The following is a 212,526-nucleotide window of genomic DNA, read 5'->3' as shown; positions in this document are numbered from 1 at the left end:
GAACTTCACAGCCTCTTTTATTAGCTTGTCTGTCAAGGTCTAGCCCCCCACACCCCCCACCGGTTTACTTCAAACAACTGTTGAACCTGAACTCCTCCTGGGCTTTCGCAAGTCGGGGTTTCTGCTCACATTGATCTCCCCTTGCCCCCCGTCACAGTGCCAGCCCCTTAACCAAATCACGCCCAGCCTTCAAAGCCACTTAACTTCCAGTGACCCTGGATTCCTCTAGCACAGCAGTTCTCAAAGTGTGCTGTTGGCCCTCTCATGGGTTCCCTGTTACCCTTTTGGCAGTCTGTGAGGTCAAAAATATTTTCATAATGATCCTAAGACATTATTTGCCTTTTCCACGCACTCATTTACAGATTCCTCTAGCACAGCAGTTCTCAAAGTGTGCTGTTGGCCCTCTCATGGGTTCCCTGTTACCCTTTTGGCAGTCTGTGAGGTCAAAAATATTTTCATAATGATCCTAAGACATTATTTGCCTTTTCCACGCACTCATTTACAAGTGAACAGTGGAATGTTTCAGAGGCTACATAACCTGTCGTGATGTCAGTGCTCTGATGGCTAGTGGAATGTATGCTTGTCTATTTTTGTTTTCTAGCATGTTCTTCAGTAGTAGGTTTAGGGTATAAATCTGTTCAGTTTTCAGAGGCTGCCTCAGTTCATTCTCAGTACTTCTACTGTGCTCTTGCTAGCTAGCTTTGTTATGCTTGCCATAATTTATGTAACCTCATTATCATGGAATAAATCATTTTGATATCCTGAAGTTTTCCTACGTGGAAACACAAGCAAGAGGTAGGTATACTTTGTTGGCTTATTTTGCAATATAATTTAAAGATATCCTTCCAGATGGTTTATAAGTTTTAGACTTTATATAAAAATCAAGATTTTAGAATTTAATAGTATTTTATTCTAAAACTTAAAAATTTACTTATATTTTTATTATATTCAATGATGGATCATTTGCTTTAAAAAAGGACATTAGGAAGCTTGCTTTCCTAGCCCACAGCTGCACCGTCTAAACCGAAAGATGCTGAAAAAGAGGAAACTGAAATCTACAAAAAAAAAGTATAAACACGAAACAAAACATTTCCCAAGATTTATCTTTTCCTCAGCTTTAGGATGTTAAAATCTTACCTTTCTGGGGCCTCTTCAAGTTGTGGCACCATTTTGAGAATAATAATGTAGGGTTTAAAGAAAAGGGAACCGAGTATTTTAAATGTAGATGTGATGAGTTCATTAAAAGCCAAAAATTGATCATTACAGCCTTTCAAACGAGGAATGCAAAAGCCATTGAAGTACAGCTCAGGGAAGTGACTGCGCCCAACTGCCTGGAGACAGACACAGGCGCCCGTATCGCTGATGCTGCTGAATGTCTGCTGGATGGAGAGTCAGCAAAAGGAATCACAGCAGTGCCACTTTCTAATGATACAGTAGCTTGTCATACTGAAGATTCAGCTGCAAACATGAAGGCTGAGTTAGTATCTTCTCTGCAGTATTGTACTCTTGTCTTACACACGGACAAGTCAATACAAGTGGCTAGACTCGCCATTTTGCTTGTGTTCATCTGATAATCAGCACCAGCTAATCCGGGAACTTCTTCTTCTTTTTAAAAAGATTTTATCTATTCATTAGAGAGAGAGAGCACAAGCAGAGGGGGCAGCAGGCAGAGGGAGAGGGAGAAGCAGACTCCCCGCTGAGCAGGGAGCTCAGTGAGAGGCTCCATCCCAAGACCCTAAGATTATGAACTGAGCGAAGGCAGATGCTTAACCGACTGAGCCACCCAGGCGCTCTCCTCCGCATCCCTGCACCGATCTTCTTTTATGTGAATGCTTGGAAACAAACTCAAATGGTGCTGAAACATTCACAATATTGCACAATTTTATTCACTCTCATGGCTGATCCCAGAGCAACTGTGTGGATGTTTGCACTGATGGTGCAAAAGCAACATGGGGTCAAAGCGCCTTAGCATGGGTCAAAGAAGGGACGCCAAAATGTCCTGGAAGTCATTGTATTTTTCACTGCCATGCGCTTGCAGTCAAATAATGGCCAGATTCACTTATCTTTGATGAAATCGTAAAAATTATCACCTTTTCTTTATTAAGTCTTTCCTCTTGAGTCCACATCTTTTTAATATTCTGCGTGACAAAATGGGAAGTAGGCACAAAGCACAGCTGCTGCAAATCAAAGTCCAATGGTTGTCTTGGGGAAAAGCACTTCTGTAACCAAGCTGCAAGCTCACTAGTGCCTTTTCCATGAAACGCTGTGTTTATATTTGGCAGACACATTATTGAAAATGAGGCTGTCACTTCAAGGAAAATAACTGCAGGATTTGTTGCCAATGATAATATTTAAGCTTTCAAAAGGAAATTAGAATTTGGGGTAATTTATATCAACCTCCATGAGCTTGTCCACTTGCCAATTGAGATAGAATTTACATATCATGAAATTCACCCTTTTAGAGCATATAATTCGGTGGTTTTTATAGATCCACAAAATTATGCAATGAGTATCTAGTTCCAAAACATTTTCATCACCCCAAAAGGATACCCCATTGGCAGTGCCCACTAGCAGTCACTCCCCATCCCCCTCTCCTCCCAGCCTCTGGCAACCAATATGCTTTCTGTATTTATGGATTTGTCTAGTCTGGATATTTTATATAAGTGGAAACACACAAGGATTGTGTGATTTTTATTTTTTTATTTTTTTTTTGACTGTGTTCCAATAAAACTTTATTTTTTTTATTTTTTTATTGTTATGTTAATCACCATATATTACATCATTAGTTTTTGGTGCAGTGTTCCATGATTCATTGTTTGTTCATAACACCCAGTGCTCCATGCAGAACGTGCCCTCCTCAATACCCATCACCAGGCTAACCCATCCCCCCACCCCCCTCCCCTCTAGAACCCTCAGTTTGTTTTTCAGAGTCCATCATCTCTCATGGTTCGTCTCCCCCTCTGACATACTCCCCTTTTCTTCCTCTCCTGTTATCTTCTTCTTTTTCTTTTTTCTTAAAATATGTTGCGTTATTTGTTTCAGAAGTACAGAACTGTGATTCAACAGTCTTGCACAATTCACAGCGCTCACCGTAGCACATACCCTCCCCAATGTCTATCACCCAGCCACCCCATCCCTCCCACCCCCAACCACTCCAGTAACACTCAGTTTCTTTCCTGAGATTAAGAATTCCTCATATCAGTGAGGTCATGTGATACATGTCTTTCTCTGATTGACTTATTTCACTCAGCATAACACCCTCCAGTTCCATCCACGTCGTTGCAAATGGCAAGATCTCATTCCTTTTGATGGCTACATAATATTCCATTGTGTATATATACCACATCTTCTTTATCCATTCATCTGTCGATGGGCATCTTGGCTCTTTCCACAGTTTGGCTATGGTGGACATTGCTGCTATAAACATTGGGGTACACGTACCCCTTCGGGTCCCTACATTTGTATCTTTGTGGTAAATACCCAGTAGTGCAATTGCTGGATCGAACGGTAGCTCTAATTTCAACTGTTTGAGGAACCTCCATACTGTTTTCCAGAGGGGTTGCACCAGCTTGCATTCCCACCAACAGTGTAGGAGGGTTCCCCTTTCAAGGATTGTGTGATTTTTAAACACACTGTATGAAATATAAAAACATCTGGATGATCTATAAGACTCGGTGGACCAATATTTTCCAAATGACTAAAGCATTATGTTACAAAATCATTAATTGGGCAAAAGATTCATCCAAAGTGCAAGACAGATCAATGGCTTCTAATGTGAAGACTGTACAAAAAGTTCACTGATACCATGTCAGATTCCACATTGCAACTAACCTTTAAGAAATACAAGTGTGTTGGGCGCCTGGGTGGCTCAGTTTGGTTAAGCGACTGCCTTCGGCTCAGGTCACGATCCTGGAGTCCCGGGATCAAGTCCCACATCGGGCTCCCTGCTCAGCGGGGGGTCTGCTACTCCCTCTGACCCTCTCCCCTCTCATGCTCTCTCTCTATCTCATTCTCTCAAATAAATAAATAAATAAAAACTTTAAAACAAAACAAAACAAAAACAAATAAAAATCTTAAAAAAAAAGAAATACAAGTGTATTGAGTTTTGGCACAGTATCAAATAAAAAATCTACAATTATCTGAAAAGATTATTAAAATACTCCTCCCCTTTCCAACTACATATTGGTATAAGGCTGAACTTTTCATGTATATCAATCAAAACCACATATCACAACAGATTGAATACAGAAGATGAGAATCCAGCTGTCTTCTATGAAGCCAGATATTAAAGAAATCTACAAAAATGTAAAACAATGCCACTATTCTTTTTTTAAATATTTATTTATTTTTGAGCGAGTGAGAGTGCGCAAGCTGGGGGAAGCGGCAGAGGGAGAAGCAGACTCCCTGCTGAGCAGGGAGCCAGATGGATGTGGGGCTCAATCCCAGAACCCTGGGATCATGATCAGAGTTGAAGGCAGATGCTTAACCGACTGAGCCCTAGATGGGTCTTAAAAAAAAAAAAAAATAGCTGCATAAATACCATACTTTATTTTATAGTTCCCTATTGATGGACATTTAAATTGTTTCCAGTCTTTTATACAACAAACAACAAATCTAAAAATCTTTGTTCATTTGTCTCTGTTCATATGCAGGGGAAAATTTTAGAAATGCAGTTGTTGGATGAAAAAGCGTGTACATTTCAAACTTAACAGCTGGACTTAGCACTTCTAACAGCCACCCTACGTGATTCTCTCCAGGTGGTTCAATGACCACATCTGGAAAGAAACTGTTGCAGGGGAAAGAACCACACAGCTAAACATCAGTTATGTCTTAGGACTTTCCCCCCTTAAGGCCAAGAAAATAGAGATTTTACACAAAAGCACACTGGCCATCTTTAAAGAGGACAAAATTTATTTCATCATCTATAAATAAAAATGACTTAGATATGCGAGGGGAACACTATAAAGCACATGGTATAAATATACAATTAACCCTTTGCAAGACTGCCAAAGAACTGTAAAGAATAACATCGTTTAAACAGAAAGGATTCATATATTTGCTGTAATTCCTCATAGCATTCTCTTTTATTCTATTGTCCACATAAATATTGCAAGCAGGTTTTACTGTTTTTTTGTTTGTTTGTTTGTTTGTTTTTGTAAAATAGGAACTTCTGATTGGGTAGAAATCACCATTCCGTCAACACAGAGAGTCAACGAACACCTGTATAAACCGCAGATCTACCTTGGGTATAAGGGGAAAAAGTTCCCATTGATGATGCACAGCCAACAGCGTGAGCATCAAAACGCATTGGCTCTATAGCACCGTTCAAAAAATACTTAATTTGATGTTGTCTGAAAATGAGTCATGGAAGTCATGTAGTCAGTTTCAAAACACACATGTTTCCTTGGTCTAAGTCTCTGACTTTACAGTAAACAGAGAGAGAGAGAGAGAGAGAGAGAGAGAGAGAGAGAGAGAGCACTGCCGCAGGATTTAAGAGTACCTTTATCAAAATAGACATCTGGATTATTAAACAGCCGCCAAAGCTGTAATGATAACAAACAGGTCGTTGTGTTGAACCAAAAGGAGGCTGACATGAAATTTATTATCTATAACAATCTATAGGCGATTCTCGAGTCATTAGAGGTAATATTAGAGTGTGTATACTAACCAGGCTTTTGTTTTTCCTTTCCATTAGCTGCCTTTTATTATTATTGTGATTTTGGTGGCCCCTTTGATTATCTAACCCCTCCCACTAGGCATTAGAGCAGGAAATAATGGAGATGGAAGAAAATGGAGGCTTGTCCTTGTAACCCCTTGTTAACAGCTCCGAAGCATTTGGTGGAGGAGAAGACTGAAACTGTTGGCTAAAACAACGCTTGGGGTAACACTCTGTGATTCCGATCATTAGGACTATTCCTGCCTCTAATTACCAAGGATAATTAAGAATGGTCTGTGCTCACTTTAGATAAATTTGACCCAAGACGTTGGCAATGATATGAAAGGATTTGTGTGCGTGTGATGAACAAATTGTGAGTGGAAATTGAAATAGTTCTAAAATATGTGTAAACAAGTGAGGCAACCAGAAATTTCCAAACGACTCTGGGGAGGAACATTCTGCAGGCTGAAAACTGTTTGGCTTAGAAAAATAGAGATCTCAGATAAAGGAGGAGCATCATTTGATGTCATGGATTACAGTTATCTTGTGGATGAAATCAATCAGGAGACCAATTTTTAAAACTGTGTCAAGCTCAGGCAAACGAGTGGTCTATATAACAAGAGGCCCTGGAGAAGGGCTACCAGTTACCACGTACTCCAACATCAGGTGCCCAGACGTCTAGACTGAGGGCATTCCGTTCCTTATGCTTGCAACTTGATAGTCTCACATTTTGGATCAGTAACACACTTCACAGATGATTTAACTGCCAACTTTGCACACCAACCAGCAGTTCCTTCTCTGTTTTATTTATTGGGCAGGAGAAACTCAGAAAAAAATTTTATAAACCCCAGATCATGCTCATAAATGAAGAGGCTAATGATATGAATAAAAGGGCTTAAATCATAGCCCTTGATTCAATGTTTTGTGACAAATACGACTTTTTGCTAAGGAAATCAATATTATTTATCTAGGTTTTGAATTAAGATTCAGTTTATAACTAAATAATACTAAATTAGGATTGATGACAGATGCTTTTCTTAGAGGGAGATTGAAAAACTGTACCGCCTAGCTGCAGAATTCTTCCATAAAAATATAAACTGTGTTTCTTTCATTGTACTAAACGTATTACCTTTGAAATCAGAGTCTGCATTTACTTTTTCCACTAGTAGATCAACAGCCCCCTGTAACAAGTTCCGAAGGCTAATGAGATTTTTGTGCTTGAAACCCATTTATCTATAAGCTTTCCAGAAGCATTTAGATAAATTATTTTCACCATACAAAGAGTAGATGAGTTTAAAAGATTTTATTCCTCGTCTTTGTTTCAAAAGCTGTATCTAAAACCTTAGTCCCAGTGGATGACGAGAGAGAGTGGTTTTCATAAGGGCATTTCTACCAATTATTTAACAGGCCGTCTCTGAAGGACATTGTCATCTCTGAAATGTATGGAGTCTTTCATTCCTTCCGGCATTGCTTCTCCCCAAACGGAAAGACAGTGCTGCTTTCAAATGCAGTCATGACCACGGCATTTACAAATGACAGTACAGGTTACCATACAAAGCGCTTCCCCACAATGTCACAGGCTCCTCACAGCAACCATGTGAGGTAGGCATGGGTACCCCACAGAAATCTTACAGGAAACAGAACATGACGCTAAACGTGTGCACCGTCCATGTATTTTTTTCTGGATTGTTCTATCATTTGAATACACGGCTGAATGAGTAAAAAGAGTATCCCTACCATGTAAAGTAAGCCACATATATAGAAGGAAAAATCGTATTTTTCTGTGATGTCATAGATCCAGCCTGCAAAACAAAAAGGAATACATTCAGTGTAACCTAGCTGATAAAAGTCAAGAACACAATTACTGTGAGTGTAAATATTTCTATGAGAATTTATTTACATGTCATGTCATGACCCAAATATTTCAGTTCGCCATTTTTAAGCCCAGGCTATATAAGCCAGAGTTTCTCAGTGCCTGAGAATGGCAGGCATTTATCTTCCAAGCTGCGAGGGTACCTCACAAAGTGCTTAAGGCATGGATAGAGTAGCTGGCCGACCCTTGGGAGGATGTGGCTCCCAGCCCTCAGAGTCTCTCAGGCTGACACAAAGCCAACAGTGAAAAGGGAACCTAATGATTTTCTTTTTTCACAAATATAACCACAAATCTTTTCTAAAAACCTTCATAACTCTTCTGAAGAAGTTTCTAGGGTATATCAAAAGAGGCTGAGCAGAAGCCATTTGAACTTTCATTCACTGTGGAATATTTGAGAGTAAACATCTGTTCTAGAAAGAATAAAATTTCCCATGTTTTATAAAATTCACATTTACAGCTATAAAACTTTAATATTTCTATATACAAAGAACTTTAAATTGCCAAGGATATAGCCTTCAATACTGACTAAATTATTAGTTTTTAATACTATAATCTAAAACTTTCATATAGTAATCTTACTAGGCACTCTGGAAGATACTACTATATTTCATGATTCTAAGATATCATGAATTGCATGATGCCTCATTATCCTATGTAGCAATAAGAAAGAAATATCCTTGTCAATTAAAATATGACTCATTGTTTTCCTGGGGCTTTGTAAAATGCATTCCAATTTCAGAGATGTTAAAATGTGAAAGAAAAGCCTCAGAGACTATGAAATGGATTAGACTTCAGTGATTAAATCTAAGCATCAGTCACACGTCAAGGTCCCCACGTAGCCAAACCATGTGAACTGGGAGGATTAAGCCGTCCACAGGCATTTCATTTATGGTGAAAACACAAATTTTGAACATTCCCTTTTTTTTCATATCAACAAGTACATTCATTAGCAAAGACATAAGGAAAATAGGAATGATTTAAGGACCAACCATAGTTTTTGTGACCACTTTTCAAAAAACATCTTTTTAAAAAATATCTAACTGGTAAACGAATAATGTACAAGCACGACTCAACCTTCTCCCACCAACAAATAGCTACACAAAAGTCAGCACTTTTGTCAAGCAGTACCTCTGACTTCCTGGCAATTGTCTGTCTTCTGCATTTGTGTCTCGTGCATAATTAACGCACCTGGGTGAGTCAAAGGTCATCATAAAGAAAAACAAACACTTGACAGCAGGAAACATTTATATATTGTAACCACTCAAAAGCTGGAGACTCCAGATAGCCTTTAAAATTTCACCAACATTTTTGAGTTTGTTTATTGTTTGATACACACAAAAGAAGAAAGCACAGGACTCCTGAGATGTAGCTTTAGTAAAATGCTCTATCAGTTTTTCCCAATCTCCAATTTGAGACAAGAGGAACAAGGGAGATGAATCGTCTAATCCAAAAAACAAAGACTCGGCTTCAGAAATGAAACAGAAAGGCGCTGTGACACTGACATATGAACAAGAACGCACCCAACTTGGCTCAGAGTCACCACGTAACCACTGCACGCCTACCTCTTTCCCCTGCAGCCCCAAGCTTAACCATGAGCACACGCCACAAGTTTTTGGAGTTTCAAACACATTTTCTCTTGGCTCCTTGTCTGCACATATACAGGTCCTCCTTCTGCGGGGGACAGTAATAAACACCATCCCCCTTAGTACACCCTTGCAACCCCTTCCCTCCACCCCATCCCCCCTCTTGCCTCTGCAGACTTTGGAACCTGCTAAGTATATTATACATTGTTACGGTCGTTAGCTGAGTTCATTATATTTTAAAATAGTTTCTTTCCTCTAAAAGTATGTTTGTAAAAGGGTGTCTGTCCTCTCACTCCAGTCTTTAAAAGTAACTCAGGAACTCATGTGTCCATTTTTTAAAAAGTGCCCCCAACTTGACCAATTTCATAGGAAAGAATTGGGGGGAGTAATCTTAAATTTTATGTTAAATTAACCCCATAGGTTTCTCTAGTCTATCTTTCAGATTTATTTTTAAAAGACTCTGGATCCTGCCCCTTTTTCTTTTGGCGCCCGTTTTTAACATTTCTGCCAGTTTGAATTGAATCCATTCCTGCATCAGAGGCAAAGCGGGTCAGGAGAGACAGGACTTCACTCTGTGCTTTGATCCTCAGCGCACATGGATATAACTCTTCAGACAAATGATGTTTCTGACGAGCTACCCACCTCATGCATCTTTCACCACCTCTCCCTACAGATCTGATCTCGGTTCCTTGGTTCAGAGCCTGGCATCCTTGGCAACCCTGATCCAACCATCAATTCAAATCAACAGCTTCCAAATAAAATCTGATTCCCTATTAAATTGCATTCACTTTTCCTTTGAGTCTGTCAAATGAGGAATGATGTCTGTTTTTCTTATTTATTAAATAGGTATTCCCAGCTTTTGATGAAAAACCCTGCAAATTGTTGCTAGGGTGTTATATTTTAGGCAAAGAGAGGAGGTAGGTGTGGATTCTTAGTCAAATCTGGTGGCCACGTTTTGCTATATTTTACACTGGAAACGTCTAGAAAAGTTTGCACCATCATTACATCTTTATAGGAGAAGAACTGAATGCCCAACAATATTACAAATGAACTAGATCAAGAAGTTCATGTTGCTAAATGACACAGCTGCAATATCTGTTCGCTATCTGATTGTATATTCTTCTCCTAAATGGAACTGTGTGATTGTCTAACACGCTAGTAAATGGCACCAGATTTCTTAATGCCAGTAGAAGCCACTTGGAAAAATGGAAAATACATTCATTTCTGAACCCATTTAAAAAGAAAAAGGTAATGTGAACAATAATTTTCCCCGTAGCAAACCCTGCAAGTAATAATTCCTAGACCACCTCGAATTTCTAGCAAGAATGTAATGTGGTAATTCGGTCACTCGTACTGCCCGTCACTTCCGAACTATGAGGCGTAAAAGGCCGGGCCTGTATCTCATTGCAATGTTGGCTCTTTGGCCTGGAAAGTCAATGAATTAAATGCAACGCAGTTAGCCAATAGTGCCGTTCAGCGTTCTTCTGGTGCATGACTTCAGTGCAAGGAGAAGAAACAAACAAACAGAAGGAGAGTCCCCTGAGGTTGCTGGCCTAGAGACGCACAGCACAACATTGATTTTCTAGTCCCCGTGACACCCATTCATAGACGGTTCCTAACTGTTAATACAACGGCATCTACCATCCACGGTGGATGACATTCAGCTCTAGACCCGCTTCGAGGGAGGAAGCTTGAAGCAGGCAGGGGTAACCCCTGATGACTGAGGGCCAGGGATAACTCCCTGCTTCTCGTTCTAATTCCCTTCTCTTCCACTCCAAAACGTGCACTGGAATGCTATCCTGTGAGAAGGATGTGACATGTGAATGAGATAGAGAAGCCATGCTGGCCAACTTTGGTGCCTAACGAACATTGATCGTGAATTGCTTAAGCCGCACCTCACAGCTGTGTTATGATGCTGCTACCGAAATCTGGTAGATCAGTGTAAAAATAACCCCAGGCGGACCATTAGAAGGAGAAAGTACGCCTGGATCACAGAAAGAACCAACAAGGACAGATTCCATTCCCACAGACGATACCTTCAACAAGAACCTTCAACAAGAGAGTGGATGAGCCACTGATAATGTCCGCATCCTCGTAATGGATGTTTCAGTTTAACATCTCTGGAAGGTACCATTGGTTGCCTGACCCAACCCCCAATCTCCATTCTTTTCTCTTTTCCTTCATCTAGTACAGGGGCTAGGAAGCAAAATACAGTTCCCCCTGAAGCTTGAACTAGCTGTGTGACACTGTTCTGGCCAATCAGATGAAAATGGAAGTCGGCTGAAACTGAGCCTTTCTTCCCATTTTCCTTCTTGGTATAAATGAGGATGTAGGGCTGGAGCAGCAGCAGCCATTGTGTGGCCATGAGGCAACTAGCCTGAGGGAAAGGCCAGGAGGATCTTGGAGACACTGTCCCAATACCATCTGGTATCTCTGAATTACAGATTTTGGACTATGTGACACTATTAAATCTCTGCTTAAGCTACCATTGGTGGGGTGTTCTCCTACAGCCAAATGGATCCCTGAGAGAGAATTCTACACGAGACTACTGAGTTCCAACTTTACAGCTGCCAATATAGTTTGCTGCACTGCGATAGTTATTCACTGTCACCTAGAAATGCTGTGCCTGCCTCTCTGTGCACAGGCAGAGAATAGGAGCAGCTTGGCCCAGGAGGGGCCCCATAGGTGACCACTGGGTTTCCTAAAGTGAGTCTTAGTTCTTAATCCTTTAGTCAGCCAACTGCCAGTGTTGTCAGCTGTATAGGCAAAAAACCATGATGTCTTGAACTTCAAATTCTGTGGGGGACTTCAAAGTAAATGTGTTGAAACAAGCCTTCTGTCAGTGGGGTCTTAGGATGGGAGATGACGCTATGATCCCTAGAGAGACCAGGAAGAAAGGGGCGGGGAGGGCTTTGTCCTGCACCCATGGGGTTGCCTAGAGGAGGTATTCCTGCAGAGGATATGAGAGTAAAGGGCCAGGAGGAGCCAGACGAGCAGGGAGTGCGGGCATCTGAACAGATGAGGCTCTGCCGGGTCAGCTTACAACACTGCACAAAACCTGCGTCAGCTGTGACAACAGCCACTGGTCCTGGCCCGGTAGCCCGAATGGCCACCTCGGGACAGCACCTTTGTGTTGATGTTTGGCCCCAGCCCCGGCCACACTATGTGGACTCCTGCCTCCAGTCTTTGGACAGAGGGGGGACCTTGTCACCTTCGCCCAGCACCTGGCCTCTTGGAGATTAAGTCTACCTGCCGATCCTGATGTGTTCTTCCACAAACACCAGGTTCAGAAAGGTTCTGGCTCCCACAGGACGCCTCGGTGCCTGGGATTTCTGGTATGTCCATTGCAAGAAGCAAGTTCTCCACTGAACCGAGGTGAACACTTGTGAGAGAGCTTGCCTGGGATGTTGTCACCTGGTGGGCTCTGGGCCTCTGGTGTGCCGAACGCCCCAACCCTCCCCAGCTGCTCACATCCTAATCCCCAGAACCTGTGAATGTTATGTTACGTGGCAAAGGAGACTCTGCAGGTGTGATTGAGTTAAGGACCTTGCGATGGGGGGTTATCATGGATTGTCCCGCAGACTGAATGTAACCCAGGTATCTTTATCAGTGAAAGAAGAAGGTGGGAGTGTCAGAATCAGAGAGGTCTGTGACCACTGCTGTGTCACTGGCTTTGGAGATGCCAGAAGGGGCTAGGAACCACAGAGGCAGGCAGTCTCTAGAAGCTGTAAAAGGCAAATTAATAAGCAAACAAACAAACAAATAAATAAATAAAATAAAAAATAATAAATAATAAATAAACATAATAAATAAATAAATAAATAAATAAATAAGGGATTCCTTCATAGAGCCTCCAGAAAGAACGCAGTTCTGCTGACACCTCGCTTTTAGCCTTTTGTGATCCAATTTAGCCTCCTGACCTCTAGAACTATAAGATTATAAATCTGTATTGTTTTAAGCCACTGCATTTGTGGCAATTACTATAGCAGGGACAAGACATTGCTATGGGGCTAGATCCAGCTCATAGATGTGTTGTGTGGGACCTACACACAGTGTTTTAAAGGTCTGGAAATGTCACGGTTATCAGGGTGAGCAATTCATTATGTACATAATTGTTGAACCACTGTGTTGTACACCTGAAACTAATGTAATGTATGTCAACTATAGTCAATTAAAATTAAATTAAATTAAAAAAAATCTGGAAATGTCCCCGAAGAGCCCAGAGTTCCTGGGTTTTTCGTGGGGGGAAAAAAAAACCCTAATAATAGAAGATCTGGTAAAAATTTTCCATGTTTCTTGGTGACAGAAATCAGTTGGAGGTGGGTAGAAGCTGCCTCCTCCCGATGGGGTAGGGGTTCTGCACTATTCCATTACCCACTTTGCTAACTTCGCCAACTTACCTTGCAGATAGAGATGCAAGGTTCACCTACATTCTGCTTGAAAGAATGACCATTACGTTGCTAACATTTACAAATGAGAGGTTGGGGGGAGCAGAATGGGAAGAAAAGGAGCATGTACACGAATGGGAACTTGTTTCTTATTTATCTTGGACTTCAAAATATAAATGAGAACACTACCTCACTCTCCACATGTACTCTAAGCTCTTAAAACCTTGTATGGTTTACCTGCAAAAGGTGGTCCCAGCAGCGCGGAGATGCCATTGGCACAGATGATGATCCCGTAGGCGTTGGCCAGGTGCTCAATCCCCACCAAGTCTTCGGTCACTACGGGCATGAGGGAGAAATAACCGCTAGAAAAGCCTATCAGTGCGCAGATGACCGCCAGGCCAGCATAGGTGTGCATCAGTGGGAGAATAAAAATACTGAGGACAAGGGTGAAGTTGGCCATCAGGAAGACATTCCAAACGCTGATGCAAGGTAAGTCGGCCACAATGCCCAGGATCACTTTTGCAAAGATATGCACTATTGCTATAATCGAAGTCAGAGGGAAAACATCGTTTTGCTCCGATAAATTATACAAATTGACGATTTCCGGGAGGTGGATGAAAGGGATGACAAAGCTGCTGTATGCAAACAGAGCCCAGAAAATAAAGGCGACAAACATTCGATTGGTAAAGAGCGAGGCTGTGCCAAAGTAGCCCGAGTACCAGTCCCGGAAGCCCCTCCTGACTCTCACGGTCAGCTGGCTGGCGGTCTTCAGAACCCGGAGGGCGCACAGGTTCTGTGTGTGCTCGGCCTTCTCCGGGCCCGCCTGGGCGGGGAGGTCACCCACCGGCTCCTCCTCGTTCCCGGGCCCCGCACCCTTCTCTTCTGCTCCGCCCGGCGGCCCACTTGACTTCGAGCCAGGGGAGGGACCCAGCACGACCTGCGGATCTTTCTCTCCCGCGTCGTTCCGGTCCTTCCCAGGAGAGAGGGGCCTCATGAGCGCCCCGCAGACACACAGGTTTAAGGACACGGCGCCTTGGATGAACATCGCATTCCGCCATCCGTACTCCGCGCACAGGTACTTGAGCAACACGGTCATGAGGAAGGTGCCGAACCCCGTCCCGGTGGTGCTGAGGCCCTGGGCAAGGGCGCGTCTCTTCTGGAAGTACCTCCCCACCATGACCACGGCCGGCAGGTAGGCCATGCCGCTTCCAAAGCCTGCGCGGGTTGGATGGGAAGAAAAAGCCCACGGCACAACATAAATGGCCATATCCAGAATTTGCAGCACGTAAAGGTCATCGGCATTTCATTATATTCGTTTCTGTGGTTTTTTAAATTTTTATTGTTGTTGTTTTTAACACAAAGAAATAACGTTTGTGAAAAAGCATCTCGGTGGGTAAGCACCGTCAGGGTTATCCACGGAAGCTTCCAGCCCATCATTTCCCTCCAGCACGGGCTACCGCCAATAATAAAATAAGCCAGTATCCTTACATCATAATATCAGAATGAATGAATGGATGAGAAGGTAGATGAATGGAAGAATGAATGGATGTTGGGGCCCTGCTGTCAGTGCTAATTGCATCGAGTGCCCAGGAAAGTTATTTTTCTACCAGCGGATGGAGAGCAATTCCAGGCAATTTGCAGAAGCCTCAGGAACAAGTCCATTTGTTCACAAATTAATAGGAAGAATAAAAGAAAGGTACCCATAAATATACCCAGCGACTGGATGTCAAAACCACCTAATACTAATTTGTAGCTCTGATTTTCACTTGTATTTTTCTTAGAAAATTGGAACAGTTTGTGATTTCCATCGACAAAATTAAAATGCTGGTGGGGTAGACGGTGTGCGTTGCGGGCAGGGGGCATAACTGAACTCTCTGTACTTGTTCTCAATTTTGCTGTGAACCTAAAACTGCTCTAAAAAACAGGAAACCTATTTTTTAAAAAAGACATGAAATAAAATAAAATAAAAAGCTGCCCAAGAGGTTGTGGGTTGCATTCTCAACTTCTAGGTACAGACAGAGGGAAACCATAAGACCCACTTTAATGATCATGGGGCCCCATATGGTTCTAATACTTAAGACTTCCTGACATTAGGACGGCAGCATGATAGTACAAAAGAGACTTTGACCAATGGTGTTTCCCAGAGCCGAGGCCTCCTTATTTCAGCATCATTGAATAGTTTCAGAAATACTTGATTTTGAAAGGAGACCGGAGTAATCATACATACAATTATAATACTAATTACCATTAATCGAGTACCACTGATGGGCCAGTTGCTTTATAGGCTTTATGTGATTGGGTTTTTCACAGTAACCCGGAAGTTAGCTGTGGCTCTACCTTTTTTTTTTTTAAGTTTTATTTATTTAAATAATCTCTACACCCGACATGGGGCTTGAACTGACAACTCGGGAGATCAAGAGTCGCACGCTCTTCGGACTGAGACAGCCAGGCATCCCTCTGCCTTTTCTCTGAACCTCGTGAAGAGTTAAGTAACTTTCCCAAGACCCTGTTGCAGGACTGGAGAATCCGGGGTGGAACTCAGACCCAACTGCACAGCCTGGGCCTTTTCCACTGCCCACTGCCTCTCACCCTAAACCGCTCATCCCCCTGGCTGCTGGCAGGTAGGATTTTGAAGAAGGATTTTGCTTCAGCCCGGGCTTCTAAAAGAAGCCTCCAGAAGCAACCCGCCTCCTTTATTTACCTGAGAGCAGTGATATTTACAGCAACTGTCAGAAGTCAATGATCCTCAACCAGTCTTCAGGTGGATGCCCTTGTTTTAAGAACAATTAAGCTGGCTTCTAAGTGATTCCCAGCAGAAGTGGGGGCAGGTCCCCAAGCCCCTTTGCAAGCCTCACTGAGGGTAATAATTATTTGCATTAGGGAGAAATGAGCATGAAGAAAACAGCTACCCTTAATTTTGAACTAAACTCTGGCTTAATCTTTATGACGTTTAAGTCCACAAAAAAACAGAATTTCTCATTTCCTAATATTCAAAGAGGCAGAGAAAAATATTTAATAGCCCATAAACACACTCCCTCCTCCCTCTAACTGTAAAGCAGATCTCCTGTACATCATTTCAAGTGCAAATATTTTAGTATAAATCTCTAATAGAAGAATTCTTTAAACAGCATAATGATGATTATATCTTAACTGATAAAATAAACAATTCCTTGATATCATGAAATATCCAGAAGGTGTTCACATTTCTAATTGTCTCATAAATGACTATATTTTTTAAAAACTGTCTCTTTAATCAGGCTCCAAATAAGGCCCACACAGTGCTACTTGTGGATATGAATCTTAAGCTTCTTTAAATTTGTTTTTTTTCCTTGAAATTTCTCTTTTTTTCTTGAAATTTATTTGTTGAGGAAACTGGGTCATTCGTCCTGTGAAATTTGTCATTGTCTGGATTTTGCTGAGAGCACAAGTTTATTTTTTGATTTGTGACTCACAATAACCAACATCCTAAATTTAATGTAGTTATAGATTTCTAAACAACAGCAGAATAAAATGATTAGTAGGAACAGAACCGAGGTACCTAAGCCTAAGAGCAGCACTAATTCTAACTTAGTGTGAATAATAAACAATCCCATGTGTGAGGAAAAAAGAAAGCCATGCCCAATGGTACAAGTATCTATTTCCCTGTTACACTTAGCCATGCCCTTAACAGCATCCCCTCCTTCCTCACATGGCTTTGCTGTCTGTTATAGGCACAATTACTCCACGAGCTTGTAGGACAGGCCTTGGGGATATGTGGTTCGAGCCCAGTGGTCAGTCAAGGCCCTGCTAATGTCCAGCCCTGGGATAATTCTTCACCACATGCCGGTTCAGATGAGGGTTTACAACCCTCCCAACCAGGTGGAGGAAAGAGGCCCCAGATGGGTAGAGGAAATCCGGTGATCCTGGGTCAGTGTGGGTGGGGGAAAAGGTGTCTTCAGGAGACAGGCTTAAGAAAATGCAGCTCTGGTAAGGCTGAAGAAATTTGGTCCAGACTCCCCTGGCTAAGTAAGTTTGCTCAAACAGACATTATTTTTCTGCCTCGTAGGAGGATACTCCTACACAGTTTTAATTGTCTAGGTGTTTAAAAAAAAAAAAAGAGAGAGACAGATACAAATAAATCTGTCTCAAATGCTTTTTGGAAGGAAGAAGAATATCAATAAAGTTTTTTTCCAAATGTACATTGTACAGTGAAATGTATCTCTCAAGTGCTTGCTTTTTAGATTTTCCCATCTTTCTTTTCTGTTAAATAAGGGCTAGATTGCAATCAGCTTCCACATGCCTCCGTGATGACAGCCCAGGATTTTGCCTCTATAAGCTAACTGACTTAGCTGGATTTTCCAGTTACATATAGTTGGATATATGTTTGTGGGGGATGTGATACATTTATTTTCCAAGACTTTCTTTGGGTTTTTCCTGTATAAAAAGTGGGAGCAATAAAGTGTCTCAAGACACACTTCCCTTCAGCAGCACCCTGATCTTCCTCCTACTTTCTTGGGTCCAGAAATATTTGTTAAATAAGTGAATGAATATGGAAATAATAAAATGGGGCGCCTGGGTGGCCCAGTCAGTTAAGCATCTGCCTTCAGCTCAGGTTATGATCCCAGAGTTCTGGGATCTAGGCCCGCATCGGGCTCCCTGCTCAGCGGGGAGTCGGCTTCTCCCTCTCCCTCTGCCCCTCCCCCCTGCTTGTGCTCTCTTTCTCTCTCTCTGACAAATAAATAAATAAAATCTTTTTAAAAAAATATGGGAACAATATTAATGGCAGGTCAATAAGCAATTAACTGCAAGAAATAAAGCTCATGTAAACAAAGAATCTAATCACAGAGATCTCTAAATGACGAGAATTAATCTCAAGTCCCAGTTTGTAGGATCAAGTCAGTCTGTATAATCAACCACCACCACATCCAGTTCACAGGTGTGCCACATGTCTGCCTGGGGACCCCAGTGTGGCTCCCTAGGCTTAGTGGGAGTATTTCCTCACCTATAATATAAAAACCCCAGTGCTGGCTCTCTTCATTGGAGTTTTTGGGGGAAAGCTTCTAAAATACTCAGGGGAAACATCTTAAGTTATTCTTGAAGAACTGTTACCAAGTCCTTCAGATCAATGGTTTTCAAACTATGCTTCAAAGGACATAGAAGTGCTTTATGTGTAGATGTGGATCGATGTAAATTACAGAGAACCAACTTGCCAACTTTTTGGAGAGTAGGTGTTTGTGTTCACAGTCTCCTGCTATCATAAAGCATGCACTTAAGCTCATAATAAGAATGTTACATTAATATAACAATTATATATTAGCTAACACTAAGGACTCTATTTTGTGATAAGCATCCTGCTAAGTGCTTTATACAGATGATCTCCTAATCATTTCAACAACCCTCTAAACCAAGCATTCTTCATGACCCCATTTTGCAGATAGGGAAACTGAGGCATAAGTAGGTTAAGTAACTTGCCCAAAGTCACACAGATAATAAGTGAAAAAAAAAAAAGGCAAGATTTCCAAATTCTTTTACTTCTTATATCAACACTTCTGTCAATGTGTCATTTATTAGGATGGTAGCTCTGTACTCAAAAAGAAAGTCAGGCTGGATCTGGTTTACTGCAATACAATTGTACAAGTAAGAAACTACTTATCTGTGTGAATTCTGCTTCCTGTTGATAAAGGAAATTATAGCTGGGAATGTATTTTGCAGACTGGATATGTAAACCATGCTGCCTGGTAGCCAATTTTTACTTACTCGCTGGGGGAGTGACATTCTCTGCTCTAGATTTGCTTCTTAAGAGTCTCTCTCTCTCTCTCTCTCTATGTGTGTGTGTGTGTGTGTGTGTGTGTGTGTGTGTGTGTGGATTTTGCTGCTATTACATTCATTTGAATAGGGCTGAAGGAGAAAATTATTATTCTATGATTCATGCTCCATTCTGCAGTTATTAAATGAGAGAATGTTCTTAGTTTTCTTAATATTCAATCTATTCACCTATGTCTGTATTATTACTTTCCTTTTCCTGTTCTTCATAAGAGAGAAGACTAGCACTTGGAACCAATCATAAAAAATTTAATTAAATTCTAATGGGAAGGCCAAGTACACTTGTTTGTTTTTCCACACTTAAGGCATATATAATATCTTATATTAAAAAGTATTTCCTGGAGTATATGGTGGTGTGGGGTGGAGGAAAAGAAGGACAAACTATGGGGCGCCTGGGTGGCTCCATGGGTTAAGCGTCTGCCTTTAGCTCAGGTCATGATCCCAGGTTCCTGGGATCAGGGCCCGCAGCACTGGGCTCCATGTTCAGCAGGGAGTCTGCTTCTCCCTCTCCCTCTGCACCTCCCTCCCCCAGCCCCCTGTGGCTCGTGCTCTCTCGCACGCTCTCTCAAAAAGAAAATCTTTTAAAAAAAGGACAAAATATTTTAATGGGTTTCTTTTCTCCACAATTACTCATTGTCAAAATGCCCAACAAATACATTTAAAATTAAGATTAAAAAAATCAATATGCTTACCAGCTGTCACTCCAAAGGTAATAAAGAGATAATGCACGTTTGCGGCATAGGCGCTCAGTACCCAGCCGAGCGAGTTCACCAGCCCTCCGATTATTGCGGTTCGGCGACACCCACAGGTGTTAATAAACAAGCCGATGAAAGGTCCTGTCACGGGACATTGAAAAGGGAATTGACTGATGGTGTTTTATTTTCATGCTTTCTTCGCAAATCCTCACATGAAGACAAAGAATAAAACGTTACTAGGGCTATTAAATAAAATGAACCCAAACCCCCATTGCTTTATATGCAAAAAGCTTTTAGCATGCAAAAATGGGTTTCAGTAATTTCACTGGAGAGCACAAAGTTCTAGGTTTTCAAGAAAAGCAGACCTGAAATAAATAGACAAATGAGTTAGTTCGTTCTCTTGTCTACAACACAGGTAGGTCCTGTTTAAACTAGTGGTCTACGGGCTTACTCAGCCTGTGGATGCATTTTGTTTATCCAGAACATAGTTTAAAAGATGTTTTGGGGGGCCAGGGTGGCGCAGTTGGTTGGGTGTCTGCCTTCAGCTCAGGTCATGATCCCGGGGTCTTGGGATGGAGCCCTGTTCAGCAGGGAGCCTGCTTCCCCCTCTCCCTCTGCCTGCCACTCCCCACCATTCCTGCTCTCTCTCCCTCTTTCTGAAATAAATAAATAAAATCTTTAAAAGATGTTTTGAATCAGTTGCCAGCTTTTAAAAATTAAGAGCATTCACAAGAAATCCAATGGCAACACAGAATCCAGCAGCTTCCCACACAGCCACGATGGGCTGGAGCTGTGCTGCAGCTCATTTACATTACTTGTTATTTGAGTTTTTGACTCCAGACCTAAGGGGAGTAAAGAAGGGGGTTCTCAGGACTGCCATGCTTCCAAAGAACTGATAGCTTATTTTCATGAGGACACCTGCATGCAAACCGTGTTGAAAAGAACTTCTCATCACTTCTTATGTACTTCAGCCCCTGCCAACTCTCAGTCCCAAGCCGGCTCCACCAGGCTATGCATTTTATTGACACTGTGGAGATTCAGGAATACGCTCTGGTCTGCAGCGGGTGCCATGCTCACAGCAACATAGTATCATATGACATACATCTTGGCTACTTAACTTTCCTACGACGCTCTGGTTTTTGTCAAACCTCTTTGTTTTCTTCCTGATTATTTATTTATTTATTTATTCTTGCATGCATTCATTCATTCATTCTTTATTTTTTTAGTAGGCTCCATGTCCAGCATGGAGCCCAATGCGGGGACCACCCTGAGATTAAGACCTGAGCTGAGATCAAGAGCAGGATGCTGAACCAGCTGAGCCACCCAGGCGCCCCGTGGTAACTTCTGATGTCAGAGAAGCTTAATGCTTGCCTTGTGATTCCTGATTTCCTGTGCAAAAAGCAATCTGTATTTAGCAGTACAGTAGGAGGCTGTCGTCAATATTCAGTAAGATGGCACATTTTAAAAATCATCTTATTTTTGATCATTGTTACTTTTCATAGTTATGAAACCCTATATTCTGGTGAGACTATTTCAGGTTAAAAATCTGTTAAACTCTAAGGAGCTTCCCCTTTTAGTTCAAACTGAAATTAAAATTTCCTTTAAAGTTCTAACTATATTCATGTACATATTTGGATGTACAGTTTGCTAATGAACTTTCTTCCTTGTCTAATGAATTTGAGCAGGCCTAATCCTAAAAGTTATGAAGTTAATGATTTATTAATTTAACCCTGGTGCATTACAGAAAAGAACTCAGCAGATAAACCTCTTAGAATAGACAATATAGTAAATATATTTTACATAAATATACTGTTATATATTATAAAATAAGCACATGATATAAATAATACACAAACCAAACACATTGATATAAACATCTGAGGGAATTATTGGGGGCAACTGAAATTCTGAAACCGTAAGTTGAAGATGTGTCTTTGATTTCTTCACAAATATTTATTTATTTTTCTTTTATTTATTTATTTTAAAGATTTTATGTATTTATTTGTCAGAGAGAAAGAGAGAGAGAGAGAGAGCATAAGCGGGGGGAGTGGGAGAGGGAGAAGCAGACTCCCCGCCGAGCAGGGAGCCTGATGCGGGGCTCGATCCCAGGACCCTGAGATCATGACGTGAGCTGAAGGCAGACACTTAACTGACTGAGTCACCTAGGTGTCCCACAAATATTTTTTTAAAAAGATTGATTTATTTATTTGATATAGAGAGAGGGCATGTGTGTGAGTGCGGGGAGGGGCAGAGAGAGAGAGAGAGACTCTCAAGCAGACTCCCTGCTGAGCCTGGAGCCTGAGGCTGGGCTCAATCCCAGGACCCTGAGATCATGACCTGAGCCCAAATCAAGAGTCAGATACTTGGGCACCTGGGTGGCTCAGTTGGTTAAGCGACTGCCTTCGGCTCAGGTCATGATCCTGGAGTCCCGGGATCGAGTCCCACATCGGGCTCCCTGCTCAGCGGGGAGTCTGCTTCTCCCTCTGATCCTCCCCCCTCTCATGCTCTCTCTCTCAAATAAATAAATAAAATCTTAAAAAAAAAAAGAGTCAGATACTTAACCAACTGAGCCACCCGGGCACCCCGCAAAGATTTTTATTTTCCTAAACCCATAGTCACTTCACTAATCGAATCTCGGATGAGTGGATAAAAAAAGAGTAAAAGGCACGACTCATCGGTCCGCTGTTAATTGGCCCTTTAAGCTATGACAGGTCACCAGATCGCAGTTCAGGAGCATGATCATGTTTTCCATGTAACAAAAAGGGCCCAGAAGCAAGTGTTTCTGTGATACTGTGTATTTCGGAAACACCGCATTCAGGAAACATTTGGGGAGAAAGGAGGGAGGTGGATTTCCCACGAAGAAGCAGATATTCCTGTCTGGAGGGACGCTGTATATCAAAGAGAAAGGATGAATTGCTTTACTGATAGGAAGGTAAGTTGATAACAGTGTCTGGCTTTTCAGTTCATCGTCTCTCACGTGGTAGAGCTGCCGTCCTTTACGACTCGCAGGTGGGCAAAGCCAGCCCGGGAAATGCTGTGACCCCTCCATGGCCACAAAACACGGATAGGTCAAAATAAAGAAGTCGGACCCAAGCGTTCTGATTCCGCTCCATTTTCTCATCATTGCTGATGTTCAGCTGGCATCTCTGAGACCAAGTTCGCGTTTCGCCAAAATGAAACGAACTCCCCACATGGTCTAAGGACAAGGGGTGAAGGAGGTGAAGGAGGGACAGTTGTCTGGCGATATGATTCCCACTTTTGTGGAGGAATTCAGTGTTCTGGGATGAGACGCACACTTTCTCCTCTGCAGAAGGGATCTGACTCTGGCCCATTTCCCACATAATAAAGGAGTAATAATTTCTTGCCGGTTGCCGCATCTCATTGGTTCACAAAAGCTCAGGTGAGGAGAGAAACTATCTGAGGCGACCTTGGCACACAGTCAAGGATGAAAGAAGGTTCGTTGAACTCCTGGCCTCCTGGGCTAACCCTTCACTGCAATAAGGAGTTCAGAGCCTCTAAATCAATGACTCACTGCCTTGGCTGAGCACTGGAGTCACTTAGGAGCTTAAAAAAAAAAAAAATCCTGATGCTCGGATCTCATCCCAAGAGATTTTGATTTGATGGTCTAGGTGCAGCATGAGCAACAGGGTTTTTAAAAGCTCCCCAGGTGGATCTGATGTGTACCCAGGATTGTCAACCACTGTTCTAACTCTACTTAGCAAGACAGTGACCTTTTGCAGCCCGCAGATTCCCCTAACGTAGCTTCCACCAAGAATTTTTCCGAGGGCCGTCACCAAGGCTGCCGTAAATACGACTGAGGCGATTACGTTTTGTTAAAAATTGGGACCTTTGACAGGTAACTGGCAAAGTCCATGCTAGCAAAGAATGAAATTATTGAGTTTCCTACATGCAAGCCACTGCCCAAGAGAGGGATGGCTTTCCACTCTGTAACGTAATTCACGGATTTTTTTTTTTAATTTAAAAGAGAAAACCCAAATAGACTCACAATGATTGGAAAATGAGAACAATTTCTATTTATTCACTTCACACATATTTTCAGTTCTCATCTGAGGTAGTGGCAGGCAGTATGGTACAGTAGACACAATTTTGAGTCCAGTGGACCAGCTTTGAAGCCTCTCTCATGCTTATTGGCTGTTCAACCTCCAATAAGTTACTTAAACTCTGTGAGCATTGCATCCTCTTCCTCAGACAGACAGAGTTCTCCCTGGTGCTAGTGTTGTTGCAGGATCTAAATGAGACTGTGTACATAACATGGCATATGGTAAGTGGCAAATAAAGGAGAGCTGTTCTTGCAGCCTTCTGGCTTGGAAAACACCCAACAGACCTGCAGCCGCCCTGTATCAGGCAGCTTAAGATAATGAACAGCAATTTAGGGTCACGATAAGATAAAAGACCTTTTATTTATATAACTATGAGCCTTGCTGTGTTATGATTCCCAAGACACAAGATATTTAACTAGCAGGTGCCTTTCCTGTTGAAAGGTTAGTCTACAAGCTGAAATGACACTGTCTGGGATTCATGGACTCTGAAACAGAATTCTGAATGTATAGTTACCTCCCAACTAAATTAAAGAGGACACGGGCGCCTGGGTGGCTCAGTTGGTTAAGCGACTGCCTTCGGCTCAGTAAATGGAGTCTCGGGATCGAGTCCCACATCGGGCTCCCTGCTCAGCAGGGAGTCGGCTTCTCCCTCTGACCCTCTTCCCTCTCGTGCTCTCTGTCTCTCATTCTCTCTCTCTCAAATAATAAAATAAATAAAATCTTAAAAACAAATAAATTAAAGAGGACAATCACATTTCACCATTGCTATGAGTTAGGTGTTCTTATTTTGGGGGTCATATTCAAAAATCATTGCCAATAATTTCAGGACTGCTTCCCACTGCTTATTTTTGTAGAGCTTGTGAGACACAAAATAACATCTAAGACAACCTCACTGGATGATTTGGAAAGTAATGGGACATTTCCTAACCTGGCCTTTTGCTGAGTCTTTTTTGTGGTAGACACATACTTCCTAGATTGAATCTGTAAGTATTTCGTTCTACCCCTTAAAGATTTTTTTTTTTAAGATTTTATTTGTAAGTAATCCCTATACCCCATGTGGGGCTTAAACTCATAACCCCAAGATCAAGAGTTGCATGATCCACGGACTGAACCAGCCAGGCTCCCCTTAAAGATTTGTTTTTAAAAAAGTAAAAATCGGATGCCTGGGTGATTCAGTTGGTTAAGCGTCTGGCTTCCGGCTTGGGTGGTGTTCAACAGAGTCCTGGAGTCGGCTCCTCCCTCTCCCTCCGCCCCTCCCCTGACTTGTGCTCTGCTCTCTCTTGCTCACTCTCTCAAATAAATGAATCAATCTTTAAAAAAAAGGTAAAAACCCTGGATGTTAGGTATTCTAGAAGCACAGTTTTCCTTCACTGACTTATTGAGAAGGTTGAATCACATCCACCATGAAACTAGCACATTGCCTACGCTGAAGTAAACCTTCCTGTGTTTTAACTATGATATCCTAGTTTTAACAAGGCCAATGTAGGGTTGAAGGAGTCAGTTGTTAAATGTTGCAGGGAAGATGATTTACCAGCAGTTCCCTCACACACGCAGTGGTGTCCTTATGGAATTTTAAAACCGATTACTATTAATTCCCTTTGATAAACACACATACTCCACACACATCTTGAGAAATAATACTTTGTCCTTATTTTCGATCATTAGCGCCACCACCATTATTAATGTTGTTTGTATTATCCAAAATAACATTGACTGAATGCCAGCCAAGATCAACAAATCTTGGAATTGGATTCAAGGAGTTAACTGCCAATGTGGAAATCACTGAAAAGGGAGACTCCCATCAAACGTACAGATGCCTGTCATACTTAAATTCTCACAGAACTGGAAAAAGATTTGAGGCAATTTATGTTTCCAGTGTAATTTCCTGAATACTTGAAATTTAAAAAAAATTTGATGTAGGGGTGCCTGTTTGGCTCAGCCAGTTAGGCGTTGGACTCTTGGTTTTGGCTCAGGTCATGATTTCAGGGTTCTGAGATCCAGCCCTGAGTGGGGCTCTGTGCTGGGCGTGGAGCCTGCTTAAGATTCTCTCTGCCCCTCCCCCACCCCCTGCTTGTGCACGCGCTCTCTCTAAAATAATAAATAAAAATAAATGTAAAAAAAATTCGATGTAAAAGTATGGCTTTTACTTTCAAGACATAATGTGAGGGAAAACACCTGGTGTATAATAGATGCCTATTAAATATTAGTTGACAGTAAAAATTGTTTGGTTCCCAAAAGGAAAAACATAGGCCATATTATGTTTATGATAACTTTCTAGCTTGGCATTTCCAACTGCACGAGAACTACTTTCACAGATTGGTGTGTGGTTAGGTTTAACTAGAAAATACATTATTATTCCTTCCTGCTGCTATATCAGTAACTTTTCTAAAAGCAGTTTAATAGATTTTTCAACAGCATATGATCAGTATTTCAAATTAAATCACTGGAACTCTGAAATAAGATTGTTACTTGCCTTTTTGTGGTGTTTTCTCTAATATTTTTATCTTTTACAAATATTCACAAATATTAAATAAACAGATCTGTAATGATAATGATGTATAATGAATTAGAGCAGTCAAGAAAACAGAGTTTGGGGCAAAAGAGAGTTTTTTTAAATGATCAATTTTTAAGACACTCCAAATTTTTTATAATATTCAAATAGTAATACCACACAAAAGGACACATATTGTATGATTGCACTTATATGAGGTACTTTCATAGAGACTGAAGATAGAGTGGTAGTGGTCAGGGGCGAAGGGGAGGTGGGAACGGAGAGTTATTTCATGGGTGCAGAGTTTCAGTTTGGGATGATGAAAAGGTTCTGGATGGTGGAGATGAATGCACTCAGTGGCAATGAACTGTATACCTGAAAATGGTTAAAATGGTAAATTTGCTCTTACATATATTGTACCATGATAAAAAAAAATAGTACCATCATTAATATCTAGAATCTGTTTCAACAATATAAAACCTTACTTAGAGCAGGGGAATTGTCAACTTATAATAATTCAGTTTTACAACAGGTCACATGCAAACATACCCACAATCAAGGTGATGCCCATGCTGAGGGAGCTGACCCATGCAGTCAGGCCACGGCTCTGATGGAATTCCTCAAGCCATTCCACGTTGAGGACTCCCAGGGCCATCTGGGAGCCCATGATGAGGATGTGCACAAAGAAGGAGGAAAGAACCACCATCCAAGCCCATCCACTGTCAATGTTTGGGTGGGGCTTAAGTGTCTTCTTATCTTTGGGGTCATCTTCAAAATCATACCCAATATCTTCATGACTTGTATACATTTTCCAAGATTTTCTGAAATACACATGACAAATAATTTCCTTGAATGTCAAACCAAAAGTAGCTTTCTCTTCTTTGGACAGCTCTACCTCCCCATCATAACCAAACTGGCCTTCAGAATCATCTTGTCATCATGCAGATTTGGGAACACTCCTGACTCTTTTACTGCCAAGCGCTTTTGTGAAACCTGTTTCATCTCTACAGTCATCCTATATATGAGTATTATTATTCACATTTTAAAGAAATGGAAATAGACTCAAAGAAAGAAGTGCCTTTCCCAAGTTCTCATGGCCGGGAAGTATGGCTGCCCAGGAGCCTAAGGAATCAAACCCAGCTATTCCTGACTCCAAAGCCCATGCCTTGTGTCCGTTATTGAGATGGATACTGACAGGTGACAACAAAGATGTCACAGAAGGAAGACAGTTGGCTCTAAACAGTCTTTTGGGGTAGCTTTGCCTTGGTAGAGCTCTTTACAGAGCATCTGGTCCTCATTTTGTGGGTCCAAGCATTGAGCTGTTCAGTACAGCAGAGTGGATTTGCCTCAGAAGACCAACTCATATGAACCCAACTCCCAAGAGACTGGTAAACTAGACGGCCAATTTATTTATTTATTTATTTATTTATTTACAATGGGAGCTAGAGCTTTCTAATAATGGTGATACTCAGGTCTGATACACAAGACCACAAAAAAGAGGCTTGGGGGCTGGATGGAGCTGGAGGAGGGTGGTGATGCCAGGTCAGGCGAGGACTCTGGTTTCATTTCTATTTCTTAGGATGAGAATTAAGTACACGTATAAGAACTGAGGATAAGGAGTAAAAGAAGGACAGACAGAGACAGAGACAGTAATCCTGGAGGTGGTGGGACAGGAAGATTGGTCTTGATCAGGAGGAGCAAAGCAGAAGGTGCATGGAGATGATGATGCCAAGGAGTGGGATGAGAAGTTACACCCGATGGTCTAATTCTTGCATGAAGTAGGAAGTGAGGTCACTGGCTGAGAACGAAGAGGGTGGTGGTTATGAAGGGCCCTCAACATTCAGGAAAATGGAAGAGACTGTTGCCCACAACGAGTGGAAATGATTGCCAGGCAGTTCTGAAGGTGGAGCTGAGCCCTGCAAGACAGCACCACAGAGCCACGGGAGTGCAGCACCAAGGACAGAGCGCTGGGAGCCCGAGCATCATCAGCGGAAGAGAACGTTAAAGCAACAAACGACTACAAGTTGGTCTGCTTTTTATTATGATCACTATGTGCCAGCAAATCTAGACAACGTCACTGATAAAATACTCTTCTTCTGAAAAAATCTTTTGCTGCTCTAAGTTGCAGACAATGATGTTTTAATTTCTATCTGTAAGCTTCAAACCAGCGTGGTGCTATCACTTACCCTCTCGTAAACACTGTATTATCCGTGGGAGTTATTGCAGAGAACTCCCGGTTCTACACTTGACCCCGACACCCATGAGGCCCCAGCAACACACATGTGCTTTGAGAGTAAGTTCCCAGGAGTTGAGAATTATTGGAGGTCTCTGTGGCACAATCTGGTCCACAGCCCCCAGGGTGTCACAGGTCCCCACCTTCAGCAGGACGTTCGAGATGGAAGAACAGCACAGTTACTGTAGAGACGAAGAACCAGAACTTGACTTCTTCCCTTCTGTCACTCTGTATGCCTACCTGGAGATTTTATTTTGTTTAAAATGTAAAACAGCGAAACAGTGCAAGACCGTGAGGTGAAAACATTTCGTTTGGAAAGTGAAGTGTGCAGTTAATACAGGCAATGTTTTACGCAACTGGAATAATGTCTTCAAAATAGAAATCTGTTCTTTTTTCAATTAATTATTTTAAAACAGAAGAAAAAACAAGAAAATACTGATTATTATGAACCCACTACATGGTTGTTACTGAAAATCATGTTGTTGCAATGGAGGAAGGAGGTCTAAAAAATAATCCCAAATACATGAGGACCCCCTCCAATGGTGGGGTTTTTCTCAGAAGTGTTTTGGTGTGGACAGGTTGGGGGATGGGCAGAGAAGCGGATTGTGGTGGACTGCACAGTGCCCACAGCCTCTTTCTGTACCCCCCCCCCGGAGCTAAGAATTGTTTTTACCTTTTTTAAAGGCTATGTGGTCCATGAAACTTAAAATGCTTACTCTCTGACCCTTCATAGGAAAAGCTGGCTGATCCCTGGACTGTGCCATTGGTTCTGGTTACGAATTTGTTGGGAAGAAATGGGCACCTGGGACCCAAGGATGCCAGTGGAAGAGCGGTTTAATGGATCTGTCCTGGGGCTCATCCTGACTTTCCCCTTCTCTCATACCTTGTCCTCGTTATTATTTTTATCTTTTAAATGGTTTTATGTCCTAAAGAGCCATCCAGTTCTCAACCACTACACCTCCCGCCCATGTCGCTCCTCTCTGCCTCGGTCCTTTGCCACCTCCCTGTTCTGCAGTCATTTGGGAGGGATAAAATGCTATCCTGCCATGTGATTTATCCACACTGTCAAGATATCTTTAGGATCAAGCCCAAACTCCCCTTTGCCACTGCCAGGTTCTCCACAGATTATCTGCCCCCCTGGTCCCTGTGCTCCAGCCCTGCTAAAGCACTTACAGCTCCTTGACCTTGGCACAGTGTCTTAAGCTTTGGGGCATGACCTTCTCTTCTTCTCTCTTTTGGGAACACACTTCTCTCCTTCTACCCTCCTGCTCTTCCTTCAAGATTCAGCTAAATATAGTAGTGAAACCTTGACACGGTGAGAACCCTCCACACCTGTAAACATCTCTAATCTCCAACAGTAGAGTATGTGTTCAATCAGTCAATCATTGTACAAGGTTGTCTGAACACATGGAAAGAAGGTGTGAATTATGCACGGGAGTGCTACAAAATTAGGTGTGTGCAATCATCCCTTCATTGTTTTTGTTAAAAATAGGTATCCATTCACTCCAAGATGGAAGTGACACAAAAATTGTAAGGGAGATTATTCTTTGGATGATGGTCTTAAAGTAGTTTTCCTCTTTTTAATCTACCTTGTTCATAAAAAAAAATCGTAACAAATACGTATTAACTTTATAATAACAAAATAAAACTCCCTCTATCTTTTAAACATCATCTGGATCAGCTTTTTGCCTCTGGTAGATGAGTGGCTGACTTGTAAAAAAGAAGGAAGATGATTCAAGAGCCACTTCCCGGAGTAAGTCTAGCCTGCCACTACCCTGCTCTTCCCCAGCAAGAGGACAGCCTGCCTGGGGACAGGAAGTGATGGGGCAGCCCTTGATTTCCAGAGCTCGAAGCCCAGAAAAGAGCCGCACTGGCAGAAGGCCCAGAGGATAAACCTACAGGGAGATCAGAAAGGGTGTTCAGTGGCTGTCTTCCTTCTGTCTCTGCTTCTTGTATGCAGAATTCCAAGAAGCCAGAAAGTGAAGAATCAGGGGAGTGACTGGCCTATATGAGTAATAATAACATCATTTTATTTTATTTTTATTATTTTAAATTAAAAATTTTTTTATTAGTTTCAGAGATTGAATTTAGTGATTCATCAGTTGCATATAATACCCAGTGCAATTGGGTGATGGGCATTAAGGAAGGCACTTGATGTAATAACATCATGCATATTAAATCTGTGGGATAATGCTCAGCTCCGTTTAGTAAGACAACACAACACAACTTGGCGTTTTCCTAAAGCCCACTTACATCAAGGGAAAAGTGAAATAATAATATCAAAAAAGTTACAGTTTTTCAACTCACGATTGAAATAGTGAGCATTTTCCTAAGCAATGTTAAGAACTTGATATTCTCACTGAATTATTTATTTTATGGGTTAAGAGATGCAGGTGTCACTGAACTGCTCTCAACATTTGCATTTTATTTGTTCATAAATAAATGACATCAAATAGCATTTAATTGCCAAGCTTTATCCAAGAGGCGCAAGGGTGCGCGTAACGTACGGTAGCCAATGCAGAGACTGGTGGAGGGTGAGGGTGGCTAAAACGAAGTTCTGTCGCGTCCTCAGGAGGTCCCTGAAGACACACCTGTTAATAGAGCTATCTGCATTTCATACCTAAATCTCTCTATAAGCAATTCACGTTTTGACTAATCACAGTTAACTTACTGCCCAATCAGGTCAACTAAAACAAACAAAAGACAACAGAAAAATGAATTTCTACCCCTTCCACCCCCAAGTTTGCTTTTAGCATTTACATAACCATAAGATACAAAATAACCATTTGAGTATTAAAATCCTAGTCTACACAGCATGAGCAGAGAGAGAGAGAGAGAGAGAGAGAGCACGCAAGTGAACCAGTGACGGTTCTGGACCATCCTGTCCCCAGGCTGTCTTTCTCCACCACATGGCCTTCAAGCTTTCTCACCTTCTCCACATCCTGACACAAGTGTAGAATATTAACACGCATGGGGTACACTGAGGGTAGATGGAGGCACTGAGTGTGGGGCTTCCTCTAAGATCAATATGTAAGAGGGAACCCATTCGAGGCTGGCCTGCTGGAAGCTCAGCATATAACATTAGGGCCTTGCACAGAAGAAGGTGAAGGAAAACGACGGGAAGTTTATGGGACCAACAGTCAACCTTCCATTTGCCCCAAATGTGGGTTCATAAATGGTGGAAGAACCATCATAAATGGAGGGAAATGAAGTAATCCCTGAAAGCTATGAGGTGGAGGCCAGCCACATATTTATGTGCTACCAGTTTGAGGCGAAAATAATTTAGAGCCAGCTGGAGTGTATCAGAGATTAAAACTAAATTAATATTCCACAGCTCTGTTCCCAGAGTAAGTTTTATAAACAAGTCATTCACTTTTAATTTGGCTACTATGATTATGTCGGCATGCGGTGAGTTCTTTATAAATGACAAGCAAAGGGGAAAGCGCCCGGTTAAAACTAAAATTACAACCTTCCCGAAAGGTGGACAAAGTAGGATGGTCACTGGTTCTTCATAAGACGCAGGGGAGTGGTGCGTCCGCCTCCAACTGGGCCGTGGGTTCTTTCGCCCTCTAGACCTGGTGTGCAAGGCAATCTTGGGCCTTAGGGGGCGCACTTGAGCCCAACAGGCTGAAGAGGTTAGAGCCGCGATGGTTGGGGAGCTTAGGGAGGGCGGAGAGGCCAGCGCAGGGGAATCGGAAACTTCCCCTGGGTTCACGCTGTACCGGGGAGAACTAAACATACAAATGCCTTCTATGGGTCAGGGGCTGTGATGAGTGGCTTCTCCACACCTATCCTGTCCACTTGGCATTAATGTCCCATTTCACAGGCGAGGAAGCTGAGGCTATTGTCGAATGAGGACAGTGAAGCTTGGAGGTCAAACTAGCAGGGAGTGGAGCCAGGCCTGAGGGATTCCAAAGCCTACTTTATCCACCCTCCCCCCATCTCTCTCTCTCTCTCTCTCTCTCTCTCTCTCTCTCTCTCACAGACACACACACACACACACACACACGCCAGACAAGGTGAAAAAGGAATCTTTCTAATCCTCAATAATAATCCTCACTCATCCTTGCTAATTAGCCTGAATCAACTTTCCCGCGGAAAGAAAACGACTTAATTGGTAAGCAGAATTCAGTTTCTTTAAAACCTCGCCAATGGCCTTGGCGGCCTCTGGCCGGGTAATGGCCGCCCCGCGTCCCTCGCCCCCGTTAGTTTCCCTTTCCTCCCCCCCGGAGGTGCGGGGGAACCAGCACCTGCATGCCTTGGGCTTGCGCGCGCCCCACTGCCGGGCTCCGCGTTCTGCCCGCTTCCCCGGCACCCCGAGAGCCCCATCCCGCGCACCCGCGTCTCCGGCGGACTCGAAACCCGCCAGCTCCGCGGGGAAGCGGGCCGAGCGCAGTCCCGGCCGCCTGCGCGGGGAGGCTTCCGCACCCCCGAACGTCCCCTAACCGCAGCCCCTGGTCTCCCCCTCTCCGCTCCGCCACTGCGTGGTTCGAGTTTCAAACTGGACTCGCGGAGGCGGGAGCGCGGCCCGGCCGGGGTGCCGCCGGGGGAGCGGGGCGCGCGTCCCCGCGCTCCGCCCTGGCCCGAGGTTCCCCGCCCGCCCCGCGGTGGCCTCGCCCGCAGCTGGCGACCCCCGCGCCTCGGGGCGGCCCTGCCCGCCACCGCCCGGCAGCCTTCCCGGCCCTGCCTCCGGCCTGCGCCGCGCCTCGCCGAGGTCCCCGGAGAGCAGCGGCCACCCGCGGTCCAGGGTGCCTCCGGGGCCGCACGGCCTCGGGAGACTCACCGCTCGCGCGCTGCGCGGGGCTTCGGCCTCACTCGGCTCCGGGCCCCGATCCCCGAACTTGCTGTTTGCCTCGGAGCCCCCTGAGCGGCTGGGCGTAGAGAGCTGTTGCAATGTCGCCCAGCATCCTGGATGGAGATGCCGGTGGCTGCGGCTCGGCTCTCCTGCCGCCTCTGTGCGCTCGGTGCGCGGCGCCCGGGCTCCTCTCCGCCGCTCGCTGCCAGGCCAGGTGAGCGTTTCGTGGAGCTTCGAGCTCCAGGCCTCAGTCCGTGTGGCTTTAAAAAGGGTACGTTTGGAGGTGCCCGAACCTAACCTGGGCTTTCTTCCAATTGGTGCAATTTCAAATCTCCACGCTCCTTCATTCCTATACCGGCTAATTCTGGTTTGGCAGGAAAAAATTGCAGTCATCCCACGTGCACACTCTTGTGGCCGGTTGAAGTTTATAGCTTTGGCTGAGGCTCGCTAATGCTCTGCACATTTATAACCGCAGGAAAGGGTTTGAAACCTCGCCCCACATGCGCGTGAGAGAAGTAGCTTCCATTTCACTGAGCTAGCAGGGAAGAGAGGAACCAAACCCTCACCCAAGTCTGGGCCGCCAAATATGGCACCTGGTAGATGGAGGAGAAGGGCGGGGCCTGCAGTCTTCTTGGCCAAAGAGGACTGAGCATCCCTAATTCCTCTTCCCATTCTGGGTCCCACCTCTCATTGCTCTTTTTCCAGTCAGTATCTGCCCGTTGGCTCTTACACATTCAAGGGCACCGGGCACAAATTTCATTTCATGTGTGTGTACCCTGTTCCCAACAAAATTCTTTGCCCATGGAAAGTTCTCAATATTTGTTAAGGCGGGAAGCCTGCTTCTCCCTCTCCCACTCCCCCTGCTTGTGTTCCCTCTCTCGCTGTCTCTCTGTCAAAAAATAAATAAAATCTTAAAAAAAAAATTGTTAAGGGAATGGGCATAAATGAAGCCAGTGCTATTTCACCTCACCCGAAGGCATTTATAGTAGTTTTCTATGGCTGTTGTAGTAAGTTACCACACATTTAGTGGCTGAAAACACAAATTTAGTATCTTCCAGTTCTGGAGGTCAGAGGTCTGAAATGGGTCTTACTGTGCCGAAGTCCAGGTGTTGGTGGGTTGTGTTCCCTCTGGCAGCTCCAGGGAAGAGCCACCAGGTTGAGAGGGTGCCTACGCTCCTTGGCTTGTGGCCACTGCTCCTGTCTTCACAGCTAAGAGCATTGCATCATTCTATGCCTTTCTCTTTGGCTCACATCACCCTCTGTCTCCCTCCTCCACTTTTAAGGGCCCTTGGGATTACATTGGTTTACCCATTGGTAATGGGATTATTGGATAATCAAAACAATCTCCCTGTTTTGAGGTCAGATGATTAATAATCTTAAAGCCACTTGCAACCTTAGTTCTTTTGCCGTGTGACCTATTATATTCACAGGTTCCAGGGCTTAGGATGTGGACATCTCTGGGGGACCATTATGCTCTCTACCACAGATTGCCTTCTTCTTTCCTTGTTTCATTTTCTTTTTTGCAAGAAAGAATATTTACATGGATTTCACATGGCCATTTTTTATATTAGACCCTGATTGAAAAATAATTGAGAACATTGTGAGAAATTATGGCTAACTGAGGACATTTTGATGAGGCACTAGGCTTATGTGTTCCAGATGTTTTAATTTGCTGATCAGAAACATGAGCAAATCGATGGTTAGTAGTCCCTTCTCGGCTGTCCTCAGATATCACTCACTTCAAGCAGGCTTTGACAGCACGTCAAGATTGGGGCAGTGCCTCAAGCGCAGATAGCCTATCTTGTTTGAAAAGAGGTCTGTGAGATTTTTACATTTGTTTTTCCCCTCAGAAACCTTGTACATTTATTGAGGTATAAGTGATGTAGTATGAACCATAAATATTTAAATGTGCATGTTTAAATTTGATGAGTTTTAGCATAAGTCAGGGGAACTGTCACCTCAATCAAATAACTCCAGAATTTTCATGGTACCCTTGGTAATCCATGCCTCACCCCATCCCAAATCCCCATGAAACCTCTCATCTGCTTTCTGAGAAGCTTCTACTCTGGACCATGTGTAATTCACATCTGGAAGGCCCAAAGGGGGTTTTCTTTTCCTTCCCTTTCCAGCTTTATTGAAGTAAATTTGACAAATAAAACTGTATCTATTTAAAGTATACAATGCGATGACTTGATACACAAGTACATTGTGAAATGATTGCCACAATCAAGTTAATTCACAGACTCATCACCTCATACAGTTACCTTTTCCTTTGTGGTGAGAACACTTACGATCTACTCTTTTAGCAAACTTCAGGTATACAATCCAGTATTGTTAACCATAATTACCACACTGTACATTACAGCCTCGGAACATAATCAACTTATAACTGAAAGTTTGTGCCCTTTGACCAGCACCTCCTCACTTCTGCCATCCCCCAGTCCCTGGCAACCAAGCAACCATTCTATCCTGTGTTTCTGTACATTCAATCTTTTTTTTTTTTTTTAAAGAATCTACCTATGAGTGGGATCATACATTTGTCTTTCTCTGTCTGTCTTATTTCATTTAATATGACGTCTTCCGGGGGCACCTGGGTGGCTCCGTTGGTTAGGTAACTGCCTTCGGCTCAGGTCATGATCCCAGAGTCCCGGGATCGAGTTCCGCATCGGGCTCCCTGCTCAGCGGGGAGTCTGCTTCTCCCTCTCACCCTGCCCCCTCTTGTGCTCTCTCTCTCTCAAATAAATAAAATAAAATCTAAAAAAATAATGATGTCTTCCAGATCGGTCTCTGTTGTCACAAATAGCAGGATGTCCTTCTTTTGTTATAGCTGAATAATATTCCATCTTCTTTATCCATTCATCCATCAACAGACACCTAGGCTGTTTCCATAGCCTGACTACGTGAGTAACGTCACAGCGAACACGGACGTGAAGACACCTCTTCAAGATACTGATTTCATTTCCCATAGAAGGCTTTCTGGTAAATTAGTCTCCTTCACAAGTGTCACTGCTCTTACCTGCCTAGGGGTCTCTCGCTGACACAGGTACCTGGAGAGCAGGCCCAGAGCAAAGGGCCTAACTGTGATCCAAGGGTTGGTACATCCAGTTAGAGGACTAGAAATCCACTCTAAATTAGAATGTAAAAGACAAACACTAAACTCTTCTCATGGATCTTCAGTAGAGAAACCTAATGTTATCTCTTGATTTTTCAGGCAAATTACACATGGTTCCCATAGTAGTCTTACCTTTCATTGAATTATATCAGGTAATAACCTTGTCCCTTAAGAAAATGAAACATTTCTTTTTTTTTTTAAAGATTTTATTTATTTATTTGATAGAGAGAGAGAATGAGAGATAGAGAGCACGAGAGGGAAGAGGGTCAGAGGGAGAAGCAGACTCCCTGCGAGCAGGGAGCCCGATGCGGGACTCGATCCCGGGACTCCAGGATCATGACCTGAGCCGAAGGCAGTCACTTAACCAACTGAGCCACCCAGGCGCCCGAAAATGAAACATTTCAAGAGCTGCTTCTAGAAGCTGTTTCTCTTAGTGTTATTTATTCATTTATTATTATTTTTATCTCTTAGTTTTAGTCATGCATTCAACTGATTTCATAACTGGAGTTGGGGTGGAACTAAGAATTTGGACAATCTGTGCCTTAATTTTGGGGGTTTAACGGTGTGGATTAGGCATAGATTGGGATAAAATCAGCTTTTGAGGAAGCTGCTAGCACAGAATATTGAAAGGTTTTTTTTTAAGATTTATTTATTTATTTGAGAGAGAGAGAGAGAGAGAGAGAGAGACTGTGAATGGGGGGAGGGGCAGAGGGAGCTACTCTTCAAGCCGACTCCCTGCTGAGCATGGAGCCCAGCTTGGGGTCAGTCTCACCCACCCATGGGACCATGACCTGAGCCAAAACCAAGTGGCAGCTGCTTAACTGACTGAACCACCCAGGCATCTCAGATATTGAAGGTTTTTGAGGAATACCTTAATGTGTTGCCTCGACTACCTCATTTGAGCAGAACCTCTAGGAAGTGAGTCCGGACCCGAAGATGACTCAAAAACTCCATCGTTGTCCCACGGACGCTGTTCTGTCTGTCCCTCAGTGTAGACGGCAGGCCCCGCCAACACCCCTCCATGTTTACTGCAAAGACACTGTGACGGTCAATTCTGTGTCAACCTGACCAATAAGTGTCGGTGAGGATGTGGAGAAATGAGAACCCTCGTGTCCCATTGGCGGGCATGCAAAAGAGCACAGTTGCTGTGGAAAAGTTTGTGGCCCCTCAAAAGATGCAACAAGGAACTACCAAATAACCCTGCAATTCCACTCCTCCGGGTATACCCCTGAGTAAGGAGAACATGAGTCCACACACCAACTTGGCCATGAATGTTCACAGCAACATTATTCATAATAGTCAACAGTGGAAACAACGCAGATGGCGATCACCTGATGAATGGCCGCATGGAATGGGGTCGATCTGTCAGATGGAATGTGGTTCAGTGACAGGAAGAAATGAAGTCCTGGTACATGCTACAACACAGATGAGTCTTGAAAACATTATGTTAAGTAAAAGAGTTTGGTCACAAAACGTCACATATTGTATGATTGCACTTAGAGGGGACCTCCTGAGTAGGCACAGCTGTAGAGACAGAAAGTGGATTAGTGGTTGCCTAGGGCTGGGGATGTTGGGGAGGCAGGAGAGAGTATCTGCTAATGGGTACAGGGATCCTTGAGGGTCATGAAGACGTTCTAAAAGTGATTTCGGTGATGGTTGTGCAAGATTGTGTATAAACTGGAAACCACTGAATGGCAAAAACACAACAAAACCCAAAACCAATAAAAAAAAAAAATCCCCCCTCCCAAAATTGACTAGAGTGGACCACATATAAATCAGTGTTGGGGAAGGTCATGGAAAAGACGGGACCGTTAGTTGCCCTGAGAGCTGGACCTGGGCACTTGGAGGCTCTTCACCCCTGCCCCTGTCTTTCCCATTCCCAGAAGCTGTTCCAAGGACAGATCCTGGAGATGGTGATGCCGTGTTGAGAACACCTGCATGGTGTATGTGACTGACCCTAGTTAAGGCCTCTATCTAAACTTTTAAGATGCGGTGGATGGTGTGGGGATCCACTCACCATGCTGGTGCCCAAGACAAGCCTCCTCTCTAAGTTCCCTTGCTTATTAAAGCTGCCACCTCCCAACCTGGAGTGGCTTGCCTCTTTGTTTGGTCTCCCTCTGGCCTCCATGCTTTTAGGGGCCAGTTTCAGATTACAGAAAAGCTCTCAGGAGGTTGACTGACCCATAAGCTGTGCTGAGAATGGGTTATGATCTAAGCGTGATGGTGAATCCACTTCTATGTACCTGAAGTCCAAGATACAATTAATTACACAACTCTGTTCTTTCATTTAAATACCTTCCTGGGGCGCCTGGGTGGCTCAGTCATTAAGCATCTGCCTTCAGCTCAGGTCATGATCCCAGGGTCCCGGGATCGAGCCCCGCATCGGGCTCCCTGCTCCGCGAGAGGCCTGCTTCTCCCTTTCCCACTCCCCCTGCTTGTGTTCCCTCTCTCGCTGTGTCTCTCTCTGTCAAATAAATAAATAAAATCTTAAAAAAAAATAAATTCCTTCCTTAGTCTCATCTTAAGCAATAATATCCATAAAATCATGGTCACGATGTACTACTTACATACTTGTCTAACGCATACCAATAGAAAAGCCTAATTATTTTAGAGTTCATCAGCCTGTGTCCTGCTTTGTGGTTCCTGCACCAGCCCCTTTCTCTCACTGCCTGCACACAGCTGTCTGACACACGAGCTGTGACAGAGCCCCAGTGTTTGCCCACAGGTCTGGTTTGTGAGTGAGAGGCCATTTGCTTTTCCTAAGGGGTGTTAGAAGCAACGACATGAAGAGAAATCCCAAGCATTCAGGCTGGAATTTTCTTCCTGGTGTAGGACCTCCTCAGACTTCATCTCAAAGCACCAACAAAACTTTTCCTGCCCCAGGTGGTTGCAAGCTTACATTTTCTATGGATTCAAATTCAAGGACAGATCAAGGGTGAAATACAGCAAAGTCAGCAACATGTTTGCATCTTTACCTTAGTCTTCCAAGTGTCTTACATTTTCCTTTCTGATAGAAATAATCAATATCCTCATGGAGTAGCATGTGACTTCATAAGAATAGAAGTTCTAAAAATGCCAGTGCTGTCACTAACTTGGAAATTAAAAATTTCCTCATGCATGTGTCTTAAAAGAAGTAATGCTCATTTCGTGGCCATTGTATGATAATTTTGTTGGTTAATATTAAACATGATTTTTAAGGACTTTAAGGAAATCAGTGATGATAGTAAGCAAATCATTAAATATTTTTCTTGCAGCTATAGGTGTTTCTTCTTTTATTCAATACCCATTTTCCCAAGAAGTTGCTTGTAGATCAAATGTTATTTTAAATGCTCTCAGTGTATTCACTAATGGAAATGCCTAATCAATCCTTCTGAGGCCAGAAGAATACCCACATGCCAATATATTTATACACCAACTTCATTATACAACCAAACCTTCATATAGGTTTAGATTTAAATTTTATCACACCCTCTAAAGCACAGTACCCTTGTAACTTACACTATTTTTAAAATATTTTGAGTGTCCAGAAATGGATCGTCGACATGAAAACATTCATGCTCTATGTTCAAAAGTCAACTCCACATCATATTCTTTGAGAAGGTCACTAATGAAGAAGACGAAGTCTGGGGCGGGGCGGGAAAAAGACTAAGTCTGGGACTCCATGAACCGGTTTGAGAAAGATCCAGCGTTTTCTCTGCTCAGTCATGACCTCAGTCTTTATTTGCAGAAGCAAATGTTTCTGATGAATCCAGTTGAAGAGATGAGATGTGGATGCTGTGAACATAAGAGGCAAGGAGTTTGGATGGGGCCCCTTGAGCCAGTCTCTTCTTGTGGGACAAGTGTGCTCTCCAGGAAAATGAATGCAAGCTATTGTAGGACAATGTATGGTTTAAGGGAGAATCAGTAGACAGGCTCTTTTACTTTACGTAGGGGGTGGATGGTTCTCTTTTCTATGACTCTGTTTTCTATGATCACTTTTGGCAGAATTCTTATGCTTCTACCCTGTACCTTCTAGTTGGACAGACACCTAGGAAACCGATTAGCAAGAGGTGACAGTGGGCTGCAGCTCTTCAGCCCGTGGCGGCGGTGTTCTTGGGCCTCTTTGTTCTACCCTGCTCTTGGGCCTTCCTCCACTCTGTTTTCTGCCTGACTCTTGCTCATGTTGACTTGACCTTGTGTCTGCGGTTTCCAGTTTTCCTCTTTGTCTTGATGGCAAGTTGGACGCCCAGTGCTCTTTCTGGGACACCAGTGGCTCGTCCAGCCCCAGACGGTTTCTGTAACCTTCCTCACCAGGCAGGTTCCCCAGCCGGGCCTACGTAGGTTCCTCTGCAAGAGAAGATCAGTTGATTTCAATATATTGTGAAGGCCAAAGGCCAGCCTTAAGAAACTCCTAGGACGATGTAAACCAGTGATTATGAAAACCAAAGAGCTGTCCTCTTCCTGGATGCAAAGCAGCAGAGAATGTGTGGCAGAAGCCAAGCGCACACGGTGCTTAGGTATTTAGGTTGTGAGGTCAGTCAGGCCTGAGCTGGACTCCAGTCCTCTCCTCTGTGTTTATGTAGCCTGGGCATTAGCCCTGGAGTAGATGTGATGGAGCAGGACCACATCAAACGGTTATTGTGAGGGTTAAGTAGGATAATGCACGCAACGCACATGCCTGGCATGTAAGCAGGGGACTTCTTTCTCACGTAGTGAAAATGGTGTCATCTCAACCCATTCTAGTTCAGAGAAAAGATGGCCTGATAGCAGCCCTTTTGAGAGGCAGCACAAATTAGTGGTTAGGAATATAAACCATGGAGCCTCATCACCTGGATTCAAATCTCAATGTTCACTACTTTTTTTCTCCTCTTAATGAGGTTACTTACCTTCTTGACATCTCGGCGTTAACTTCCCTGTACTCTTCAAGAAGGTGTGTGTCAGGGCAACTGGGTGGCTCAGTCGGGTAAGAGTCTGACTTCAGCCCAGGTCATGATCTCCGGGTCCTGGGATCGAGCCTCGCATCGGGCTCCCTGCTCAGTGCAGAGTCTGCTTCTCCCTCTGCCCCTCCCCCCCCCGCTCATGTGTGCTCTCTCTCTTCGCTCACTCTCGAATAAATAAATAAAATCTTAAAAAAAAAGGCAAGGGTCATGAAAGACAGACAAAGATCCAGGAACATTCCAGATTAAAAGAGAAGAGAGAGACGTGACATGTAATGCAATGTGGGATCCCAGGTTGTTTTTACCAGTCGTAGTGCTAAATCTGATTCAGTTCCGGAGATTAGGTAACAGTGTTATAACTTTGTTAAATTTTTAATTTTGGAAATTGTGCTTTGGTTACGTGAGAGGATGTCCTTGTTTTTAGGAAATGCTCACTGAGGTATTTAGGAGTAAAGAAGAATTTTTAAAGTATGTAAAGTCCTTAGAACAATGCCTGGCACTTAGCAGGACATGAGTGATCCCTGTTATTTGCTAACTGAATTTTTTCCGGTGCCAAATTCCATTTCGTATCAAACAGTGCTATTGTGGCCTTCATTAACAATGTTGCAGGAAACTGGCTAATCTCACTGCTTTTTCTTTTCCTGTTTCTCTGCCTTTGGGTTTTGGATTTTAGGCAGTCCCAGAAAATTCAGAAAAGCTACAAGGAGTTTCCTTTGCAGACTTAACATCTCTCCATTCTTGTTGCCCTCTGTATGGAAATTGGCTTAGGAATGGACTCATGACCCAAACCAAGCTAATCACCCCAATCCCAGAACTTTGGCTTAACTATTGGAAAAGAGGCATTCTCTGTTGGCCTCACTAAGGTTGTGAAACCCAAGCTTCAAACTGCTGGGGGGAGCTTTTGCTACCACATCGGACATGGGGGTGGTGCACAATCGAAGATTAGAGAGAACAGAACCATTAGTTGGAAACACAAAGAAATGATGCCCTCATTTGAGCATCTGGGCCCAGCCATGCTTTCCAGAATCTGTGCTTTTTGTTACATGGACCAATGTGTGCGCTTGAGTCAGTTTGGGTTAAGATCCATCCCTTGCAAGGATGAGGATCCTGAATGACATGGGGCCTGGGTGCCTTGTATTTCTGTTGATTCCGTGGCTCCCATGTGATTGATTCTGGATGGCGGGACCCAGTGCCCTGTGTAACTAGCACTTGGAATGCTTGCATGGGTGACACTTCTTGCCACTGGGTGGGTCGGAGGTCCTACTCTGTTCCTACTGGCCTTGTGGAGAATCCTCTGGTTCACTGCTCTTGTCCTGATAAGGAAAATCTGTGTTCTAAGATGGCCAACCGAGCCGGTGGGAGAGTCCCAGTCCTTGCCCCGGGACTCTTCTGGGTTCTTGTCCCCACTCTGCTTCCCACTCACACCGATTGGGTTCTTCTCCCTGCCCTGCTTCGCGCATGTGCCAAAAGTGCCAAGTATGCAGAAGTGGAAGTGTATAAATTACCCCCTTTGTTTGTGCTTGGGGCTCAGACCTTTGGAGACTCCTCTGAGCCTGCTGGCGTTAAATAAACCTCTTATCCTCCAAGATCTCCGAGCGCTGCTTGGTTCTTCCATCGGGCCATCTAGTTCAGGTTCCCTAACATTTGGTTCCCTGACCAGGAAACACAACCGCGCTGGCCCATTGTTGCCCCCGGTTTGGGGGCAACGGCAGGGTGGTGACAGAACGAGGGATAGTAACAGAGAAGGCGCGCCCTGCCTCATTTTCAGCAATCTCCCACCCCGGTCGCCTCGGGCTGGCCCCGCTCCGCTGTTCCCACCGGACTTGAGGAGACTTGGCAGATGAGGACCTGGTCCCGATGTTGGATTCCGGTAAGGCCTGGGGCCCCAGGACCCAGACAGGCCCACCCCCACTGGGGTGGAAGGGGAGCCTGATCACCTCCCAGAGACCTCTTAGAGGTCTCACAGGTAGGGATTCCCAGGGAGGGAATGTAATAACTTCTGGATTGTGAATGTGTGAATGAATGCACTGTCCGACTTGGCTTACTCAAGCAGACTGATTCTGTGACTCCGCAGCGGGCACCCTTAAGTCCCCAGAAGCCTGTGGAGTCTGAGTGGGCCCATCTGCGGTTCCATGGTGAACGGCATACGGTCTATGGCGGCATCGGAATAGTTTCTGACTATAAGTCACAATGCTGAGACTGCTAAGGCTAAGCCTCACCTAAGCTTCTTCAGGACACGGCCGGACGGGCATCTGATTGGTCTCCTCATCTCAGGAGGCACAGCCCCCCCTTCCTCAGGACTCTGTGCCACCACACGCGGGGACATCATGCGGTCAGGACAGAGTAAACCTACAGTTCTAGAGACCATGATCAAAAATTTCAAGAAGGTCTGGCCAAATTGCCTAAGCCCGGTCGTGTGTGAAATGCTTCAGAACACTTGATGGAGACAAAGCGGAGCAACCAAAATTGAGATCATGAGACAGGCCTGGGGGTCTGGAATTTGCAGAGGTCAGAGGACCTGGGAGTCAAGTTGGCCTTCTCTAACAAGGCAAGAGCTCCAGCTGTTTAGGTTCTTTAGCTTCACAGAGCACCTTTCCCTGTCATCTCTGGGTGGTGGGAGGTTGGGGCGAGCATCCCCCAGGGATGGGACAGGTTTCAGGTAGGGAGAGGCAAGGGACACTGGCTCTTCTGGAGAGGCCTGGGGCAAGGAAGTCAGGGGGAGGAACCGTACTAGAATGAAAACGGAGAAGAGGTCAGATCAACAGCCAAGCCACTATACTGTTCAAAGGCAGATTCCAGTTGTCTGTCTGGGGTAGGGCTGACATTGGCGATTTAAACAAGACACTCCAGGCCATACAGATCCTGCTGGTCCACTGGCTGCACTCTGAACAGCAAAGCTTAGACATTGTTTCCAAACCTCCTTTGTAAGAGTCACCTGGGAGGACCTTGTTAAAAAGGCAACCATTTGGGGGCTGGGGTAGCCAGGTGATGGGTATTAGGGAGGGCACGTGCTGTGATGAGCTCTGGGTGTAATACTATCCCTCCTATGCAAACCCACTGAATCAAAATGGGTGGGATGGGGGTACTATCCCAGAAGCTGTGTGTTATCCCAGAAGCTGTGTGTTTAAAAATCAACCCCCGGGGGCACCTAAGTGGCTCAGAAAAAAAACAAAACCTGTCAGACTCGGGATACCGAGCCTCATGGAAGAAGGCACAAATCTGCCAACAACAGGTCCGATACCTTGGTTTCCTCCTCGCCCAAGGGAAGAGAGAACTAGGACTGGAGAGGAAAGGGGTCATCATCTCCCTGGGGGAGAATTCCTGGGGGCCCCCAGGAATTCTCGTAGGCCCCCTTTTTGTCTGGGGCGGGCTGTGGCAGGGAGATGATGACCCTTTTCCTTACCGGAATCCACACGCAGGATTCTGCCGCATCTGGATCCCTGGGCTCTCGGCAATAGCAAGACCCCTTTATGATCTCTTAGGAAGACCAGATCGAGAACCCCCTGCCTGGACTGAAAAGGAAAAAATAGCACTCGGGGTACTCACCCAGACTGTTGGATTCTGGCAACGGCCAGTGGCTTACCTGTCAAAGAAGCTGGGTCCCGTGGCAGCCAGATGGCCACCGTGCCTCAGGGCGCTGGCAGTCACAATCCTACTCATCAAGGAGGCAGACAAACCTACCCTGGGGCAAGAACTTAATGTCAAGGTCCCTCATGCAGCTGTGTTCCTCCTGAACACATAGGGACACCGTTTTCTTCCCCACTCTCGGCTAGCGCAATACCCAGGGTGCCTCTGCAAAAACCTGCAGGTCACCCTTGAAACAGTAAGGACATTAAACCAGCAACCTTTCTCCCCACAGAAGAGGGGGAATCAGACCATGACTGCTCCGAGGTGACTGATGAAATCTACACGAGCCATCCAGATCTGCGGGATCAAACCATAAAGAATCCAGAGCTCACGCTGTTCAGCAATGACAGCAGTTACCTACAAGAGGGTGCCTGGAAAGAGGGTTATGCAGTAACCACAACCACTGAAGTCCTAGAAGCTAAGGCATTACCAGCTGGATGGTCAGCTCAACGGGCTGAATTATATGCCTTAGTCCGACCCCTCACCCTCAGTGAGGGCAAGCGAGTCAACATCTATACTGACTCCCGGTACGCCTTTGCTACTGTACGTATACATGGAGCCATCTACAAGGAAAGGGGCCTCCTAGCCGCAGCAGGAAAATCTATCAAGAACAAGGAGGAGATACTGAGTCTCCTTGAAGCCATCTGGTTTCCAAAGGAAGTAGCAATCCTGCACTGTAAGGGACACCAGAAAGGAGTTGACCCCATAGTGCGGGGAAATTGTCTGGCAGATAAGGCAGCCAAGACCGCAGCCAGTGAGGACACAGACAGAGCCCCTTCCCTCACCATGTCCCTGACACTCCCAGAAGAAGTCCCTCCTCCCAGTTACACTAAGAAGGAAAAGGAATGGGCCATGCCTGAGGGAGCCACCCTGACTGAAAAGGGTTGGTGGATGATGCCAGATGGGTACATCTTTGTTCCAACAGCAACTGGAGGGCAACTAGTCAAGGAACACCACCGACTCACTCATCTGGGAAAAACTGCATTAGAGGCCCTTCTCAAGAAGCACGACTACATCAGTCAGCTGCCAGTACTATGCTGAGCAATGAGTGAACGATGTATATAACATGTGCTAAAAACAATGCTCGGTCTGCACCACAGTCCCTGCCGGGTGTCCAGAGGATGGGAGCAACCCCCTTCGAAGATCTAGAGGTAGACTTCACAGATGTGCAGCCGAGCAGGGGGTTCAAATATCTCCTAGTAATAGTATGCACATACTCTGGGTGGGTCAAAGCCCTCCGGAGCAGGACGGAGCAAAGCTGGGAAGTAGCTAAAGTCCTCTTGCAGGAGATTGTGCCCTGTTTCGGCCTGCCATTAAAAATCCATAGTGACAATAGACCTGCATTTGTGGCAGACATTGTACGGATCTTGAACAAATCTCTCAACTTCACCTGGAGACTCCACACTACTCACCAGCCCCAAAGTTCAGGGAAAAGGGTTTTCGAGAGACTATGGAGTCAGGATGAACCCCGGCAAGTTGAGAACCCTATGTGAATTGGAATGGCCCACCTTTGATGTCGGGTGGCCTTCAGAAGGGACATTGGATGTCCCAACGATGGTGAGTCGTAACAGGAGAACCAGTGACAAGTCTCACGTGTACATAACACCCCATCCTACTCTGAGAAACCACAGGCCACGGTAGACCTCATAGAATCCCTCTTCCAGACTCATTGGCAAACCTGGGAAGACTGCCAACAGTTACTCCTCACCCTGTTTAACACAGAGGAAAGGAGGAGAATAATGAAAGATGCATGGCAGTACCTGGAAGAACACGCACCAGCGGGAGTCATCAACCCTGCTGCCTGGGCTAATACAGCCGCACCCGAAGAGCGCCCAGCATGGGACTTCATCACAACTGAGGGACAGGCCCACATCTGGGGAATCCGGGTAGGAGCTGAGAAACCCATGAACACAGGATATACACTCCAGTTGACCCCGAGGCACAGGAAAGCCAACGGATGGTAAACACCTCCTTTGTGGCTCAGGCCACCCCAAACATCAGAAAAAAACTTCAGAAACTAGAGCGTTTTGCTGGGATGAAATCACCTAACTAATAGAGATTGCCAATAAGGTCTACGTGAACAGGGAGGTCGCAGCCGAACGGGAAGCCGACAAAAAGATGAAAAAGAAAGTCAGCCTCTTTGCCGCCGCCCTGAAAGAAAAGGACAACACAAAGATGGGGAGACCCCAACCACCGAAAGGGGGGAAGCCCAGAACCCCCTTGGCAAAGGATCAATGTGCCTATTGTAGAGAGAAAGGGCACTGGAAAAACGAATGCCCAGCCGCCACGAGGAAGCACCCCGAGAGGAGGACCTCAAAGGCCTTTTGGGAATGGACTCAGACGGAGGGGGACCGGGCTCTTTCCTCCTTGGCCCCCATGAGCCCACGGTCAGAATGAAGGTGGGGGGCCAACCAGTGAATTTTATGGTTGATGCTGGGGCCAAGCACTCTGTTGTCACCTCCCCAGGGGCCCCTTTCGGCAAAAGGACTGCGACCATCCTTGGGGTCGCCAGGACGTGGGTGATACAACAGCCCTTGTGCCAGGCTCGCCAGTGTGACCTCGGGGGCCACAGGGTCCGACGTGAATTCCTTTATCTGCCTGATTGCCCCATCCCTCTCCTGGGCCGAGACGTCCTCTCTAAGTTTAAGGGCCCAGATAACCTTTGAGCCCACTGGACACACTAGGCTCCGATCGAACCAAGGCAAGAGGAGACGGGGTCTCTGAACAGTAGAGTGAGTGACTTGCACCCTCAAGGGAACCTTAGCAAAGTTTTGTCAGGAGACTAACTTTCATGGCCAGATCTGCTACCCCTAGCTCTCCTGCGTGCTCGCTGCACGCCCGGGACATCAGGTTTCTAATTAACATATGGACAGCTTCCCCAGTGCTTGGGAAACTTTCCAGGAAACTTGCACCAGGTTGGAGATAAAGGGATAAAGGAGCAGCTTCAGGCCCTGGGGGCCACCCTATAAAAGTACACCTTTGAGAGGGCCCCAATCTCCTTAGGGTCTCAGGTACACTTCTTCCAGACAGGGGACTCAGTTTGGGTCAAAGATTGGAAGAAAGAAGAAAGCTCATCATTTGGACGAGGAGCTGTGCCAGTGGAGCGTCCAGCCAGACTTCACGAACCCGCTCCAGCTTCACCTTCGACGAGACCCAACTGACTGATGGACATCTGCTCACCGTGGTCCCTGGCTCTCATCGGCGTGATTTCTCTCATCTTGGGAGTCGGACTCTGCGCTGTTGCCCCTCCTGACTGGACTTTCCCCCAGAGGCTTCTACCTAAGGTCATAGATCCCACTTTTACTGGCCCTCTGCTGTCTACTCCTGAGCGCATTTCACCACGGTTTTCCTGGCCCCAATCAGTCCTGGTCTTCTGCTACCTGGTGTGCTGTTAAGTTTATGATTAAGTCTGTGTTCGCCCCAAGCCTTGCTGTCAACCTTCAGAGTCAAACAGAATGATGCCCTCTAAACTAGGTGTTTAAAGGGGCATTAAAGGGGGGAATGATAAGGAAAATCTGTGTCCTAGGATGGCTGACCAAGCCAGCAAGAGAGTCCCAGTCCTTGCCCCGGGGCTCTTCCGGGTTCTTCTCCCTGCCCCGCTTCACGCACGCGCCAAAAGTGCCAAGTATGTGGAAGTAGAAATATATAAATTGCCCCCTTTGTTTGTGTGGGGCTTAGACCTTTGGAGACCACTCTCCTCTGAGCCCGCCGGCCTTAAATAAACCTCCTATCCTCCAAGATCTCCGAGTGCCGCTTGGTTCTTCCATGGGGCCATCCAGTCCAGGTGCCGTAACAAGCCTACTTCCCCCTCTGGATGTCAACTTTCTCTAATTGCCGACAGCAAAATAGTTGCTGTGCGTAAACATCTTTTCCTTTGTTCAGTCCAGGACCATGGCTCATCTGCTCCCTTTTCCTTACAAAAACTCCATTTTGGGGATTAGAAGGGTGCATTCCTGGCTTGAAATTTATTTTGCTTCAGGGCATTTTGTTTATTTTATTTTATTTTATTTTTTGTTTTTAAAGATTTTTATGATATTTATTTGTCAGAGAGAGTGTGAGAGAGAGAGACTGAGCAAGCAGGGGGAGTGGGAGAGGGAGAAGCAGGCTTCCCGGCTGTGCAAGGAGCCCAATGCGGGACTCGATCCCAGGACCCTGGATCATGACCCGAGCCAAAGGCAGATGCTTAACCAACTGAGCCACCCACGCATCCCAGCCTCAGGGCATTTTAAATAACACCACAGATCAGTGGTAGATACTCCATGTTTTGTTTAAATTTAACAGAAAACCCAGAGGCCTGAGAGGATCCAAAAGGATGAGATTTGCAGGGAGCTCTTCATGAACTGGGAGGAAGGGGAAAAGAAAGAAAGTCTCAGCACGAAGGCCTGAGGTTCAGGATTTAAATGACATCTATGAACAGGGACGGGCCAGAGCAAAGTTGTCAAACACATTGTCTTTGGAGCCCAGCCTGTCCCCAGTTCAGTGGTGCATCTCTCCACTCCACACTGTTCCCTCCAGGTGCCTTCTTGCTCATCAAGCCTCTGACATCGACTGGTCCTCTGATCATTTCCAAGTGGGTTCCCCCCCCCACCACCCCCCCCCCCCCCGCCACCCCGCACCACCTTGACTGCTGGAAATGACATTCTTCATCCTCGGGCCAAATTGCCCACCTCCTGGGTCTCCAGTGTCTTAGTGACCATTATTCCTGGTCGCCAGGCTAGAACAGATAGGCATTTCAAAGGTAAGTTTCAGATCATGTCACCCCCGCTTCCACATGAAGTGCCCACACCCCTCTTCGCCCCCAACGCAGCCTCAGCTTCCACCACTCCGTTCTCTGCCCCTGCAGTCCTGGGCTCCATCTGGACAAACTCCTTTTCTTCCTCACACCAGTCTCTGAACGTGGCTTCATATTTTTTACTTCTGTGACTTTTGTCATACTATTCCCTTTTTCTGGGATACTTTTCTCCCCATCTTTTCCTGGCAGTCCTCTCCATAACTCAAGGGCACCTGGATCTTATTCTGCCACTCAGTAAGGATATTCTTTTTTTTTTTTTTAAGATTTTATTTATTTGAGGGAGAGAGGGAGGGAAGGAACACAAGCAGGGGGAGCAGGCAGAGGGAGAGGGAGACGGAGAAGCAGGCTCCGTGCTGAGCAGGGAGCCTGACGTGGGGCTCCATCCCAAGACCCTGAGATCAGGACCTGAGCCAAAGGTAGACCCTTAACTGACTGAACCACCCAGGCATCCCTCAGAAAGGATATTCTTGAGACCCCTTGAACTAACCCATCGCCTAGTCTATGGCCTCTCACTGCATTTATCACATTCTAGCTTGTGGGATGACCATTCATCTCCTGTTTCAAGTTCCCCACTAGAATTTTCTCTAAGGGACCAGGTCTGTCTTGCTTCTCTTTGCAGAGCAGTGCAGTGAAGTGGTTATGATCATGGGCTCTGGAGCCAGGTTGCCTGGGCTTGAGGTGTGGTTCTGTCATTCACTAACTGTGTGACCTTGGGCATTTTACTTAACATTTCTGGTTTCAATTTTCTGAGTAAATGGGAATAATAACAGCACCTGCCTCATTGGATTGTGAGGATTAAATAAAATAATATACGTAGAGAGACCAGAACAGCGTGTTGCACAGCATAGCTACTTCCAGGATTGGCTATCATCACCATCATTGTCTCACTCTGATTCATTCAACAAAATACTCACACTGTGCTATTACATGCAGACACTATTCTAGGCAGTGGGGTTACAGTGATGGGCCAGGTCAGGTCTCTTCTCTTGTGAGGTACATGTTGGGGAAGGTCGGAAAGGATGCAAACAGACAAGTGGACAAATAGATGGCCTAACTTCAGATAGTGATAAAGGCAGATAAGTGATAATTGAAAAGATGACATGATAGAGACTTGGAGGCTTTGGGATGTATTTTTGATCACTGTTAAATGATACAACTGTAGATGTCTTGCATATTCGCAGTGCTCAAAAATGTTTGGGAAAGATGAATAGATGAATAAACACTGAATTATAGTATTTCCCAGGGGCTGTGTTTATTCTCATCAATACTAGAATCTTGAGAAGCTCTTATGATTCAATGGATTGTAGGCATGACAGAAGGTGGGTGTGAAAAAGATTCTGAGACAAGGGCCTGTTCTCTCTCTCCCTCCTCCCATTTCACACACTGTAGCTCCCTTGATCTCAGTCTGATCTAGTCTAATTTATGATGAGGTGGTCCTCAAGTTTAGACCCTTGGCTCTGGCTGAGTCACAGCTCCAGCCAACTGGCTTAGATCTCACAGTTGGGGAGCTAGGGGTGGTAAGGTGCTGCTCTGTGAGTTGTGGAAGGGTCATGGCCAGAGAGAAGCCCTTCTTATTTATTTACTTAGTTCAACAGAGCATGGTAAGGATGTGTTCCTGGAAATCAGGGCGAACATTATGTAGAATGGATAGAACCAGCCTCCTTCCCCAATTGTGTAGCATACTTTCAACCATCGGCAACTGAATGCAGATGGGTTTCTCAGTTTCTGAGAGAGCAGAGAGCTGAGGGAAAAAGACACAGGGCAGGGCATTTTGATATCGGATGAATGTATCAAGAGCATGAAATGCTCTGGGAGCATTGGCGGCATGTCAGATAGGGAACATCAGATAGAGCACCCAGGGGTGAAGGAGGCCAAGGCCAGGAAAGAGCAGGTGTGCAAGGAAGGGGGAGATAAAGGAGCAGCTGAGGCAAGCTTAGTTTTTGTCACATCTGGCTTAAGGTTGCCCATGCTGTGAATGCAAGCCCTGAAGTCCCTGTGCTTAGAAGCTCTGTGTGAGCCTCGTACTGAGACTAAAAACAATTTTATATCTTTTACACTTCTGAAGTAGTTCTTCACACAGTGGGAAAACCATATTTATTTGTGAATCCTGATGCCACATTATCTGTTCCAAACTGTCTTCCAGTCCATTCTGGGTACAGCAAGGCTAATATGCAGCTGGTATTCCTAGTTTGGCCATATAGGATATTAAAATGCTGACACATTTGGATTGCTGACACTTTGGGGGAAGATGGTGGAGTAGGAGGGCCCTAAACTCACCCCATCCGTGGATAAAACTAGGTAACATCCACATCCATATAAATAACCCAGAAAACACCCCGAGGACTGGCAGAACAGACTCTCCACAGCTCAGTGTAGAGAGGAGTCTACATCAACGAGGGTAGAAAGTGTGGAGATGCAGTTGGGAGCAAAATGGATCCTCACATCAAGCACCACAGGCATAGGGAACCCGCATGGGGAAGACAAATCCCCACAACATTTGGCTCTGAAAACCAGAGGGGCATAATTTCACAAATTTTCACAATCAGTGGGGCTTAACACCTGGAACTTCAAAAATCAGCAGGCCCTGCTCTGGGGGAGCTGGAAGAAGAAAGGAAACTGAGTCCCTGTCCTTAAAGAGACAAGACAACAAATAGCTCCACAGAGATACAGCATAGAAGCAGCAGTTTGAAAAACACCTGGGCTATACAGGAGGGAGACTTGTTTACTAATCTCAGAGCATGTGCTGGACGGGCAGGGATCATTGGAAACAAAGGAGCTGGCTGGCAGCATTTCCCTCCCTTGCTGCACAGCCAAGATACATGGACACCAGCAGGAACCAGTGTAGTGGCAACACTTGCTACCTAACTTGCTAAGAGCACACCCCACCCCTTTGTTCTCCTGCAGACATGCCCCCTCCACCCAGGCCTCGGCTCTAGGTCCTCTCCCACAGCAGCCCCTCATAAACGTGCTAACACTGCAAGCCCTGCCTTCTGCATTTTCTGGGGACTTGTCCCCTTCAATAAGTCCTTGCCTGGAGCTGGTCCAGAGTGGTGCCACAAGCCTGGCGGTGTGCAAGCAGTCCTGACAGGGGACAGCACCATTCCAAAGTGACTCTTACCCTGGGCAGAGGCGAAGGTAACCATACACACACCAGTCTGACTGCAGCAATGGGCTGGGGGCAGATATTTGGTCTGACTATAGGCCCTGCCTACCAGCAAAAGTTTTTCAGGGTACAACACAAAGAAAGCATCCTGCAGTTCAGTGCTACTGCATCTTTGATAAACACCCGGTCTGACTCAACTCAAATCTAGGGTGGCCCCAGACTGGCCCACTAAGAACACAGGCATCAAACCTTGCCCACAACAGGCAAAGAGAGCCATTGCAAATGAATGGACTGAAGGCAAAAGCAATTCAGCCACAATAGTAGGGTGCACGAAACACAAAGGAGACACCCCTCAAGTGCCAAGTTCTGATGAACAGAACAGAGGGCACCATAGGAACTCTTCCTCATAAAGTCACTACTTTCAACAGCTGGTGATGCAGCTGACCTTCCTAATACATAGAACCAGACACAGAGAGTTAGACAAGATGAAGAGACAGAGGACTGTGTCCCAAACAAAAGACCAGGACAAAATCACAGCAAAAGAGTTAAATGAGAAGGAGATATGTAATATGCCTGATAGAGAATTTAAAGTAGTGATCATAAAGATGCTCACTGGACTTGAGAAAAGAGTGGAAGGCTTCACTAAGACCCTTAACAAAGAGACAGAAAACGTAGTAAAGGACCAATCAGAGATGAAGAGCTCAATAACTGAAATTAAAAATATGCTAGATGAAATAAATAGTAAACTACAGGAAGCAGAAGAATGGACCAGTGACCTGGAGGACAGAGTAGTGGAAAGCAATCCAGCTGAGCAGGTGAGAGAAGAAAAGTAATACAAAATGAAAATAGTTTTACGGAATTCAGTGACACCATCACACATAATAACATTCACATTATAGGGACTCAGAAGGAGAAGAGAGAGAAAAGGGGGTGGAAAATTTATTTGAAGAAATAATAGTTGAAAACTTCCTGAATCTGGGGAAGGAAACAGAAATCCAGATCCAGAAGGCACAGAGGGCCCCCAACAAAATCAACCCAAGGAGGTCCACACTAAGACACATAGTAATTAAAATGGCAAAAAGTAGAGACAAAAAGACAATTTTAAAAGCAGTGAGAGAAAAGAAGATGGCATATATAAGGGAAACTCCATAAGGCTATCAGCTGATTTTTCAGCAGAAACTTTACAGACAGAAGGGAGTGGCATGATTCAAAGTGCTAAAAGGAAAAAAATCTGCAGCCAAGAATACTCTATCCAGCAAGGCTATCATTCAGAATAGAAGGAGAGATAAAGAGCTTCCCAGACAAACAAAAGTTAAAGGAATTCATGACCACTAAACCAGCCCCACAAGAAATGTTAAAGGAGACTCTGAGTGGAAAGGAAAGACCCTAAACAGGAGTAAGAAAAATGAGAAGTACAAAAGCAGTAAAATTAAGTGTACCTACAAATACCAGTCAATGGATTCACAAAATAGAAGGATGTAAATTATGACACCATATACCTAAAACGGGGGGGTTGGGGGAGAGGACTAAAGAATGGGTTCAAACTTAAGTGACCATCAACTTAATATAGACTGCTATATGCATAAGATGTTATATACGAACCTAGTGGTAACCACAAATCAAAAACCAGTAGTAGATATGCAAAAAATAAAGAGAAAGGAATCTCAGCAAACTGAGAGAAGAGAGCAAGAGAAGAAAGGAACAGAAAAGGGGTGCCTGGGTGGCTCAGTCAATTAAGTGTCTGCCTTCAGCTCAGGCCATGATCCCAGGGTCCTGTGATAGAGTCCCCTCATTGTGTACCCTGCTCAGTGGGGAGTCTGCTTCTCCCTCTGCCTCTGCCCTTCCCTACCACCCCCCCCGCTCACTCTCTCTCTCTCTCTCAAACAAATAAAATCTTCAAAAACAGAGAGAAAGGAACAGAGAAGAACTACAAAATAACCATAAAACAAGTATCAAAAAATGGCAATAAGTACATACCTATTAATAATTACTTTGAATGTAAATGGACTAAACACTACAATCAAAAGACATAGGATGACAGAGTAGGGATTCAAAAACAAGACTCATCTATATGCTGCCTATAAGGGACTCATTTCTTACCTAAAGACACATTCAGATTGAAAGTGAAGGGATAGAAAGGCATTTATCATGCAAATTGATGTGAAAAGAAAGCCAGGGTAACAATACTTATATTGGACAAAATAGATTTGAAAACAGACTGTACAAGAAACAAAGAAGGACACTATATAATCAAAAAGGGAACAATCCAACAAGAAGATATAATGATATAAATATCTGCACCTAACATGGGAGCACCCAAATATATAAAGCAGCTAAACACAAACATAAAGGAAGCAATCAATAGTAATAGAATAATAGTAGGAGACTTCAACACTCCACTTACATAAATAGATCATCCAAACAGAGAGTCAACAAGAAAACAGTGGCTTTGAATGACACATTGGACTAGATGGATCTAACAGATATATTCAAAACATTCCATCCTAAAACAGCAGAATGCATATTCACACATTCTTCTCAAGTGCACATGAAACATTATCCAGAGTAGATCACATAATTAGGCCACAAAACCAGTCTCAACAATTCAAAAAGATCAAAGTCATACCATGCATCTTTCCCAACCACAATGCTATGAAACTAGAAATCAACCACAAGAAAAAAATCTGGAAAAAACACACAAATACATGGAAGTTAAATGACATGCTACTAAACAATGAATGGGTCAACCAAGAAATAGAAGAAGAAATTAAAAAAACAAAACAAAACACGGAGACAATAGAAAATGAAAACACAATGGTCCAAAATCTTTGGGATGCAGCAAAAGCTGTTCTAAGAAGGAAGTTTATAGCAATATAGGCCTACCTCAGGAAACAAGAAAAATTTCAAGTAAAAACCTAACCTTATACCCAAAGGAGCTAGAAAAAGAACAGAACCCAAAACCAGTAGAAGGAAAGAAATAATAAAGATTAGAGCAGAAATAAAATAGAAACTAAAAAAATCAATAGAACAGATCGGTCAACCCAGGAGCTGATTCTTTGAAAAGATCAATGAAATGGATAAACCTTTAGACTCATTTAAAAAGAGAGAGAGAGTGAGCGGACTCAAACAAAATCAGAAATAAAAGAGGAGAAGTAACAACCAACACCACAGAAATACAAAGGCTAAAATGAGAATATTATGAAAAATTCCATACCAACAAATTGGACAACCTAGAAGAAATAGATAAATTCCTAGAAATATATAACATCCCAAAACTGAATCAGGAGGAAATAGAAAATGTGAACAAACCAATTATCAGCAATGAAATTGAATCAGTATTCAAAAAACTTCCAACAAACAAAAGTCCAGGACCAGATGGCTTCACAGGTGAATTCTACCATACATTTGAAGAAGAGTTAATACCTATTCTTCTCAAACTACCCCAGGAAATAAAAGAGGAAGGAAAGTTTCTAAATTCATTCTATGATGCCAACATTACCTTGACACCCCAAACCAGATAAAGACACTTCAAAAAAAAAAAAGAGAACTATAGGCCAATATTTCTGATGAATAGAGATGTGAAAATCCTCAACAAAATATTAGCAAAATGGATGAAGGACCTAAATGTGAGACCTGAAAACATAAAATTTCTAAAAGAGAGCACAGGCAGAAATTTCTCTGACATTGGATGTAGCAACATTTTTCTAGCTCTGTCTCCCGAGGCGAGGGAAACAGAAGTAAAAATAAACTATTGGGACTACATTAAAATAAAAAGCTTCTGCACAGCAAAGGAAGCAACAAACAAATCTAAAAAACAACCTACTGAATGGGAGAAGATATTTGCCAATGACATATCCAATAAAGGGTTAGTATTCAGAACATATAAAGAACTTATACAAATCAACACACACACACACACACAAACAAATAATCCAGTGAAAAATGGGCAGAAGACACGAACAGATATTTCTCCAAAGAAGACATTCGGATGGCCAACAGACACATGAAGCGATGCTCAATGTCACTCATCACCAGGAAATGCAAATCAAAACTGCAATGAGATATCACTTCACACCTGTCAGAATGGCTAAAATAAAAAACACAAGAAACAACAAGCGTTGGCCAGGATGTGCATTGTTGGTGGGAATGCAAACTGGTGCAGCCACTGTGGAAAACAGTATGGGGGTTCCTCAAAAAGTTAAAAATAGAAAACTACCTTATGATCCAGTAATTGCACTACTGGGTACTTACCCAAAGAATATGAAAATACTAATCCAAAGGTATACGTGCCACCCATGTTTATGGCAGCATTATTTACAATAGCCAAATTATGAAAGCAACCCATCAACTGATGGCTGGATAAAGAAGATGTGGTATATAGATATACAATGGAATATAACTCAGCCATAAAAAAGAATGACATCTTGCCATTTGCAACAACATGGATGGATCTAGAGTGAATGCTAAGCAAAATAAGCCAGTCAGAGAAAAACAAACACCATATGATTTCACTCATATGTGGAATTTAAGAAACAAACAAAATAAGAAAGAGACAAACAAAAAAAACAGACCCTTAACTATAGAGAACAAACTGATGGCCACCAGAGGGGAGATAGTGGGGGGATGGATGAAATAGGTGAAGGGGATTAAGAAGACACGTATCATGATGAATACTGAGGAACGTGAAGAATTGCTGAATCACTGTATTGCACACCTGACAATGATATAACACTGTATGTTAAATGTATGTATGTAATTAAAATTTAAAAAAATTTAAAAATGTTGACATTTCTATCATGGTTGGTAAATAGGAAAATAACTGCTTTCTGGCTGATACCCTTGCTTTACAGATATGAAATGTTTTGACACCTACGAATGCTGCACAAGTTAGCTATTATTCTGTATTATGCATTTAGACATTTATAGGTATTGAGTTAAACCATTTGCTACAAATCCACAATTTTTGAGTGTCTGTTATGTGTAAATGATCAGATAAAGTTTGCATGCTGGGCTAGACAGGGTATAGGAGATACCCATGAGCCCCCACGCTGATACACTTCACTCCAAAAAAGCCCAGATGCTTGCATGCCTCAGTCTCCCATTTCCCTTTGTGAGGAGAAACAGGAAGAGGGAAGACCAAAGGAAATACCATAATAACCAAGCCCAGACAAGCTCTCCTCTGCACCCACTCCTTTCAGGACCAAGCAGAGCCCTAGTCCTGCAGAGCCACGTAGCAGCAGCTCAGGGAGCAGGTGCTGTGTGGTTCTCCTAGATCTTGAGGCCTGGGGGTGTCTGAGTGAGTGGAAGAATAAAGCCATCAAAGGAGTTAACCCGTGGTAGAGGGCACTAGGACTGATTTCTCAGGGTCTGAGTGAGGACCAAAGCTTTGGTGGGGGGTGGGGTAGGCTGCGTGGCAGAGCCTTGGTAATGGGTGGCAGTGTCTACAGGGTGGTGGCACCTGTAATGGCAGCAGAAAATGGGCCAGCATGACTCAAGAAGAGCTTCCTAATATCTAGGGCTTTGGGAACAAAATTCTGTCTTAAGTCTTGGATGCTTTCAGAATGACATAAAATAAAGGCAGTGGATGGAATTAATTTTTAAAAGGCAAAGGAAAAAATGCTAAAGTTCTCTTTTTTTCCTTTTACTAACCCCTTGAGGGCTTGTTTTATTCCTTCTCAATGCCTTTTAGAGAACAGGATCTCCTTGTTGAACAGAGGCCCATATTCCGGGGACTGATGGGTGTTGGCTTTTAACCTGTTCACCACTGGGATGATGAAGTGGCCTTTCCTTCACTCTTGCTGTGAACATGCATTGATGTCGTTCATTTCAACATGTGGGTGGTTGAAGCAAGTATCACCCCCCCTTGTTCCTGGTCTCTATCTGCTGGTGGGGGTGCGGGCAGTGGGAGATGACCATGTAGGAACTGTCTCTGATTTCCAGTCATCTACACTCTGAAGACCAACAGGACGACTTTTCCTCAACCCTTTCTCCTCCTCTGCACACTGACCTCTTCCTGACCATCCCTGGGGCCTACCCATGTCCATTCTCATGGGCCTTAATTGAAAACTTATTCCAGGCTCAAGTTCAAACTGTTAAGGGACCACTGTTGGGGGTGTTAGCATTTTAAAAGTTTTAACTTGTCAGAGCATCTGAGGCTTGAACAAGATGTTGGAGATTATCTGAGCCAGGGGTCAGCAAATTGGGCTAAATCTACCTTGACGCCCAGTTTTGGAAATTTAAGTTTTATTGGAATATAATGCCCATGCATTTATACATTTTTTTTTTGTGCTACAAAATGGCAACAATGGCAGAGTTGAGCAGTTGTGACAGAGACCACATGACTCACAAAGCCAAAGATATTTACTATTTACTCCTTTACAGATAAAGCTTGCTAACACCTGATCCAACCGAGCCCTGTTGACCTCCCTTACATTTGACCAATTCTTGAACATCTTCTGTGACAGCTCACTTCCTAATACTCACCAGCTCTTTAATTCTAGAAGCTTCCTTCTTATGTTAAGCTGCATTAGCTTTCTTGATTTTCTTTTTTCTACTACTTAACTGGAAAACTAAACAGTGAGATAACCCCAAAGAGCTAACTTCTAATGGTAGAATTACAAACACCTTTACAGATAGTTGGAAGTGAGGAAAAAAGGGGGCTTTAGAAGTAATTATCTTACAAACTGCATGACATAGGTATTTGCCTCTTTTCTGTCCAACTGCAAGATCCACCCTTGAAAATTTGGGGATTCAGTCTCGTAAGCTGAGTCAAATCAGTTTTTGGTGGTGAAATAAAAACATAGGATGCCCAGTTACATCTGAATTTCAGATAAACAATGCATACTTTTTTACTGTAATTTTGCCCCAAATGTTGCATGGGATATGCTTAACCCAAATAACTATTTGCTTTTTAACTGAAATTCAAATTTAACAGAGCATCCTGTGTTATTATTTACTAAATCTGGCAACCCCATCCCTGAGCCCCATATTTTCTCCCTTCCTGATACTGAATTGAGTGCCCATAACCTGTGTTCCCAGAGTGACTTGTGCATCCATCTTCAACCACCCCCTTACTGAATTGTAAACTCTTTGAGGACAGAGATTATGGCCAGCTCCCCACTGAATCCCCAGTGCATTAGACATGGTCAGACATGTGGTAGACTTCCGCATTTGCTGAATGATTCATGCCTAATTCCCGTTCCTCCCTCTCCCCATTCCCTGCCCCAGGTAGGAAGCCACCCTGAGATCCAACTGAAAACCCAAGTATCTCTAACCTGAACCCCCAAATCCTGGTGTTGGAGAGGGAATGCCTGAATTGGGTCCCAGCAGCACTCCTGGTGTCAAGCTGGTGTCCATGATGGATCTTCAGAGCCAGGGGAACCAGGGTGGGTAGCAGGGGTGAGATGAAGAGCCAGGATCAGGAAGAGAAGGAAGGAAGTAGGTACAGACGGAAGCAGCAGGATGTTGATCTGCATGAAATCTGCAGAAGTTGTATCCCCAGCCAAGGTGATTTCATTCCCTCTATGGTGCACTTCTGTGATTGGGTGGAGCTGTTTTAGGGGACTGGCACTTGGTGGGCATGCTAAATTTTGCCCGAGGTTGGAAAAGGCAGGAACATCCTTCTGAGGCTCTGTGTCCCCCCAGGCTTTGTGGAGCCACTGGAAGACCTTGTGTAGATCTGAATGTAGCAAATCTCTTTGGTATCCATATATATATATATATATGGATATATATGATATATATATATATTTTTTTTCTTTCTTAAAGTAGGCTCCAAACCTGGTGTGGAGCCCAATGCAGGGCTTGAACTCATGACCCTGAAATCAAGACCTGAGCTGAGATCAAGAGTCGGACTCTTAACGGACTAAGCCACCCAGGCACCCCTGGTATCCATATTCGAAATGAGTAAGTAAGTGAAAATAGATATTCATTTCTTTAGGGTTATTTTAATAAGAGCCAATGAAAGCAAACAATACTAGCTGACCGAAGATAAAATCTGATAATTGGCAAGTCTTTTGAGAGTTGATTTCATTACCATTAGAAAGTTGGTAGAATGTGTTTGACATTTGTACTTCACAGAATATGGCTGTGGCTGAGCATTGTTTTCATTGGCTTCAAAGAAGATTTTTGTGTATGTGCCTTAGACATCTTTGTTTAAGGTATAAAAATGGATGAGGGCCCTTACTCACATTTATACTACAGGTAAAGTTATCAAGAAATCCATGCTTTTCAAAGCCTGTCAGCTGTTGGTCTTAAAACAATCAGTAAGACCAAATGAATTTAAACATAACAGTACTGAAGACAGTTTAAAAGAAAAAAAACCACATAAATTGCTTTTGCTTAGTTTGTAAAAGATCTTTTTCAGAGATTTCTCTGGATTCCTTACTGCAGCCACCCAGGTTGGACAGAGGGGAAGCAGGACCCTTAATTTAAGAACAAGTTTCTGTTGAGAGGTTCAGACTGGGTCACTGATGTTCAAAGAACAGAGCATTTCTTTCTTTCTTTCTTTTGAAGATTTTATTTATTTATTTGTCAGAGAGAGAGAGTACAAGCAAGGGGAGGGTCAGGCAGAGGGAGAAGCAGCCTCCCTTGCTGAGCAGGGAGCCTGATGCGGAGGCTCAATCCCAGGACCCCGGGATCATGACCTGAACCGAAGGCAGGCGCTTAACCAACTGAGCCACCCAGGCGTCCCCCAAAGAGAGCTTTTCTGACATTTCTGTACATGGCTACACTCTGGCAAAGAGGCTAATTGATGCTCTGACCCCTGTATCTCTTTTCAATTCGGTTAAACGACTGGGTAGACCCACTATAAGAAAAGCCCCAGCCTGAGTCCCAGAGGTGTTGACATAATGAAAGGCTTTGGGCTCTCAAGGAGTTGACAACCCAGTTAGTGGAGATTAGTGGGAGTACTAGACAGGCTCCAGAGGGTTCTTTGATTTCTTGTACTCCTTCCACACCTCCCACTGCTCCCCATCAAATCTATTAGCAATTACCCTGAATCTGTCCACTGCTCTTTCTTCACTACCACCATCCTGGTCCAAGATACAGACTTCTTGCCTGGACATGGGCAGTGGCTGCCAATGGTCTTCTCACTTCTACTCTAGGTCCCTGGAGGAAGCTGAATAAGGTTTCCTAAAGACATCAGGTCCTGTTCTTTGGAATCTTTTTTTTAAATTTAATTTTATTATGTTATGTTAGTCACCGTACAATACATCATTAGTTTTGGATGTGGTGATCCACAATGCGTTGTTTTCGTAAAACACCCAATGCTCCATGCAGTACGTGCCCTCCTAATACCCATCACCGGGCTAACCCATCCCCCCCAACCCCCTCCCCTCTAGAACCCTCAGTGTGTTTCTCAGAGTCCATCGTCTCTCGTGGTTCGTCTCCCCCTCCGATTCCCCCCCCTTCATTTTCCCCTTCCTTCTCCTAATGTCCTCCGTGCTATTCCTTATGTGAAGCCATATGATAATTGACTTTCTCTGCTTGACTTATTTCATTTAGGATAATCTCCTCCAGTCCCATCCATGTTGGTGTAAAAGTTGGGTATTCATCCTTTCTGATGGCTGAGTCATATTCCATTGTATATATGGACCACATCTTCTTTATCTATTCGTCTGTTGAAGGGCATCTCGGCTCTTTCCACAGTTTGGCTATTGTGGACACTGCTGCTATGAACATTGGGGTGCATATGGCCCTTCTTCTCACTACATCTGTGTCTTTGGGGTAAATACCCAGGAGTGCAATTGCTGAGTCATAGGGTAGCTCTATTTTTAATTTTCTGAGGCACCTCCACACTGTTTTCCAAAGTGGCTGTACCAACTTGCATTCCCACCAACAGCGTGAGAGGGTTCCCCTTTCTCCACAACCTCTCCAACAGTTGTTGTTTCTTTCCCTGTCCATTTTTGCCATTCTAACTGGTGTAAGGTGGCATCTCAGTGTGGTTTTGATTTGAATTTCCCTGATGGCTAATGATGATGAACATTTTCTCATGTGTCTGTTAGCCATTTGCAGGTCTTCTTCAGAGAAGTGTCTTTTCATGTCTTCTGCCCATTTTTTGACTTGATTATTTGTTTTTTGGGTGTTGAGTTTGAGAAGCTCTTTATAGATCTTGGGTACCAGCCCTTTATCTGTAGTCCCATTTGCAAATATCTTCTCCCATTCTGTGGGTTGCCTCTTTGTTTTGTTGACTGTTTCCTTTGCTGTGCAGAAGCTTTTTATCTTGATGAAGTCCCAAAAGTTCATTTTTGCTTTTGTATCACTAGCCTTTGGAGATGTATCTTGAAAGAAGTTGCTTTGAAATCTGTAAGTGTTACCTTATTTGGAAAATATTTGCAAATATGATTAAGTCAAGAATGCTGAGAGGAGAGATTATCCTGGGCCCTAAATGCAGTCACAAGTGTCCTTGTAAGAGAGAGGTAGAGGGAGCACACGGAGAAGAGAAGAAGGCAATGTGAAGACAGAGGTGGAGGTCGTAAGTGATGCAGCCACAAGCCAAGGAATGCCTGAGACCACCAGAAGCTGCTACAAGGCAGCTGATTTTGGGCCCAGCGCTACTGATTTCCTTCTTCTGGCCTCCACAACCATGGGAAAATAAATTCTTATTTGTGATAAATAAATAAATAAATAAAAATACATTCAAGTTTGCATTGTATAATTTACTGTAGCAGCCCCAGGAAACAAACTTAGCCCCTCAAATCGGTTCTCTACACAGAAGTTAGACTGAAATTTTGAAGATGCAAATCAGATCATGCCAATCTCTTGTTTAAGACCTATTCATGAATTATCATCACAAGTAAAATGGGTCCAAAGTCCCAGAGAGATATTTGTTGGACAACTGGGAAATCTGAATATGGACTGGATGTTAGATGATATTGTGGAATTATTGTTAATTTTTTAAATGTAGTAATGTTAATTGTGGTTATGTAGCAGAGGTTCTCTAGTATCGGGGGATACATGTTGAAGTATTTAGGGGTGAAGTATCCTGCAAATTACTTTCAAGCTGTTCATGAAAAAACATGTATTTTTGGGGTAGCCTGGTTGGGTGGTCCTAGCTCAGAGTCTGTCAGTCAGATGTTGCCTGGGGCTACGGTTTGTTCCTCTCCTCATGGGCCTCTCCATGAGACTGTTCCAGTGTCCTTACAATATGGTGGCTAGCTTCCCCCAAAGCTGTTCCAAAGACAAAGGCAGAAACTGCACTGTCTTTATGACCTACCCTTAGAAGTCATGTACCAGCCACCACTTCTGCTTTATTCTATTGTTCATACAGGCCAGCCCCAGGTCACTGTGGGAGGGGCTTATTCATGGGTGTGAATACCAGGAGGTTAAGATCATTGGAATCCATATTGGATGTTGGCTACCAAATTGGGGGAAAAAAATCAAACTAAATTAAGTTTTAACCAAACTCTTTACTCTAGCTTATAAAGTCCTACGTGATCTGACTCCTCTGCCGTAACTTTTCAAATAATTCTTCTCCTTATCCATTCTGTTGTAAGGACACTGATCTTTCAGTTCCCTGAAATTGCCAAGTATATTCATGCCTCAGGGCCTTTGCACTACCTGTTCCTTTCATCAGCTGTGTTCTTTCTCCTCATTACCTACCTGAAGTTGGTCAAATCTTGGTTTAAATATCACCTCCTCAGAGAGATCCTGTGGTACAGACTAAATGTTTATGTCTCCCCCAAATCATATGTTGAACCTATTCTCCCAGTGTGCTGGTATTTGGAGGTGGGGGACTCTGGAAAATGATTAGGTTTTGAGAGCAAAGCCCTCATGAGTGGGATTAGTACCCTTATGAAAGAGACCCCAGAGAGCCTCCTTGTCCCTTCTGCTATGTAAAGACACAGCAAGAAGATGGCTTTCTATGAACCAGGAAGCTGGCTCTCACCAGACACTGAATCTGCTGGAGCCTTGATCTTGGACTTCCCAGCCTCCAGAACTGTGAGCAATATATTTCTCTTGTTTAGAAGCTCCCGCAGCCTGTGGTATTTTGTTATACTGGCCTGACTGGGCTAAGACATCCTCCCTCACCATTCGTTCCGAAGTAGCTACCAAGTCTCTTGCTTTGACTCCACCTCTTTTTAATTCTCTACTTGGCAGTTATTTGACATATTTTGTATGTATTTGTTGCTGTGCTTATCATTTATATTTCCCACTTATCGTATAAATTCTGTGAACGCTTTTCTGTGTTGATTATCCTTGGATCCCAGTGTCTAAAATACGGCCTGAATCATGTTGGCACCTAGTGAATATTTATTGAATGACAACTGAGGGGAGAAGTAAGTGTTCTAGCAGTAGTTTTACAGTGTTATGGGAGCCAGAGGAGAGGACGTTTTCCAGCCTCATAACCTTGACACGTTATCAGGTAATCGCTTCCTGGGCTGTCATATGGACTAGCCTGATGAACAGCCCTTTTGTGCTCTGTGACATGGTCTAACAAAGCAATCTTCTGACAGAGCCTAAAGGCATACCAGTCTTCCGGCCAACAATCATTCTTTCCTTTTTTTAAAAAAAATTTTGAAATGGTCTAAAACCCACCTCGGCTCCCCTGCTGTCAGGCACAACTGTATCCTTCACATCCTCACTGTGTGCTCATAGCCCCCAATTTCCCTTGTGCACTGCCCCTTCCCCGCTGCTCAAAGACAGGGTGCAGCTCACTGCCTCTGAGTGGTCAGGGGGGCAGAAATTTCTTATGCCTTTCAGCCCACAAATACACCTCTACTACAGGAATGTCAGCTGAATTCCTAAATCCTGGTATGTTTCTGGAAATTCTGGAGAGGAGCCCTTCTATAGCCTGCCTATGGATCCACATCTTATCCATCATCTCTTATCCACATTTTTTCCCCGGGGCATTTCCTCTTGCTCAAATACACCAACATGTGTAGATGCCTATTGTTTTTGGCTAGATCCCATAGGGAGCTGGGACAAGAGACCCTTGCTGCTTAAAGTGGATCTGTGGATGGCAACATTGCGTCACCCAGGAGCTTGTTGGAACTGGAGCTTCAAAGACCTCCTGCATCAGAACCTGCATTTGAACTCAATCCCCAGCCAATTCATACAAGCATAAAAGTATGAGAAGCGCTGGTGTAAAATTACCTTGGAGTTGTCTTCATCAGGTGCAAAGGAGCTGAGGTAGTTAGACTATCTGCCAGTCATTAGTTAGGGGCCGCTGCCGGGGGGGGGGGTGGTGGTGGTGGTGGTGGTGGTGAATTTCTTCCCAGGATGACCGGTTTACCAAATGCAGCAGGCAGGTGCATCTGGGCCTGAGGGTGGTCCTCCAGCAGAGAAAGGCAGATGATGGCTGCTGGGAGGGAAAGCATACAACCAGGGGGAATGGGAAAGAGACCCTAGTGGGTATGGGCAGCGTGCGGATCCTGCCCACCGCACCTCCCATGTGGGCAGATTGGATCCAATTTTATCACTCTCTATTTTATTCACTGTTGCCCACAGTAACCTCCTTTCAGAGGAAGTGAAAACACTTGAAACCAAACATCCTCCCAACTGGCAGCCAGGTTGCCGGTTGAAAACAAGTGTGACCAGGGTGGAGGGACGGGGAGTGACAGTCTTGGCCAAGCTGATTTCTTTCTCAAAAAAGTGAGTAGTCCACTGTTGAAAGTTTTTACAAAGCTGGTGATGTATGGATATTCATAGGTGTTTGTGTTTTGGAAAATGGAGGCTGTACACTTTTGAGGAAGTAAATGTACTTGGCTTTCCTTCCTCTTTATAGGACTCTCCCCACATTTAAAAAAACAAGTTCCTGAATATAAATATGTATTTATATATTCTATACATATATATATAAATTATAAATTATATTATATATAAATATATATTTTTTTGTAGAGAGAAGGTGGATTAGGATAATGTGGTTTATTTTTAATTGGATTTATTGGGGTATAATTTACATACAGTAAAAAGTCACCCTTTGAATCCTATAGTTGTTTGAGGGTTTGTTTTTTGTTTTTTGTTTTTGTTTGTTTGTTTGTTTTTTGTTTTTGAGAGAGAGAGAGAGAGCAAAGGGAGGGGCAAAAGGAGAGGGAGAGAGAGAATCTTAAGCAGGGTCCATGATCAGCATAGAGCCTAACATGGGGCTCAATCTCACAACCCTGGGATATGACCTGAGCTGAAATCAAGGGTCGGAGCCTTAACCGACCGAAGGCACCCCTGTCCTTGGAGTTTTAACAAATGCTTACCATTGTATCATTCAAGACAGAACAATTCCATCAAAACAAAAAAGTTCCCTTCTGCCCCCCTATAGCCATCTCTTCTTCTACCCCTAGCTCGGGGCAGCCACTGAGCTGGTTTCTGTCTCTATAGTTTTGGCTTTTCCAGATAGCATATAAAAATGAATTATGCATTTGATATCTTTTTGTGTTTGGTTTCTTTCCCTTGGCATAATGCTTTTGAGGTTTACCCATATTGTGTGTGTCAGTGTGTATTAGTGCAGCTTAACTATTTCTTTTCATTGCTGAACAGTATTCTTGGCGTAAATATACCAAGATTTGTTGATCTATTCACCAGTTAATGGGCATTTGGATCGTTTCCGCCTTTTGGCTATTGTGCATAACTCCGCTGTGAACATTTGACAGACAAATAGAGGGTTTTGTGTGAGCGTATGTTGTCATTTCTCTTGGGTAAATACCTAGGAGTGGAATGGCTGGGTCATGTGGTAACTATATAAACTTTTTAAGAAACTGCCAAACTGTTTTTCCAAAGTTGTGCAGCCACCAACGCTAACCAAATCCAGAACATTTTCATCTCCCCAAAAAGAAACTCCATACCCATTAGCAGTCATACCCCATTCTCTCCTCCCCTGAGGCCCTGGTAAACACTCACCTGCTTTGTGTCTCTACAGATTTGCCTATTCTGGACATTTCATGTAAATGGAATTATATAATATGTAGGATTGTTTGGTTTCTGGTTTTTTTCACGTAACATAATGTATTCATGCAGGTTGTAGCATGTGTCATTCCTTTTCATGGCTGAATAATGTTCCACTGTGTGGATAAACCCCACTTTATCTGTTTATCAGTTGATGGACACTTGGGTTATTTTCACTTTTTGCCTATTGAGCACAACGCTGCTCTGAACATTTTGTACACGTTTTTGTATGGACTTGTTTTCATTTTGGAGGGTATATACCTGGCATGAAATTGCTGGGACATATGGTGAGTCTATGTTTATGTTTTTAGGAACTACCAATTGTTTTCCAAAGCAGCTATATCATTTTACATCCCCACCAGCAATGTATGAGGGTTCCAGTTTCTCCACATCATCTCCAGCCCTAGTTATGGCCTGTTCTGTTGATGCTAACTCTTTTAGTGGATATGAAGTGGTATTTCATTGTGGCTTTAATTTATGTCTCCCTAATGACTAGTGATAATAAGCATCTTTTCATGTCTTCTTGGTAATTTGTATGTCTTTTTTGGAGAAATGTCTATTCAAACCCTGTGCTCTTTAAATATCTGTGTTATTTATCTTTTAATTAAGTTAAAAGAGTTCAAAAGCAGAAGTTTTAAATGTGGAAAAAAATATACACTTTTTATTTTGCGGTTTGAACTTTTTGTGCCCTATATAGTCAGTATCTGCTTAACCTAAGGTTGCAAAGATTTTTCTCCTGTTTTTTTTCCCTAAAAGTTGTATAGTTGTTGGTTTTACACTCAGGTCTATGATCCGTTCAAGTTGAGTTTTGTGTATGACTCAAGGTACAGTTCAGGGTTCATTTTTTAAAATATATAAATAATATGTATATAATTGCTGCAGCACTATTTGTTGAAAATACTATCCATTTTACTATTGCTTTATCTTGACATCTTTGGCAGTAATCCAATGATGATACACACACGAGTCTTTTTCCGGACACTATCTTGTTCCATTGACCTATCTATCATTGGTGTAGGTCTCTCCATGCACCAATATCACACTGTCTTAATTAGTGTAGTTCTTATAGTAAATCTTAAAATTTGGTAGTGTTCCTCTTTTGCAGAGTTGTTTTGTTTATTCTAGGTCCTCTGTTTTTCTGTACAATTTTGAGAATCAACTTGTTAATTCCTATTTTTTTTAAAAAAGACCTCCTAGGGTTTTGCACTGACCGTAGAGATCAACTTGGAGAGAATTGACAATGTAACAATATTGAGTTTTCTGATTTATGCATATAATCATGAAAAGATAATGTTTAGGAAGGTTCATTGCTTTGCTCAGTTCCTGTATGTTTATCTCTCATTGTTGACAGCTAGTCTAAGTCAAAAGTGACAATTTCCCTTCTCTTGCCAAGGTTGGTTCAGGAAGGGGCTTGTGACTCAGTTCTCCAATGAGGCCGGAGGGAAGTCGACCCTGAGAGCTCTGGGAAAGGTGTTTCTGTCCTAGGAAGACTCAGGAAGAGAGGCCCAAAGAAAGAAAACTTTCTTTGCATGTCGTAATGTAGACACCAGGAATTGCTGCGGTCATCTGTGAGGGGAATCAGAATGAGGGCAAACAGCCAACATGAAGATGACAAATCAAAAAGACAGAAAGACCCTGGGCCTTGACGACCACTCAAAGCGAGGAAAATAATCGACCTTGGAGCCTACACGACCTTGTTTGTTATGTGAGAAAAAGACTTTCCTGATGGCTCAAGTCTACATGAGTTGGGGTTTTCTACATTCCTGAAAAATCACAAGCTATAGATTCTTCACTTAAAGAATATTTTTAGTTTATTTTCCCACTGTTTATTTAAAATTTGTATGTTGTTTTTTAAATCTATGAATTCAATATTCAGTCTCATTGTAAAGATACAAACAACACAAACCTGATAAACTCAACACTGAATTGTTTACATAATATGGAAAACCCCAGAAACAATGTAAATGCCCCACAAAAAGGAATTGGGTAAGTAATTTAATGTCTGTCCATATAATGGGCTACTCTGAAGCAATTAATAATTTTGTAGAAGTATATTTATCTTAAAAAGGAAGGATGGTTATTATGTATTTTTAAGCAGGAAGTTATAAACAGTGTGTGCAATATGGCCCCGTTTTAATAAAAATGTCTCCATGAGTCATTTAAGATGCAAGTTACAAGTAATAGAAAATTCAATTTAAACGCACGTCAACAAGCAAATGTATTCGTTCATATAAGCAGAAACTCCAGAAGTAAGATAGGTTTTGGTGTTAGCTTAATTTAGCAGCCCTGAAAGTTCCTTAAAAACCTAATTTCTTTTTATATCTGTTTTCTGCCTTCTGCAACATCCGTCTCAGCTGAAAGCGTGTTTGGGTTGTGGTGGCAAGCTGGCCGCCAACAGCTTCCGGTTGTCCAAACACAGAGAAGCAAGGAGGGTCTCTACCCAGGCCTCCAGTGGGAGTCCTAGGCTTTGCTCTGATTGGACCATCTTGATCACATGCCTACCCGGTGGCCAGAGGAATGCTTTGTATTGATTGGCTTGGGTCTGCATTGGGTGCTGGTTCTTAAAACAAACAGCGTGGCAGGAGCCTAAGATTATTGTAATTTGGTTTAGCCAAACCAGGCTCCGTAATGGAGGTGGACATGGGGTAAATCCCAAGAAATTGGCAAGAATGTTCTACAATGGTGTGGGGTAGAATGGATGTTGAGAAGCTCATCCTCACCACAAAAGAAAGACCGGAAGGATGTACACCGACGTGCCAACAGTGCTTATCTTCAGGTGGAATTATGGGGAATTTTGATTTTTCTTATTTATGCCTATCTGTTACTTTACATTTTTGACAACAAACATATTACTTGAATAACTTTAAAAAGAAATGAAGGCTATAAATATGAGGAAACATTGGTGTATAACACTCGCAGTATAATTAGCAGCTTGAGAGACTTAAAGCAGACATGTTGGCAAACAGGAAATATGAATTTTCGGAGTGGCACCAACTGTGCCTCGCAGAAGCTTCTAGCTGCCTTTCTCTTGCCTCTGTTATGATATCGTGGTCATTTCTATAGATGTAACATGAGGTTTTGAAGGCTAGTCTGGTTTAAAACCACGGGTTCCAGTGGCTTGAATGTTTCCCTTATGCTGGGGTGGGGAAACTTTTTAGCTTTCTCTAGAAACCTTTTCTCTTGTCACCGTTAAACACCATGAAGTGGGCCCCAACTGCAGAAGGGACGTAAAAGGGGAGGCACTGTCCCTGGGTTCCTCTACTTCCTTCTTGGGCAGAAGGTGCTGAGTGTTCTTTCGGGTAGTGGCTACCACAAAAAAAATCCCCGCTTTCTCTGAGGTCTTGCAGCTCTCTGCACTGGGAATCAGAGGGTGACACTAGTTGCAGCCAGCACGGAAGGGGCCCTAGGTCTAAAGACTCAGGGGCCTGAGAGAATGTGAAGTGAGGCACTTTGCTTGATTCACTTCTGTTAGATGCGGGTATTGGGAATTCTTCATAGGATTCTTGGAGAAACTCCTGTTGCTCTTCCACATACTTTTTTCCTGGAAAAGAGAACCCATTTTTCCACTGGCAGAAAAGACCTCCACTGGTAATGTAAGGTAAGGAGTACGCATGTCAGGCTGGGCACCCTGTTTCCCACTTTTATTTCTGCTTGAAATTGATCCTCAGTTCTGCATTTTCAGAAACCTGATTTTATCCGATCATGCCCTTCTGGAATTATCCCACCGTGAGGGTAAACAATCAATTGGCATTTTGGTTTTATGATGAGAACTATGCTTAATCAAAAGGATGGAAATGTACCAGTTTAAGTGGTCAAGGCACTCTGATCTCAGTAGGAAAATACCTGGGGGAGAAGAAATGAGGCCCGAAGGTGGATATTGGATGGTCTTAAGGAGCCATTCTGTGTTTCTCCTGGTAATGTCATCTGCCCCCCGCCAGAATGTCAACTTCACTCAAGGAAGGACTTTGTTTGTCTTGTTCAGTGGTGCATCTACAGCATCTAGAACAGTCAGAGGTACTCAACACATACCTAATAAATGGATGAATAGGAGGCTGGCTAGCTGGATAGACGAATGTTTCTTATTTTTTAGAGTCACTGTCCCATGAGAAGTTGTCCCTGACTCTTCTAGGAAGATTAGAGTCCCTTCTCTGATTTCCATTGCATTTTGAATCAGAGCACTTAAATCATAAAATTGAAACTATTTGCTTATACATCTATCTTCCCTAAAATATTTTGAGCTCCACAAATGCAGGGATTTTGCCTTACTTTTCCATTTAACTACCCATAGAGTACTTCACAGTACTCTAGCACATAGCAGAATAAAACAATAATACTGTGGAAATCTCATGAGTATCTCTCAGCTTGTGAGATATGCTTATTAAGTAGATCAGGATATTACATTAATAGGGACCTCTTTGCTTCTTCAGTGGTGATGCATTATTAACTTCTTACTCTTTGCTTTTCATTGCTTCCAAGGGAACAAGAATCCTTCTATTTTCAGCAGTTATTTCAATACTTTTCTGCTGAACCTGTAAGTACACTGAATGGTGTCCATAGATTACACTTACAGGATCAACTTAGTCACCTCCCGATGTTGTACAAAGAGACATCTTAATCTCACAAGCAAACCATCTCCAAGTGTTAAAACAGAATGCATTATTTCTGGGAGGACCGCCGAGAGGTAGCACATCCCTTTTTGGTTATGTGGGTTATTGCTGCTCTGGTCACACAAACTGAAGTCTCCTGACTGGTCCCCACTCACTTTTCACTCATCCCTTTTATCACCAGTGGCCGTCCATCTGGAGACTGCCCTTCCTCCAGTAACAACACTTGCCTTCTGACCAGGTCACATTTCCTTGGGGCCCAGGTAGGGATTTGCATGGTACCACTCTGACAACTCTGAAAGAGCAGATGTCCTTATTGTGGCTTCAGTCCTGGGTCATCCAGAAATAATATTCAATGTTTTGAGACCAGACATTCAGGAAGTCAAGACATAGACTAAGTGGCAACCACATATTTAAGATCAGGGCAGGCTGAAAGTCTGAAACAAGGTAGATGCTCAGGTTAGGTAACATTGGCAATAAGCATGGCAATAACCATGATGTAAGCCTGATTCTTTGGTGGACTTTGTGGGAGACTGAGTCCATGCATGTGGATAGTTTAAGTGGCCAAGGGGTGGTGAAAAGGAAGGTAGGAAATTTATAATTTTATCGGAAGGTTCTCTGAGTATTGGACCAAGTCTCACAAGATCAGAGTGACACAGATATAAATTTGTGGGGTACATACCACTGGGATATATACATCAACCATTGTCCCCCTATCTCCCACCCTGGTTTTACATTCATGAAAAAGAATAACTTCCCCAGCGCTGTGAATTGTGTAAGACTGTTGAATCACAGACCTGTACCTCTGAAACAAATAATATGTTATATGTTAAAAAAAAAAAAAAAGAAGATAGCAGGAAGGGAAAAATGAGGGGGGGGGAATTGGAGGGGGAGATGAACCATGAGAGACTATGGACTCTGAGAAACAAACTGAGGGTTCTAGAGGGGAAGGGGGTAGGGGGATGGGTTAGCCTGGTGATGGGTATTAAAGAGGGCATATACTGAATGGAGCACTGGGTGTTATATGCGAACAATGAATCATGGAACACTACATCAAAAACTAATGATGTAATGTATGGCGATTAACATAACATAAAAAAAAAAAAAAAGAATAACTTCCCCAGATCCTCTTCTTGGGAAAAGGAGAAAAAAAAAATCGCTTTTGTCTAATCCTTTAATATTCCTTGCAGGGCTGGCTTAGTGATCACAAATTCTTTTAGTTTCTGTTTGTCTTGGAAGCTCTTTAATCTCTCCTTCCATTCTGAATGACTCCCTTGCTGAATAAAGTATCCTTGGCTGCATATTTTTGTCATTTAGCACCCTGAATATACGATGCCAGTCTTTTCAGGCCTGCCAGGTCTCTGTGGATAGGTCTGCTGCCAGTCTGATGTTTCTATCCTTCTAGGTTAAGGACCTCTTGTTCTGAGCTGCTTTTAGGATTTTCTCTTTGTCTCTGAGATTTGCAATCTTCACTATTATATGTCAAGGCGTTGACCTATTTTTATTGCTTTTGAGGGGGGTTCTCTGTGCCTCCTGGACTTGAGTGCCTGTTTCCTTCCCCAGATTAGGGAAGTTCTCCACTGTAATTTGCTCCAATATACCTTCTGCCCCACCCCCTTTCCTCTTTCTCTGGCACCCCAATTATTCTAATACTGTTTTGCTTTATAGTATCACTTATCTCTCGAATTCTCCCCTCATGATCCAATAGCTGTTTATCTCTCTTTTTCTGAGCTTCTTTATTCTCCATCATTTTGTCTTCTATCTCACTAATTCTCTCTTCTGCCTCATTTATCATAGTAGTTAGAGCCTCCATTTTTTATTGCATCTCATTAATAGCCTTTTTATTTTGACTTGATTAGATCTTCATTTTTTTATTTCTCCAGAAAGGGATTCTCTAGTGTCTTCTATGCTTTTTTCAGGCCCAGCTGGTATCTTTATAATCATTATTCTGAACTCGTAGTTCCAACCTCTTACTTATATCCATACTAATTAGGTCCCTGGCAATCAGTATTGCTTCTTGTTCTATATTTTGGGGTGAGTTTTTCCATCTTGTCATTCTGTCCAGAGAAGAATAAATGAATGAGAGAACAAAATACTAAAATAGCAACAACAACCCCAGAGAAATATACACTAAACAAATCTGAAGAGACCAGAAACAGAAAAGAAAAAAAAGAGAGAGAGAGAATATAATCAGACAGGTGAATAGAACAGAGCAATACACTAGATCCTGGATTTTTTTGGTCTAGTGGTTAGAAGAAACTAGCTCCCAAAATTGTAAAGAGAAACTTATATATGAACATATATAATTAAAAACAATGAAAGGATTGAATGTAATTGTAAAAATGAAAATTAAAAAAGACTTGCAAAAAGTGGTTGCTTTTCTATTTGTAGAATTACAGCAATTCTTTTCTTAGACCTCTGGTTGAGTTCACAGGTATTCAGAATGATTGATAGCTCCAGGGACCAGACAAAACTAGGGTCCCCTACTCCTCTGCCATCTTCCTCCCTCCTCCAGTGAAATAAGTTTCTTAAGGACAGAGACCATATCTCATTCTTCTCTGTAGGCTCAGCATTTAGCACAGTGCCTGACACAAGATGGGTACACAATACATGTTTATTGAATGAATGAATGAATGAATGAGTGAATGTATGAATGGAGAAAATGGGATATAGGCATGAATTTTAAAATTCTGATTATACATTTTTTTTGATCATTCAAAAGTGGTTGAATGATAACACAGCTGAGGTTTTCAACATTAATAATTTTTTGTCACCAATACTTACAATGTAATTTCTATTGAGAAATACAAAATAGAGTTACAAATAATGTTTGCCAAATAGCATTAATAACAATAATATGCTTTTTATTTGGGAATAAGTTTATTAAATAAACAGATAAATATAATGCTCATATTTTAAGATTATCACAAGGATAAATATTGAAATAACCATATGCTCTATAAATATGATTCAAAATTCTATGCCATTTCTAAAAGACAAATATAAATGCTAATGAAAATAACCAAGAACTTTAATAACTTGGTATAAGTGGACTTTGCTATGGAAAAATGCAAGTCTATCCATATGGTAATAGACTCTGCTGTGGTCAGGGAGCTTATATCCCTGCCAAAGCAACTTTGAAAATATAGAGGATTCTGAAAACTGAGAGAAATCAATTATATAATAGTTAAGTAAAAGTTCAAGTTAATAATCAACTATGTGCTAAGTAAAATTTACAGAGAAGGCAAAAGTTAAGGCATTCCACGGGTTTTACTTTCAATTATAACTCATACAGTATTCAGGTAAAGAGAATCGACTTTGCATGACATATGTAATCAAGTATAATATATATTACTCAAAGATACCTACTGCAGATAAGAGTATTTCACAAGCAATGTGTGTTATATGTGGATTTCAAAACTAAGGGGGTTCTATTGCATCAGTGAAACAAATCACAGCCTGTAAAAAAGGTTAGTAAGAATAGCGATAATTACATTATACCTTAATTGGGAGAAATAGAATTAAACCTGACAGAAAGTTTACAATAATCCCCAGTGCTGAGTCAGAGAGAGAAAGCTAAAGAGCTTCATGGAATCTGCTGATTTCAGGTCTGCCAAGAATGCACTGATAAAACATCTGGTTTATGGCTAAAGCCAGGTGTGGTCTGCTGAGACAGAAAGGGTGTGTGTTGTTGCTTAGGATTGGCCGACTATTTTAACTGTGCAAGAAAGAAAGCCATTGACTATGGTATAGACAATTTCCTCTCAGCAAAACACACAATTCACTATCTAGGCAGCTATTGTTGATTTATAAGCTTTAATAATGTTAAATGATACATAGGTAAATTAATTTTTGAAAAGCTTAATAATTTCAATAATGAAACATTAAAATAGCTCCAGGGATGCCTGGGTGGCTCTCTCTCATTCTCTCTCTCTCTGACAAATAAATAAATAAATAAACCTTAAAAAATAAAATAAAATAAAATAGCTTCAGCATATTTCAAAAATAAATGCAAAACCAGGAGACCAAAGACAAAATCCTCTCAGATTCTGGGAAATAGTATTGGAAATTAATCACATGCTTAGCAACATACAGATTGCTGTTTGCTTTTTGTGGTTTTTAGACATCATATTGACCTTTGGCATCTTGAGAGATAAGGAGGAAAGGAGAAAAATACTATCTGTTTATTGAATGCTAGGTTAGTGTCAGGGGCTCAGGACCGTGTAGGTTCCATGATGTCAGAGACTTGGTGTGTTTTGGTTACTGAGGTATCTCCAACTCTTGGATTCACACTGGTGGGCACACATGTGCAGGTTTTTCCTACTATCTGAAAGTACAGTGTTCCCATGAAAGCTTTTTTTTTTATTTAAGATTTTATTTGTTTATTTGTTGACAGAGAAAGAGCGCACAAGCAGGGGGGAGCGGAAGGCAGAGGGAGAAGCTGGCTCCCCACTGAGCAAGGTGCCTGATGTGGGACCCGATCCCAGGACCCTGGGATCATGACCTGAGCCAAAGAGAGACACTTAACTGATTGAGCCACCCACTTTTTTTAAAAAAGATTTTATTTACTTATTAGAAAGAGAGAGAGAGAGCAAGCAGGGGGAGGAGCAGAGGGAGAGGGAGAGAGAAAGAATCTCAAGCAGACCTTGCACTGAGCATGGAGCCCAATGAGGGGCTGGATCTCATGACCCTGAGATCATGACCTGGGCCAAAATCAAGTTGGCTGCTTAACTGACTGAGCCACCTAGGCACCCCACCCATGAAACCTTTTGTAAGCCAAAAGGGCAAAAGGGCATAAAGCAAAGAAGCAATTACCATTAATTTATATGGAGAAATTTGTGAACATTCCCAGACCCAAAAAAATCACTTCCCATCGACTCCTCTCATATCATAGGACATATCTTGCTAATGGATGCCCAAAATAAATCGAGGTGAAGCTCAGAGACATAGTTTAAAACTCTGGCAGCCTGAAGCTGAGTTGCTGAGCATGGTCCTGGGGAAGGACGTGGTGGTGGTGGGGCTCTCCATGCTTGGGGTGCGTGCTGCCTCTATAATGGCTCCAACAACTGTGGAATGCTATTGTGGATTTTTTGCCTTTTTTTCAGTTCGTGAAAACAGGAACCAATGTTGGTCTTTCGCAAAAGTGAAGTGGAGAAACATGAACTTTCGAAAATTGGATGATACCTCTAGCTGAAATTCACCAACTGAGTGAATACATGTCTATGTGTCGAGATGGCTACTTTTGTTCTTGGTCCATGCCAATGCAGAGAGCTCCATCTAAGCAGAATTGAATGACTCTTATTCTAGCCAGTGCACTGTAATTGCATATAAATTCCTTATTTAAACTTATATGAAGATTCGTGGAAAATGTTTGTTACGTATGATACTATTATAGTTAGCATTATTGTACGATCTTTTTCTGAAATCCTGGGATGGCTCCTTTGTCTATTTCTATCTGCAGATATATCTAGGACAGTGAAAAGAGCTTTGTCAATGTTCTTATGAACTACCTTCTTGTCAATACTTCCTCCTTGAATATTTATTTATATTCCAGGTTTGGGGATTTGTTTCACCTTACCCTTGTTCGTGGGCAGCCTGGTGTTTCAAAATCTCAAGTAAACATGCACAAATGCATTGTTTTTTAAGAAACACATTGTTTTTAACGTGTTTTTACACATTAAGTAGTTCAGAAAAGGCCAAGCTCCTATTAAAGCAAGGTGGCAGGTCTCTGGATTAATGAATCTTATGAGTACCTAGAAGAATATCTGTAGATCGAAATTTTGTCAGAACAAAATGGGGGAAGGAAGCTGGAGAATTTCCCTTTATAAATACAAAGGCAAGTTCAAACTCAAAAAGTTAACTGCCTGAAAAAGCACTCAGAAAAATGTGTGATTTTTTTTGTCTTCAGGATTCACAGGACACACCTACAGAGGCTTTGTGATTTCATCCAGTTCCCACATCACCTCTGTGAGCTGTTCTCAGATGGTCAACAATCACAGCTAATATTTACTAAGTGCCTGTTCTTGATGTCGAGTGACTGGTGCTCAGTAGACACCAGCTTCCTCCCTTTCTTCCCGCCTGCTTTGAGGAGAATAACAGAGGAGATCACCAAAGCTTCCCAGACGGGAGTGACTTTTAAAATACCAAAGAAGTAAGGCCACAATTAAGAGCAGAGGAGAGGACATGTTTAAAGTGAGGAGGGCATGTTTATCGTGGGAGAAGAGAAGGTCTCATCATTCGGGGAGGGTTTTAAGAGTTATTCTGGAAGTATCCACTTCTCATTGGCCTTCTGCCGGCAGCCACAGAACATTTGAAATCATTTCTGAGGTTTGTTTTCAGCTGATGGTCCTTTCCACTGGCGGTAAGTCAGATACTGGCCCTAAGCCTGGCCGGCGCCACCCGACTGACCGTGAGCACCCAAGAAGGAAAGGCCCTCCTCCCTCTCAGACATCTTTCCTCCTTCAGAAATTCCCAGGTGGAGGTTCTGGGGAGAGGCAGAATGGACCCACGGGAAGCCCTGCTCAGCTAGCTGGAAGTAAGGTGGTAGCTAGGAGCTGCTTTTCCCCGCTGGATCAGTCTGCTCGGGCTGTCGAAACAAAATACCACAGACTGGGTGGCTTAAACCACAGAAATGTAGTTCCTCACAGTTTTGGAGGCCGGGAGTCCAAGATTGAGGGACCAGCAGGGTTGGTTTTCTCTGAGGTCTCTCCTTGGCTGGCAGATGATCATCCGCTTGCTGTCTCTTTACATGTCTTTTCTCTGTGCACACACATCTTTAGGGTCTATGTGTGTCCACATCTCCTTTTCTTACAAGGATGCAAGGGCACCAGTCCGATGAAATTACAGCCCACCCTAATGGCCCCATTCTAACTTAATTACCTCTTTAAAGACTCTGTCTCCAAATACAGTCACGTTCTGAAGTTCTGGGGGTTAGGCCTTCGACATATGAATTTTGGGGAGGACACAATTCAGACCATAACGCCTGCTAAGTCTTTTTTTTTTTTTTCCCCCTTTTTAAAGAAGAATTCAATTCACCTGCACCAGTACGGTCCTGTTAGGAAAAAAAACTCAACAAACAATAACCAAATGTCATTTCAGAAATCAGAAGAATTGGGTTGGAAGCCAGACTTCACCATTAACCAGCGACACCCTGAGAGGAAGTGTGGGGAGTCCGTCACAACCTTTAGGTATCACCCTTCCCTGACGTGGGGCATGTGGCCCGGGGGGTTTAGAGATTGCACCCTGCAGGTGGACGGCCTTGTCCAAGCTCCAGTATCACTGTCACCAGCTAATTAACCCTGAAGGAGTTCCTTCCTGCCTCTATCTCTCAGTTTTCTTTTTGGAAAAATGCGAAAAATGATTGTGCCTTCTCCCTGGGCTTGGTGTGCTGATTAGGAAGTCAGCTCCCCGGGGCAGAGCCGTCTCATACTGAGCAATCAGCACGAATATCCACTGTTATATTTTGTTTGTGTCATTACCCTCTTCCTATCTCCCTTCCAGACCCTTCCCTCACGTTAGCACATATCCAACGGTCCCTTGGTTTCCTTCGGAAGTAGGGTGTCTGTTTGGGAATGGTTGCCCTCAGAGGTAAGAGAAGGGGGAGATCCTCCAGCTCAGTGAGCCAGGGTTCATGGTGAGGACAAGGTAGGCAGTGCCCCTCCGTGGGAGGAATCTGTCTCCCTCGACCCCGACCAGGATAGGGGCACAAGCTGGGGAGGAAGAATGTGCTACCACCTATTCATTACCTCCTTGGAGAAATGGCTCCAAGTACACGTGCTGTTGTGGGGCCCCTAGCACCATCTTTTCGTGCCGATATGAAGATGAACAAAGACCAACCAGATGAGCAAACCAAGGCCACATATTCAGAGGTTGCTAGAGCAAGGGAGTCAGCCCCAGTCACTCGCTTTATAGCAGAGCCTCAGAGGCAGGTAGAGGAGCGAGAGAGCTTAGGGGGGACATGGGGAGGCTTCAGGCGTGCCCTGATGGGAGCCTGGGGCCTGGGGAAACGGCAGGCGGGCTAACTGGAAGTGAGGTGTCTATGTGACTGGGTGGGGGGACATATTTGACTCTCTCTGGTTGGTCCTAAGTTGGAAGCAGGGACAAAAATTAGGGAAGCTGCCCATCATTAATCAAGTCCCGGCTGTTTGGGGCCAGTTGTTACAGAGATTGTTGTCTGGCTGCCTGGACGGTCAGACGAGACACCGGTTACTCTGGACGAGGGCTTGGTTTCCTGGCAGGTTGCTACAGGTTGTGGACCAGAGTTTAATTTTTATTTATGGGTTGGCCATATGTGTTTGTATATTCAGTTTCCCACCAAGGGTAACATGTTGCCCCTTAGGGATTTGCCCTAAGCCAGGCTCTTCGGAAGGATGAGACAAGTTGCTTCACTGATTTTGCTGGGCACCCATCCCGCCCTCCCCACATAGATGCTTCCAGCAGGATTTTTGTAGGGAGAGGTGGTGGTGGTGGGTTCTGATTTCATCAGGGCAGTTGTGGAACAAATGGGAATCTTTAGCTCCAGGGTTTTATTTCAGAGCTGAAGCCAAAGGAACATTTTGGGCTGGAGGAAAACAGGTATTTTCACTTTAGAATTTCCAAAGAAAAAGGCTCTAGGAATGAACCATAAGTGCAGGTAATATGTATAGAAGAGGACTTCTTACATGGCTTTTGTTGCCATGAGCTCTTGATAGGCAAATATACCTCTGAGAAAGAATATGAATTTGTAGGCTGGGAGATTCTGTCTGGCTGCATGGTCCTGAATAAATTACTCATCTTTCTGAGTTCTCATAAATAAATTAAAGGTGATAAAACCCTCATTGATTTTGCAGATTTGCAACCCTCCCGGAGATTTTGTGTCTACAAGAAGAATTCTAAGCCACTTGCTTTGATAGTAGTGTCTTCACCATGTACATTTGTCCTCTGCCAGGCTGCCTGCTCTGCGGAGCGCCTCTCAGACACCACTGTGCAAGCAGCGGTGGGCATCTCATGTGGCCTCTTAACCTGTGGCAGGCGCTGCTCCTGATTTTGATCATGCCAGGTTCCTTCTTGCCTGCGGAGTGAATTTTAACTCTTGGAATGGAATCAAGGCCCTCAAAATCTGGTCCCGGACTTTGTCCGTCCTTAGTCCTCTGAATAAGCCCTCAGTCCACCCAACTGGATCTGCTCATTGTCCCCGGAACCTCCCAGGTTTTGCCTTACCTTGGCTCTTGGCATTTTCTATTGCCTGCAATCTGCACCTCTCCTCGTCTCTATCCACCTCACCTTTGACCCTGCCTTGCTCTAGTTTTCAACCTTGAAAGGCTGGATTTGAGTCTCAGCTCTTCCAAGAAGCTTTCGCTCACTGACTCTGCGACCCTTTCTATTCTGAACACCCACCCAACCCCAACCCTGCCAGGGACACCCAACTTTCTTACTCATTTGGCAGATGTTTCTGGTTATTATTACCTAGTTATATCGTATTCTGCTTCCACTGGGCGAGAGCCTTCTGTGAGTCAGTGCCTGTGTTTTACCACCTGGTAACCTCACTGCTTAGGATATGCATTGTATGTTTCAGTGTGGAGTGAAGATTGGTGGAGTAGAATGATGCAGTGATGTGCCTCATCAATCAGTGTGTTAAACTTATTAGAAAGCTACAGAAACTTGTTGCCTGAAACCGTATTAGATCTGGAGGGAGAGAGATTTATTATAGTTGTAGCTACAGTAATTCGGGGGGAGAAAAGAAGTTTGTTAAATTTTTTTGCAAAGGAAGCACAATGGTCGTCACCGATGCTCTGTGTAGGGTTTCAAGTCTTAGAACACAGCGAGGCCAAGCCCCGCTCATTGCTGTTGGGATGTGCTGTAAAATAAACCAGACATGTGTGTAGGGGCTGGTGGGGGGTGGGGGACATGCAGGTGCAAGGAAGCCCTGCTGAGCAGAAATGAGGAATCCAGCAGGGAAGCTACAGACATGACTGGGATTCTGGGCAGAATGGGGGATGGGGAGCAAGACTGGATGATAGGGGAGTTCAGCCCATCAGCTAGGTCAAACCCAGCGACAGTGAGCTCGGGAGTGGGCCCAGGCAGACAGGGAGGCTGTCACCATTGTGGAGGCTGCCAGCAGTGACCCCTTCATTCTGGGACTCAGAGGTTGGGTTTGAGGTCCTGGGAGGGGGCCTAGCAGGACAAGGCAGGCCCTGTTCTAGAGAGCCAGCAGTTCTGTTCAAGACTCAGCCACGGGGAATAAGATGAGGACATTCCAGATCAAAGGCGGGGCCAGTCTTGTCTCAAGAATAAAGAAAGGGGCGCCTGGGTGGCTCAGTTGGTTAAGCGACTGCCTTAGGCTCAGTTCATGATCCTGGAGTCCCGGGATCGAGTCCCGCATCGGGCTCCCTGCTCAGCAGGGAGTCTGCTTCTCCCTCTGACCCTCTCCCTTCTCGTGTGCTCTCTCTCTCTCTCTCTCTCTCATTCTCTCTCTCAAATAAATAAATAAAATCTTTAAAAAAAAGAAAAAAAAAAGAATAAGGAAAAAGCCCGGATACTCCTGGCCTCAGTTAAGATTTGGCTCTTTAGGATGTGAGTGAGGATGACTCTGTAGCTAGAGAGAAAAGATGTGGAGCTTGCAATCCTGCATGGCTGTGATGTCAGGAACCAAGGGTCAGAGAAGTGAAGTGAGCGCAGTATCCAGTGGAGTCACATTCCTCATTGGCGGCAGACCTAGGCTTAAAGCCCAGTTCTTGTGACTCCCCCAGGCAGGGCAGAGTTCTAACTTACCAGGGTCTGCGTGCCATCTTCATTGGGGCCCTCATTGTCTATGGTGGTGCCTTGAGGACAGTTAAGGAGTGTGCTCTGGGGATGAGCGATGAGGAGGCATTTAATGTGGGCAGATAATGCATTTTTCTCTTGATTATTGAAGGGTTCTGGTATAAGATTTTGACCAAAAAGTCTGCAGCTAAAAGAAAACCTAATGATGAGTTTGGCAATGACAATGACCATTCCATTTCTATTCCTCTCTGGGGGCTGAAAAGAGAGGAATAAATGCCTAGAGTTTGACTGCACGATAATGGCACAAAAATCCATCTGAACCGGAGAAATTCCCCACAAAGGGTGACAAGACAATATGCAGGGGAGAATAGATGCCTTGGGCAAGGGATTTCATAAGGAGCTGTGACATCTTGGATTCTCAGCAAGTTGCAGTAGCTGTCTCCACAGTGACACGCTCTTTAGGAAATCCATATAATATACTGTGTCCCTTCAGGGTCCACTTTATATACTTTGAACGCTAGGGGTCGACATAAAGGAACAGAAGGAAACCCATTTAAGCTAGCTCAAATAATAGAAGGGTGTGTTATATTTTTAGAACCCAAGGACAGAAAATGCAGAGCATCTCAGCAGAATCAGAAGTTCAGGAGCCCAGGTTGTTCTCTCTCTGTCTTGCAAGGGCTTTTGGAGCCTTGCAGGGACTTTGTGGCTACCTCTGCTTCTCTCTTACCTCTCTCGGTCACTTTCTTCTTCTCTCTTACCTCTCTCGGTCACTTTCTTCTTCTCTCTTACCTCTCTCGGTCACTTTCTTCTACTCACCTGTGCGCCAACCTGACTGGCGGGCCAATCACATGACATCACACTCAGACTCCATTCTCTGTGAGAATTCTTCAGTCGGATGTTTAAGAAGCAGACACTGGTGGTGCCTAGAATAATTCTCCATGAGTCAGATGTCTACCCCTAGTTCCAATCAACTCTGATGAGAGAGGCAATGCAATAGGTGGTGAGGAAGTGAGTAAAGCCATAGTGGGGAGGCAAATGTTGGCATCTCTACAGTAGACTTTTGGAGACAGTGATCCTGAAATTTGGGGGATCCCCAGGCTGCAGCATGGTGAGCCATTCACTGCTGTGCATGCTTGAGAAGATCTGAGGCTACTACCATTTCAGTGGTCACAGTCCCTCGGTAATCCTAAGATCTCAACACCTTCCTGGACATGCAGTCTTCCAACTTAACAACAGAAACGGTATTTCTACAAATGGCGTTCAGTTGGCATTGGGGGGCCAATGACATTGGCCAAAGAAGAACTCAGAGCATGCATTTATTTGACCTTGCATTTGACATGAATATCCCTGTAGTGGTTGAGAGGGTGGGCTCAGGAGTTGTACTCTGAAATGCATATCCTGGCCCCTCTACACAATAACCCTATGGCCCTGAGCAGGTTACTTAGCCTCTTTAAGTCTGTTTCGCCATTTGTGAAAAGTGCATAAAAAACCACTTAGTGGAAAATAAAACGTACCCCAGGATTGGTGAAGAATATTCTCTAAAAATAGTTTTGATCCCTAGAAAGTACTGGGTAAATGTCACCCGTGACTGCTGTCATTTTGTAAATATCCTTGTCATGTCTTATGGACCCAAATGAATTCAGGACTCTGCATCAGTGGCTTCCCCACATTCCTTACAGTTCTTGCCCTAAAGTCTTCCCCAGACCTTTGCATGTGCTAAGTGTTAACAAGTGCTTGGTGGTTCATCATCTGAGTTTTACAATGTTGTGCTTTGTGGCTCCAAATTGAAAAAGTTCTCACAATCAAAGATGAAAAAGGACGCACAAAGAATAAAACCTTGACCTGATTTTGAGCAATTTGCTGACTCTTGAGAGTCCGTCTTTCAAACTTTCCTTTTGGATGGTTTTAGTATGTGCCCCTCTCTTGAAACAAAGTGAAGACCCCAGATGATTTGTCCAGTTTCTTTGATCCATGTCAGTGCTATCTAAAGTTGTTGTTCTCTCTACAGAAAAACATGTAACATATTCCTTGAGATGTATGCAAGATCACAGAGCTGGAAAACCACACCAGAAGCTTTAAGAGTCACTCTTTCTTGTTCTTTAATCCTGCAGGAGCCAAGTTGCCCTGAAAGATCATGAACTTGTCTTCTGAACACTGCAACATATCAGATTGGCTGAGGCTGGAGGCAACAGTGAAGGCCTCTGTATACACAGTTGCCTTCTTCTTTGCCACATTTGTCACTGTCATCATCATCACGATAGTGTCACAGAATTCGAAGCTGAAGAAAGAGGTCCGATACATCCTCCTGTGCCACCATCTGCTGTGCATCTCCTCCTACTGCGGCCTGGGGGTGGTTTTCCAAGGGATGCGGGCTCTGCTGGCCAACAGTCCTATGCTGGTGTGCTGGGTGGTATTTGGAGTCCAGCTAAGTGTTGGAGAAGGGATCCTCTTCACCCTGGCCTTGATGGCTGTCAACACGTACCTGGCCATTTGCTGGCCTTTGAAATCTCTGTCCTTTGTAGATTCAGTTAAGTATAGGATTCTGGCTGGGTCTTGGGCAATCATTATATTCAAGAATGTTTGCTTATTCCTCATAGAGGGCACTAACCCCACTCAGGGTGCTGTTTTTAAATCTGAACCCCTTTGCCCTGTGATCTTGAATGGCTCTGCTGCCAGAGCTATTGGCATGGTTTTCCTTTTCCTTCTTCTGTCCATCATTCTTATAAGTTACTCTCTGATCTACCAAGAAGGGAAACGGGCTGGCCATTTTAATAGATCAAATATCAAAGCAAGGAAAACAGTCCTTATTCATTTAGTGCAGATGGGTTTACATGTAATACCAACCCTGATATTCATAGGCTTGGGAAAGATGTGTGGGGTGTTTTTCTTTGCTTTAAATCTGGTGCTTTTTGGAGTCTTTGCATTTGCCCAGTGTCTTAACCCTCTGATCTATGGGCTCTGGAATAGAGAGCTGCAAAGCAGATTGCACCGTTGGATGTGCTGTCAGCGGTGGTGTGGTCACATGATGACCAACAGAGAGGCAGTTTAACCTGAAACACAGCCATTTTGAATCAATAACTCTAGCCCTAATGGATCATCAGCTGGGCTTGAGGACTTGCCTTCTACTCAACCTAAAATTGGTGCCTTGGTTTGATGTTGAAAGCAATACGAATAAGTCAGAGTTATTAATCTGGCTTGCAAACTTCGCTGCTGTGTACACTGAATTGGCCTCTGTGAGATCATTTTATGTCTTTAATTCTAAACCCAGATCAACATTCTTAGCAGCATGTCCTACTGTGTTTCAATAATGAGGCAGCTTTTGAGAATGCACTTGAGAATGTTTTTAAAAATTGACAAACAGTCCATGGTTGATATGAAGAGAAGAAGTTAACTTGGCTTTTCCTCTTATATTAATTAAGCATAGGATTGGCTATATGTAACAGCAAAACAGAAACAAAATAACAATGATTTTTTAAGGTTTGAGATTGTCTGTCTATTTTTTTTTTCTGTTGTAAAAGAAATCTGGGGGTAAAAAATCCAGTCCTATACAGCAGCTCTGTAGGCAACAGGTTCATGCTCTTCTATTCTGCCATGATTACTATACTACCTCATGACCCAAGATGGCTGTTAGTGGTCCTGTCATCACATTCATACTCCAGCCAACAGGAAGGAGGAAGGGGCAAAGGAGGGTTTATACCCTCCTTCTAAAGACACTTTTTAGAAATTACACAAAACACTTTTTCTTCTATTTAACTGGCTAAAACTTAGTCATATGACGATGCCTGGCTTTAAGGGAGAGGAGGAATAAATTTTAGCTGGGTGGTAGTGTCACCAGCTAAAAATTGGGGTTCTTGTTACTAAGAAAGGAAGGAAGAATGGATATTAGGAAGCAAACTTATTTCAGGGGCCATTTTCCTCTCAACCAAATAAAGTATAAAGAAAGACAATGGATGGGTTATAATCACAAAAATATACTCTGCCTCTTTCAATATGATACTTGGAGTTAACTTTTCAAGATCCCAGAACACTTTAATTGTATTATGTTAACAGTTCTCAAAGAGAATGGCATCAAGAAGAACAATGAACTGGTTTAAACATGGGAATTAACTCATGATTTAAATCTAAGCCATTTTGAGACAGTAGTACAAAATAAAGTCTTTCACGGGAATTTACATATGAGATTTCTTTAGATGAAACATCCACTTCTAAGTTAGTCAGGATTCAGTTCTAGAAACAGGAATCATCACTCCAGGTACTTTAGACACATGGGATTTAATATGGGACTTAGATGCTTACAAAGACGCTGGCAGGGCTGGAGGAGCGGAAATCAGGAGCCACCATTTGTTGGTGTCAAGATTCCACTGCAGCTGGGATCTGGTGGTCCAGCAGCTGCTTCCACCATTGCCCCCCATGCCTCAGGCCCCTCTTAATGTAGTAAGTTTGCAAAAGAAAGAGCAACCGGAAGATGGCCTCCACTTCCTTCCATCTTCCAAATCTCAAGTGATTGCTTCTAACTGGTGGAACCTATCTGGCATCCAGACCCTAAGAAAAAGGAGTCTGGGAAATGTAGTTACTAGTTTCACAGGAAGAGGAAGTTATCCCCAAATGGGGGTGAAATGAGGATTGAGAGAGCCAATCCATGGGATCCACCATTATGACATTTAGTTTTATTTACAGGTGATAACAACAACAGAAGCATAATAGTTGCTCAACACATGAGCAACTATTATGCTTCTGACACCATGCAAGTCATTTCATATACACAAAACCAAATCCCCACAACAGGTATATAATGTACGTATTATTATTCCTGATTTACAAATGAGAAAAGCTGAGGCTTAGAAAGGCCTTACAGGAGCTTAGGAGGACAGGACCTTCCCTTTCAGATTTTCCATTCACATGACTTGGCCAAAGGTGACCATTTCATCACCCTTGAGAGCTGGACCAATTGCTTAGGAAATTTGGGCTTCAGTTTTCCACTTTGCTTTGGGTGTGGACACCTGCCTTGTGGAAAAGAGCCTCTTTTTCACCCACTGCTTTGATTACACCCTCCCATCCTTAGGCCCCCACCTTGTTTTCAGATTCTAGTGGCTTCCATATCATGTCTGGACCCCATTTTGGCTCCAAGTCCTTCTTGCCTCTTCTCTGGGTGTTCAGTGTGTCTTCTCTCTTCCTCCATTCTCAACTCTGAGATTTCAAAGCATGACCTTCTATTCTGCAATATGCACGTCTCTCCAAGGCAGGAGAGACTGCCAGGGCTGATTACCTTTGTGTCTTGGCACGTGACACAGTGCCTGTGGATGGCAGGCACTCTACAAATGATGTAGTGGACTCACTGGTCAGTAAGACATGCCCTTTTTACAAATTCCATCCCCACAAAACCCAAGCTGTCTCTTTGTTTTTGTTGAAATATAAAATAATCTGAGAGCCAAGAGTAGAATAAAAACTCAAAAAATCTACCAAAGTTAACTCAATTATAAGCCCTAGATCTAAAATACACAATTCAATTTATCCTTAAAGTTTTCTTTTTTTTTTCTCTTTTTTTGGGGGGGGTGTTAAATTTTTTTTATTGAAGTATAGTTAATATCCAATGTTATATTATTTTCAAATGTACAATATATTGATTTGCCAATTTTATGCATTACTTAATGCTCACCACGATAAGTATAGTTACCATCTGTCACCATACAATATTGAAATATGATTGACTATATTCCCTATGCTGTACTTTTCATCTCTGTGTCTTACTTATTTTATAACTGAAAGTTTGTACCTTTTAATGCCCTTTATCTTTCACTCATCCCCCTACTAACCTCCCCTCTGGCAACCCCCAGTTTGTTCTCTGTATTTAAGAGTCTATTTGTTTTGTTTGTTTGTATGCTTATTTGTTTTGTTTTTTAGAGTCCACATATAAATGAAATCACATTAATCTTAAAACTTTTAAAATATTTTCTTATGTAAAAAGGTGACTTTTACTTGTAATATTGATTGTTAGAATGGTAGTTTTATACCTTCAAATGAGAACTGTTATTTTTAAAATTAAAACAACTTTTGAATTGGGAAGATACAGTATAAAATTCAAAAGGTTAAAAATGATACTTAGTAAAAAGTAAGCCCTTCCCCCTCTTTTTCCAGGTCCCCAGTTCTTGTCTAAGAGTGAACAACTGTGATTAGCTTCTCGTGTTTTCCTTAAGAGATGATCTACAAAGAGCAAATTATTAAAAATCTATAAGGTCATTTTGGTCTTGATATCCTGGTCTTGGATTGGAAAGTTGTCTCAGTTGGTATTTAGAATGTTTGTTCATATCCTAAATGACATTAACAATAATCTTTCTCATGATGTGTAAATCCTTTGCACCCCTTAGAGAACCTTAAGCCTGGGCAAGATGTGGAAGGGAGAGAGGAAGTGGTGGATAAAGTCACTTGTAATTTGTTGAGGGTTCCTATAAAGTGTTTCTTTGGTCTCTAGAAATGGTGCAATGATATTGAATTTAAAGTCAGAAGGGGTATATAGGTTTGGGAGAAATGTTCAGAGAACACACACTTTGCAAATAACTCTGAAAATACATTACTTAAGGAAAAAATGTGAATTATCTCAAGATTCCTAAGTTCTTATGAACATTGCATTTTACCATAATAGCAACCATATTATTACTGCATGAAACTATTTCTGGCTTGTCCATAGATATGCTATATAAACATATATTGGCTAACTAAGAATGAACTTGGGCAAAGTCCCTAAAAGCAAGAACAGAAAAGTGGTTCATAATACTCATCATAAGAAAATGTTGGAAGAATCCAGGCCATTGTTCAGAAGAAGTTCAAGACTGTAAAATCAGCCCCATTAATGAATTTTAAGCATTTTTTTTTCTTTGAGAAGATCAAGGGCTATGGCTGGAACTGCCCTACTGATGACCAAGCAAAGATACACAAGCAATGGGAGAAAACCACACATTTACCCCTGATGGAAGAGGGGAAAGGATGCCAGAGTATTCTTATGAGCCAAGAGGAATTGTGGAATGATCTGACCTTGGGGTTGTTGGAAAAGACCTGTCTTTAAAGGCTTCTTGCCAAAGGAGAGAGGTCATCAGCAAAAAGAGGCTGGAAGTTACCACAGGCTACAGAAGATGAAGATGGGATGAGCAGCACCTGGCCAGAGACAAGGATTGCCCAAGGGCCCAGAAGGGGTAACTTTGATTACCTCCACAGAGCGCTATTGAAGAGAAAGAATTATCACTTGGAGACTGCCCCACCCAGAAGATGTAAACATCATCCTATATCTGCCTTTGGAAGGATGGTCTCTCCTGCCCCTTATATCTCCTCCCAGCTTCTACCTCTGCTAACCTTGCAGGAGTCACAGGCCACCTGGGGGCTTGGGGGAAGATGACTAGAAACCTTAATTCCCCCTTGAAATGTAGCAAAGCACATCCACAAGTTCCAGGGATTAAGGCATCTTTGTGGGAATAGTGGATGTTATTCTGCCTATCACATTTGCTAAAATGAGATTGTTCTTTGGACCTCAAAAAGACCAAAGAATTTTTTCTTATTTAAGAATGATCAAAGAAAATGCTAATCCAAACCACAATGAAATCACACCTCACACCCATTTGGGTGGCTACTATCAAAAAACACAGAAAATAACAAATGTTCGCAAAGGTGTAGAGACATCGGAACCCTTGGGCACTGTTGGTGATTGTTAAATGGTGCAACCACAACAGAAAACAGATTGAAGTTTCCTCAGAAAATTAAAAATGGAGGCACTGGATTGACCCAGCAATTCCACTGGATCCCACACTTTTAAAAGCAGAGTCTAGAGGAGATGTTTGCGCAGCCATGGACATAGCACTATTCACAATAGCCCAGAGGTTGGAACAATCCAGTTGCCCATTGATGGATGAATTGATAAACAAAATGTCATCTATGCATATGTTGGAATATCATTCAGCCTTCAAAAGAAGGAAATCCCATCACACACTGCAACATGAATGAACCTTGAGGACATTGTGCTAAGTGAAATAAGCCAATTACAAAAAGATAAATGCTGTTTGATTCTACTTATATGATGTATCTAAAGCAGTCAAATTCATAGAAAGAGAGAGTACAGTGGTGATTAGTGGGGCGGAGCTGGGGCTGGGAAGAAGGGGGAAATGGGAGTTGTTTGATGGGCATGAAGTTTTAAATGAACTTTTTTTCAGATTAAAAAGTTCTGGAGATCTGCTTTACAGTAATGTGAATATACTTGATGTTATCAAACTCTACACTTAAATTTCATTATACCTATAGTTTATGTTGCATTAATGTTTTTTAAAATTCAGAAATATTGCTGAAATACTATTGGCTGAATGTTTGTGTCTCCTCAAAATTCCTGTGTTGAATCCTAACCCCCAGTATGTGGTATTTGGAGGTGGGGCCTTGGCAGGTGCTTAGGTCATGAGGGTGGAGCCCTCATGAATGGGATTAGCCCTTATAAAAGAGACCTCAGGGAGCTCCCTTGCCACTTCTGCCATATGAAGGCACAGCAAGAAAAGGGCCCTCACCCAACCATGCTGGCACCCTGATTTCAGATCCCAGCCTCCAGATTTGTGAGCAGTAAATTTCTGTTGTTCAGCAGCCTCCCAGCCTGTGCTGTCTTGTTCCAGCAGCCTGAACAGAGTAAGACACCTAGCTTTGAAAGTCACACAGCACAACCCCTGCAACATTCCCTGTGTTAGCACTGAGGCACCTAGTCTAGTCACTTGCAAAGGAAGGGGAGTTAGACTCCACCTTTTGGAGGTGACAATGTCAATGAGTTTATAGATATATTTAAAAACCACCATGCCATGTGATTGGTTTTGCCAGTGAAAAGCAAAACATGCCACTCCCGGAGGAAAACCTCTTAAGAGCTGAGATGTGATTTTCCACATTCTTGTCCCTTGACAATATTGAGGGGACATGTGTTTATATGGGGTAAAGCTGAGTCATTGCATGGGGGACAGCAGCCCTAGAAAGTAGCCCTGACCTTTAGGGTACCTTACATGAGTGATAAATAAACCTTTGTTGTTTTGAGCCACTGAGATTTTATTTTATTCATTTTATTTTGGGGGGTTTCTTTTTTTTTTAATTTAGGCAACCCACAGAACGGGAGAAGATATTTGCAAATGGCACTACAGATAAAGGGCTGGTACCCAAGCTCTATAAAGAACTTCTCAAACTCAACACCCAAAAAACAAATAATCAAGTCAAAAAATGGGCAAAAGACATGAAAAGACACTTCTCTGAAGAAGACCTGCAAATGGCTAACAGACACATGAGAAAATGTTCATCATCATTAGCCATCAGGGAAATTCAAATCAAAACCACACTGAGATACCTCCTTACACCAGTTAGAATGGCAGAAATTGACAAGGCAAGAAACAACAAATGTTGGAGGGTTTGTGGAGGAAGGGGAACCCTCTCACGCTGTTGGTGGGAATACAAGTTGGTACAGCCACTTTGGAAAACAGTGTGGAGGTGCCTCAAAAAACTAAAAATAGAGCTACCCTATGACCCAGCAATTGCACTCCTGGGTCTTTACCCCAAAGACACAGCTGTAGTGAAAAGAAGGGCCATATGCACCCCAGTGTTCATAGCAGCAATGTCCACAATAGCCAAACTGTGGAAAGAGCCGAGATGCCCTTCAACAGACGAATGGATAAAGAAGATGTGGTCCATATATACAATGGAATATGACTCAGCCATCAGAAAGGATGAATACCCAACTTTTACACCAACATGGATGGGACTGGAGGAGATCATGCTAAGTGAAATAAGTCAAGCAGAGAGAGTCAATTATCATATGGTTTCACTTATTTGTGGAACATAAGGAATAGCGTGGAGGACATTAGAAGAAGGAAGGGAAGAATGAAGGGGGGGAATCGGAGGGGGAGATGAACCATGAGAGACTATGGACTCTGGGAAACAAAAAGGGTTTTAGAGGGGAGGGGGGTGGGGGGATGGGCTAGCCTGGTGATGGGTATTAGGAGGGCACGTACTGCATGGAGCACTGGGTGTTATACAAAAACAATGGATTGTGGATCACCACATCAAAAACCAATGATGTACTGTATGGTGACTAACATAACATAATAAAATGAAAAAAAAAATAAATTCAATTAATTAACATATGGTGTATTATTAGTTTCAGAGGTAGAGTTCAGTGATTCATCAGTCTTATATAACACCCAGTGCTCATTACATCACATGCCCTCCTTAATGTCCATCACCCAGTTACCCCATACCCCACCCCAGTTTGTTTCCTCTCCAGCAACCCTCAGTTTGTTTCCTATGATTAAGAGTCTCTTATGGTTTGTCTCCCTCTCTGATTTCATCTTGTTTTATTTTTCCCAGAGTTTGTTTCTTTAAGTAACTAGAATCATGCTATATGTATTGTTCTTCGATGTGCTTGTTAATGTTCTCAGCCTAGCACACTCCTTTTACCCATTATGTATTCCACAGAATTAGTGTCACTATTTGGATTGCTTCAGGCTGCTCTTATAATTATGCCCACTTCTGTGCACGAAGCTGAGCACAGGGCTGGAATTTGAGGGGAAGAGTGTCAGTTTGAGCCCTTGTTGATCTGAGGTGAAAGCATGTTGACTTGGCATTGAGCAAGTGGCAGGCAGTGCATGCTGACACTGCAGGGGGGTGGCAGGATTATGGATTTTGGACCCACAGGCTGATGGCATTGTTTGTGATGGGGGCATGCCTGGTTTTGCTCCTGTTCATGAATTCCTTTAACTTTTGCTTTTCTGGAAAACTCTCTCTCTCCTTCTATTCTGAATGAAAGCCTTGCTGGATAGACTATTCTTGGCTGCAGATTTTTTCCTTTTAGCACTTTGAATACATCATGCCACTCCTTTCTGGCCTGCAAGGTTTCTGCTGAAAAATCCCCTGATAGCTTTATGGGGTTTCTCTTATATGTAACTGCTCTCCTTTCTCTTTCTGAAGTTAAAATTCTCTCTTTATCACTACTTTTGGCCATCTTATTTATTTTGTGTCTTGGTGGAAACCTCTTTGGGTTGGTTTTGTTGGGGGCTCTCTGGGCATCCTGGATCTGGATTTGTTTCCTTCTCCAGATTCAGGAAGTTTTCAGCTATATTTCTCCAAATAAATGTTCTGCCCCCTTTGCGCTCTCTTTTCCTTCTAGAATCCCTATCATGCAACTGTTATGCTTGATAGCGTCGCTGAGTTTTCTGGGTCTATTCTCGTTCTGTGTATTTTTTTTCCCTCTCACCTGCTCAGCTTGATTACTTTCCATTACTCTGTCCTCCAGGTTGCTTATCTGTTCTTCTATTTCCTCTTGTTTGTTATTTATTCCAGGTGGTCTATTTTTAATTTCATTTAGTGAGTTCATTATCTCTAATTGGTTCTTTTTTAGGTCTCCTATCTCTTTGTGGAGGGTCTCATGGAAGTCCTATTCTCCTTTCTCAATTCTAGCGAGTATCTTTATGAGCATTACTTTAAATTCACTATCAGACATAATACTTCTCTTCATTTTGTTTAGGTCTCTTGCTATGATTTTGTCCCACTCTTTCATTTGGGACATATTCCTCTGTCTCTTCATTTTGTCTATTGCTGTGTTGGTTTCTATGTGTTCGGAAAGTCAGCTATGTCTCCCACACTTGAAAGTAGTGGCTTTATGAAGAAGAGGTCCTGTAGTGCCCCACAGTGCAATGTCTTCTTTTCACCAGAAAATTGTGCTTCAGGGGTGTCTCCTACGTGTGTTGCTACAGGGGTGTCCTACCGTTGTGGTGGAGCTGTGTTTGCCTTCAGTCCAGCCTGCTATGGCTCTCTGCCTGTTGTGGGCAAAGTCTGGTGTCTGTGGTGTTAGTGGGCTGATCTGGGGCTGCCTTGGACTTGAGTAAGACCAGGTGTTTGCCAGAGATGAAGTAGCAACAAACTGTAGGACACTTTCCCTGTGTTGTCCCCTGAGAAGCTTTTGTTGGTGGGTGGGGCCTGCAGTCAGACCAGCTGCCTGCCCCCAGCCCACTGCTGAGGTCACACCAGTCAGACTGGTGTGTGGTTACCTTCCCCTCTCCGTGGAGCAGGACTCACTTTGGTGTGGTGTTGGCCCTTGTCTTGGCTGCTTGCACACTGTCAGGCTTGTGGCATGGCACTGATGGGATCTTGTCAAGAGCGTTTCGGAGTGGGTGCATACACTTTGCTGTGGCCTCTTGTCTACCTCCAGCAGCAGAGAGTGTTCTGCCAGTCTTCAGGTCGCTTTCTGAGTTATTTATGCCAGTGTGGGTGTTCTCTAGGTGGCCACACTGCACGAGGCGAGCCCAGGGTCCTCTTACTCCGCCATCTTCCCAGCAGTCTCCGAACCACTGAGATTTTACTGCGTCATAACCCAGTCTACCCTGACCAATGTTTCCCAGCATCCAAATTTGCAAAATGGATTGTTTCAGGACAATCCTGGAGATTACAGTGTATGATTCAAAAAGATAGACTGCATTACCAATGCTCCTGATGGTACAGAACAGGGGTTGGCAAACTATGGTCCACAGACCAAATCTGGCCCACCCTCTGCTATTGCATAGCCTGTATATGACACTCAAATTCCTGTGCCCATGATTTTTTGGACCATGCCCATTGATTTAAGTACCACTGATGGCTGTTTCTTGTCACAGCAGTGTCAAGTAGGCGCATGGACCCCACAGCCCAAATTAGTTACCATCTGACCCTTTGTAGAAAACGTTTGCTAACGTTGGCCTAGAAAGACAGTCTGGCAAAACACAGAATTTGATGACTTTGACTTGAAGTGTGGTTCAAGAAAATTGGACTGAATAGATTTAAGAAACACCTTAACCAAATAATTTTCTTTGCATCTATATTTTTGTTGGCTCATAGGTGATATGGGATAAAAAATCTGTCTAAATAAGTTTAAAAGCTCATTGAATAAGTGCACGGTGCAATTCCGAAGAAATAAAAAATAATTGTGGCATAGTTTAATTTGCAACTTTTCCCCCCTTCCTTACAATCTGTAGTGTTCTAGACTCCGTAAAATATGGTGGCATAAAAGATAAAAAGTGAAAGAGTTCTCTGGAAAAGTCTTTGAAAGCCTCATTATGATTAGCAGACTGACTCAGCATCTCCTTCTTGCACTTACTCCGCCCCTGGCGGTTGGCCCAGTACACATAATACAGTAGGTTGTGACTTACCATTGCTTTGATATCTAGGTAGAACATCAGGATTGAAGAGCCTTAAATCTAGGGAGTTTTCTGAATTTCACTGAGCTGTGTGGGAGACCTGGAATGGTAAACTGCAGCAGGAATGCCCTAGGGCAGATGCTGTTCCCAGCCTTACTGAGTAGTTCTCATCTCCACACCAAGGGTAACTGCTGCCAGAGAGGTCTGGGATGAGTGTTGATTTGTTTTCTGTGGTCTCTGTTGTCAGCACTTCTGACGGCAGCCTGCATGTCCTTACTTTAGAGAATTCAACCATTGTTTTCTGGTAAAATACAGGGAAGCTGAAGATCTAATATGGGACAGGCTGTGCTCTTTTCTTTTTAAATATCTTATTATTATTATTATTTTTAATCCTCACCTAATCTGGAGATCAACTGTTAGTCGGGGTGAGGCAATTCATTCTAAATCATTATCCTAAGTTGTAGGGATCATAAAGGCACAGAGCCTTCTTCTGGGCATTGTGCCTTTAAATGGGTCTTCCACTGCGGAGGTCTCGGCAGAAAAAGTCTAGAAAATACATCTGTTGCTGTCAAAAGTGTAAGTAACAAGAATGATCAAATTTAGGGGACGCATGTGGACCAAGTGGGACCAAAAGGGGGGGGTCTGACTTTGGGTGTAGTTCTTTTGAAGTCAGGTTTATTGAGGCATAATTTACATACAATAAAATTCACCCCTTTTAGATGTAGATTCAGTGAGTCTTGACGACTGTAGAGAATCTCGTGACACCAGTACAATCCAAACAGAGAACAGTTTCTGCACCCCAGGAAGTTCCTTCCGGCAGTCAACTCCCTCCCACCCCAGGGCAACTATCAATTTGTGTTTTGTTCCTCTCACTTTTCCTTCTCTAGATGATCATACAACTGGCATCTTGTAAATGAAATTATCCCATTACCAGCTATTATGGACTAAATTGTGTTTTTTTCCCCCCAAATTCATATATTGAAATCTTAACCCTGAGTACCTTAAAATATGACCATATTTGGAGATAGGGCCTCTGACAAGATAATTAATGTTAAATGAGGTCATATGAGTGGGCCCTAACCCAGTAAGACTAGGGTCCTTATAAGAAGAGACAACAGAAATCTCTCTCCACACACAGAGAGAGAAAAGGCCATGTAAAGACACACCCAGAAGGTGGCTGTCAGCAGGCCAGGATGAGAACTCTCCCCAGAAACCAACCTTGCTGACACCCTGATCTTAGACTTCCAGCCTCCAGAACTGTGAGAAAATAAATAAATTTCTCTTGTCTAGGCCACCCAGTCTGTGATATTTTGTTATGGCAACCCTGGAAAACTAATGCACCAGCCTTTTGAGTCTGGCTTTCTTCAGTTAGTAGAATGCTTTTGGTATTCATGTTGTTGTTGTGTGTAAATACTTTGTTATTCTTTATTGCTGAGTAGTATCCCATTGCATGAATGTACCACAATTTTTTACCAATTCACTGATTGATGGACATTTAGGATATTTCCTAAATTTAGTTTTTGGCCATTACAAATAACGTTGCTATGAACGTCCATGTACATACAGGTCTTTATGTGGGCCTGTGTTTTTATTTCAATACCAGCGGGGGGTATTGTTGGATCAAATGATAAGCACATGTTTAATTTTATAAAAAGTACCAAGCTGTTTTCCAACATGGCTGTACCATTTTGTGTTCCCATCAGTCATGCATGTGATTTCTATTTGTTCTGCATCCTTACTTACTCTTGGTATTGTCAGTCTTTTAAATTTTAGCCATGCTGACACGTATGTAATGCTATCTTGCTGGGGCTTTAATTTGCATTTCCCTGATGGCCAGTGATGTTGATCATCTTTTCACGTGCTTAATTTGCCATTTATCTATCTTGATAAAGCATCTGTTCAAATCTTCTGTCCTCCTGACTGAAAAGAAATTGAGTGTTTTGTCTTTTTAATTACTGAGTTGTAAGATTTCTTTGTATATTCTGGGTTCAGGTCCTTCATCGGATACATGTTTTGTAAATTTTCTTCTGGTCTTGGCTTGGTTGTTTGTTGTTATTTTCCTAAAAGTATCTTTCAAAGAACAGAAGGTTTTCACTGTGATGAAGTTCAATATATACATTTTTTCCTCTTATGATTCATGTTTTTTTTTAAAGATTTTATTTATTTATTTGAGAGAGAGAGAGAGAGAGAGAGGATGAGTGGGGGAGATGGGCAAAGGAAGACGGGGAAGCAGACACCATCCCTGAGCAGGGACCCCCCATGCAAGCTTGATCCCAGGACCCTGAGATCACGACCTGAGCCAAAGGCAGACACTTAGCCAACTGAGCCACACAGGTGTCCCTGGTTCATGTTTTTTATGTCCTACCTAAAATCTTACTGCTGTAACAAATTACTACAAATTGAGTGGCATAAGACAACATGAATTTCTTTAAAAAAAAATGTATATATACTTTTTTTTTTTTTTTTTTTTGCAGCAGGCAGAGGGAGAAGCACACTCTCTGCTGAGCAAGGAGCCTGATGTGGGACCGAGGACCCTGGGATCATGACCTGAGCCGAAGGCAGACGTTTAACCGAATGAGCCATCCAGGCGCCCCAGGACAACATGAATTTCTTTTCTCACAGTTCTAGAGGTCAGAAGTGTGGGTTCCTTGGCTGGTTTCTCTGTTCTGGGTTTCACAAGGCCAAAACCAAGATGTTGGTTTGCTGGGCTCATGCTGAGAGGCTCAGAAAGAATCCATTTCCTTGGAAGAATCCAAGTTCATCGAGGTTGTTGGTAGAATCTAGTTCCATAAGGTTATAGGACCAGGGTCCCCATTTCCTTGCTGGTATCAGCCAGGGCTGCCCTTAGCTCCTAGAGGCCTTTCTCTGATACTCGCACATGAGAGCCTAACTCTCAGAACCAGTAAAAGCACGTGGAATCCTTCTCATAGTTAGAATCTCTAATTTTCCCTTCTGCTTCAGCTGGAGAAAGTTCTTTGTGTTTAAAGAATCTTGTGATTAGATTAGGCCTACTTGGATATGCTCCCTATTTTAAAGTCTGTAACCTTAATTACATCTGCAAAGTCCCTCTGCCATATAACTTAACATATTCCAGGTTCTAGGGTTAGGGAATGGACATCTATGGGAAGTCATCCTGCTGACCACAGACTCAAATATTTTCTCCCATATTTCTTCTGGAAGCTTTACCAGGTTACCTGTTACAATTTAATGTACGATCCATTTTAAATTAATTTTTGTATGTGATATGAGATTATGAGGTTGAGTTCCTTTTTTTTTCTTTTTAATTTTTTTGCATGTGGATATCCAATTGTTCTAAAACTATTCACTGTACAAGTTAGGGTTTTTATTTCTATCATCATGAAAAATTATGATTTTTATAGTTTTAGAATAAACAGAACCATGATTCATGTTAGCTGATTCCATGAACAGTCGTATCATATTTTCAGCATTTACAAAAAATATTTTTCTCTGGGAATTTTTAGGAGTGGAGGCATATGGAACCCTATTCCCCTTCTCACTTTCTACACATACTCAGCATTCCAGATGGCCATGGACTCCATGGCTTAGTGGGCTCAGGGGTGCTCTACAATTCTGAACTGAAGGAAACCATAAAAAGATTCCTGGTTTCTCCTTCTTGCTTCTTTGGGGTGAGGTGGGCATTTCCTTGGGAGCAGTTAAGAGGAAGACATATTGAGGAGCGGCAACAACCCATGACCAGACTGTAAAGGTCAGAAATTGGAGGCAGGACTGGAAAGGGTGGGTTAATTCCAGACAGTTGCAATGCAGGGGTAGGAGAGTTGGAGGCGGGGCACAGATAAGACTGGCACCTGACTGGTACGCAGGCAAGGAATAAGCTAAAAGGTAGAGTGTCAGACAGATCACAGGCCATGCCACTTAAAATGAGAATTTGCCCATCTTGAGGCCACATCCCCCACTTGTTTCTCTCTCAGTGGTGTTGGTACTTAAAGAGATCCATTAAGAGCCTGGGACCTCATGGAAAATATCCAGCACGGCTCATAGACCTATCTTGTCTTTGAAATCAAAGAGAAGACACAGCTCAGTCGATGGAGTGAGGAGTCTTAAATTTTTTATTGTTATGTTAATCACCATACATTACATCATTAGTTTTTGATGTAGTGTTCCATGATTCATTGTTTGTGCATAACACCCAGGGCTCCACGCAGAACGTGCCCTCTTTGAGGAGTCTTGAATTCTTAATCCATTCCTTTCCTATGTAAAAATGAGAGTCACAGTAACTAAGCTTACTGAGTTTAAAGCCTCTTGTTCTTTCTTCAAAATCTGTGGGTGAAACAGCCTGAGACTCTAACAGCCTGAGACTCTGTCTCTAAACTGGGGTGGGAACTGAAGGTGGCATCAGAAGGGACCTGAGGTGGCCTGAGATTTTGTCTGTGGCCTGAAGAACTGGCAAGTCTCTCAAAGATGAAGCATTTTGTGAGGTACCTGGGCTTGCCCATCTGTCCCACTCTGGGAAACTTTTTGCAGGGGAAATCTTGGGGCAAACCCAGCTTACCACAAGAAGGTTTGGCCCCGGTGCTCAGGAGTGAGACCCCCACTAATGAACAAGGAAAGGGGACAGGGAGGCAGGATGCTGCTCAGGGAAGCTCTGGAACGCACAGGCCAGTTGGCCCAGGCTAACTGGGAGAACAGAGTCATTCATTCATTCTACAAATATTTACGAGGCACTTCTAAGCTTGACAGAGGTATACTGGCAAACAAAGTAGACAAAAAATTGTGTCCTCGAGGAGCTTACATCATAGTGGCAAGAGACAGACACGGAACACAATAAACAAAGGACAGCATGTGTTGGAACATGATCAATGGGCCCCTGCAGGGAAACGGAGGAAGCCGGTGAAGAGAGAGTGAGAAAGGTCAGGTGAGGCAGGGGGTGCAGGGGTAGGGGCAAGTCGGGGTAAACTTCCCCAAGAAGGAAAGATTTGAGTAAAATGCCTTAAGGATGAGAGAGTGAACCATGGGCGTTTCTAGGGGGAGGAATCTTCCAGGCACAAGGAACTGCTGCTGGAAAGGCCTTGAGCAGGAGCCCCTGGTGCTCTGAGAACAGTGAGGGGAAGAGTGCGGGGCAGAGGATCCAGCAAAGGGGAGAGGAATTGAGGGGGTTCCATCAGGTGGGACCCTGGGCTTTCACCGTGAGGGTGGAGTCAGTAGGATCCGAAGGGTCTAACAGGCACAGCAGGGCTGCTGAGCGGGGAAGAGGGTCTAGGATGGGGTTGGAGGGCAGTTGGGATGGGGGTTGGCAAGATAGAAGTGGGGACACCAGGGAAGCTACGGCAAAACCTGGGCAACGATTGTTTTCCAGCGGAGGTGAGGACACGCAGCCCCGGACTGCACTCACGCCACCTAAAAGCAGAACCAATAAATTGTGGGCCCGCTCTTTGGAGGGCTGCGGCTGTGTGCCAACTTCCCGCCTCTTCTCTGGAATGTCACTGGGGCTGGACCTTGGGCTAGATCAGGAATTTCCACCCCAGGGAGCTCACGATTTGCTGTGAGTTTCTTTGAGAAAAGAATTCCCTCTCCTTTTAAAAAAGGTTTCCCACAGTGAAAATACATCCAGAGAAACGAGGAACAGGAGGAGGCAGGGTGGTCTCGGGAACCCCGCCCTCACAGCTTCCCTCTGTCCCCATGTCCCCATCGTCTACCTCTCTAGGCACATAGTCTCTCTGGGCGGGGCTGGGGTCACGTTCTCTTTGGGGATTCCCCTGCCTGACCTTAGTCAGGTGGTGGCTTCTGGCCAGCCTGACGGAAGCTGGTTGTCTGCGCTGTGTCCAGGCTGAAGCATGAAGCATGACGGGACCTCAGCTCCATGGACGACCGACGGGCAGGGTGGTGAGGGGGGACCTGGGACAATGCAGGTCAAGGGCTAGGAACACTCGCTAATCTCAGGCAACGGCAATGAGTTTGCTTTATTGAGTGGCCACTGTGTGCCAGGCACAGAGCACATGTGGTTGGATCAAATGACACTTCCTGCTAAGGAATTAGAATGACTAATTTGGGGCTGGTCACCTTCCATCACCTGCCAGGGAAAGAAAAGTTTTATATACTCCAGGGCTGAGGGCAGGCGTTCTTTCAGCAGCAATGAAGCCCAACCCAGACTTACTAGTTCTCAGGAAATGACTTCTGTGAAATAACCACATGTGCCAGCTCAGTAGGACTTTGACTCTTTCCTGGGGATCAGGAGCGGATGTAATTCTTCAGTGTGGTGGGGGGAGCAGAGGGCGGGCTGGGGACAGGGCACAAGCTGACACCCCGCAGACCACCCCCACCCCCGGCCGCCGTGGGGTGTGTGTGGCATTCCTCGGGCACTCCTGGCTGCCCTGGAGCTGGAGGTAGGAAGATCGGGTGGTTGGCTTGTGGAGATCGCAGTCCTGCAGGACATGGATCTCCCTCGGTCTGCAGGTGTCTTGGTGATTTGCACGAAGGGGGCATTCTTGTCAATGACCTAACTTCCAGAGGAAAATGTACCTAAAATTCACTGTCCTTGTAACCTGCAGCCCACTGACAAACACTTGAGGCAGGCCGAGTATAATGTTCCTCCCGGAAGCTCCTGTCTTAATGTTAATGCCTTGCTGGAGAGAAAAACTACCTTAGCTCGACAATAGCCAGGCAGGCCTCCAGTATCCTGTAAATCTTCTTCAGCATATGAAAATCCTTTCGGAAGTTCCCTTGGTCTTGACTTCCCCCAACCCCAAAGGATATAATCGGTTGTCCCTCACAGTCCCGGACCAGCAGCTCTCTCTGCCCGCCGGTCCTGTACCCGTGCTTTAATAAAACCGCCTTTTTTGAACCAAACACGTCTCAAGAATTCTTTCTTGGCCTCCGGCTCTGCACCTCACCAACATCCCAAAACTACATCAAGTGTAAGGTGTGTTTTAATTTTAGGTATCTCAGGACAGAAGCTGGAGCCTGGAGGAGAGACTCCCCTGACCCCCGTCCATATTGTCTGCCCCTCCTGCCTTGGGCACAGTGGTCCTTCTTCATTACCCCCACTGCAGGTCACCCCATGAAAAGCCTGGACAGTGGGAACTCGATGCTTGGAAGCACTAAGAGCGGAGGGGGTGGCCGTACAAAGGGCTCGCCCCCAGCCACCTCCCCTACTTCCCATCCTCTACCTCCACCTAGACGGTGGGTGACCACAGTGCCTCTTTCAAGATGTGGGTGTTCCGTGCCTCCTTGGGGCCTCTGGTCCTTCGCTTTGGGCCCCCTCCTGCCTTCACTTCCTGCTTTTCCCTGCAGCCATTGCAACGAAGCATTTCTACCCGGGACCTGGCACTGTCCTGGATTCCCTGTTCTTCACAACTGCCTGTAGCCCAGATACAACGTCGGGGGGGGGGGGGGGCGGTGGGCTGGGGGGGTTGGGGGCAAGGGGATTGTGATTTCACAACTAACATCCAAAGAAAGCTTCAAAACGAATGTAGACATCTCAGGTCTCTCAAGATAGACCCCCCAGCAAAGCATCTTAAAGCAGGTCTCCACTCGCCCCTCTCTCCGAGGCCCTGTGGACAGCCGTGCAGTGACAACCTGTTTCCTCTCTCACCTGCTTGTCCTCCCCCAGCCCCCAGCCCCACCCTGCCCCTCAGCAGCCTCCCTGCCCCCACTCCCAACTGCTGTCTCCCCCTGGTTTCATTTTTCCTTCTGGAAACACCTTCTTTCCTTTCTCATCATTGTTTCTGAAAACTGGTTCTATTTGAATAAATGTTTAAATAAACTAGAACACACAAAACACCCAAACAAAACAACCCGGAAGTCAAGCAAACCACAAATGTGCGCTGTCTCACCCTGCAGGGTCAGGGAAGCTCTAGCTATTAAGTTGCAGGCTTCACCGCATTAGTTAGACTGGTTCCTTTGTCAGAAGATAAAAGTGAGTCCTGTCAAAGGGCAGTGGATGTCAGACTTCATTGTGGCAAAAAAGTGTCACCTCAAAAACTTGGTAAGCTTGTTAAATGCACCACTTTCTGGGCATCCGTCCTAGAGATTGCTATCTAGGGCCAGGGACCCTGGAATTTGCATTTTAACAAGCTTCCTGGTGATTCCGAAGCTGTGGGCCATGGACCATGTCAGCAGGAAGGGGCCCCACGTACAGCCATCTTGGAGGACCCTTCTCTGAACACCATCTGGTCAAACATACTTCACCGGGACCAAAGACCCCTCTCGTGGTGCAGCTTCCCACAGAGCAGGTTGTGGGCATTCTTGCAAACGGGAGATTCCAGAATCCAGGTCCGAGGATGCTGTTGGCCATCTCCAGGCTGGGCCGACCACTAGACCCCAAACCGTTTCAGTGAAAAACAGACTACATAGCCCTCTTTTAGCCTGCATCCCCAGTACGGCTCCTAGGGCGCCTACGCTAGCCTTGAGATCTTAAACCTGTGATAAGAACAGAAGGGACCTGTCTCGTGTTACCTTCAGGCAACCCTCAGTCACTGCAGAAGTCCGGAGTGCCGGGCACTCAGAGCTGGGTTTGGAGCCTGCCCTGGGACAGGAGAAAGAGCTCTTCTTTGGCTCAGGTCTGCCCAAATGTTCCAAAGAGCTCAGAACCAGGGCCAGAGGTCCAGGGTAAACCGTTCTGAGGACCCGGGGAAAGATGGTTTTGATACGAGGCTCTGGCTATGCATGTAAATCAGGCGTGGTCCAGATATGGAAATAGCCAAATTTGGCCCCTGGCTTCTGGCCCGGGGCATTGGTATTTGTAGGTGCTGAGGGGTGGTCTGACTGCCTGTTAGGACCAATCCTCTGCCTTACTTCTCAGGAGGACGTGCCTCTCCCAGGGGATACTCCTTCCTGTGGGATGCCAGTATGTGCTAGAACATCTATGGTGTTTCCTGCTGGTGAGTATTCACACATGCCCATTAGCCTCCACCTTTCACCGGAGGCCAGAACCCTCCTGCCTGAGGGCGGAAAGACCAGGCTTTCATACCCCTAGGGCACTTCCGTGGGCCTAGCAATCAGTTCAGACCCTAGGCATGGGGTCCGCAGAGCCAGTCCCTTGGTCTGGGCCTTGAGAGCTGGGCATCACTGCAGCCCCGGGTCTGAGCCCACAGTCCCAGGGCCCGGCCATCTGCCTGGAGGGCTGCCGAGTCTAAAGGCTGGAAATCTTAGTGTTGCCCCTGGGAAACACGGACATGTCTGCCTCATCTCGTTCCCGAGACTCTCCAGCATTGAGGGCCAAACCGTCCCTCCACCTTGAACAAGTTCTGTCCCAGGGCGATGGGACTGATGAGTTCTGGTGGCAGCTGACATCCTGGACCTGCAGCCACCCCTTCCTACTGACACTCAGGCCTTGTGTCCAGGCCTGGGTCCCTGGCCTCCCTGCTGAGTCCCCCCCGCTCGAGGGCCTCGTGCTGTCTTCTGGCAAATTGGCCTCCATGTCACATCCGGATCAACGGAGGAGAGGGTTCCCACAGGGATGTCACTCGCTCTAAAGAGATGCCAATGGTTGCTCGTGGGGCAAGGTGTCCCCAGTGCCAAGCATCTCCATTCTGGTCTTGTCCGATGGACACGCCTGCTGCCACACTGCCCAAAGGGATCCTCTGCTGGGAGGGTCTTTACTTTACTTTAGCTCTGGAGATGCAGGTGGCCCCCTTGAGACCAGGGGAAAAATGAGTAAGACAATGGCTTCTCGGATTTCGTTAGCTCGTGTGTCACTTCTCAGTGGCGTGGCTGTTAAAAGGAATAGGGTCTGTGCTTTTCTTTCTTTCTTTCTTTCTTTTTTTCAGGGACAACGGCAGAAGGGAGAGCCTGGAATCCTGTAGCCCACACACCCGATTCCAGGAGGCGAGGAACTCAGGAGCATCTTCAGGAGGAAAGAAGCAGTCAGGCTTCTCAGACAAGGAAGGAGAGAGGCCAAGGCTCCCAGCAGGACTGACCAGGCCAGCTGGAGGCAGAGCTCCCAGCCACCCGCGGGACGGGAGCTAGCTCTGCCAGAGCGTGGAAAGCATCTGAGAAAGGGACTCAGGCCAGATGCTGATTGCCAGTTAAGTCTACCTCCCCTGAGGGCAGGTGTACTTGACCAGGAGACCATGCCTTCCCAGCTCCTCAGAATGAATTTTCCAAGGTTGAATTTCTTTTCTTTTTTTTTTTTTTTTTTTTAAGTAAGCTCCACGCTGGGTGTGGAGCCTAACGCAGGGCTTGAACTCATGACCCTGAGATCAAGACCTGAGCTGAGATCAAGAGTCAGACAGTTAACCGACTGAGCCACCCAGGCGTCCCTCCAAGGTTGAATTTCTAGTATCAGCTGGAGGGGGGAGCATATTCTTACATATAATTCCTCCAGTCACTCCCAATAGAAAGCTTTTCTGTGTTTCATTTTTGTAGCCTCAGCCCTGCCCAGCTTCAAGGGGACCACTGTAGAGTCATTTATAACCTCCGATGTCACAACTTGGCGGGGGGCAGTCCTGGGCTGACCTGGACTCTCAGCGGCCCTGGCCAGCGGGGGAGGCGAAGAATGGAACCAAGCTGTATACCAGGAAGGGAGAAACAGCCTGGGGGCAGAACTAGAAGGGGTCCCTGGGAGGAGGCAATTGGCCCGTGTGCAGGGGTGTCATGGACGCCAGAGGGTGGGCCTGGGAGCGGGAAGTCAAGAGAAGAGCAGGTGGGAGCCTACCTCCCGGAGGGCCTGGGGGAGAATGAAGGTCAGCTGAGTGGACCAGAATAATCCAGACCCGGCTCTTACGGGTGGAAATAGTGTGGAAACCAGAGGAGCGACAGGACAACCAAAGGGAGCCGGAGGGGGAGACGGCTCCTGGGACGGGGTCTTGGTTGTCATGGCAACTAAACTGATAGCTGTTGAAACTTTCAAAGGAATAAATGACTCTTTCAGTGTTGTTGGGTTTCTTTTTCCTGTTATAGAGCAAGCCAGAGCTGTGCTAGGAGAAAGAGAGACGTGGTTCAGCTTGCCAGGGCCAGAATGGGAGAGAGGGTCACAAATGGATGCGCTATCATTTAATACACAACGATCCTGGCTGCTGGTAAACACTGGGGCGGGGGCGGGAAGATCTTTTATCCTGATGCACTGACAGCGAGCTGGGAGGAGAGATCCGCACCGCAGGGACGGCCATCTCCACCCCCCCCCCCGCCACCCCCCGCCCCATCTTCCCTTCCAGAACGACATCAGGAGCGGGAGTCTTTATGGTCTTGTTTGTCCCCTTCCCACATCATAAAACAAATTCTATTTCTTTACCTGCTTCTCTTAAGTCAGGGTTCCAGCTGCTTCCACTCTTTGCTGGATCATAGGTGGTCAGTCTGTATCATAGTTCACCCTGCTGTGGAAACACCGGGGGACTCTCTCTCCATGGTGACACCAGGTACTGGAATGGAGGCTCCCACACACTCCTGCCCGAGTCCCTGGTGGGGGAGGACAGCGGGGTCCCAAGGTGCCGCTCACTTCTTGTGTCAGTCGGCCCGGGCTGCCGCAACAAAACCTCCAGCTTGGGCAGCTTAGACGACCGGTATTTATTTCCCACAGCTCTGGCGGTTGAAAGTTCTGGATGGAGGTGTCAGCTGATTGATTCCCTCCGGGCGAGAGCTAGATCCTGGCGTGGAGGGGGCCTCCGTCTTGCTGCCTCTTCACCTGCTCCTTCCTCTGTGTGCATGGGCAAAGCCATCACGAGGTCTCTTCCTCTTTTTATAGGGACAATCATCCTATCTCATTAAGGCCTTATGCTTGTGACCTCATTGAACCATTAACCCCTTCTTACAGACCCTGTCTCAGAGTACAGGAGGTGCAAATTCAACATATGGATCTGTTGGGGGACACAAGTCAGTCCATAACGCTCTTCCATTTGACACTACATAAGAAGGAAAAAATCAGAATCACAGGTGAGGACAACTTAGTAGTGGCAGTAACTTTTTATTTTCGTCTCGAGAAAAGAAAAGTATTGTGGTAAGAAAAATGTGCTTGGTTGATAGAGAGCAATGAGCATTATTAAAGAGATAAAAAAAAATATTGACCATAGAATTGCAATTGTTTTGAGTTAATATATTTAAGTCTTAGACTAATGACCTCAGAAGAGGAGTGCTTCCCAGAACTTGTTTTTTCTTTTTTTTAAATGATAAATAGGGAGGCCAGAGTGTGGCTAGCCAGCATATGGATAATAGATGTTCTTGAAAGAGAGCCCAGAACAAAAGGATCAGAAAGATTTAATGCAGCTGCTGAAAACAGAACTGGATATGTATATTGAAAGGGCAGAGTGCCAGGCAAGATCAATGATAAGAATATTACACTGAATCCTGTCCCGTCAAAAATATGTAACTATAAAGAGAACAAGGAAACCTGCTATGTGTCTACCCACTAACAAAGAAACAGAATTCTGTCTGAACACAGACTTCACGGGTGTGGGACGAAAATGCCCAAACCACAGTGGACCAAAGTCTAAGTTGATTTTGAAGGAGAGAAGTTGTGATAAAACACATGTTATAGCCCAACAGTGAGTTTATGAAAACAAAGAAGACATTCAGAGCTGTGCAAAGGCTCAGAAAACATGTCACCTGTGTAATCTTCTTTTAAAATTACCTAAAGACACACTGACTGAAAGAAGGAGCAAAAAAAGAAGGAAGGCTAAGTCACTGCAAGAAAAGACCAGCAACATTGATTCACAGCATTAATGTTGCTCTCATGAAAATAGGTAATGTAGTTTCAACTTTTGCTTTTCAATTTAGTAGATATTTGAAGTAACAATTTATGTCATGTCAAAATAACAAAATAATGGCTTATATAATATAATTGAATAAAATTAAAATAATGAATACAAAGTAAAAGTAAGCATTTAATAATGTTAATAAATAGCCATATTATAGTGAATTCCTCCCCATTTCAATTAGGAAGCTGAGGGGCACAAAAAGTGACAAACACCTTGGCTTAAATATGTGGCTCATTAAAGATACTTTATTTTTGGCTCTGAATTTATTTATTTGTTTTTAAAGATTTATTTATTTATTTGAGAGAGAGAGAGCACGAGCTGGGGAAGGGGCAGAGGGGGAGGGAGAACCTCAGGCAGACTCCCCGCTGAGCTCAGAACCTGATGTGCAGGGCTCTATCTCAGGACCCTGAGATCATGACCTGAGCTGAAATCAAGAGTCAGATGCTCAACAGCCTGGGCCACCCAGGCGCCCCTGGCTCTGACATTTAAAAAATAAGTAAAAAACACATTTGGAAAACTCGCAGGTAAATATTAGAATTAAAAACTCTCACAAATGCCTTCCAGAAGAGAAGGTAAAAACAAAGAAAATGTAGACAAAAATCACATGAAAGTATTCCAAAGAGAAGGAATAAAATAATATGGCAGAAATAAGGCCAAGTATAAACAATACACGCAATGAATGACTTCTTAGAAAACTGTAAAAGTGGAACTGATTCAAAAAGCAAAAGAATATCTGAATAGTTTAATGACCCCGTAAAAGCAGAGAACATGGTCAATATTAGCTCTACAAAGAATGGTAGGCTATATAATTTTATGAATTGGTTCATTTAAAACATTATAAACTATTCCAGAGCATATAAAGGGTAGAAAATTTTAGGCATTCTTGTGCCAAGCTGGGATAGCCCTGCCATCTGATTTTGACAGTACACAGAAGCTTACGGACCAACCTCATTCATAAACACAGGAGCAAAATTCTGAAAAATACTCTCTGCAATGATATATGAAATATATAATATATATATATATACACACACACATATATATATAACAGAAACACTATATAACAGAATATACATATAAAACAGGAGCAAAATAATTTCCACACAATTTAGGATTCAGCTTAATTTCTTTTTCATAGTGGTAGGACTGTAGAGATTCTGAAGCTATTATCCTCGTAGTTTAGTTGAGCAAATGAGAATAGATAACTGTGGGAGAAGAGAGATGGACATATTGACAAGGAAGAAGCCTGTGGTGTTGGCTGGGGATTAGAGATGTAGTTTAAACACACACACACACACACACACACACACACACACACACACGCACACACATTCTTTTAGGTGTAGAAAGAAACAACAACAAAAAAGAAGGTATGATGATGGTATGAAGGCTCTGGCTTTGAGTCAAGAGGGCTACCAATAGCATCCCAGACTCACTGACTGTCTAAAGATGGCCAGGGTCACGTCATCTGGATCCGGAAGTTGCGGTGCCTTAGTCTTTCTAGAACAGGGTCAAAGAGTCTGGAAGCTGTTCTCCTTGGCTTTGCAAAAAATAAACACCTCTTTGAGGTCCTTTTCAAATTCTGCCTCCAAGTCCAGTCCTATCTGACCAAAGTCAGAAGCCTGAAAGAGAAATAAAAGCAAACAGATGTCTTAGGACAAAGAATTAGGACCATCAAATCACTTGCATTTTTGCATTTTGGGGGGGGGAGCCCCTCCCTGCCTGTCCCGAATGCTGTGCTTCCCCAGCAGCCAGGCAGACTGCGCAGGGCAGGGGGAGATGCTGAATGCCACAAATATTGAAATGAACGAGCCTCTGCCCGATTCCTAACTTGGACCTGACCGGTGGTCAGGACTGGAGAGCTGATTTTGATCACTGCAAAGCCTGAGCTTGGGGTAAAATAGATAGAGATAAAGCATTTCTTGAAAGCCCACCCTCTGAAGGAAAGATGAGCCTTCCACTCTCTGAGGCTGAGACTGGGCCAGGCCTGGAGGGAGCTCCCTGGGTAGACTCTCCTTCCAGCTCCACATGCAGACACCAGTTAAAAAATTTCTGGTTCATGAACATGCCAATTTGTGCCATGGAGGAAGGGAAGGAGGCTGGGTGGAGATGGAAATCTTCCTTAGATATCTCCCAAGAAATACCTACCCAAATGATAGTATAAATCAGGATAAACTCAAGAGACCAAAGTTAACAACCCGTTGGCTTGCAAGATAACTCAACTCTCGCTACTGACAAATGACAAAGCCAACAACATCTGAGGACAATTCTGGAGGTTTGAGTCCCCTGGGGAATTTAGGAGTAAAAAAATCCAAGCATGAGCAACCTGGGAGTTTAAGGTATTTCATAAAGTTTAATTCCTTCACTTATTTCTGTATTTCTGAGGCATGGAAAACAATGCAACCATGAACTACCTTTCCTCCCCGTTTGAACAAGGAGGCAGGATGAGATGGACTGTTCTCAGTGCCACTATCCCGCCCATCCTAGAGTTGGGGACGGATTGTTTTCAGGCCCCATTTACAAGGATTCTTCCCTGTCCTGCTTGCTGAATTCCTCTCCGCCCCTGGAATTTAGAGGCCGCTTTCTTTTGTAATCCCACTCCTTTTGAGCTCTCTCCAGGACGAGACTTGTACAATTCTCTCAACGTTCTGCTGCCCCAGAAATTAGCGAAAAGCAGAAAGGGGGTGCAGAGGAAACAGGAGACACCCCTTACCTTGTAAAATGTTTTATGGTTGCGAAAGATCAGGCGCATGTCGCGAACAAACCACGCCACTGTGTACACTTTCTCTGTCAACCTTTCCTTAACCAGGTCCAACCACATGGCTTCCTTAAAGGGCTCTCCATAATCTCGAATCTAGGGACAAGGCCACCAAAAGGGTGATATTAATGCAGCCATTATTCCTGGAAGGGATCCAACTGAAATACAACAGAAGCGATGATATTAGCATCGGACTTGTCTACGCCAGACACCGCTCCGAATACCGCCACTAGGTTAACGTATGATCCTACAACAACCCTTTGAGATACGTCCTATAATTACCCCCATTTTCTAGACGAGGGAACCAAGGGAGAGAGATGTTAAACAACCTACCCAGGATTTCACAGCTAAAAAATGGTAGAGGCGGGACTTGAAGTCTCCTGAGAAGGTGCCCTAAACCCTCTGCTGTCTGTAAGAAAGATATCCCCACCAAAGAGAAGGCAAAACTGAGGTGCCCGGGAGGTGGAACAAGTTGCCCGGGGTTCCCAGAACCAGGACACGGTGGGTGGAGTTTGAACCGGGTCGTCCCCCTCCAGACTCTGCAACGAAACCTGCTCTCGGCAAACAGCAGTGCCCTTCGGAGGCACACTCCCAAATTCCAGAATGAGCTTTACAAAAAAGAGATGCCCGGAGGACAAGAATCATAAAATGTCACTTACATTAGGTGGGGTTTCTGCAAAAAAGGAGCTTTGTGGATGACAGTAGGCCTTCAAGAGGAGGAACTCACATTTCTGTAAAATGTGAAGAAAGCTTTAAAGGGAAATGGAGCTCGGAGAAAGCAAAGCCGGACCCGTGCCCAGACAGACGGGCACAAGCAGGAAGAACCAGACACAGCCAGCCGTCCAAACCACATTTGCCAAAGAGCCGTGCGGTGCGTCGAACTCTGTTTGGACTCTGTTTGGGCATCGAATCGCCATCCTCGGAAGCGAGACACTGCAGGCTCCCTCAGGTACCCATGAGCGCCCTTCCCCTCCCCCTCTACCTATTGACTTCTCCCATGTCTGGGGTAGGGAGAAGGCTTGGGCTTGGCAACCGACTCACCAACTGCTCCTCAGGCTGCATCTGCCTCTCCAGGACCTCAGATTCCCCGTGACACTGCTGCCTTCCCGAAGACTCCTTTATCTTGCAGAAGGTGCAACTCCATGGGCTCCTGAGAGATCGAGCATAAGTAAGAGCCAGGCCCCTGGAAACAGCCCCTCTTCCTACGGCTGCCACCATCCTCCTTTTAGGCATGGCCGACGGACACAGCTGGGAGATGAAGGGGACACCTCCCAGAGTCTCCAAGACCCCACGTGGGGCCTGAGCCCATGACCCTCCTCCCATGGAGGGTGGCAACAGGGGGCTCAGCGCGTGCCGGGCGGGGTCAGGGTGAATGGTGGGCTCTCCTCTCCCCAGCTGAGCTGCTGGGAGCACAAGGCACCCTGCCTGTCACACCCAAGTGTCAAAACTGGGCCTTAACCCCTGGGGACCCAGGCCTCTATCAGCCCGTCGAGCCCGTGGTAAAATGCATGAAACCAGGCCACATGTCCTGCCTTTTCTGAAAAAGCACAGAACATAAACAGCTGGTGTTTCCCATCCTCAATTCCCAGGGACAGGAGTCAGGGTCGTAAAACTAGGAGAGGACACTATCCGGGGGCAGTGGCAAGGTAGAGTCAAGGTGGCTCAGTCACAGACTCAGAGCCAGAGGCTGTCATGATGCCACATGGAACATAGGCTGCTGCCCCATCCCAAGGCTCTGGGTCACACCTGAGCCACGACGCTCACGGGTCCTGCCCTTCCGCCTGGAGTTGAGCCACCAAAGGCAGAGCCCGGGCAGAGTCTGTGTGCAAAAGGCAAGGCTGGGTTTCACTAACCTCTCCTCTGCAGACGGGATGTGACAGTCTTCATGAAAGGCTCTTGGACAAGTGTCACAGCAGACGAGTGGTCCCCCTCTACAGCACACCTCACATTCCTTGGAGTTTTCCCACTGGAAGGGGAGATAATGCAGCAGTGCTGGGATCAGCACTGACACCAAGGGGCTTTGGAACACACCATCCCTGTGTGTTCCAGAGTGGATGTTTCCAACCTGCCTGACCGTGGCGCTCCGGGAGAGTGCTGAGATGGAGGGCGAGCCTGGCTTTTCCAATCGCAGAAGGGCTAATGGCAAGAATCATCAAGCTGCCCCCTTGAACCACACCTGTCAGAGCTGGAAGGGATGGAAGGTCCTTTAAGCCCTTTCTACACAAAGTGTGGTCTGAGGACCAGCTGCATCAGCATCACCTGGGAGACATGCAGACTTACTGAATTGAAATCCATTTTAACAGGATCCCAGATGGCTTGGAAGTACATGAAAATTTGAGAAGACAAAGCTTTAGGCAACCTCCTCATTTTACAAGTCTGGAAAGACGAGGTGCTTTTTTTTTTTTTTTTTTTCTGCAGAGTCAACACAACTTAGTACCTGAGCCAGACTGGCACCCAGGCTGCCTGTGCCTGGGTTCAGAGCTGTTCCGTCCACTGTGTGTCATCCCAGGCAAGAATGCTGGGCAGACCCAGAACAGTTCCTGACATTATGGCCAACAAACAGAAACATAAAGACAGAGAGCAGCTGTATAAATGGGTCGTTTTGTGGGCCTTTGAAATCATTGTCTTTCTCATGGCCTTAAATTGGGAACGAGTAAATTCTACAAGTGATCTTTACTGCTGGATAAAGACCTACAGGCAGGAGCCCCTGGTTCCACTCCTGACCCTGCAAGATGGACAGTGGGGCTCCACACACAAGGACATGTTTTCTCTGCACTTAAAGGGAGGAGTCAGGAAGAGGCATCTTTCTAGGTGGTGAAAAGGTGGGAAATAGAACATCAGGAGCTGGAGCAAAGGACTGAATGAGCTGGGGATCAGTCATACCTAAGGAGAGAAATCCTGCCACTACCCTCAACTGTCCACAACAGAAGTACAAGGACCTGGGTGAGGGCATAAGGGATGGAAATGTTTTGTGCATTCTCAAAACTAGCCACTCAGAGGGGCGCGGGGGTGGCTCAGTCAGTTAAGCATTTGCTTTTGGCTCAGGTCACGATCTTGGGGTCCTGGGATCGAGCCTTGTGTCAGGCTCCCTACTCAGTGGGGAGTCTACTTGTCCCTCTCCCTGCTCATGCTCGCTCTCTCAAATAAATAAATAAAATCTAGCCACTCAGCCAGAGTAAAAATCCCTCTTGATTTGGGGATGAGTTCATCTCTGTCTTAATTGGGGAGGCTTCCTGAGCAAATTCCTCTACTTACAGGGGCCCCAGGACTCCATAAAGAGGGCTCCCCACCAGCCCTGAAGTTCAGGTGACCTTTCTGGATTTCCTCTCCTGAACTTCCCAGTCTGCTTTTCTTTGTCCCTGGAGTTGACACTCTATGGCCATTCTTGCCCTCTGACTCGCCTGCCCAGGTCCAGGGTGCAGACCCCAGTTCCCCAAGCAGCCCATACCTACCCACTCCTCCTAGTTGAGACCCCAGTTGGATCCAGAGCCCCAGCCCCTCTGTAGTGTGAGCACTGATAGTTTTTTTTCACTTTTTTTTGTAATGTGAGTGCCTAACTGAAGCCTTGATTGCTCCAGCACCCCGACAAACACAGCTATCTTGCTATTTCTCAAGTAAACATTTCCAGCCACACAACTAGGTAAAGAGCCAGGCCACCAATCCCCACTGAGGCTCCTTTGTTTTAGGGATCTCGGTTCATTTCAATAACTGACTATTTGGGCCACTTGTTTGTTTTTAAAAATTTTTTTAAGATTTTGATTTATTTGAGAGAGAGAGAGAGCGAGAGAGAGAGAGCAGGGGGAGGGGCAGAGGCAGAGGGAGAAGCAGACTCCCCACTGAGCAGGGAGCCCAACACTGGGCCGATCCCAGGACCCAGAGATCATGACTTGAGCTGAAGACAGATACTTAAACGACTGAACCACCCAGGTGCCCCTGGGCCACCTTCCCCCCACCCCTTCCCACACTTTAAATTCTAGCTCTTATGTTTTAAACTCACCAATAAAATTGAACCAGAGAAACCCTAGGCCCCCACCCTCTACCCCAATTAAAGGCAGAACCTCACACCTACATGCTCATTCCCTCTCTCTCTCTACCTCTTTTTCTATCTCTGTCCCTCCATCTGTCTCTCCACAGCCTCACTGTATGGCCCCAGATGCACTTTGTAATTTCCAGGTCCTGTAAATAATAAACTTTTTTTTTTTTTCCAGTTTCCTGATGCTTAGTGCTGGAGGGCATCTAGTGATTATAATAAGAACCACAAAGGCCGGTCCAACCACAACATTGGTTATTGATAGGCTGTGACCAACACAAAACACCCCCTTCCCTAGGCTCTGGAGTGGAACAGTTTCCAACACACATGATATGACAGAGAAAGAGACAAAGGGCTTACAGCTCCACGGCCGCGTTCTGACTCTGGCTTTTATGTGTGATGGCTGACAGCTTCAAGTCCTACTCCTCCCTCTTTCCCTTTTGCCACGTCAGGGTGGCAACTGGCTAAGGCAGCTCATGGGCTCCCCCTCTTGGCCCCAGTGAGAAGTTCAAACCAGACAAGCTCTGCCCCCGCAAGGGAATTCTCACCCTGCTCCCCCTCCCCCCATCATAATAAAACCTTGGGCTACTCCCCCTCACTACTCAGGCCATTTTCACAGCAGCTTGGGAGACGGCCCTGGTCTCCCTAGAAAGCCTCAGTACGTGAGTAATAAATCATTTCGTACTCTCTTGGTGCATGTAGTGCATCATCAGTTTTGATATCCGGACCCAGTTTTTGGTGGAGGGCTGATCCCGCTTCCTTGCCGGCAATCAGAAGACAACTGGCTCAACAAGCAAGGAGTCTCAGGGACTGGGGTCTGTCTTCTCTTGCTCTGGCTTGCTGACTGGTTCCACTAACTGGCTTATGCTTTAGTGTTCCTGCCTGCTGGTCCATGGCACTGAGGTTGCCGTCATCCACCATGAGGCACCATTCATTCTTCCCAAGTTTAACAACAGACCAAATGGGCAGTCAAATAGAGAAACAGTAGAGGTAATCACTCCTGTGTGAAGTAGATCTTGTATCATGAGTTTTGATGCTTGAAGTTTATACTGGATTCTACTAACTATTTTAAGAGAGGGGAGGCCCGTGGGTTCCTATTTTTTTTTTTTTTTTAAGACTGATTCAACTTCATTATTCATTGGGTAAGAACATCCATGCCCACTGTGGCATATTTTAGAGCTATGAGTATTATGACCATGGGGCATTTAGGCAAGGCAACAGTTTTGATGGTTAAAGTGAGGTATACCTGTTTGTCCTCTATTTTATCTTTGGTAATGCCCCTAGAAGTACAGCGGGTAACTTGTTTAAATTTAGTGGGATATAATTCCTTGCAAAGGAGCTCCACCCATTAAGGTCCTTATACCCAGTATTATTGAAAATTACTGACACCAACTGCTTGGCAACTGGCAAGTGTTTCGCTGTCCCAGATTTGGCTAGGAAGTTCTGCTTTGTGCCTCTTTCAACAGCATCTCAGCTGCAGCTTGCCTTCACCTCTGTAGGGATATAGCATTACTTTTACATGGTTGCCTACAGTACCTCAACAGCTTTACCATCACCTACAACCTCTGCAGGCAAGAGCTTAACTACTTCCCACTTTCCCCAGGAGCACAAATATAACACCACATTGATGACATCCTTTTCATTTGACATACTCGTTCAGAATGTCTAATTATTCACAAAGGAGCTCACAAAAAGGGGCAGGCCATCATCTACACACAGTACAAGGCCCCATCAGCTCAGCAAACTTCTGGGCATTATTTGGTCATTTGAAGGTTGCTCCATCCCTGAAACTGCCAAGAAACAATTGTTGAAAAACCCTCTCAGTACCCAAGACTATTGCCCAACATCTTTTAGGCCTTTGGATCCAGGGTAACATATTCCTCATTTATAGATTTTACTTATGTCCAGGTATGCTTGCTTGTAAATTGGCCCACTTTGAAGAGAATCCCTTTAATCAAAGGCTCTAGAATCTGTCCAAAAAAAGAAAAAAGGCAAAAAACCCGTTCTCCTTAGTTCCCACTATACAACATTAGAGTAACCACTGCTGTCTTCATACTGGGCCCTTCTAGAGACGCAGGGTCTCACAGGCCCTGAGCCTATGACTTTGTACCAGCTGCTCATTTTGCCTTGGGTTATGGGAGCAGCGTCCCCCAGGGAAGTCACAAAACATATGTTTGGAGTATCAGCATCAGGTTTCTTGAAAGTACACAGAGACAAAGATAGACACCAATGGAGACTGGGCATGTTGCTGAGCAACAGTGATGTATTAGATAATGTGGCTGAAGAAAAGGCCTGCATTCAACCATTTGTAGTCATTACAGATTATCTCATTATCCCAATGTGGCTACTGATAGGCAGGACCAAAATGTCAGGTCAAGTGTATTTCTGACTATAATGTGCTCACATGTGGCATTATGAGTGAGAAGGAACTATAATATTGGGGCCATTAATTAATGCTCTGGATTTAAAATATCTTTATTGTTTTGTTTCCTGGTTACAAAAGTAATAAACGGTCATTATAAAAATTTTACCTGTACAGAAATGTATAATATGGACGACAAATGTCCCATATAATCTTATCCCAAAATAACCAATTCATTCAGATATATTTTCAATCATAGACCTACAAAGTCACATAAACAAAATTGGGCTCCTAATTTAAGCTTCTGAAAGCTTTCTTGACCTTAGAAGCTTTGGGTGGTTTTCCATTGACTGAGGAGGAGTCTATACCCATGCATTTTTTTTTAAACACCACTCAGTAGATATGTCAGTTTATTTTATAATTATGATGGGCATTTGTATTCTTCCCTAATTTTTGGTTATTACAAGGAGCACCCCTGTACACATTAAGGTATTTCAAATCAGCATGGAAAGGATGTTTTATACAATAAACAGCTTTGGGGGCCCCTTGTCTTTTTGAACTTTGAATGAATCCAGCCAAGTGTCAGGCCAGCCTCCAGGGGAACATGCGAAAGGCAACCATGGGAAGTTCACGAATGAGATTTGTATTTGGAGGACATATTTAAGCAAATGAAGAAGGCTGAGGAGGAGCAACTGGTGCAGACAACGATGACTGCCATTTTCACCTGGAGGGATGCTCTGCCGAGACAAAGCTCAGTTCAAACACTATTCCATTTTGGTGCTACTGATAATGAGCACGTTGAATTGAGGAATAGTTGTGTTCAATCAAGGATGGTCGTCTTGCTCTTTCACATACGGTTCTTGTCTACCTCCATTTCATAATTACTTTTCAAACTAGAGCAATCTATTTCTGACACCCTTTATTTGTATTCATCCAAATATCTAAAACACATGTAAATCATCAGTTTTTGCCCTAGTCCTTATTTTAAGAGTTATTTGTGTCCCCATCTCAAATTAACTATGAAATTATGATGGCACGTACATGTATCAATGTGCCAATGCCATTGTCATGGAGACGCAATGCCTGAAAGTAAAGGTGACCCAGGGCTGGGGAACTTGAGGACTCGAAGGTGAGCCTTTGGATGCAGAGAGTCTGCAACATGGTGACTGAAAATGTGGTAGAAATTCACCTGCTCTTTACCTCTCTCTTGACACTTATTCTTGGAGGACAGAGTAAAAGTCCTTTCTGAAAGAGAGAAGGGGTCAGTGAATGAGGTTATTCTAGAGGCTCTTCTTTTGTCCATATCGAAGTTCCCGCTTCCTAGTGAATATTTGTCCCTGGACATCCTACTGGGTCTCAAACCCAAGGTGTATGAAAGAAACATCAGCTCCATCCTCCAATCAGTTCTTCTTCTGGACTTCACTCGATAAAATCATTTTTTTTTTTTTTCCCATTACTCAAACCCAAGATCCATTAGTCCTTCTTTCCCAGGTCTTTTCTCACCCACTTTTTCCCCTCTCCATTTCTCCTTCTGTAGGTAAAGTCCTTATGATTCCATCACAGTGATAACTTTTTGAGTGTTTTTGGGGAGGCTTTGTGTCGGGTTCTGGGATCCCAACCAACAAAGACCAATAGCCTTGTTTGTTGCTCACAGGATAGTGTGTGAGCTGGGGAGGTACAGAGGAGAGACTGCCCACAGACAGGGTGGTCCTTAAAAGTGTCACCCCGGCGTCCAGATGGAGCAGGGTCTGGAAGGGGCCTTTACTGGGCAGAGGATGCAAGGCTGCTCTCTGAGGTCTGTGTCTCCATCTGGCTTCCTCCAGCTCACCCCATCCAATATCCCCAGGCTAAGCTTCTTAAAACTCTCCTGACCTCACAACCCTTTGCTCACATTTAAAGTTCTCCACTGCGGGTACCACCAATCTGCGTTCCTAACTTTATCACCCACAACTTTTTTCTGTGAAAAATCTAGCTCTTTCTCAATCATGCTGTGGAATCCCAGTGGAAATTCCTTCACATTTCCGTTATTGAAATTCCACTTATCCTTCAAGGAATTAAAACCATCACCCATCTGTTCCCTGTCAAATACCTTCAGCAGCTCTTCTAAGGTCTTTCCTCTGCAATGCACAGACTGCTTCCATTTCCTTGTATTTGCCCGTTTTCCTTCGATTTCAAATTCTTTTGGTGTGAACCAGACCCCCGCCTCATTCCGAATGCACTTCTCTGAGGATCCTGTAAGATAAAGACGGCCCATTCCCAGATCCAATTTCATTCTCTGTGAATTCACCCTAAACCTCAAATCCTTAACTGTGGTTGTTCCACCTGTCTGGGTCCAGAGAGACTCCCTGTGGGGAGAGAGCAGTAGCAAGGGAGTCTGGACTCCTCCTTTCTCAGACTGAAGGAAGCCCTGAAGCCTGCAGGAGTGGTGTGGGAGTGGGAGAGGATTTGCATCTTATGTGACATCTACACGTGGCAAGTAGAGCCACTGGGTCCAGGGATGACTTCCACGTGGGAGTGGAGTGGCTCAGCTGCCAGGTTTACCGTGATACAGAAAAGTGAAAATTCTTTCTTAATAAGCACTTCTTTCTCTGCAGCCTAGCTTGCAGGGTTTATTTCCTGGATGATTAAACACATGGGTATTTCCCTCTCTTCTGGTGGTTCTAGGGGTTCCAAAGAGGAGAAGACTGAGAAACCCACCTTGTTTCAATTTCTCCTTATATAAAATGCCTTTGGCTTTACCACAAGTCACAGGAAGTTCAGGAGAGAGAAAATCCACAGTTTCATCTTTGGCTTTTTCTGAAAGTAGAAGAGTGTAGTGTTGCTCATTCTTCATTCTATCTCCTTCGTGGATTTTCCTTTCCCTAAGTTCTGATAATAGTAATAACAGTAATCATGTAAATGGTACTGGAGGGCAGCCTCTGGTTAACTGGCAGAAGGTCTTCCATTTTGAATGGCAGATTAGCTAACATGGACAGAGCAGTTTCCGATCAACAAAACCATCACCACCAACACCACATCAAACAAAATGTTTAGTAAAACATATGGGGCTTCTTTGGTGAGTGGGTTTTAATTCATAAGCTAATTGGCCGTCACCTAAGTTTCTTTATTCCATAAGCAACCTGCTTATCTCTCTGTGCTGATAGAAGTTGCCTGCTCAAAATATTTTGTGGTGCTCATGTAGCTGGAGGAAAGGTTTTTGTCTATAATCTTATCTCCTGATTTAAACCAAGGCAGGATGAGTGAGGTGCTTAGTGCTGAGGTATTAGTGTCAGTCTTCATTTTTTGCTGTCCTTTTTCATTTTATTGCTTTTCCGTTTCTTCCTCTATGAGTAAAAAAGAAAAACCTCAAGAACTCTAGACTAATCTGCGAATTGCTCATGGAGAGATTTGGCAACTGTGAACCCCTGAGTCGGGATGTGGGATACTGATTCAGGAGAAGCAGTTGTAAAAGAGTTTAAAATAAATATCAGCAATTCCTGCTTCTTTTTGCTCTAGCCTTACTGTGGGTGGATTCATTCCAGATAGACTGCAGGAGCTGTCTCTAGGGGGAAGGAGAAAACTCTGCCCATGGCTTATGTTGCACTATACAGGATGTTACTTGTAGAATAAGGCTAGTCCAACTTAGAATAACTAGTCCAACTTTCTCTCTTGCCTCAGATACTTATTAAAAGAGCCAAAAGGAGGGGTGCCTGGGTGGCTCAGTCAGTTAAGTGTCTGCCTTCGGCTCAGGTCATGATCCCAGGGTCCTGGGATCAAGGCTTGTGTCCAGTTCTCTGCTTGGCAGGGAGCCTGCTTCTCCCTCTCCCTCTGCTGCTCCGTCTGCTTGTTCTCTCTCTCTCTCTCTCTTTCTGTCAAATAAATAAATAAAATCTTTAAAAAAATAAAAAAAAAAGAGCCAAAAGGAAGTGTATGAGAAAGCAAGAGCACCATTGGAAAGAGAACAGAGCAGCATGAATGGTGAAGAAATCATTAGTTACTTTGGAAAGATGTGAACTAGAGTCAGATAAGAAAGCAGAGATTCCCGAGAAGTGAGGGGATTTCTCCCCTGAACAGAACGCTAGAAGATGCCCAGCCTTGGAGGGGCAGGGGCTATAGCAAGCCTGGGTAGGAAGGAGGGGTGGGAAGAACTTAAGTTTCAAGAGCCAGCCAGCATTCTTGCATGGAATGGCTGGCTCCACTACTTGTCTCCAGACTCTGCCCATTTAAATAAATATGGCCCAGGGGATGACAGCTCAGCCTCAGGAGCCAGACTGGCTGGGCTTATAATCTTGGCTGTGCAGTTTACTAGCAAGATTATGTAAGTGCATATTACTGTCAAAGTTGAGTGGAAGATTTGCCACTGGGGGTTCCTAATGAGGGTGACAAGGCAGAGCCACAGGTAACTTTGGACTATTGCAAACCCCAAGGTGGATTAGCAGGGCATTGGGGACCTTGTATGGTTTTCTGTCTCATGGAACTAATTCCTGAATTCCCTATGGTAAATACAGGTCCCAAAACACAGATGTCCCAGACATGGTTGCAAGCAGATGCGGGAACAGTGGGTGGCACTGGCAGTTCTGGGCAGCAAGCCAGGGTGCAGAGTTGTGGTACCAGCAGAACTCCCTCCTTTACTCGGTGCAGGCAGCCTACCAAGTCAGGCAGGACCTTGTGTCCTGAGTATTTCCAAAGCCACCACCGTGTACCTAAGTAGGGACAGCTTTCTGATCTGTTCCCAGTCATCCTGCATTTGGCTTAGTCTCGCCTGCTCCTCTTGCAAACAGGCTTGAAGGCTGGAAACCTGAGGGGAAGGCCTGCCTGCCACTCTCCCACCCTATGAGATCACCATTCATAGGTGTGAGTAAACAATGAGGAGCCTGCTATGAAAAGTAAGCAATTAACAAAGAGAGTTCATGGAAATGAAGAGCATGGCGGAGGAAACAAAAAGAAAGCCTAACAGAGACAAGGAAAAGCAGAATGGAAAAAAAGTTAATTACTGATTGGATAGATGAACATATAGGGAAAAGGCACAAGATGAAAATCATTCGTGGACAGATGTGGCCTGGGGAAAGATCTGGAGCTCCATGGTAGTAGTCACTGGAGCTCATACTGCATCGTATGAGGAAATGGAGGCTCTGATATTGGCATTCATACTTTGTAAAGAAGAATAGATGATGTATTGATCTGATAGTTATTTAAGCATAAACTGTGTGAGGCACAGAGAAGTTGGACATAGAGCAATGAGCAAGACTGACTGCTTACTGATCGCATTTGACTTTCACACAGTGAACAGTTAATTATAGTTGTGACAAGGGCCATGAGAAAAAAAAAACAGTAGGCTCTATGAAGCCGTGTCGGGGAGACCTACCCTTGCCTGCTGGGACGGAGAGTTCTTGATTCAAGGTGAGGCCTGAGGGTGTGAAGCAAAAGGAAGGAGAGCGGGGGGGATTAGCTTTGGGGAGGCAGTGTGTGAGGGGGACACACTGAGGAAGTCCTGAGCCGGAAAGGGGGGCATAGCATCCGGTGTCAAAGTGGCCTAGGCTCTCAGAAACCAGGCTGGTGGGGACACTCGGGGTGTGGGTAGGGGTTGGATTGTGGGTGTGGGTTAGGTTGTGTTTCTTGACGTAGGTGCCAGGTACATATGAGCTTGTCCTTTGTGTTAATTCCTCTAGGTGTACATTTATGGTATGTGCATTTTTTCTTAGGCACATTACACCAGTGCTACTCAACATGTTAGCGTGTGATGAGACAGCAGCTTGATCCAAGTAGAATCAAGGCTCTCAGGGTCGTGGGATCGAGCCCCAAGTTGGGCTCCGTGCTGGGTGTGGACCCTGCTTGGGATTCTCGCTCTCCCTCTCCTTCTGCCGGTGCCACCCCCGGGAGGCGCATTCACTTTCTGTCGCTCTCTCTCTCAAGAAAGGAAAAAGAAAAAAAAAAAAAAAATAGAAATCAAGGCATCTCCACTGAGGAGGTCTTGCTGTAAAGACAATTTGTCCAGTGTCACAGTTAATTTATAAGCTCCTTCTTTTTGCAGACCTGCCACAAACGGACAAATTCATGGGGAAAAAAAGACCAATGTCACTGGAGCATAGAGGGAAGGGAGAGGGAGAGGGGATGATGTTGAAGATGTGTCACAAAAGCAGAAGAGAAATGTGAGCAAGCAGAAGAAGAGGAGGAAGAGAGGAGAACAGGGACCCCAAGAGGCCTCAGGGTGCAGGGGGCAGAAGCAAGCCAAGGGGCTGACCCACAGAGACCAGGCTCACACCCTTGTCTATCTCAGGAAGAGAAAGTTCAGCTCTCTGCAGATAGGAACGCCAACAGGGCCTTGCTTCCATAAGGGTTCTCACCCTATGGAAGGAAGGAAGTAGCGGTTGATGTTAGAACTTGACTCATGGGTTCAGTCATTCTCTCTTGAACATTTTGGGTCTTTGTTGGTGGGTTCTCTGTTGAAGAATCCATCCTAGTGCCGAAGCAGGTGATTGGGTAGGCGGCACAAGGTATGCACTGACATTCACCTGGAGTGTCAGGTGTGACACCTTGTTAGAGCGGAGAAGAATGCGGGTGAAGGAGACCTAGGCAGTGGGCAAGAATGGGAGGGGAAGAGGAGGAAGACGGGGAGACAAGCAATTCGCCTCTGGCCAGGGTGCCAGGCGGCCCGACCGGCCCTGCTTCTGGATTACTTACCCTTTGGAAGAATATTTTTCTGACACCTTCTTGTTGAACTTGGACCGACATTTTTTTCCCTTTTCTTTTCTAAAAAAAATGAAAAAAGTAGTGTCATCTATAATTTGAAACATAGATGTATATGCTTTATATATCAACTATTTTAAAGTAATTTTTTTCTGTCTTTCTACCGCTTTGGAGAAACAAGACAGGTATGAGTCTTGTGAAATGAATATTATAGCATTGATCACGGAAAACTAGCAAGCTCATGTTGACAGGGAGGAAGGTTAAAAATATTATAGATGCTGTACATTAATAAATTAAGGTATATTAATATAATGTATAATAATCAATATAGTGTTTTTAATACACACTTATATCCATAATATATATGTATTTAATACAAACAATAGAAGTAGATAAAGGATATAACCTTATAAACATAACACAGAAAGGGTTTTCTAAGGAAGAAATATAGGGCATAAAGCCATGGTTCTCAATGTGGGGTGATTTAGGTCCCCTGGGGGATATTTGACAATGTTGGGAAATCTTTTTGTTTCTCACGGCTGAGAGGAAGATGCCACCGGCATCTAATGGCTGGGATGGTGCCAAACTTCTCATGATGCACGGGACAGCACTCATGACAAAGAATTCTTCAGTTCCAAATGCCAGTCAGTGTCAAGGTTGAGAAACTCTGGCATAAACCATCTTGGAAAAGATAAACTGATTTGTCTAAATAAAAAAAAAAGTTTCCACAACCCAAAATTTCTCAAGTTAAAAGACACAAATAAAATAAGAAAAATTGCAATAACGAAGTGTTCATTTCTGTAGCAGACTAAAGAAAACAAAATGAAGCATCTTATACAAAAATGGGCAAATGTGAACAGGTGATCCTGAAAAGAAAAAAATTCTAATAACAAAATTTATTTAAAAAACCAGGTATCTTAGTGGAGATAGGCTAGATGATGTTATGGTAAATTGTGATCCTCCCAAATCTCGGTGGTTGATTACCGGTATCGGCAAATGACAGCCTGATGGCCAAATTGGCTCAATACCTGTTTTTAAAAATAAAGTTTTGGGGTACCCGGTGGCTCAGTTGGTTAAACGTCTGCCTTCAGCTCAGGTCATGATCCCGGAGTCCCGGGATCGAGTCCTGCATCGGGCTCCCTGCTCAGCAGGGAGTCTGTTTCTCCCTCTGCCCCTCACCTCGCTCATGCTCTCTCTCTCTCTCTCTCTCTCTTTGTCTCTCTCTCAAATAAACAAATAAAATCTAACAAAGTTAAAAAAATAAAAATAAAGTTTTCAATTAGCAGTAGTCGCGCCTCGGATAAACCTCGCTGGCTACGAAACGGCCACTGCGCATTGGAACACAGCCAGGTGTATTTGCTTATATATTTGTCTCTGGCTGCTTTCATGCTACAATGGCAGTGTAGAGTTAAGTAGTGGCAATAGAGACTGTATGGCCAGCAGAGCTTGAACTATTATCTGGCCCCTTTTAGAAAAAGTTTGCCAAGTGCTGGTTGAGAACAACCCAGTTGTACTTCTCCTTCACGTTAACTCATTCATCACAAGTTAGATGAAGTTCCATGTCACTGACATACATGGCCTGGGGACAGAGCAACCTCTCTCTAGAACACCGTTGTTCCTATGGCAGAGAAAAAGATGATACACAGGATCTTAAGGCTTTGGCCTTGAAGGGACCCTCACATCTCTGCCCACATTTCTTTGGCCAAGTCAGGTGACATGGCCACGCCGGGGTCCACAGGGCAAGGGTATATAACTTTCAGAGATATCAGTGACCACTAATACAACCTATCACATGCAAAATGCAAGAAAATTCAAAGGAAAACATGGGTGGAATAGCATTTCTTTTTAAGATTTTATTTATTTATTTGACAGAGGGAGACACGGCAAGAGGGAACACAAGCAGGGGGAGTGGGAGAGGGAGAAGCAGCCTCCCCGCGAAGCAGGGAGCCTGGGATCACGACCTGAGCCGAAGACAGACGCTTAACGACTGAGCCACCCAGGCGCCCCTCATTCTTTGTTTTTAATCTGTCAAAACAGAAAAGTCTTACTATTTCTAGTTTTGGTGGAGCTGGAGGACAAAGAGCATCCATATGATGTTAATGGGAGACTAAACTGATAACAATTTGATCATCAGGATGTGCTAATTTTAAATATTGACTAAGCCACTTCACTTCTAGAAATAAGCCATTAAGAAATATTCTTAAGAGTGTGTCCACTTTGAGGATTGGTGCCACTCCTCCCAGGGAGCGAGCTTTGGATCCGACAGGAGCCCCCAGACTCGGTGGAGCAGTGGTGACTCTACTAAGAGAAATGTCAAACAGTAGACACCGGGACACGGTCACGTTGAGCCCACGTGGCACAGCTGAGCTGACCTGCATGTTGGGAGCCCTGCACTGACTTCTTCCCACAACCACTCTCAGTCCAGCAGCTCCTTGCTGTCCTGTCTGCACTGCTCCCTTCTACTGTTTCCTTCACACAATACCCAACTCTGTGCCTGCCCCATGAGAGACCCTCCCACACCGAGCATTCGAATGGCAGAGTCAGTCCTCAGCTTACCCTTTGGTCCAGAGGTTTGGACACATTCAGTCCTTGCCTTTTGAGCCCTTGTCATGATCTTTGAGTTCCTGGTGGAATCATCCTTCCTTTCAGTTGTTTGATCCACCACATGGAGCTTCTTTTGGATTCTGTGCCGAGGTGAGGCTGCCCGTGGGACAGTGATTTGTGAACAGTTTAAATTGGGGTCCCCGGTGAACTCCCTCCTCCCCCTGTTAGTGACTTCGCCTCTCATACCCGAGTCCTCCACCTTTCAGGAAATCCCTCTACTCTTACACCTCTCTTTTATGTTATTTTCTTATAGTTATTCCTCTTCTTTTTTGTGTCTCTCTTTTTTTTTCTTCCCCAAACTCACAATTCTTCATCCCGTTTCTCTTTCTCCTCTTCAACCTCTCTTTTTGTCTGTTAACTACACGTGCATCAACTAGAACGTAAGCTCCCACTTATGCCATATTTTCACATGAATAACCAGTTTTTCAAGAGTAGAAGAAAAATAGAGACATCATTATAAGCCACATATAAGAGATTTACTTAGCTAAAACTCAAAGGTGTTTGTGATTTGCTCACTGCTGAACCCGTAGGACCTGGCACATGTACCTAACACATACCTCACACTCCAGTTGCCTTTGTTGACTGAATATATATATGAGCACATTTGTGAAAATATTAAAATGATGTATTTTTTCATCCTTATAAATCACAATGGCCCAGGGTTCCCTAATTATTAAATCAATAAGTATCTGGGAAAGGACGGATGCTGGCTAGAACTGAGACGTCACTGCTCCGTTGAGACTGTTTTGGAGAGCTTACACAAAATCTCGAAACACAGAACTTGCTGAGAGCCCACGGGATTTCTAAATTCCCAAAATTACCTTTATATGCTAACAGTACAAGTTGGGAGGTCTAAATGTGAAGTTTTCCGAGAAGAGGAAAACTCAGCATATGACAAAGACTAAGTTTCTCCGGCCGAGGGAGACGATGGGGTTGGAAATCAGGAGGAAGAGACAGGAAGAAAAAGAGGGCAAGCGCGTAGATCTGAGTCCCCTCCTAGGTTAAAACCCTGAGACTGAGAGGCACTGGAAACAAGCAGGAAAGTGCGGAGCATGTCCAAAGCAGTGACGCTCATGTCATGATGCATGCTGGGAGCTGAGGGGAAATGCCCTCCCAGGGCGCTCACAGAATGGCCCAGAATCCAAGGGAATCCTTACTGACTGGCACACCTTGGGTACGTGGTTTTGAGTAAAAGAATGAAGGAAAAGGGAAGGAGGAAAGCAGGAGGGAGAGAGTTCAGGGTGACAAAGACAGCAGAGAGAGAAAGCAGAGGAACCGGAAAATGCAGTTTCGCACATTTTTGTTTCCTAAGCTGCAAATAATGCAATTTTCATGCATGGAGTAGACACAAGATAAGCAGGCACGAGGCAATTCAGGTGATTTTGAATGCTCCATGACTCCAAATCTAACTCCAGTCTGATATTGGGAGTCTGAATCCTGCCTGCCTATTAAGACTTGCTTTGTCTATTCATCCTGGCTCGGAGCCAGACTAGACACGGTCCTAATCTCAAACCTGCCTGACACCTTCTGTCCAGTTCCACCCTATCGCTCCCATTGATAAGAGAAAAGAGGTCTGCTGGAACCAACATGGTGTCTGGGTTCTCCTTCTTTTGTGAGGAGAGGGCCTTTAACAGGGTAGGCTAGGGGGCAAGGATGGGACTGGCTGTGCTCCAGGGATACCCAGATAGCCATGTAGCAGGAGAGGAGGCCGTGCGGGTCATCCGGTAAGGGCCGTGATGAACAAGGGAATAGCAATTGCGTTTTTCTTGCTTACTTCTTGGGAGCTTGTTTTCCTGTCTTCTTTTTGAAGATGGCAGGTTGTATTTTTCTGTCCTCTTTCCTAAAACAGAAAAAAAAAATCATCTCTTATGGCTATCAATATTGATCTTCAAGCTTGAAATGTCAATACTTTATAAATAAATTTATGTAAAAAAAGTACTGCATTTTACTCGGAAATAAAAAAAGATTGAACAAAAAGTAATAGATACACCAAATCATCAACATTTAAAATGTGCCCTTTAAAAATAAAATATGCCATTTTTTTCACATTAATAACCAGTTTTTCAAGAGTAGAAGAAAAATAGAGACATCATTATAAGCCACATATAAGAGATTTACTTAGCTAAAACTCAAGAGCAAAATCATAAAAGTAAAAGATGAACAGATTTGACTGTTTAACAAGTAAAAATTCCTCACACTTTAAAAAACATCCTTATAATATTGAGACAAAAAAATGAGGAAAACTGCAGCAGATGTAAAATAGAGAGGGTTAATATCCTTGCTAGATAAAACAAAAGAGGAATAGAACACTAGGAAAATGGGAGAGAACATAAGTGGAAAATACTCAAAGAGGAAAGACAAATGACACATTTATTTAAAATTGTCTTTAAACAACTAATCATAAAAAAACTATTGTTTGGTTTTAAGAATTCCCATCTCTTAAAAGGTTTTAGCCTACCCAGTGTGGATGAGGACGTAGAAAATGAGCACTTATGAGCACTCATATTATCAAAGAGAATGTAAGTCATCCCATTTTTCTGAAGAACGATTTGCTGACAGACAAAATCAAAGATGTGCAGACTCTAACCAAGTAATCTCACACTTAGAAATTAATTCGGAGGAAATTATTGGACATGTGTGCAAAGGTACAAACACACACAAACATGATTTCTATTTTCATATAAAAATTGGAGATAGCCTAACTGTCCATCATATAGGCTACTATTTAAACTAAATTGCTAATTATACAATAATGTGCTGTATAAAAGAAAGAAAAACGGGTAACATTGATATGCAGATATGTGTATTAAATACACAATGAAAAAATTGTTTATAGACCCTATAGTATGAGCTTCTATGTGTATAGAATGAGATAAATGTATGCATATTTCTAACGTGTAGAAAGAAAGTGGGGAAAGCAGATATGAAATAGGAGTTTCACTTCCTGATTAATAACTTCCCATACAGATTCTGTGGATTTTACTGGGAACATTGTATCACACAGGCCACATTTTGGTGGTTTTCATGTTCATAGTGTATGTCTAAGTCACGCAGAGTCCCTTGCGAGACTTGGAGTCCCCCAGCAGCCTTTGCGGTGGTGCTGAGACTCTTGCTGCCTTGGCCTGCTGGCACCTCCCTCTTTCACACACTTCTGCAATCAGGGGAAAGGGGTGCAGAGATCTGCACAGTACTCTCCTGTGTTTTGACTCAGAAGTGACACTCATTCCAGCTCCTTGGCCAGACCCGTGATGCCGGCCCTGTCTCCTGCAACGAGCTGAGAAATGCAGCATCCAGGGCAGGGAGGAGAACTGGAAATAGTGGAGAGCACTAGCAATGCTCACCACCACGGTGTGCGGGGCAGGGACTGCTGATTATTTGGCTTTCTCCGGTCTCGCTTTTCTTTGCTAATCAAGCGGTTTGATTTCGAGCTGGATACCTGTCCTTCGAGAAAAAAAATGACATTTCCCAGCCTCCTTTGCAGTCAGGTGTAGTCAGGTCACTCGAAGCAAAGAAATGGTAACAGAATGTCTAAAGGCAACCTCCTTCAGTGGAGGAGACATGCCCTCCTAGACCTTGCCTCTTCCCTTTGGTGGGAATGTAAACTCCCTGGCTGGACCCCAGTGAGGGGAGGCCACACTCTGAGGTTGGTGGTGCAATGACTAATGAGTTTGAGATTCTAGGTGCATGACATCAGCCCTGAACCGCCTACCTCCGCATAGGAGAGAGAAAGAAGCTTTCTTATTTCAGCCACTGGTTTTTGAGGGGAAGGGCGGTTCTTGTCCCACACAGCAAGCTAATCCTAATGGCGGCTGAATATTGCTTTTGTAGTGTGGAAAATTTTCTAGGTTGAAAAAAATAAATAAATCACTGTTCCAAAAAGCACAAATCTTTTTATGGCCTAGGATGTCTTTTGTAGCATCGAAGAGGGTTTAACAACCCACAAAAAGTAACATCAAATCCACCCTAACAGAGACCAAATAGGTTCTTTACACTTACGCTTTTCCCCAGGAGATTTTCCCAAAGATGGTTTATTTCCATTATTTGTTGGATCTAGAAAATAGTGAGAAAGAAAGTCATTTTAAGCAGGCTTTAAACTTTGTGACCACCTCATTTCAGACAATACTGAGTTGGCAAAGCTTTGGCAGTATTATTTCTGTCCCTTCCTTTATAATGGGGAATGATGGGATCTGAAGAGAGTCCTAGGGGACCAAGGTGCTTGTCCTGTGCCACCGCCCTTTACCCACAGGATCTTGGAAAAACCCACTCATCCTTTACATGCCTCAGTCTCCTCATCAGTAAAATCTGAATTCATTATTCAACCTTCTCCAGACTGTTGTACAAATACAATGAAATTACCCATGAGAAAATTTGCAAGATTACTGTATAAGTTAGTGCGATGTGGGAGAAACTGTTAAAATGATCATTTGTATTTCAAGGTGGTCAAACTTAACTCATTCTTTCTGACAATAGATACTTGTCATTTGAGAGTTGCATTCTGTGAAATTAGTGACGCAACGACCACATCGCCAGCAAACAGAGGAATGTTCGTATTTTTTTCCCTTCTGAGGAGAGTGGTAGCAAATGCACAATGGTAGTGGTGGGGAGGGTGGATGCACCTCACTGTCTGTCAGCTCGTGCCCACAATGGGATCAGCTGCCACTGCTCAGTTGATTACAGTACTACACTTGTGTTTCTGATGAATTGTTCTCTTCTCAATTCGCCCAAAAAGGTCGAGTGAGAAACAAGGAAATTCAGATCTTAGGAAAAATTTTGTTCCATGACTTTGGCACTTTCAGTAGAGCACCATGAATGTATTTAGAACACCTTCAGCAGCAGTGGTATTGCCCCAAGGTAGAAAAAATTGGTTTGGGGATTGGGGTGGGAAATCTTATTCTTTTTCTGTATGATGTATATAGATAGATATTTATTCCTCCTCAAGATAATTATCTATCTAAACATAAATGGATATATAATATATTTGTGGTATTAAAATATCATAGGTTGTGTTCATGGTTAGGAAAAAATATCTGAGAGGGCTCCCTTAGGGCAGTGACAACGGAAAAAGGGCTGAGGAACACTGGTTTAGGATCAAAGAGGTCTGATTTGGGCTCCTGGGGACGGCCCGCTGAGACTTTGCAGTCCCTCCTCTTTACCACACAGGACGCTTGGTGGTGTGCTGGGTGGCTCCTGGGGCCTCTTTTCTTCATTCATTGCTGAAGAGTCATCACTGGTTTCTGAAAAAAGGAAAGACATTTCTTTCAGATCTCAGAAAATGCCCCGGAAAGCTCCACAGGAGTCTCCTGAAGGCCCAGGAGAGACCTTTTGCCGTGAAGGCTGGAGGTTCCAGGTCTTGCTTGAACCTCCATAACCCTTCCTGAGAGTGATTCTACCACCGAGTCCACCTGCCACTGTGGGGAGGAGCAGAGCAAGGCTGGGCAACAGAGCATCCTCTACCAAGGGAGATGTCCAGTGAGGTGCAGTCATCTGAGTCCCTGGATCAGAGGCTCAAAGTGAGGTTGTGAATCCCTGGGATATCCCAGAAACCCTTTCAGGAGATCTTTGAGGTCAAAATTGGTTCCATACTAAGATGCTCTTCGCCTTTTCACTATGTTGACATGTGCTCACATGGAGCAAAAGTCATGGCAGGTAAAGCTGCTGGTGCCCTAGTACAAATCAAAGCAGTGCCCCTAAGCCTTATGTAGTCTTCCCTGTCACAGACCATTAAAAATAAAAAAGTCAGTTTCACTTAAGCATGTTTAAAAAAATGTTCTTAATGAAGCAATTAAAATTATTAACTTTAGGGCGCCTGGGTGGCTCAGTTGGTTAAGCGACTGCCTTCGGCTCAGGTCATGATCCTGGAGTCCCGGGATCGAGTCCCGCATCGGGCTCCCTGCTCAGCAGGGAGTCTGTTTCTCCCTCTGACCCTCTTCCCTCTCGTGCTCTCTGTCTCTCATTCTCTCTCTCTCAAATAAATAAACAAAATCTTTAAAAAAAATAAAATTATTAACTTTAACTTTATTAAATTTATTAAATTCCTACCCTTGAGTATAAGGATTTTATTTATTTATTTGAGAGAGTGAGTGAGTGGGAAGGAGAGGGAGAGAGAAGCTGAAGCAGACTCCCCGCTGAGCACAGAGGTGGATGCGGAGCTGGATCACACGACCGCAAGATCTCAACCTGAGCTGCAACCAAGAGTCAAGAGTCGGATGCTTAACCAACTGAGCCACCCAGGCGCCCCTGAGTATGCATCTTTTTTTTTTTTAAAAAACATTTTTATTTATTTATTAGAGAGAGAGAGAGAGAGAGAGAGAGCACAAGCAGGGGGAGCAGCAGAGGCAGAGGGAGAAGCAGGCTCCCTGCCGAGCAGGGAGCCCGATGTGGGACTCGATCCCAGGACCCTGGGATCGTGACCTGAGCGAAGGCAGACGCTTAACGGACTGAGCCCCCCAGGCGCCCAGTATACATCTTTTTAATACATCTTTTTAATAGTCTATGTGGAAAACCGAGGAGTTCATATAAAACAGTTCACTACATCTTGAAGCATGAATGTCTTGAGAAAAATACTTGTGTGATTGAGCTGCAAGCTCACTGTAGAATTCAGTGAACCAACATTTTCCAAATGTCCAAGATGTTATAAAATCCTGCATAAGTAGAAGATCCATTTAAAATGCAAGACAGCATAATGCATTGTATTGCAAGAGTATAAAAAGTTAGGTTTTAAAAAAAATTTTAATTTTATTTTGTTTAAATTCAGTTAATTATCATGTAATGTATTATTAACTTCAGAGGTGTATAAGAAGTTAGTTGATGTGGTTTCAGATGCTACATCTCAACTAACCTTTATGAAACCATCCCTTCTTGACTTTGGGTGCAATATCAGAGATGAACACAAAAACATAAAACATAAAAACATTTAAAAACATAAAAACATAAAAAAAACCTGTTAAAATACTCCACCCTTTTAAACTATGGATCCTCGTGAAGCTGGATTATCTTCCTGTCTTTCCACCAAAGCAATGTATCCCAATCAATCAAACACAGAAGCAGCTATACGAATCCAGCTGTCTCTGATTCCGCTAGACATTAAGAGGTTTATAAAAATGTAAAATGGTGCCCGTCTTCTCACCAATTTTTGTATTTGGAAAATATATTTGTTTTTCATAAAAATATGTTATTTATGTTAACAGGTAGTTGGTATATTACTGTTACTTTTAAAGGAATTAACACATAAATATTTTTGAACGATAGGTTTTAATTCCTAATGAAGTACACATAGATAAATATAAACAACAGAAACAAAAGGTCTTTAGGGTCCTCCATAATTTTGAAGAGTGTAAAGAAGTCTTGGGACCAAAGAGTTTGAGAGCTGCTGCCTAAGGTCACAGCTGAGGTCAGCTGTACCGTGTGGACAGAGCTATTTCTGCACAAAATCTCCTCACGTGCAACACATCTTTGTTCCCTCTTGTCACACACAGCTCACCAACTTTCTTGGCGCTTCTCCTATTACCTTTACACATCCCTCTAGTGCTGTGCCTGCTCTGTGAGAGACCCTCCCACACTGAGCATTCAAATGGAAGATTCTGTCACCAGCCTTACCCTCCGGTCCAGAGGTTTGGGCACATTCGGTGCTTGCCTTTTGGACACTTGTCATGACATTTGACTTGCTGGGTGAATCATCCTTCCTTTGAGTTGCCTGATCCACCTCTTGGAGCTTCTCTTGGCTTCTGTGCCGCGGTGAGGTTCTCCCTGGGTCAAATAGTGAATAGTCTGTGAAGAGTTTTCATTGGGGTGTCCAGTAAAGCTCCTCCTCCCCCTCCCGTGTCCCCAGCCCCCACACTTTGAGATCTCTGTGCTCCTGTGCCTTGTTTTTCTTCTGCTATTTCTCTGTAATTATATATTTTTCCTTGTGTGCACCTTTCTTTCTCCCTTAGACTCACCATCTGCTCTCACCCCTGCACAACCTGTTGAAATTAACCAGACTCCCAGAGCAGTGGAATTTCTTTCCTGGGCCCTGTTGTATGACATCTTCATTCTGGAGGTGGCCACATCCGAGTGAAAATGGCTAAGTGGTCCGTTTTGGCACCGGAGGAGGTTCCTGAGGGCCTAGGTGTGGATCAGGAGGGATCTAAGGGTCCCTAGGTTCCTCTAGTGGAGAGAGTGCAAGGTATCAAAGAATTGAGGGGCCTTGTGATAGAGTGAAAGTCTGGAACAGAGAGGATTTGCAAGGGGTTGTCAAGGTTAGGGTTCTCTTTCCCGCGGTCCTGGATGCCTTCATTTTGCCAAGGACTTATATTTATATCTTTGGATCTGATTTTTTTATTGAGTGCCGGAGTGGCATATTGTGGGGGAAATTAAACTCCCTTGATTTCTCAGTGCTTCTGTAAAAAGCCCTAGCCTCCAGAGACATGGAAATAAATACAGAATAAAGATAGGGAATGCTTACTTTCACTTCCCTGGAAATATTTCGCTTTTCACATACGATGAGAATGAGATCTGTATCTAGTAAATTGCTGTCTGATCCAAAAAGATAATAAAACTTCTCATCTCCTGAGATTGCCAAATGCCTACAGCAGGGCTAGCTTCCTAGGTTAAGTCCCAAAGACGCAGGATTACTGAAGCCCTCCCTCCATAGGTATTGACACATCAAAAGGAGTGAAGCCCAGAACTTGGAGACATCCTGAGTAAAAGCTGGAAGCACCTGGGCTTTCTCGGCCTCTTGGAAAGAGGCATTTAAATTCCAAAAGATTAGGGTGAGAACTCAGGATTGTTTCAATCTAATCCCAAAGCAGCAAGGTTTGTTTTTTTTTTTTTTTTTTCCTTCTCCTTTCAGGAGGGCAAGAGGATGACTGTCCTTGTCCTGTCTGTAAACAGAAAACCCATCATTCTCTGTCCCTTGTCTCTGGGATATCATCTGCCTCTCAGAAAGATTCCATCAGCTCTCTTCTTGTCGCCTATGGGTCTGCATGTGGGAGGTAGATGCTGCAATGTTACTCTGGCTGTTGAGCTGGTTGTGAATATCAACAAGGAATTCTTTCCCCTGATCCAGGCGCCTGGGTTCCTGCAGTGGTCATACACGTAAAGAATGTGCCTATTTCAGTAGGGCACCCTCTCAGACCCTTCACAGTTTTTGACAAAGCACTTACCTGGCATGGCACAAGGGCATAGACAGCTAGCACAAATCTTGAAATTGGCAGGTCAAAATTGAAAATTCTAAAATTTCGCCCCCATTATTTGCATCTTCTCTAAGCAACACATTCACCCGGCCGTTCAAGCCAGGTACTGAAGAGCAAGCCTTGCTGTCTCTCTCTTCCCCAGCCTCCAATTTATTAAGGTCTATCTCCTCTGCCTCCAAGTTGGTCTTGAACTGGCTCTCCTCTCTCCATCTCCACTGCCAGACCTGAATGCAGAGTTCTAATGACTTGCATGACATCTGCCCCCGCAAACGGTAGCCCTGCTTCCATTCTTTTCTGTTTCCAATTCATGCTTTACACAACCCCAAAATTGTTCTTGTCAAACGTAAAATGGGATCCTGTCACTTCATTGATTAGATCTCTTCAATGTCTCCTCATTTCATTAGAATAAAATTCAACTTCCCACACCTTGACCCACGAGCATGAGCTGTCTGCAGCCTCTGACCTCTTCTTGTTCTCTCATCTTACCTTTTGGGAGCCTTTTTTTCTGGTGTCTCTTTTTTGGAGTTGACCAGATACTTCTTTTTCTTTTCTTTCCTAAACAGAAAGGGTACAGATCATTTTCCCATGGCCACAAACATAGACCTGCCAACTTTACGTGTCAACAGGTCTCAGCTTTAACTTTCGGTCTTCAAACCATAGTGGTGAGGAGGTCATTGGTGACCTTCCTTGACACTGCTTCCTGGAGTAATGAGGGAGAAAAAGAGTGACGTGAAGAGATGGGGACAATGAGTTTAGCTAAATCATTTCTAGCAGTTTGGTTGTGAAATGGAGGAGAGAGCTATGGAAACAGGTGAGGTGAGCTGAGGATCAAGAGGAAGCTCTTTTTATGAGCTATGATAAACTTGGGCAGTGGCTGAATGCAGATCCTGTGACAGGGAGATGCTGAATTCTCAGGAGAAAGAAGGGATCATGGACCCCATCAGGTGCGATGGAAGGATTGCTGTAGAGAGAAAGAGGGAACAAGAGAGGAGGGGACAGATGCAGTTAGAGTTTGCTGGTTGGTGGCAGGAACTGAGGAGATTCCTATCTGATGCCTTTCTATGAAGTAGGAGGGAAAGTAATCTGTTAAAGAAAAAGGAAGTGGCGAGGGGGTCGGCAGCTTGAAGAAAAAGCTCAGGATTGGGAAGGATCATTGCAAGAAGTGGAATTGTCATGCAGAGTGGGAGGATCATTTACGCCGGACTCATGAAGACGCAGGCCCTGTGCTCTGCCCAGCTGTGTGGCTCTCCCCAGAGGTGTCTGCCTTCAGACACAGTGTGCAGAAAGCAGATAATGGGTCCCTCCAAGACCTGCCAGAAGGTTCTAGGAAAAGACTGAGAGAGGCAAGGCAGATTAAGATATCAGCAAAGAGGTTACTGAAGCCTTGGTCTGTGCACTCTAACCTGGTATGAAGGGGCGTGAAGAGAGGCAAAAGATGAACCAGAAAAGAGAAGGGCCAGTGGACTGGTCATCCAAGTGACATTGAAGGAAAGCTCCAGGAGGAACAAATTGTAAGGAAGAAATCAGGCAGGGAAACTTTCAAATTAATTTTTTAAAAAGATTTTATTTATTTATTTGAGAGAGAGAACACACATGTGTGAGCTGGGGGAGGACCAGAGAGAGAGGGACGAGCAGACTCTGCACAGAGTGTGGAGCCTGACACAGGCCTTGATACCACAACCCTAAGATCATGCCCTGAGTCAAAATCAAGAGTTGGAGGCTTAACTGACTGAGCCACCCAGGCGCCCCTTGGATTAATTTTTTAAGAACGTTCAGAATTTTTAAGAATTTTAAGTTTTAAGAATTGTTCAATTGAACAATGGCTGTAGAAGGAGCAGACTTCAAGGATTAGATGTCAAAAAAGAGGATTCTGAAATTAATTATTGGGAGGTCGAGCCAGGCTTCAGTGATGAGAAGGCCGATCGGTTGCCTTTGGGTGCAGGAGGCCAAGAATCAGTGCAGAAAAATATCACTGGAAAAGAGCCACGGAAGGCTCCGAGGGGCCTCTTATCCCTGTTTACCTTGGAAGGTGTCCAGGATGGTGGCAGGACTTGAACTGACAGAAAAATTCTAAGTCAGCCTTTGAGGTGTGCTGAGGAATTGGGGGCAAATCAAGGATGATAGTGATGAAGAGCAACGGAACAGTTCATTTGAATGGTCAAGCCTCAAAATAGAGGATGGAGGAGGAAGGAGTTGGCCAGGGACGGGGGATAGCAAGCAGGGGGGCACCCACCCTGCCTTCCACAATGAGTGAGCGTGGAGAGTATGCATTCCTGTTTTAAAAAAGAAAGCAGTGGGTCCTCTTGTGGGAACCCATTTCAGTTAAAGAGGGAGGTACAACTAACCCTCTAAGAAGTTGTGGGTAAAGGAGACTTTGATGATTTCAGAGCAGGTGATTGTACTGGGTACATATTTCAGTGGCCTTCAATGCCTTCTGGCTTCCCTACAATCTTCATGAAGGCTTTCAAGGAAGAGGCAGTGAATGGGAGAAACAAGCTGTAATGAGCATCATGAGAACAATCACATGGTGGGTGCTTCTGACCACACAGGATCCAAAAAGCCGAAAGCACCCCCAAATTCATGCTCCCGACATCTACAGGAGAAAGGCAACCTTTCCTTACCTTTCTTGTTGGGAGGTATGCTGGATGCCTCCTGGAGCTCTTTGGGGTCATTTGGTTCAGGAGAGTCATCTGTTATCACTAACAGAGGAAAGAGAAATCGGTTCAGAGCTTGGAATAGGCTGAAGGAAAAGTCCTAAGGGAGCTGAGGGCAGAGCAGGAGGGTGCAGAGCGCGTGTCACCTGGGGTGGGGGTGGGGGTTCTACCAGCCCTCAGGCTCCCTGCCTCTGCCTTGATTTGATCAGCCGGTGGTTAGAATTACCTGTGTGGTCATCCCTGTGAAGCAGGGAACAATTGCCCCACAGAGGAGGGCTCAGTTTGACCCGTTTCGAGAGGCTCCCCTTATGCAGTAGAAGGGAGGAACACCAGCTCTCAGCCACCCTCACGCAAGGAATGAGGCTGCGAGTAGGGTGAGTGCTGACCTTGACTTCTGGTGGCTTCAATGAAGGGGAATGTCTTCGCCATAGGAAAAATACACGTTATTGCTTAGAGGTCTGTGAACGGATATTTTTGAACCGCTCTCTTTGTCATTATTTCACCTTGAAAAATGGTGAAGGAAGCTAAGTGCCTTATATATTTCTATGTACAAGGACCAAGAAAGCGGGAGCTAGCCTCGACTGGGCTAGCACGTGTTAATAGCAAATAAATACAAAGTTCTAGTTTTTGCTGCACGAGGAAGACAGAAGGGGCTGGAAGCCATAATAAATCTCAAGTAAGACTGCCACCTTCCCCTTGTTTACATGGTACTATGAGATCAATCTCAAATTTTGGCCTGCTTAAGAATAGGTCATTGAGGCAGAGGTCAAGCAGTCCTGCGACATTTTAAATAATTTGTTGCATTTCAAATTATTTTAATCCTATCAACTCTTAAAAATCGAAACGATATAGTAATGACTAGGCTTGAAGATGAAACTTCCCCACAGTCAGGGTGGGGGCTGGGAAAAAGAACCATCCACACCTGGGCCCCACAGTGTTTTTGTTTGCTTCGCATTTGGACGGAGCAGTTTTGAGCTTTACCTTGTTGCAGGGACCTCAGAGCATGGGTGAGTTACACAGTTCTGCTCTGACTTAGTCCCCTGTCCTTTCCCCAGGGTTCCTGCCACCAGCCTTAGCAGACCTTCTAGTGATGTTTGCAGCACGAAGATGGTGGTCCAGGGTGGCGAGGAGAGCCCTGTCTCAAGAAGATCCGAACGGGCTCTCCTCTTGGTAGATATGGAAAGTGAGGCAAGCTAAACTTGTCTACATGAAAATTAGCTGGCATGGGGCCTGGTGGGACATCTTTTGAGCGTTTTGTTATCTCTTAATCTCAGGTTGTTACCGGACACTGAGCAGAGGAAGAAGAGGAATTTCAGGTCCCAGGACCAACGAACAGGGACCAGAGGGGGAGGAACAACACCAATCTATTCCAGCCAGTAAAAACAGTGGGGCCAACTGAACACCAAGGCCCGGCACGGGTGGGATAGAGGGGGAGAGTCAGCCATCATTTCCTTTCAACTAGCTACTTACTAATTTTTTTCTACTTTATTATTATTTTTTAAATTTTAATTCTAATGTAGTTAACATACAGCGTTATATTACTTTCAGGTGTAGGATACAGTGATTCATTACTTACTAATTTCACAATTTCTTTCTTTCTTTTGGTAACCTAGAAGATGGAATCTTCCATTGTTACTGGCTTCATGATTATGTTATTTGGATGGTGTGTCTTAGAGGAGTGAAGGAAACATTTGGACCAAACGGGGCCCTTTATGCTCAGTTTTGGAGAATCCACGATACCATTTTTGACAGAGCCCGATAATACTCCATGGTTATATGTAATGTAATCAAAGTCCTTAATAATGATGGTTGGGAGCGATAAGAAACACAATTTTGGAAGCTAAATCTTTCAATGTTTTAGCAGATCTTGCAATCAGCAGATCCTTCAATGTTTTATCATCTTTTTTATTAATTTCAATAACATTACTCTTAGAGTCCAAACCACATAAAAATGAGTATGATTGAAAGGCCCCTGTAATCAGAGGGTGAGCGACTGAGTAAGGGTCACAGAGGGATGTATTGCACAAGTTACGTGTCAGTTCAGAACACTGTTATTAGTTGGACATCATGGCATCAAACTGGCTGTGGAGACATCCCTGACAAGTAGTCCTGTGCTGAGCTGGGGCATCAATCTCCCTGTTTCTTTTTCTTTGTCACACCCAGTTCTTTTCCCTTAGGCTTCCGTCACAAGCCTCTGGGTTGGCAGGTGCATGTTTGTCTCTCAAACCCGCTCTGAACTAAACAAAGTCAGCCCCAAGCAATATTACCTTGCACAGTGTCGGGGGCAGTGCCGGGTATCTCTTGTGAGTCTTCTTCACCATTTATTTGGGATGTTAAGTTGTCATCGGGCATTGAAGAGAGGAAGAAAAATCATTACAGGGTACAGAGACAGAGTGTCAGGGAGGAAAGCAAACAGTAAAAACACCCAAGACAGAAGCCCCAATGCCCCAGGGCAAGAGTTGGCCTGCTCCAGGGGTGGGGAGCTGGTGTTTGGCCTCTAGGCTTTCCCCAAGGCCCTGGCAGTGCCCATAGTCCTTGGAGAAGGCTGTGTGTGGTAGGTAGGCCCATGGGATGGACCAGATTAACAAAAAGGTGGGACCCTGGGCTTCTAGACATGACCAGAGTACCCTAGGCTAGGGAGGCACAGGTGTCGGACAAAGTCTTCCCCTCACCTGGAGTGATCCTTCCTTCCTGGGTGGTTCTGGGGAGAGCCACGGCAGGGTCAGAAGGGCTGGATGGTTCGCCCGTGATCTCAGCGCTGTGCTGTGTGGATGCGCTGGGCTCAGTGACACTGGGAGCATGGGGTGGGTGGCTCTGGGGTGGGGGCAGCGGCAGCAGCGTCTGGAGGGAGCGCCCTCCTCCTGGGTTGGCTGGAGTTTCGAGGAGGGTCAGCGCAGCTCTGTTCCATCCTCCGTAGGAATTGACAACTGGGATTGGTGAAGGAACACACATCAACACCCTGGCTACTCAGAATGATTAGGGAATTTCTTTGTACAAGACTTCCGGAGGGTTGGGGGCATGGAGCGATTCACCTCCTTCCAAGTGCGGAGAACTGATTCATTGCCAGCATCCACTGTTTGTGGCCCCTTTCTATTCTAGGTGTTTGATTTGGGCATTAGACCTCTGGTCTAATACTAAGGTTGTTTCACCCATAAAGCTGAGTTTGACTTTGTACTCAGGGATTTAATTTTCTTTAGTCTTTCTTTAATTTTGGTTTCGGAATTTAGACAATTTTCTATGACGTTATAATTTTAATACATGTTCCTGTTTTAATAAATAAACACATCACATCCCCTGTAGCAAATAAGATAAAATGTAAATTCCTTCACATGGTGCATCCTTTCTACTCTGGTTTCTGCTCATTTCTTCAGAACTAGCTTCTGTGTTTCCCTGCCTCACACCCTACGATGAGCCACACCTGTCTTCCACCCCGTCCTCGATACTCCAGGCCCTTGGCTTTCTGCATGTGATTCCTTCCGTGGCCAGGTTTCCCTTATGATTCTTCTCCATCATTTATTTCAGGAGTTGAGTTGTCTCAACCAGTGAACAGAAAAAGGAATTAAGGTGGGATTTTGGAGAAGGGCCTGGAACAAAAGCACAGATTTGCAGATCCAGAAAGACGTATGAGCTCGGCTAGGTTGGGGGGCGCTGCAGTGTGTGGTGCCTCTGGCTCTCAGACTGACTTAGCGTGGCTTCTGAGAACCCAGTCCTCCCCGTGCCGCCCTGATGCTGCCAGGAGCACGGGCTCAAGTGCACCAGTGCCAGCCGGGAGGGGCGCTTTTCTCTTTCCCTGCCTCTTTAGCTCAAGGAGGCGTTTCTCCTTTGGGGGAAGAACTTCTTGCTGTCCACAGTGGTTACCCCACTAACAAGATGGCACGATGCAGTGTGATCTGCTGGTCATCTTTCTGTTGTTCTCAGCTAAGTGAACCATGCGCTTTGGCCAAAGTGTTTGTCCTTAAACCTAAAATGATCGTGTGTCACCTCTTTCTCTTGCCCTGGCTTCTTCCTTCCCAGCTCTGTCCTTGCTCTTTCTCCTGCTTTTTATTTATCCAGCTCGTACTCCTTCCCAGTGTGCGTCACATTCTGCTTCCTTCTTCTACCCTCTCTCTGTCTTCAGCTCCTTCTCCTCTCTCCTCCAGCCTCACACTCTGCCTTCCACCTGTCCTTGTTTAAAAGAGGGATTGAAATCTCAGGCCCCGGTGCTAGGAAACCCAAGTAGGACAGCTGGCTCTGCTCTTAGCAGACAAGTAACTTTGGGAAAGTTATTCTGAGCTTTAATTTCTTCATATGTCAGATGGGGATAATAGCGACTTCACAGGATTGTTTTAAAGATGATATGAGATAATCATATAAAGTGCTTGGGAAGATGCCTGGTACATAGTAAGTACTAAAAAAAAAAAAAAGATACTTACTGTCCATCCATATTCATTTCTCTTCCCCTCTGGTTCTCCTCATCCTTCTGTCAGACTGAGTCTCTGCAACTGCATTTCCCTACAGACTGCCCAGTGAGGTATACTGGACAACTTTCCCCCCACTTCATAGAACAGGTGAGACAGAAATGTGTCCTCTAGAAATTCATCTTAGAGAGCTGGGGCCAGAGGCTGCTCGTCCTGGCACACCAGGGAGAGAATACGCTCCCCATCTCCCCAGAGAACCCAGCACTCAAGTGCCTAATTCCACGGGGCTGAAAGCCAACCCAAACTTTGAGGGTAGCAGCTTCTGGCATGCTTTTATAGCCCAAGGATATTCAAGAAGCCTCATACCACTTCTGAAGCCCTTGAGAATCATCATCAGGTTGGGGTATTCACGCAGGTTAATTCGGCTGAACAGCATCTCCAGAAATGACAGATTGGAGGTCTTTTCCAGGTGGGTGAGGATGTTGTACACCACTCTGGGTACAGGGACCTGGTTTCTACAGGCTTCCATGGATTCCTTAAAAAATGGAATCGAGGATTATTATAAATGATTATAAAATGGAATGGAAGTTTATTATACATTTGTGGTTTTCTAAGTCGTAGGAATGGTATTTTGTTCTGTTAAGAAGGAATTTAACACAAATGTACAGTCAAACTCTAACGTAGAAAAGTCACAGTTCCGCATGTTTATTTTTAGAACTTCACATATATTTGGATTGTTAGTCACAGGAATAAATAACAGCCTTCTTTAAAATAAGTCTGCTTTGTGAACCTTATTTTAGGTACATTTGAAGGAAGAGAGAAATTTTAGGGAAGGAAAAGGGGAGTCAAAGGTTTTTGCTGTGTAATTAATTTCTCTAAGGCTCTGAGCAGAACTCTGTGGCAATGGACCAAGGAGTGGGTCACAAGTGGCAATTCTGCAATTGCTTATTAGCCTCTGCTCTTTCTCTCTCGGACTTGGGATGGCCTGAATGGGTTCTAGCCACAGGGAAATCATCCAGCAAACTCCTCTTCATGAAAGGCTGGCCAGAAGGAGAAACATGGCAAGAGAGAATTGACTGCATAACACTTACTGAGCACCTACTAGGCTAGTCCTTGCGTACATAGCAATGGATAAGATCGCCATGGTGTTACCCATACTGGGGGAGGGACTCTGTCAGGTGCAGAAGATGGGCATTAAATAATAAACAAATTAAAGAAATGCTCAGTTGCTACTGAGAGAAGCGTTATGAAAGGAAAGCATAAGTTTCTCTGAGAAATCGGTTAGATGAGTGGGTTAAGGAAGCCTCTCTGAGTAGTGACATCTGGGCTGTGACGTGAAGAGTGGTTGGAGCCAACCAGGCCGAGACTGGGAGAAGATCGTTCAACCACCGCTGCACTTCCCTGGGCCTGGGACTCAGGAAATACATTAAAAAACCCCAAAATTATAAAAGAATGCCATTTTTGTCCACACAGCTGTATCTTCCAATGCCTGCCTTGCTTCACATCTGAATGGACTATGCCCAACAAATTCTTGGGAATTGGGAGTGTACCCTTAGTGGGTTGAATGGTGTCACCGCTCCAAAAAGGTATGTCCACTTGAACCCTGTGAATGTGACCTCATTTGGAAAAAGGGGACATTGGAAAAATTACATTTGCAGATGTAATTAAGTTGGGCTCTTGAGATGACATTACCCTGGATTAAGGTGGGCTCTAAATCCCAATGACCAGTGTCCTTATAAAAGAAGAGAAGGAGAAAAGACAAGGAAAGGAAAAGGTGATGTGGAGATCGAAACAGTGATTGTAAGTGATTTTTCTACAAGCCGAGGAACACAAAGTGTTGCTGGTACCACCAGAAGTTAGGAGAGTCAGGGAATGGATTCTCCCTCAGAGCCTCGAGAAGGAACCAACCCTGCCAATACCTTGATTTTGTACTTCTGGCTTTCAAAACTGTGAGACAATGCATTTCTCTTGTTTTAAGCCACCGGGGTTGAGGTCATTTTTATGGCAGCCCCTGGGACCCCGCCTTCCCCTGATAGTGAGCCTTTGGGACTAGGCCGTCCGAGCTCCAGAAGCCCTGGGCCTTGGGGTTTGAAACCTCAGTAATGGGGACTTCTTGGCGGGGGCTGGGCTGCCATGGGAAAGTGGGCAGCGCGACTCACCCGGTATATTGTCTCCGTGATGAAGGAGCTGTCTCGGAGGCCTTCGAGGAAGGGAAATGGCTTGTATATGGCATAGGCAATCTCCAGCTTCTGGTATACGAAGTGCTGGAGAAGAGCCTCTTCTAAGGCGCTGGTCATGGTGAACATCCTATGAAAGAGGCATGAGAGGAGAGGAAAGACTCTGGGAACTTGGGGAGCTGCTCTTTGTGCTCAGTGGGCATCTTCAGACCGGCATCCTGGTACCAAAGGTAGTAGCCCTTGGTCTACTCCTTGCAGACCTTGGTGGGTCTGCAAAGCAACTCCTGCCTCAAAGCCTCATGGGCATAAGAGGCAATGACAATGCCCAGTGACCACGGAGGCAGAAAGTAACCTAAAAGATGATGCTGAAATCCCAAAGGGGCTGCTGGTAAACATAAGACAGATATTCAAAATAGCTAGTACCTATTGAGTACTTCCTACGTGCCGGGCTTTGTTCTAAGGGTTTCACATGCAACAACTTATTTGGTCTTCACAAAACGCTTGCAAGATGGTTACTATGATTGTACCCATTATATTGTGAAGGACACTGAGACATAGAGTTGTTTACTAAGTTGCCCTAAATCGCATGACTTGGAAGTGGTAGAGGTAAACAAATTCCAACTTTCTGCTTCTAGGTTTATGGTCCTAAGTTCTATGGTCTGTGGCAATGTTGGACGGAGTTAAGATCGCCTGGGCGGCAGCTCAACACAAACACTAGCAGCGCTTGTAAAAAGGGACCACCCAATAATGAGTAGAAAGATGAAAACCTGATAATATTTAGAAAATTCAGTAAACCACCTACAATCTTTGACACACAAGCAGGCCAAACATAAGCAGACATGAAAGATGTGAAAGAAATGATTAGTAAAGGCAAAGTAACTAATTTATTGTATGTATCAATTTCATATCTCAGAACAGACATGCACCTTTCCCATGCCCACGCAACATTTATAAAAATTAACCACTGATAGACCAGGAGAAAATATCCATGTTATAATAGGCAGAAAACATACAGATAATATTCCTGACAAATTGTCAAGAAAAGAGTACTAACAAAAAGTTCAACCATCCAGAGATATTTTTTACAACGAAACAAACAGAGATCCCATCTTTCCAATTTCATTTTGTGTATGACTGAAAATTAAACTGTAAGTAATGACTGTTTCCAGGATTAATCCCAGTGGTAGAATGAGCAGCCCTACTCTCTCTACTCATTCCCACATCCTTTAAGTTTGACAGAAAAAAAGAAACATATTGTAAAAATAGAATAATCCATAATAGTACTGGAAAAGAAAAGATGCCATAAGAGGTCTATAATCGTGAAGAAATCCTGGGAGACTGAGAACAGGTGGAAGGGAAATCTAGCATCCATGATGTAGACAGAATCCATCATACGGGGACGAATACTGCAAAGATCAGCACAGAGCCAGAGAAAGCCAGAATGAAGAGGTGGTAAGAAGAGCAAGTGGCCGTGGGGCTACATTTAGGATGACTAATCATACTACAGCATTCCGAACATAATATCCACCAGGTTCCTTATCCTTCATCTGTTGTAATTCTCAAGAATGAAAGCAAGGCACAGAGAGGTTAAGTAACTAGCGCAAGGTTGGCAAAGCAGAGCTTGTCTGACTAAAGCCCCATTTTTTACTAGTGCATGATATTGGGTCTCATGTGCTAGCGTTCAGATTTTTATCATGTAAAGGAGTCTTAAAAACGAATAAACAAAAGACATTCACATAGAAAAAAAAGCAAAACACAAATAGGCAATTAAGTCAAGTGTGCAATAAATATATAAAAAACATGGCAGTTCACTAGTAGTTGGGACAGTACAAAAGAAGACAACTTAATAATGTTTGTCTATCAAAATGTTCCACATAAAGAATAAAAGCAATAATCACAGATGCTCCTGGTGAAAATGTAAAAAGGTCCAAATGTTCTGGAGGCTAATTTAGCAATCAGTGTCAGACGCTCTGAAGTATATATTCCCTTGAGTCCCAAATTCCACTTCCAGGAATTTATTTCAAGGAAGCAATCATAAATGTGCTTCAAAATATATATATATATAAAGTTCATGAAACACTGGAGAGGAAATTAAATGTTCTCTCCTTATTGTCTCTTTCCCACCAATTACCTCTAGTCACTTGCACAATGGATAATAAATGAGTTGCCCATTTGGGGCGGAGTGCAAATCACCAAGCACAGACGAGAAGAGTAGAGAGCAAATCTTGGTTCCATCCACAACAACAGGCTAGAATTTAGGGAAAGAAGAATTGAGCTGTGTCTCTGCTCCCCCACCACTCCCACGTCTGTCCCCCTTTTTCGGAGTCTCTGGTTAAATCCCACATTGCTCTCTATCTTTGGAAGACAATATTTTACGAAGAGAGAGCCTCACAGTTTCAATAGTTGGGTTCCACCCTGTAGCTGCTGCCAGGAAATTAGCTATCAGAGCCCAATCACCGAAAGAAAGAATAAAGCAGCTGAGACAAAAACCCACCTGGATGCTGGGTCAGCCACCTGCTCCTGCCCCTTTCCCGGTCCAGGGGCTGGGCCAGGGATCACTCCTGGAAGACTGAGAGAACAGCAGGGAGATGGCAGTGGGTGAAACAGGAAGTCTGTGCTTTGCCACATGCAGAGAGGGCCAGGCTTCCGGAGAAAAGAAAAGTGAAAGTATTTGGAGCAGATCGTGCAGGAAGCTGAAGACAGTGCCTGCTGCTTCCCTCCATCTCCGTCCAGACACTTGTGAGGTTCCCCGGGCATTTGGGGGAGTTGGGGGTGGTGCCTTCTGGACCAGCCTGGGGAGGGGTGTGCAGAGGGGAGGAGGCAGAGCGGTCCAGCCCCAGGGGCCACGGGAGGGAACTGGGAATCTACCATCTATGTGCTTCCCTACCCACTTCTATTTCCCCGGGACTTGTTTTACTTCTGTACTTTTGGGGGCATTAAAATGTTCCCACACTGAAGTGGGGTGATGGTTATGCAAATGAATAAATTTACTAGAAATCATCAAACTTTAAAAAAACAAACAAAAACCGGAGGGGAGGGGAGATGACTCAGAAATGCCCGTAATTTGTCAGGATAAAATTATTTCCTAAGAAAGTTGAGATAAAAGGGAACCTGAATATAATCTGAAATCACATAGAGGTAGGCAGATCTCTGGGCAGGAAAGTGATCAGGGGCCAGGCAGGCATTTGGGAGCCGTGGATGTGAGGAAGTCAGGTCTAAGGCAGAGCTGGGGCCAGGAGAACACTCGAGAACAGCCACGTCAGGGAAGGCAGGATATCCCCTCCACACACCCTTTATAGATTCCTTACGTACATTGGCATGGAAGGTCTGTGAGAACACAGAAATCTGTTTAACATTATTTAAATCAATAATTCTCAAGTGTGTTCTACCCATGAGCTCCCCTTACCAGGACACCCATGCTTTTTCCTTAGGAAAAAAAAAAGATGGGAGAAAGGGTTCTGGGGTCTAAGAAGCCTTGAAGCCAAGGCCCACGTGCTCGTGTGAGAGCCCTTCCATGCTTGCTATGGAGGCACCAGCACCCCCGAGCATTTTCTAGAGCAACAGGCTCAGCCCTGGTGTGGGAAGGTCACCACTGTAAGAATGACAGAAGCATAGGAGCCTCAGGAATCCCATGGTAATGGAGGGAGGCCCAGGACACAACGTGATGCTCACAGCCAAGGAGAGGGTTCTGTGGTGCTCAGTAGCACACAGCACTGTGCGGTGCAGGGACGTGGGCAGCGAGAGGGACTCAGATCATTTTGTACAATTGTCACACTTCATTTACCTGAAGCCCTCCACTTACCCTGGAAGACCCCCTCATGGACACTGGACATCCCAGCCTGTAACCAAGAATCTCCTCCCTTAGACCTGCCCAGAGATAGATTAGGCAAAGCCACCAAAAAAAAAAAAAAAAAAAAAAAAGGCAGGAGTAGAAACATAATGCCAGATCGGACAGAAATGATTAAACTAGAAAAAGATGTGAATAAAGATAAAAGATGTTTCTATCTCAGCCACGCATGCTTGAGAATACAGTAATAATGGGAAAACTTCCGCTGTTTATTTCAATGACACGTGTACTGAGAATTTACTAAAATTATGTATAATTCCTTTTTAGCTCAATTTTACTGAGGTATAAAATGCATTCGTCTTAAAGTGTACATTTAACTTGATGAGTTTTAACAAATGTAATCCTAATTACAGTTAAGATATAGATCATTTCCATCATTCTAGAAATTTCCCTCATACTCTTTGCAGATAGCCTCCTCCCCAACCCCAGCATCAGGCAAGCATGATGTACCTCCTATTACTATGGATTCTTTTTACTGGTATCAAAGTTTTACATAAATGAAAACATGCAGTAGGTGTATTTTGATGTGTGGCTTCTTGGGGTCGTCATAATGCTCTTGAGATTCACCTCTGTTATTGAGGGTCAATAATTTATTCCTCTTTAGCCGGTGTGCTGGTCAACTCTTGTTCATCCTGTCCAATCACCATGATGTCACCAATGTAACTGATCAGTGTGATGTTCTATGGGATGTCCAGGTGATCCAGATCTCTTCAGATTATATTATGACAAAGGGCAGGTAAGTTAATATAACCCCAAGACAAGACTGTAAATGAATGTTCCTATCTGTCATGCAGGAACTAAAACTCTTTCTGATCCTCCTTTCCAACCAGAATGGAAAGAACACATTTGCCAAATCAATGGCCACATTGTACCTGAGGTCCATGGAATGACCTGGGGTCCATGGAATGACCTAGGCTGGGGATCTTAACTGCCCAGACTGCTTATTTTCTTATCCCAGTCTTTGGCCATCCTGTAAATTCTGAGAGTTACCCAATATATGTCTAAGAAATTGATTTTTCTGCCTGAGTTAGCCAGTGTCAGTTTTGATCACTCAAACCCCAAAACTTCAACTGACTAAAAGTTGGTACCAGAGAATGAACTGTGGGCAATGAATCTTCACAGAAATACGCTCAAACTGAGTTTGGTTATCTGACCTACCTGGACGTAAACGTAGTGGACATCCCATTGGTGTTCAAAGATGGGAGTTTGGTAGACTTTGGCAAATAGGGGCAAAGTAACACATTAACTTCTAGCACTGGATTGTGATTAGGACTCTACATTTCACTCCCAGATTCCAAGTGCCAGATCTTAGCACACTTAGCAAAATGGAGAGGAATTTTTCAGGTCGAAAGAAAGCATTGACTGGCCTTCAGACATTCCCACCTCCTTGGCCTAAATGTGGATGAGAAAACAGAGACAGGATGGAGGCCAGAATCTTCTTACCCCACAGGTCATAGGGAAGGAAAAGAAAACAACTCTACCCCTGTGTTAGGAACCAGCGACTATCTGATGGGCATAGATGGTCTTGGTCCAGGATCTGTTATCTCGGGGAGATTGGTTCTCTAGTGAACGTAGAGAAAAACAAGACAGGGGGAAGATACAACTTAAATTCCAGCCTATTGTTATCTGGGCTAATGCATGATATTGCAAAGTAGGGCTTTCTTGTAAACTTGACGGGACTTCCCCTGAGGAATGCCAAAGACCTTGTGCTTCCAAGCAAAAGAAGCTGGCACACTTATGTCATCGTCCCGCTGAGTGGTGGCCTGGGTCTGCCTGCTGCTTAAGGGCAGGAAGAGGAGAGAGAGAGGAGACACCACAGCGGGCTCTTGTAGTCTGTGCCAGGCCTTATCTGGGCTACTGTGCCCCATGAAGAGGACAGCCATGCCCAACAAAGGCTCAGCTTCACAGCCCATTTGCCCCACAACGTGAGAGAGGGAGAGACAAAGGACAGGCAGTGGGTGGTGACGGGCAGTCCCAGGTGTGCACAGCACCTGGTAGGCACGCAGACCCCATCCACTGGGAAGATGTCCTCATCAATATCCCCAAATCTGGAATCTGTCCCAGCCAGATGGACGTTCGCTTCTTTGGAGGAAAGAGCGAGCAGAAGTGGGCAGAAGGGTAGATATCTCTGGCCCTCTATACTTGGCAAACAGATTTGTGCAAATTTCTAGCACATCTATAATGAGCCAGAATAAGCAGGATTCAGTGGAATGTACTTTGGAAACATCCTGCTTTGCTTCTGGTTCCCCAGACCTCGCCTGCTTTGGCCCACTGCTCTGAGCGGGGCCCTGGATTCTGCAGATGCCCTGGCTCTCATTTGCCTGTCTTGGATCCACTGTCCTACCTGGATTTCTAGTCCTCCAGTTTTGTTTATTTTGTTTGCGCTTTGCTCCCGTTTCTTTTTCTTCCAACTTTATGCTGATACGGTGTGTTCTTGTAAGTTGCTTCAAACCCTTTACAGAATGAAGGCCGGCTATGTGTGAAAAAAATTCTGTACAAACATAAATGTGATGCACTTGGTAGCTAGCATCCCATGGTCCTTTGAGGTCTAGGTAATGTCAGTTCCAAACCCTTTCCCCATCCCGTGGGAAGCCTGTCGCCCCGATTTCAGGGACGAGTTGAAGCTCAGTTTTTTTCTAATCACCCTGGCTGCATTTGTAAAGTGCCCATGAATTCAAGAAAACTTAGAATGGCACACCAGGCTTCTCTGGTCAAACTTGGCACTTCCCTCGGGTTGCAGGAGTGGGGAGTTTTCTCTCGTCTTTGGCTGCTTTCCAGCAATTTGAGGAACATCTTCCCCACCTCATAAGGCTGAGCATTTCAGCTCTTCTCAGCCCTGTGTCCAGTCCAGGCTGAGTACTGTGCCCGGCCAGATCTGAAATGCCTGGCTTTCCTTCTTTCCCTCTCACGACCACCTGAGCAGAGAGAGGCAGGGGCAAACATGGGGTTCACTTCCTGCCCCCATACATTCTGCCCCCTCACCACGAGGCAACCTGGATCCATTTGAGTGAAATCAACTTTTCTGCACTCTTCCCTTTGCACGAACAGTGACCTGTCTGCTGTGGAGACTGAGCTGGCCCTGCTCCTCCTCCCCGGGGCTGAGGACTGCCTTAGAGATTGGGCACAGGGGGACCTCGTGTTGGTACAGCCACATCACGCTGTTCAGCGATTTCACTTTTACCCTTTGGGTGTCACCCAGGAGAGGTCAACCAATTGGTAGACTTTCTCCTCAGAGCTCCGGGGAGGCACAAAGGCGGTAAACGTCTGCTCAAGGTTGACCCTGGGCCAGCTCCACGACCCCGTGGGGCTGGTGGTGGCAGACGGCGGGTGGAGGCAGCCAGCTCAGCCGCAGGTCGGTCCTAACCTCCTGTCCTTGATCCCTAGGTCAGCGTCTACCCTGGTAGACTGTCTTCCCAGACTCATTCCACAGGTGTATGACAGAACAAGATTACACATAAACAAACACTGGGGAAATCAGATTTCTTAAATCATAGCAGATTAGCTGCTGGGGAAACTTGGAGCCACGTTGACTCATGTCATGTTCTTATTTCCTTGCAAAAGCCATGCAGCTGGACTGGCGTGGGTGGGCCTCCCTGGTTCTCTTGAGGCCTTGCTGCAGGGTTCCATGATTCCCATGCCCCACGAATCCTCTCATTTCCCCCACGCCTCCTCTCTCCCTACCCCAGCCCCCAAAAGACAACTCTGCCCAGAAAAGTTTCTTTTAGAAAAAGTAACGCTGAAACTGGATGCCTGTTGTCAAACTTCTTGTTTCTGGGCAGCTGGGGGCTAGTTCTGCTCAGAGCTCATCTAAGCAGGGCGTCTGAACACCAACGAGTTAGGGGAAGTGAAAGCAGACCCAATACTGACAAATGCAACTAGGTGGGGAGGGAGGCGGTGCTTTATCTGTTGCGGGGCGTTACACATTTGACTAGGGAAGGAGGGAATTTGTCTTCTAAAAACACAAGACAAAGACTTCAACACATTCTTGTTAGAAATTAAAGCAACGTAGAAGTGTGTGGAAATCCCCTAACCCAGACTCCGGTGCTGGCCGGGCCCCACCCAGGCACCCGCATTGCCATCAGCAGCTGCAGAAGGTAGGTCCTCGGCACCTAGCACCCAGCACCCTCCTTCCTGGCAGCCAAGGATGCAGCCCACAGCTGCTCCTCCACCTGGTCCCGAGAGATGGGAGATGAGCAAGCTTGAGTCCAGCCAGTCCTTGGCCTCCAGGCAGGGAAACGAAGGCACTGAGAAGTGAGGATGGGGTAACGCCGACCTCATAAAATGAGCTGGGAAGTGCTGCCTTTTCTTCTATTTTCTGGAAGAGATTGGAGGGGACTGGTATCATTTTTTCTTTAAATGTTTTGTAGAATTCACTAGTGATACCATCTGGGTCTGGTGCTTTCTTTTTTTGAGGTCTATCTTTTTTTTTAAGATTTTATTTATTTATTTATTTATTTATTTATTTATTTATTTATTTATTTGAGAGAGAGAGAGAGAGAGCGAGCCCGTGCGTGTATGCACACACACCCATGAGTGGGGGGTGGGGGGGAAGGGCACAGGGGGAGGGAGAGAGAGAATCTCAAGCAGACTTGACGCTGAGCGAGGAGTCTGATGTTGGCCTTGATCCCACAAACTTGAGATCATGACCTGAGCCTAAATGAAGAGTCAGGTGCTCAAATAAGCCACCCAGGCACCCCTTTGGGGAGGTCTATTAATCATTGACTCAATTCTTTTAACAAATATAGGTTATTCAGATGATTGTTTCTCCTTGTGTGAACTTTGGTAGTTTGTGTCTCTTGAGGAATTTGTCTGTTTCATCTTCTATCAAATTCTTGGTCATAGAGTTTTCCGTGGTATTATTTCTCTATCTTTTTAAGGTCCATGGGATTAATAGTGATGACCCCCTCTTTCATTTCTGATAGTAGTAATGTCTGTCTTCCTCTCTTTTACTTGGTTAGCTTTTCTAGAGGTTTATCAATTTTATTGATTTTCCCAAAAAATCAGCTTTTGACTTCATTGATATTCTCCAGTATTTTCCTATTTTCAGTTTCATTGACTTCTACTCTAATTTTTCTGATTTATTTTTTTCTGCTTGTACTAGGGCTCAGTTTCTCTTTTTTCTTTAGTTTCTATAGGTGGAAGCTTAGATTATTCATTTAGATCTTTCTCCTTGTCTAATATTGTGCATTCAATGCTGTGTATGTTCCTCTAAGCCCTGCTTTTGCTACATCCTATAAATTTTAATAAGTTGTGTTTTCATTTTCATTTAGCTCAAAATATTTTATAATTTCTCTTGATATTTCTTCTTTAACCCTAGAAGTGTGCTCTTTAATTCCAAGTATTTGTGGGAATTTTCCAGCTATCTGTTATTTCTACTTTTATTTCATTATGCTCTGAGAACATATTTTTAAATGATTTCTATCTTTAAAATTTTTTAGAGTGTGTTTTATAGCCCAGAATACAGCGTATTTTAGTAAATATTCCATGTGAGCTTGAGGGGTACGTGTATTTTGTTGTTGTTGAGTGGAATATTCTATCCATGTCAACTAGATCAGGTTGACTGATGGTGCTGTTCAAGTCAACTATTTTCTTACTGATTTTCTTCCTGCTTGATCTATTAATTACTAAAATAGGGGCATTGAAGTCTCCAACAATTGTAGGGGATTTGTCTATTTCTCCTTGTAGTTCTATCAATTTTTGGGTCATGTACTTTGATGCTACTTTGTTAGTTGCATGCACATTAGGATTCCTGTGTCTTTCTAGAGAAACTGACCTCTCTATCACTAGATAATGCTCCTTTTTAGCTCTGACAATGTTCCTTATTCTGAAGTCTGCTTTGTCTGAAATTAATATAACTATTACAGCTTTCTTTTGATTAATGTAGGCATGGTAAATCTTTCTCCATCCCTTCACTTCGATTCTACCTGTGTTTTTATGTTTCAGGCGGCTTTCTTATAGACAGCATATAGTTGGGTGGTTTTTTTGTCTTGTTTTTTTCACTCTATTGATCTTTGTCTTTTAATTGTTATATTGAGATCATTCACAGTTAGAGTATTTGTGTAGCTGGATTAATATCTACATGTTTTTACTCATTATTCTTGTCTTTGATTCTACTTTTTCTTTTTCTTTCTTTTTTTTTAAAAGATTTTATTTATTTATTTGAGAGCGAGAATGAGATAGAGAGAGAGCATGAGAGGGGAGAGGGTCAGAGGGAGAAGCAGACTCCCTGCTGAGCAGGGAGCCCGATGCGGGACTCGATCCCGGGACTCCAGGATCATGACCTGAGCCGAAGGCAGTCGCTTAACCAACTGAGCCACCCAGGCACCCTCTTTTTCTGCCTTTTATGATTTTAATTGAACATTTTATGACCCCATTTTCTCTTCCCCGCTAGCATATGAATGATGTTTCTTTTAAAACATTTTTAGTGCTGGTTGGCTCAGATGGTTAGGCGTCTGCCTTCGGCTCGGGTCGTGATACCGGGGTCCTGGGATCGAGTCCGGCGTTGGGCTCCCTGCTCCTTGGGAGCCTGCTTCTCCCTCTGCCCCCCCCCTCTGTCTCTCATGAATAAATAAATAAAATCTTTAAAAAAAACATTTTTAGTGCTTTCCCTAGAGGTTGCAATATATATATATATATTTACAACTAGTCATATCTGTTAGTTATTTATTTACTTATTTATTTTTACTTTGCTTGATACCATTTATTTTCTTCATATCCATGTTTTCAAATTATACCATCCTGCTTTATGGGAGATGCGTGCATCTTATAACAGAATGTCACAAACTTTCCCCTCCTGTCCTTACCAACATTGCTGTTTTCATTTTGCTAATCCAAATGCTCTCATCACATAGTTGTTATTATTACTTTGAACAAACAGCTATCTCTTAGATCATTTGAGAATGGGAAATTAGTGAGAACTCCCAAAGCTAGCTTTTGTTCGTATAGATTATATCAATGGATATTTGCCATATTAGGAATTAAAACCTTGAGCACTTAAATATTTATTTGTTCATTAAAAAAATAATAATGAACTCATTACCTGCTAATATAAATGACATATTTTATGAAAAATAACTGTTTTCTAAAAGAAAGTAAATTAGTAAGAAGATTAGCAATGCTTTATATTTTCACAGATCTCTTTAATAGTTGGCTCAGTAGAAGACAGCTGGATTCTCCTATCAGCTCTGCATTCAATCTTTTGTGATACCACAGAACATGTATTCCCTGGGGAATTCCACTGTACACGTGTGACAGGACAAGAGACAAAAAGGGTTAATAATATCTTAGTACTATTATGAAAACTGTTTCGACGCTGGTCATACCTGAAAGGGTCTTACATAATCCCAGGGGTTCCTGGACCATACTTTGAGAATCACTATTTTAAAATAATTTTTGAGGGGCACCTGGGTCGGTCAGTTGAGCTTCTGCCCTGGCTCAGGTCATGACCTCAGGGTCCTGGGAAGGAGCCCCGCATCGGGCTCTCTGTTCAGTGGGGAGTCTGTTTCTCCTTGTCCCCCTGTGATCTCTCTTTCTCAAATAAATAAATAAAATCTTTTAAAAATTAAAAAAATAATTTTTGAGATGTACTTTTGTTTTCAAATAAAATTTATGGGCTTTAGGCATCACTATTTTAACGGGTTTTGGTGATGCCTTCCACTTCTTTTATAACAAAATTTTGCTGGTTTTGTTGTCTTAATTAACTTTGATCTCTTAATTCTTTTATTGTAGTACATCATCAAATAATTTGTCCTAGAGAGTGTGTCAGTAAGAATGGAATAGATTATTCTATTGCAACAATGATTCCAAAATCTCAGTGGGTCACTGGCCTCTGCTTCAGGGAACCCTCACTTTGGACTCTGTCTTTGGCTGAGGAGTAGCTGCCATCTGAAATGACATCTGAAGTGACAGCCACTGTAACAGAGGAGAAGTGAGCAAGGCTAATCAGGGGTTAGCGTGGAATTCTGCCAAAGTGATACCTATCAGTCCAAGGAAGCAGGGAGATGCAATCTTGCCTTTGCCCAGAAGTAAAGAACATGGCATTGAAAGTTGTGTGACTGGGACGCCTGGGTGGCTCAGTCATTAAGCGTCTGCCTTGGGCTCAGGTCATGATCCCAGGGTCCTGGGATTGAGCCCTGCGTGGAGCCCTGCCTTAGTGGGGAGTCTGCTTGTCCCTCTCCCTCTGCCCCTCCCCCCCGCTTGTGCTCTGTCTCTCAAATAAATAAATAAAATCTTAAAAAAAATTAATGAAAATTGTGTGACCAACACAGATGGTGCAGGAGTGAAATATTTTCTGAGCCCTTGCACAACGATTTGTTTTAATTGAAGTTTGGTTGACACATGATGTTACATTAGTTTCGGGTGTACATTATGCTCTGCTCAGCACAGTGCACCTTGCACAAGTATCTTGCCTTCACACATGAATAACTGAACAGGATGTATATTTTTTAGTCATTTCCTTTTACCTCTGAATCTATAGATTTGCATAACTGTTTTAGACATTTATGGTTTTAAGTTTAGTTGGTTGGTCCCCCCACCCTTTTACAGCTGCTATGTTCTGGGAAAATTCTCTTCTTATTTACAACCATTTTAACTACCTTTTTTCTTTTCTTTTTTAATTTTAGCAACCATTTCAAATTTCCAGACCTGCTGTCTTATTATCTGATCTTTTCTTCATGTCATCCTGGACAAAATATATTCTCCTATCCGTATGACAATATATTTGTTTTTTGGAAACTCTTTTCTGTCCCCAGCACTATTTCTATGTATGCTGGGGTGATTTTTGTTCTTTGCTCATGTGGGTTCTACTCCTTCCTGTGATAGGTTTGCACAAATGCGTGTGGCCTCTTGTTTGTTCCTACTTAAAGGCGAGGCACTCAAGAGCTAGTTTTCAACTCCATTTAATGAGATGGGCTTGAAAACCTGTGGTCTTGGCTGCGTGAATCCCAAATGCCTGAGGGTGAAGGCCTTTTTTTTTTTCCTGAGTCATCTATATTTTTCTTAAGAAGCAACCTCTAGTCTCTTGCCTGGATGTGGGTGCGCTGCATGGGGGCATCAGAGGGGAGCAGATCATTTAGTATTTTGCCTTTCAATTAATCCTGCTGGCTTACGCTTGTGTCTCCCTCCCAGGCCCCTCTGCCTCTCAGGGGCTGCAGGACATTCTGGACCCTTTCCTCGCCCCCCGGGATCCTTGGCCACCAGCGATAGCAGTTAGCACTCAAACCACTTTTGCTCTTTCAGACTTTGGTTTCAGTTTCTCACCTAACGCCCTTCCCTCAGTTATAGTGCCTTTAATTCCTTTACTCTCATTTTAGGGAGCCCTCTAGTCTGAGGGGAGCAAAGCATTTGTCTTGGGTCAACTATCTTTAACCAGAAGTCTTTTTCTTTTTTAAAGGAATTCGGGGAAGGAATGGGTTTCATTCTGTTCTAATGCATATGTATAATGGGAAGTCCTAATGACTCTCTTAATATGGGATAGAAAAATCTTACAAGTGTTTACAACTTTTAGAATTACAGAGAAGTTGATCAAGACATTATCAGCCAGGGGACTCATTCATCGAGTAAGAATCAGAATTACAAAGCCTTTTGCATTTAAAAATTACTTTTCCCAAGCTTGACCATAATGTTTGGAATCCAGGGGTCTTACAGGTCTCCATGTATAGATAACACTTACATGGGCAGGTTTAGATACAGAACAACGAGCCATACTTTTGAATATACACACAAGTCTCTATATTAGACCAGAGAAAAACATATATTCTTGTGACTGTTAATTGAAACCTTACGGGAGGGGCATCTTTGATGTCTTTACCATGTGGTATGCGATGCTTGCCCCTGCAGTTGCAGATGGGTGCGAGAGATCTACCTCTTGCACACCTTCCTTGAGATTTCTTCTATTTGTTGTTCACTAAGAAGATTTGCTGCTCAATTGCTCTACACACTCAACACACATGTCTTGTTCAAGCTTCCCCAAATCCTATAAATGGATACGATCACTACTCCTGTGTCACATCAGGCAACTGAATCTCAGAAAGTTGGCCAAGGTTAGTGCAAGTAAGAAGCACAGCCAGGATTTGTCCTCAAGTAATCTGCATCCAGAGCCTGCACTTGCCTTTGTGCACACCCATTATGAAATGGGCAAATTGAACAGGCTTTTGCGAAACTATCCCTTACTGTACTTGTTTATGATACCACACAGTGGGGTCAATGAACAATCTGGACTAACCAAAAATGATCTTGCTCTGTCTAATGGAGGCAAACAGACTAGGGAACATGTTAGACAGGAGAATGTGAGGAAAAGTTCTTAGAGGTGATAACCAAGCTATTCTTGAAAAAGAGTAGGATTTTTTTCTAGGCAGAGAATATTCAGTTTAGAATTCTGCTTACAGGATACTGTGTAGCAGAATAGCATTCATTACATGGTTTCATCTAAGTCCGTGATTTTGAGAGAGAGAGAACATGAGCAGAGGGAGGAGCAGAAGGAGAGGAACAAGTAGACCCCACACTAAGCCTGGAGCTTGACGTGGGGCTTGATCTCACCACCCGAAGATTATGATCTTAGTCGAAATCAAGAGTTGGCTGCTTAACCGACTGAGCCACCCAGGTGCCCCAATGGTCAGTAATTTTAATCATGCAATATACCATGGAATCTCAAGAAACACACCAGACAGAACAGGATAAAGGGAAAGAACCCTGGGGCACAGTTCGAGAGACCTTTTCTGCCTTGATGCCAGATCATATGTGCTACGTGTATTCTTTTAACTGCAGAAAATACTTCCTAATATAGGCGAAAACAAAATTAAGTGACTTTACAGCCATAGTGACTGAAATTTTGAAGTATGACAATACTTACGGTCTACAAAGGTACAGAGAAAAACTCTCGTGAAATCTTGGCAGGACTGTAAACTAATCAATCATTTTGAAAAAGAACTTAGCAACTTGAAAGTTTGAAGGTAGTATACCCAATTACTCTACAATTCACTTCTAGGTACATAAGCTAAAGAAATTCTTGTTATGTGCACATAAGGCACATAAGGAGATATAAACAAGGATGTTCCCCAAAATACTGCTCATAATAACAAAAAATTGGAATAGACCTAAACATTTACCAGTAAAGGATTAATAGGTAAATATTGTCTATATTTATATAAAATATTATTACACAGCAATTAAAGTGCACTGATTTGACTTAAAAATATCAATATGGACACATTATAAATACAATGATACATAGAAAAAGGCAAAAAAAAATCAGGCATACCTTGTTTATAAAAAACCTTGCTGTTCAGTGGTAGATTCTGTAACATTATCTTATTTGGTTTTTATTTTTTTTGTCTGTGAACTTCTTTTGAAAACAGTCTGTGTTAGTCAGGGTTCTCCAGAGAAACAGAAAAGACAAAACGTGTGTGTGTGTGTGTGTGTGTGTGTGTGTGTGTGTGTGTGTGTGTAAAAGAGATTTATTATAAGGAATTAGCTTGAGGGCGCCTGGGTGGCTCAGCTGGTTAAGCGTCTGCCTTGGGCTCAGGTCATGATCCCAGGGTCCTGGGCTGGAGCCCCGTGTTGGGCTCCCTGCTCAGCAAGGGAGCCTGCTTCTCCCTGTACCGCCAGCTCATGCTTTCCCTTGCTATCTCTTTCTCAATTAAATAAATAAAATCTTAAAAAAAAAAAAAAAGAAATTAGCTCACATGAATATGGATCCTGGCAATTCCAAAATCTGCCATGTGGGTTGGCAGGCTGGAGCCCCACAGAGCTGATGGTGCAGTTCCAGTCTGAAAGTGGCCTATTCGTGAATTTTTTCCTACATGGAGACGGCAGTCTTTTTTTTTTTTTTTTTAAGATTTTATTTATTTATTTGACAGAGAAAGACACAGCGGGGGAGGGAACACAAGCAGGGGGAGTGGGAGAGGGAGGCCTCTTGGAAACTCAGTTTTTGTATTATGTCTTTGTTTCTCAGGATGTTCACAGGGAACCAGAACCCAGAAGACCATACCCCAGAGGAGCAGGTTTTCTATGAGTTTATTTTTAAGCTCTTCAAAGAGAATAAGGTGGAGATCGCGAGTGCAATAAATAAGCCATTTCCTCTCCTTATGGGCCTCCGAGACCGTGGCTTTATCCCCGAGCACAAGTATCAAGTAAGTGAAGAGACTTTCCTTATGATACCCAGCTCCACCGATGCTATGCCAGACTGCAGGGTGCAATCAATCGGCCCAGGGGCCTTCTGTGGGTGGAGACTGCCACCATCCTATAAGTTAGGAGGTGACAGGAGAAACAGCATCACAGAAAACATTCCTTCTTCTGTAGGAAATGTGGGGGGAAGGGCATGGCAGTGGAGATGTAGCTGGATAGGGACTGGGGTTGCTACGTAGCTACAGTGCATCTTAGGTACATTTATACAGTCGGGGAACAGTAACTAAAGGCAAATGAGTGAACTGGGCAACGTTTCATTACAAAGCCCTCTTATTTGACACACCTGAACCTGAGATGATTGAAACTCACAGGCAAGTTGGGTCACGTTAGGATAAATCCAGAGGCAAATGCTTGCTGCTCTCTGTCCCAATCATTTCTTGCTCCTTAGACAGTTCTGGAGCCCTAGAACACAGGTGAAGGTTAATGATGGGTCTTCCTGGGGACACTGAAGACAAGCCTTCTCTTTGTCTTCATGGATTTTCTTTGCCCTTTGGCCACGTTCATTGCAGGGGAGAGTGGTCCCCTGAATTCCTGGAGCCCTTCAGGCCAGGTCGGTCCTGGGGGGAGGGCAGTGGTTACTGTCCGGTCAACAGAATGGCCTCTCATTACCAGTCAGGGCCACTCTTGAAGCATCCCGGCCAGGCTCTTTAAAGCCCCCACAATCATTCGACTTTGAAGCCACATTTATTCTTCAAAATTCCTCCCTCAAGTGTGCAGCAATGTCAGAGAGGTTCAAATAAGAGTCTATTTTTGTGATGGGGGATATTTAAGAAGTCATCCAAACATGTGTGACATTCTAACATTTCACAAGAGAACAGATGGTCTGGGTTGTGATCTGTATCTTCTATAACCTGTAAATCCATAGCTACATAATTCTCCATTCACTGTTTTTAAGCATTTTCAAGAAGCTTGTAGAAATCATGTCCCAGTGGAAAGAGTGGTCTATGATGTGCTCAGTGAACTGGAGAAGACATTTGACAAGACAGTTCTGGATGCACTGTTCAGCAATCTTAACCTAAAGGCCTATCCTGACTTACTTGAGATTTGCAGAAGCTTCCAAAATGGTAATTATAGCTTTCAACAACTTTGGGGGATTCGAGCCCATCTCATTAATCGATTCATTCATTCAATCTTCATTAATATTTGACAGTCATTTTATTGAGCGACTGCTCCACGGCAGGCACGGACAGAATACAGTGGTGAAGAAAATGCACATGACCTGTGTCCTCATGGAACTTACAACCAGTGGGGGTGACAGACGTTTAGCTGAGTAACCCCACAAATGATTGCTCGGCCAGGACCTGAATTTGGTGCTGAGAAATGTAGGATTTGAGTCTCTACTTTTTTTGGGGTGGGGGGAAGGCATGAATTATGTGCTTTCGTAGGAAAGGGGAGGAAGCCTCTCTGTTACCTGTAGTCATGTTCAAAGATAAAAAGATTTTCTTTATCTTAGAAAAGGTGTCATTTGGTGCAGTTGTGTGCCAACTCATTTCTCCAGACAAACAGTGGAAAAGTCACTAGAGAGGACTGGGGGAGCAGCAGCTGGGAAAGGACCAGGGGGCTGGCAGAAAAGTGTGGCTGAAAATACAGCCCGGGTGGGAGTGTTTGGAAGCTAATTCTGGGAAGGGAAGTTCTTGGGGAGTTTTGAGGGTCTGACACCCAGTGCCAAGAAATTTGAAGTTTACTATTTGTGAAATAAGGAGATAATGAAGGATTTTTAAGCAGAGAAAAAGTGAAAGAAGTCAATGTAAAGAATGGGATGTGCCGATTTGTGAAAACCATACCTTGATTAAAAGAAAAGCTATAATATTTCCATGCTATGATATATCCAAGTCAGAAAAAGGAATAAAGGAAATCAAATACCAGTCATAAATTTTAAGTCAGTATTATATGTGGAACCAGGATGGCCCAAGGTCATGGGTATGAAGGAATGGCAGTTATCATTACTGCCCACATCTCAGAGGCTCTAGTCCTCTCCATGGACTGTGGGGATCCCCTTCCTTGGACCCTGGCACCCACACCAAATGTGTTAGTTTCTGGGGCTCCCCATGCTGAGGCTCACCGCACCCCCCGACACCCACTGAGAGGTTGTTGCTGGTGCTTCCTAGACCCTGCTGTCCAAGGGAGCCGGGGTCAGTGGTCCAAAGCCAAGAAGCTGGTAGGAGGGCTGTGCAACCTGCGGAGAGACACCTGCACTTGGGCCACCCCCTGTGTTCTCAAGACCTCTGACTCACCCAGCATTTATCCCCATGTCCTCCTCCAGAGTTTGCCTGGATAAGAAGTCAGTGTGTCCTGGGGATGGCAGAAGCATCTCTTGTGCCAAGAGAGCCTTTCTACCTTCACGCCTACCCTACTGCCCTCACCCTTTAGTAGGTGCTGCCTCCAGGAGGTGTGCTCCCATCATCGGTCTTTCTTGCTCAGCGTCGTTCTCTATTTCTTGGATTTTTTTCCCTCATGTTTTGTGAGTCTTGCTTTTCCATCTGTCTTCGGTTGTGTTGCCTTGCAACGCAGCTGTGAAGCGGGGCGCCCTGGGCTGCTTTCCTGCACTTGTTGTTACCACATCCTGGGTCCCTGGTGACAGCTATGATATTCACTTTCAGTTGGGTCTTTCAGACGATATTCACTTCTTGTTTGTGCCTTACAGAGTGTCTTTTTGTTGTTGTTTCCTGTATCTCTCCCCACCCGTCCCACCCCAGGGGAATGCAAGTTCCTCTTCACTGTTAGGCTTTTTGTAACCAGATCATCTTCCTTCCCTAATCTAAGGTCCCCTTCCTCCCTCCCTCCTTCCTTCTTTCTTTCCTCTTTTTGTCTCTCTCTCTCTCTTTCTTTTTCTCTTTCTTCTCTCTCTCTTGTTTCTTTGCTTTTCTGTTTATTTCCTTTAAAACCTCCATCCTTAAAAGATGTTGGGGCTCTCTTTTTTATATAAGTCTATTTCTCTATAAACTTACTTTTCTCCTGATGAAATCCCTCTGCTTCTTCTCTATTCCTAGTTGCATGTAGAATTTACAAAATACATTCCATATATATTACTTATTTTAAATTAGCTTTCATTGTTCTAAAGAGTTCATTGAACTATTTACAACTTTTCTACCGTCCATCCTTTCTTAAACCTTGTGAGATGTATGGCAGCATCAGTCTCTGGTCCCATGAGACATGCTGAAGCCCAGGGCTCCCTGAGGGCTGGAAGGCTCCCACTCAACTGCCGGAGTCAGGGGTGAGCCAGGTATATAGTTGTGAGAATAAGCTCCTGGTCACTGCCAGAGGTCTCTAACTACCTTTCCTTCCTCTTCCCAGTGATTTATGACAACTTCCATTATGAAGCCATTAATGAAGAAGAGACAAAGGAGATGCTCCACTTACAAATACCCCGTGAGCTAGGTACCTGTGACTCCACAGAGATTTGTTCTCTCATCTGCTGAGAGGAAAGGCGAGGAGAGATCAGGGGGAGCTCCTGGGTGGAGAGTACCCCCTGGGGAGGGGTGCAGAAGGAGACAGTGGGGATGCGATGGGGAGCCAGGCTGGTGGTGGGTTGTATGGGATTCTAACTAACCAACCCGTTGTGGAATCCAAAAATGCTGCCAGGCAGATAGGACCACTCAGAAGATAGAACAGGAACCCACAAGAGCAGATCTTACTGTGACCATGAGGCACAATTAAGGGGAAGGGCTGACAGTGGTAACTGTGAGTTAGGAATTCAGTGGATCTGGGAAGGGATGAGGTTTGGCACCAGGTGGCAGACCCAAAGAGAAAGCCAAGAAGGAACTGCTGCAAATGCTTCCCATAGTAAGAGAAAAGAGAGGGAGATAGAGTAGTAATTGTGTGCAGAAGAGAACATGGAAGGAGTGGCGCTGGGTAGAAAGAAAGAGAGGGGCACCAGGGTGGCTCAGTCGGCTAAGCATCTGACTCTTGATCTCAGCTCAGGTCTTAATCTCAGGGTCGTGAGGTCAAGCCCCGCATTGGGCTCCGTGCTAGGCATGGAGCCTACTTAAAAAAAAGAAAGAGGAAAATGGAAAAGAGTGTAAGGGGGAGAAGAGAATAAAGGGCAGTAATCACAACAGCGACAACAGTAGCAACACCAACCTTTCTCAGACCGCTGGGTGTAAGGTCAGCCCTTCCCGTGAAGCAACTTTTCTATTGCTCATAAATGAACTATGTATCCTCGTAACCAATAGCCACCGTTTCCAGCTTTTCGATCATCCTTTTGCTCATATTATCACTAATAACTGATCATTAAATTATAATGCCTACAGCATTAATGCTGAAAATTATGATTTCTTGCTAAGGTATTCTAACCCAGATACCCTTTACAAGTCCTCCTCATTATAACCCTATTATGAGGGTTTGTTATTCCCACTTTCCAAGGGAAGAAACGGAGGCGTGAGGATAGTTAGTGATTTGTGCAAGGTCACATGACTGGTCTAGGACTCGAACCTTCTCCCACACACAAGTGAAGGGCAAACATGCTGAGACCTCACTGCCGGGCTTCACATCTGGCTCTACCTCGGCAATTTACTTACTTTCTGTGTTCCAGTGTGTAAATTGAAACTGTCAATCTCTATATCCATAAATCTATATATCTAAAATAAGGTTGTTGTGAGTGTTGTTCAAGAGTCCGACGTACACTGAGCAAAAGAAGCCAATCACAATTGAGTACATGCTGTGTGACCCTACTTATGTGAGCGTCAGGACAGACGAGTACAGTTCCAGAAAGGAAGGGCTTAATTAATGGTGATAAACATCAGAAGAGTGATCGCTTACAGTGGGCAGAAACAGACTTGAAATCAGCACATGGGAACTGTCTGCCATGGTGGAAATGTTCCAAGTGTTGAAAATGGCTAGTAAGCACCACTGCTTCATTAGGAAAACAGCTGTTTTACCTTTCAGTTAGGTGCATCACAATGAAAAAGAGGTGAGCAAGGCTTTGGTGAGCCCCAGCTGGGGTCCTTGGAGCTTGGACAGCCAAGTTCAGCTTCAGCACACAGAGGTCTCTTCTCTGGTCACTGTCTGAGTCCTGCCATTTTCTTGTCCCCTTTTCAGAGTCCTGTGAACCCTCACGTCTCCAAATGAATAGTGTCAGAACACTGGAAGAGACACCCAGCTTACTGCCTTATGAGGGACCAGGTAACTCTCATACAACTTACAATTCTGTATTAAATCTTTGTTTTCTTGTCTCTGCGGGAGCAAAACTCGCATTTTGTCTCTGATCCCAGGCTTCTGCTAGTCCTTCCTTCTATCTGCCCTTACCTGCCCACAGATGTGACAGAGCCTATGAGAAAAGGAGTCTGAGCTCCTCAGTAGAGAGAGTGCTCATTGTTGGAGAATATAGAAACAGAAAGAGGAAAAGAGAGCTCGGGGTAATATAGGACAAATCACACAAATGGATCCAGTTTTCCAAAAGGAACATAAACTCCTACCCTCAAGGGTGGGGAAGGGGCACAATTTTCACTTAACTTCAGAGACCAGTTGAAAGGAATTTGGAGGTAGCGTGCCATGTGTGTCCATGTGGGAGACTGTCCCCCCGTAGCTGGCCAGTGGGAGGTCCCTCGTACTGTAGTCAAAGCCCTGAGTGCTGGAGACAGCGAGAGAGGGGAATCAGGAGGACACCAGCGCTCAGAGAGACAGAAGGTCAAGGTAAAGTGGGAGAAACAGTGATGGACAGGGAAGAAGTGGGAGACGTAGCAGAGAGGAGATAAACTGAAAAATGGCTCAAGGATCAGAGGTAAAAATTGAGAGAAAAATATACAGAAAGAGCAATGAGGAGTGGAAAATAAATACTAGGTTGTGGGGAAAGCCGGGGAGGTGCAAAGGCAAACTACGAGAGAAGCAGAACAGATGGAAACTAGGGGAAGGGCAAATGGGGGACCAGGGGCAGAGGAACAGGTCGGGATGCTGCAGGTTCGGGGCCAGAGCACTGGATAGAAGCACCTTTGGGCACAAGGGCTGACAACATTAGTGTGAGTTTCCATATGAAACTGTTCCTAGTTATCAAAGCGGCACTTACAAGATGTCAGATTGCAATAGGCCTCTCCCCCAATACTGCAGTGATTCCCAAGACCAAATCTCCACCCCAGATCATCTTCAGAGCTCATTTATCCATGGACCTGAAGGCAGGGGTTGGATAGATAACTACACTGGAGTTCTTCCAAGAGCCTTAACCTTGGCACACCCTGAACTGAGAGCATTGTTCATTCTTCACCGTTCAAGCTAGATCTAACCCCTCGGTGTTCTTTCCCTCAATGATAGATCACTGCTCATCCATGTTTTTTTCAAGTTGGAAACATAGAAGTTGCCCATGACTCCTCTGGCCTTCAATTGCATGCCTGTCTCTCCTCCAACGTGGTCATTTCTCCTTCAGAATATCTCCCACCTGTCCATCTGTCCTGCCCCCAGAGTCGAGTCTCTAATCCATGTCTCTGTCACTATCATGGTTCTCAGCGGCCGCCTTCTGCCTCCCTCCTCCCTCTAAACTTACTCCCATTAAGTGCATTATTTGCACTTCAGTTAAAGGGGATATTTGAAAATAAAAATTAGATTGTATTATTTTCCCACTTAGGAACAATAAGAAGTATTCCCTACTTCTTAATACACCAAGGATTAAATAAAAGTTTCTTTCAGTGGGGTCCAGGGTGGCCCCCACAATAAGCCACTGCCTACTTCCTCAGCCTCATCACCTGCCTGCTAACGCTATTAATTCACGATAGAAGAGAATTTCTTCCCCAGTGATTTTAATTGTTAAATATCTCCTTCACATCTGAATCTTTTCATGTGCCTTATTTAGAACTGTCTTTCTGCTCCACTGCCCTCTACTTTCATTCCTCCATTCTGGTTAAATCCTATTTAACACAAACCACCTCGGGGAGGCCTTTCTTTAGAGAAAGCTAGACAGGAATAACTGAGAGACAAGGGATAGAGGAGGAAGGGCAGTGTCAGGGAAAACAAGGCGGAAAGTCGCAGGAACGGAGAACAAGAGAGGAAACGCACCAAGAGAAAGAGAAGCTCCAAGAGACAACAGCAGAAACTGAGGCAGGGAGAAATTAGATTTACAGAATCAAACAGAAAAGGAAAGAATAGAAAAAGGATGATGTGTAAGTAAGAAGAGGAAGATGTTCCCATGATGGGTGAATGATTCTCAGCCTCTAGGGAAAGCTACTGAAGTGAACATAACCTCAGGTCAGGTTGTCTTGGGGAATGGGGCATTCCAGTTTCTCAGGCTTTCTTGGTTTTTCTTATTTTCTTGCTATGCTATCTCCTTGGTCATAAATTGAGCTCTCTGCGAGATTTCATTCCTTTCTGCGGAGGATAGCAAGGCCTGTTGGGAGACCAGTGATGATGAAGAGCCTCAGGAAGCCTGTGCTCCTCACCGAGATGTGAGCCCAGCAAAGAAGGGGGGAGGTTGCCAGTGTTGAGCTGCATGATAGCATGGAATATCATGAAATTCAGGCAGCTGAATTTCAAGCTGGTGTTTCCTGGTGCATTCTACTCTGAGCACACTCCACAGTGAAAAGATTCAGTGTGTTCTGGAATCCCATGAATCACATAAATGTTCCCAGGTGCACATTTGGGGAGAGATATGCTGAAGAAGGGGGATGTCTTTCACACCTATTCATAGTAAAGACTTGGATTTATTCCCACCGACCCTTTAGCTTCTCCAGAGAATAAAAACTAAGCATTATCCTAATTATTGATAATGTTATTATTTTGTGTCTAATTTTGGAAGAAGCCCAAGAGAAACATGGTCATACTTCAGATCAACTGCTCTCCACTCTAAATTATAATTTTTGTCAAATGGTTTTTATTATGTCACTGTGATTTCTCAAAGAATTTTGGCAAAGAAGATGTCATTTCATCTCCACAAACTTAGGCATTTAGGGAGACAAACTGTTGCTTCTTCCTATTTTATAGATAAGGAAATAGAAGCACTGAAGTGTATAGGGGTCTTTTACCAGGTCAAAGTAGTTACGTAAATGGAGGGACCATGGTGATGGTCATGTGGGGCTGGCCGAGGGTCAGGGTGGCCAGGATCACTGAGGCAGAGTTCACACCGGGGAACCCAAGGGGTGTTCAGGTACCCAGGCCAGTAGATCAGGGCCCAGTGCAAGAAGGCCCTCATCCAACAAATATATTTCAGTAGTGAGAACAGGGAAAGGCAGACAGAGCTGGTAGGATTGGGACTTACCATGTGGAATGCAAGAGATCTGAGGCAGGAAGTAGGAAAACTGACAGAGAGCGAGGAAGAGCCATGGAGGAGAAAAAGCCCAAGAGGGAAGCCCAGGGATTCATGGAAATGTCCAGTCCTTCCCGGTATAGAAGCAACAGTGTGTGGTGACAGAACAATGAGATGGAGAAAGGAGGTGTGTGAAGGATAACAGAAGAAGAAGAGACAGAGGGAGGCTCTGGTAGGTCTTGGGCAAGGTACTTTTTCCCAAGGAGAAGCTCACCTGAGCACTGAATTCAGCATGAGGTTCCTGAGGTCTGTTCCCTTATCGCTATGTCTGGTTGGTCATTTCTGCCTTTTCCTTCAGTTTCCTGTGAGCACAAAGCTCTCCAAAGGACGAATGGAGGCGATTTTGAAGAGACACCCGAACTGCCACCAGGCGACGGGGGAGGTAATTATGATTTAAATGACCAATTACTTCATTAAATTTGTTTGTCTGACTGTATGCAAGGGACAGTTTCTTCCCATCCCCCAAACACAAATACACACTTTGACTCAGCCTCTGGTTGCTTTCCTCAGGTGTGTGGGAGGCAGGGGGGAAAGGAGGCTAAGCACCTTAATGGAAGGGCTCTAGGGTGAAGAACTGAAGGGCACAGAATAATAAGAATGTAGACTGGGGGCACCAATGGAATTGGCTAAGTGGGCCCAATTTTATCTAAATGTATATGGACTATAACACCACCAGGTTGGGGTTTGGGAGGGGAGAGATCATCTTAAACTTACTTCCCACGAATTGCATAGGACTAATGAAATACTAAGTATAGCAGAGAGAAAGTGAGGTAAGAGAATAAATAGGGAGATAATGGAGCAAAGAGATGAAGAACTTCCTGGAGGAGCAAAAAGAGCCAAATGCAAACAGATGGCAGAAGTCAGGGAGAGTAAGTCATGGTCAAAGAGACCCACAGCTTCATGGTGCAGGTGCAGCAACGTGTGGAGACAGGGTTCGAGGAAGAAGAAGGAAGGAGAGGGAAGGAAACAAGGTGCTAAAAAAGGCAGAGCAAGTTCAGTGGGTATAAACATACTTTTCTTCCTGAGGAGCAGTTCTCCTGTACTCTGAACATCAAGCTCCAATGCTCTCTGAGCGTTGGCCACATCCAGGCAGAGTCCAGGCCAACTAACTGTCTATCATGTTGCTGTTTCTCTCTTCAGTGTCCTGTGAAGAGGTAGTTCTACAAAGGGATGACAGAGAAGAACCAGAAGAAATGCCCAGATTACTACCTTATGATAGAGAAGGTAATTAGGATTCAAATGACCTGTTATCTAATTAAAACTTTGTTTTCCTATGAATATAGAGGGACACCTTCTTCCATCCCTTCCCTATTCCCCTTCCATCTGTCCATCCATCCATCCATCCTTCCATCCATCCATCCATCCATCCATCCTCACATATTCACAAAGACAAACTATGCCCAGCTTCTGATTGCTTCCCTTGAGAGACACAAGCAGTGAAGGATGATCTCAGACTGGTTGGGTTTTCCCTGGGTATAGAACACAGACAAAGAGAAGAACGAAAAATAAAGATGGAGTCATGAAATGAAGAGACACCAAGGTGGTTGACAATTCTACTTAAATAGACATGGAGTCTAAATATAACCATGCTATCAGGGAGGGGAGATAATTTCCCACCTATTTTCCCTGCGGTTGTGCCAGGAACATGGGCATAATGGGTATAATTGCAACACAGAGAACTCACGTGAAAGAGTTTTGAAATGGACCTGGCAAAGGGAAGGATCCTTGCTCATTTGCCAATGGCCACAGTCCAGAACATTGATGATATGGGGAAGGAATATGGATGTGGACGAAATACGCAGAAAGTCTGAAATTTAAATTTTCAGTTTTAATTCTTAGGTTGAAAAATTAGAAACAGAAAGTTAAGAACTAGAGAGGACAGATAGAAGCAGGGAAATGAGCACCATGGAAGAAAGGAGATAAACTCCATCATCTTAGACAGGTAGAGAACATGATGTTAAGTGAGAAATGCAGCGGGGGGGGGAGGGGGGGACACTAAGGAGAAAAAAGGTGGGGGAGGGGCACAAAAGTTATAAACCGAGAAAAAAGAGATGAGTGAAAATTCAGCAGAGATGAACACTGTACAAGGGATAGAGAAGACAGTTTGGGACATTGGAGGAATTGAGAGAAGAGTTATTCGTCAGAAATAAGCCTGCCACTAGGGGTGGAACATGTCAGCCATGGGTTTTCAAGTTATGATGTCCCCCAGTTATGAACATGGCACCTGTAACATTCTCAGAGGCGGTGTCTGCTCCCATCTATAACTTATGATCCCCAAACACCTGTCTGGCACAGACCTGTCTTCTAACCTCATTCATCTGAGGGCCTGAATACAGTTGTGCAGAGGGCCTAAAAGGACAACTCCATTTGGATGTTTTTCAGGCACCTCAATATAAGATACCCACAATTGCACATACCATGCTTCTTGACACCAGATCTGCTCCTTTCCCGGTATTCCCTATCTCCGTACAGAACACCATTGTTCCATTCCGCAGGCAGAAATTTAGGGGTCATCAGTGACTCATCCCCCTCCCTCAACTCACATAGCCCATCAGTCATCCAGATTAGTCAGCTATGTATCGAACTTGTCTCTTGCCTGTCCATTCTTCTCCATACCCAACACAAACACTCTGGTCAGATGTCTCTTCTCCCTGGAACCAGAGCAACAGCCTCCAGTCTCATATCTTCCCCCCAGTCATGTTCCCATCACACCCAATCTCTCCAGGTCAACTAGAGGACTCTGAAAATGCAGGTTGGTTTATCCTACTTTCTTACATTAAGTTGACAACTTCTTGTTGTCAGAAGGATTAAATCCACTTTCCTCCCCCCATGGCTCCAGCCTCATGTCTGTCCGCAATTACTTCAAAAATTTGTATAAAATTTGTTGAGTAATTTTAATTATCTGATTACTCTTTCTCACCTGAGCTTTGGCACATGCTTGGCCCTGTTTTCTTGCCCACTTGCTCACTAACCTGGTGAAATCATGCAGATATTAGATACCATCTCACAGATGCCTTTTCTGACCCCTAGAAAACAAGATAAGAGTCGGGGAGAAGAAATCAGATCAGCAGGGAAGCATGAGGGGAAAAAAAGGAGGTGGGAACAGACATGGGGAAAGAAACAAATCAAGACAAAGAGGAGTGCCAAGAGATCCCAAGAGCGAGATACAAAGGTAGAAACAGAAGAGGCAGACACACATGGGAAGGATTAAAATGAGAAAGAGAACAAAGTGTGGGAGACAAGGTGTGCAAGGTTTCTGACAGTTTCCATCAGATTATTGGGTTGTGGGAGACTTCCTTTTATCTTCAAAAAACCTTAAGATACAGGCATGTAAACTGCTGTAACCTCTCTTTTGTGGATGGGGAAACAAAGCCCAGAAAGGCATGCAGGTTATTTTTGCAGGGGCAGAGCAGAAAAGGCAGAGTGGGCAGCAGTGGGTGTGTCACTGAGGCAACAGTTGTGTGAAGCCACCTGGCAGTCAGGGCAGGGTCCTGTGGTCAGACAGAAAGAAGAAGTCCCAGGAGCCCCACATGTTCCCAAAGGAGTACACCTAGGTCCAACATAAGATCTTCATTAAAGGAAAAACTAAGTTGTTAATTTTAGCTATTCTGACTGGTGTGAGGTGGTATCTCATTGTGGTTTTGATTTGTATTTCCCTGATGCCAAGTGATGTTGAGCATTTGTTCATGAGTCATTGGCCATTTGTATGTCTTCTTTGGAGAAATGTCTAACTATGTGATGGGCATTAAGGAGGGCACTTGAAGTAATGAGCACTGGCTGTTGTATGCAACTGAGGAATCACTAAATTCTACCTCTGAAACTAATAATATAGTATATGTTAATTAAATTGAATTTAAATAAAAAATTTTTAAGAAGAGAAAAAAGAAAAACTGGGCATGGGTTTCCAAATGTTTCGACTATTTGACAACATTCTCAAGGGCCTGTGAACAGAAGAGTACTTTTAACAGCCCCTTTTGCTCTAATAGAATGTAATCATCAGTCTCCCACCTTAGTATAGGGGAATTGTTTCTAGTGCTTTTGCTGTTGGGCCTGTGACACCTCAAAAAATAGAAATTTTCTTGAGTTTAAAAAAATAAGGGAAAAACTGATGTTGGTGGGGAGAGAAAGGAAAATACTGACAGAGAGCGTGGTGAAGACATCTAGAGTAAGAAAGCTAGATAGGGTAACAGGAGAAAATGGATACATTATCACTGAAAAACAAAAACAAAACTAAGGCCTAAAAACAAGAGATGGGGTAGAAGCCCAGACGATGGAAGAGATACACAGCTAGGAAACAGACATGTGTGGAGGCAGAAATGCAAGTGGGACGGTGAGAAGTGGACCGAGGAGGTATAACAAGATGGCGGAAAGCAGAACAAGACAGTGTGGTTCCCAGGGGCAGCATGGAGCAGGCGGCTTGCTTTCCCATCCTGGTGGGCATGGACATGCTGAGGTCTGCTCCCATCACCCTCCATGATCCATTATGTCCTTGTTTCTCTGCAGTGACCTGTGATCCCAGAGTTTCCCCAGTGACTAATGAAGGAGAACTAGAGGAGATGCCCAGCCTACCAGCAGAAGAGGGACAAGGTAATTCTGATTTAAATTCCCAACTCCCTCAATAAGCCTTTGTTTTCTGATCAGCATGGAAAAAAATCTTGCCTTTCTCCCATCCTACCATTCTATTCTTCATATTCACATACATACAGGTGAGACTGTGTCCATTTTCTGTTTTGCTTTTTTTCAAAACGGTAAGAGAGACTAAGAATAATGGTGAGCAGAGCTCCTGAGTGGAGAGGGTATCCATGCCTGGAGAACGTAGGGAGACATATAGCAAAGGTAGGCTGGGGCACCAGAGCAGAAGGGCCTGGGTGGTTTTATTAAATGCCAGTAAAACCCCAAGTGCCAACAGGTTATGGCAATTGAGGCAACAAGATCATTTTCAGCCTACTTCCGGAAGTACCAGCAATACGGGAATAAGTTTTGTGAATGATTGATAGGGTTGCACTTTAGAAGGTCCCTCGGGAGATTGTTAGCATAGAGCTGATAAGGGAAGGCTGTCTGGCGCTGTGGTCCAAGCGAAAAGGGGAAAACTTCTGTCACTTTGGGAGGAAGCATCTGTGAGAACGAGGAAAATAGATAAAATAAGGGAAATTTTAAGGCATCCGGAGGAAAGACTCAGAGAAACAGAGATAGAAAAGGAGAAAGTGAGAAACAACCGGGAAAGGGTATAAGCTCACAAAGAAATGAGATATGGAGATGAAAATTAGAGAGATTATATAATAATTTGGCAAATAAATATCAAAATAATAATGTGGAAGGAAGCACAAAGGAAACTATGTAGAGAAAGAGTTATATCAAAATAATTTAAAAATCAATAAGGGGTGGAAACTGGGGAAGGAATAAGTTGGGATCTTGTAAAGCTGAAGTGCGAGTCTAGACAGGAACATCTTCCAGCAAAAAGTGTCTATCTCAGTAGTGAGTTTTTAGATTTAATCTCCCCAGGTAGAGAGTGGTGCCTGGACCATACTCAGAGACCGATAACCCTCTCCCTGGCAGTCTCGGTTCTCCCAGGTAACAGAATGAGTCTCAAGTGCCTGCCTGCTAGGGACACCTGTCTCCCAAGATCATCCGTCTGTGTACCTGAAGGCATTTATCACAGAATCCTCCCCATTTAGAAGACTTTCAGGAACTGACACTTCCAAAGTTGAAACTAACAGCTTCTTCTGTGGAACTAGAAATTCCTTCTCCAGAGTTTGCTCCCTCGTTAAAGAGAACACGAATGTACCATTTCCTCTTGTTTCCAGTCTGTCCATTTCCTCCACTTTAGCATGATTGTTATTTGCAAGGTATCAATCGGATCATATTATTTTCCCACATAAACCTGTGATCTTTGTTGCCTTCGGATTAAATCAGTTGTCCTTCCTGTGGTCCTCTGTGTCTCCCATTCACCATGGGGTACCGGCCTATTGCTTCTGCCTCATCTCTCATGAGAGTGTAAATATTTTCAGTGATTGCACTGCTCTGATCTTTCTTTTATATGTGGGCCTTAGAACAAATTTTCCCTATGTTTGGTGGTGTTGCTTTGACCTAGTCTGCTCCTTATCCCATCTCCTGATCAGGTTCTACAGTACTATTTTAGGGATACCTCTCCTAACATAGAAGAAAGGGAGCAAGAAAAAACTGAGTGAGATAGGGAAAGGCAATAAAGACACTAAAGAGTGTCAGAGGTGCAAGAGAGAAAGAGAAGAAAAGGAGACAGAAACACGTCCAAACAAAAAGAAGCACCTAGAGACACTGGCAGCAAGAGATAAGGGCAGAGACAGAAGTAATGAGGAGGGACAATGAAAAAGGGGAAGAAGTAGAGAGAGAATTAGGTGTACATGAGAGGAGGAAGATGGTGGATGGTCCTCAGGCTCTGGTGATGGCCACAGGAGTGAGTCAACCTGCAGGCCAGGTGAGCCCAGAGATTGACCAGATGGTTTGGGACAGGGGCAGTCCCACCTAGCAGATACCTGAGTGTCCCATGTCCTCACGATGAGTTTTCCCACCATGATCTCCCCTGATTGTGTACTGAGATGACTGGGGCATTTCATTCCTTTCTGCAGAGCACAGCAATGCCCACGGGGAGACCAGTGATGAAGAAGAGCCTCAGGAAGCCTTGAGCTCCCCACCAACATGTGGGCAAGGTAAGGAAGGGATTGCCAGCCCTGGGCTGCAGGATATCAGGAAGCTGAATTCAGAGCTGAACAGCATGGCCCTTATTGTTAGAACAGATGTATTCCCTCTTCATGTTGTGGTAGATAAATACTGGCAAAGACAGTGTCTTTTTTCCTTCACATTCTTTATGTCTATTTATAGGAAGGACTCAGTATTGTGATTTTAACCTCTGCCTACTTCTTATTTTCTATAAAGAATAAAAGTTAAGTATGTATCTAGTGCTTAATATTATTATTATATTGTCATAACCTTGGGTAGGCTTCAAACAGAACATGGTTCTGTGATCTATTTGTCAGAAGGAAAGATTAAGGGCTTTCGAGCCCAAATTATAGTTTTTGTCACATTTTTGTCATCAGGTTATTGGATTATTTTGTGCTTTTTTTTCTTTTCAAAGTACTTTGGTAAGTGAGATTTCCTCATAAATCTTTAGGACTTAGCTAGGGAAACTGCTGTTATTCCTCCTTAAAGAAAGACATGGAAGCATAGATGAAGGATACTTGTTTTTCCCTAAGATCAAGTAGGAGGAAGAGCAGAGACCCATGACCTGAATATTTCATTGCAGATAGTGGCTGTGTGAGGCTAGCAGGGGTCAACGTGGTCACATGTAAGAAGAGTCCAAGGGGCGATCTGTGGCTCCCAGAGGGAACAGAACAGGGCCTAAAGCAGAGAAACTTCCACTTCGCAGTAGGAAGGGGAAGAAATCAAGAGAGACAGTGACAGAAGGAATGGACTCTCTTTTAGGGATTGGAGAGACCTGGAAGAACAGAGCTAGGAGGAATAAGCAGGAAAGAAAAGATGAAGATCACCATTGAGGGAAAAAAAATAGAAAAGTAAAGAGACAAGAGAAGTCGGGGGAATGGAGTCCACAAAATCAAGGATGCACAAATATTCTCCTAGTGCAGACGCGGAAATGTCTGGAGACAGATCTATGGGAAGGAAACGGAGAAGCAGAGAGTAGGAGAGTCAGGGGAAGGAGGGCTTGGTTGAATCTCAGGTGGGGTCCTTCGACTAGATGTCCCTTTTCCGGAAGGGCAGCTCACCTGTGCTCTGAACATCCTGGCTCAGCTCATTTCCGTATTTCCCTTCAGGGTCCTGTGATCCTGAAGCTCCCCAAATGATCAGTGAAGAAGAACCAGAGGAGGTGCTCAGGCAACTGCTATGTGATGCGGAAGGTAAGTATGATTTCAGTTCCCATTTCATTAACCAAATCTGTTTTTTCTGTCTACAAGGAGGAAAATTTCCCCTCCCTTCTCCTCTCCTCCGCTGCTCCCCTTCACTTATACATACGGAAGAAATGTGTGAAGCCAAGTGAAAAGGTTCAAAAAGAGAGAGAATTCGGTGTATGGGAAGGGAGGGGGATAGGTGGACCATTCTCAGCCTCTGGTGATAGTGACACGAGCCATGTTAACTCCCAGGTCAGGTGAACTCTAAGGCAGGAGGGTCTGAGGGCAGGGACATTCCCACCTGGAAGATACTTGAGCCACCTTGGTTGTCAGGGTGGGTTTCCTGCTATGATTTCTATTGGTCATATGCTGGATCCACTAAGGGATTTTATTCTGTTCAGCAGAAGGTAGCAGTGCCTGTTTAGAAATGTGTGATGAAGAAGAACCCCAGGAAGACTTGAGCTTGCCACCAGAAAGTGGATCAGGTAAGGGAGGGCAAATGGCAGGATTTCCTTTTTTTTTTTTTTTAAATGGATGAATAGTATTCCATTTTGTGTGTATATATATCTGTCTACCACATTTGCTTTATCCATTCATCTGTTGATGGACACTTAGATTGTTTCCATGTCTTGGCTATTGTAAACAATGTTGAAATGAGCATGGGGGCACAGATACCTCCTTGACATACTTATTTTGTTTCCATTGGATATATACCCAGAAGTGGAGTGGCTGGATGATATGACAGTTCTAATTTTTAGTTTTTTTGAGGAACCCTCATACTGTTCTTCATAGTGGCTATACCACATTGAAGCCTTGGTGCACATCCTACCAACAGTGCACCAAGGCTTCCTTTTTCCCACATCCTCACCAGCATTGGTTATCTCTCATGTTGATAGCCTCTTTTTCTTAACATCAACTCTGCCTAAAAATGGAGGTGATATCTCATGATATTTGCAGTCCCTGGGGTCAGGGAAGGAAATCTTGAGTGGACATTGAGAATTCTGCCTACTACAATGAGACTTAAGTATATTTCTAGAAAATAACAGTCCAGACAAGCCATTGACTTTCCCAAGTAAATAATATAAGCTATTCTTATCAAGTGGGACATCAAACAAAGCTGAGCATAAATATATTAAAGAAAAGAATCTGGCTTTAGAAAAGAGTTATAGTAATTAGGTTAGGCACTACAGAGAAGTGAGATATACCTACTTTGTTGATCGCCTGCAGATCTTGAATCATGCATAGTGTAGACATACTAATGTTGAGATCAATTATAAATTGATTATATGTAGGAGAATTTTCTAAGAATCCTAAAGTTATTCTTCCTTTAGTACATTTAATCTGGTAGTTTCTTTTTTTGAAAAAAAGATTTTATTTATTTATTGGAGAGAAAGAGAGAGCACAGGAGCAGGGGGCAAGGGCAGAGAGAGAGAGGGAGAAGCAGACTCACTGCTGAGCAGGGAGCATGACATGGCGCTTGATGCCGGGACCCAGAGATCATGACCTGAGCCAAAGGCAGATGCTTAACCGACTTAGCCACCCAGGGGCCCCTTAATCTGGTAGTTTCATTTACAGAATAGGTCCTTCCTATTAAATTTATAGGGACTTTTTAAAAAGGAAAGAAACTGTTTGATGATGGTCTGAAAGTAGCAGTTACTGGTTGGGACATGGGAACTTTTGGTCATCTTTCTCTCTCTTTCAGAAATACTATTAAAAGCCCTGTTTACTTTTGACATGTCCGGAGTTCCCCTTTGAAACCCAAAGTTACCTTTGGTGAAATTTTGCCATTTATTAAGACAAGTGCAAGAATGTTTCTGAGAGTACAAAGAGGAAGTGGAGTTCTGTCAGTGGGAGACTGTAGCTTTGGCCAAGACACAATCATGACAAATAGCACCATATGCAGTCCTTAGTGTGAATGGTGTCCTACAAGTGAATGGAGTAATGGGTTCATCCACCGAGCAGAGACTACAGTGGGAACATATGATTGATTACCTGATAGTAGTTGACCTCAGATTATGTGCTAAACAAAATGATTTTGTTTCACAAATTGACAAAAGGTTTTGGTGAGGGATTCAAGACCAAGGGTGACCAAATATCTTTGCACAAATTAACTACTATTTAATGGACCCACATCCATTCATTAGTTTTGGATAGGGGACTTATCAGGGTGATGCCTCCCTTAAACCATGTAACCCTCCAGGGTTATTTGCTTTGGATCACTTTCTTCTAACATTCAAGAAGCACAAGAAAATCAGGAGCAATCAAACACATAAGACAAAGCTTTTGAAAAATAGACAAAAGTAAGAGTAAATGAAACCATAGAAGAATAAAAAATATTAACAGAATATTTGTTAAATGCTGCACCTCCAAACCAAAATGTCTAACTACTTCGTGTCTAATTGCATATACATCTTTAAGTAATAAGATTAATTCAGAAATCAGAACTCAGTGAAACAAGTCAGAGTTCAAGTCGTTGTTGAGATGGATTGATCAGGAAGACAATCTGAGTTGGGCAAAAGAGGCAGTGGATTTATACCTATTGGCCCAAGGATCCCCACAAGACATTGCTAAACAAGAGTCTTCAAGATGGGTTGGTGGGAAATCCATTTTTGGAGGGATAGACCATCATGCCATCTCTGAAGCTAAAGGAAGGATTTATTGCGTGCTAAGCAAGGTGCATGGTGGAAGGAGGTATGGTATTTACCGGGCATAGTTCTTTTAAAAAGGAAATTGCTTTTAGGTAGAGTTTTAGGAAGCTTGTAGTTCAGGAACTGCAGACTTTCAGACCCGGGGAGTGTTTATAACCAGGTTATCATTTAGTCATAGACACAGGCTTTCTGGAGTGTGGCGGATTGGCTGATTTTCAGAAGTGTAAGGCTGTCACTGATTGGCTGGCTTTAAATGTGGTTAGTGATGTAAGTCGTGATGGGCCAATTGGGATGAGTTTAAAAACCGTTCTGGTAATTACTTGTTACAACTTTCAAAGAACAGTTGGTTTTTCCTGGAAGGATAAGATCCTTTTACTTTATTCTTAGGGCTACAGGTAGAAAAGTAGGCGTAAAGAAAGCAGAATGAGGTACAAAAGATGGGGAAAGCATGGCTTTGGCAGCTCTAGGTTGTGATTATTAGAGCAGGTGTAGTCTTCTCCCAGAAGGCAGTTCATTTTAGCTCAGAATATCAGGGTGCAGCGTGAGAGCACCAGAAAATCTTCCCTCATCACTCTCAGGATCCATGGACTGTAATTTTCTTGCTTCTCTTTAGTAGCTGGCGAACTAGAAACTCTCCAAATGAATAGAGAGGAAGAATCAGAAGAGCTTGTTTCCAGCCTACTACCCTATGATGGACAAGGTAATTATGACTGAAAGAATAATGAAAAACAGAAACAGAGGCTGATAAAGAGAAAAAGACAAGGGAGGAAAAAGGGGTACTTAAAGGAAAGGCCAGAGATGGGGAGGGTCAATGGAAGATTTCAGAGGAAGAAGCAGGGAAGGGGAGATCAAGAAGGGTACAGAAAACGGGATCCCTGGGGTAAACGAAAGTCTTCACACATCACAATTCTGGCCCAGGAGCTGAGCTCCCAGCATATGGAAATAAGAAGTGTTCCTGCGTTATGTGCTTCTCGAAAGATGTGCCAGAAGGTCCAGAAGCAAGTACTGCGAGTAGCCAAGCATGTGACGTGATGGGTAAGGTTACCGGAGGGTCGAGGGATGGGGGTGACTCTAGGGCCAGGGTGGTGGCAGGTGGTCCCGTCCATCCCAGTATCCTGTTCCCTGCTTTGCCTGACCTGACCCTTTTGGGAATAGTAGAGAGGCAAGAGATCATTATAAAGTTGCGTTCAACAGGATGGGCCCTGCTGATTATACATGAGTGATGTAGTAGAAATACGCTCTTAAAGATGGCAGTATCTTGTTTACTACATTAGTCTACTAATAATAAGGTCTTGTATTTACACGGTGATTTCCGTCCCTGTCACACCCAATCTTCTGTGGAGCCCGAGAAAGCCAAGCATACTTCTGCTAGTAGAGAACAGTGTCATTTTGTCACAACCTTAGAAAAATCTCAAAAGACAACTAGTGATGCCACTTGCTTGTCAGGAGGAAAGACTATTCTTAATCTAGCACATATTTTTGATGGATGCCCTCTAGCGTGTTGCTGGTTTATCTAGTGATTTCCTGTAAATGTTTGCCCATAAGATTTTATTTAATCCTCACAAAAAATCTCAAGACCTAGACAAATATCCCTGGGTAAACTAAAGTACACAGGTATTTCAGTGTTTTTCCAAGTACTGTTGAGAAACAAAGGAAGACCCAGAGCCCGTCCTGGACTCCTAGTTCTCAATTCAGTAGGTTTTTAGTCCCTTTAGAGGGAAGAGAGAAATGATAACCCAAACATCTTTATAAATTCAAGTCTTCTGCAGTATGAATAATCCTAAAATTTGTAACTTTTATTTATTCACTTCTGTTTCCTCACCCTCACCTGTTATTCTCCAGATACTGTGGATCTTGGAAACAACTCTTCTTCAGGAAAACTCAAGAGGAAGAGAAGTAAGAGCGTCTAAGATTTTGCTTGCTTTCGATGTTAAAAATGAGGTTTTCGATGCTAGAGTTGCATTATTACTATTTACAATAATAGGTGATAATAATATGATGTCTGCCCAAAGATGTCCATATCTTAATCTCTGGAATTTGTATTCTCTATTATCTTACACAGCAAAAGAGATTTTACAGATGTAATTAAGGTAGGGACCTTGGAAGAGGATATTGTTCTGGATTATCTGGCTACACCCGATATAATGGAGTAGCTGTTCCTGGCTGTGGAGAGAGGGGGGTGGCCATGGAAGATAGTCACAGAGAGACACCATATTGCTGGCTAGAGGAGGAGGAAGATGGAGGAAAGGAAGCAGGAATATGGATGACCTCTGGAAGCTGGGAAAGTCAAGGAAATGTATTCTACTGTACAGCCTCCGGGAAGGAGTGAAGGCCTACTGACTCTTGTCACTTCTAATCAACACAACTGTGAGATAATAAATTTATGTTGTTTTAAGCCACTAAATTTGTAGTCATTTGTTATGGCAGCAATAGAAGAGTAATCCAGACTTTGGTTATTGGAGGTGTAGTGCAGCTGTAACGCATTCCTAAAAATGTGGAAATGGCTTTGGAATTGGATAGTGGGCAGAGGGAAGTATTTTAAGTGGAATGATAGAAAATGTCTAGATTGCCTTGAGCAGTCTGTTAGAAATACGGGGCTGAAGACTCTGCTAGAGAAAGCTTGGACGTGCAGAACATGGTAGAGAAAGCCTATTTTGTCTTAGAGGACATGCAAATCATCATGAAGACTCGGTAGAAATATGGAAGTTCGAGGTGTCACTGGTGAGGGCTCTGAAGGAAACAAGGAACGTGGTTTTGGAAACTAGAGAAAAGGAGATCCTTAGTATATAGTGTCAGAAAACTTAGCAAAATTCTGTCCTGCCCATAATGTGGAAGGCCGAACTTTCTGGGTAAATAGCTAAGGAAGTTTCTAAGCAAAGTGATAAAGGTGCAACTGGTTTCATTTTGCTGCTCATAGTAAAATGTAAGGGGAAAGAGGTAAATTGAAGGAAGAACTGCTTAGCAAAAGGAATCTGGACTTGATGATTGGAAAAATTCTCAGCCTTTCCAAGCTGCAAAAGGTGCTAAAATTTGGAGCTTCACTGTTGGAAAAAGTGTGGTCTGTAGTGATAACCAAGAGTATGGCCCTACAACTTTCTGCTAATGCGCCAGAAGTAGTGAACGGTCAGAGTATTCGGTCCCAAGGAAAAGGTTCTTTGAAGGGATTAAGGATGTGACTCACAGGTCCCCTCGGCCATGTCAGCAAAAGTAAAAACTAGGTACATGATTGTATAGGAATGATCTGTGGAAGAGTCTGTCTAATGGAGGAGATCCCCATGACATACACGAGAGTGCTATGATCCCTACGGATCTTCTATCAACAGAAACAGGGACGTCCATGTCCCGAGTTCTGGAACCTGTAACCCGTTACCTGACATGGCAAGAGACTTTGAGGGTGTGATTAAGCTAAGGATCTTGAGATGGAGAGATTGTCCTGGATAATGTGGGTGGCCCCAATTAAGTCACACGGGTCCTTAAAATCAGAAGCCCTTCCCTGTTGTGGAGAAAGGGATATGTGATGACGGGATAATGATCAGAGATAGGCGGTGTAGCTGGTTTGAAGATGAAGGCGGGGCAGTGAGCCAAGAAATGTGGGCAGCATTCAGAAGCTGGAGAAAGTAAAGAAATGGATTATCCCCTATAGCCTCCAGTAAGGAACAAAGCCCTGTAGACACCTTGATTTTAGCCCTATGAGACTTGTCTCAGATTTCTGACCTTCAGAACTATAAGATAATAAATTTGCATTGTTTTAAGGCACAAAGTTTATGGCAATTTATTGCAGCAGCAATAGAGAACTAACACTTTTCATAAGACCAAAAAAATTAGAAAAGGAATATTTCACCTTTATAGGTTAGATTATGTCTTTTAAAATAGTAATTTATATATTTTTCAAAATGCTCACATCTTTATTTTTTTTATTTATTTTTAAATATACGATCTTTGTTGGGGTGCCTGGGTGGTGCAGTCGCTTGAGCATTGGACTCTTGGTTTTGGCTGGGGTAGTAATCTTGGGGTTGTGGGTTCAAGCCCCTGGGTCAGGCTCCACGCTTAGCTCAGGGTCTGCTTGGGTTTCTCTCTCCCTCTCTCTCTGCCCCTCCCCCAATGTGCATGTGCATGTGTGCTCGTACTCTCTCTTTCTCAAATAATAAATTAATCTTTAAATATTAAAAAAATAGGGCGCCTGGGTGGCTCAGGTGGTTAAGCGACTGCCTTCGGCTCAGGTCATGATGCTGGAGTCCCGGGATCGAGTCCCACATTGGGCTCCCTGCTCAGCAGGGAGTCTGCTTCTCCCTCTGACCCTCTTCCCTCTTGTGCTCTCTCTCATTCTCTCTCTCTCAAATAAACAAAATCTTTAAAAAAATATTTAAAAAATATATGATCTCAGATTTTTTTCTATGCATGTATTTATTTATTTATTTTTTATTATTATGTTATGTTAATCACCATCTATTACATCATTATGCATGTATTAACACATTTAGAATTTTCTCGTAAATCTAAATAAATCTATTCATACTGTTAGATTTTCTTTACTTTAAGTCAGTATTTCATGCACAAGACACTACAAACATTTAACATTTTACCTGTAAAAATTTTTGTTTCACTCCTGTTTTAATTTGCATTGCTTTCACTTTTGTTGTGGTTGAGCACTTTTCAGTTATTATTGGTCATTTGTTTTTCTCCTAAAAATGCCTCGTACATGTGCGTTGCTAGTGATACAATCCTGCTGGCCTTTTCTTTTTTCTTTTTTTTAACCATGCTGAACAAACATAGGACTATTTATATATATATATATATATATATATATATATATATATATATATATATTCTTTCTGGTTTGTATTCTCTTTTGTCCTAAGGAAGTTGGAAAATTTTATGTAGTAAACCCTGTCAGGCTTTTTCTTTACGTTTTCTAAGTTATACTTAAAATTTACAAGGATATTTCCCACCTCAAAATTTTAAAAATATTTATATTTGCTTCCAGAATATCTGAAGTACTTAATGCTTTTTAATGTTTAAATCTATAATAATTCACCTTTTTGTGTTTTATGTGAGACAAAAATTTCAAGAAATAAGCCCCATGCGTTTTTCCTCATGACTTGAAATGTCCTTTTTTTCTGTGCCTTTCCCTGTATTTGTGGATCTGTGCCCGCACTCTACTCTGAAACATTGGTCTGTTCATTTCTAATGCATAGCAAATTGGTTTAATTACAAAGCTCTCAAGTATATTTTGCTATTCCTACTCATTATATTTTCTTTTGCAAGGAAAAAAGTAAAAAGTGCAGGGAGGAGCATCAGAAAAGAGATGTCAAAAGATCAGTAATCCTGGCTTGCTCAGTGTGGATGAGTTTTAAAATCAGTCAAGATTTTCCCCCAATCCCTCCCCAATTCTTTTGGGACCCTGACTGAAAATACATTGTGTATTGAAATACACAAAACTTGCAGATTAATTTGAGTAGAATTGAAGGAGAATGAATCACACATTTATTCAGATCATGTTCTATGTTCTTCAGAGTTTTGGTTTTCTTTCTGTAGATCTTGCACATTTTTACTTTTCTTATCAGCTTTGTTGAGATATAATTTCATACAATAGCAGTCATCACTGTTAAGGGATGACTAGATGAGTTTTAACAAATGTGTTCTGTCATGTAATGCCACCACGATCATCACATGTAACATTTCCATCATCCAGTGGACCTGTGTCCGTTTTTCCACCCTCTGGCTCTTGACAACAGCTGATCTGTTTTTATCACTGTAGTTTTATCTTTTCTGGAATTTCATATAAATGAATTCATACGGTATACAGACAGTATAAAGTTTTTCAATATGTGGCTCTTCCACTTAGCATAAAGTTTTGAGACACATCCATGCTGGTATGTGCATCATTAGTTACTCCATTTACTCTGAGAAGTATTTCATTATATGGATATTCCACAGACCTACTCGCCGTTGATAGATGTTGAGTTGTTTCTAGTTTTTGGCTACTGCAAATAAAGCTTCTAGGAACATGTGCATACAAATCTTTAGGTGGACATATGATTCAATTTTTCTTAGGTAAATACATAGGAGTGATAATACTGGGTCATCTGAACATAAGTACATGTTCAACATTTTAAGGATCTGCTAAAGTATTTTTTATGTTGTTGTACCTTTTTATATTCCCATCAGCAATGTATGAAAGTTCCCATTACTCCATATATTTACCAACACTTGGTATTGCTAATCTTAATTTTAGCTATCCTCATAGGTGTGTAATGGTAATTTATAGTTTTAATTTGCATTTTCTTAATGAGTAATGGTGCTGAACATCTTTTTATGTATTTGGTTGCCACCCATAGATCTCATTTAGTGAAGTGTCTATTCAAATCTTTTATCCATACTTATTTGGATTGTTTATTTTCTAGTTGTAAAGTTATTAATATAGTCTGGATACAAGTCCTTTGTTCTTTATATACCATACAATCTGTAGCCTCTCTGTTCATTTTCTCAGCAGCGTCAAAGAGCAAAATTTATTTTGAAGTCTAACAGTATTTTTTATAATCTGTGACTTTTCAGTTCTATTTAAGAAATCTTTGCTCAAGATACCATATTTTCTTCAAGACTTTGATGGTTTTTAGCTCTTACATTTAGATCTGTGATCCAGTTTGAGTTAATTTTTGCATATGGTATGAGGTAAGGATTCTTTCTTCCTTCTTTCCTTCCTTCCTTCCTTGCTTCCTTCCTTCCTTCCTTCCTTTCTTTCTTTCTTTCTTTCTTTCTTTCTTTCTTTCTTTCTTTCTTTCTTTCTTTCTTTCTTTTTCTCTTTCCTCTTTTTTTTGGCATTCAGATATCCAGTCGTTCCAGACCATTTGTGCATTGAATTAATGAGTCAATTACCTTGACATCCTTGTTGTTAGTCAGTTGCCCATATGTGTTTAGCTGTATTTTTGGACTTTCTTTTCTATTTACCTGTATGTCTTATCTTTATGCCAATACTACACCATCTCCATTACAATAGCTTTGTAATAAGTGCTGAAATCTGGTAGTTTAAGACCTCTCATTTTGTTTTTCTTTTTCAAATTTGTTTTGATTACTTTAGGCCCTTCACTTTGGAGCTTCTTCTGTCTTTCAATTCAGTCACTGTCAAGATCATGTCATTGTCCAGGGGCGCCTGGGTGGCTCAGTCAGTTAAGCGTCTGCCTGCAGCTCAGGTCATGATCTCAGAGTCCTGGGATCGAACACCAACCCCATATCGGGCTCCCTGCTTAGCAGGGAGTCTGCTTGTCCCTCTCCCTCTGCCCTTCCCCCAGCTCTCTCTCTCTCTCTCTCTCTCTCTCTCTCAAATAAATAAATAAATAAATCTTTAAAAATAAAAAAAAAAAAAGATCATGCCATTGTCCAAAGTGCTTCCTGAGCTCCAGCTGTGTGTCAATGTGTTAGGCCGACAGAGGGAAAAAGGGTGAAGAGCAAAAAATACCTTCCTCCAGCGGTCTATCTCTTTTGTGAGAAGCTTTCCTTGAGTTCCCCTCCTCCCACAACAATATCCTGCTCTTACCTTACTGATCAGATCTTAAGCTGGTAGCCATGAGAGTTTGAAAGGGAGGTTATGAACTAGGGTGTTTTGTGCAGACACATTGACAGCTTCAATAGTGCAGGTATTCTATTAGTTAAATAGGAATGGAAGATGCATATCTGGAACACAGTCTGAACAACTGACCTCACCAGTTCTTTAAAATTTGGTGAAAGTTCCTTTGCACACTAATGTGTGGTCAATATTTGTAAATGTTCTATGCCACTTTAAAATAGTGTACATTGGGCTCTAGCTTCTCCCCATACACATCTTTATCAAGCACAACTTTGTTGTCTCAATCTTCTAAATTAGAGTCTTCTGGGTTTGCACAGAGATGTGTTCAGTTCTCCCACGTGATTGTGTATTTGCCAATTCTTCCTTATTCTGTGGTTTTACTTTAAATACCTTTGGTGTTTTAGCCTTGAGGTTCCCCCTCTTTTTTTTTTTTAATTTTTTTATTATGTTCAGTTAACCTTCTTAACCTTGCCACTAGCATTAGCCTTCTTGGCTTCCAGTTTCTTCTCCTTTGTTTCCAGCGTCTCCACTTAATCACCTGCCATCTTGCAAGATGGGAAAGAGCTCTTTTTTTGGTTCAGCTGATTTAATTCTTTCTTTTTTTTTTAGATTTTATTTATTTATTTGAGAGAGAGAGTGAGAGAGAACATGAGAGGGGAGAGGGTCAGAGGGAGAAGCAGACTCCCCGCTGAGCAGGGAGCCTGATGCGGGACTCGATCCCGAGACTCCAGGACCACGACCTGAGCCAAAGGCCGTCGCCCAACCAACTGAACCACCCAGGCGCCGCAGCCGATTTAATCCTTTTGGTTCTTTTAGTGCGTGGTCTCAAGTGGCAGACTCTCCAAGTGTTATATTTGCAAATTTGCCTTGACAGAATTTTTTTGCAAGATTAGAAATTCTAAGTTGACATTTATTCCTCCTCAGGACAGTAACGTGATTACTGTACTGTCTTCTCAAATTATTGTGTGGTGGATGAAAATTCTTCTTTTATTGTGTCATTTCTTGGTAAATAATCTTTCTTTTCTTTCCAAAGCTCTTTTTGCCATGATTGAATCATGGAAAGTTTAGGTACAGAAAACTTGGGAGAATTTTATGTAAACACCAAGATACTTTCATGTAGATTCATAATTAACATTATACCATTCTTACTTTATCACGTTTCCAACCATATATCCATTTGTCTGTTCATCCACTTCACTAACCCATCTTCAGGTATGAAACATCTCAAAGTTGCAGACATCAGTACACTTCCCCCCACATACTTCAACCTCCATTTCATTAACTAGAATTCATTATTTGTTTTTAGTTCTTTTCTTTTTCTTTTGAGATAACCTTTATAATAAAATGCACAAATACTAAGTGTATCATCTGATGACTTCTGATAAATGCATTCCCCTGTATAATCCAAATCCTTATCAAGATACAGAACATGACCATCCCCCTGCAAAGAACCTTTATGCCCTTTGGTATATCCTTACCTGTCACTCATAAGACAGAACCACTTTTCTGTGTTTTCTTGGCAAGTTAGTTTGGCTTGTTTTAAAATTTTAAATAAGTGAGGTTTTTGGGCATGTTCTCATTTGGTGTAAGGTTTCTTGAACTCAGCATAATATTTTTCAGATTTATTCACATTGTTGAATATATCAGCATTTTGTTTGTTTTCAGTTGCAAAGTATCACACATTATATGAATATACCAGATTTTGCGTATATATTCTCCTATTGGCATACACCGCAAGTGTTTCCTGTTTTTTGCTAATATGAAAAAGCTGCAGTGAACATTCTTGTAGAAGCCGTTCTGTGGACTCATGCCTTCAGATCCCTTGTATAAATACCTAGGAATGGAATGTCTGGGATACGGGATAGGTGCATTAGTTCTTTTCCCCAGAAACCCATGTTGGGGGTGAGGTGGCACACACAGGCTGTGCTCAAGCTGAGGAGTACCACGCTTCATAAACCTTGGTCCAAAAGGTTGCTGCTGGCAAAGCTGCTCAAACCTTACCCCTGAGGGAGACATTATCTTATTAGCTGGCACTTAAGCAAATCTCCTCTGGGGAGAGGAGGGAGATGTTCTCTATTTTGTATAGTTCAGTAAACAAATCCCTCTCTGACCTAGAGGGTTACATTATCTCTGGCTTCCAAGGGTGCTTGTTATTCAAACATCCCTGCAGATAGTTTGAGGCATGTGGAAATGCCAAGGAAAATTGCCTCCCAACAAATTCACCTCGCGCAGCAGATTCTGGCAAATTTCTTCATGAAGACACCACTCCATCATCCATTTTGATTAATTTGACCAGTGTGAGCTAGGACCAAATCCATTCAATTTGTTACATGCAGTATTTAACAAATTTCATAAAACATAAATGATGTAGGTCTCTAATGACCACCCTAAGCTATAATTTACCATGTTTGCATAAGGAGGCAAGTGAGTGCCTGGCTTTTACACAACAAGTGCAATTCCAAGGGCACACATGGTGGCCCGGAAAGGGAAGCATTTACAGTGGCTGAGGTCCCCTAATGGAACGTGCATCAAGCAGGGGAAGATGGATGGTGCCTCCGACGTGGGCCTCTCAGAGCTCCCAGTTTCATTCATTGCATCTAGTCCTTGATTTGGGGGGGCACTTCCTGAGGAGAGTCCATTCCAATCTGCCCTCTTTGTCCATGACAACAACCAAGTGGCATCTGCCTCCCCCGCCTCCCCCACCCCAACCAGGGACTGAGAGTCGGGGGGTAGGGATGATGTCCAGAGGAATCTTGCTTAGGATGTGCAGACCCTGGAGCCTATCCCTGTTTCCTCATGTCTGATGCAGAATGGTAGACTCACCATGTCTGTGGTAAGAGATAGGTACCGGGGTGGTTTCTCCCTGGAGGTAGGATTCAGGGCAGTTCTGCACGGCAGATATCATTAATGCTTTCCCTTCACCGTACCAGCTAGGCTTTACGGGTTCCCTTCTCAGATGTCTGGATTTTTGCTCTTCCTTTACTGCCACAAAATCTGTGTGTATTGTTTCGGTGGCTGTAACTTCATCTCCTTTCCAAATGATCTCCTATTCCCACTCAGACATTTTGTCCAGAGGGTCAGATATAAGTGGGGCAAAGGCATTTTCATAAAATGTAATCAGATCAGGATTAAATCTGAATCCCCTATGCTCTCGGAAGGCTCTGCCCTCCAGACTGGTAGGGGAAGCAATGAGGCATCATCTCCAAGAGCAGCAGAACAGAATCCTGAATTTCCAGAACTTGTCTGTCTAACACAATTAATCCCCCACCACTTTTTATCCTGATCATGAGGCAGGAAGGAGCTAATCCCTTTCTGGGGACAGCTGCCTTCAGTGACGAAGGAGCCTTCCAGAGTTGGGTGGACAGGAGGAGATGAGGGACATAGAGTCAGACAATCAGTGCATTGGACGTAGTTTTTTTGATAAAGGGCACACCATTGTCACACTATTAGTGGTTCAGTCATGCTCCTGACACATATGAGTTTCTAGGGCCACAGTGGTGTGGCCAGAGTCAGCTGGTCTGTTAGCTGAAGTGTGGATGGTGTTGAGGCACCACCCATAGCCCCCAGAGGGGCTCAAGGCCTGATCAGTGTCCTGGGAGCAGTCAGGGACAAAGTCCCTTGTGATGTGGCTCTCCCCACTGAGAGACAAACAGGTCTGTTTCTGGGAGGAGTCATGAGCCTGGCACATAGCCATAGCCCCTACATAGGGCTGGGAAGGGTCATGGAAAGCCGAGGTGCCGATGGGGCAAAATCCCAGAATTCTTGAACATAACCATTTTCATTTGATGAGCAAGGCTTTTTATTTGTAGGCCCTTCCTGCCTTGTAAGTCCTGGAGTCTGAGTTGACCCACCTCCGAATGGGATGGGAATCTCAAGTGGGAGTCATAAGGCCTCCTTCCATGGATTGGGTCTTCACTCTTGGTGGTAAAAATCTAGCAGCTGGCTATTTTTATTTCACAACAGTGACAAGATAAGATCTCTATTTACCCAGTGCCAGTGGTCTTCTCACACTCCTATGTGTTCATATCATGCACAACATATAACCTGCTGTGGTTTCAGTTGGGGTGGGGGGACAGTCCTGGACAGTCCAGGAACTCTGGGCACTAGATGGCACAGAAGTGGGAGGATTTGTGTCCCAACTACAAGTATAGAGATTGTTTTAAGTCTCTGCATCAAAGCTGAGAGTGCCTCCCGACCTCCAGCATGGCATATTATCCATGATGCTATCCCACTATGAGGAGTATGCCTCCTCATGGCACATTTGAACGTACTGGAAGACCCTTGAAGAGGAAACATATTGACATATGCCCTCAACAATGGTCATTCAGGTTAAGACACCAAAATAAAACTCCTGTTCATTTTCCAATTTTAGTGGGTTTTTTGTTTTTGTTTTTTGATTTTCAAAGGAAAATTGTCTCCTGTAGTCTCCCCAGTCCATGTGGAGTAAAGCATAACTCTGCAATCAGCCACACACTGCGTGCAGTGGTATTTAAGAATTTTGTCCTGTTCTTGTGGCCTGAAAAAGTATTTGAAATTACTAATATGTATGGCTTTGAGAATTATGTTTATAGCTCTGAATGGTTAAGTTTATTTTCTTTTGTTTGAAGGAAAAAAGAAAGGCCATGCCTGGACAAGAATTAAAAGGAGATGTCAGGGAAACATACATCAAAAAGGTAAGCACGGGGCGGCTGGGTGGCTCAGTTGGTTAAAAGACTGCCTTCGGCTCAGGTCATGTTCCTGGAGTCCCGGGATCGAGTCCCGCATCGGGCTCCCTGCTCAGCGGGGGGTCTGCTTCTCCCTCTGACTCTCTTCCCTTTCGTGCTCTCTCTCTCTCAAATAAATAAAATCTTTAAAAAAAAAAAAAAAGGTAAGCACTTGAGTGTAAGGACCTGCTTACTGTCCCCCTGAAGCCCTGAGGGCTCCTGAGGGACCTGACCCCTTCCTAGAGGCTGCGCCACGAGGGCGTAAACTAAGACGCTGTAACAAAGAGGCCTGAAAACACAGTGGCTTGCACAAAATGGCTTAGTTCTCAACACGGAATCACCCAGAGCTAATTGATCTGGGGAGACACCGCCATCCTCAATGTATGGCTTCTCTGCTGGGTCAAGAAATTTGTATTAATTTGGTAAGATGGTCCAGAGAAAGCCAAATGCAAAAAGCAGCCTGTATGTGTAGGTGGGTGTGCACGTGTGCACGTGGTAAAAAATGAAAAACATGTAGTTGTACAAATGTATTTTTAGATATTTATAAATTTTTATTTTTATGTATTTATCTATCTATATATAGACACAGATATACATATATGGAAAAATCAATAGATATTCATCAATAAAAATATATGCAGCAGTTTATATATGGTCATTGGAATATAGGTGATATTTATATTGTTATTTGTGTTTTTTAAGAGTATGTTTACATGGAAAATTATATTAAACTTGTTCAAATTTTGCAATGAAAAGGTATTGTTTAAATAGTAAAATATACAGAGACAAAAGCCTCGGGGAATATTTTTGAACAAGTTAATTACGGCTCTCTCTAGAATGGTGATATTTCATATAATTTTTATTTTCTAAATTTCCAGTAATATATATGTATTGCTTCTAGTTGGACCTCTTAAATCTTGTTTATTTCAGTAGTGGTTTACTTCTTTTTTTTTTTTTTTTAAGTAGGCTCCGGGCCCAGCATGGGCTTGAACTCATGACCTTGAGATTAAGACTTGAGCTGAGATCAAGAGTCCGACACTTAATCAACTGAGCCACCCAGGCGTCCCTCAGTAGTGGTTTAAAAAACTCCTTCCTTCTAGACAATGAGAGCTAGACCTAATTTTCCATGTGATTGCCAATTTTGAAACAGATTCATATAATTAGATTTTAGAGTCCAATTAAAATTATTAATTTTCACCAATCTATATATCTTATGTTCTTGTGAATTTACATGGCTGCTCTGTTGGTGAATGTGCACAATTTTGTTTGGAAAGAAAAAAAAAGTGGTAGCATCCATTTTTGGAATGCTTATTTTCAAAATACCAGATATTTGGATTTGATCATTATATCATTTTCATTTAGGTCTTTGTGTACGTGGTTAAACTCTAAACCATTTTGTACTCTCCAAAGTACAATGAAATCTTGTACATAATTTAAAGTCTCCCCTTCTAAAAGTATAGCTCTAGACACCTGTTTGAGATCCCTTACCATTAACGTGCTTTCTTGGCTGAGTGAATAGGGAAAGGGGATTCAGAATTGAATCTGGTGTTCACTCACTTGCTTTTGGTCTCTCATGTGAACTGCTGTTTTGTCCAACTCTGTATCTTCCCTGCTTATCCCCAGACAGAAGCAATATCGCTGGTCAGTCGGTCTCCGGTGGGAGAAAGGGGAAAATGCATCTGCAAGAACGTGCCAAGATCAGGGGTAAGATAAAGTTTGTGCCGCTTCTACTTGGCCCCGTGGGTCAATACAAATTTTGCTAAGGTTTTGAGGAACGTAGATCTTCCTCAGTTTTTTACTAGCCAAAGTTACCAGTCAATTTGAGAACTGCAAAATCTAGAAAGCAAACCCATTTGGAGCCCGGGTTATAAATTGTTTGCATTTATATCATAGTTTTTATCTGCCCGGGACCTAAAATGCTTTTCCTGAGTTTTATCTGCTTTTTTGTGGAAATTTCTTTACCTTGCATCATTGGTTTATTAAAATGGCCAGACTTGGTAAATTACAAGTAGAAAACAAGTTCATTTTTTCACTGCCCTTTCAAATCTACCGTCTGGATGAGTTTTTCCTGTTTTGGGCAAGCCTGATGGTTTTCCTCTTCCCTTGTCGCAACGGTTTAAGTCTCTCTCCAGTAGATGAGAGTCCTTTCTGGACTAGTATGAAAACTTCAATATTTTCTCCATTTCAAAGCACCTCCCCTCCTTCAACCTAAGCAAACCTCTGTCTGGGCCACCCTCAGTGGGGATGTGGCATGGTCAGATTCTTCTCACATTCTCTCTTGGCTCCACCCACACTCAAGAGCTACTGGTTTGGGCCCCTCCAAGATTTGGGGGGGTGGTGGATGAGAGAAGAGAGATAAGAATAGGGAAGTGTGTCCCTTGACAGGTGTAGCTCAGAGACAACCTTGGGAATGCAGGCTACACAATCGCTAGCTCTTTCCTCCATGAGATTCTTTCATCAACTCCACAGTATGCTCTGGCACCACTGCTTGACTTCTTTGCAGAGAAATGTAGCCCTTCTTCTATTGCATGGATGTGAGCGAAGAGCTAGAGCTGGCAAAACTTGTTCCACTGATGCTTCGTAGTGTCACACAAGTGGGTTGGCGCCATTGCCTTATGATGTGGATCGCTTGACAGGACATTCCCAGTTTTGCCGCTGAAACTCCTGCATCTGGGATACCCCTTAGTCCTGGGTGGCCTGGGACAGTTGGTTACCCTCCTTGGCACTTAGTAAATTGTTCCCAACTATTGAGACTTTTACTAAAATTTTGGAAAAACAGGAAAGAATTTAAAATTCTGCCACACTTACTGTTAGAGATTAATACCAAGCCAGACAATTTTTAAAAAATAAACTTGCATTATATTCTGACTGCCGTGTTAGAGTTCATGGTGGGGGATTTAGTGTTATTAAATGGGTATTACAACCTGGGGACACAAAAGTTAGTTAGATCCTGTCTTGCGTAGTCACTCTGTTTTCAAAGTAAAACACAATAGTGCTGTATTATGAATTAGCTGGATTTAAGCTCCAAGTCTCCTTATACCAAAAACGCCACAGGCTAGAATGGACTTCAATGTATTTCCTTTTTCTCCCTAAAAGTATTAGGCCTAACAGGTTTGACATAGCCACCAGTCCCAGGAAGGATGTAACCAGAGAGAGGGACAGATAGAGACCAAAAAAGAACTCTCTATTTATTGGATTGTTCAAGGCTGGGATTAGAACTTTAGTGCCAAGCCTGACTGGGATATAGTAAAGGCAAGAGTAAGATGTCTGGATCTCTTCTCATGGGGCTATGAGATAGACCTTCAGAAGAGGAATGAGAGAGAGCACCAGAGAGAGTCCATAACCATTTTGGCATCTTGGGGGGAGAAGAGGTGAGGAGGGCCCCTTAGAGGACCGTACCTGGGTGGATGACCTTCTATTGCCTGGTGACCCCACTTTCTAGAGGGAGAAACCAAGAAGGGGCAAAAAGATTAATCTGCCTTTTTGAAAACCATATTTCCACCTTTTTGGTAGTTCTCCTTAGCCCATTGCTGGTAATACCCAAGTCTTTTACTTTCTTATAGAAATTTATCAATCTTTGTAGACCCCTCATTTAAGCTGCTTTTATCTTGGTTAAATTATAACAGCGTAATGACTTGCAAGTCTGTAATTTGTTTGATGTTGTGATAAAGTCTAATTATCAATATTTGTCCACGGGGCCATTTTGGTCTTGAAGAGATGAAAACTCTCTCAGTAATTATGTAGGATAAAGTCCAGAAAGTGGGACCATTTACCAAGCAATCGGTCCACTTTGGGTTTAACTGAAAGAAAGATTCTTTTTGCTTTGCTGGTCTAATATGCTCATAAATCTGCTTACAGTTTACAGCCCTTAGGACTGGGTAGTCTGGAAAACATTTCCGTATGGGGTCTACATAGCCCCACTCAGTACCACCAGATAGTGGGGCATTGAACACAGAAAGAAGAAAATGAATTTGTCTCCCTGCCTTAGAAACTAAATCATATTTGAATGACAGCAAACACTGAGATGCATATCCATAGCCAAAACTTGCAAAAGGAAGAACATTCTCCGCTGCAACATCTACCAAGTCAATCCTTAATAACTATTTGAAATTAAGATTTTGGAAGACTCAATTCTACCCAATCTTCTTAGTTCGCCTTCTTCTGGTTAGTTTCTTAGATTCTAATGTCTTTGTCCAAACCCAGGTAGACAAAGCCCTTGGTCACATGTATTATCACTTTCAGCACAAATGTATAAATGACTTCCTTCAAGGTGTGTGGAATGTGTGTCCCCTGTGAAACCTGCCCTAGGATTTCCCCTCACAGAGCATCCATTTATTTCTGTTTCTCCACAAGAAGAAACCTGAAATGCTTTCACTTAACTTTGTAGTTTTTGTCTCAATTTTCTCTGAATATTTTAGTTTCTGTAATGGCAGTAATCATCATCTTGATCTCCTATGTTTGTTGGAAGGATTAAATTAGTAGATGTACAATAGGCATCTATTAAGCTCTTAACACATGGCTACTTGAGATATATGTGGAATGCTGATTTCATTTGTTTATTTTATTAATGTAGGATATGAAAAATAAAATATAAGATAAACCTAAGATAAGCTATCTAATTCTTGGTATTTTAAGACTAGGGATTATATATTTTTCTTCGTCCATTAGACAGGCTTTTGGGAAGTTATATTTAAATGGAGATTTTGGAAAGCACTAATACATGCAATGCAACTGCATGTCTGTGATTGTGATTATATTTTTCTATTTTCTCAGGGAAAAAGAGAGGCAGACCCCTTACTTACTTAACTCACAGTGATAGAGCCCCACGGAAAAGATTCCGGTCAAGAGGTAAAGAAGAAAAGGGGAATAACTTTCAAGAACTAAACAGCTAATTTCCTGTGCTTTCCTGTTTTCTCTGATTTTAGTAATAAACCCATTTCCCTAATTGCTTTCTAGCCTAACTAACTGTTGAGGGATGTATATAATTTGGGTCATTTTCAAAACACATCAGGGAAAGAAACAAGATAATCCCACAAACAAGTAACTTGGTGACCAGACCTTGTGGGTGCAAAACAGTGATGCTGCTTTCACAGAACTGATAAATTTTGAGCTGGAAATTGTCCGTTGCCATATAACCCACATTATTTAGTTGATCCTCCTTTTGCTACACAGAGTCACAGGTTGCACACCGCAGGTAGCCCAGAGTGGTGGTCAGTAGTCTTTGTCTTTCTCTACTTTTGATTGTGTGGGCTTGGACCTGTCACTTGATCACAGAGCAAGAGAGCAAATTAAGCCAATCATTTTCAGTCCATCATAGTTCTGATAGTCTACCCAGCTCAACATTGGACCATGGACACTCCCTCCTCCTATCATGTCTCTAAACGTCAGCTGGAAGGGCAGTATCAGCTACACCTCCTTGAGTTAGTTCATTTGAAGACCTTTCATCCCTATTTCTGTGGAGTCAGGTCTCCAGCCGCCTCTCCTCATGCAGTGTGAAGATTATTCTAGAGTTCTGTGAGCTCCTCTTTTAGCTATGGAGAAAGCTGATGTAAGGGAGAAATGAAGCAAAGCCGAGAACAAGAATAGAAGGCAGACATCATCTCCATTAGTTTACCCTGTCATTCATTCCCCTCTCTCTGCTCAGTCAGTTAGATCTCAATTAGGGAGACATAAGTACAGTCTCCAGCTGCCTAACTGCAGTGAAATAGTGTGGTTGGAGAGCTCCCTTCAAAACACGGCAGCTGTTGTGTGTTTCATTGTCATATAAGAACCAGCAAGGCTGACTAGATTGGGAGTAAGGCAGTTTTATTGAAGCCTGATTTCTCTGTAAAAGCATTCTGGTTTGTGTGGGATTTGGAGGGTAAGATAGAGGTAGCCATTCTGTAGTTATGTATCACAAATGTCACATGGAAGAAAGCCTTTGACGCTAGAGATTGGTAGAATGGACTTCCCTAAGCACCTCTATATTTTATAAGAACAAAATCCAGAACATTGGAGAGGTGCGTGTGCATTTGCAAAATGAGACGGAATGAGGAAATCTTCTCTTTCAGGGTCAAGAAAGCACAGAGATGATAGTGTGAATTTTCACTCTCAAATACTTCCTGTGACCTGTGGTAAGGTGAAGGGGATGTTATATAAGAAGAGACTGAAACGAGGTGGGTTCCATAGTCTACCTGATTTGCATTATGGACTTACCTATGTGAATTACAACATTCAAAGAATTGAGGGAGGGAGGGAGGGCTCTCTAAGATGATATTTTTACACTTTCAGAAATTATACCTATTAGGTGATCAGTCCCACAATGCCCAAGGAAACAAAGAGAAGTGAATCAGAAATAAAAAAGAAGAGGCCCTCAGCCTCCACCTTCATATCCTGCCTCCCTTCTGGGTGATTACCACCAGGGCAGGGTGCCGGATGTGGTGAGAAGACCACAGAATTTAGAATTGGAGAGCCTGAACCCCAGCCGCAGTTCTGCCAAGAGGGACTGATTCATCTGATTAGACAGTGGGACCTTTCTGAGCTTAAAGTTTCTCATTTAAAAAGGGGATAGTAATTAAAAACCTGCCTCACAGTAGAGCTGTGAGGAATTAATTTACATAATCGACGGAAAATACTTCAACAGCTTAACCGAGATATAATCACATATCATAACGTTCAACCCTCAGAGTGTACAATTCAATTTTGAATTTTGTTTGCATTTTCCCAGGATTGTTCAGCTATCACCATAATCTAATCTTAGAACATTTGTGTCTGTCCCCCACTAAAGCAAATGCCATGCCTATTTGCAGTCAGTACGCATTCCCAGTTCATCCCAGCGCCCAGCCCTAAGGAACCACTAATCTATTTTCTGCTTCATAAATTGGCCTATTCTAGGTGTTTCGTATAAATGAAATTATATAATATGTGTCTTTTTATGAGTGGGCTCTTTCACTTAGCATGATGTTTTCAAGGTTCATCCGTGTAATAGCATGTATTGGTGCTGCATTTTTTTTTTTTTTTTGCCAAATAATATATTTCATGGTGTGAATACACCATATATATCATTCGTCCATCAGTTTGGGTTGTTTCTACTCTTTGGCTATTATGAATACTGCTGTTTTGAATATTCATGTATGAGTTTTTGTGTGAACAAATGTTTTCAGTTCTTTTGGTTATATACCCAGGAGTGGAACTGCTGGTTCATATGGGAAATCTATATTTAACTTACTGAGAAAGCACCAAAATGTTTTCCACAGTGGCTGCACTATTTCATATTCCCACCAGCAACATCTGGGGGCCCTAAGTTTTCTACGTCCTTGTCAATACTTGTTGTTGTCTGATTTCTTAATTATGACCATCCTAGTGGATATGAAGTGGTATCTCATTATATTTTTGATTTGCATTTCTCCAATGACTGAGAAATGCTGTTTAGCATGTGATTATCTTTTATGCATAGCTTAATTTTCCACTGGGTAACATTTCACAATTATTTTTAATATCAGCTATCTATGATTTCAGGGATGGGAAAAGCTCTGCTTAATAATGCCATTACATTGGATAAAAAATGTAATAAAGGCTCCAGATGTTGGGTGATAACATTCTAAGCTCAGTCTCAACCTGAGGTTCTACCTTCACGTTGCCCCAAGAGCCTTTGGAGACTCTGGCCTGTTCTCTGTCCCCAGCAAATTGAGATCTTCTCACTCTTCAGGTTCACTTGATTTTCCTTTGTAGATGATTTTGAAATACTTTGAAAAGGTTGATTTTGATGGTAATTATCACTCTTTTATTGCACAAAGTTTTAAAGAAATGTTGCCCCAAGGCAGGAAATCTCCTTTGAGGGGACTTAAAGGTTAGATCTGGGGATTCCAAAGGCTGAAAACGGAGGCTAGACTCTCCTGCTATAAATCTGAGCCCAAATTGGGTGGCTCCAGATGCCTTGTGGTGGAGCCCGTCATCTGAGTTCTGAAGACAAAGAGGGCTCAGGCTGAACTTACCCTGGTCTTACAGGAGCTTTGGTGAGGTGTATACGGAATGAGGATGGAAAATGGTTCACCCCCAGGGAATTTGAAGTCAAAGGAGGCCTCGCAAGATCAAAGAACTGGAAGCTGAGTGTGCGCTGTGGTGGGAGGCCCCTACGATGGCTGATAGAGGTATTCCAAGGACTGGAGCAGATGTGACTTTCTTTGTTGTACAGTCATTATTTGCTCACCAAATTTTTGTTGAGTTATAGTGAAAAACCTGATGCCCCTAAGTTTATCTGCTGGCCCAGGAAGAGATGCCCCGCATTCATAACCTCCCTAAGATGTTGCACATTAATGTTGTAAAAGGGGCTCTGTCTGGATGAAGGCCGGAGGTTGGAGGAGGGAAAGGTCATTGTGATACCGGTGCATGCAGACAACTTCATGCACTGAAAGAAGACAGTCTACAGTCAAACAAATGGAAAGAGGACACTCCAGAGAAAGAACGGCATAAAAACCAGAACCACAACTAAAGTAGCTCTGTGGGTTGGGGTAGACTGGTTGTGGGTGATAAGAGGTGATCCATCGATTGGGGTTGTTTGTGGAGGGATTTAATATCAGCCTAAGGAGTTTAAACTCATAGACAATGAAAAATGAGTGAAGTCTTCTGAGGTGGGCAGTGACATATTTAAAACAATATTTTAGACAACCGTGGGGTCTTGAAATGATTTTAGTGTCTTTCAGCCCAAAGATACCTATACTCAACTTGCAATGCTCATGTCAAATGTCTCCCTTCTCTGAATATTCCCTGAATGACCTGGGCTGGTCCTCCCTTCCCTGGGCTCCATGATCCCACTACTAAGACCCTTTTTATACTGTTTTATACTTACCCTTCCATGCATTCTCTTTTTCTTTCTAAATAGCTCTAGGGTTTGTCCATCTTTGTGTGCCCAAGATTGTCCAGAATGTCTGATACTCAGTATGCATGGGATAAGTGTGTGTTGATTGAATAGCCCTGGTGTATGGACTCAGCATGAGTGGCATTGGCAGAAAGGGAAAGGAAGTGGGAGGTGTCAAAGAGATTATGAAGGAAAACTTCTTAAAATTTAGGAAAAAAGACAAGAGAAAAGAAAAAAGTTCTAAAGATGATTTTCCAATGCTTGAAATTCTACCACTGATTGAATTCTAGAAGTACGGGTGAGGAGAGGGAGATGTTTTCTCACTTAGCCACCCTGGCTTTGATCTGACAGTGGGACATCCAGGTAGAAATATGTGGGAGGAGGATGGAAATGCCAGACTTACAGAATAAAAACATAGGCTAGCCACAAACTTGGATCTTTTTATCTTTCAGAAAGGACTTCTACATAATCCTCCAAGAAAATATTTCAGGAAAAGAAAGGTGATTATTATGTCACTTTTTATAAGTTCTCATCACATAACTGATGTCATATGTACAACTTTTTATAGTTCTCAGTTGGGTAATTATAATTAAGCTTCCTTCAACACTCCCTTCCCCTTTTTTTTGGGCATGTGACTTCAGAGTTGCTACTTTGAATGATATGCTGTATAAAAGGCAAGGTCTTCTTTGAATGGTAAATCATCTGAGGTGGAGATGATAAGGAGCCATCAAAACAAACCTCATATATATGCTTTAACTGTAGATGCAGATGTTGTAAGGGTATCAAAGTTGTAAAAGCAAACATGATTAAGCAAAACAAAAAAATTTTCATAATAAGATAGGGTCGGGGCACCTGGGTATCTCAGCCAGTTAAGCATCTGAGTCTTGATTTCAGTTCAGGTCACGATCTCAGGGTCCTGGGATCGAGCCCCTTGTTGGGCTCCCCACTCAGCAGGTAGTCTGCTTGTCTCTCCCTGCCTTTCTCTCTGTCTCTTAAATGAATAAGTAAATCTTAGAAAAAAATAAGGTGATATAGGGTCATCTCCAACTCAAATCCAGATTTTTTAAATCAACCTTACTATTGTATAACTTTAATGAAGTCTAATGGTGATTTCATTAAGTGATTCAGATGACCCTGTTCAAGCAGATAGTCCATTCTAGGACATATATAAAACCATATCATTTCATGAGATAGGAAACAAAAGGCATATTTTCTTTTCTGATCCATTTCATCCCCATTTAAATGTACACACAGACTTTTTTTTTTCCCCAGGGGAAATTATTTACCCTTCTTGAGGATGGTGCTGCTGGGAAGGAAGTTCTTGGGAGATCGATGTATCATATGGGAGAGGCAGATCTGGAATTGTTTACTTTGATGCTACCCTTTTGGCTGCATCAGAGAGGCTGTACAGACCTCTTTTTTATCTGAGAAAATGAGTTCTTCCTCTATGGAAGAAATCTATGCAGACAACAAACAAACAGGTTAAGTGCAGTGTAGATTTAAGACAAGGTGATGGACTTTCCAAGATTGAGTATGAACAAGAACTTGAGAAAGAGGGGGAGGAGAGAAGTGTCATTCTTACATACCTGAAGTAAGAATGGCCATCCAAGACATTCATAGACTTCTAAGATAGGCCATGCCTACCTGGTCAATGAGACTTCATCTTCCACTGGGAATGTGATTATCTGATGTTCTGGATCATTTGAACTTTCAGTCCTTGGGACATTTCATCCACTGGATTTCCTAAAGGGAAACTATTATTTGATCTATTTAGTATTTTAAAGACCAGCATCTGTATCATTTCCCAGATGTCAAGAGTTACTCAGTTTAGGGTACCTGGCTGGCTCAGTCAGTAGAGCATGTTACTCTTGATCTCAGGATCATGAGTTCAAACCCCACGTTGGTCATACAGCTTACTTAAAAAATAAAAATAAATTTAAAAAAATAAGATAAAATAGTTACTCAGTTAGATTATAGATTACCCCTGTGAGCTGGCAACTTCTTATCAACAGGATCTACCTTAATCCATGGGTGTAACACTTTTCAGCAACATATTTCAGCTGCCTCTATATTTGTGTCTCCCCATGAGCTCCTCAAATTGGCAGATCTTGCAATCCATTAGTACCCCTTTGGGTCCTCTGTGCCTCTCAGAACCTCTTTTGCTGATGGAACCCCTTGGCTTTTGGAAACTTCAGTATCATTCTTGATACCACATGATAGCTTATTGGTTCCTGACAAGGGCCACTAATATCTTTTGGTGACAGTTGCTGTGTTGTAAAATAATATATATTCCTCCAGTATACTGTATGCTAATATTTCTTAAGAGATAGCAAGTATTCTCTTTTCCTAAGCTAAGCAATATTCATTTATTTACTCATTCAACATATACTTATCAAGCCCATACTAAATGTCCAATGGCCATTAAAGTTGATTGAAACAATATTCCTGACCTCAAAGATTGTTTCAACCTCAAATTCTAACCTGGGGAGGGGTGGGGGATTTTAGGTCACCCAGAGAGATAGGCAATGACGTGGCCACTTCTCAGGTCATTGTCCCGTCAATCACACCTGTCTGTGACTACTTTGCCCTGGGCTGGAGATAAAAGCTGCATTACAGAGGGAAGGAGTCCAGGTCATTCTACTGAATATGCAAAAGCATTGTAAGTTTAGTGAGTGATAATCAATTACCTCTGATTTCAGTCACCCAGCTGACATCTTTTTGGGAGGAGAGAGGAAGGTAACATTTTAGAAGAAAAGCTGCAGCACTGGGGATCTTGGGCACATTTTGTCTTTGAGGCTGTGCTCTAAGAGGACGGCAAAAGGCAGTGTAGTTCTCTCTGGGATGTTTCCATGATTCCAGGACTCTGGGTCCTGTAGTCACTGGGGGCTGTTGACGATGAATTCTCCACCTGATTCTCTCATTGCACCTCCTCCTGGTGTGATGATACTTTCTAATGTAGAGAAAAATGCCTGAGGGCCAAAGTAGGAGAACCAGTAGAGTTTCTCCAACTCCATCCTTGGAAACCAGGGCCGGACTCCCTGCATGACTTCATAAAGGCCTACCTTGGGTCAGAAATCCAGGAAATTGAACTTTCACTGGGCCAAACAGTGGTATTTTGGTACTTTTTATTCTCCAAGTAGATATATAGGTCCATAAAACAGATATGAAATAATGGGTAGACTGTGGCTTGAATTCCTCCACAGATAGCTCTTAAATAAGGGATGGATGCAACTGTTGTATTCAATATTGCCATTCAATCTTTCTCTCTTTTCAACAGAGAATACCAAAGTCTCACGACAATACCTTAATTGACCCTTATGTAAGTACTACACCTCTAACCCCAGAATTATCCAGGCGTTGTCCCTCTGTGCACTGTGTCATTGCTGTCTTTTCCTGAAGTCTGCTCACACTCAGTTGGAATGTGTCGCTGTATGCGATGAAGAGAGAACAGCAGATGCATCACCCACACAAGGGAGGTGGTTCTGGAGCTGGTGTCTCTGTCTGAAAACATCTTTTTCTATTTGTTCAGAGAAACCTTCCTGTTTCCTCATTTCCCCTTGAAAGTGAGTATGGGAGGCAGAATTCTAGACCACTGGGGTCTCTAGAGCCAGGGCCTGAAGTGGTAATAGCCAGAGCTGGCCTGCAGATTAGGGTCAAGGAGCAAATTTGGGAGAATAGTATTTTAAAGAAGGCAATAGGGGAGGAAAGGAAAATCCCAAACATACACTCCAAAGTGCAGGCAGAGCTAAGATCCGCCAGAAGGAACAGGCTCAGCCAAGCTGGTGAGGAGTCCAGGGGGTAGACCCTATTGTGAGTCCTGCAGAGAAGTGCATGTAGGGCAAGTGGGCCCTTTTTGGAGGCCATGTATCCAGTCTCGAGGGAGCCATCAGGGTGCTAAGCTGGTGAGGGCTGAAACCATTACCATGTAGCCAATCACAGGGTGGTCCTGCAAGGCTGCCAGCTATAAGGTCTGTCAAAATTATGGGTGACTGCACTCTCTGTGCTAAATCATACTTTGATTCTTTTCCTTGCATCAAAATAGACATTTGACGCAGAGTCACTTTTGCACGACTCCACGAGGCAGCACTCACAGAGGATATCAAGCCATAATACAGACACAGGACATCCAACAGAGAAGGGGTAGTCAGATAGTTTTGTGTAAACGTTACCTTCAAAGCAGTCCCCAACAAGATTTAGATCTTATCCACTGATTTTGACCCTTGACCAACTGAGGGAGTCTTCAATCATCTGAACAGCCCTTGCATCCAGTGTTGTGTGGCTTGTTTGGGATGGATGTAGACCCTCAACCCTCTTCATAATCTTTCTGGGGTAGATATTATGGGCCAATACAACATTGACTTATAATATCCCCATGCCTAATAACCAGGCTAAATCTCAACTTGGGTCGACTCAACACTGAGTCACCTGAGGACCTTTGAAAAATAACATTGCCTGGATTCCACTCTATAAGAAATTCTGATTTAATCAGTCTAGGCTATGTTTTGGACATTAGGATCATTTAAAAGTCCCAAATGATTCTAATACACAAAATTACCCATTTTATGAATTAAAAAAATATCAGTAGCTATGCCCACCCAGACCAATTGATTCAGTATCTCTGGTGTTAGGACCAGGACATTAGTATTTTACATACTCTGCCTGGATGATTTTAGTGTGCAACTCGACTAAGAAACAAACATATGTATCTGTTAAAAAGTATACATATGGGAGATTCTTAAACATTGGTTGTATTTGTTATTTCCTTGTCCTTCTGGGGAGAGGGTCATCACTTCCTGGAGATTGATGATAGTAATCTATGAGTCTCGGCATGGATGAGAAGAAAAGTGGCCCCATGTCTCCATGCCAGAGCAGTCTCAAGTCCAGTTGGAGGTGTCCTTGAGGATCCCCTGGAACACTGAATGGGAGTATTTGGCTAGACGTTCGTTGGGGCTAGCACCTCCTCATACATAGTCATTCTTAAAAACAAAAGGAATAGTAGCCAGAAACCAATTCACCCAACACAAGTATTTTCACCTAAAAGCCCAAAACAAGACTCAAAATCATTGTTAATGAGTGTCTTTTCATCTTTTATCACTTTCCATATTAAGGGGTTTATCCCATCTTATTAAATTCTCAAAATTTTGCCTTTCTGTGAGTCTATGTCTCCCTTGTGGTATAGGCAAATGCATTTAACACTTTCTTTCAGGATCTTGTTTTATCTGCAAGGTAATAATATTATTCAGATTCCTATAAAATCATCTTCTTGTTTTGCTGCTAGTCTTTCTGTGTTAGAATCTCTGGTTTTATAGGGAGGACTTTTCTGGTATGACACACAGGCCCCTCCTCCTGAGCAACATTGCAGATGGTGATTTCTCCTCAAGTCTCCATTCCATGCTGCTCCTTCTTACCTCAGGAAGAAGCATGGATGTGTCCAGGCAGGTTCACACAAAGGCAGCGAATTCTAGATCCCTGTAGCGGTGGCCTGCTTGGGTCTCACCGGGGATGCGGACATTGTTTTGCTTTCTAGCTGGGGAACTCTGATGTGTGTGAGACGTGCCGGGATGGAGGACAGCTGTTCTGCTGTGATACTTGTTCGAGATCTTTTCATGAGGACTGTCACATCCCACCTGTGGAAACTGAGAGGTTTGTGAGATGAAGTCCCCCCACCCCAATTAGGAAGCCTGCCCCCTGCAATAGGAGGAACCTATGTGTCCAGGCAGAGAAAGAACAGGATTGGACACGCGGGGTCCCACAGTATGATCCACAGAGCTGTTTAAAGACACTGGCAGCACGATGGAATACTGTTCTTTGCTGAGGCTGGGATGCTGAGGCTGGTGACTGGGTCCCTTGCCTTCATACTGCTACTGTCGTTTCAAGAAGTTTTCCAGCCTGGGCCCCTGTTCACAGAGGTGGGAACACCAGCTGTTTGTGTTCTGTGCTTTTTCAGAAAAGGCAGGAAACATGACCTGCTTCATGCATTTTACCACAGGCTCAATGGGTCCCCAGGGGTTATGGCCCAGTTTTGACCCTTGAGTATGACAGGTAGGGCGCCTTGTGCTCCCAGCAGCTCAGCTGGGGAAAGGAGAGCCCACCACTCACCCTGACACCGCCCTGCATGCGCTGATCCCCCTGTTGCCACCCTCCATGGGAGGAGGGTCATGGGCTCAGGCCCCACGTGGGGTCTTGGAGACTCTGGGAGGTGTCCCCTTCATCTCCCAGCTGTGTCCATCGTCCATGCCCGAAAGGAAGATGGTGGCAGCCATAGGAACAGGGGCTGTTTCCAAGGACCTGGCCCTTGCTCACTTATGCTCGACCTCTCAGGAGCCCATGGAGTTGCACCTTCTGCAGGATAGAGTCTATTGGAAGGCAGCAGTGTCACGGGGAATCTGAGGTCCTGGAGAGGCAGATGCAGCCTGAGGAGCAGTTGGTGAGTTGGGTGCCAACCCCAAGCCTTCTCCTTACTCCGGACATGTGAGAAGTCCGACAGACAAGGTGAAGGGAAGGGTGCCCTGAGGGAGTCTGTTCATCCAAGCCATGTCTCAATCATGCTGAAATCATACCAGAACTGGATTGTGGAAAAAATAACTCAATTACATGTCTGTTTCCAAGAGCCAAACATGTTTGGGGAAACTTCCAGAATGCTGGTGTGAGTCATGCCTCTGCCTGGGCTTGTGTATGGGCTTAATGTCTCCAAACTGCTTTTTGTTCACAGCCTTCTTCTTTTGCAGAAATGTGAGTTCCTCCTCTTGAAGGTCTATTGCCATTCAGAGAGCTCCTTTTTTTCGAAGATTCCATATTATTATTATGTAAGTAACAACAATCAACCATGATTATAGGCCACTGTGATGTTCCCTGCCCTTTATACATGCACTGGAGGGATTTGTGAGCTGAATCCCATGGGGTGGAGAGCACGAGCCACCATTATCTGTACCTTGTATCTCTGCTGGATTTGAGAACATTGAACTATGCCAGTAACTCTCCCATTGACATTTTTTCTCACCAGATTAGAGAGGTTTCTCAAAACCTAAAGGAACCCATGTGGTTGGACAAAATCAAGAAGAAGCTGAATAAACAGGGTTATCGCCAAGTGGCGGGGTTTGTGCGGGACATGCGCCTCATATTTCAGAACCACAGGGTGTCTTATAAGGTAAGGGGCTCTCCCTGCTTTCATTTCATTTTTTTTCCTTTGAGTCACTCTGCCCTCATATTCTGGTGCCTGGAAAATTTTACATTTCCCTCACTCTACGACAAGCCCGCACAAGGAAGGGTTCTGGAAGGGAGCGACTTTTTCAATTCAAAACATAAGCTCACCATGGCAGGGTAAAAGTGAGTCGGAAGCTGTTTCTGCAGCCAGAACCCCAGGCCCCTGAAAGCTCATTCCCCTGCTCCAAGGCGACAGGTGCTCACAGACAACAGTGGAGTCCTGCCTGGTCCAAACCCAAGGAAAAATTGCATCTTAAAGTTATGTTGCCCTTCTTATCTCTCCCCAGATAAACTCACTGTAAACTCTTAGAAGTCCCAATTTCAGATTCCTTTGCATGTGAATGGAGTGTGTAGTTTACGGGAGTCGCCAGAGAGGACTAGAAGTGGTGGGGAAGGAGATGGTTGATTGTAGTTAGACTGGGCTTTTTGATGGTTGCAAAGAATATAGATGACTTTTCTAAGTCTCACTAAAATAAACAACCCAAACCAAATAAATCAAAGTCCCAAGTAGTCAGTGATTTCCCATTTCTGTCTACTTAATGAGAAATAATCGTGCCTTTAGGAAAAAACAGTTACTCTTAGCTGCATGAATATTTAAGCGTACCTAATTAATGTAACTTAGGTGTTTAAGACAAGGTCTTCAACCTTCTTGATTGCAAGGTGTCTAATAACACTGACAATGAGGATCGTTATTTTTGCCTTATGATTTATTTTTCAGTACAATGACTTTGGCCTAATGGGACTCAGACTGGAGGCAGAATTCGAGAGGAAATTCAAGGAAGTGTTTGCTATTGAAGAAACAAATGAGAGCAGTTCACTGGCATAGTGGAGGCTGTTGGTATCCTGGAAAATTCCCTTTGAGGGCAGAATTTTTATCTGCCAGTTGCTGTGAGGATTGGCTGCTGATGCCACCCCTTCCCAAAGTATCACCTTCTGCCAATGCTGACTGGAGTTTACACCTCTTGGGCCTGGGGGCTGGCCCCCAGCCGCAAGGTGGGACCAATGTGTGGTGCTATTCATGCTCCTGCACGCCCCACAAGACCAAGCTGGAGCTAGTTTCCACCACACGATCCTGCTTCCCTCTCCTTTCTTCTCCTGAAAAAAATCTCATAATAAATCACTTACTTAAGAGACTTTATCTCAGGCTCTGCTTCCAAGGAACCCAACTTTAGGTAACGGTCCCAGCAAACAGGCCTCAAGGATGGGGTTCTCGTGTTAGATCACTGCCTAACCAGATGGTGACAAGCGGAATGTTGATAGTCCCTGGGGTGTTCTAACAGTGCCATTGCCAAAACTTTCACCTGTAGGAAACTGGATGAGCTATAGGGGAAGAGGCATACCAGCTGATATGATTGCCTGACATTTTACAAAAGGAGAAATAGTAACTCTAAAAACCGTGGATTTTGATGGCTATTGCTAAGTGCCACTAATATGTTGAAAAGAAAAGAGTAAATGACAGTCTGAAATCTGTTAATCACCACCTAAACAAAGAGATCCTCATACCTGCAGCTGCAAAGCAGACAATAAGGAAGGCCTGGCCCGAATTTTAAAGAATGGCAGAACTTCAGAGAAGACTGAATTCTAAGCTCAGGATGGTCTCTGCTAAAGTTAGGGCACTAATAAAGAAGGATAGTGAAGCCCTGAACCTCAGAAAGGGACTCTCTAGGAAGATGTACATGAGAACTCTGAACTCCAGATACCCCTGAAGCCACTGGGCCTGCAGAAGAAAACTCCCGCCCCTACTTTGGAGAGAGACATTACCACCCCACTTCTTGCCTGAATTGAGGACCAGGCAGAGTAGCCTTAGCTTGCCCTGACTGGTAATGTCCTGTGTGTGGCTGCTAGGTGAAGAGAGGGTTTCTAGTCCACTGGCGCTGTAGGACTGGCCAACGTGTGCCAGCAGGTGCCAGGGGATTGTGTCTGGGAGTGGATCCTAAATGAAGAAAGAGGAATATGAAACTGAAAAGAGGAGAATTGTTGATGTAGGTTGACTCTCCTGTGCCAAAGAACTTCATTAGCCTGGCAAGGGTCAAGGGTGATAGTTTTAATATGCTCCAGGGTGGCCCTTACAGGCTTGCTATAAGCCAGGGTACACACTAGACAGAGCAGAAGTAGAGATAACTGGACCTGTGGGGACAGATTATGAAAAGGGGGAAATCTAAAAACCTAGTGAAATTGGCATGGCTCTACTCTCTACAACTGGAAACCCCATCCTTCAGGTGACTGTTCCTCAGGAGGCCTCAGAGGCACTAACTTAACAAGGTGATAATGCACTGCTGAGGAGGCACCAGCATCCTTGAGATGCTCAGCAGGGGCCATCTTCTGTTGGTTGGAATAATGTAGTCATATTTTATAGAACTGGATTCCCTAGTAGCAGTGGAAATGGTTGAATAACAAAAGCAAGGGGCAGCATTTAACTGTCGGAGCAAGATGATGTAACTTCTGGAATGGACAGCAAGGTTAGAATGACAGCCAGGGGGCCTGGTCCACAGATGTCTCTGGAGATAGCTAATAGGACCTGGTGTTCTTATAGGCAAGACAGATGGGCAGCCAACAAGGATGTTGCTTCATATATACCATCAAAAGCAGTTAAAAATAGATGAACAGATAGCTGAGTTCAGCTGCCCCAATGAAAAGTCAAGATCCCTTGCCCAGTTTCCAGACCTGAGTCAATTCTTGGACCCAAAACCTGCTGATGGAAATGAGGACTGCAAATGTACATGTAGTGATTTCTTCAGTTCTTCACCAAAAGGACCAATGGTCTTTTATTCTAGAACTGTATGTCAGAATGGAAAATACATAGATCTTTCAAAAACTGTTGAATACAGCATCTGATTTGATGCTGCTCTAGGGATGCAAAGCACCAGCATGGTCCTTGGTAGAGTGGAGTATATGGAAGTCAGGTAATATCCATGTCACAATGGGTCCGCTCAAATCCTTGGAGCCACCCCAGTTCCTGAGTGTGTAATCAGGACATACATGACAGTTGGATGAACTGTTCCTTTAACCTATAACATACCCTGTGAAATAATAACGACTGTCTTAAGAAAAGCCCAGTGGAAGGTCCTGGAACTGAAATGTCCCGCGGTGAAACAGTCAAAGGCAATATCGTGTTACTGGGCTGGGGAATGACAGAGATTAGTGCCACCTGCAAAGACTTCAAGGCTATAGTGGTTGGATCCTCATCACCCTTCCACCTGGTCTGGCCTCTGCAGAAGCTTCTAGGTTCGTGGCTCCTAGACTTGTAATCAAGGGGCGCCTGGGTGGCTCGGTCGGTTAAGCGTCTGACTCTTGATTTCGGCTCGGGTCATGATCTCAGGGTGGTGGGATTGAGCCCCATGTCGGGCTCCGCGCTCAGGGTGGAGTCTGCTTAAGATTCTCTCTCCCCCTCCCTCTGCCCTCCCTGCCTTCTTGCACATGCTCTCTCTCTCT

The 212,526-nt window shown here is 43.7% G+C and overlaps 4 protein-coding genes, 1 long non-coding RNA gene and 1 pseudogene across 25 annotated transcripts; 2 read left to right on the top strand and 4 right to left on the bottom strand.

The window, feature by feature from the left end:
- Positions 1–6,944: 6,944 nt before the first annotated feature.
- SLC16A14 (solute carrier family 16 member 14) lies at positions 6,945–33,869 on the bottom strand. The gene is made up of 5 exons (XM_028105296.2): positions 33,566–33,869; positions 27,099–27,370; positions 19,995–20,138; positions 13,738–14,715; positions 6,945–7,458 (listed from the first exon to the last, which is right to left on the bottom strand). The coding sequence occupies exons 2-5, from the start codon at positions 27,355–27,357 to the stop codon at positions 7,307–7,309; spliced, it is 1,533 nt and encodes a 510-aa protein (XP_027961097.1). The 5' UTR covers positions 27,358–27,370; positions 33,566–33,869; the 3' UTR covers positions 6,945–7,306.
- Positions 33,870–39,136: 5,267 nt separating this feature from the next.
- On the bottom strand, positions 39,137–66,291 carry LOC114210879 (uncharacterized). The gene is made up of 3 exons (XR_003609598.2): positions 66,223–66,291; positions 49,852–49,946; positions 39,137–41,015 (listed from the first exon to the last, which is right to left on the bottom strand). It is a non-coding gene; the product is annotated as an uncharacterized LOC114210879 (long non-coding RNA).
- A 317-nt stretch (positions 66,292–66,608) lies between these two features.
- LOC114210878 (putative G protein-coupled receptor 148) lies at positions 66,609–86,807 on the top strand. 5 transcript variants are annotated; one of them, XM_028105311.2, is made up of 5 exons: positions 66,609–66,720; positions 69,401–69,993; positions 78,520–78,762; positions 79,710–79,798; positions 85,463–86,807. In XM_028105311.2, the coding sequence occupies exon 5, from the start codon at positions 85,486–85,488 to the stop codon at positions 86,398–86,400; it is 915 nt and encodes a 304-aa protein (XP_027961112.2). In that variant the 5' UTR covers positions 66,609–66,720; positions 69,401–69,993; positions 78,520–78,762; positions 79,710–79,798; positions 85,463–85,485; the 3' UTR covers positions 86,401–86,807. The 5 variants fall into 5 exon arrangements, with proteins under 5 accessions (XP_027961112.2, XP_027961114.2, XP_027961115.2 ...); XM_028105313.2 differs by lacking the exons at positions 78,520–78,762; positions 79,710–79,798; XM_088021519.1 differs by lacking the exons at positions 66,609–66,720; positions 69,401–69,993 and having other exon boundaries at positions 78,328–78,762.
- Positions 86,808–100,613: 13,806 nt separating this feature from the next.
- On the bottom strand, positions 100,614–148,644 carry SP110 (SP110 nuclear body protein). 11 transcript variants are annotated; one of them, XR_003609576.2, is made up of 23 exons: positions 148,501–148,644; positions 145,989–146,136; positions 144,196–144,364; positions 142,105–142,359; positions 141,700–141,744; positions 139,400–139,477; positions 137,265–137,333; positions 135,202–135,351; positions 132,759–132,839; positions 131,602–131,655; positions 129,380–129,445; positions 127,558–127,701; positions 124,996–125,064; positions 121,033–121,203; positions 120,425–120,567; positions 119,536–119,580; positions 113,797–113,909; positions 112,985–113,093; positions 112,603–112,674; positions 111,899–112,039; positions 110,622–110,807; positions 107,727–108,333; positions 100,614–100,747 (listed from the first exon to the last, which is right to left on the bottom strand). XR_003609576.2 is itself a non-coding variant. In XM_028105048.2 (21 exons), exons 1-21 carry the CDS (start codon positions 148,632–148,634, stop codon positions 110,697–110,699), a joined length of 2,367 nt encoding a protein of 788 aa, XP_027960849.1. In that variant the 5' UTR covers positions 148,635–148,644; the 3' UTR covers positions 108,380–110,696. The 11 variants fall into 11 exon arrangements, 10 of the variants coding, with proteins under 10 accessions (XP_027960849.1, XP_027960850.1, XP_027960852.1 ...); XM_028105048.2 differs by lacking the exons at positions 100,614–100,747; positions 107,727–108,333 and having other exon boundaries at positions 108,380–110,807; XM_028105049.2 differs by lacking the exons at positions 100,614–100,747; positions 107,727–108,333 and having other exon boundaries at positions 108,380–110,807; positions 141,700–141,741.
- On the bottom strand, positions 126,214–126,341 carry LOC114210932 (U4 spliceosomal RNA; annotated as a pseudogene).
- Positions 148,645–148,646: 2 nt separating the features above from the next.
- On the top strand, positions 148,647–210,232 carry LOC114210745 (nuclear body protein SP140-like protein). 7 transcript variants are annotated; one of them, XM_028105045.2, is made up of 27 exons: positions 148,647–148,745; positions 150,458–150,589; positions 161,804–161,981; positions 162,932–163,100; positions 165,331–165,414; positions 167,074–167,157; positions 170,559–170,642; positions 171,401–171,484; positions 174,764–174,847; positions 176,866–176,946; positions 178,066–178,149; positions 178,542–178,625; positions 181,402–181,488; positions 181,707–181,823; positions 182,631–182,684; positions 192,960–193,025; positions 194,679–194,759; positions 197,829–197,903; positions 199,106–199,210; positions 201,042–201,184; positions 202,344–202,391; positions 205,169–205,210; positions 207,419–207,534; positions 208,213–208,318; positions 208,620–208,697; positions 208,895–209,038; positions 209,813–210,232. In XM_028105045.2, exons 2-27 carry the CDS (start codon positions 150,576–150,578, stop codon positions 209,918–209,920), a joined length of 2,400 nt encoding a protein of 799 aa, XP_027960846.1. In that variant the 5' UTR covers positions 148,647–148,745; positions 150,458–150,575; the 3' UTR covers positions 209,921–210,232. The 7 variants fall into 7 exon arrangements, with proteins under 7 accessions (XP_027960846.1, XP_027960847.1, XP_027960843.1 ...); XM_028105046.2 differs by lacking the exons at positions 148,647–148,745; positions 150,458–150,589 and adding an exon at positions 153,801–153,947; XM_028105042.2 differs by lacking the exons at positions 148,647–148,745; positions 150,458–150,589 and adding an exon at positions 153,976–154,104 and having other exon boundaries at positions 181,405–181,488.
- The last annotated feature ends 2,294 nt before the right edge of the window (positions 210,233–212,526 follow it).

The sequence above is a fragment of the Eumetopias jubatus genome, unplaced genomic scaffold (assembly GCF_037043125.1).
Source record: "Eumetopias jubatus isolate StellerSeaLion01/CBP00866 unplaced genomic scaffold, mEumJub1_p1.0 scaffold_3, whole genome shotgun sequence".
Taxonomy (NCBI): Eukaryota; Metazoa; Chordata; class Mammalia; order Carnivora; family Otariidae; genus Eumetopias; species Eumetopias jubatus.
The sequence above is the reverse complement of the archived record's forward strand: the minus strand, read 5'-3'. Positions and strand labels throughout refer to the sequence as shown.

What these genes read in the sequence shown, in the direction of transcription:
- SLC16A14 (XM_028105296.2), bottom strand. Translation starts at nt 27,357, where the DNA reads ATGTATACAAGTCATGAAGATATTGGGTATGATTTTGAAGATGACCCC. An exon ending in GGGCATCACCTTGATTGTGG is followed by an intron (nt 20,139 to 27,098) that starts GTATGTTTGCAT and finishes GTCCCGTGACAG; the next exon opens with GACCTTTCATCGGCTTGTTT. An exon ending in TACCTTTGGAGTGACAGCTG is followed by an intron (nt 14,716 to 19,994) that starts GTAAGCATATTG and finishes CAACCCGCGCAG; the next exon opens with GCTTTGGAAGCGGCATGGCC.
- LOC114210878 (XM_028105314.2), top strand. Translation starts at nt 85,486, where the DNA reads ATGAACTTGTCTTCTGAACACTGCAACATATCAGATTGGCTGAGGCTG.
- SP110 (XM_028105048.2), bottom strand. Translation starts at nt 148,634, where the DNA reads ATGTGGCAAAGCACAGACTTCCTGTTTCACCCACTGCCATCTCCCTGC. An exon ending in GTGGCTGACCCAGCATCCAG is followed by an intron (nt 146,137 to 148,500) that starts GTGGGTTTTTGT and finishes CCTCTTTCATAG; the next exon opens with GATGTTCACCATGACCAGCG. An exon ending in ACCATAAAACATTTTACAAG is followed by an intron (nt 110,808 to 111,898) that starts GTAAGGGGTGTC and finishes TTTCTCTTTCAG; the next exon opens with GCTTCTGACTTTGGTCAGAT.
- LOC114210745 (XM_028105040.2), top strand. Translation starts at nt 153,998, where the DNA reads ATGCAGCCCACAGCTGCTCCTCCACCTGGTCCCGAGAGATGGGAGATG. An exon ending in GCCACCAGGCGACGGGGGAG is followed by an intron (nt 170,643 to 171,400) that starts GTAATTATGATT and finishes TTCTCTCTTCAG; the next exon opens with TGTCCTGTGAAGAGGTAGTT. An exon ending in CCAAGCATGTGACGTGATGG is followed by an intron (nt 181,824 to 182,630) that starts GTAAGGTTACCG and finishes GTTATTCTCCAG; the next exon opens with ATACTGTGGATCTTGGAAAC.